Source organism: Epargyreus clarus, unplaced genomic scaffold (genome assembly GCF_041222505.1).
Source record: "Epargyreus clarus isolate Ecla_fem2 unplaced genomic scaffold, WU_Ecla_fem_2.2 ptg000023l, whole genome shotgun sequence".
NCBI lineage: Eukaryota > Metazoa > Arthropoda > Insecta > Lepidoptera > Hesperiidae > Epargyreus > Epargyreus clarus.
Genome location: NW_027332230.1, coordinates 845169 through 1088573, shown reverse-complemented (window position 1 = coordinate 1088573; position 243405 = coordinate 845169). Strand labels below are relative to the sequence as shown.

General features: G+C 35.8%; 4 protein-coding genes, 1 long non-coding RNA gene and 2 other non-coding genes across 19 annotated transcripts; 6 read left to right on the top strand and 1 right to left on the bottom strand.

Moving 5' to 3' along the window:
* The first annotated feature begins 26230 nt into the window (after positions 1-26230).
* Positions 26231-32598, top strand: Arl1 (ADP ribosylation factor-like 1). The gene is made up of 5 exons (XM_073085373.1): positions 26231-26457; positions 26538-26754; positions 27559-27670; positions 28696-28917; positions 29549-32598. Exons 1-4 carry the CDS (start codon positions 26454-26456, stop codon positions 28903-28905), a joined length of 543 nt encoding a protein of 180 aa, XP_072941474.1. The 5' UTR covers positions 26231-26453; the 3' UTR covers positions 28906-28917; positions 29549-32598.
* A 3850-nt stretch (positions 32599-36448) lies between these two features.
* LOC140751968 (ankyrin repeat and BTB/POZ domain-containing protein 2) lies at positions 36449-113487 on the top strand. 2 transcript variants are annotated; one of them, XM_073086108.1, is made up of 25 exons: positions 36449-36630; positions 55984-56121; positions 91713-91894; positions 93706-93896; positions 97381-97539; positions 98054-98195; positions 98602-98725; positions 98984-99115; positions 99348-99474; positions 100100-100245; positions 101152-101339; positions 101614-101742; positions 102150-102352; positions 102881-103137; positions 103995-104220; positions 106040-106187; positions 106849-107003; positions 107457-107584; positions 108244-108455; positions 109641-109768; positions 110026-110112; positions 110921-111078; positions 111504-111660; positions 112262-112444; positions 112740-113487. In XM_073086108.1, the coding sequence occupies exons 1-25, from the start codon at positions 36623-36625 to the stop codon at positions 112935-112937; spliced, it is 3906 nt and encodes a 1301-aa protein (XP_072942209.1). In that variant the 5' UTR covers positions 36449-36622; the 3' UTR covers positions 112938-113487. The 2 variants fall into 2 exon arrangements, with proteins under 2 accessions (XP_072942209.1, XP_072942208.1); XM_073086107.1 differs by lacking the exons at positions 36449-36630; positions 55984-56121 and adding an exon at positions 84588-85831.
* On the top strand, positions 67889-137409 carry bbc (choline/ethanolaminephosphotransferase 1 bbc). Of its 4 annotated transcripts, XM_073086112.1 has the most exons (11): positions 67889-67899; positions 114460-114814; positions 116832-117072; positions 120210-120368; positions 122519-122644; positions 124881-125018; positions 126801-126932; positions 127979-128137; positions 128969-129094; positions 129448-129568; positions 136533-137409. In XM_073086112.1, exons 2-11 carry the CDS (start codon positions 114603-114605, stop codon positions 136601-136603), a joined length of 1485 nt encoding a protein of 494 aa, XP_072942213.1. In that variant the 5' UTR covers positions 67889-67899; positions 114460-114602; the 3' UTR covers positions 136604-137409. The 4 variants fall into 4 exon arrangements, with proteins under 4 accessions (XP_072942213.1, XP_072942212.1, XP_072942211.1 ...); XM_073086111.1 differs by lacking the exons at positions 122519-122644; positions 126801-126932 and having other exon boundaries at positions 124893-125018; XM_073086110.1 differs by lacking the exons at positions 124881-125018; positions 126801-126932.
* Positions 104971-105089, top strand: LOC140752017 (5S ribosomal RNA). The gene has a single exon (XR_012103407.1). It is a non-coding gene; the product is annotated as a 5S ribosomal RNA (ribosomal RNA).
* Positions 105772-105934, top strand: LOC140752018 (U1 spliceosomal RNA). The gene has a single exon (XR_012103408.1). It is a non-coding gene; the product is annotated as a U1 spliceosomal RNA (small nuclear RNA).
* On the bottom strand, positions 132031-133991 carry LOC140751971 (uncharacterized). Its single transcript, XR_012103403.1, has 2 exons — positions 133675-133991; positions 132031-133644 (listed from the first exon to the last, which is right to left on the bottom strand). It is a non-coding gene; the product is annotated as an uncharacterized LOC140751971 (long non-coding RNA).
* A 409-nt stretch (positions 137410-137818) lies between the features above and the next one.
* On the top strand, positions 137819-240876 carry ATP8A (ATPase phospholipid transporting 8A1). 9 transcript variants are annotated; one of them, XM_073085950.1, is made up of 27 exons: positions 137819-137978; positions 139791-139898; positions 206011-206140; positions 211670-211853; positions 212361-212521; positions 215145-215342; positions 215854-215978; positions 217026-217178; positions 217651-217760; positions 218306-218479; positions 218893-219073; positions 220081-220254; positions 220735-220907; positions 221878-222009; positions 222198-222356; positions 224410-224607; positions 225269-225427; positions 226437-226573; positions 227162-227282; positions 227811-228002; positions 228506-228624; positions 229057-229191; positions 230642-230740; positions 233608-233655; positions 236065-236105; positions 236313-236404; positions 237585-240876. In XM_073085950.1, the coding sequence occupies exons 1-27, from the start codon at positions 137924-137926 to the stop codon at positions 237762-237764; spliced, it is 3738 nt and encodes a 1245-aa protein (XP_072942051.1). In that variant the 5' UTR covers positions 137819-137923; the 3' UTR covers positions 237765-240876. The 9 variants fall into 9 exon arrangements, with proteins under 9 accessions (XP_072942051.1, XP_072942053.1, XP_072942056.1 ...); XM_073085951.1 differs by lacking the exons at positions 137819-137978; positions 139791-139898 and adding exons at positions 157756-157954; positions 173982-174396; XM_073085952.1 differs by lacking the exon at positions 233608-233655.
* Positions 240877-243405: the final 2529 nt, after the last annotated feature.

Here is a 243405-nt window from a genome sequence, read left to right as displayed (position 1 = left end):
AGTGTACGATTTCTAAATTGTCTCTCCATATTTACGAAGGTCACTAGAGCTCCGTTGGTCATTGGTGTGTATCTAACTCTAGGAGTTTCCAATGTCCGCCCCTCACGTGGCATCGGTGGTCATGCCGGACGTGGAGTTAGCCTTTGAGGGGCCATTATATTATATTATATTATATTATATTATATTATATTATATTATATTATATTATATTATATTATATTATATTATATTATATTATTATATTAGAGGAGAATTGTTGTGGGTATGCCCAAAAAAATATTATTTTTTGGGTAACCATATATAGCGTAGAGCGCTGTATGTATACTGTAGTTTCCGCAACGGCTATTATTAGGTATTAAACCTTGTTAGGGCCTGATAACGATAAAAAAACTTCCATCAGTCAGGTGCGCTTGTCATATCGTTAATTATACATTAATCAGGATCTTACATTCCATACGAGACTTATTAATAAACCAGGTACTGACCTAGTCAAAGATACGTTGACGATGACGACACACACTACACTTCCGACAAGATACAAGTATTTAACTAACTTAGTAAATGAACGTAGTTTACGCGGACAAAGTACCGTTGCTAAGTAATCTGAAGGACATGGACAATGGTATCTGTTAGAATCCGGTTCAAAATTTCCGTTAGACGGGTTCAAATCATACGTGGTTTTCAGTTCAGACGTAAGCAATAAAGCATATTTTGATTAATTGCATTTTTTTTTAGTTTCTTCATGGTTATTAAATTTTCCATCTAAATATACGCTTAGTTTCGATAATGGCAATCGGTTCTTCATTGAATTTATTCAATTTTTATTACAATATAACTAACCAAAGCTTGAGCAAAGGTTATTTGAAATCAGTACATAATGTTTTTTTCTTTCTTTTATTTTCATTATATATATTTTTTTTAATTATAAATACTTGCCTTTTAGTTTGTAAGTCCTTATTTTATAAATTTGTAAGGCTCAACTTCAAAATATTTAATAGTAGTCATCATGATGGATACTATTACCCATACGGAACAACAAAATTACCCGGGTAATTTACAAATGACAATGCCCATGAAAGTATGGACCGCCGTCCAGAGTTGCGTCAAATTGAAACTTGTTGTGGACGATGTATAATTAACCAAATACTACCACTAATAATTATTTATTAGATCAGCACCCGGGTTCGGAAGTTATTTCAAAGTCCCCTATATTAAAGTTATATCCCCTGTTAAAAAGAAACTATTCTGATCGACAAATTATGTAAAAAAATCAAAAAATAATTTTAATATTACTTTCATTTTGACGCATGAGAAAAATCAGTACCAAGAATGGGCATTCTCCTTTACAAAATTACCTGGGTAATTTGAGCACACTTGAGCAGTAAATATATTACCGCTAAAACTCTTATCTATTGTATTACCTTATAGAGATTATTGAAGATATTAATTAATTGCACCTTTTGCAGGTACAAGTACCATATTACAGATACAGTAATATAGTAGAATTACCTCTTGCCCAATATTAAACAATTACATGTTGCCGATTTTTTTGGTAAGACATTCAAAGAAATACGTTTCGAAATTACCTGGGCTAGAAATGAATCATCAAGGAGAATTTGCCTCTATGACAGCCTCAATAGTTATGTAGAGTCACATCTTGACCGTGAGGCTAACGACCTTAACCAATTTCGCCATACTTTGAAATATGTGTTAGAAATTCTATGATATGGTTTATATGTATTATTAAATCAGACTTTGAGATCCCCTGGATATACGCTAAGACGAATACATAAACACCCAGACTTAGATCAGAAATTAAAATTTATTACTTAGATATACGTCTGACCGGGGATCGAACGCGGAACCCACTGCGTCTAAAACCGATATGGCAGTCGCTTAGCTACGCACGTTTAAATGTAGAACGTCCCAGGAGAGGATACAGACGTCTCAGCAGAGGTTATAGGAGATAAATAATTCTCACGCCAATATCCAAGTATTCATATCGATTTTTTGCATACAACTCTAACGATTCTAACTATTTTCTGTGGAACTAAATGTTTACGTCACCCGTAAAAATAATAAATATAATAAAAATGTAATTAGGTTATACACACCGTATTAAGCCACGCCTATTAAAACGCGGCACTTCCGTGTATACAAGTGGTACCGGGGAGCGTGCCGACATCCCACCGATATTTGCTCACCACATATTTGTTAAGATAAGCCGTGATGAATTTATTATGTAATGGAAACAGACGATACGTATAAAGCGTGATAAATTATAAATGTGTCTTAAGCAACGACGTCGTGACACATTAAGGTTGTCATCATGTTGTCATAATATATAGACGTAGGAAAAAAGCTATTTGGCCCCCATAAAATCCACCCCAGATTATAAAAGAGCCCTATCTGGGTACGCCTACAGATACGTTGCTACCCCTGAGGAATAGTTGGATCACCTCTGATAAAGAGGTAAGTATGTCTTCCTTGAGCGCGCTACGATTTCGAATCCTACACTCGGGACCGCGGTCAAGTACTATTAGCGTATCCGTGTCCCGACCGTTTGTCGGGACACGGATACGCTAATAGTACTTCCACAGAAGGAGTCCAGCATTTCCTCTCTGCTGCCCCTGCGGCTGAGAGGAACCTATGCAGACCCACCTCCGATATTATAGAAAAATCTAATTAAGAGATTATTTATCACTTATCTTTAACTATGAGAAAGCTCGAAAGTTTTATAAAAAGTACCCAAAAGCGTGTGAAGTCTGGTCATCCGCCCTTGTGCAACGTAATGGACACTATGCAAATCCTCTTACTCTGAGAGGAAACTCGTAACCAATTGTGGCAAATGATGACGTTATGACTACGTATTAAATCGTATCTTTACCATTAAGATTGTGATCAGGCAAAACCCTCACTGAAGATAAGGTCGACAGCGTCACACAAGAATGCGCAACCTACATTTAATGTAACCGTTTCTGCGGCACAGGTGTCTACCTACTATACTATCTAATAAAATGATGTAACATACAGCATTATGAACTAATAATAGATTTGCATTTTAATGAAGTTTCATTGTGACCAATATAGATGCAACAAATACTATAACGCGTGCATAATATGCAATACCAACTATCTGTGTACGAGTATAGCTACCGAGAAATTCCCTCATCATAATATGTTGATGCGGTTTCTAAAAATAGGTCATACAAATATTAACACATATGAACTAGTTTCCCGGCTGCAGAAGTTAATGATTTTCGAAGCGTTATATATTTTTCACTTTTTAGCACGCTAAGCTAGCAAAAAAAATCTTTTTTTTCTCGAGGGGGAAGCCTTCAAAAAGTACCCGGTGCCGTGGGAGCGACACGGGGTTATGTGGGACTTTTACCGCACTAAACCCCCCCCTGTGGCCGTCCTCGGCGCTGCGTAGAGGACTCCGGGATCTCCAAAGGAACGCGACCGGAGTCCTCTCAGCGCAGTGCCCCGTTGAGCTCCGCCCAGGTGTGTTTGTATCACCACACTGTCTAGTGTATACGACGGAATGCGACCACATATACCGCCGTCCTTTCCAGGGTCGCTAGCCGGGCGGTTCAAGCTCCCATCGCCCTGCAGCCCAAACAGCTTGACAGATTTTACTACCTTTGGTATCGTTAAATTCGTCTAAATTATGGAAGTTACATACGCCTATCTCATTATTCATTTAATTACTTTCAAGCAGTGTGGTTTTTTATTTTTATAGTTTCATTATTATATATGTGGTGATTTGCACCTTCTCGACTATTGTCGGTTTTTTGAATACCCCGTCCTGTTGCCTACAGGAAAAAAGGTATTCATGTCCCTATTATTCAATAAATGAAATATATGTATGTATACTATAAATATTAACAAAGACTATGAATAGTTATATAAATATATAATATGTAATAATAGTAATTTAATATATATATACCTATATAAATTAACTAAAAGAAACCCTTATTTATGTACGTACGTACTCGATGTGTGTGCTGTGTGTGTTAGTGGTATTTATGTATCATTATTTTGTGTGTTGTTTACAATTACAGTGTCTCCGAGTACTTTGCTAAGTATGATTGATGTATGTATTGCTGCCTGTTTTTGTAATATGGTGATGTCTATGAATGTATCTAACTTTTCTATATATCTTTTAACACTTTTAGCTACTACGCCAGTAGCACCAATAACTATTGGAATGACAGTCGTTTGGGTTTTCCACAGCCGACTTACTTCATTTTTGAGAAGGTGGTATTTGCTCAATTTTTCTATCTCTTTTGGTCCTATATTGTAATCAGATGGTACTGTGACGTCTATTAAGTATGTGTGGTTATTAGTTTTGTCTATGTATATTATATCCGGCCTATTGTGTGAAATGGTGGTATCGGTTTGTACTGGCATTTCCCAAAGAATTTTGGCGGTCTCATTCTCCTTCACCTGTGGCTGTGTGAGAGTTTCTTTCCACCATAGACTAGATACTTCTATTTCATGCTTCTTGGCTAAACACCAATACACATACTGAACGAGATTGTTATGCCTCTTGACGTAATAATTCCCCGCCAGTTTTTCACAGCCTGATATGATGTGTTGTGTAGTTTCGTCCCTACAGGCGCACATGCGACACTTACCGTCTATTGGTTCTTTTAGAATATCTCGTCTATATTGTCGGGTCATAATTGATTGATCTTGTATGGCGAATACTGAAGACTCTATTGCTGAAGATATTTGCTGCTTTTTAATCCATTTAAATGAGAGCTCTGTATCTATATTTGACTGGTCTAATACTTTTTTAATGAATTGTCCATGTAGTTGTTTATTTCTCCAAATGTCTTTGCTTCTTTTAACTATTGCTTCCCTAATGTCTTTGTCTGTATGTATATTTCCTCGTGCTAAATTTAGTTGAAATTCTATCTCCTTTGCTTCATTAATTATTGAATATTTATCCCTATGTTTATCATGCTCCACTATTGCCTTTATTAAATCATCACTTTCAGCTATTAGGTATTGTTTATATTTCAATATCTGTGTTTTGTACATGTTTTCTATGTTTAATAAACCTCTCCCAGCCTGAGTTACCGGTAAGTACAATCTTTCTACTTCTGCTTTTTGTTGGTGTGCCTTTTTTATTGCTAGTAGTTTTCTTGTTTTCGTATCAATTTTCTTTAAGTCACTATTTTTGTAATTTATAACACCGAATGAGTATAGTAAAACCGGAATGGCGTAAGTATTTATACCTTTTATTAAATTTCGCGAATTTAGATGTGAATTAAGTAGTTTTTTCAATCTTTTAAAGTATTCTTTCCTAATTTGATCCCTAATTACGCTATGTTCAATTTTTCCTGATTCATGTATTCCTAAATATTTATATCTATCTTCTATTGCAAGTTGTTTAATTATATCCCCATCCAATAGTATATGACCATCTCCTGTCACTTTATTTCTATGTCCTGAAATAATATCTATTGTATTGCATTTGTCTAAACCAAACCTCATTCCTATGTCACTTGTAAATATCTCTACACTATCTAATAATACTTTTAAATTATGTTTATTATTTGCATATAATTTAAGGTCATCCATGTATAATAAATGATTTATCCAAAGGCTACCCTTGAGTTTATAGCCTTTCATTTCATATTTGCCTAATATAAAAGAAAGGGGATTAATTGCCAGACAAAATAATAATGGTGAAAGTGAATCGCCCTGAAATATTCCGCGTTTTACCCAAATCGGTCCAGTAGTTAATGAATTTTGCGTACCACGAGCTGTCATGATCACTTTCCAAGTCGGCATAACAAGTTCAAGAAATCTTTTGATGATGGGTGGGCATTTGTAGACATCAAGCACCTTAGTAAGCCATTCATGCGGCACGCTATCAAACGCTTTTTGGTAGTCTATCCAAGCCATGCTCAAATTTTTTTGGCACTGATGTGCATCCTCTAATATGGCCTTGTTTACCATGAGGTGATCCTTGCACCCTCTAGCTCCTCTACGGCACCCCCGCTGTTCTATTGCCATAATGTTGTTTTGGTGGCAGTGGTCGTACAAAACATTGGCCAAAACGGAGCTTAATAATTTGTACATTGTGGGCAAACACGCAATTGGTCTCCAGTTTTTCGGATCTTCAGTTTTTTCATTCTTTGGTATTAAAATAACCTGCCCAGTAGTGAACCAGTCCTCCAAGATTTCCTTGTGTGTAACTATTTTAGTGAAAATTAAGCCTAGATAACTGTGTACACTGGTAAGATATTTTAAATAATAATTTTGTACTTTGTCTATTCCCGGCGCTTTCCAGTTCAGTAGTTTTCTTATTGCTATTTTTATACGTTCTTCTGTTATTTCTTCTATGTCTATAGTATTGAATCCACTTGATGACGCTTCCACTTCCTTAATCCATTTAGCCTTACTATTATATTGAATAGGATTCGACAATATAGACGACCAAAATCCTTCAACTGTTTCTTTTTCAGGTAATTTAATATCTTTAAAACTATTGCCTCCTAAACTTCTGTATAATTTATGTTCGTTTTCACTAAATAAGCTATTTTGTTCCTTTCTACTATTTATATCTTCATATCTCTTTATCCGCCCAGCCAAAGCTTTAATCTTTTGTTTTAGTATTTCTTCTATATTTTTATGGTCATTTTCATTTTGGATATTGTATTGTGTGTATAATTTATCTTTAATTTTTGCCATTCTACGTGTATTTATTCCTCTACATATTTCTATCAGCTGTCCTAATTCCTTTCTAAACTTTTCTATTTTAGTTTGTATCCTTCTTTTCCATGGTGGATCAGATTTAGTTTTAAAAACGTTTTTAGGTGTATATGGTGATTGATTATTATTTATTATTAAAGTTTTTGCAGCTGCGTAAATAATGTTGTTTATTTCTCGTAGTGAGTTATTGCATGCTAGTATATTAGGTAGGAATTTATTTAATTTACATAGATTTTCTAAGAAACGCTTATTTATTTTAGCTTTAGGTAGGAGTTGCCGTTCTTCAATTACAGTTTCTTTAGTTTCACTTAATATTTGTAGAAAATGTAGAATTAGTGGGTCCTGATCTTCATTTACATCTATATTTTGCACGAGTTGATCTAATGTCTGTATTTGTTCTGTTGCATATTCTATATAATCAGTGTTTTGTGTTACGGTAATGTGTGAGTGTGCTGTGCCTTGTTCTTCTTCTTCAACTACGTTTTGCTCAGAGCTTTCTCTCGTGTCTATTGTGCCTTCTGCATGTTTTTGTATACGGTCCAGTAGTTCTTGTGATAACACATTCTTTTTTATGATCATACGAGCTTGATTCGATAAGGTGTTACCATTAAATTTGTGTATTTTAGGGTTATTAGGGTTTCTTTCTGTAAATAGTTTATAAAGTCTGTCTATGTATCCCGCTCCATCTAACCTAGCTTTAAAATAGCAGAACATGAGTTCTTGTTGTTCTTCAGTTGACCACTTTCTTCTTCTGTCATCACTTATTGTATTATTCGTGGTCGTTACAGATGAGCCGACAGAGTCTATGGGCGCAGCCCTACTCTGCAAAGCATCACCTGTTCCCTCCCCACCCCGTTGATCGGCTGTAGTATTTTCGGGTCCCCCGACTCTTGCCCGCCTGTTCAGCAAAGAGTCGCTGACGGTTTGCATGCTGTCACGCCCAGCGTCAGCTCCAGACGTGCCCCGGCGATCGCCCCCGGGCAGCGGCCCAAGTGTACGATTTCTAAATTGTCTCTCCATATTTACGAAGGTCACTAGAGCTCCGTTGGTCATTGGTGTGTATCTAACTCTAGGAGTTTCCAATGTCCGCCCCTCACGTGGCATCGGTGGTCATGCCGGACGTGGAGTTAGCCTTTGAGGGGCTTATATTATATTATATTATATTATATTATATTATATTATATTATATTATATTATATTATATTATATTATATTATTATATTAGAGGAGAATTGTTGTGGGTATGCCCAAAAAAATATTATTTTTTGGGTAACCATATATAGCGTAGAGCGCTGTATGTATACTGTAGTTTCCGCAACGGCTATTATTAGGTATTAAACCTTGTTAGGGCCTGATAACGATAAAAAAACTTCCATCAGTCAGGTGCGCTTGTCATATCGTTAATTATACATTAATCAGGATCTTACATTCCATACGAGACTTATTAATAAACCAGGTACTGACCTAGTCAAAGATACGTTGACGATGACGACACACACTACACTTCCGACAAGATACAAGTATTTAACTAACTTAGTAAATGAACGTAGTTTACGCGGACAAAGTACCGTTGCTAAGTAATCTGAAGGACATGGACAATGGTATCTGTTAGAATCCGGTTCAAAATTTCCGTTAGACGGGTTCAAATCATACGTGGTTTTCAGTTCAGACGTAAGCAATAAAGCATATTTTGATTAATTGCATTTTTTTTTAGTTTCTTCATGGTTATTAAATTTTCCATCTAAATATACGCTTAGTTTCGATAATGGCAATCGGTTCTTCATTGAATTTATTCAATTTTTATTACAATATAACTAACCAAAGCTTGAGCAAAGGTTATTTGAAATCAGTACATAATGTTTTTTTCTTTCTTTTATTTTCATTATATATATTTTTTTTAATTATAAATACTTGCCTTTTAGTTTGTAAGTCCTTATTTTATAAATTTGTAAGGCTCAACTTCAAAATATTTAATAGTAGTCATCATGATGGATACTATTACCCATACGGAACAACAAAATTACCCGGGTAATTTACAAATGACAATGCCCATGAAAGTATGGACCGCCGTCCAGAGTTGCGTCAAATTGAAACTTGTTGTGGACGATGTATAATTAACCAAATACTACCACTAATAATTATTTATTAGATCAGCACCCGGGTTCGGAAGTTATTTCAAAGTCCCCTATATTAAAGTTATATCCCCTGTTAAAAAGAAACTATTCTGATCGACAAATTATGTAAAAAAATCAAAAAATAATTTTAATATTACTTTCATTTTGACGCATGAGAAAAATCAGTACCAAGAATGGGCATTCTCCTTTACAAAATTACCTGGGTAATTTGAGCACACTTGAGCAGTAAATATATTACCGCTAAAACTCTTATCTATTGTATTACCTTACAGAGATTATTGAAGATATTAATTAATTGCACCTTTTGCAGGTACAAGTACCATATTACAGATACAGTAATATAGTAGAATTACCTCTTGCCCAATATTAAACAATTACATGTTGCCGATTTTTTTGGTAAGACATTCAAAGAAATACGTTTCGTAATTACCTGGGCTAGAAATGAATCATCAAGGAGAATTTGCCTCTATGACAGCCTCAATAGTTATGTAGAGTCACATCTTGACCGTGAGGCTAACGACCTTAACCAATTTCGCCATACTTTGAAATATGTGTTAGAAATTCTATGATATGGTTTATATGTATTATTAAATCAGACTTTGAGATCCCCTGGATATACGCTAAGACGAATACATAAACACCCAGACTTAGATCAGAAATTAAAATTTATTACTTAGATATACGTCTGACCGGGGATCGAACGCGGAACCCACTGCGTCTAAAACCGGTATGGCAGTCGCTTAGCTACGCACGTTTAAATGTAGAACGTCCCAGGAGAGGATACAGACGTCTCAGCAGAGGTTATAGGAGGTAAATAATTCTCACGCCAACATCCAAGTATTCATATCGATTTTTTGCATACAACTCTAACGATTCTAACTATTTTCAGTGGAACTAAATGTTTACGTCACCCGTAAAAATAATAAATAGATTTATGGCGCCGAGCTGACTGGCCTGACGTGTGGGATGCAGTGTGATCGATCGTGGTGATGACGAAGCATCGTAGTGATGGGACTTTACCAATAAACCTCTAAATAACCTCATAATATAAACGGGAAAATGTCATCCTTATCTTATGTCGCCCAAATTTAACTTATAAGGAATAATGGTGTTTCGGTGTCACGTCAAAAAACATGACTTTTTAAATGCCTAGTCGAACTGATTACCCAAGTATTAGGCGTAGCTGTGTTCTGGTTTGCAAATTATGGCAAATTAGTCACAAGTCTACCGGCGTTCTAAATTTGTCCTAAAGGTGGCAATGCAACTGTGAGCGGCTGCACGTAAATTTAAATCCTATATGTAGTTAATTGCTAATGTGAATGGTACATGCGGGGCAGTGACTACATTATATAGAAAGTACATTGCTACAAAAATATCTTAAAAAATACCAACAGTTTATTAATCTACAGCAGGGGTCGGGAACCCACGACCCGAAACCCCTCTCCTTGCAGTCCGCAGTTTTGTCAATGAAAGTCTCATAGATTTAATAGTATGTACCTACTAAATAATACCTTTTTTTCGAGGTCAAAAGGTACCCGGTGCCGTGCGAGCATGGGGTTATGAGGGACTTTTACTGCACTAAAACCCCCCCGGTGGCCTAACCTCGGCGTTGCGTAGAGGGTTCCGGGATCTCCAAAGGAACGCGAACCGCGTCCTCTCAGCGCACTGCCCCGTTGGGCTCTGCCCAGGTGAGCTTGCATCACCACACCGTCTGGTGTATATGACAGAATACGACCACACATACCGCCGTCCTTCCCAGGGTCGCTAGTTCCGCGGTTCGAGCTCCCACTTTTAGTCGCCTCTTACGACTCTTAGGGGATACCATAGCCCTATTCTGGTCCCGGCACTACAGGGACAACTAAATAATACCTAATTTCTGCCTAGCTTTCTTTAAAAATGCAATAACAAAATTGTAAAATGGGAAGGAGTTTTGTTTCACCGACGATGACTTTTTATTTTTAACGCCAAATGCCGTTCGTCATTACTTTATTTAGTTGCTATGTCGCCCTAGTTGCCTAAAAGGTCGCCGACAACTAATCTACAGACATTAAAGATATAGTAGTAAAATTTGTCATGTTTCCACGCGTCCCGAAAAATTGGTGTCGTCTGAACCGTTCATGTCATGAAATGTTTACTTCAGAGCGTAATAGATTAAAATAAACATAAATAAGCATTTTTGTGGTTTTTCTATTCGCACCATCGTTTATTTTGGTTCCATGTGGCTAAATATATTTTCAATTTGCATTCAGATATGCGACCTTGTTTCCTTTAATTTATTGGCGTCGTTATTTATAAACGATCTGTAACGTCTTTATGTCGTATGTTTTGTGTCAGGGAAACTATCGTCGATATTTTAAAATATATGTACATACTAGCTGACCCGGCAAAGGTTGTGTTGCCATATAAATAAAAAAATGTTAAGGGTGAACAACCCTTATCACTTAGGGCAACGAAAAATAGATAGTAGCCGATTCTCTGACCTACTGAATCTAATATATAAAATTCTCGTGTCACAGTTTTCGTTGCCATACTCCTCCGAAACGGATTGACCGATTTTGATAAAAATTTTTGTGCTTATCCGGTATCTATGAGAATCGGCCAACATCTATTTTTCATCCCCCTAAGTAATAAGGGTTGTTCACCCTTAACATTTTTTTATTTATATGGCAACACAACGTTTGCCGGGTCAGCTAGTATGCATATAAAATTTGGTGAAAATCGGCAAAGCCGTTTCAGAGGAGTACGGTAACTAACATTGTGACACGAGAATTTTATATACAGGGTTAGTACGTACAAAAATTTGTGCATTATCAGAATTTCTGCTTTAATGGCCAAATAATATATATGTTACGGGGATTATTTGAATATTCATTCTGCAAAGACTATAATGAGTGGTTAAGTAAATTTACAAATATTTATTTTTCGTTTTAATATATTTTATTTGGTCCGGTTTTGAGTACAGATTCGTATTTCTTTTCACGGTAAAATAGGATTGACCGCCCATTGACTTTTATCGTGTGATCGAACAAACGACGACAGATAGGAAAAAACGATATTTTTTTTAGAACTAAAATGATTTATAAGGCTATTAATAAATTTAATTATACTAAAAACAGTTTCAGATAACGCGGGCAAAACGTCAAACCGTTGAATACGTAATGTGATATCACGTTCCAAGAATCTCGTTTCATCAAATCAATTAGGCACTTCAGTCTGTTACTATGCTATGATACATACAATACCTATATGTATAAAGGTGTCACCACATACATGCTAACAATATTAATAATATTACAGTTGTCATCGGAAGCAATGGACCAACGTCAAGGTGGTGGTTATAGGCAATCGAAATGATACTTACATTAATTGTTAAATTAATAAATGCTCACTTTAACTGATATTAAAACCATATAGCATTATGTGGTACCGCCCTTAAGACCAAAGACGACATTCACAAGTGATCTGCCATTCCTATCCTGTCTGTTCACTACTTGTGATTTACGAGGAAATGGCTGGTAATTTTTAAGTTAAGGTTTTATATTATAATTCGCACATAATTTTCCTTGTAATACGTATAAACTTTTTAAATATAAATTGCGAAAGCGGATTGGAACTGTTGAAAGTTATTAATTGATATTTAATTATAAACTAGATGACCCGGCAAACTTTGTACCACCTTTAAATCTATTTATCAAACATATTTCATATAAAATACAGCCTATGTTACCCGTGGATAATGTAGGTTTCGAATGGTGAAAGAATTTTTAAAATTGGTCCAGTAGTTTTTGAGCCTATTCATTACAAACAAGTATACAAACAAAGTTTTCCTCTTTATAATATTAGTGTAGATAAACTAATATGTTATTTAAACAAGTCGTAGTCTTCTCAGTAAACCCTTTCAATTGATACCCTTACAAAAATAATTGATCCTTTAGTTTGGACGTCCGCCATATTGGATTTAGAACGGGGACATTAAGCTTTTCATGCTTTGTCATCCAAACTTAACTTTGTTTACAATTTACTTGTTTAGAGAGTCACATATTTACATATGAACTAACAAGAAAAGTTAAATAAAAACATTTCAAAAATGGCAAATAGTGAAAAGGTAGTAAAAGGGTCGACGTCCAAGGGATTACCAATAACAGTAACTTAAGCACTGTATTAATGTAAAGGAGAGATAATTAGTACGAAATGGTCTTAGTCTCAGGGGCATAGATAAGTTCTGTGTCTGACTTCAGGGAAGACTCTAATCTCGCCTGGGCTTAGGTAGCAGTAACTCCTTTCGTCTTTAACTTGAAATGCCGACATGCATTTGCTATGTCTATTTCATGAATAAATGATTATTTTAATTCCAAAAACTGTACACGGTATTCATATTGTCTTCTATCCCAGTAACGTTCTTAGTAATAAAAAGCTCAGCCATGCTGAAAACCGCAACGAATAGTATTGTGGATTGCAATTACACATTTTGAGAATTGCAGAAACTTCTGTGCACAAATAATTCTTTATGATATTATCCTTAACTATTAAAATAATGCTTAATTACCAAACTCAACACGAAACCAACGACCAACCACGAACCAACTTTACTCAAAATTCCAAGGAAATCCAAGAAATATCTAGATCTTGATCAATAAGACTACATATTTATGTGCGTTAAGTATCACTAAAAAAATATTATAACATTGCGAAGAAGAACAATAAACATGATTTTTAGGACTGGTCTGTACTGACATGTTGAGGGCTGCCATTATCCTAATTACTAACGCCATGCTCCTGCAAAATTAGGAATATTGGTGGGGATCAAGATTTTTGTGACCTAACATTAACAATTTTCAGGTGAGATATTATATTTTAATGACCTCAGAAATCTTAGTAAATCAAGTTTCACATGAATAGAAAATCTCAGAATTCACACGTACACTTTGATGGCCAATTTATTTTTTAAGTTTACTCAACTTAACAATTCTTGCAAATGCAAATATGCACACGTATGGAGTTTCTTGCGCCGCTTTTCTCCATAGCGAAACACCGCCCGAAGCGTTGGTAGCTTGTTGACTTTCAAAAAGTATTCTATATAAATCAATTTTGAATAAATGTGATTTGAGTTTGCAATGTATTTCTCAAAGAAGAAACGCTGACGAGAACTATATAATTATACATTCTTAAAAATAACATTTAAATAACTTATAATAGTAGAGCAAGTGCACATAGAACTTTTGTAGACCATAAGTTCTACTCGTCTCTGTAATACCTTACTTAGTAAATTACATACAGTTATCCATGACACCAAGGATACCTTGGTAGAGTAAGTTTGTTTATATACTGGTAATAAAATGATGACTTATAAAGCTATTTTTATCAAACATTCGATTTCTTATCATGAGCGGCAGAAACCGCTTGAGGTCTCGGGAATACACACCCAATTACTATTGCGTATTCATAAACGTAAATTGTGTGAAACAGTCTGTCAATATCCTTATCCTTACTAATATTATAAATCCGAAAGTAACTCTGTCTGTCTGTCTGGTTGTCTTTTCTTCACGCCTAAACCACTGAACCGATTTTAATGAAATTTTGTACAAAGATAGTCTGAGACCCGAGAACGGACATAGGATAGTTTTTATCCCGGAAATCCCACGGGAACTAGGGATGGCGATCTAAGATCGATTAATCGGAGAATCGATCTTTTGGACCAAAAAGTCGATTATTTAATCGATATCATAACTAATATTATAAATGTGGAAGTAACTCTGTCTGTATGTCTCTTCTTCACGCCTAAACCACTGAACCGATTTTAATGAAATTCTGTACAAATATAGTCTGAGACCCTAGAATGGACATAGGATAGTTTTTATCCCAGATAGCGATCTTAGATCTATTAATCAGAGAATCGATCTTTTTGACCAAAATAAGTCGATTTTTTTAATCGGTCTCCAGTAATGGATCCTACCTACGTTTGTGGGTCCTTTGGCATACTCTAAATAACCATGAGTTTAAAAATATCAATTCTTGCAAGCGGAGACGGTTGCAACATTATATTTATTTATATAGATTTATTGGGATTATATTAGGGGTGGCGATTCTTTCCGAAAAAGATCGATTTTTGAATCGATTCGAATCGAAGTGCAATAAATACATTCACAAAAAAATCGAGGCCCTAAGAATCGATTCTATCTTCGATCTTTTTTCGAGGATGGCGAAAAAAAAGGTTATCAGGATCAAACAAGCACTGAAATTATGTATCCGTCAGCAAATCCTTACTTCCTTACTAATATTATAAATGTGGAAGTAACTCTGTCTGTCTGTCTTTTCTTCACGGCTAAACCACTGAACCGATTTGAATGGAATTTTGTACAAAGATAGTCTGAGACCCGAGAAAGGACATAGGATAGTTTTTATCTCGGATCTGCGGCGATCTGAGATCGATTAATCGGAGAATCGATCTTTTGAACCAAAAATCGATTATTTTAATCGATCTCCAGTAATGGATCGATTCAGTGAATCGATCTTTCAACCCAGAAGATCGAAATTCGATTTTTTCATAATTTACTTTACTTATCCATGTTAGTCGATCATCTATCTATTTATATAAAAATGAATATTTGTCTATATACATTTTATAAAATCAGAAACAATGCATTTGATCAAGTGATGATCTTTTGCAAAGTTGTTGTCCAAGAGCCCACGAAGGTTTGGGAGTTGGTAAGACCAATTTTCGACAGATGGCACCACTGTCATTCCAATGAAGGTACGAATTTTCTGTTTTATGTACGTCATATTATATCTTTAAAATGCGGGCGAAGCCGCGGGCACCACTAGTAGGTAATATGGAAACGTAGTGGAATAGCTTATCAATTATCAGTTGCTATGTCATATTGTTGCGCAATGGATACGTAATGGTTCGTGTACTGAGTCACTTTGAATCGTGACAAGTAGCGTTCACAGTTAGGTGGTATTGACTTATGAACTGAAATAGTCAATGGCGAAGTGGGTGAATGTCTTCAGCACACGCAGGGAGAACGTTGTCGGTGGTTTAGGTCAGCGTTTTCCAATCTTTCGAATTTCACGAACCCCTCAGTTTTTGCGACCCCCTCAATCAAGTAACTAGAAAGTAGACTCCCAATCATCAAGAATTGTCCAGTGTTATATTTAAGGTTTTGTGCATATACTAGCATTATACGGCAAATCATGCTATCATGATGTAACATCTGAAATCAAGGATATAACAGACGTCATGAAATGCCATAAGGAAAAAAGCCTCAAAAAGTATGCGTATGAGAAGGGGGTTCACCTATGCTTTTAAAGAAGTAATATTTCGTACTTGCGAGCAAGGAAATTGTTTTTAATGTCAACAATGTTGCTGGTTTGTTCTCGTTCGTAAGTGATTACTTACATAAGCACATATAACAATATTCATGTATCTTAATCGCACAGTCACCTATGACTCTGAAGCTTCCTAAAATTAGGTTAATAGTGATTATATTACCTCCTCGTAAATAAATATGCCTTCCTAACACCCTGTCAGTCATCAATCCTCTGAGAGGTACAGACGGGTCACTGCCACTTCAGCTTTTTACCAGTATGCGGAGAGTAATGTTTTTCGACGTAACTCTTAATCCTTTCTGTTGTTTCTCCCTGCAGCTCAAACGCCTTAATGGATTTTAACATATAAAGTGTTGATGGATTCATCAATGTTGCCACATTATAATGGCTTTTATATTTTTAAGGACTCAAGTTTATTTTTATAATAATTCTCTAGTTCATCTAGTACTAACAACTCTAGTTACAGTCAACTATGTTTATTTATTAATGGTCTAAGCATAAGATTCAAAAACGGAATTATAACGCTATCAAAATTACATTTAAAATGTAAAAATAAATGTATTCTATTTATATTAAATATGCACATTCACATACGCACATACACACGCACACACACACACACACACACATACACATTTCAGATTTCTGATTCTGACACATGCACATACACACACACCCTTATAATATTACTTATGCGCACAAAAGGTCAGATGCACAGACCTATATCTAAAAAATAGGTCTGTGGTCAGATGATACTTAGTGTTGCAGTGCAATTGAATGTTATAGTCCGTAAAATGTAAATCCGTAATTGGCTAATTAGTTTAACATAGGAAGTATTATATATATATCATTTAAGTAGCTGTGCATTTTGTTGAATAAATAAATAAATAAAATATTTGTAAAATTGATTGTTCAGTTTTTTAAAACTCCTAATGCGAAATTTTAGTCCTATAAGGTCCACGGGGGCGCTGTATGCACGAATTTGTAAACGTTGAACGTTTTCGAGCAAACGTAAAAACTCGTGCTAAGGGTACAGGTCTGTGGTAACGTGACTAGAAAAGTTTGTCCGTAAAAAAATATGAATCATTATGACGTATTTTACGGTGATGTCAAGTAGAGCGGGCTGTGTAAAGCCACTGACGTAGTGAAAGGAAGTGTCCAGCCCGGACACAGCTGGGATAATGACTATGATACATTGTTTTAGAGAAATGTTTCAGGATATCCTTTATTTAAAGGTTTAACCCTTGAAACACGGCCGTGAGGTTTCAAAAAATTACTCCTCTTACACTCCCGAGGTGCCGCAAGGGCCAGCTGAGGGATCATATGCAGAATATCCTTAAGTGATATATTTTATCCTATTTTGTTTTATTATATTTATGTATAAAGTGTAGATTGAAACATGTAGAGTCGCACCATATCAAATCGCGGTGCGACGATACATGTTCTCTTAATCTGAGATTTGGCATCATACCTACTTCATTCTTCTTATATTTATATTTATATTAATATATTTAATATTTATGACGACCCACGTGGCGGAGCGGTCACCATACCCGTCTGACGTGCAATGGGTGCCAGCTTCGATCTCCGGCCAGACAGTAATCTAAAATGATGAATTTAGGTTTCTGTAACTGGGTCTGGGTGTTTGTGTATTTGCCTCTATGGGTATACACGGCACTCACAATACAGGGAATCTTAGTATGGGGCTGTGGGTGTTGCCACTATTATTATTATAAATGTACAGATCGATATGAATGTAGAGTCGCACCGTATCTAGCCGCATGCAGTTGATGATAGATGGAGGTAGATTTTATTATTAGTATTAATTAATATTATTTTATAGAAATTAATAAAAATATTACTATTCTTATATTTATTACTTAGTTATAGTGGGAATCCCCTGATCCAATCCACACGTATTTTTTTTTTCTCTTTCTAAATAGATTATACTAATTATAATATTAATACCTTTACCGAATCTTCAAAATAGATCACATACCTCATTACGACCCCTGACTCACCTATTATCACGCCTGTTGACGAGCCATAACTCCAGTCCAGAAATAATATTTCATCTAACAGAATCAAAATAGCCGAAATACGCGAAATTGACGGATGATTCATTACATGTGCACCTAGAGTGAGGGAAGCAATACTTTCCTTACATTTGAAGCATGTCCTATTTGCGTTCGTTTGTTATTGATAATATTGACCGCTAAACTGAAGCGCTTGGTTATAGATTCTATCTTTTATAAAGGCGTATATTATTTCATATGGAATAGCACCACTTCCTCACTTTTCTTGGACTTACGCCTGATTTATTTTATTTTATTTTATTAATAAACCAATCCATGTTTGTCCTCTAAAGATCGATATTGATTTTCAATAGTTTAAATAATTACTTCACTCTTACATTGTTAGACAAAATTAGGATAGGTTGAGTATTAATAACGGGGTTTACACCCATTATTACTATATAGATTAAAAAGTTTTAAAGCAACTTTTTATATGTACTCGTATATTATCCATCATATTATATGAAGGTTATCGGGAAGATCCTATATGACAACCAGTCATATAGGATCGGTCACCATACTGATACGGTCTGACGTGCGACGCGTTTCCGGGTTCGATTCTCTGTAACTGAAGACGGCTACAGCAATTTGATTAATGAACTTAGATATCTGTTCTGGGTCTGGGTGTTTGTGTAATGTCTTTGAGTGTGTTGATGGCACCCACGACACAGGCAATCCTAGTGTAGGGATGGAAGTATAGAAAGATTTTTTTCTATGTACATATATTTATCCGTTAAACTAATTTCTCGTGGTTATAGCAGTAATTGCGTCTCGAAGAGCGGTTATAGGCCTCGTAAACAAAGCGTACGAACTTATTTTGAGGCGGCTATTTTTACCGGTTTGTTACAAGAATAATTACTGGAGGAAATCACTCGTCGTCATACATTCCACCTCAGGGCAGCTAACCTGGTTTTCTTTGCACGTGCTCTGGTTGTTTTTCACTCATTTTGCTAGTTCCGGCTCATGAATTCCATTCAATTGTGAATTTCAGTAGAAAAGTTGGAAAGCGAAACATAAAATATATTTATTATTATTCATAGGTATATAAAAGATATCAGATAAATAATACCCCATAATGAAAAAAACGTTTAAATTAATAATACATTAAAGAGACAAATCGATGTTTTTATCGCACTGAATCGATAAGGGTATTTACAGAATAGAGACATGAATTTTATTGCTCGTATTTGCGGCGAGTTTGTCCAAATAGAACATTTATAGTAAGTACTTTTACCTATTTGGTACATATATTAAGTTATGTATACAAACATATAATATGCATTAAATAAACAACATTAAGGTAAAAACTTGTAACATTTAATAGAAATTATATTATAGAACCAACATTTGTTACCTGAGAACCATATAAAATTATCTACATATTAGTAATGTAAACTTTGGATTCCTGTCGGAAGTAGAAATTTCGTCAATAGTCGTCACTGGGATGTTAAAACAAAACATATTTCCATGGTCTGCAATGTTTACCTTGACGGAAATGGGCGCGGATAAAATGCACCCAGAAGTCACCACGCTGGAAACATATCTGAAAGTCGTGAATGTGTTAATGCCTAATAATATTATGAACCTTCAACATTACTCGCGCGTACTCATCCAATGATAGTGGCTTCTAACGACTTTCTTCGTTTTCTCTCTTTAAATAAAATGAATAACTTTATAAATAAAGTAAAAAATATCTCGTGTTTTGATGTCATCATGCAAATAAGATTATTATTTGGATTTTACTATGATTTAAACACTTCTAAATTAGTTTGTGGTTTAGCAAAATTGTACGTTATCCTGTACACTTCTTTCTGTGCATACAGTTATGGTGACTATGTACTTAATGACAATTTTTTTTCTATTTTATTCCGTGTTTCACTTTCATTGATGCTATATCAATTTGTTCTTAACATATTGATTAATACATATTTCAAAAATGAGCGTTTAGTTAAATTTCATGCGGAAATCCAATTAATTAACACTAATATCCAGTGGCAAACAACGTCAGTTGACCTCAAAGTATCTTTGATGCTTATATTTGCGGTAATAATTATTAAATGTTTATACCAGAACCTGTTTTTTGGTCTAAGCATGTTCCAGAATTATTCCTACTCATTAGGAATGCTAATAGTTTTAACGAACCTAATGAATATATTTCCGGTGACAATGGCATTCGAGTTGTTTTACAAGGAAATGAAGTATCTTAGAATATTTCTTAGTAGAATTGAAAATATGGATTCTTGTATGCATAAAGAAAAAGCTATAAAAAAATTCTCACATACGTACAAAAGGTTAATGGACATTATGCAACACTTCAGCTTCCAAATCACACTTTTAGTAAGTTGTAGTTAAAGCCACTGTTAAAATGTCATCTACGGTTTTCTTCTGCATATTCAATTTATACTAATAAGCTAAAATATTTATATTTCAGATGTTTTTTGGCTGCTTAAATTGTTTAATAAAATGCACTCTATACATTTACTTTAACATTTATGCGATTTTACATTCGGTAAGTACTCCTTCTTATTGGTCATTATATTTTTCTACACTAGTTTAGAAAAAAAGAATTACATTACAAAATATAATTCCCTATTTCAAGCCTTACTATTATCACCAGTATTTTTTCTTTTCGAAAAATATTAGTACCTATGTAGGTATATGAAAATCACACTCTCCCAAATAGAAAAATATTTTTTGAAAATCTGTTCATACTTAAAACATTCTGGAAGCACCACTGCCGCACCTAATTCTGTCTTATAACAACATTGCTAAGTGCTGCTGTATTCCGCTTTAAAGGGTGTGTTTAAAGGGACTACATGATCAATTGGTGTTTCAATATTGTAATAATATATTATATGTGATATAATATAATTGTATATCTATTACAGTACAGTACAGTAGTAATAGGGTTCCGTTTTTACCTTTGAGTACGGAACACTATAAAACCGTATACTATAAGAATATAAACATGTCGATGTAGTATAATACATTGTTTTTTTTTGTATATTTATATATATATATTTTCCGAAGAAAACAATCTATACTTATATATTAATTTAATTTCAGAGAACGGCTTTAATAAAGTTGTCAATAGTAGCAGATAATATTTTTGAGATTATATTATTAACAATAACTGTGACGTTCGCTGAGTTGATATTGAACGAGTTTGATAAAGTCAAACATATTATTGGAAGGCAGTTTACAATTGAATATTTAGGTAAATGCTACGGTCCATTTTGTCTTACTACATAGATTAGTAGAGATTACTCACTCCTAACAAGAAAATGTAACCAGTTTTGCCATTGCCACTGTCATCTATTTTACGTGTTTGAAAAATATTAAAAAATAATATTTTTTTGATCATTTAACAATGAAACGATATTTCTCCGTACTTTTTCTTCGATTTCGTGTCGTAACTGCGTATGTCGGCATTGTTCCGCGTAAATTACATCATGACAGCCATTAAATTGCTACAGAATTGTCAGCCGTTTAAGCCATTTAATGGCTTCCACCAATTATAAGGCGGTGAGATATCTATACTTATCTATGTATTACTATGTTAAATATTTTTTATCCATATTAGTACAGGATCCCAGTATAGGGACTTCTCCGAGCTGGTCAAAGGATAATGCGTTTTATATATCAAATTACATATGTCAAAAAACATATAGCATTTTTTTTCTTAAACATTCACTCGTTGGTCACTAGACAAATTACATAACAATCAAAGTATGAAGCCTATATAATATGAAAACCTTAGGTTAAGTATTTTTCCCGTCACAATCCTTAGGTCGGCAGGTATAAATAGATTAACAGGCTTCAATCCTAACTTGCGGCATGCCGCATCCTAGCATGAATTGCCGCAAAGTAATGCCTAATACAATTAACTATCTGAATTTTTTTTGTCAACCCATTTGCAATATATTTTATATCACTTGATATAAAAAGCGTTTCATCCTTAACTAGCTTGGTGAAAGTCAACCTAAGTATACTGGGATCTTAGAGCATATATTTCATTACATTTTCATTGCAGATGACAGTCTCCGCGACACGCTGTATCAAACTATGCAGTTCATAGATATCCGTCCACCGTACTTTAAAATTTGTAGCATTATTCCTATTAACATCAGATTAGTATTTCAATTGCTTTTTATATCTACTACTTATGTTATCATTTTGTTACAATTTGACTTTTGAATAACATAAATTAAGTAATATTATGCACGTATTTGTATTTTTAGTAAACTTATTGAGAAGCTTAGCTACTAGGGATTGTATCTTTTTTGATGATATAAGATGTCTTCACGCACATTAATTAACCTTAGGTACTAATATAAATATTTGTAAGTTTATATCATAACTCATACTTCGCATTTCTTATAAGATTGTAATAGCAAACGTTCTTGCTGTTCACCTGGGACTCTAATATCATCTTTTAAAACAATATTATTTTACTCATACATTGAAATATCGTATCACGACCTCGTGAAAGTAAGAATGTTTATATAATATTACAATAAGCAGTTTTGTATGATGTCAGTCGAAATTATTCATTCTTTTTTTCAGAAAATTTATTTTTTTAAGCAAAATTTGTGGTGCAAAAGAGATGTTAGTTCGATGTCTCGTTTCCTTTTGGATAAGGAATAGACAGATTACTCATCTTTTACATCACTCGGCAAGAATAAAACAAAACTATTTTAAGGAAGTCATTGTACTTACAAAACAAAATAATGTTGATGCAATATTAAAATAAATCTTGCCTGAACTATTGTGGTTTTAAAAAGATAGTGGTAAGCCCCCTGATGGTAAATTGTCTCTGCCTCCCATGGACCTCTATAACCAGAACCTAAAGCCGTGTGGCTTTAGGTTCTGGTTGTGTAGATGCGCTGTTACTCCGGAGTATACTCAGATGGTAGCCTCTTTTGTAAGCCATGCGACATCGACGTTATTTTACCGAAACGCAAGAAATGTTTCACCCTTCACCTTCTGAAAATAGCAGAACCCTTTGTGGTTTGACTCTGGTGGGCACCACAGACACACCTTTTTTTGCTTAGGTAACAGTTTTTAGCGTTGCTGTATTCCGGTTTGAAGGGTGTGGTAAAGGGGATATACTTTTTTTTTTATAATATAGGAGTAGCAGACGAGCATGCAGTCCACCTGCTGGTAAGTGGCTACTGCCGCCCATGGACATCTGTAATCAACCCCAGATAGGATTAGATATACTTACCTGAGGTCGGCCACAGATGCGCTGCTAACCCTGAGGACTAAGCTGGAACGCCTCGGAAAAGTATGTCTCCCTTACCACACCCTTCAAAACGGAACACAGCAGCGCTTAAAACTGATGTTTTTAGGCAGAAATAGGTGTGGCGGTGGTGCCGCCGGAGTCGAACCACAAAGGGTTCTACCACCTTTACAAGCTACTTATCCTCGGCGTTCCATCTTAGTATTGAGTATTGCATTTGTGGCCGACCTCAGGTAGATCTATTTCTCTTATCTTATCTAGCGTTGATCTAGCGTCAAATGTACCAACAGTAGCCCTTTATCAACCATCAGATGGACTGCATGCATGTTTGCTACTTGTATATAAAAAAACTTGTATGACATCATTTTTCTAGGTATCCGTTTGTTTGAGGTTTCGTTGCTATTGTTACAATTACCTATACAATTAATGTTAACTATATATCAATCACATATCATTATAATTTATCAACACTAACCATAGGCAAGGTCGAATTGTTATTGTTTACCTTATATTTTAAGAATGTATTCGTTGTTTTATGAAGGAAAATTTGTCACAGCTAAATGTACCTAAATAGAGTTTAATCTTCATCATCATCATCAACCCATTACTGTCCCACTGCTGGGCACGGGACTCCTCTCAGAATGAGAAGGATTAGGCCATAGTCCACCGCACTGGCCAAGTGCGTATTGGTAGACTTCACATACCTTTGATATGTTTTTTTATAAACCTCTCTGGTGTGCAGGTTTCCTCACGATGTTTTCCTTCACCGTTTAAGCAAGCGATAATTAATTTCTAATAATAGAGTTTAATCTATATAACGTTTATTATAATAAATTTGCACAGTTTGTTTATATTTATGTTAAATCTAGCAATCTGAGTTAGAACTATGTATTTCCTCGTATCCTATGAAATTTACTAGCAATAGCTTATAACATAGCATTCTGCACTTCTTAAAAATGTAAATCTACTAAATTTTAAAGAATTATATTAAATAAATTGTGAAAAACTATACCAAATTTTTTAATTCCTTCGTAATTTTTAGTACCTACGTAATTGTAATTTTTGAAGTATTGTAAAAGTCCTACGTTTAGTTTAGTTTAGTTGAAGGTGGTAGAACTCTTTGTGGTTCGACTCCGGCGGCACCACCGCCACACCTATTTCTACCTAATAACAGCAGTGTTAGGCGCTGCTGTGTTCCGGTTTGAAGGGTGTGGTAAGGGAGACAGACTTTTCCGAGGCGTTCCAGCTTAGTCCTCAGAGGTAGCGGCACATCTGTGGCCGACCTCAGGTAGGAATATCTAATCCTATCTGGGGTTGATTACAGATCCATGGGCGGCAGTAGCCACTTACCATCAGGTGGACTGCATGCTCGTCTGCTACTCTTATATTATATAAAAAAAAAGTTGCCTCCGTGCGCGCAATATCCTTATAAAAGAGTTCGAAGTTGCAGCCATGTCCAGTATTGTAGATTATAATATTAGTCCGATCAAGTTAGACAATTGAAATTGCGGGACAGCTGAATTTTCGTAGAGACCTTGGGTTTACCATTACAAATAAAGTGTCAAAAGTCCCCATCGATCCGACGTGTGCGTCGGCAATTATTCGGGGTCAAACGTCAAAATTTTAGGTTTTTTGAATTTTTTTCAAAAACGTTAAGTTTTATCGAAAAATACCTCAGGCCAAAGTTGTACCTCTTAAAATTCTCTATAAAATGGTGCTTATATTTTTTTCCTCTAACACCAATAATTATTCTGATATTGCGCTTGTAAGAATTACGTTTTACATGATATCCATTCCACCTGTGAAATAGCGTACTTAGCGGGGTTTTTTAACATGGTTTCCCTGGGGGGATTCATGTCATTTTGATGACAGAGTATCTACATAAGTACCCGTGTAGCAGAGCGGTCGCACTACCGGTCTGACGAGCAGTCCCGGGTTCGCTCCCCAGCCAGGCAGAAATCTATGAAATGATGAATTTAGGTTTCTGTTTCTGGGTCTGGGTGTTTGTGTATTTGTCTCTGTGTGAATACATGGACAAAAACAAACAGTTATTTATCTACATTGTTATTTATGATTATTAGTTATTTTAAATATATTATCTTTGTAGCTTTGTAACAAAGTTATTAAAAATAGGGCAAAAGTTTAATGTCAAAATTAAAGTCACATTTCGACCCCTTAATAATACGCCTACACTAAAGACTAAAGTAAATAATAATAAATATAGTTCAAAAAACTAAAAAACACGCTTTTATGATAAAATTAACTAAAAAGTAGAAAATCTACATGAATCTAGGAATCAATTAAGGAACAGTAAATAGTATAATTGTGAAATAAACCTACAAAGTTTGAACGAAATCTGGACGTTTTTAGTGGGTCAAAATCGCGCCCAAAGAAGTCGGTTACAAACATACAAACAAACATACAAACATACAGGTGAAGCTAATAAAAAGCGTGTAAAAATGACCTGTCACTCACACTTAACAATTTTACTGCTAACAGTATTTTTCAGGCGCTTGAAGAAATAACACTTTTCTAGTATAGTCTATGGTTTTTAAAGGTCGTGGAATTATTTTCACTGAGATTTTAACATCGATAATGAAATATTTTAATAATTGATACGCACTATGTATATTTTATTAACATTATCAACTATTTTAATTTATATAAAAAATATATTACCTTTTTAGAAGACGTGTTACCATTTATATATTTTATTTACACTAGCAATAAATTTGGTTGCTTGTTACACGTCAAATGAAAGGTTGCGATTTCCGATTTTGTGTTGATATTTAGTCTATTTTAGCATATTTCGCATGTAAATAGTAGAATCTGGAGATTTTATAGCAAAACTAGGTAGGACCTAATTATTTGGATGTGTGGGCGGAGGCAAAACATTCCTTAGTTGTATAAACTAATGTTAGTAAGTTACTCCTATCAAACAAAATGGGTAAGTGATTTGCAGGTTTTCTGTGGAATATTTTGTTATTATGACTATTATAGTGTAATGAGAGGAACATGTGGTTGCAGGTGGTCTATTTAGTTACTTTAGGGGTCTTCTGGGGGCTCGGGAAATGAGGATTTTGATCCTCGGCTTGGACGGAGCCGGGAAGACGACGATACTGTACAAACTGCAGGTGGGAGAAGTGGTGACCACGATACCCACCATTGGGTTCAATGTGGAGCAAGTGACGTACAAAAACCTCAAGTTTCAAGTATGGGATCTTGGTGGACAAACCAGTATTAGGTGAGATGAGGTTATGTTACTATTCTCTTGGTTCTCGATGTAGTACTCTAAATCTAAAATAGCGCCTCTCTGTGAAATTATTTAAACAAAACACTGAATCTATAATTTATGGCTTATTATTTTTGCATAAAATGGGCTTCATACATGTTAATACTACTTTTTAGGAGACGTAAAAACTTAATTAATTAACCTATTATTATGACTCATTGATGAATTTAGTAATGAATGATGTGATAAACAAAACAAACATTTTTTATGCCCTTATGGTTTGATAATAATGCCAAAAAAAATGTGCCCAATACATCTGAGTAATGAGTAACTAATTTAGTAATGAGTACCTTAATCATATGATTTTATAAATCGATACCTTATTTGCAAATCAGCCAACTCCACTTGTTGTCAAAATGTTTTTTTTATTTATTTCGATAATAAATGGCGTTGAACTAAATCAAAATAAATTAAAAAATGCATTTTGAAAAAAAAATAAGTTGGCTGATTTGCGAATTAAGGTATCGAAATGCCATTAATGTTTAGAGAATAAAAATACCTTTCTTTATTTTTAAAAAGACTAGGAAAGTATGAACTGCTAATAGATTGATTAATTTATTAATGATGTTTATCACAACCATCAACTAATTGATTTTCTATGTTAGAACATTATCTGGAATTTATCTTTAAATATAATTACATTATGATATTCAAATATTTTTTGTTATTTCTGTGTATGCCTTTTTCTAGTTGTACATTCGTCTTAACTCTTTGGAAGCTTGCATTATAATTTAAAAAAAACATTTCTTTTTTCAGGCCATATTGGCGATGTTACTATGGAAACACAGATGCAATAATATATGTTGTAGATTCTGCTGACAGAGATCGAATAGGGATATCTAAAGATGAGCTGGTGCACATGTTAAGAGTAAGTGTGTTTGAGTGTTTGAGAATATCCTTGAGAATTTTAGTCCACAACAAGTTATGCCAAATAATAGCAACGATAAGCGATGCTGTGTTTAAAGTGTGAGTAAGGTAGAGATATGAGATGACCCTTATAAATGTGTACTTAGTCCTCATGGGGAGAAACATCTGCGGCCCACCTTAGGTAGTATTTCTATCCTTATGGGTGTTGATGACAAATAGGTGTTACGGATTGATGCTTATCATCAGGTGGACTGCATGGTCATTTGCTCTTAAAAAGCATTATTTATTAAGTGTTATGTATAAAATTTCTGTCATTGAAATTTTATTACATACCATTGAAATAGAAATACAGTTTCTAATAGACTTGTCAAACACATTTTACTTAACTACTTTTAATTTTATTGATAGCATTTATTTAACTTCATTAAGTATTTATTTTAGTTGATGTTTTTTTTTTTCACTAAATGTAAGACCCAAGACTCAAAGGTTTCTATCTAGTCCAGTATCCAGTTAATTGATGATACTTAAATGACGTTGTCAGTCATAGATTACAGTGTTATTATCTATTACTCAAGTGCCTATTCGTTCACTAAAGGTCTTGAAGTACCCTTTTACTGAAGTAACTTTTACTTAATTGGAATGGAATGGAAAATATATGCACATGGGCATCTTTGCTCTAAATATAATAAATAGTATTGCTGCAATCAGGTTTGACGGTATGTTGAGACAATATACTTATCTGAGTTGTTCCAATTTAGTCCTCAGAACTAGTGCATGTGTGGCCATCCTTGGGTGCACTTGTATCCTATCTAAGATTAATTATATATGTCTAGACAGGCAGTGGTAAATTTCAATTTAGGACATTAGGTTCTTGTTTGAATACTAATTTAAAAAGAGAAATACAAATAATGTACTGTACAGATATTAATTACCATCAGGTAGATGGCTTGCTTATGTCTTACTACTTTTAAATAAGTAGTGGAAGCCGACTCTGAATTCACCAGCAATTTATATTTTTTTTTTCAGGAAGAAGAGCTAGCAAATGCAATATTAGTAGTGTTAGCGAACAAACAGGACATGGCGGGGTGCCTGACGGTGGCAGAGGTGCACCAGGCGCTGGGGCTGGACGCGCTGCGGGATCGCACCTTCCAGATCTTCAAGACGTCGGCGGTGCGCGGCGAGGGGCTCGATCAAGCGATGGACTGGCTCTCGAATGCTTTACAAGCGAGGAAATAACAATAAATATAGGTGAGTTGCATGCTAACAGGCAGGGTTTGGCATGGGGGGTGCATGATCAGGTTCTTTTTATGATATAGGAGTAGCAGTCCACCTATTAGTAAGTGGCTATTGCCGCCTATAGACATCTGTAATCAATCTCAGATAGGAGTAGATATTCCTACTTGAGATCGGCCACAGATGCGCCGCTACCCCAGACAACTAAGCTGGAATGCCTCAAAACAGTATGTTTCCCTTAACACACTCTTTAAACCCAGACCAAAGCAGTGCATAACACTGCTGTTATTAAACAGAAATAGGTGTGGCGGTGGTGCCACCGGAGTCGAACCACAAAGGATTCTACCACCTTCAAAGATTCTCACAATCCCGTTTTATCTGCAAGAAGTCAACTGTAGCATGCACTATTACATATCTAATGAAATTCCAGTGGCTTGTATAAAACAATTTACATCTTTGTTTCTTATTTATGCTTATTATTTGTCAGTTTTTTGTATTCCCTTTTATGAATATATTAAGTATATTAAAGGCAAGATCACAGAAATCCGTGTGTTGATGATGAGAGATACTTTATGGGGCATTCATTTATATTTCATTAGATGCCCATTAATTTCTTTACTTAGTTCCGACAATTTTTCTTTTCCAGAGTTGTTGTCTATTGAGATATGTGAAAAGATCGGATCGAGAATGGAGCAGATAGCAAGTGTATAGTCATGTTTACGCCATTAGATATAGTACTTAGCGTCGCCACCAGACTTAAGGTGCCAGCAATGCTCTAAAACTTTATGGACTGTAGAGGTAAGGAGTACCATCTCTATGTAGCCAAAAGTGTATGTAGAAACTCGTTAAATTAGGGATGGCCTTAGTGTAGCAAGTGCATTAAGTTGAAAGTAAATTTTGCTGAAATACTTTGGACTATGTAAATGTGATTCTGTAGACTACAGTTCTATTAACTATCTAGTAAACAACATTATTTAATTTTTCAACTGGCACACTTCACTTTGCCTACAACTGCAAAGTTCATTTTATACCCTTTAACTATGCTGGCACAATATTTACGGGATTTCGACTGTTATTTACTTCTGAAATATTCAATAAATCCCCCATTTGAAATCGTTATCCTTACCTCTAACCTCCTCAAACAGCTTGTCTATAATCTGTGTTGCCATGTTTTAGAAAATATTTGAACGTAAATATAGATATTTATAAATATATATATATATATTTATAAATATCTAATAAGTATAGATATTTATTTATTATTTATTTATAGAAATATTTATATTTATCTATTTCGAGCAGAATATGTGTAAAATAATCACTGAGAACTTTACTCGTGTTTGATTTATAAAGGACATGTTTTGCTGGTGGTCATATGTATGGCGATTTGTGTTATAAACATGTCTTACCATTTATAAATATAATAAAACATATGTGCAGCATCACCGTATTTAATTTTTGTGTACCAATAAAAAATATTGAACTACAATCACATATAATATCACTTGTAATTGTTATAAGAATTTGCGATACACGGATCTGATTCAATGCGATAAATAATTTTATCACATAAAGTAACATTCCGTTCACGTGACTATTAGTCACTGTCGAATAAGGTATTAGTCATATAAATATTGGCATCGTAAGCTGAGGGGCCAGGGTTCAAATACAGGCACCCATATGTGAATTTGTGAATGTTTCAAAGGTGCCTTTACCAATAGGAAACGTCTAAAATTTAGAATACATATAAGTTCAAAAATCTTCTTTTCCATGGCACAGACATGAAAATTTCAACATTGCCTTATCATAAGGTTCATCTAGCAAATAAATATAATATTAAGTAGTTATGATAATAAAATTGCTACGTTTCGTTTTTAAAATACCCTCGATATATTTCCCCTCCGTGAATTGTTGTAATAACTGTACAGATTTTGACAAGTGAACTCTTATATTCTTGTTATATTGATAAATACTATAATAGAATAATATAAAATATTACAATAACATTATTATATAGTGAATATTTAAAGTAATTTGCTTAATTTTATTATCCTTAATGCTACATAAAAAATATAATCTGATGAGAACAAACAATTAATATTCATCTTATTGTATCATTTTTAGATATTTAATATTATTATTCTTTAAAATTCAAATTATTATTCTCTAAAATTTTGTATAAAAACTTATTTACAAAAAATGGTAAAGATGAGATACCTATTTATGCATAGATAAGTTTATTTGTATGGGTGCATCTCTATGTATGCATGTTTGTAAATACACAGTTCGCATTTGTATGCGTGTATCGGTGTTGTACCGATATAACGCCCTCTTCACTTGTGACAAAAATGTTTCAATGTTTATTCGAAAGAAAATGTTGTAAATGTTTACATATACTACGTTTACATATTATATTGTCAGCATATTATAATACAATTTTACTACACATCGTCATAAGTGATTAAATGTACCTTTACATTTTTATTATTTACTTTTATGGTACACTTTCATATGTAATCAATATTATTATAATCATTTATCGAAGCATTAAGCAGTGTCAAACTTATTTTAGGACGATTAATTATAATTTCGCACACAAAATTTATAAGTATAAAAATGCATTTAGTTATATTTAAATCAAATGGTAATGTACTTTAGATTAATGGTAAGTAATTTATGTAAACTATTTGATGTTTTGTACAAGATTTTTTTTGTAATATTCATTCTTATATCGTATTCAATATGTAATATAATATCATACACTTAATACTAGATGTGCAATGAATAGTTTAAAAATGGACTACACCAAAATGGCTAATAATTTAGCGTGATGCTATAGCAAATGTTATCATGGAGCAACACTGAAATTATTTGGTAATGCATACATACATTTAAAAATTGTAAAAGGGTCTTATTTGTAGATCGATATTCAAACAGCGACCTCTATCGCTGAGGAGCAAAAGCATTGTCATAGGAAACTAAGGATTACTAATCGGGAATTGTTGGTAACTATATACAATAGTTAAGGCATTAAATAAGACTCGTTCAGAACTAGTTATGACTATTCTACTAAAAAAGAGATCTAGTAAAGTTACCTTGAAATTGGTATATTTTTGTAGTAAGCGTGGTACAAGTACACTTTTGGGCTATTACTCGTAAATTTAATATGAACTGGAACGATGATTTATAGCAATAAAAAGTGCTTTATTATGTGTCGTGTGTATGTTTTCTAAATAATTGATTGGTGACAGCTGCGGGTGACATTAAAACTTACAATTATGTAAGTAACACTATTTTTTGTCTTATATAATGTTCTAAATTATATTAGAACATAACCCTCATGGGAACTTCGAATGTAATTCTGGTCTTATTTGAACTCAGTGGGGGGGTCCTTTTCTGCACTGACTCAATTTCGATGCCTTAGGCCTTATGCCGTAAAACATCAGTGGCGCCCTCTCGCGGGCGAGGTAGACATATGCCTATCACTACCTTTTAAGTTTGGATGGCGACGCATACTAAGTAGGTAATTAAAATGTTTCATAAAGAGCCGAGTGAGTGGGGATGGATGTGCGTAAAATAAGTTATTACAATTATTATTAATATATATTTTGTATCAGTGACGTTCACCAAGCTAACGATAGTTTATATTACATGGCGATAAGACAGAAATTGTTCCAAATACATTATCCTGTATTATGGCATTGTTTTATTTCTTGAAATTGTTCCCAGTCTTTTTTAATTTTATTCGAAATATTTTTATTTGAAATTATTGGGTTCAACTTGATCTTCAGGGCTTGTTACGTGATATAAACGAATGTGAAGCAATCCTAAAGGGATTACGGTCATAAACGCTTTGCTGCGCTAATGATTAACGTTTTGGTGATTGCAACAATCCTGTTCCAACGCTCCAATCGCATCGCATCGCGTCCCAAAGTAGACCGGTACTATAACATGTATGGGCGGTGCTCAAAGATCTAGTTGGATTACTGCTTCTAGCTTCCGAAAACAGCTAAATCGTCGATGCCATATGCAGAAGACGTCCTACATTAACTGATTCCGTGCGGATGGCACAACAGTTGTGCCTCGCTATTTCTTTTGTAGATGGCGGGTGGCACCTGAGAGGTGCCAAAATTTGATCCCATAAAACTCGGATAAATTGACGTTTATCAAAGTTGTTCTGAAAAAAAAGTGTCATTATTTATCACGTAACTCCTTCCTATAATGTCAGTTTCAACAGATCACGTGATTTCACATACTTCAGGGATTGTAAACCTTTCAAAAAAAATTATATTATTTTGCAAATTATTGTGATTGTATTACTATAATAGTACCTACTTTTCGTTAATAGTAAGCCAAATATAAACTGGATTAAAATATTCGTACTTTGGTGTTTATCTTTGTCTGAATAAATAGCGCAATCAATTTCGATATTCTATTAGAAACCTATCCATTAATAATTTGAATTTTTATTCTAAACGAAACACCAGAAAAGAACTCATAGCGCTCTCCACGTCTCGAATGTTCATATTTAATTCTATAGTAACACTAAAACAATCAATTCATCAAAAACTTACAAAAATGTTTACAACACCTGATAGAAATAAGACACTTACCTTCCATTTCCGTTATTACACGTAGATAGTCAGTTTTGTAAACACTAATCTAACTGTTAAACCATTCACTTTCGCTTTTGGGTGGCTACTAAACTTACAGCACGTGGAAAAAGCAAAAAAAAACGATAAGTTACAATTCATGGCGGATGGCACCTTAGCGGTGCCATCAAAGGGTCTGGCGTTTGGCACCACAGTGGTGCCACGAAATATTTGTTCGCCGCCAGGCGTTAAAGTTTGTCCAAAAGGCCGCCGCATTGAATCGGTTAAGGTGGTAGAACCCTTTATGGTTGACTCCGGCAACACTACTGCCACACCTTTCTCCGCCTTATAACATCAGTATTAAGCGTTGCTGTGTTCTGATTTGATGGGTGTGGTAAGAGAAACATACGTTTCCCAGACGCTTCAGCTTAGTCCTCAGGGGTAGTGGCGCATCTGTGGCCGACCTCAGGTAGGAATATCTAATCCTATGTGGGGTTGATTAAAGATGATGGCCTACAATCTGCTGGACTGCATGCTCATCTGCTACTCCTATATTATAAAAAAAAAACATGTATTCTAGTGCCCCTAAAGTAGAGTGCCTCATAAACATCTGTTTCGAATATATTGCTGTCACAAGGCAGAACGCGTTAAAGTTTAATCACGACATTGTAACAATTTATTTTCAGACTATAATAAAACATACATAAAAAACATGTAATGGGAAATATTTATCTACTAACAAGTACCTAAACATCTTTGCAAACATAATTAATAAATGAGATGATCGATAAGTAACACGACAGATGGTTTTTATTCGAAGACATTTAAGTACACTGTATATTTCATATTTTTTACATTATTTTTGTTACATACCTTCCTTCTGTTTTTTTGTTACTTAGTAGTGTCTGTCATTATTGGTAAGAATAAAGGCATTAAGACTAAATTAACTAATTATGCGAATGCAACTACATTGGACTTACAAAACCAGATAATATTGTTTGTAAATTATAACCGTGTAACACCATGTTGATCCCGTTTGGTTCAAGGTTAGAACAACTCTATAAAACTAATTAAGATGGTATTATGGACACAACTAGGATACACACACACACACACAAAGGTGTTTCAAGGTAGTGAAACTCTTCGACGGATATAAAGGTGGAAGAATGGATGGGACTCCAGACGCAGTATAGGTAGGTTCCTATAGTTCATCGTGAAGAAACCTGTATACCTGAGAGTTCTTTAAAAAACGTTCTGAAAGGTATGTGAAGTCTACCAATACGCACTTGGTCAGCGCTGTGGACTACGGGCTAGTCCTTCTCATTCTGAGAGGAGACCCGTGCTCGATAGTATGGGGTAGTAATGATGTTATAAATAACAGTTTTTGCTTTACTAGTGTAGTGCCTACTACAGAAAACGTCTGAAATACCTAATTAAATACCTACTAGGTACTACAGAATTCCTGAACCTTGACTAAGTTTGAATGCCTCATGTAGTAAGTAGGTCGAAGTTATGCTTGCCGTTCAGTCAGGAACACAGAAATCATTTAAATCATTAAAACAACCGTTTTGGAATTATAAATTATGTATCTACATTATCGTTTATTTACGCGATACATTTTTTACGTTTAGATCTTTACGTCATTGTAATTAAATATTAATTTGCAAATGATTATTAATATTAAGATATATGTTTAAATTAACAATTATATGCTGATAGATGGATTTGTTAGGTCAAAGAAACTACTGGAACGAAATCCTGAATAATTTGCAAGATACAGATCTAGACAGAATTCCTTGCAATTAGGGCATTATACTTGTTACTATATTATAAGTCTCATCATAGTCATATTAATTCTGCTACTGTGGGACGTGCACAACTCGATTGCTCAACCAGTTTCGACGGCCTTTTTTCTAACACATCTCTGTGGCGGCAGCACGCTCAAGACCCCACGTGTTCAAGTACTATTTAACGAAACTCTGCAAATATTGTTGTTGTAGTTCCCTCGCAAAAATTGCGGTGTCCAGTAGCCGCTGGCAGGTGCATTCCGGGACGGCGACATCAGCCAAATTCGGTCTTATCGCTGTCTCTTAGGGTTCACAATGGGCGAGATTTGGGCAAATATGTATAGAACCCTGTATGGCATGTCGTGGTGACGGGAATCGAAACTCAAATGTCCTAAAAGGTGGCCGAGTTTCAGAGATAACAGCTTTTGTCAGATGGAGTTAGAGTGTATTTCGGGTTGTGGTTTTCAAAGTTTGGAAACGCGGCGCGGGCGGGGGAGGCGCATGCGGTCCGACTGGTTGCCCGAGCGACGACCGGAGGCTGCGCGCGCGCCGCCAACAGTACAATCGCACGCTCAATTATATAATCTCTACCCACGTGGATATTGCTTCTGTATATTTGTAGTTCCAGAAATTATTTTCCCGCTATGAGACCTATTTATTAAATTTCATAAAAATAGTGAATTTTGTAATTTATAATTTTTTGATTGATTTTCTACGCGTACTTTACAGTTTATATAATGTTTTTAACCGACTTCAAAAAGGAGGTGGTTATCAATTCGGCCGGTATCTTTTTTTTTATGTATGTACACCAATTACTCCGCCGTTAGTGGACCGATTTTCGGCGCTCATATTAGACACGCTGTTTACATCGTTATCCAACGAAATATATTGAGCGCCGACTTCAGAAATATGTACAAAACCAACATTTATTTCAATAATTTTTTACTTTGTAGTGACATAGAAGTCGTTTGTATTTTTTTGTTAATTTTTTTTTATTAATCCCTTTATGTGGGTTTACAACCCTTTTTGGTCTGTATACTGTACGTCTAGGGTTCCTTGCAAATTGTTTAAAACGACAATACTGTTAAAGTAAATAAAGCAAAAGGGCTCCCGAATGCAGTCGCGCGCGACTATACAGGGCCAGGCTCTGGCACGAGTCTTGTAAAGAATTTATAGGAGAGGCGGTCGTACGGCCGGCCAGTGCGCGGCGCGCGAGCGGCTGGCGTTCGCGAAAGTAAGAGTGAGTGCAGTGCTCAAGTGCAGTGGACCACAGTGGACCACAGTGGACCGCAGTGGACCGCACTGGACCGCAGTGACGCCCGAGGACCAACTGTGGAATGGATGGCTAGGTAACTCTCACACATATTGTTTACGTGCTTGCAGCAGTCGCGAACAGAAAAGTTAAGTTTAGAATAAGTTGTGCAATGTCGGGTAGTTTTGCAAGTATTAGCTTTAATTGACACAAATTGTTTTTGTTTCAAATATGTTTTTGATACAGTCATATTATTTATTGGATTGAAAACTTTTTTTAAAGTAGGTTTATTTTAAGACTTAATTTAAGTATATTAATATTCCGGAGAACTTTGTGGGTTGTTGTTTTATATTATAGTATATCCTTAATCTATAAATGCGCACCGTGTGGTTATCGTTTAATGCTAAAGATGATCTTCAGAAAGCTTAAAAAACTATATGTAAATGAATTAAAACCTTAAGTAACAACTTATCGTGTTAATTATCACGTTCATAATGAGGATTTATGATTATATTTAATTGTATGGATTAACTAATCCTTCACCAATTAAATGCCTACGTACCTACTTTGTTTCCTAACACAAACACTATATCACTATATACTTTAAGTATTAGACATGACATAATGCATGATATATTTGTATTATATTATATTATTATTATAGCACGAAATGCTATAAGTATTATTGTAAATCATGCTATAATACTTTTTAGAGTTATTATGGAATGGACTAAAAAATGTTTCTTACATGTGTTACTGCCTTCTAAATACCAATGCAAAATTTAAGCTTCTCGATCTATCAGTACAATATGTCGGTCCCACAGCTCGTTAGTGTTCGTTTTTATTTAAGAAGATTAATAAGTAGATGTGGCTGGACGAAACTATTTACTCTCATCCATTATTTAGGCACTACGTGCTTAGACAAAGCTCTACGGTTCACTAACCGCGGTATTGGGTCTACAGAAAACGTTAAACTAATAAAAAGTTCAAGAAAAACTTAATATTCCTTAATGTTGGCTAAAATAAGTATAGGTATTTTTAAAGACGTTATAACTGTAAAAAGAGTACGCCTGCGAAAGTATATGTTTTGATAATCTGAAATGTCTGAAATTCGTCGTAAGTATTTAGGTTCTAACTGCTGTTTGGTACCTATTTCTATAGGAGATTAAATAGTGTACTTAAATTATGTTAATTACATTGTTTAATTCACTAGATATGCAGTAGTCAGTCAGTCTGATCAGTCAGTTTCAAGGTGGTAGAACCCTTTGTTGTTCGACTCCGGCGGCACCACCGCCACACCTATTTCTACCTAATAACAGCAGTGTTAGGCGCTACTGTGTTCCGTTTTGAAGGGTGTGGTAAGGGAGACAGACTTCTCCGAGACGTTCCAGCTTAGTAGTCCTCTAGAGTAGCGGCGCATCTGTGGCCGACTTCAGGTAGGAATATATAGTCCTATCTGGGGTTGATTACGAATGTCCATGGGCGGCAGTAGCCACTTAATATCAGGTGGACTGCAAGTTCGTCTGCTACTCCTATAATTATTAAAAAAAAACCCCATGACTTCTAGTTAAAGGTAGTATCATAACAACGGCAAATCTCTAGACTTTTATCATTTTTGGAGTTGAGCATTGGTAATAGAAGAATTATCATATCATATTTATGCATCACATTTCATCTCGTATGATGTGTGACTGTAAAGTTACATAGTAAGGTTCTTACGTAAAGTATGTACGTAAGGAGTTATTCACCAGGGCCGCAACATATAAGCGACAGTCATGTAATACCTACAGCTACAGCCTCCGTGCTATCGACCGTCGCTAGCCATCGCCGGCGACTGTCCTCAGCGATCGATGTCAAAATATGTTTTTTGATCGCGTTTTGCCGTTGATCGTTGACATCACTGACACTTTGGCCAATGACTGACATCGCCGTTTGTCGTCAGCGACTGCCGCCGACCGCCAACGACGGTCGACAAGGTAGGCTGTTGCTCGTATAAAAGAGCCCTTAATATTCAGTTTTATAAACAACACATTTTTCTGAATAAAAAAAATAACTATAATGGATAAGACAGGATAATGTTCCCATACATAATCTAAAACCGAAACCATAACTACTAAATTGAATTCAATGGGTTAATTAAGAAGTTTAATCATATTCATAGTCCGTATCTTGACTTAATAATAATTAGTCTTTATTTCATTCAAATCGATCTACTGTATGAACAATTATTAAAATTTGAATTCAAAAGTAATTTTTTAATCGACTTCAACAAGGAGGTTATCAATTCGGCCGGTATCTTTTTTTTTATGTATGGACACAAATTACTCCGCCGTTAGTGGACCGATTTTAATAATTCTTTTTTTTTTCTGTATAGAGAGACGAGCTGAAAGTTGGTCCCACTTAAATATGGTTAGGATCCATCGATGGGTTCTGGAGAAAATTAGGGGAACTTCTCCACCCATGTAAATATAACAGCCATAACTTCGCCGTTTATGAACCTATTTTGATGCCTTTAATTTCGTGTGTGTACAATTGCTACAAGTTGCTCCCATTTAAATATGATGAGGATCAGAGTGGGTTCTGAAGACAAAATATGTAACTCCTAAACCGATGGGTATAATTGAGTTTTGTTTGAAGATATTTGGTGTAGGTTCTATTGAAATTGCAAAGCCAGTTCATCATTGACTATTTAGTTAGGTTAGGTTGGAACCTATAAGACAATATAAAAGTAAGCGTGCGGGCGGTTCCAAACAATGTAAACTCAGACCTTACCTTCATTCAAGATCACGTTTATACAATTTTATATTGTATTAATATAGGTAAATGTTAGTATGTCATCACTGAAAAGGGTGAAAAAAATTTTTAAACAAAAAATACAACCGACTTCTATGTCACTACAAAATAAAAAAAAATTGAAATAAATGTTGGTTTAGTACATATTTCTGAAGTCGGCGCTCATATTAGACACGCTGTTTACATCGTTATCCAACGAAATATATTGAATTTCATCTTATCTTACTTATATATAAAATTCTCGTGTCACAATGTTAGTTACCATACTCCTCCGGAACGGCTTTACCGATTTTCACCAAATTTTATAAGCATATTCAGTAGGTCTGATAATCGGCTACTATTTTTCATACTCCCAAGTGATAAGGGTTGTTCACCCTGAATCTTTTTTTATTTATATGGCTACATAACGTTTTCCGGGTTAGATAATATACACAAATATATAAATATTTGTGTATATGAAGCGTGGAATTTCAGTTTTCCCGTGTGCTTTATGACATTGATAGGTGGCGTTGTACAATTGACTTTATAGTTGTACAATTGAGGTTATATTCTGATTTCTCAAAACGAAGTTGCTCAGCTCGTTACTTATTATTATAATATAACCCTTCCTCTAGCACAATTAAACAGTAAGCTATATTATTACAAAATCTTTAGAATATCGCTACTGCAGGATAAACCTTTCTGAACAATAACAATTGATAATTCATGACTGATTAGCTATTGCGTTTATCAAGTCAGTAGCCGTATATCAGTTATGTAGCAAATCCGTAGTAATATGTTATTCATTACATTGTGATAGAACTCAAAATGTAACGTTGGAGATGCAAAACGCAAGCTCATTTCTGAAGCTGTCTTATCTAATCTTAATCTACATAGATCAGATCTAACCGAATATCGTTCTAAGACACTTTTAGTTACATACATTTTGATAGATAGTGTCCAGTACGACTGCAACTTTTGATCTCATAGAACTTTTGAATGCGTTTTTCAAAACCATTACGACGAAATATATAACGTAAACGTTCAGTATTAAATCATCTTTGTTTATGTATTGGTAGCTTTGTGTCTGTATTGGCAGCATGATAAAGTTTACGCACTATAAGTCGCCGAGGGTCGAATCTCAGACCTCTGATTTTTTAAACTTTTTTTTATAATATAGGAATAGTAGACGAGCACGCAGTCCACCTAATGGTAAGTGGTTACTGCTGCCCATGGACATCTGTGATCAACCCCAGATAGGATTAGATATGAGGTCGGCCACAGATGCGCCGCTACCCCTAGGACTAAGCTGGAACGCCTCGGAAAAGTCTGTCTCCCTTACCACACCCAACAAAACGGAACACAGCAGTACCTAACACTACTGTTATTAGGTAGAAATAGGTGTGGCGGTGGTGCCGCCGGAGTCGAACTATAAAGGGTTCTACCACCTTCTTAAAGTTATGTGCGTGATTTAATTAGGTAACTATTACGCGCTATAATAGTGAAAAAAAAAACATCGCGAGGAAACCGTCGCCTGAGAGTTCTTAAAAAAATGTCAAAAATGTGTGAACTATTTCCCACTTGTCTACTATTTCACACTTGGCCAGAGTCCTAAACACCTCTCTCTATGAGAGGAGACCCTTTAGTGACATTGTAATATTTTTACACCACCACCATTACAAGCAAAGTTTTAGAAAAGAGTTTTAACCTCCTGAATTAGAAAATCCAGGAGGGTTAAAGGAACTTGATGGAATTTGGATTCTGTTCGTCCTTTCTAACCATTTTTAGATCTCTATCTTTGAGCTTGGCTAGCCCTTGCTATCTCAGATCAGACTATTCATATGTAACGTGCTGTCTTTTATTAAATTGCTTCCTAAATACAGCTAAAAAACATATAAACAGGTCTCCCACCTGCCGTAAAGTCGGTAGCTGATTCATTATTCGATTATAATGATCTGGTCGACTTACAACGTTTTTGCTCGTTAGGCCCTAATGATTATAGTCGGTGGCCAGTTTCATTCAATCCCGCGATGCCAAATCGAGGATTTACTTAGCTAGTGTGCATAGTTATGCCAGGATTAAGGTATTTTATATTCGGAGTTCTTTTTTATTTTACCTTCTCTAATTCAGATAAATTGATTTAGTTTCTTTGATTTAATCCAGGTAAAATGGGTTAACGGCACAAGAAGTAAAGTACCTGTTAGTCAAAGTATTTTAGTTTAAGGAGAGGTTTCCAGTCATGGTTTTTGAGTTGTTTATAATTTGACGTAGGTACTTATATACAATTGTAGAGATGCAGAAGAATTACAGTATCATACTTTCCAATGTGGAAAGATTTAATAACAATTCTATAGTAGTTAGTCCGACGATACCTTTGTCATACCTATTTCTGCATAATAATAACACCATACTGTACCTACGGTCCATACAATATTTAGTTTTTTGTGTAGCTTTAATTTAAATACATTATCCAATTACCTATGTTATGTAACTTTGTAACACAAGTGTATCAATCCTTATTTACTCGATAATTATTTTACTTCCAATTTAGACATATAGTTATTACTTAGAATTTTCTCCTTAAATATGATTTCACTTGATAATATTAAGAAAGTATCTCCAAAAACTATATATGCGTGTACGAATTCGGTGCAAAAGAAATGAGAGAATTTTGTTCTGATCAGGTGATCAGAACAAAATTCTTCAGGTGTTCTTAAAATAATGTGGTGGTGTTAGATTGAATCCTAATAACGCCCAAACACTAATGTTTACATTTGCCAGAGCCGACATACGAGTAGGATGTCATGCGAGGCGGCAGGTTGCAAAACAAGGTATCACTGTCTTCTAGCTTCATGATGGTCCTTGAGTACAAATATTAATTATTTTTGAATGTACATACCTATTGCCTGCAGTGTCGAAACAGCATCGCAACGAAAATGTAATGTACATGTAGCTATGTATGAGCACTATTATAATCAGGTTTTTATTGTAGATCTTATCTATTCATAAGTCTTATGTAACTAACAGTCATTTGAGTAGATTTTTAAGATAATCTTTATTGAATAACTAGCGTTTGCCTGCAACTTTGTACGCGTGAATCATAATACAATACAATTTTAATACTATGTTATCCCTTAAGGATTAATTTTGAAAAAAACGGTGAAACAGGTTACTCAATACCTGTTACACAATATTTTATTTTATTCGTCAAATTTAATAGTTTCGACCAAAATGTAAGAAAAGAATATCACGACGCTTTCTTTACATGCGCACACACGGGTTTGCAAACACATATTTATATTTCTGCCCTTCCGTGTTAAGCGCTGATGTGTTCTGGGTGTGGTCAGGGAGACACACTTTTCCAAGGCATTCCAGCTTAATTGTGGGCAATTGTGGTCGGTCAGGTGCAGTCTGGTCTTGTCTGCTGTCTGCTGTAGCTACTCATCAGGTGGACCGCGTGGAATACAAATGGTGATATTGAGTAATAGAGATCTTTACCAGGACCTGTTACTTTTTTTTGGTAATTGCAAAAACACTTTTTTATTCTGTACAAAAGTTATTCAAAACCAAACTAGGATGTTTAATTTTGCACCAACCTGTATATTATATAAAAAAAACTTTGTTTTATTTAGGTATTCGATCTGAGAGTCGAAACAGGAACCCCTAAGTGAAACATGTCAGCCGTTGACCGCGCCACGCGGGCCGGTATAAAACAAACCTCTTACCTTCTAACTTGAACCCTGTTCTGGTATTATATTACAGTCGTTAAACATCGTACGAAGCGAACGCGTATGAAAGTATTCCCAACTCGTGACGCTCGTGCCAACCACATCCATTCAAAATAAATGCTACATTAAGCTACTTCATAATTCTTAGAAGCGTATTAATTACGTTAGCACCATACGACTAATTGTACGAGCTAAGATGATGTCATAACGGTGCCGGTTTTCGACCGGTTCCTACAGTTATTGTGGAGACTAAAAAACTGGAGATAGTGGTTATCAATAAAAAGTTGGAGAGATATGTGTCTACTACTAGTAGTAGCTACATATAAGTATAATTAAAACATAATGCAATTCATATGAGATGTTCATTACTGTAAAGCCGATCGTCGCCGACTGTCGTTAGCGACTGCCACCGACCGTCGTTGGCACAGGCTGTCGCTCGTCTAGTAGTCTACTGACGCTCGTTTGTTACTTCCCCACTTGTTCTTTCCTCGATTATCTTATTGACTAGTCATAGAGATCTATTTGACCTTATTAAAAATATTTTCAAAGGTGTATGAAGTGTATTAATTTGGCTAGCGCCTAGGTATATGTTATTGAAAAAATAGAGTTAGCTTTAAGAACCAAAACTTTATGTTTTTCAAACCTAGCATGGTTCAGTGTAGCTTGCTTTCAAATTTTGCCCATCTACCCAATATTTTTAGATTAACAGGTTAATTTTTGTGTCGCTGTTATATCCTTTAGTTTTGTCTAGGTTAAACAAGTTAAATGCCGTTAAAGTTTATGTTGCATATTGTAAATAAACATACAATATTTAAAAAAAAATCAATTATTTTGTACTGCAGATCGATCCGTTTTCTTCATTTTAATTTAGGTAATATGGGAGCCGCATTTACAAATATGATATAGTTATAGTATATAATGATATAGTATATAATTATAATACTATATCATATGAGTTAAATGATGTGACGATGTTGTCACGATGTTTTATGGGTTATTGGGGTATAGAATATCACGAAGGTTCGATAATATTAACTTTAATAATCTTATTTTCATTTACATAGCCTTCAAAGAGTAACATTGTTTCACGAGCCGTGTTATATACGATTGTAGGCATAAGTAGTTGTAGTAGATACATATATAGAAATATCAATAGTAGAGCTCACTGAAGGTAGAGCCTAGAAGGCGATCATTTTAATCGTCAGGATTGGCAATGCATCTATGATCGGCTTCAGGCAGACCCGATATTGCTACTCCGCATTTGCTACTCTTATAACTTTCATAATTTCCTTAAATATTTTCAGAAACATCATTATTATACAGCCAGCATCCAATTGTGTTTTGCGAGACAAATGATTACAAATTAGAACTAGTTCGTCAATATTATGACACATCTGACACGCACAATTACATGGAACATGATACGTGCAAGTTACCTCGATCGTAGATTGCACAGCTACGGATCGGGTGCCCGCGGGCTATTGCTGGTCACTACTCAATGCAACAGTTGGTAGTGAAATGATATATTTGATTCCACTTGAATTCATCTTTGTTTAAGACTTTGAAAATATAAGTATTAGAGCTGAAGTAATATTTTATACATGATAAAGTATAAAACGAAATGATATGTACATAAAAAATTTTAAAAATTAAAATTCGTTGGTGATCTATCTATTTTGTCTAGACATGCAGCATTTTTATTTATGTAATAGGTTTAGTCAAAATGTACACGACAAAAAAGTAATTTAAATACTACTATTCCTATTTTTTACGTTCATTTAATATAACATACAATAACACTTATTATATAACACACGACATGTCTCTAGAGACATGTTATGTATTAGTTGCATTTTATATACCAGTATTGTTTATTTATCATGTATGTATGTATGTATCATGTATTGATATACCATGTATGAAAAATTCGCGTCCCCACTCCTTGTTTTCTATTCGCAGGCACAATATTTAAGGAATATATAAATATAGCCAATGCCGCTAAATTAATTGAGACGAATCTAATGACACCTAACATGTTGCCATTTGGACTGTAGAGTCACTCAGACAACAAACCTCCTTCTGGCGCAGTTGGTTAAAAAATCGTACATTACAGTTTTATTTTAACAGAAATATAAGCTACCGCTGTCAATCCTTCATACTTCGTGTCTCCATGCGACAAGTCGTGCGCGCGTGCACGAATCGCGTAACATATGCAAAACGTGCTCAGTTAGTCCCCCCAATCCTTAAACAACGGCGTAAGGACTAAAATAGGTATTAAATACCCGAGTTAAGGTTACGCTTACTGAAATTAATGCTTATTAGGGTTGTAGTTCACGGCAAAAGGTGTTATCGGCGTATTTAAATGAAAAAGTATTCAATACAAACTTATTGTAAGCTACCATAGAGTTATTAAAAAATGTTCCTAAGCATAAAAATAAAATTAATAAGAGTACCAATTTAAAACGTCATAAAACCATTTAAAATCTATTGTATATGTAAGGTGGTAAGGTCTATATTTCAATTCCGTGAATAATTATTTTCTTTAGTTTTGTTTGTTCTATGAATTTAGGAAAAGTCTTTTAACATTGCGCGATTCAGAATTGTCCTCTTCAAATAAAATCATGTAACATTAAATTTTTGTGTAGCACAAACGGCTCTCAACGTATGTGTCACCGATCTCTGGTTGAACTGATTCTATTTGCGGTTAACTAATGTCCTTTGGCGGCATCGACCACAAGTGGCAGCGACTCTATACCATTTGCGTGCTCGATTTCAACTTCAAGAAAAAATGTTTCATTTTTGTACAATAAAGCACAGCCCTGATATTCATAAAGATGAAAGCTCAACAAAGTAATGTGTCCGCTGAGTGCACTCAACGTCCGATCTCATATCGCTTTGATGCACAAATATTTTTATAGCCATACGGTGACATATTTATAGCTTAGTTTGTAAGTTTGGAATGTCTCTAACGATACCTCACGATGTGTCTTCGGTGTTTCGTCTAAGAGGCCAGATAAATGCTTTCAATGTGAATGTGTAAAATATTTCAACTAAAAATTGAAGTCTAAAACACCTTTAAGATTTATGTTTTAGACACTATAATATTCTTTTGGACCGTATGAGTCCAAGTATGTTATAAAAAAAATTGTGTACCTACCTACTTGTGTTGAAATTCACGTTTATTTTAATTTGTCAGTTTTTAGCTTATTTACATAATTCTCTTCAGTTCCAATTTAATCACTGGTGCCATAATAGTTCCACAGAAGCAACCTGTGAAAAGCCCATAAGAAAGTTAATTAATGCTACATTCCTTAATGCACCAAAAGATGATTGAAACTTTCGGACATCATATGGCGTTTAAACAAATATTAAATATGTTTAAATAGGAAATTCCAATGTAGAAAGCTGCACCTTAATCCCAATGAACCGAGAACAGAAACAATGGGAATCAAACTCCTAACTTCTTCATGCGTGACCCCCTATGAGTACATACATTATTGTCACTGAGCCGTGTGCACTGTACTTAAAGGATTTTCATTACTCATAAATATACTCATATATTTTATCGATCCATGTGGAGTTAATATTATCAAATTTAACTGGTAAAGAAGACGTGCTTCTGTAGCTCAATCGTCGCCGACCTCAGATGAGACTAATATTATCTGAGGTCCATTACACATACATATGTCCATGGGCTGCAGTAGCGACTTACCATCAGATGGACTTCAAGCTTCTTTGCTAATTATAAATTACAAAAAATAAGCTATCGCACTTATAAATAGCTACAAGTTTTCGAGTCTTCAAATAGCTTCAAATCAAAACAGTAAAGCTATAGTTGTATCGGTTCGCCGCTGTCCACAGTGAGTTCCACCACCTTTCTAGTAGTATCCTATGCAGTATTTTAACGTAAGGTTAGATGTAAACCTGTCAAACTAACCATAGAACACGGTAACACGAAACAAGCGACAGGCAAGAAATACAAGCCGTGAAGACATGAATAATAGAAACAGGGAAATGTTTGCTTGTGAATTCTGCGTGATATCGTGTTGCGAATATATTTGACCATCGATAACATCGGTGGCACCGGACCCCGGGGTTAATTACTTGCGAAGACACGTTTATTGAAACAACCATTATTTCAACAATTAATTTTAGGGCTATTTATCATACCAGGTACCTAATCAACATACCCCATGATGTTTTTTATAAGTCATTGGTTTTTTTTCGTAAATATGTGAGAGTATTTTAAACTTCGATAGCCTCAGGAGTACTAACGCCTGTACCTACTTATAATATTAAAGGTAACTTAGTCCATATCACCGCTTTTCCATATTTCAATGTATTCCCATTTTGTCTACATCTAACAGGATATCAGGCAAATAATAATTATTAATTTCGAAATATTATTTGTATATAATTATTGAATAAAAATAATTTAAGTAATTTTAAAATTAATACTTCATCAAATTACCCCTTATTGATGTAATTTAAAATATTATTATAACCCTGCAAAAACTAGCTGCACAATTTACGTGAAAAGTGTTACTTGTGGGACCTCGTGGCCCCGGCGCGGCGGCTCCACGTCTACATCCGGTAGAGTTCCAGCTGTTATTTATTTACCTATGTATATAATATAATAGACGTTTCAGCATTCACTCACATGTCCCTACATTAATCCTGTTGAAAGTGAAAACTCTTCGTAGTTAAACTACAGTGTTACTTTTACCAAATTTCACGTCTATTTTGTCTTGTTTTAAATAAAGATTTTACCAATCTGCAATGTAGTATTCAGTAAGGTACAGTTATAGTCTAGCGGTTGAGACTCGGCCACTCAATGAGGGGAAGAAATTCGTTCTCAAAGCTGTGTGAAGTCGGCCGCAGTGGACTATGGCCTAAACCTTACTCAGAGTAATGTGTTGCCGACGACGTATCTGTAATGGACTTTAGGTAATAACTATGAACAGCTTTGATTTTTACAAAAAAAGTTTTAAGGTGGTAGAACCCGCCACTTTTATTTTAACCTAATAACAACAGAGTTTAGCGCTGCTGTGTTCGGGTTTGGAGTGTATGGTAAGGGAAACATACTGCTTCTTGGCGTTCCAGCTTAGTTCTCAGAATCAGCGTGGTATCTGTGGCCAACCTCAGGTAGGAATTTAATCCTATCTGGGGTAGATTACACATGTCCATGGAAGGCAGTAGCCACTTACCATTAGATGAAGCGCATCATCGTCTGTTACGCCTATATAAAAAAGTGTAACTCCTAGCTACTAAAAGTACTAAGTTCTAACAGAAGTAAAAGCGATACCCTAGGGACATGTGATACCGGAGCACACGTTCCGCTCAGCCACTGGGACAGTGGGCTCATTGTGAATTCTAATCGGCGCGTCGCCTAAATGCAAATAGGCCCTATGAAAGACTTCTTTCATACCACCATATACGCTTAGGTGAAGGCACTTCATAGCCTGGATTAAAATAATGGTGGGCACTGTTGAATGCAAGCTCTATAATAATGCTCACGTTACAAATAAAATTAAATCGAAACTACTAGGTATATATTGTTCAAAATAGACGCTTGACTGATGTTTTTGAATATGATTTAATTTTAATTTTAATAATAATTAATACATTTTTATTAAGATTAATCTGTATCACGTACCCAATTAGGTATATAAAAACGATTATTTATATAGTGTAAAGAGTTATAGGTACTTACTTATCAGGTTAAATTTGTAGTTATTCTTAAAAAATCCCGTAAAGTATCTTAAATGTAATATTTGTAAAGCTTTAAGAATGAACTTAAATTGAAACTGGCACATATATCATCAAAATTGTTGCTGTACTTTAACCCACATCTTATTTCGACTTTCGAGACGAATCCTTCAAGTAACTTGAAGAATGTACAGTGTTATTTTCATAAAAACTTCAAAATTCTTAACTGAACACCTTCTAACTCGAATAAAATGAACGCGAAGACCTTGTTCCATCTCCCAAATTACTCTACAATTACCAAGGCTGCCGTCATTATTACCATTTTATAAATACCACTCGCGACCATCGCGACCACGGAGGGAGAACCCTGAAATCATTGAACATACACTCGTTCGCATGTATTTTACTCCTTCGAAGGTAATGCGAGAGTTCCAAATATAGCGGTAGAATGCGGTGCCAAAAGTCACCAGTTTAATCGGATCTAGCAGGATCTGCATATTCCCTTTGACTTTATAAGAGCGGGAAGGTTGCGAGTGTCAGAGTACATTGGTAGCAATTTGCAAGATGACTCGACAATAATTAGCACCCGCACCCGTCGCACGGACGACATTCCTTTCCAAATAAGGTTTATTTCGCTCATATCCCCGCGTGGTCCATTCCACGCCTGATTCTGTTTTATTCCCCGGCGATAAGATCTAAATTTCGTTCATGAATGAACGTACCCTAATTCCAGTTAATGTAAGATTACGTAAACTGATTAATCGCCTCGAACAAACAAACAACCGCTGTTTAATTACTGTTCACGCTTTAATAGATATTAATGAACGATTTATTGCGGAGACGCCGGTTAACTAACATTTTGTTTGCCTAATCGCTCGAAGCACCTTTTTTGGTAAGTGAGAAATACTTAGTCCGTGGATTAAGAGCTAGTTTCATAATTAACGTTATACGGTTGTTTGATTTGACCGTTTATTAATTCTAAATATCCATTGAAGACAAATATTTTTTTCTATGTAGGTATGTATATTGTATATGACGTGTAATATGTAGTTCACGCAACTATTTCTATTGCTAAAACTTTTCGAAATTTTCAGTTAAATTGTTATTCCTTGTTTAAATCGATAATTTCGGATTTTAAAGGCATTTCTTATAGAAGAAACTGTACTTTGTTAAGTAAAATTTTAAGATTAAACGTGAAAGAAGATTCCATTTATTATTGAGTTATTGGGGTCTTTCCTCCAAAATTCCTGCATGACGCACAACCAGTACCAGTAGCGACGAGTGGTCATCAATCACGAACACGTGCGTGGTGGAGGCCGATCATCGCAGTAGCAAGTTGTCCTACGGGCCTGCCACCATCATCTTGAGGTTTTGTATTTGTTATTTCCCGAACACGTCAAAATACCTTTTGGATAATAAGATTACAATATCAATCCAAAAAGATTGAGATTTGAGACCGATTCAAACACATTTAACTTAATACAATCTTTTTGTTTTGCATACTTTTTTAATTGCAGTTATTCACTGCACTTTTTCATAATTATAGCAAGTGTAAAAAATGTAGAGTGAACCGTGAGTCGAGGAATGTGATAACACATACGAGTATACTTACTAGTTGTATGGACACTATCTTATTTACAAATTAGTGTAAGTTGTCTCAACGAATGAAGGTTTATTATATAAAGTAGCCAATCCTTCTGCCGTTGCTGTCGGCAGCTTAACCCTTGCATGTCATGCGTCTGTGTAAGTATGCCTGCGGGTCAGGCCGGCCCCGCTAATCTGTACCGGTAGTTCCAACTTCCAAGTAATCTACTTAACTGGTTTGGGTGCATGAAAATACTGATATTTCGAAAGATAATTTTGTGGTTTTAGAGTTCAAGGTATGTTTTGAAATACCGTTAGATGGAAATAATATTATACAATGTTTTGGAATAAATTATTAGACTATTTGGAAATGTACTTCTCGCGCTCCCTCCAGAAACCAAATCCCAGGTTTTCGAAGTTACATGCGTATTATAAATTAATGATTTTTTATCTCTTCTTAAAGTTCTGTGAAAAGTAAGAATATCATCAAGATGCATGAAATTTAATAGGCCCCAAAACTTAACATTTCATAAAATTAAGTGATAAAAGTAAACTAGCCAAGTAGCCAGGAATCCCCAGCTGCCAAATGAACAGAAGAAACACGAGCATTTTTCCACGAAGTGCACATACAAAACATAGGAACTTGTTTATTGTCTGTATGTAGAGTCAGCAAAAAGGTTGATATGTAGCGTATGTACGTGATCCATCAGGCCGCGACGGAAAAACGAGTCGAGACGAGCTACAGACACTTGGATTACTATTTTTAGTGATACACCAGTTAGTAGAGCAATTAACTCTATAGATAAATAGTTTACTATTTCTTCGTAATTAAAAGATAAAACATAGGGCATGTTACGTGGATGGTCAACACCATAATGTTTTAGTCATCTCTATTTCTAATGATTATGCTGAGGAGTTTCTTGCATACATTCTCATCTACACGTATTAGATACGTGAGATAACGGATAGTTTCACCTTATAGATTGATAAAAACCCTTAAATTGATATGCTGTGTAATTTTCTGACTGAGAAAATTATTACTCTCTAAAATGGTAATAATCAAATCAAAACTTGTGCTATCCTTCGTAAAATGATCTCATACAAGGACACATACGTACATACTCATTTAGTTTTATTTGTTTCATCTTATATTATTTCATATTTAAGTAAGTTTAAATCAATTATTCTACATCTCACTCATAATTTATTACAATGTTGTTCCGACATATTTGAGTATACCCAGTAAAACTCTATATTGCGATCGTAGCGCCATCAACATCGGTAGAACGAACTACGTTAAAGCATCATATTTTTAAGCTATTGCATAGCTTTTATCGCGGGCTTTGAGCGCGGCGACCGAATCGAGAAATTCCGTAACGAAAATTAATAACACCTTTGTTGGATATCAAGTCTCCAGGCAACCGAGTTGTTGACTGTCAATAGAAAAATATGGATATAATTGAATAAAGTATTATTTTACATTCCTTATTATTTTATTTGATATTGGCGACGAGTTGTCGAATGAACTAAGAAACAATAAGAAAATACGAGCCACATTACGTGGGTTAATGAAACGAACCGAAAATTACATTTCGGGAATAGAAAAAATTGACAATGAAGAAATAAATATACGACTGAATTCTTTACAAGAAAATTTGAAAAAATTCTACGCGATTCAAGAAAAAATTTAATGGCTTACAGAAGAAGAAAATTTAGAAGAGGAAATAAAATACAGGTACGAATTTGAAGAAATATATACAAAGCTAATATTTAAATTTTTGAATGTACAAAAAGAAAATAATCGGCTAATACCTGTATGTTCTTTTATATCGGTAAGAGCGGAAGTTAATTTGATAAATTGTTAACTGTCAAAGCACGCTTGAGACGTACACCTAAAACAAAAGGGTTATCACCTTATCAGTTAATGTTCGGCAGAGAGGTAAGAACCTATATGCATGCCTTATTTAAGAAATCCGCCCCACTATCCAGATTACATTACAAATTACAATACACCGCCAACGAAGGAGTTCGGACAAGGTGATAAGGTACAAGTCCGCAGTTACACCAACCCAGGAGTTAAATGGGAGTTCGGAGTCGTCATCCGAAGATTAGGTAGACTCCATTATGAAGTCAGAACTGAAAATGGCATACTGGTGCGCCGTCACCTTGACCAAATGCTGCCGGCGCCCCTGGTGGTGTAAGTGAAAATAGCGGTGGAGGACTGTTGGATATCAAGTCTCCAGGCAACCGAGTTGTTGACTGTCAATAGAAAAATATGGATATAATTGAATAAAGTATTATTTTACATTCCTTATTATTTTATTTGATAACCTTAATTCGTCAACTTGAACACAGATGGCAGTAATACGCATTTTTTTATAATCCGTGCGGAAATCTTAAAATTGCGTGAAGTATATTTTACATAATATTTTATATAAAATAACGTAAAAGAGTGTAATTTTTAAACGTACAATTACAACTGACAGACTTGACAGTACAAAATCAAAACGCCATTATGATTTATGGTACAAATAATTTGTGTACAAAGTGTTTTAAATATGAATAAACAAAGTGCATTTATTAATGAAGAAAGTCACGAAAAAATAGTGAAAGAAAATGAGTTAGAACTCTATATACATTCATTTTATTATTATTATCACAAATGCAGTATTATTTTTTGTTCTGTTCATTTATATGTAATACTGCTATAAAGATGACCAACATTTTTGATATTAAAATAAGCGATATTAAAAGTAGCCCTCTTTTATATATATATATATATACACACACACACACACATATAGTTTAAATTATCAATATGTATGTATATATTTATATGTGTAAATAGTGAATAAAGTTCTATTAATGTAAATGTTGATGATTATGGAAGAATATATTGTATTTCTGGAATTCCTTCTGAGCGTTTTCATAGCATAAAAAATGCTATGCAATAGCTTTACCGCGGCAGTCTCCGAGTGCCACACGTATTTTTTCTTATATGAAATGTATGGCAAAGGCATAGGCAACCCGTAGTCGATTATAATAATTTATTACGGTAAATGAGATCCTTTTCAAAGTCATTAAATCGAATGACTCAAGATGAACCGCCCGCGATTCAAAGATAACACATTGGATATCAATTAACTACGGATAGCAAGTGGAAGCTATTGAGTTGAATATAAATTTAACTTAGGGCAGGATATTAATAACTATATATCATTTTTAAAACGTTAAGGAAAATCGTTGGTTCAAGAATATTATGTTGTAAGGAAAATCCCATTGTGTCTGCCTTATTAAAGACTGTTAGATTTCGGTTTGATGGATGCTATAAAATAGAGACATTGACACGACGCAAACAAACTCCTCAGGGACAGCAATGTATCTGTGACCGACCTCTGATAAAATTCCAATGATAATAGGGCTTTATATTTTAGTTCGTACTTATATGTTTTAGTACAAATGTACAGACACAGTGACTTATTTACTACTTCAATCCCATAAGAATATCACTGAAAAATCCTACAGACAATGACAAATCAATGGTGGGCAGCAGGTGTTGGGATGACAAAAGAACGAGTTACAAAAACAATGGTCCGCGTATCGGTTGGCCACCCCGCCTCGCCTGACACGCCGGAATCCGAAAACGCACAAAAAACACGCCGATCGACGATTTATGTTACCTCTCCACATGCCACGCGTTCCTCTTGTTTATGCCCTAAAGGGTAAGCGATTCCGCATAACGTCCCGTAAACAGAAAAACCCTAATTCAAAATGTAATTAAAATACGAGACCTGAGAGAAAAATCGTTGCTGTAATTTGTAACTTGTTTAGAAATCTTGGAGACTATATTGATTGATTTTTTAAGAATTTCGAATATATAAAATGATACTGATGATTAAACAAGTGATAATAAGTAGTACCTTCATTTCAACGTGGAATTTGATAATACTATGTATCTGTTTACCCAACGAGTTCTACAACAACTTCTCACGGTAAAAAAACATGAAACTCTAGAAATTGGTATATTTTGTATACATAATTTATTTTCAAATACATGCTACAAATCTTGAGATTTTTTATTCACCCTTGACAATTTAATTAAATCTATATGGCATTATAATATATATTAATTAAATATATATTATAATGCCATATTAATATTAATTATATTATATACCTGCTAAGTAAACTTAGCATGCCGATTGATTTATCTTTTCCTTTCCACACCTCTATATTGGTATCCCCCATACAGCAACCGACTCCGCATATGGGCACCCCGCGGCATTCCTAATTCTCTCGTGTTCAATTAACAAGATAAATCTCGCCAAGTCTATCTCTCTATCGCTATCGGCCAATTACAGAGTTGAGCCTGTCTCCGCCTGAGATCTTCGGTTCCATATGTGTGTGAATTGTTAAAAAAATCTTCATTTCTGATGCATTTTCTTAAAACCAGACATTTAACAAATAAGTGTAAGGAGCATGATATGTCTCCATATGGATTAGCTAGAATATCACCACTTTCTCATGTCGTAAAAGTCGTAAAAGTTTTAAATCTAGAAGGTGAGGCATATTTGGCGATGTTATTCGTCTATGTAATTGCAATCAGCAACACACGCAGTTGCAGTTAAACGCCATGATTATGATGGCTAAATCCCTCCAACTAGGCGGAATCCCTCCTGTTCTAGTAGACTAACGTCCTGTGAACTTCTCAGGATTATTTAATGTGGACAAATTTTAATGATGCTAAGTCATATGTACAGAGATTTCTTTTCTAATTCACCCTTCCGTGGTATCTAATCACGTATTAACATCTACTAGGCAGGAAATATCCTGCAGCTCAGCAGCTTTTATTCATAAAATCTTGTATACTTTGATACTAATCCCTTATTACAGACATTGTATAAAGAAAAGGACGCAACATATTAAATATGTTAAAACAACATTTATCTAAACCAATGTAGCGTATCATTCAGAACTTGAAGCGCACTCTACCATAACCCATAACCTTTTCATTGCAGTGACTAAATCACGAATAAAAGCCTCTACGACACGCGTGTATTTATAGTCTTATAATACGTTGTTAACGGTGTTTAGAGATAACCGAGCCGATTTTACGGACATTTAGAATAGGGTTAACAGTTAACACTTAACAGTATTAAACTAGTTTTGCCGCGCGGCAGTTTTACCCAACTTTCACTATTAAGTTCGTTTTGTCAATATTCAATATTTTGTTTTTGATTTTAATAAAAATCATTGCCATATTTTAGTCCGCAAGTCTCTTTTTACCACCACCACTATTTACTTATTGTTATAGTTCGCCAAAAACTCATCAGAAAATTTTTGAAAACTCATTTTTGAATTAGGCAATAAAAAAAAATGTAGTATAGGATATATTTAGCATTTTTATTTTCTCAAATTCACCCCCAATGATTTTCATACTCTTATGTAAGACGGTACAGTCGAGAAGCTATACAGTCAAAAGCTTAAAAAGATGTTCAAATATCTACTGTCTGTCTTCTATCCGCTACGAAATATTGTAAACCTAGGGCGAACTTAATCCCTGTGGGCATTCTCTACCAATCAACTCTTAGAGACGGCGCAAAGTTGCGGTAGGTTAAGCTTCTAAGACAAAAACCTAAAGAAAATCTCCGTTGCAGTGAGGATGCGCGCACGCTCGAGGCGACGCCGGTGAGCAGCGGCGTCGTCGGCGAGGCGCGCGAGCGGTGCGCGTGCGCCGCGTGGCCGCCGCGCCGCCAGGCCGCGCCGCACGAGATACTGAGGCCTAAACCGCGCAGGTACTCTACCCTATACTCAAATACATCATTATCTACCCATTAGCGTCCCACAGCTAGACACGGGTCTCCTTTCATAATAAGAAGGATTAGGCCATAGTCCACCGCGCTCGCCAAGTGCGTATTGGTAGACTTTACATACGTTTGAGATTTTTTTTATAAATCTCTCAGTTGTGCAGGTTTCAGCAGGGTATTAATTTCTAATACGCACATCATTTAAAAAAAATGGGGTGCGTGTCTGGGATTTGAGTCTCGGACCCCTCGATCGAGAGGCCAAGTTTCTGCCACTAGGCTATCACTGCTTTTTCAATATACTCAAATCCGTATTTTACTAATATAAGCGTTCTGTGCTGTAAGCGCAAGGAAGAAAGAATATCTCATGTTGAATTTGAATGTCACGATTGGTAGAATTACAAACATCAAGTGCCTATATATAACAAATATCCTCAACACGTTTGATTTTAATTTTTTTGTGATAAACCATCGCGACTCCTCGGTACTTCTATATTTTAAAGGTTGTATTAAGTATATCTTAAGGTATGTAGAGTCGACCACTAAATATTCAGCCAATACCACCATACTTGTAGTAAAAATGTATAGGTGAAATGCTTATAATTATTGCCATCATTTATTTAATCAAATCATCAATTTATTCTTGGAGATTATTTTTTTGCTAATTGAAAATAAACATTTATTGTTCTTCCTAATCAAATTCCATGGAATGCGAACGGTCAATCAAATGTATTGTAAGAGGATGATAATATGGGTCATGGCGGCTCGTGAGGCATTTGACCGTTAGGACGCGCGGGCCGCAGGTCGAAGGACCTCGAATGACACGCTATTTGGGACAATAACAGTGAGCTGCTGAATCATTTGGGTGCAGATTTCACCGATTCAATTATATTTGGTATTTACCCGGTGGCAAATATATGACACTTAAATTAATCAACTAAGGCTTGAAAATAATTTGAAAACATTATGGAATAATGAAAAAATATAAAAAATATATCATCTTACTGTTGAGTGGATGATTCGATACTTATGCGTCGTTACCGAGCGGGTCTGCCTCCTGATGGTCGGAGGTCGCCAGTCCAGGGAGTTCCCGCGGGAGCGGAATAAATATCCCGAAATGCCTTCTTTGTGCTCACTTGTTTAGCGTTTCCATAAATACGAGTAAGTATTTCAGTGTAGTTACTATATTTTTGATACGAAAATGGAACCTATTTGATAAACATTGACATAGAACTTCTACATGATTTAAGCCCTTTATTAATATTAATACGACGGGTCCTACGTAAACTGGTGCAAGTGCGATTTCACAACATTACAGTAGAGCGATTTGAATGTACCAATGCGTGTAACTTTAACATTATTCAACGTACATAGTTAAAATTTTAAAATGGTATAATTGAATCCTTTTGAAAAAAAACTGCATTATACGTGAATAATGTTAAAGTTACACGCATAAGAACATTCAAATCGCTCTACTGTAAAGTTGTGAAAACGCACTTGCTCCAGTTTACGTAGGACCCGTCGAATATATCCTATCTTTTATAGACAAAACATTGAAATATTGATTTTTAATAATGGGCGTTATACGATATATTCTTCATATTATAAAACATCCACTGCTGTCATATGGTAGAAAGAGATGGTGTGATGGTGTAATCATATTGGAACCATAGTAGAACCTTTACCTTAAAAATAATTAAAATTGTTTTACCCTAAGACAAACGAGGGCTCCAAACAATTGGTTAAATAGCAAATCAACACTCCCTTTTAGTGATCTAACGCTACTGTAAGCCTTAAAATATACAACTTACGATAGAATAAGGATTATAACCGTAGCTGATTGCTAGCAAACACTAACGACTAACGAGCAGCTAATGTGGATAAAATTGCGAGTATATTCGAGAATTAACAATCTGATGCATTTGATAAGTAAAATAAAAGATACTGCACCGCCTTGAAATTGAATAAACGCCACAAAAGGAAGATTTTATCAGTTATTTTTTTTAATTCTTGAGAAATAACATATATTTTTAGAGAAAAATTACGTATAAATAACGAATACGAATAATTTACGATGTAAAAATAAAAAAAAATCAAACTTTGTATGGACTTTTTAGAAAAGAGAAGTTGCTAAACATTATTTACGCTACAATTCCAAATCTCAAAACTGGTTACACTTACTTGTTGGGAGTTTTTAAGCTATTGCATAGCTTTTATCGCGGGCTTTGAGCGCGGCGACCGAATCGAGAAATTCCGTAACGAAAATAAGTAACACCTTTCAACAACTCGGTTGCCTGGAGACTTGATATCCAACTATCAAGTCTCCAGGCAACCGAGTTGTTGACTGTCAATAGAAAAATATGGATATAATTGAATAAAGTATTATTTTACATTCCTTATTATTTTATTTGATATTGGCGACGAGATGTCGAATGAACTAAAAAAAATACGTGTGGCACTCGGAGACTGCCGCGGTAAAGCTATTGCATAGCATTTTTTATGCTATGAAAACGCTCAGAAGGAATTCCAGAAATACAATATATTCGTCCATAATCATCAACATTTACATTAATACATCTTTATCCACTATTTTATCATATCTCCATTATATAAGACATTGCAAATATCAGCTGACATTTCATAACTCCAAGCAAGACTGAACATTCTAAAATATAAAATAGAAAAGTATTTAATAAGTGACATAAAGTATTAACAACCAGCAATATAAATGGATCAATGCGATGTGCCTGTAACATTTGGCCGAATGTTACAGGTACATCACATTTTTCATTAATAAATGCACTTTGTTTATTCATATTTAAAACACTTTGTACACAAATTATTTGTACCATAAATCATAATGGCGTTTTGATTTTGTGCTGTCAAGTCTGTCAGTTGTAATTTTACGTTTAAAAATAACAAACACTCTTTTACGTTATTTTATCAATCCAGAATTCAACATAGCTTATGTTGATAAAACATATTATTTGGATTATATGGTAATATAATTTTGAATTTTATAATGGGAACTAGGTATCGCGTGGGTGCGCGAGCTGCAAGCAGCTCGCGGGGAAATGTCTTGTTTAGTTTTGCGTGCAAGATTTTTTACAATTTTTGTTTCTCTATATTTATTGAAAATTTGTTAATTTTAGGGGTCGTTTGTAAAGGATATGAGTTAATATTTGCAAAATACCAAGAATTTGGGTCCTGATTTTTTTGTCTATAAGCCATACATTTTAAAAACATAATAAGGAGACAAAAGCTTGAAATATTACATACAAAAATACCTATTTATAAAACTTGTTATTTTGTGTAGTCTATTAGTACATACAAACGCGTCATACATTATAAGGCGTTCAAAAATATACAACAACTTGAAAAATTACATAAAATAGTTCATATCGACCCAGGAATTGCTGGGTCGATATGAATTATTGCTGTTACTCCAAAAAATCTGGAAATACGTTATATACATATTTGGAATCAGAATTTTTTTCTGTGTTTAATGATCTAACACTCGTAGCTCTAAGAGCATTTTAAATTCATTTACAGCGTAGAAAATTTCAATGAAATGTTTTTTTTCGACCTTAAAATGCAGTAACCCTGTAAAAATCATTCGTTTTATTGTACTGCGCCTATTACACTAATTTCATTATCAGAATATTTAAACACAGCACGGGTTACAGCATTGTCGCGGTCCGAGAAATTTAGTCCCTGCTCAGTTACAGTAGTAGTATTTTAGGTATAAATTGAATATTATAATTACAGTCTTTGTTTAGAATATAAATAAATTGTAAAAAATTACGCGATTAAAGGGAAAAAGCGCTAGGTTTCCTTAAAATTATTGTTTCTACCCATTTTTTTAACGCGGGGAAATCCAGAAGAGCATCCATGAGGATTGCATATCAGATCAGAAGATCGGAGGAACAGAGGGGGTACGTCAGACTCTTACCAACTAAAACTCCGCGGCGTTCCTCAGGACGTTCAGAGGCGGGTCATGAGAAAACGTTAGCCGGGCCGTCTATTCGAGGCAATTGTCACAGTGATGGCACCTGGCCATCGACACCCACCCGATCCGGCACAGATAATTCCAGAAACAACCATATACCTAAAGTACGTGTGTCCGACGGAAAGACAGGACGCCTTCGCGCTTACCTAAGCACTACTTCAATAACGGACGAATTGCCTCAATAGTCCTCAGGACGGCGCTAGGACGCACCAACCTTGAGTTCCACGTCTCGGTAACCCATTGGCGCAGCTCAGCTCTGTGTCTCTTCAGTTCCTGTCGCACTGGCGGGCGGCCAGTATCGGTGTGCTTCCTCGCGCTACTAACGTAGCGACGCAAAGGTCTTCGCTCCCAAATCCCAGGGCAAACTTCCCGCGAACACGTAGGCTGCCTCACATGAAAATCTACCCAAGGTCGCCGCCGACCTTAGGCGCTGAGGGGTCCATCCAAAGCGGGGTCCGACATTTCACCGGCTATCCAGAATGAATCTCAGATACATCCGCAACGGCCTCACGGCGGTACGAACTCCGGAGACGACGATATGAGCATCCTGGGGCGGCGCCTTTCGAGGGCCATGCCATGAAGCATCGCCATGATCGCCATGAAGCACAGCCTCGGATTTTTCAAGATTTTTAAACACAACCGCCGTATGCGGCCCACTATGAATACCGTACTGGCGGTGACGCGCAGGAAAGCATCCCCAAGGTTTCCGCTACAGGCAATCATTAGGGAAGGGGAGCTCTTTGCAGCACTCAGTTTTAGCCGATATTCCACAAGAGAGGACCCAGCATCAAACCCTGTGGAACTCCGCACGACATTTCCCGCCGACCCCACCGGTCTTGGCCAGGGTATTCGACCATACGCCTAAATAAGTAGTCCCCAACAATCTTCTCCAGGGGGAACATGTTGGCCATATCAAGTGATACCGCCAACATATCCTCACCCCGGGTAACTGTATTCTTCGCCAGGGACTTCACCTACTTAGGTATCGCCACCTATATAGGTTCTCTACGTAGCGTAAATAAGTACTAAGAAAGGCCTTTTGAAAATTCTACCCCTAAGAGGGTAAAATAGGCGATGTCAGTTTTTTGAAATCCTTTCATTTTGAAGCAACTACTAAAAAATTTAGTATTTGACTTCCTGGATAGGAACAAGGACATACCCATTTATCCCCTCCCTAAAAATAAACCCCGTAGAAGGTAAAATAGGGGTTGAAAGTTCATTTGAACAACCGTCAATTTTGAAGCGAACACTATGAAATTTTGTATCTGGCTTGCTGGATAAAAATAATGAAATCCTACCTCTAAAGAGGTAAAATAATGTCTGGAACTTTGAATTACTGAAGTTATATATTTTATAGAGCATAAATGGTGATTCTTTTTCGTAACACATGTTAAAAAAAGTTAACCAAACCTATCGAATAGTGTATCAAAATAAAGGAAATCAAAAGGAGATTACACGTACATTATGACAGTACAGTCTGACTAAATGAGTAGTGTTACTGTGCCAGAGTTCAACGCAAAGGAAACCGCTGAACTTTAGAGTGCTGGAATTTTACTCATAGGTTCTTTATATAGCGTACTAAATGAGCACTACGAGGATAAAATAGCCTTTTTAGTGATTTTTTAATTTAATTACTTGTTTTTATTTTCTTTTATGTTCTAACCTAACCTAACCTAACAAATTCTACATACCTACTATATTTTTTTGTACTAATGTTACAAAAGTAAAAGATTATTTTTTTATCATGATTCAAATATATATAGTGATTGAAGGTGGTAGAATATTTTGTGGTAAGACTCCGGCGGCACCACCGCCACACCTATTTCTGCCTCATAACAGCAGTGTTAAGCGCTGCTGTGTTCTGGTTTGAGGGGTGTAGGCAAGGGAGACATACGTTTCCGAGACGTTCCAGCTTAGTCCTCAGGGGTAGCGGCGCACGTGTGGCCGACTCTAGGTAGAAATATATAATCCTATCTGAGGTTGATTACAGACGTCCATAGGCGGCAGTAGCCACTTACCATCAGGTGGACTGCATGCTCGTCCGTTACTCCCATATTGTGAAGTGTAAAAAAGTGAGCACTAAATGGCCGAATAGACAGGTGGTATCCCTGTATCATCAGGATTAAGGAATTTGATATTGAATTGCAAGCTCAAATAAATTACTTTTATTAAGTTGAAAATAATTGTATATTAACAGGGTTGAGTAGGTTAAATTTGTGGTCAGTACATGGACGGGTGATTGCCACGTAATGTTACTTGTCTCCTCAAACGTTTTCGTTCTTTTGAATTTACGTTCAGCTGTTGGTTCCAGATGCTAATATATAAGTCTGGTGAAAACCTCAAAAATTATTGTTTAAAAATTAAAAGGTTTAAGTTATTGGATATCCACAACCACTGTTTTTCTTATATGAACTAAAGGATTTACTTTACCTATTCGACTTTCGTTATTATATCGGACCATCGAATCTATATAACCTGTAAAAATCTAGACTGTATTTTGAACTTCACGTCAAATTCAATTCTGATAATTCTGGAATATCAAATTCTGGGAAGTAATGATAAATGACAAACTAAAGGAAAAGCGTAAATTTTAAGAATGTACGTATTTTTTCATATTAATTTGGTAGTTAAGTTCCCGCCATTCATTAATTTAGACATCTCGCGTATTAACAATGTTTTTGGTCTAATATTTCAAATCATTCGGAAGCGGACGTTTTGTTCTTCTAGAATTTATATTTTTATGTTTGACTTAGTTAAGGTTATCTTTAGGACCATTATAGTAGATTTTCAACTTGCTCTGCGCGGAGTGTCGTTTAATACAAATGTAAAATTGACAATTTGCGAGTATGACTTTTTCAAGTAAAGTCCTAGTCATTACTTAACAATGGCATATGGAAAATCATATGTAACGTTGAAACGAAGTTGTAAACAATAAAAAATAATAAATTACATATTAATAAATTATCTATTTTTATTTAAAATATAAATCCTAAAAACGGCGGGAACTTAGTTGCCAACCTATTAGTTATACTAAGCCGTATGTCACGGTCATAACATCGAAGAATTAGTTGATTAACCAACAAATTCTTCAAGGAGAATCTTTAAGGATCAGTATGCCCACATATGAAAAAAAAATATATTATATTTTCAGAATTTGATCGTTATAAGAGACACAATCAGGTACTGAAATAATATAGAGCATGTATTATTTTTCAAAATTAACTCATTCGATTCTCGGCTAAGGAAGAAAATATTCTAAAAAACTAATGATGCAGTTTTAGTTTTTATCAAAATCGGCCTCGGAACTCCTTTCAGCATTTTTCGCTACTCCTTATAGTTTCGGATTTGGCCCGGAAGGCCTATTTGAAAAATTCACCCTGTATAGGTGTATATGGAGGTTGCTAGCATGATCGGCTATTGGGACCACATATCATAAGCCAACGGTTGGTCAATGCTATCGTACTGAACTTTCGGCTTGGCTCTTCGCGAAAGGTCATGCAACATACCGGTTGACCCAGATACTCACCGGACATGGCCGTTTCGGTGAGTATCTAAACAGGATAGAGGGAGATGAGGGCCCAGTGCCATCATTGAGGACACTACGAGGATTCCGCATAGCACACGCTGCAGTACTGCCCAGCGAGGGAGTCTCAGCGGCGGATCCTCGTGTCAAAAGTGGGACCGGACCTGTTTCCAGCGCCATTGTTGGATAGTTCCAAGATATAGCATGATTACCTGCGACATTGTCATGTAAACGAAGGAAGACGCCGAGCGAGCCAGGGAGCGCACAGCTCGGAGGAGGATTCGCCCGGACCAGAATAGGGTTACGGTATCCTCTGCCTGTCTTAAGAGGCGACTAAAAGGGGCTTTCGGGGTTGCGGGTGGCAACAGTGAGAGCTCGAACCGCCCGGGTTACGACCCCGGGAAGAAGGGCAGTATGTGTGGTCGCATACCGTCGTACACCAAACGAACTGGTGAGCGTCATGCTCACCTAGGCGGAGCCCGACGGGGCAATGCACTAAGAGGACTCCGGTTACGTTCCTTTGGAAATCCCGAAGTCCTCTACGCAGCGCCAAGGACAACTACCGGGGGATTTTAGTGCGGTAAGAATCCCACATAACCCCGTGTCGTTTCCACGGCATAGGGTACCTTTTGAAGGTTTCCCCTCTTCTCAACAAAAAAGGTTTATCTTGAGGGAAGTATAATAGGTACCTTTTTATGTAATATATAGCAGACGAACATGCAGTCCAGACAGTAGCCACATACCATCAGGAGGACTGATAAAGCCTTGCACTAAAATAAAAATATTGTTTAGAAGAAACAGACGACGAAGATGTTGATGTATAAGAAGAGTGATAACGTAAGAGACAAATTAAACAATGATGAGATGAAAGGTTTTATGAGTTGAGTTGAGGCGTTAAAAAATCAGAAAAGTTTAATTATAACGTTTAAGTGAAAATTATTTAAAATAACGATCTCAGTTTTTTAAGATCCCGTTATAATGTACGATTTTTTTCTTAAGTTATTTCAATTATATTTAAAACGTTAAAGAATTACATTTTCATTACCTGCAATAAAAAATAAAGTAAGGTTTTAAAGTGTTTTAGTTTTAGACCAGATCCCTAAATACGTTTTTTTATTTTAATATTAATTTTGTTTATGCCACAATTTAAAGCATTTTTTTCGCGTAAAAAAATAAACTCATCGGATTATAGCTTTTTAAAGTAACAATGACTTAAAAATTTGATGTTTACAGCATATACGCTTCCCAAAAAAAGAGATTACATATGCATAGTGCATATTTTTTTCGTATGGCAACATTGGATATTGTATTTTTTACGTAACGATCATTTTAAGTAAAAAGTTTATCCTCTGTCAACGGTTCTCCCTCAACTATTCAAAAAGTGAAAATCATGAAAAAAAATCTGTACGCCAGTGTTGTCAGTTGAGTAATACGAAAATGGTCAAATGTCATTACGGCATCATGAAAATGTCCAAATATACATCATAGATTATGGCCCTTCTTTAGTAAATCTTATATTTTAACCCTCTTTAATAACTCACAAAAATGTAGAAGATTATTACATTTTATATCCTTTACTTGAGTACATACAACATCCACAAAATCTGTTTCTCTGTGTCTGTTAATAAATAATTATAAATTATTGCGTAAGAAGAGAATCTAACATCTTACGTCCCTTCCCACTATGTGCCTGGTAAGGCTACATTCCAAAAGAATAATCACGAGTAAAATTCATATAGGTAACGTAAGCCACAAACAATTTAACTCAAATAAATAGAATACTCAAAAACTCAAGTCATAAATAATTTCAAACCAGTTATTGCTTTCTTAACATACCAATAAGTTAGCTAATTAAGATTGAATCATATATGTACCTTTTTAAACGACTCATAAATAAATTTCGAAATATACTTATACTTATAAACCCTGTAATCGATAACCATTACTTCTCTCCAAATAATTTAAACAATTTGACTTACTTTTCTTCTTTCATATCTTATGACTCTTCTATGAACTCTGACTATGAATTCTTCTCCTCCGAAATGGTAACAAGTGATTTAAATACTTTAGTGTTGAATGCCCAGTCCATTATTATTACATTCCAAAGACCATAGGTATTCTCTATTGTTTGATCCAATATAAACATGAAAACAAAAATAAAACTTGCAGTTAATTTTATTTAAAAATGTAACTAAGTAAGTACAAGCTGTAACCATACTTTTCCAATTGTTAGTAACGTAATGGACACTTAGGAATAACGCAAATAGAACAAAATTTCAATAACCTAATCCCTTTATTATTATTATACGGATAATATAATGTTAAACAATATAACATCGATAACTTTAAAAATCAATAATTACTTTCGAATATTATCAGCACAATAAGCCCTAGTACTAATATAGGACTGTTATAATTATTCGTAATATACGTATAAATATTTAACACATACTCCGAAACGTAAGTGTTAAATGTATGACAAAATATTAATAATTTGAAGCCTGCAAAAGTTGCCTTATAATATTAAAGTTCTTCTAAACAAATATAACATTTGCTCATAACAACGGTACTGCCATTTTATATCTCGACTGTGTAAGTAAGAACTTCTAATATAGTGTTCTTATGATTTATATCAAAAAAAGGTAAAAAGAAAACGTAAATATTTGACCCAATCAAATTTCTGAAAACGGCCTGCTAGGCTACTACATACCTATTTAATAAACTCAGATAGGAAACTTAAGACAATCTGTACCAACCAACATTTGTATCGATTCTTAATTTGTTGTATTTAAATATATCCAATAAGTTAACTTACGCAGTTTTACGCAGGCGATCCCACTGGCTAAATTGTTGGGGGTGTCTCCAATGAAAGTCTTGAATCAAGCTAGTTATTTTTATTTAATTCCAAGACCTCCACAAACATCGCTCTTGACATCTGCCGTTTCCCGCCATAATACCCTTTTGTTTTTTTTTTATCACGAGTACAGCGTTACAGCCAATTAAATATGTGGCCAGCATTATTTTTTGAGTGAAAGGTTTTAAAGTAATTTTAATTTAATTTATTTTTATAATGTTGAACTAACGCAGTAAGTTATAATAATAAATGTGACTTTACAATAAATACTAAGAAAAAATGTAAAATGGTGCCGGTCATCGTGGTGGTGGTCATTAAAGTGAGAGAAAAGCCTGAAACATTGCATACAAAAATGCATATGTATGAAAAAATATTTTTTTGTTTGACAATTTTGATATATTTTTTTTAACAAAAAGTTTTTTTTTCAGACTATAAATACCTACAAACACCTCATACTTTGTAATGATATCAAAATAATACAAGTTTGAAATATTACATGCATATGAACTTTTGTATGACAACACTGATATAATTTTTCACCATTTTTTGTATGTACTTAAATATTTTGTTACCTAAAGGTAAAGTCTATTAGTACCCACAATCGCGTCATACATTATAAGGTTGGCAAAAATATAGTAAAGCTTCAAATATTACATACAAAAATGCATATGTATGAAAATTATTATTTTTTGTATGGGAACACTGAAATATTATTTTACCCAAATGTTAAAACTGCTAGTATCGACAAACGTCTCATACATTGGAATGACATCAAAAGGAAACAACAGCTTGAAATGTGACATACAAAAATGAACATGTATGAAAATTATTATTTTTATATGGTAACACTGAAATGTTTTTTTACCAAAATGTGCAGATTATTAGTATCTACCAATGCCTCATACATTTTAGTGGCATCAATACAAGACAACAGCTTTAAATATTACATACAAAAATACATATGTATAAAGATTATTATTTTTTGTATGGCAACACTTAAATATTTTGTTACCTAAATATGAAGACTATTAGTACCTACAATCGCGTCATACATTATAAGGTTGTCAAAAATACACAAAAGCTTGAAATATTACATACAAAAATACATATGTATGAAAATTATTATTTTTTATATGGGAACACTGAAATATTCTTTTACCCAAATGTCTTAACTGTTAATATCAACAATCGCTTCATACATTGGAATGATCTCAGAAGGAAACAACAGCTTGAAATGTGACATACAAAAATGAACATGTATGAAAATTATTATTTTTTATATGGCAACACTGAAATATTTTCTCACCAATTTATATAGTCTATAAGTACCATTAAACGCCTCATACAGAAAACTGACGTTTAGTGATGCTGGGCATGGTGGTGGTGGTCTTTAAAGGGAGACAACAGCCCGAAACACCACATACAAAAATACAAATGTATGAATATTATAATTTTTTGTATGGCAACACTAAAATATTTTTTTATCAAAATATGTAGAATATTAGTACCTACAAACGCCTCATACATTGAAATGACATCAAAAGGAAACAAAAGCTTGAAATATGACACCCAAAAATGCACTTGTATGAAAATTATTATTTTTTATATGGCAACACTGAAATATTTTTCCACCAATTTATACAGCCTACAAGTACCATTAAACACCTCATACAGAAAACAGATTTTTTGTGATGCTGGGCATGATGGTGGTGGTCTTTAAAGGGAGACAACAGCCCGAAACACCACATACAAAAATACAAATATATGAAAATTATTATATTTTGTATGGCAACACTAAGATATTTTTTAATCAAAATGTGCACAATATTAGTACCTACAAACGCCTCATACATTCTAATGTTACCAATACAAGACAACAGCTTGAAATATTACATACAAAAATACATATGTATGAAAATTAATATTTTTTGTATGGCAACACTAAAATATTTTTTTACCAAAATGTGCAGTCTATTAGTACATACAAACGCGTCATACATTATAACGTTGTCAAAAATTTACAACAGCTTGAAATGTGACATACAAAAATGCACATGTATGAAAATTATTATTTTTTGTATGGCAACACTGAAATATTTTTTTACACATTGGTACAGTCTATAAGTGCCATTAAGCGCCTCATACAAAAAAATGACGTCAAATGGCGGCAACAGCTTGAAATCTTCGATAATCCTGTAGAAAATGCATTTGTATGAAAACATTTTTTTTGTATATGGCAACATTGGATTTTCGATTTTTTACATAGGGTCCATTTAAAGTAAAAAATATCTCCCTTACATTACTTATATGCTCTGTCCACGGTTTCCGCCCAAGGACTCAAAAAGTGAAAATCGTGAAAAAAAATTCTGTATCCCAGTGTTGCCAGTTGATTAAGATTAAAATGGTCAAATGTCATTATGGCACCCAAAAAAAATAGTTCTGTGAAAAAATTTCATTAAAAATATTTCTCCTTCTACTTTTTGCATTTTTGAATGGAAAGTTCCAAAAAATGTATGAACGATGAAAAATAAAACTTTACCTGGCAACACTTCGAGCCGAGCTCCGTGACCGCCCAGTACAAAGCGACTCGCTCAAATGTTGCTAACCTCAAAATATTTCACTTCGAAAAATGCATTTTTTCGTACATTTTACAAAATGGCTGACACAAGGTGCGCCATCTGGTTTAAAAAAAAAATATTGCCATATGATAAAATTGAGGATACACTCCGGCCAAGAAAACAAAAATGTCGAAAAAATATTAATAAAACCATCGCGCTACGACCCCACGAACACACCTCGAGAAATGAAAGATTTCAAACTCAAATATCTCGGCGGCCATCTTGTTTTTCCAATTTTTTCTAATTTTATCGTAACAGCCGTCCCACAATTAGCCGAAAATGACACCATTCTCAGGTAGGCGCGCAGAGTAAAAAAAAAGTTGAAAATCGCAGGAGGGCCGCCATCTTGGATTTTGTATGTTTCCCATTTTTCCTATAACCACCATAATATACCGAAAAAATATCTCATACATTATTACTACCCCCCACCAATAGTTTAGGCTGGGCTACTCGAAATGTCAAAAAAGTGAAAAAAAAATTCTAGCTCCCAGTGTTGCCAGTTAATTTGGATGAAAATAGTCAAATGTCATTACGACCCCCCCGACAAATACCCATGTAAAATATTTTCATTAAAAAAGTTTCTCCTTCTACTTTTTACATTTTTGAATGGAAAGTTCCAAAAAAAGTATGAACGAAGAAAAAAAATCCTAAACCTGGCAACACTTCAAGTCACGCTCCACAACCGCCCCATACAAGGCGATTCGCTGAAATGTTGCCAACCTCAAAATATTTCAATTCAAAAAATGCGTTTTTTCATACATTTTACAAATTGCCTGACCAACGATCCGCCATCTGGTTAAAAAAATAAATAAATCCGATTTGGTAAAATTGAGCATATATCCGAGAAAAAAAACGAAAAAAATAAAAAAAATCTTAAAAAAAACACATCAGTGCCACCCCGCAAACACACCTCGAAAAATGAAAAATTTCAAACTCAAGTATCTCGGCGGCCATCTTGTTTTTTCAACTTTTTCTAATTTCATCGTATCAGTCGCCCTCAAGTTAGCCGGAAACGATACCGATCTTGGATAGGTGCAAAATAAAAAAAAAAGTTGCCCAATCCAGCTCGGCCGCCATCTTGAATTTTGAAAGTTTCAGATTTTTCCCATAGACACGGAGGCAAATAAAAAATTCCACTCATACATCAAACCCACCCCCCACCACTCCTTCAGGTCGAGGAAGTCGATTTTTCGTAAAACTGAAAAAAAATTCCTGCGGCCAGTGTTGCCAGTCGACATCGACGAAAATGGTCAAATGTCATTACGACAGCCAAAAAAAATATTCCAGTGAAAAATTTTCATCAAAAATATTTCTCCTTCTACTTTTCATATTTTTGAATGAAAAGTTTGAAAAATTGTAAGAGTGGGGAGAAAAAAACTCAAACCTGGCAACACCTCGGACCGAGCCCCATGACCGCCCCGAACAAAGCAAATCGCTCAAACGTTGCCAACCTCCGAATATTTTACTTCAAAAAATCTGTTTTTTTCATACATTTTACAAATCGCCTAACAGACGACCCGCCATCTTGTTGAAAAAAAAAATAAATCCGATTTGGCAAAATTGAGGATATATCCGAGAAAATTTAAAAAAAATGGCAACAAAATATTAAAAATCCCAAGAGATACGACCTCCCAAAAACACCTCGAAAATTGAAAAATTTCAAACTCAAATATCTCGGCGGCCATCTTGGTTTTTCATTTTTTTCCAATTTCATCGTAACACCCACCTGAATATTATTCGAAAAAGAAACAAACATCAGCATAAAGTCAATAAATAAAAAAGTTAAAAATTTTAAATCGGCCGCCATCTTGAATCTATGGCATCTCATATTTTTCCCTTTGCCTCGGGGGGGAGAGAAGAAAACCCGCCATAGACAACAAAGTCGCTCCTAGACGGCAACATGGAGAACGCATGCCATTCCTTACAGGATTATATATATATAATATAAAATATACTTCACGCAATTTTAAGATTTCTGCACGGATTATAAAAAAATGTGTATTACTGCCATCTGTGTTCAAGTTGACGAATTAAGGTTATCAAATAAAATAATAAGGAATGTAAAATAATACTTTATTCAATTATATCCATATTTTTCTATTGACAGTCAACAACTCGGTTGTCTGGAGACTTGATATCCAACAGTCCTCCACCGCTATTTTCACTTACACCACCAGGGGCGCCGGCAGCATTTGGTCAAGGTGACGGTGCACCAGTATGCCATTTTCAGTTCTGACTTCATAATGGAGTCTACCTAATCTTCGGATGACGACTCCGAACTCCCATTTAACTCTTGGGTTGGTGTAACTGCGGACTTGTACCTTATCACCTTGTCCGAACTCCTGCGTTGGCGGTGCATTATAATGTAATCTGGATACTGGGGCGGATTTCTTAAATAAGGCATGCATATAGGTTCTTACCTCTCTGCCGAACATTAACTGATAAAGTGATAACTCTTTTGTATTAGGTGTACGTCTCAAGCGTGCCTTGACAGTTAACAGTTTATCAAATAAACTTCCGCTCTTGCTGATATAAAAGAACATTCAGGTATTAGCCGATTATTTTCTTTTTGTACATTCAAAAATTTAAATTTTAGGTTTGTATATATTTCTTCAAATTCGTACCTGTATTTTATTTCCTCTTCTAAATTTTCTTCTTCTGTAAGCCATTCCTTTTTATTCTTGAATCGCGTAGAATTTGTTCAAATTTTCTTGTAAAGAATTCAGTCGTATATTTATTTCTTCAATGTCAATTTTTTCTATTCCCGAAATGTAATTTTCGGTTCGTTTCATTAACCCACGTAATGTGGCTCGTATTTCCTTATTGTTTTTTAGTTCATTCGACATCTCGTCGCCAATATCAAATAAAATAATAAGGAATGTAAAATAATACTTTATTCAATTATATCCATATTTTTCTATTGACAGTCAACAACTCGGTTGCCTGGAGACTTGATAGTTGGATATCAAGTCTCCAGGCAACCGAGTTGTTGAAAGGTGTTACTTATTTTCGTTACGAAATTTCTCGATTCGGTCGCCGCGCTCAAGCCCGCGATAAAAGCTATGCAATAGCTTAACAATAAGGAAATACGAGCCACATTACGTGGGTTAATGAAACGAACCGAAAATTACATTTCGGGAATAGAAAAAATTGACATTGAAGAAATAAATATACGACTGAATTCTTTACAAGAAAATTTGAACAAATTCTACGCGATTCAAGAAAAAATTGAATGGCTTACAGAAGAAGAAAATTTAGAAGAGGAAATAAAATACAGGTACGAATTTGAAGAAATATATACAAAGCTAAAATTTAAATTTTTGAATGTACAAAAAGAAAATAATCGGCTAATACCTGAATGTTCTTTTATATCAGCAAGAGCGGAAGTGTATTTGATAAACTGTTAACTGTCAAGGCACGCTTGAGACGTACACCTAATACAAAAGAGTTATCACCTTATCAGTTAATGTTCGGCAGAGAGGTAAGAACCTATATGCATGCCTTATTTAAGAAATCCGCCCCACTATCCAGATTACATTACAATGCACCGCCAACGCAGGAGTTCGGACAAGGTGATAAGGTACAAGTCCGCAGTTACACCAACCCAAGAGTTAAATGGGAGTTCGGAGTCGTCATCCGAAGATTAGGTAGACTCCATTATGAAGTCAGAACTGAAAATGGCATACTGGTGCGCCGTCACCTTGACCAAATGCTGCCGGCGCCCCTGGTGGTGTAAGTGAAAATAGCGGTGGAGGACTGTTGGATATCAAGTCTCCAGACAACCGAGTTGTTGACTGTCAATAGAAAAATATGGATATAATTGAATAAAGTATTATTTTACATTCCTTATTATTTTATTTGATAACCTTAATTCGTCAACTTGAACACAGATGGCAGTAATACACATTTTTTTATAATCCGTGCAGAAATCTTAAAATTGCGTGAAGTATATTTTATATTCCCATTATAAAATTCAAAATTATATTACCATATTATCCAAATAATATGTTTTATCAACATAAGCTATGTTGAATTCTGGATTGATAAAATAACGTAAAAGAGTGTTTGTTATTTTTAAACGTACAATTACAACTGACAGACTTGACAGCACAAAATCAAAACGCCATTATGATTTAGGGTACAAATAATTTGTGTACAAAGTGTTTTAAATATGAATAAACAAAGTGCATTTATTAATGAAAAATGCGATGTACCTGTAACATTCGGCCAAATGTCACAGGCACATCGCATTGATCCATTTATATTGCTGGTTGTTAATACTTTATGTCACTTATTAAATACTTTTCTATTTTATATTTTAGAATGTTCAGTCTTGCTTGGAGTTATGAAATGTCAGCTGATATTTGCAATGTCTTATATAATGGAGATATGATAAAATAGTGGATAAAGATGTATTAATGTAAATGTTGATGATTATGGAAGAATATATTGTATTTCCGGAATTCCTTCTGAGCGTTTTCATAGCATAAAAAATGCTATGCAATAGCTTTACCGCGGCAGTCTCCGAGTGCCACACGTATTTTTTTTTTTTTTTATAATATAGGAGTAGCAGACGAGCATGCTGTCCACCAGATGGTAAGTAACTAATGCCGCCCATGGACTTCTCTAATCAACCCAGATCATCATCATTATCAACCCATTATTGTCCCAAAGCTGGGCACGAGTCTCCTCTCAGAATGAGAAGGATTAGGGCATAGTCCACCGCGCTGGCCAAATGCGTATAGGTAGACTTCACATACCTTTAAGATTTTTTTTACAAATCTCTCAGGTATGCAGGTTTCCTCACGATGTTTTCCTTCACCGTTTAAGCAAGTGGCAATTAATTTCTAATACGCACATAATGTTTGGAAAATCAGAGGTGCTTGGGATTTGAACCTCGGACCCCTTAATCGAGAGGCCAAGTTTCTTAACCACTAGGCTATCACTGCTTATTTACCCTAAATAGGATTAGGTATTCCTACCTGAGGTCGGTCACAGGTGCGCCGCTGCCCCTGAGAACTAAGCTGAAACGCCTCAAAAAATTATGTCTCCCTCACCACAGCCTTCAAACCAGAACACAGCAGCATTAAGCGCTGCTGTTATAAGGCAGAAATAGGTGTGTCAGTGGTGCCACCGCAGTCGAACCACAAAGGGCCAGCGTGATCAATCTATGTATTTTACTCATCTGAGTCTGATGCAAACTTATGTGGGCATAGTTTGATGAATCATCGTAATGGACGGTAATTTGTCTGAAGTACGTAGGTTAGCTAGAAATGTGCTAGGAGTAGGAAATGTAGGTTAATTGAATAGGTGCTTATCTTTATCAAATATTATTAATGTATCTATAATATTATTAGCTGTAGTTTAATCAAATAATTAATACATGAATAAGTTACGTATGTCATTTATAATAAATTATAATTAGAAAGGCGTCGTTTAAAAAATATACTTAATTAAGAAAGTTATAAATATTTAAATTTTATTTATAGATGCTCCAGGATAGCGGTTTATTTACTTCATTACTCCCTGTACATGAAACCATCTGATGAAACCCGTATTTAATCAATGCAAGACAGACCAAAAACAGGTTGAAACAGCATGTCTTTAAACGTAATAAACAAAAGGTGCCATTGAAATCTAAGCTGGAACGCCTCATGCGCTATACATTATTTCCCTGTATTTCACTTGTCAGAACTACAGTGCCAGCACTATTTTTCTGATCTAAAGTATACTCAACGTTTATCAGAATACTCAGAATGATGACGTAGGTTATTCCTAAACTATACGTACCTACTAAATCCGTTATTAATATTCAATCGATCTAAAGCTTACCAGAAAATCTAAATTTGTGAATTTTTAGGAGGTAGACAATATGTACCTACTTACTAAAATTTCAAATGCCATATGTAGATTTTCAGTATACAAAATATTGCATAAATTGATTAGTATCTTACCTTTATTTACCTTTACGTTTTAGCTACCTATTTTAAGCTGTACATTGTACAAATATAGTACTTCAGTTCAAATCCTCAAAGTTGAAGGAATAAGGCATTGCCACATAAAAATGTTTCATTTGTGCACAATCCGTGTGATGAGTAAGTATCAGAAAAACTGGAACTTGATTTATCCCGGAGCGGCGAACCATCAACAGCGGTATGTGAACAGGAAGCGAGACACATTGCTCGCTTTTTGTGCGATTCGCAGGATTCGGCAGTTTAGCGATTGGCATTTGCTGGAAAATAAACTTTAACTGTCATACTTCGTGTTTCCATGTGGATACTTCAAGTTGCGAAGCATTTTTTACGTAATTAAACTTCAATTTGAAATAAATAATTGAATAGGAGAATAGGATTTTTATAACAAAGGCTTTAATTTTATTACTTCTCATGTTTACTGAACACTAAGGGCTTATCCTTACTTACACTTACGCATTAGACAAGCCTGTAATGTTAGATGTAAGATATGAGTAAATAAATAAAAAATAAATATATTAGTCGATTAACACACATAGGTTATTAGGAGAAATATTTGCCTTCACCCTAAAACGATCATTGATTTTTAATGCTATTCGGAATTATTTCATATTCTCTTTCTTCTTGATAAAATCCTTTTCTTGTCCCGCTCTCAGCAATCCTGGCCTGGTGCAAATGCATTGTTGAAACACGAGGACTGGTAGCTAAAGTCCGAGTCTATTTGTTTGAAAGCTTTACTTTAGGTATTTATTTTCGCTGCCGTGTTAAGGTTCGGCTAAGGCAGACATACTTATCCAACGACGCGTTCCAACTACTCGTAAATTCTTAGAGATAGAGACGCACTTCTGACTGACCTCAGGTAGGACACTTATCTTATCTGGGGTTGTCTATGAGCAGCAGTAACCCATTAGTACCTAAACTGTACGCTCGTTTATTACGTCTGTAATATAAAAAACCCTTGCGTTTCAAAAATGCGTCGGTACTTGGATAAATAAATCAAAACGCATGAAGGCGTAAACGGTACTTAATAGCACCACTACTTATTTAAGCTTCACTATCTGTTATTAATTTATTGCACGAAACTGGTTTAATAGCGGTCTATACAACCGTTGCATGAATTTTCTCACTCTCATCGCCACACGTTTTTATCTCTATCAAAGAAAACAACTTTCATTGTTTAAAAGTGATAATAAGACGGTTTGCCTTTTTCTCTTGATTTTCACCAGTGCGATGGAAGTTAAATGACGCTGTCAACATCTTCTTTCCATCGATACACCATTGTATTCTATAAGATTGTTTTAAGGGGATAGAACCCTCTGTGGTATGATTCCGGAGGCACTACCGTCGCACCTATTTCTGCTTATAACAACAGTATGAAGTGCTGCAGTGTTAAATGGTGCGGTAAGAGAGACAAACTTAATCAAGGAGTTTCAAGTTAATCCTCAGGCGTAGAATATAATCTGTGTCCGACCTCAATTAAGACTTTATCTTATCTGGGTTCGATTATAGTTGTGCGGGGACAACAGTCGCCACAAGGATTGTATGCTCATTTTTTACCTCAATATTATAAACAAATCTTAAACACTGATTGTACAGTAAATTGTCAAATTCAAAAGTTGACAGCACAGGTAGCGCCTGTCTTTCGAGTCTCGTGGATAAGTAAATCCTTGTATACATGAGAAATTCTGATACGTCAAATTTTATTTTTGACCAATGAAACTTAAAATTACTTATTAACTTACCTCATTGTTCCGATTATTTCATACTTACTATATTAATGAAGATAAGTGTATATTTTTGATATTATTCGCAATTTCGCATAGTTTCATTTTTCTCGGTTACCAACGACAATAGCTTACAATAGCGAACAAACCACTACTGTAATGCAATACAGCTACTTTATTTAAGCTAAGCTTTATTCTTTTTAAAATCGCGTAAGAGGTGGTGTTAGATTAGAGCTAGTAGATATCCAGTATTTGAAACGATATAGCATGTAGCATTAGGTAGGTATTGATTATATTAGGCAGACCCATAGATTAGTAAAGATTACTCACTCCTAACAAGAAAATGTACCCAGTTTTGAAAATTGAAATAGTTGCGCAAAAAAGTTTTGCCACGTCTCCGTGCTAAAATGTCCCTAAAATATTTGAAATAATTATTTATTTATTAGGTAAATTACGCAGTATTAGTTATTTATTCGTAAATTTTCTTTTAAAATGTTTTTATTTGTCAAGAATTCAAAAAAAGAACTTACCAAAATAAGCCGTTTATGGCTTCATTCAATTTCAAGGCGGCGAAGTATCTTTACTAATCTATGGGCAGACCAGTTATATTAATATGTGCGGTTTTGTAATAAATAATGTTTTTTGTCATATATATTTGACATAATAATATTTATAGTGCCATCAACTTATCTGTTCAGTTGACAGGGTCGCTAGTGCAGCGTCCAATGTTACCATATAATTATATTTGCCTACTGAAGAGGGAGCTCAACAACTTTGAGACCTATGATTTTTACTAGATAAAATATGTAAAAAATATTTAAAAAGATAAATAACCTTCGTAAACATCCTAAAAAAAAGAATTAGGTTAATAATGTCAAATTTTAATTCTTAAATGATATTCTAGGACAGGAAAAATAAAAAGTCCAGAATTATTAACTATAATTATTTATATTTTATAAAAATAATTATGGTCATGATCTCTAACTTCGAGGGGCTCCACACCAGACATCCCTGAGCGAAATAATGACGATGCGCCTGAGGTGCCTGTGCCAAGTGATTTACATAATTCGTCATCAGAGTCACTTGAATCGCTTTCGCTATCACTATGCAACTTAATAATGAATGGTTCTTCTAAATATCCATCATTGTTCCTGTATTTTTCTTCAATTCTTTTTACGTGGTGACAATGGTTTTTCCACTCTTCTTTTGTTATTTTATCGAATGCATTCTGAATTAACTGGGGCATTTCAGCACTAGATTTACCAACATTTCGCTCAGCGACATTTCTCTTCATTGAACTCCAAACCATCTCGATTGGGTTCAAATCACAGTGGTATGGCGGTAACCTGAGAACAGAATGGCCATGACTTTTTAATAGATTATCTATTTCATATTCAGGAGCTGGTTTATTACGCTTTATTAATTCTTGCAGTTGAGGTTTCGTCATTTGCTCAGAAAATTCTATATTTCTCTCCCTCAGCCACAATTGCATGACAGCCTTAGTGTGGTTTGAATTGGGACATTTATTACAAATGCTGTGATAGGGGGCATTGTCCATCACTATAAGAGTATGCTTATGCAGGTTCGGCAGCAATTTCTTAATAGTCCATCTTTTAAAATTATCATTATTCATTTCATCATGGTAGTCACCGCTCTTAGTGTTTGATTTAAACACAAGAAGAGCATTCTCTACAAAACCTTCTTCGCCTCCTGCATGAACTATAATCCACCTATTCCCTTTTGATACTGGCTCCAAATCACCTTCAACATCTGGGCCTTGCCAACATTTGTCAGTTGAGTGAGATGAGTGTATATAGGTCTCATCTAAATAAACGACGGGTTTTTTTTCTCCAGACTCATTCTCACGAATTTTTTGTAAGTATGCAGCCCTCCACGCAGTTATGTCATTACGCTCACATAGCACTTTTCTATTTGTTTTAGTTTTTTTAAAACGAAATCCTATTTTATGCAGCAGTTTTCTAAGTGTTTCACGTTTTGCAGAGAAATCAATTTCTTCTCTAAGTATGTTTAATAATTTTGGTATAGTCGGAATTTCTTTCCTAAATGAATAAAATTCATGAATTTTTCTCCGTATGACGCCAATGTCAAAATCATCAATGTCCAATTTTCCTGTTTTTCTTTCTCTATTCTTACCGGGAGTAGATAGTTTGACATTACTTTCTTCAGCTTTTTTCTTTTCATTCATGAGCTTGTAAACAAATCGTTCGCTTACTCCTGTAGCAAAAATATAAATACATGAAGTATAAAAAAACATTTACTACCAAAAATACTCAGTGACACTTTAACTAAGTAAAATAAAATAACTGAAATATTTACGCGGGACTTTCTATTAATTAACTATCAACACTTCATAGCAACACTAACCTGTCGCAGCTGCGACGCGTTCTGTCACTTTCTCAAACGGTATTTTCGGAGCTAGCAGGCGTTTTTCTTCCCTCATGAAATCTAAAACCTTTAAAATAATGACCCGTGCATCACTTTTGAGAGGCTTAGGCATTTTTAATCACTTATTACAATTATATTCGAATCGAAAAACAAAGAGCACTCACACTTCAAAGAATTGACAGCGGAATGACATTTCAAAATGGCGGTCGGCTTTGTTTTAGTACCAGATTTGTCTACTGAACAGAAAAGTTGGTGGCACTATAATAAGAGTATTGGTTTAAATGAAAAAAAAATAATAAGAAATTATCATTCCATCAAATAACATTTTATAAAGAGGATATCGTTTGTAAGTTGCTACACGCTACACGGAAGAGCGGTGAATAATTGCATAAACATTAAATAATATATGCACTTCCAGCCTCAATATGTTATGTATGACATAATGTATTAATGTTCCTCTTTACAAATGTTTTAAATCATTATAATGGCTTCCTCTAAACATGTCCACTCTTTAGGAATCCTGACGCTTTGTGATCTCCAAATTAATGCCTCTGTTTTACCATCAGTTAATATGCGACGATAACCAGCTAATTATTTTTCGAATTCAGATGCAAGAAATTGCTCATAAAAATCTTTATATTATATTTATCTTTATATAAAGTAACGTATTAAAAGGGCTGAATAAAATAATTTCATAATTAATAAGTTCCTACTTTAAAATTTAATTGGAGTTTACTCCTTAAGAAACGATTTGAGTTATAAGGCCCGGTACGGAAATTTTATGAGGAGTAAAATCAAGTGTAACACGAAAAGTTGAGGCGTAACGTAGAAAGAGACAAACATATATATCTGTAGGACTGAACGTGTAAAAGAATGAGATGGAATACATTACACAGCGTATCTCATTCTCGGGGTCTCCTCTTTGCGCGATACTTCGTAGTCTCACTACCTCCAGTCTGAGAGTTGAATGTGTGCGTATGTTTGTACGTGTGTGTTGCGCGCTAGATATGGTACAACTATTGATGCGGTGTTTTCACGATTCATAACTCATGTAACTTCCGAAGTTCACGTATCGTATTTCAGTTACCACAAACCTATAATTACAGTATTTAAGAATGATATTATAATTCAAAGTGAAAGAAATCAATCATCCTAAAATTGGATTTGTATAAATTGAACACAATTATTATTATTATTATTATTTATATTATTTTGTAACATACTTTACGTAATACGCATTATTGAAGTAATATAAATAATCCGAATAATTACAGATATATGTTTGTTTCTCTTATGATTTTAGCAGATGCGTTCATTTACCCTTTTTTTCTATTCGATATATATCATAATTATCGTTCGTAAGGAGTAAACTCCAATCGTGCGTCGTAGCTGACACACACACACTTTTTTATTAAACGGAGAGAAATATTTTTATATGGTTTTAAGCATACCATCCAATGTTAAGTCTTTATTACCCACGGATAACTTTGATTAACCTCAAATAGAAATGGATTCCTAATTGAGGTCCGCCATAGACGCCTCTGAAGACTAAATTGGAACGCCTAGTAAGGCGCCTAATACGGGAGAGCCCATGCCACACCCAACTAAAAATTAATCGCTGTAGTACCAAATACCATAGAGGCGACTAAAAGGGGGTTCCGGCGTTGCGGGTGGCGAGAGTGGGAGCTCGAACCGCCCGGCTAGCGACCCCGGGAAGGACGGCGGTATGTGTGGTCGCATACCGTCGTGCACATCAGACGGAATGGCGAGCACCACGCTCGCCTGGGTGGAGCCTGACGGGGCAACGCGCTAAGAGGACTCCGGTTGCGTTCCTTTGGAGATCCCGGAGTCCTCTACGCAGCGCCGAGGATGGCCACCGGGGGGTTTTAGTGCGGTAAGAATCCCACATAACCCTGTGTCGCTCCCCCGGCATAGGGTACCTTTTGAAGGTTTCCCCCTCGTAAACAAAAAAAAAGTACCAAATACCACAGAGGTCTTTTGTTACAAGGCAGTCATATGTATGACGGTGCGGCTCTATCACTTTCAAATCTTATAAAAGTAACTTCTATTAATTAAAACAAATGTACACAAATACATATGTCTCATTCTTTGGAACGCTCTGCAGCCCTAACGGCTTGACAGATTTTTAACATTTAAAATGTTGTTGGATTCGTCCAAAGTGACAGTGGAAAAAACAATATTTTTAAACGGTCCGTCTTTCTGGAGGCACGGGAGTGCCTCCGCCAAGTCGAGCCAAAAAAAGTGGCACGGCCGTACCATTCTTTTCTCGAAGCAATTCGGCCCATTTTTGACCTTAGATTTTTATAATAATAACTAGTTTTCTTCCGCTGCTCGCTAGCAGTGAAACAAGCGACTGAGCGAAAACAATAGCAAAGCAAAAGGACTTTCTCTACCCACCTTGGGATGGGAACCAGCTAATTGTGGTAATGAACAATGAGTTGAGCCGGTGTTTTATGCAACGAAAGTAACCACTAACGTGATCTCTGAAATGTGAGAAAGTGACTTATTATTTAATTTTATGAATCAAACCAAGAGTTACTTACTCATTCATAATTTTCTGGGAAATCACATAAGTCGTGAATGTAGGATAATTATAAACATAGGTACAACATAAAGCTCATGGTGGCATGAACTTTACTATATAAAGCTTTTACATTATTTAACATAGTTTTCTATTTATTGTTTACAGTGTTATCAAAATCAGCTTCAAAATACCTTACATCATTTTTGCTATAACCTTTTCCTATAGTTACCTTCGGGTTTGATCATCCATGTCCAGTTGCGTTCACCCTGTTGTTTATATTTATATGAATAGCTCTTTACTAGAATTCTCTAAAGCGTGGACACTACGGATACAAACAAAGAGTTAGTTCTCAGGGGCAGCACCTCCTTAATGGCCAATCACAGGTAGGCATATCTGCAGTTGATCACTGTTGTCCATGGGCGGTAGTAACCACTTACGTTCCAGGTGTACTGCATGCTTACTTGCTTCTTCTACATTATAAAAAATCATCTACATATGGCGCTGAGATAGTGGCTACTAAACCACAAGAGTCAATTTATATAAAATCAGTTTTAAAAACACTATGTTACAACCATCCAAACAACCGGTCCAATAAAAACTAACTCGTATTGTAGGCGGAGTGGAGTACACTTTATAAATAGTGTTTATTTGGCCAGTGGTTGGTATTTACGATGGTTTAATTGCATCTTAACAGTTTGTTTTCCATCGCAACGTGGTTACTGTAACGGAAACACCACGCAGTGCGTTTTCTCTGCCCATATAATGGGCGGTTGTGATGCCCCTGGGGGCGGAATAAGCAAGCATTCGATAAAATACCGATTGAGTATTAATACGTTCCGACTAATATATGATTGAATAATTATTTATTGTAACGGTAACGTAACTTTAGCATGTTTTTTTTATAATATTAGAGTAGGAGACGAGCATTAAATGTACCTACATTTAAAATTAACCTGCAATGCAATAACACGATTTAGTTCTTCCCTCAATATTTAATTTTATTTCGCTCTTATTTCTTTATTTATATTAATGTTAGCATCGCATGTATACCTACTATATCAGCGCGGTATGATAGATAATGCAAATACGTTTAGAAGGTGGTAGAACCCTTTGTGGTTCGACTCCGGCGGCACCACCGCCACACCTATTTCTGCCTAATAACAGCAGTGTTAGGCGCTGCTGTGTTCCGGTTTGAAGGGTGTGGTAAGGGAGACATACTTTTCCGAGGCGTTCCAGCTTAGTCCTCCGGGGTAGCGGCGCATCTGTGGCCGACCTCAGGTAGGAATATTGAATCCTATCTGGGGTTGATTACTGATGTCACACAGGATGTAACACAGGTGGACTGCATGCTCGTCTGCTACTCTTATATTATAAAAAAAGTACAATTTTTTAACTGTGTATATAATGGCATCACATAATCGAATTCGCTTATTAGAAAATTTCAGTAAAAAATACCTATTATTCGGAAGCGATCTTTTCGTTATTCGAAATAATTTTACAAAATTAATAGTTTTTGTCGGTAATCCGTAAAATATCTATATACAGTTAAATTGTAAAGCAAAACTATACTATTTCCATTTCTTTATTTTCTCGATGACAGTTCTTTGTAGTGTTGTGACTTTGTGAACTTGTGACCAAATAAGCATATATTTATTATATGTATTTTGAACACAGACAAATACAACAAAGCTTACGCCGTAAGAAAAATAAGACAATTTACTGACCAAAACCTACTTATTTTACAACAGCTTCGAAAATTTTAAAGAAGTAGGCATTATCAATCAAAAATTTATACGTGTAACATCTTGTAATGAAATATAATATCATAAGTATATGTAATATAATATTATAGTTAATAAATTTGTACAAAAAATGAGCAGTAGTTTAGTTTCTTACATTTTGTAAAAAAAAACGGGTCTGTTATCGTGTTACGTTTATCGTTATAGCCCCTATAGTAATCATTATGTGTAGCACATCACTACCTGTCCATAAAGTGCAGTATTATCTGTGTGACATTTTAACGTAAACAACACAAAATTACATGGACGCCGACCTGTCATCGAGAAAACAAAGAAATGGAAGTAGTATAGTAATTAGTTTTCGTCAATTTATTTCCTAGTTATAAAATAGCACTTAAAATTGCATTCCAGTTGATTTATTACATATATCATAAATACTGTAAAATTCGAAATATTAGGTATAAGACTATTCGAGGTTTTGAAACTATTCGACATATTTTCGTACGGTTTGCGAATAGTCCACGTAGGTTTGAAGTGCGTGCTCTATATTTAGCGCATCGACTTATGGTTTCGTTCACCTCGCTCATACAGATGATCCCACGTGCATTGATCGCTAATGCATTGGACGTGCACTCCTCGATAATGTAGGGATCCACTCGGACTGCGATTAAGCTATTAATTTGGTTCAATTCAGCTCTCTATGAAGTAAGTACATTAAACGCATTCACATTTTATCGAGACTTTTGATCTACATACATATATTTAAACCTTAGTAAGTAAGTAGTTTAGGTGAGTCCTAAACTACTCACTTTCGATACTTGTGAATATAAAGTAATAGAAATACGTCTAAAACATATGTATAATTAAAGCGGGCAATGTCATGAGCATTTGTGGAATATAACTTTCATAAAACAAAGCTCACACGAACACTTCAGCGATAAACGGTATCGTTAATTCGCAAAGTGCAAGTATGTAGGCAAAGAGACAGCGCAGCGGCCGTAGCGGGGCGGCCGGCGCGTGGTAACAATGCTTCTTGGAGTAACGGCGTTGGCGCGCAGTGCGGCGGACACGCTCGCACCGTCATGCTGTGCCCCGCGCGATGCTCGTGCTTCCTCTGCCGCGAGCTCCAGTCCTGCCGCGCCGCAGACGCGAGGAAACCGCCCAACAAACACAACATGTGCGACAATTTCATTCTTAAAAAGGCGGAGGCCTGGGAGCCCATGAAGTTCATTAGAGGTGCAGCCAGACTCTCCGTCAGACACTGGCAGAACAGAGAACCGGTTTTACAATCGAACAAACCTCGCATTACAACTCTGAAGTCGACCAGCTGCGAGCAGCTGTACCCGCAGCCCGAGGAGGACGCAGTTCCGTTCGCAATGAGGAGAGCGCCGAGCACGGACAGAGTTAAGCCGCCTGCCGAACACAAACCCCTTTTTAAACTTCTCGGTCAGTCGCGGTTAAAAAAAGTAAACAGCAATGACACACCAGAGTCAAAAGTTCGTAGAAGTGTTCTAAATTTTCGTAAAAATGAAGCTCCTAACTCTAAAAATATTCATGAAAAGTACATTCCATTACCGCAGGTATCTTCGCCTATGGAACATATTTATAGTGAACCGAAACCTTGGTCATCCAAATTTGATGAATGTTGCCGACCGCCTGTGTATCAAAGTGTTGAGAAAAAGAAAGAAGAAAATAAAAACATTGCAAGCGATAAGAAGTTATACAGCAATCGTCCTCCTTGCTACGAAGAATTAGCTGAAAGGCTTTCACAGGAAAGAAACAAAAAAGCCAATATACCGGTAACAGAAGGCGGGCTGGCTAACAAAATTACTCAAAATAACAATAAAGTTGTTATTTACTTTGGTGATTCGATAATACGTAAACACAGTGAACAAAAGAGAGAGGAAAGCAAACAAATCGAAGAAACGGCACATAAAGAAGAAGCAATTTATGCAAATCGACTTTTAGATGAGACTAGCAATTTAGGGCTTAGTAGAGATGAAGATAAGAATGGAGGACAACAACTTGTATCTGAAGTACAAGTTTCAGAAGCCATTTATGCCGAAGTTAAATCCGAACACAGTCTAGATGTCGGTGAGACGGTGACAGTCAATGACGCTACGTATAAGAAAGACGTCTTTGAGACTGTTAGTTCTGATGGATTTCTAGTTGTAGAGTTTGAAGGAAACTTCGAAAGAGCACGTCAGTTAGTGGAACTTGTACATGGGGGAGGTGTGGATCATCATGAGGCTACCATGCTTGATGACGACGAGCAGTGTGACTGGAGTTTTATACAAGACTGGAGGAAACGGTATGTTGATAGATAATAATTAACCGTTAAAATAAATATCTGACCTTGTATCTTTTATTACAACAAGCTTATTTCATCAATACGAGTACAATATTTTAGCATAAATTATTACATTTGACTTAGTTTTAACTGTAATCGTATGATCAGAAAGCAGCGGTGGTGCAAAGGCAATGTTTTTAGAGTATTTGCATAAAATAACGATATATCTTTATTACAGAAATGGCAGAATTTAAATTGCAGTTCCTTTGATTTAGCTGCAACTAACAATCAAGATGACTCGTTTTTCTTATAGATTACATAAATGCCAGTTGTTTGTCGCGCCTATTTACGTTTCCGTATAAGCGTCTACGGAAAGAGATTCGCATTAATTACATAGCGATGGCGCTGATAACAATCTACTGTTGTTGGTCGACGACCCCGTGCGAGCTTTTGCCTCTTTGTGTAGAGATAGCAATCGGAGACCACAATTCTCAAAACGTCAAACACAGGAAACCAAACCTTAATACCGTCTTCAGATTTGCATGTTTGCACAACAATCGACCCATTAAAGATGGCTTTCAGGATATAGATTAACAAGTAGTATGTTTACATGTTACATATTTATTATTTTTAGAAATGTTGATGATCATTATTACACTTTTATAGCCATGCGAATTCCACACTAAACGATTCGATACCATTGTTTAATGAAATAAGTTGAGTTTTAAAGATTTTAAATTTATGGTCTAGTGAATAAAAAAAAACGGCTGTTGAAAATTAATTGATCGTGATATAACGACTTGCAAACAATTATCGTCACTTTCTTTTTTAAGTGCGTTTAATTCATTAGACACAATTTATATTTAAATAATGGTATTACTTAATTGTAATTAGGTTGTAATTAGGTACTTAAATCGACAATATTTTTTTAGTTGTTAATATAATTAATAATGTAGGTCCCATCAATTTTAAGATATAACTCATGAGACCAACTAACCTCCACTACCTAATCATTTACACAAATATAGTTCCACGTATTATATCAGATATAAAATATAGATATTGATAATTTGTCTTATGAAAGATACGCAGATGTCGATGCCGAATTGCGTCATGCCATTAAAATAATAACACCGTGAAGGAACACCAAGGACGTTATGGTCAGTCACAATGGTTTCATTTACCAGAGCAACAGAAACTTCTACAACTAGTGGCCGTCCATTCCATGTAAGGAACACGGTCGATTTTGACATAGCATTTTGGACAGAATCTGCATGCATTTTTTGGCTTGTTTCGCATTGTGTTCATGCATGGGTGACAGTTATTACGACAATCACTGTAATAATATAATTTCTATGCAAGGGATTACCTATCTTATGTTTTTAATCACATTTGCTATATTTGCGTGCATTAATTTTAAGTGTAATTTCGTTTTTCTCTGGTACTCGTAAATATGCACCTTAATTCTTTGTTTCAAGCGTGATGAAATCTTGTTTACCTACATTTTTATGTTGCAAAGTTCCTCTAGCAAACTCATTTGTCGAAACGAATTTATGATCACTGGCTGACTGCCCGTTTGATTAAAGCTGACATTTTAATTTCACAAGTGGGACGCAATTCAAGAAATCATCGCAAAGGCAACTTAATTCGATTTATTTAAGTTGACAGAACGATATGAAACTCTTAAAGGATTAATTTTTATGCCGTATCTTTTGAAAAATGTAGGTCAGGCAGTAAGTGATACTTGGTTTATATACTGCACTTTTTGAAAAATGTTATCTTTAGCCAAACGTAGTGTATAAATATTACAAAAATACTCTTGCGGGATTAAATTGGTTGTTTACACGTTAACTTACATTGATTAAATAGAGAACCTAAAGCCATATCGACGGGTCCTACGTAAGCTCAAAGACGTCACGTATTCACATATAATGCAGTTTTTTTTCAAAAGGATTCAATTATACCATTTTAAAAATTTAACTATGTACGTTGAATAATGTTAAAGTTACACGCATTAGAACATTCAAATCGCTCTACTGTAAAGTTGTGAGAACGCACTTGCACCAGTTTACGTAGGACCCGTCGATATGTCGTTAGCGCATGAGCGAAAATTTCACAAAGATAGCGTAGGATCAGAAAATAACTTCATAAACAAATGTTCATGATCATCTTCATGAATTGATAGATCATCAGAAACTTAATAGATTATAACTACTCGTGCTTAAAAATACATGTATGTACCACAGTAAGAATATACTTTATGTACCACATGTACTTTATGTATAAGGAAAGTGCTATATGCCCATTATCTTATGCCATAGAGTTGGGTCTTACCACACGTTTTCTTAGAAATTTCACCATAAGACTTACTCTCTCTATCTATTAGGCATGGGAAATTAAGTTTCTAACTTAGAAATGTCGATAAAATGATTTAAATGTTTTTGCGGAACGTATTTTTTGATAAATACATAAAAGTATTATAACAAACTAATTAACTTAAATAGTATTTTTCGAATATTACCACATTTTGAGTATTTGACTATTCTATATGTTGTATTTTAGCGTTTATCATTGATCACTGGATCCGGAACTACTGCATCAATAATTACTAAATTATTAATTTTCCTGAGATCTTTAGCAATGTTCAAATATACTCAGCGGCCTTTCAAGTAATTTTAGATTTTTAAACTGAAAAATTCTCTTAATCAAATTTATAATATAATTTAATTTATGATCAAGTAAGACAAACAATTTAAACAAGGATATCATAGCGTTCCAGGTGTAGCCTGTTTCATATCTTGGTCTCATTAGAAACGTGCTAACTGTACCCTAACAGTCTAACTAACTAAACAGTCATATTTGTCGAAACTTAAAAACTCCTGGTGAGGGTACTGTACCATAGAGGACTGTAGAGTTGATGATGTTTAATTCTTTTGAATATGCTAGAACCCTTTGTGGTTCGACTCCGGCGGCAACCCCGCCGCACTTATTTTTGCATATTAACAGTAATATTAAGCGCTACTGTATTTTCGTTTGAAGGGTATGGATACATACTTTTCCAAGGCATTCTAGCTTAGTCCTCTTGGGTAGCAGCGTATCTGTGGCCGACCTCAGGTAGGAATATCTAACCCTATCTAGGGTTGATTACAGATGTCCATGGGCGGCAGAAGCCACTTACCATCAGTTGAACTGCATGCTCGTCTGCTACTCTTGTAGTATAAAAAAAAATCAAGATCAGAGCCAAAGGAGCATACAAAATAAACTTTATGTCCTTTTTAGTCGACTCGCACTTTGTAAACACATTTAGTTTTACGACTTCCGTTTAACTGAGCCAGTGTACCTGTTTAGTACATCCAGATCATTGTGTGGCGTGTGACTTGCTTTTACGTTAGATGTCGGAAATAGTTGTAAATGATCTATTTCCCCGCGTTACCTAACAAATGCGTTCACATCGAAGAGATGCTCTCATCAAACATTTAATGTTTCCTGCCATATTACTTGATGATGATGCGATTTTGACAACGATTCGTGTTTTTCCACTTTCGTTTTTATTATACACTGGTTTGTCTACATACAAATAACTGGTAGGTAATCTAAGACTTTACATTATGACTAACCACAACTCATTTATTCGTCTCTACCTCTATTTTATTGTATTCTCGATATTTTACATAATATGCATAATATAATAACCAAAATGATTTATGTTTGATGTCTTACGTCTCGACCTAATTACCAATGTACGGAAATTTTCTCCTTTTATTAGCATTGACCATGATCTCTCTTGATGGAAAGCGATTATACTAATAAAATGTGCGCATGCCTTGCCTTTAACGAACTAAAGTTACACCCTTTGAGATTCAATATAAAATATGTTAAAAATAACGTAAATATTTTAGTAAAAACATGTTACCTGCTTATATGATTTTCTTATTACGAGTACGTTCTTTTAGTTTTATGGTCTTTTTACATACTGTGTGCGACTTACACACTTTCTCTGGACTTCACGTGATAAGCAAAATTGTCACTTTTAAATGCAACTGCATTATATTTTCCATGAAAGTAAGTTCATTCAATGTTTTAACCTGTTTTTTGACATCAAACATCAAAATGCTATATCATATTATATTGTTCTGAATTTGTCTGTCTTTACATACTAATCTTAATAACGGTGTAACCGATTGTTATTTATATCGAGAATAGGACAGATTAGAGATACAGTTGTTACTGATAGTCGTATTAAAATATCGAGTATGACTACTTACAGGCGTAAAAGTGTAAAGATGTAAGAATGCAAAACTTGTGCCTTGCTCACTTGCATTTTTTTGTGTTAGTACTTGGTATGTACTCTCACAACTAGAAGGAATGTAGTACATGCTTCAGATACCCAGATATCTGTGTAGCCGGGAACCAAACCCGAAAACAATTGCGTGTCATCACCTATAAAGCTTCAGACATAGTTTAGCTACCGCTACCTAATTAGTAACATCCAGAACAGAATTAAAGCACTCTCCGAAGTAAGGAAACGCGCAAAAAAAACTACCACTAGTGATCCCATATATTTCCCGAGCCCAATGTTGCAATTGTAACTATGCTACAATAAATATAAGCCGCGGTGTTATGTGCTCACAAATTTCGTGTAATGTTATCCAAAGAGACAATATAAAGGCGATTAGGAACATAAAATAGTGACGGAGCACAGTTGCGATATCGGAACGAGAGCGATTTGCGCGGACATCGGTCGCGCTCGCTCGGTAACACCTTTACGATCAGCGCGGTTGTAGGGATGATGGCGAGGCTATCATCCAGAATACCATTCTGTGTTGCCCGTTATTAATACTCAATCTATCCAAACTTTGCTGTCTAAAAATCGAAATTTGAAATATTCTGATATGCAGAAATTATCAATTGTTGATTTTTAGTGCTTTCTACTCCGGCAGACAACATGCAAATGTAAGTCAAATGGCATCAACATTCATCAGAGGAAAGCAGAACTGCTTTACGATAGAAATAGTGTGGTGGTACTTCCATGAACCTTCTACCACCTTTCAATTGTGTCCTATCGACACTACATATAGCAGAAAATATTTGTCCCCAAAAAATGCCAGCCTCTTGATACAAAAGCAATCGAAATATGTTTTCCTTACTCTTACCTACTCGTATATAAAATAGATAAATTACATAGGTCCTGTATTGACAGCCCTATGCGTGGCTGCGGAGAGCATAATAAATTTTATTAGCGCCGCTAACGGTTATATGACTTTTTACTGGATTTATGGAGATTATCGATCCCGTAAATTCTTTATAGATCTTTAATTGGCTGTTTCAATTAAATACACCTATTAAGACAACCAAATCGGTGTTTATCTAAATCTTAACGTTTGGTTTTTATTTGGTAGTAAAGGGAAACTGTTTATGACACAATATAATCTTCGAGATATCCGGAGAAGAATTCTTATTATCTAATGACTTCTACATCTACCTTCAGAGAAGCTGATAAAAAATCGATCGCTGACGCTAAAAGTAGCATGTCTGCTGGGGTCTGGGACACAAAAATTCTTTGTGTTTCTATTCCAGAGATACTACCGCCTCTCCTATTTCTACCTAATAACAGCTGTAGTGTTCAGACCTGTGTTTCGGTTTGAAGAGTGTGATAAGGAAAACATACTCATCCAAATTTAGTCGTCATGGAAGAGTAGCATGGTAACAACGCATCTTTGGCCGATCTCAGTTAGGAATCTAATCTTATCTGGGATTGATTACAGATGTCCGCGGTAACAACTAACTACAGGAGGACCGCATACTTGGTTCTTCCTTCCCTTAATAAAAATACAACTTTAAATTCAGACATTATTATGTTAGTGGTTTAGCATGTAACATGAATGTTATCACATGTTTCCAGACCGTCGAGCGGGTGCCGTCCGTCGGAGGAGGGTGCGTGGTGCAGCGCGGGCGTGGCGGGCGCGCGTGCGCTGCGGGTGCGCGTGGCGGGCGCGGCGCCGGCGCACGCGCGCCGCCTGTCGCCGCCGCCGCACGCGCACCGCGCCACCACGCCGCCGCCGCCGCTAGACCCGCCCGCTAAACGTGGGTATATCACGATTAGAACACTATTTTTATACTTGTATAATCCTCGTAAAACTGCTAGTCCGCTCTGAATATACAAATGGATCGCGTCGCCATAGCAAATTGTATGACTACACATGCTCGCAACTACCTACTTCAGAGCGGAGTAGCAGTTTGGCGCGAACTATACTAGAATAATCGAACTTGCACTCAGATTAACTATATGTTTTGAACTTGGTGAAATCCTTTCAAGTCCAACTAACTTCCGAGACACCACCCATTGCAGCCTCATAAATGTGAAGCGCTACTGCGTTCCACTTTAAAGGGTATGATAAAGCTGAATCGATGATAGGCTGCCCATGGAATTATTTCTATAATAATATTGGTAATTAAACAAGTTAAAATTTTATGACCAATCATGACCAATGATTATGAATTTCAATTTGTAAAAAAGGTCAAAGTTAATTCATTGTTTTTATAACTGACAATGAAACATTTACCGAGTTCGGCATTAACTATAATTTCAGTAAACCCATACTATAAATTTTGTTATAACCCGGCCGCCAAGTAAGTTATTAGAAAGTACTTTTCACGAGACAAAACAAATGAATCGTTAAATGGCTTGGACAGATATAAAGGGTTCTTACTCCCCGGTCTGATTAGATCTATTGCACTTTTCACGTTTCTAATGCAGATTTAAAACTAGCGTCACACATCAATGCGATTGCGTGCCGGCGAGGGCCTGCCTCCATAAACGGGTGGACAGAGCCGTAATAAATTCTGAACTAGCCATTCTACTAATCAAGATGACTGCACTTCAGTCCATTAAATAAATAAGATCTGCCCGATAACGGCTAGCGGTCTTTTTGATGAGATTTGCACGGATATGCGGCTATTTTTATTTTGTTTTAACATTTTGAGAAGGGAAGTCGGAGTTTTCGTTAAGTTAATAACGTCCAAAAAATTTTTTAAAGAACTTAAAGATAAAATTATAAAAACATCGATCATAAAAAATATATCAAACATAAATTGTTGTATGTACGAGTACATTTTTTTAGATAGGATAAGGTAGGAAAGGGTTTTGTTTGGGTGATAGTGACCACTTCATATCATACCACTTTAACTGCTTAAATAAACTTTCCAAGAATAATATTATTCAATCCATGGATATATCATGTATGACATGCATGAGCTCCAAGCAATTGATACATATACTTAATTAATTCAAATAGATAAAGCAGAGACTCGGACATCAGCTATTTATGACCGCAATAATGACTCGACATTATGAGCTTTATAAACTCTGAGGGCTAATGCCTTATTATTAAATACGTAATGATCATTTCGCTATAATTCCTCCTTCCTAATTGCAACAGTATTGTAGTGCCACGTAACATCCGCATTCCTTGAGGATAGTTCTTAGTTTACTTTTAATGGTACCGTAGGGTACTATACCACGATGATATAACAATTATACTCAGTGTCGTGGGTCGTGCATTATAACATAACACGTTTAAGGTACAAACTTTATTATTGTAATGTGGATCGGTAAAATGCATTCCGCTGTTACAGCCTTGGCAGATGTCACTCAGTCCAGACCCTGGGTACTACGCTTTTATTACCGCTCTTTCTTTTTTAGAAACTACTTAACCAAATCACATTTTTAGAGACGTACTTCTTGAACCCTTTTAATATATTGTTCCAGACTCAATTTTTACTCATTTCTTTTCGATTAATATACCATTGTTGATTAAGTATTAATCAATGATTTCGATGTTTAATATATGTGTACGTGTACCCTTTAATGATCCGCATTAACTTTATTACCCTAGCCATTCTGGAAGAGCCGCCACCCACGTCGCCCGACAACCCGAGCGGGGCCCAACTGAAGCCGGTGAGCGCGGTCTCCCAGATTACAGTGGCCAGTGCACCGGTGAGGAGCGCTCCGGTCCAGAGCAGCTATGCTTTGGACAGACGAGCCAAGCACGAGCATCGACCCGTGGAAACTGTGCAGCCAGTGCAGGTATGATTTCCTTTATGTTTCAAACGATTTTCGAAGTATTCCAACAGCTTAAGATAATTAAGGATACAAAGAATAGTAATGTTATGAAAAACATTGTCCTCTGTAATCGAGTAAAAACCAAGAAAGCCTTTTAACATAAGTATAACGTAGAAGTGGGAAACGTGCATGAGCACCACAAAATGGTAAGTGGTCAGTTGCCATCAATTCACAGTAGGATTGAAATTCGGTTTGCATTGGGATTGGACAAGGGACAAACTAACAATAAGTAGCCTCTCAAAAATCTACCAACAAAGCTCGTAACTCATTTTTGTTACCTATTTTATTTTGTATGTATATAATATGACACGATTGATGCAATACAATATGATATGATATAAGTGACATAAGTAAACATGTTATATATTTTATGTTTCGTAATAGTTTCACTGTTAGCGCGTTTACACATATCTACACTACACATTTTTTTAAACACGCTAAAAAAGTGTAAGTACTTCTTACGTGCGCATTATACACTAACACACACGTTGTTTTAATTAGCATTTTGTAATGAGACCCTGACGCAATTGGCGTGACGCGACATGATTCTCGTTGTGAGCTCGTGATGTTTCTAGTTGACCACAAGTGGGCAGCTTTGCGGCTTTGAGTGTCTCTATGTCAAAGCCCGTTTGTCTTGATTGATCTTGCTCTATCTTGCGGTCACGGGATGTTTAGTTGGATCAGTTTCTTGTACGGTTTGTTTAACAAGTCTCTTTACTCTCGCAATCTTAATGGGACAGTGTCAGGTATTTTGTGGTTATGAAATATTTAAAGTTATTGTCTGCTATTTAATAAAATCACAGATATTACTTTGTTGAAGTTTTAAGAGATAATTTACTTTAGGTATGCAGTATATTTGATTAACTACATCTGCCTTATAATATCAGTGTTAAGCAGAGCTGTATTCTGATATGAAATGTGTTTTAAGACAAAGATTTAAAGCATTCCTAGTCTCAGAAGCAAGTAATTCATCTGAAGCTGACCTTAACTACAACTTGAATCTGGGGCCACTCTCCATCAAGCGCACTCGTTTCAATTTCATAAAAATATAGATCGTCTGTTAGTTCAGTGCAATGTATTTGTCTTTGCAGTTATCTGTTTGCTGTGCAACGCTTTCCACTAATCTAAGAGCAGCTTATCTATTTACCGTGCCTAAACCGAGGAACACGTTTCCAGTATTACGGTACCATAATGATATTAGATTGATGTCATCGGGTCAATTCGAAACGATCACCGCATCAGGCCTGAATGCGCGTGCGCACGCCATACTGGTATTAATGTTACGGGATTTCGGTGATGTATTGCGCTGTTACGGTTTAATCAGATCGAGGGTTTCAAATTAAGTTGCAGACAACGATTTCACACAACGGACAACTTTAAATAAGTTTCAACTATTTCGCTGAAATATTAGAGTTAGGCGAATAAATCGCGAATACAGTACAGCACCTTACATTATGATCAGATGTCTTTTTAATACACGGTATTGTAGACCAGAGTGGTATACCACATAAGAAACTTTCCAACTTCGTCTCCAAGTGGATATTAAACATAAAAATTAAGAAAAGTTTTTCATGAATAAATTATGAATTAAACCTATCAAACCAACGAAATGACACTAAGTACCAACAAAAATTCTACGCGATTGATAAGGCATTTATCCAATCTGCTCTTAACCCAATCCTCAAACCGAATCAACTGTAAGAGTCCGTAATACTCCGTAATAAGGTAGATGCTGTTAAACAAGTTTGTAATTTATGTAAAACCAGACCCGGAATCTTAAATACAAATGCGCAGTCTACATAAATAGAAAACATTATCGTTTGGCTGTAAGTTTGAGGCGTTTTGTTAGACAAGCCATCAGCTCGGTAATGGCGGGTACTTTTTGTTACCCATTCAGTGTTCGTTAATTAGTCGTGAACGCATCCCTCGCTATTACAACAATTACCACGCGTAACGCGGCGAAAGTGTTATCTAAATAAAAAATAAATAAGCATTGTCTTTAACGGAATCCCACGATCTTTTGATAGGGAAAAGCGTAATCTGTGGGAAGCTGCGGATTGTTGGCTAAAAGCGAAAGTACACGACACTGTCGACAATGGTCGCGCATCTGCTCGGCTCATTGATGATGCGTCGTTTCGTCAGGCTAACAACACTGCGGTTACTCAATTGAGTAATTTGGCTTTTTATTATCTTTAGTGCGATTGTGCCAAATGAGGTAATGATTTAAAGCTGTGTCATGAACTACAATTGAGATGCAAGATTATAATTTTAATAATTGTAGTTCTTATTTTTCAAGAATAGATTTAACAACAATATAAATTTTAACAATAAACAATTTAACACTACTTAAAATAGAATAAAACTAATACAATTAACACTAAAATTTATAAATAAAATAAATGAGCCAAATCGCTGCCCTGTGGAAGTGTACCCAAGATACTAGCAGCATTACCTCGCTGAATTGACAAACTAATTTGTTGGCCGAGGTAAGCTCCAGCTCTTGGGTCACCGGAGGCCTCAATCAGGCGCGAAGACAATTCTTTATAGAAATGCTTCGCTTCTGGTCCCCACGGTCCCATCGTCTCGACTGCGAAAGGCACAAACATGTAACTCTGTGAGATGTTAGCATATTTGCGCCGCTTCACAGCCTCAGCAGATTCAGCCGCCGCTCCAGCACGCATCGAGGTCGCCTGTATATGAGATGGAGCCATGGTATCAACACATGTGGCATCCCATACCAAGGACCTCCCCTGTTTCCAGGGCACGAGTGTCAATCCATCAGGCCGCTTGCCATCATCACGCACTATACCTTTCGGCTCTAGAGTGGCCGGTACGTTGATGGTGACAAGGGCCCGACGGATGACATCGTTGATGCTTGCGTGGCGCGACATACGGCCGGCACTGCGTTGACACGACAGACCGTGATGACCAGACTGACCGACGCCTTCTCCACAGACACAACGATGTGGCTCATTTATTTTTAAGCCAAGACGCAGACACACACATAGGGACAAAGTGGAATTATCCAAAAGAGTCCCTATGTTGCTCGATGGTAGAGCCTGTAGCCAGAAACCTGACTCTCGCTCCGATACTGCTAAAAGACGAGCCCGCTCTGTAATACCATCTGTCGAATAGTTCTTATTAACAATAATATAATTCTAAAACCATGACCGCAAGCTGTTCTCTTAAAGACTAAAGGTATTGATTACTTATTTATTTTTTACTTTTAATTAAGGGAGTCTTATAAGTTGCTAAAGTAGTAAGCGAGCATCTTTGAACAGTTGACAATCCTACATTTGTAAAGTGTTATTTGTAATTATTTTTCTGATATAATGAATAGCTACCTACAATTCTAGAACGTCAAAAATATAATATGATAAGTATAAAAGTTATGAATGGTTTCCTTCACGAACAAAATATAGTTCCAAGTTCTTAAACTTTTTTCCAGAATGGCGTCCGAGAATGCAACAGTAGCTCAGACGAGAACCGATCCTCCGGGCACGCGTCCATGTCGGACAGCGGCGGCGCCGGGGAGACCGCGAGGGACGAGCCGCGGAGGACCAGGCAGCCGCCCCACGCGAGGACGAAGCATCGGCCGCATAATAAGGTATATCGACACTTTGTAGCTTCGAGGTACTGTTTCTTCTTGTAAGCGTTTATGAGATGTCAATGCGATATTTGGAGTTACAGAATATTACTGTCCAGAAATTCATGGTCATGGTGTTTTTACTCTATCAAGGGATATTAGTTTGTATATTTACTTAACTCTTTGGAACAATATTGATAAAGTCTTCATGCGGTGACAACGGTACACACGGTTCATGCGGTGACAACACAGGTTCAAATTCGCACTGAAAATATTTCAGGTTTCGGAAGGTCAGTAGTGGCAAACTTGTTCGTAAACAACACAATTAAATATATAACAATCAGTTCGATTGATGGAGTCCACCTATTCGTTTATTATATTTCCCTGAAACTATTATTTTCCTCAGTATCAGTTCAGGTCTAATAGGCAAGATATTTTAGAAAACTTTAACAGCGTGATTCAAAACTATATTGTGATGAAAATTGCGGAAGTTTGACACACCTAAGTATTTTAATAACATGGATTTCGTTACCAGTTGCAGTCGCCGTGGCCCGGCGGGGGAGGGCTGGAGGACATCCGCTCGGCCATCAAGCAGCTGACGCTGCGCTCGCGCGACAGCAGCAGCACGGCCACCAGCGGCGCGTCCAGCGCGGGCGGCGGCAGCAACGGAGCGCCAGGTGACCTTATCACACGTCTAGTTACAAACCTTTGCAGTAACCGTTATTTATTTTACAATGCGAAGATCGTGCAGATCTGCCGAAGATTCTTTTATACCGAAGTATCTTGAACTTATGAAGAAATATTTAAGAGGGGCTCGCTGATTTTGGCCAAATTCTTCATCAGTGTGATGATATACCTAACGTTTTATTGTAGTGTACGAGTACATTAAAATTAACATTGTACGTTGCGAAACTGCACAAAATTCATTAAAAACAGCAGTCAAAAATATTTTGTCTAATAGGTAATAATAACTTGTAGATACTAAGCAATAGTATTTGTATTCGTTTAATGTTATTGATTTAAGTACATACTTAATAAAAATACAAAGTTTCGACTCCTCATTGTCAATGTGTAATTTTTAAGAGAGTGGCAGTGCGGCTGAAGCTCGAAGAAGACGAGCGCCTCTCGTGCGACAACCCTCCCTGGACACCGTCTGCACCAATGTTACCAGTGCTGATGAGTTCGTCTGGGTAGACTCCCATAATAGGTATGGAGAAAACATTGTTACTACATAACATAGCTTGCGTCGCTAGTTTTTGTTTGAATGCACATCATGCACATAATGGTTCTACGAGGTGTTCTATGTTAGTCTTTAGAAATAGTCTTGCGACTTAAAAACCTCTTTGTTCAAACAACTTAAAATTCTTGATATAGAATCAGCATACTATTTTCCCTTCTTTTCCTATCTTTGTATACAAATGTTCAAAATGTTGAGTAAAAATCCATCAAAACATATATTTTTCAGGCTAGTCGAGTTGCGTTGTGTCCCGTGGACAGCGGGTGAGGTGACCAGGGCGCTGCAGGCCGGCAGGTGCAAGGAAATGGCCACCAGGATGGCTTCCGATGCTCCACCTAGACTCGCATATTTATTACAAAGGTCTGTTTCTCATTATATCATCATAGCTGACTTTAATCCATAAGTCCTCGTAAGAGAACTTAGGGTCTTAAACATTGGTTTAGTAATTGTTGCTTTCGATCAAATTGCAAACTGCTTTTTGGTTATTTAGTTTTTGCCAGTGATAATTTCCGAAAGTTTGTCTAAGTACATGTTGTTGTTGATGATAGATTGTTTGCTAATCCTCCTGACAAAGAGCGCTTTCGTTTCACAGGGCGCTGGTGCGGATAGCTCGCGAAGCTCAGCGGTTGTCGCAGAACTTCGGTTTCTGCTCCAAGCACGAAGTTGCCGGCGCCTTCCGGATCGTGCTTAGCACGCCTCTCGCTGACTCCTGCATCAAGGTAACCAAATTTAACATTGTTAGACACACCAACGAAGGGTAAAAGTGAAAATGGAACCTTTGAGGTTGGTAGAATCCTTTGTGGTTCGACTCCGGCGGCACCACCGCCACACGTATTTCTGCTTTATAATTCTAGTCTACCTTATAAAACAGTGGTAGGCACTGTTGTGGTTTGAAGGGTGTGGTAAGGGAGACATACTTTTCTGATGCGATTCAACTTAGTCCTCAGGTTTTGCGTCGCATCTATGGCTGACCTCAGGTAGGAATATCTAATGGGATTGATTGCAGATGTATAAGAGCGATCATCATCCAACCATCAGGTGGACTGCATGCTCGTTTGCTACTTCTATATTGTAAAAAAAAAAGTGTGATAAGTGAGACATAGGTACTTTTCCGGGGCCCTTAATCTTTAGGGGTAGCGGTACTTCTGTGGCCTACCACTGGTAGGGTATTTAATCTTATCTAGGGTTGATTACAGATGTCCATGGGCGGCAGCACCCACTTACCATTAAGTGGACTGGATGCTCGTCTGCTACACCTATAAAACGCCCAACTTCTGTAATGTAAATCCGCCACTGATTATGATAGTTGCAATGCCAGTGGAGCTTAACAAGCGTCGTGTCCAGGGCTGCCAGCGCGCGGCGACGATGTACGCGACGTCGGGCAGCGCGGCGCGGCGGCTGGGCTCGGCGGCGCGCGCGCGCACCAGCCTGGCGCCCGGCCGCTTCCAGCGCTGGATGCTGGATGTGCGCGTCGCGCCCTTCGTGCACGAGTTAGTTCTACTTTCATATCATAGTTTTCACTTAATTACAAAAATTACTATACATATAAATAAAATTGGAGTGTCCGTTTTTAATATTGAAATTACCGATTTTTACTACATGCATATGAATATACATACGGTACATACATCAAAATAACATTTTTTACAATTTTTTACAGACAGACGGTCTGTTTGTTCTGGCTAATCTCTGAAATAGCTGAACCGATTTTGACGGGAGTTTTATTGGCAGGTAGCTGATGTTATAAGGAGTAACTTGGGCTACTTATATTTAAGAACTACCTGTGCCCCGCGGTTTCACCCGCGTATTTTTTTTAACGCGGGTGAAACCGCCTGCCACAGCTAGTCGTCCATATAAGCAGTGATAGTTTAGTGCTTAAGAAACTCAACCACTTGATCGAGGGCTCCGAAGGACACTAATGGGTCGTTAACGATTGATAATATAATTATGTATAAATTTCAACGCCGAATGAACCATCACCACATCTTTTTCTGTCAGAAGTTGATAAAACCTTTTACGATTTGACTCCTGGTGAACCACCTCCACACCTTGACTGCCTAATAATAGCAGTATCCAACCCTGCTATGCTCCAGTTTGAAGGGCGTGGTTAGGTACCGTCCACGCCAACTCCTAGTCCGATCTAAATATAAAAGTGAATCGCGTCGCAATAGCATATTGTAGATATCAGCGGGACGAAGACAGCGCGGGACCCCCTGGCACCCGTCCGCTAGCCGCTCTCGCCCAAGGGTACGACCACAGCTCTTATAGTTGGGTTCGACCGGATTAGCTCTCTAGCTAAACCTGCGTGCAACAACTTCAGAGCGGTCTAAAAGTTTGGCGCGGACTGCACTTATCCGAAACACTCTAACTTAATGCATCCGTTGCATTATTTGCAGGTACGCAGCAATCTACCTCTGCGCGGGCATGGAGACCCTCCTAGAGGAGATCGCGGTTATCGCGGGCGGCAGCGCGGTCAACTCGCCCATCACTCCAGCGGTCATCGACCACGCTGTAGCGAACTGTGCTGATCTGTGGGGACTGCTGCAACCCTATAGTCATTTGAACGCTGGGAGAGTAGCGTCGGGTAATCATATTTTTCTATTTATATGAAGAAGAAATCCTAGTAAGCAAAATGATGTTCATAAATGGCTAACGGTTTTTGACCAATCCGATATTACAACTTTTAATATGATTTTAGTATTCTGTTGAGAATGATTACTTGTTGGCGCCGGTTAAGGGCATGAATTGAATATTTTAGTGTCAATAAGCGGAATTAACTCGTAGTATTAGGTAGGCTGTACATTTATTGAATGGTTATTTCTCATTAAAAATGATAGTGATAACATTATTTACTATAGGAGCATTATCGCTTTCCCGGTGGGAGTCGATGAGCTCGTTGGGGTCCGGGTCCTCGTCGGGTGTGTCCCGGCCAGAGCATCGGCAGCTGGGTCTCAGTCATGACTCCGGGATCACTACTAATGGATCCGGTATGTATATACTTTTCATGATTGCAATTGTCGGAAAAAATGACTCTACCACGGGCCCTTAAATCGAAGGGCCGAATATGAAACTATAGTTTATCGTAAATTTTAACCGACTTTGACAGCCAAATGACTTGCGCCCTCCTTACTAAATTTAGTAATTAATTAATATTTCTACGTTTAAAATTTTACAAATGTGAATGCAACACCCTTTTATAACTAACGCATCTAATACAATTAGCTACAGCCAGGTTGTAACTCACTGCTTACCTTTTACCTCTACTTCTTAATAATTTAAAAACATAATCGTGACATTTTATGTAAGTAGTTCTCACAAGAGTATTACTGCTTTTACATTATCTTTTTTTTTATCTTTTTATTATTTTTCATAACAAAATCGCAATCGTCCGCAGGTGGTTCGGGCACGTCAGCGGGTTCCAACGGCAGCTCGGGCGGGTCGGGCGCGTCGGGCGCGTCGGGCGCGTCGGTGCTGCTGACGACGTGCGCGGGGTCGGCGGGCGAGCTGCGCGCCGTGCTGCGCCGCGTGCACCCGCGCCAGCCGCCGCTCTCGCCCGCCGCCGAGCGCGCGCTCTACTACTTCATGAGGTGCTCGCAGGCAAGTCTCTATGTCGCTGTTTTGTTACTCGATACATGTAATAGTATCTTTTTTTAGAATGACGGCCAGTACTGCGCTAGACTATAGTGACTATTTACTTTTATTGCAAGAAACGGATCTTGGAATGACAAACCACGCTACTCTCTACCTCGCTACCTCATGTCAGTTCCAGTAGATTGTTGGTGTCCATTGTGATTGATATGATAGTTAACGAAGATTCAGTTCAATTTTTCGAATGGGTTTTTACAATACAGAACTGGACAAATATCTATTATCTGGTAGATTTCCTCCTGCTTAAGCAATTTTACCACGTTAAAAAATAATTCATATGACTATACTGACTATACAACAAAATAAAGATAAGTACGGTATTAACCCAAGAAAAAAACAATAATAGATTGGGTGACATAGCAACAGACGAACGCTCTATTACGTTAACTTCGATCATTCGTATAACATACTTGTACATTGCATTATGCAATTTGACATCAAAGATCCAAATGGTCAGTGCATTATGTTTCGATACAGTTGGAACACACGTCAAGCGGAGGCTCAACGGGCGGTGCGGGGGGCGCGGGCGTCGCGGCGGGCGGCGGGTGCGGCGCGGGCGCGGGGCTGTGGGGCGAGCGCGGCGCGGGCGCGCTGCCGCCGCTGGGCGAGTGGGTGCGCGTGGCGCGCGCGCACGCGGCGCTGCGCCCGCCGCCCGCCGTGCCCGACGCGGACGATGTGCTGCAGGCCGCCCGGCTGCTGCTGCCGCACGCCGACTGCCCGCCCAGACCCGTCACGTGAGTCCAGCTATTATCCTTAATTACATTTTCACGAGAACGCGAGAAATACCCCGATTTGTATTCACTCCACATTCTCGTTTCGCGTGCTTTTCTCGCGTTCTCGTGAGAATATGGAGTGGGCTTTCGACATCCGCCACATTGTAACACGAATTTATAGAAATGTATGTAATTTGAGAACAACTCACTGTTACCTGTTTTGTTTAAATTTGGACGCAATGATCTCATCATCATCATCATCATCATCATCAATCCATTACTGTCCTACTTCTGAGCACGGGTCTCCTCTCAGAATGATACGGATTAGGCCATAGTCCACCACGCTGGCCAAGTTTTTTTTTTAAGATTTCTCAGGTACGCATGTTTGCTTATGATGTTTTCCTTCACCGTTTTAGGACGAGTTTTTAACCACTTGGCTCTCACTGCTTTTTAACACGCTTTTATTATATATTTTAAACAATACCTATAGAACAGCAACAATTTCATGACAAGAGGCAGTGATAGCCTAGTGGATAAGAAACACGGCCTCTCGATCGAGGGGTCCGAGGTTCAAATCCCAGGCACGTACCTCTGATTATCAAATTTACGTGCGTATTAGAAATTAATTATCACTTGCTTAAACGGTGAAGGAAAACATCGTCAGGAAACCTGCATACCTGAGAGATTTAAAAAAAAAATCTTAAAGGTATGTGAAGTCTACCAATACGCACTTGGCCAGCGCGGTAGACTATGGCCTAATCCTTCTCATTCTGAGAGGAGACCCGTGCCCAGCAGTGGGGCAGTAATGGGTTGATGATGATGATGATGATGATGATTTAAGCAAGACGTTTAAGTACCTAATTGTTGGTCTACAACAGTTTGGAAGAGGCCATAGAGCCAGCGTGGTCGCGTTGCGCGCGGTCCGCGGACGAGCTGAGCCGCGCGGCGCTGGCGCTGGCGCAGCGCGCGCTGCTGTCGGGGCGGCCGGAGCTGCTGCCCGCCGCGCGCGCGCTGCTGCCGCCCGCGGGGCTCGACGCGCCCGACGCCTCGGGGCTCACCGCGCTCATGAAGGCCTCGCTCGCCGGCGATGAGCAAGTTGTCGCTGTGAGTACACTTCACGATTACAGTCGGTAGAGCCCTTCGAGATATACAGGGTGAATTTTTCAAATAGGCCTTCAGGGCTAAATCCAATACTATAAGGATTAGCGAAAAATGCTGAAAGGTGGTCCTTATAAGCAAGACTATATAGATAGTGGAATATATAATATAAATAGAGGGTGTATTTTGTTTTTCAAAATGAACTCGTTCGATAAATGTTAATATCGAAAAAGTAATGATGCAGTTTTAGTTTTTATCAAAGTCGGCGTCGTTACTACTTTCAGCATTTTTTGCTAATCCTTACAATTTGGGATTGAGCCCTGAAGGCCCGTTTGAAAAATTCACCCTGTATATTCGGAGACGTCACCTCTGCAACTATTGCTATGAATGTATTTGAAATATTCTAGTTAGCTGTCACGAAGAGGAAGCAACGGATGCGGGAGAAGAGATAATCTTAAAGTGAAATTAAAAAAATATCAGTGTACCATTTAAGGATGCAGTACCATCTGGTAGCATAGATGAGAACCAATTAAACAATGTGTAGCCGTATAAAAACGCCATCTATTGAGTAATTTCAGCATTAAGGTCTTCTGTTTATATTTGAGAACATTAAATTTAAGTGCAATTGATAAAAAATGGTGATGGAAAAAAACCCGTTCGAGTACATAGTTGCTCCCTTTACCCTTTAGTTACTTTGTTCATAATAAAGCTTACTATTTTGGTATCATTATGTATATAGTTTTCGCGTTAATTCTTGCCAACGTCCATACCACGTTGAATACACCGGTTCTCGTCCGATCACCGAAGTTAAGCAACATCGGGCGCGGTCAGTACTTGGATGGGTGACCGCCTGGGAACACCGCGTGTCGTTGGCCTTTTTGTAAATTTTCGCATATTAACGTTTTTATTGGATTTATTTTGTGATTAACATGTTATTTCCAACTTCAACATGAAGGTGGGGGAATTATTTGGTTAGTTTTATGCTCAATCTCATTACTTAAAATGATATTATTTGATCTAATCTTAATCTTGGTAACATATTGGCTTTTTTTGTAAGTTTTCGCATTGTAACATTTCTATCTGATTTATTTTGTTATTTACATATTATTTCCAACTTCTTGTCCTTAACCAATAAATCATATTTGTTTGTTTGTTAGATATTGGCAACCAATCTGAATTATACTTTAGTTCTCTCTCTAGTAGTTCTTTATTTCGCAGTCAATGACTGAAAGCATCATGCTATTTATTATTTCATACTTCTAGCGTAAACTACACAAAGCACAGACCTGGATAAAGATCTGTGATCTGTGGGACAAACAGAAGGTAGCTAGCGCTATATGGGCTACTATACTCTTTGGGTAGCGCAGTTCAAGCTCAAGGTAACAATAACTCCAGAACTCAAAACTAGATGGCGCTACTTCTGCTAGTATAAACGACTAACGGTTAAAGATATTTGCCACTAGATGGCGATATAAAAATGACGTCACGAAATCTGAATCACGCTAACAACATGTTGTTCAAGGAACTATAAGTACCCGGAGTTGCGCTGAAAAACTCATACTTACCTGGCGTAGGGGACACCGTGATCAGGAAGGCGGTTCCCCCAGGGCGAGGCCTTACCATTGCACTCCGGTTGGGTTGACCCCTGCGATTATCCCTAATGTGGATAACTCGGACGCGTAATTTTTGATAGTGGGGACTGCGTACGCGCTGTCCCCTTTGAATAGATTGTATGAAATAATTATTGAGAATTTCTAGAGATGAGACTAGGTAATCTAGGTATGCCTGAATTTCATTGTGTAACGTAAATTATGTTCATCTCAAGATGCTGTTAGAAGCAGGGGCGGACCCAAACATAGAGACAGCTGGTGCCGCGGCGCAGCACACTGCCCTTCTGTCTCCAAGATCTCCCTCTCATCCTGCAACTTCACCGACACCAACACCAGCGCCGAGCTATACTCCACCTACTGCTGGTAAGTAATCCTCATACAAACAAATCAAATAAAGGTGCTTTGAGCATTAATGTAAAATTTCTCATATCATGACATTACACAGAATTAAGATTTTATGGACTTATTTTTTCTACAACCCTTTTTATGAATTATTACTAGGCGTGGGTCTTCTCTCACATATGAGACAGGTCTTTAATAGTACTCTCCCGTACTGCTCTAATGTGGATTACTGAAATCCAATTACGTTTTTAGGCTTTTAGTTATTTGCTTGCAGTAGAGACTGGGTTGTTGTTTTTGGTGTATATAAGAAGCGTCCATAGATTGTTATGATAAATATATAAAAATAATTTATTGCATAAAAATTAGCAAAGTAAGTATTAGTAGTATTACTTTTATTATGGCTGGCTTATATGAAGGCTTATCATCCGGTACACTGCATTGCTACGATTTGCTATTTCAATGTCACTAGAAACGTATATTATGTATTTCTACTGAAATCAAGACCATCTAAGGATACCAGGCCACTAATCGCAATCTCTGGATAGACACTATACAGCAAAGAAGTCACGATCGGCATTAAGGGACCGACTATAGAGAGAGAGAGAGGCGGAAATCAAAAAAATATGGCATTAATATCGTGAAATTATTTTGCTCTGGTACTATATCAGTATTTTTCGTACAGGTTGGACAGCGCTGGTGTACGCGTGCAGCGGCGCGGGCGGCGCGGGCGCGGGCGGCGGCGCGCTGGAGGCGGCGCGGCGGCTGCTCGCGGCCGGCGCCAGGGTGGATGGAGCCCCCGCCAGGGGGGACGATGTCTGCACCTTGACGCCCTTGCAAGTAAGGATTAAGCAAACGATTTTCCGAAACAGTGAGAAATAGCAAAACAATTTGAAGGTGGTAGGACCTTCTGTGGCCTATTTCTGCCTAATAACAGCAGTGTTAAGTACTGCTGTGTTCTGGTGTCGAGGGTGTGGTAAGGGAGACATACTTTACCGAGGCGTTCCAGCTTAGTCCTCAGGGGAAGCGGCGCATCTGTGGTCGACCACATTAGGTATATGTAATCGTATCTGGGGTTGATTACAGATGTCCATGGATGGCAGTAGCCACATATCATCAGGTGGACTGTATGCCAGTCTACTACTCTTATATTATATAAAAAATATGCAATGGAATTTCGAAGTCATTTTTTATAAAACCGCAAATACGCAATATTTTATGAAAATCACACTCCAACATAGTGTACTTATACTATTTTAAATAATTGAAATACTATGATGAATCCCATTGTAGGTGGCTTGTGGTGTCGGCAATCTGGAACTGGTACAATTGCTGCTCTCCCACGGCGCAGATCCCTTCCTCTCGACACAGCTCAACGATGCTCTCTGTTACTCCGCGGCTGCACAATATGGATGCTATAGGTATAGTTCTTAGGAGGTAATTTAAATATTCTCGGGGTCACCTGTTTTATTTTGCCCATTTGGCCTAGTAAATTTGGTGTCTATTTTTATGTGTTGTTTTGAAAAACATTCATAGTTTTTCCTAAGTAAACGCCCCAAAAAAAAACAACACCACTATCTGATTCATTATATTTTACAAGGTTTTTTTTTCTTTTTTACTACTACTCCGGTTGTAGTAATTGACAATCTGTCAGTGTCTCCTTAGGCCTAAGTATACAAAATAAATATAAAATAATATTGTATGTTCACATTCCTATCCACTAAGAGTGTACTGACCCCAATATGAACAAAATTCAGAACCTCACTTTTTTTCCTGTCCGCTTTTCGTGAAATGCCCCAACAACAAATTGTCGATATCAGCGGGACGAAGATGGCGTGGGCATTCTCTCGACACCCGTCCGCTACCCGATCTCGCCCACGGGTACATAGCTGCATTAGTGAGCCGATACTGTTGATACGGAGTACGTCGAAGACACTCGAACTACAAGCATTAGTTCGAGTGTGTTCGAGCGCATTAGCTCTCTGACTACATCTGCGCGTAACAACTTCAAAGCGGACTAGGATTTCGGAGCGGACTATACTTAATTTGATTAAAAATAATAATGTTTGGTGTGCGTCAGCGCGGTGGCGGTGTGCTGCACGCACGGGCGGCGCGCGTGCCTGCGCGCGGCGGTGCGCGCGGGCGGCGGCGGCGCGGCGCGCGTGCTGTCGCTGGAGGAGGTGCTGGCGGAGGGCGCGCCGCCCGCGCAGGGCCGCCCGCCGCCCTTCACCAAGCTGCAGCAGCGCGCGCTCCACGACGCTATGTACTATGCCGCTGAAACTGACCATTTGGGTAATTTACATCTATTTTTTGTAACCAGACGTCTAAATATTAAATTCTACTTCCAATGAGTACCACAAAAATGTCTTTCTCAATCTATTGGCAGTGATATCTTCTATACTTATAATAAATCTGTAGAGAGGTCAATTCTGTACATGAAATATATTTGCAAAATAACTATCAGGGGATGATTAGGGATCGATACTGATGCCAAAAATGCAATCAGTAAAATGTTTGTCTGTCTGTCTGTCTGTCTGTATGTATAACCGCTATAGAAACAAAAACTACTCGACGGATTTTAACGAAACTTGGTACAATTATTTTTCATACTCCTGAGCTGGTTATAGTATACTTTTAATCACGCTACAATCAGTAGGAGCAGAGCAATGAAGGGAAATGTTGGGAAAACGGGAGAAGTTACTCCATTTTTTAAGCTTTCGTCGCGTGTGCAACCTAAATGGTTAAAGCTACACAGAAATCATGTATGACGGAAATGTTCTCCTTAAAATTATATAAAACTTATCCCACGACAGCATATGTCTATCTTTTATGGTTGACTCGCAATAACACGTGTAACTCCCGATAGCTTAGCAGTTCAAAGCTTTCTGATTATATTTGTCTACTCCTACGTTTATAACACTCTCAGTCATCCCTAATTAAAAAAGTTAACAGTATTAACTATTCCATACAAAAGAATCATAGAAATCATACCCCTGAGTGATAAGGGTTGTTCACCCTTAACATTTTTTTATTTATATGGCAACACAACGTTTGCCGGGTCAGCTAGTCTACAATAAAATAATAACACTATTAAAAGCACAGAAAGATGATGATGATGATTTATGATGATGATTTTAAAAAATGACCCAGTTATAATATAAACGGTAAAATTAATTATATTTTCAATAAAAGAAAAGTTTGAAAATTATTAAATACTGCATTCTGAAACAAAGGAATGTCGTCATGTTTCACTACGCATCCCCATGTCACTTGGTTATTTGTACGGGATGTCGGGGTGTGACGTCACCATCAGAAATTAGACATCTGATTGCGTTTTCGCGCTTAATTCAAAAAAGGGGGACCAAATACACAGTATTTTCAATTATTTATATTAAAACTTATAGTATTTGTAGAAACTTTATCAAACGAAATTTAAAAATCTGTCATCATGTCCAATATTTTTGATATTTTTTTCAGATATAACATTGGAGCTCCGTGCGCTGGGCGTGCCGTGGTCGCTGCACGCGTGGACGCTGTCGCTGGCGGCCGCCGCAGAGGCCTCCCTCGATCACGTTATAGACCAGCTGTTACAAGACTTTTTACAGGTAATAACAGTAATAAACATTATTAAGTTATAGCCAGCCGAACTTCATTACATTACAAAATACCATCTGATCTCTAATAAAAATAACGAGGTTAATAAGGCGTTAACAACGTATGAACCTATCTGTATGAGATAGTAGTGCAGAATTTGTTTATTTTTTCATTAAATTAAGTAACTTCCTGGAGTTTTGGTAGGCTTACATAATAATTGTACTAAGAACTGCGACTCAAATATAATTTTATTTATTATTTATTTTAGGTGTGCCCGTCGGATGACAGCCACTACAGCAAACAGTTCATTTACGAGTGCCTCCCTCTGCTTTTCAATATTTTAAGATACAGCAAGGTAAGATCCAAGTAATATGACGATATTGACATAATGACAATTCTACTGTGGCATCATCATCACATCATAGGTATTCTTTCTTCTATGTACCTACGTTTTTAGGGTTCTGTACCCAAAGGGTTAAAACGGAACCCAATTACTAAGACTTCGCTATCTGTCCGTCTGTTCGTCTGTTACAGGGCTATATCTCCGGAACCGTAATAAATAAGAAGTATAAAATATGTTTTAATATAGTAATTTTAATTTTATTATACCGTATTATTATAAGTTATTCAAGTTGTTACGTTTTTGTGTGACATAATAATAGATGGCGTTGGGGTAAATAATACTTAGGTATTATTAAAAAAATACGTATCAATAATCATCATCGCCATCGATTGTTGTGTCATATAACTAAGTATTGTTGAAAATAATAAAATAAATAAAAATAACAAAAAAAATGATGAACTTTTGGTGGTACGGAAGCCTCCATGTGCGAGTTCGACTCGTACTTGGCGAATTATGTAATTAACGGCAACTTAAATATGGCAGATATTAAACCTTTTTTTGAAAGTCTATTATTGTGTACACAGTAGATATTTAATAACTGTATTTAAAACATAATTTGACCTAATATTATTATTACGTATAGACACTGCCTATTCTAAATTGGTTTTAAATTTTCGCTCAAAATCATGTAAGTACATAATGTTTTATATTAAGATCATAATAATATAAGTTACATTTGTAACACGCGGTGGCGGTACAACAAGTCCTACCAAAAAGTGGTCCACGTTGAAATGACCTATCGCATTATAACGATGTGCAGAAGGAGGGCACGGTGCTGCTGCTGGCGGACATCCTGTGCGCGTGCTACGGCTGGGAGCCCGCGCCGGCCGTGCGCGACGCGCCGCCCGCCGCGCCGCCGCCCGCGCGCGTCGACCCCTCCTACGTCAACAACCCCTCGCTCGCCGACGTCACCTTCAGGTCACTGCACACACGATACAGATACACTCCGCGTTAGATGGACTAGAAGTTTGGCGCGGACTATACCATGGTTGTCCATACAGTAGGCAGTAGTGTTCTATATAAGTTGTAGATATCGCCGAATAATTTCCAGGAAATGACACTCACATTATTATATTGATTAAGGGCGGTAGGCATATTAGCAACGTAACAGTATAATGTGACTTTGCTATGTTGCGGTTTAAACTTGTAAGAGTGGTAATGTAATTTTAATTTTATAATCAGGAATAATTTCTATCCGAAGTCTTAACACCACCGTTACCACAATATAGAAACAGTGTTGTACCTAGACCTACTCTTGTTCTGACCGAATAATGTATAAACAGTGTTACCTGGACCTATAGTAGAACAACGTCATAACGCCACCACCAACATTAAAACCGCAGAGTGGAGGGTCGCCTGTTCTACGGGCACAAGATCGTGCTGGTGTCGGAGTCGCCGCGGCTGCGCGCGATGCTGGCGCCGCCGCGCGCGCCCGACGCGCCGCCCGCCGCCGCGCCGCCGCTCGTGCAGATCAACGACATACGATACCATATATTTGAGGTGGGTGTAATATAATATAGGAGTAGCAGACGACCATGCAGCCCACCTGATTGTAAGTGGCTACTGCCGCACATGGACATCTGTAATAAACCCCAGATAGGATCAGATATTCCTACCTGGGGCCGGTCATAGGTGCGCCGCTACCCCTGAGGACTAAGCTGGAACTCCTCGGAAAAGTATGTCTCCCATACCACACCCGTCAAACCAAAACACAGCAGCGCTTAACGCTGCTGTTATGAGATAGAAATAGGTGTGGCGTTCTACCACCTTCATGCTACTATGCTACTATGTTCATACTGAGGAAAAAATAATGAACTAGAAATAGCTGACTTTAACAAAAATATACCCCACTGCTTAAAATAAAACGGAAAGTAAATTAAAATTATAAAATAACAATACAAAAAATATTTATTCATTATGTTTGTTTCTATCATGTCCTCTTCTATATCTTTTGTATTATAGAAATATACTCTATCTCAATTGTCTCTCAATTCTATAATATCCCTAATTTCTCTATATTTTATTTTAGACTTAAATGAAAATGGTATTTAGCCAAAAGTATAAAATTTTCTCGAAAAATGTGTTTTCAATACATCCTCAGCAAGTAATGAAGTACTTGTACTCCGGAGGCTGCTCGAACCTGGACATTCCCGAGAGCGATGTGCTGGAAGTGCTAGCGGCCGCGTCGTTCTTCCAGCTCCTGCCATTGCAGAGGCACTGCGAAGCCAGGGCTGCCAAAACCGTGGACCTGCACAATCTCGTCTCTGTTTATATTCATGCTAAGGTATCATACCCTTGAAAGCAATACACTACCATAACTGTTTCCATTAGATTTTGGCTGTAATTTTAAGCCAGTTAGTAATAAGCACTAACTAATATTTTAAAATTTAACACTGACTGGTTCACAAATAATAAAAAAATGTAACTAAAATGAGATGTTTAACAAAGAAATGTTAAAGAACATCTCTAATGGAGATATTAACTCTATACATTTACGTTTGTTAGTCTTTGTATTTATTTATGTTGTTATAAACTTGCTTGTTATCTTTGTAATTTTCTGAATTTGGCATCTTCTGTAGGTGTATGGTGCCACGCAGTTGCTGGAGTATTGTCAAGGATTCCTTTTACAAAACATGGTAGCCCTTCTCACGTATGACGACTCTGTAAAAAGGCTACTGTTCGGCAAGCGCCTGCCCGGCCACAACGTGCTCGGAGCTCTACTAACGACTCTACAGAAACGGATCGAATCGAGAAAGAACCAAGCAAAGAATAGGTAGCAGTGCTGCCCTCTGTGTTATTTATAAACTGTATAAATAATATTACTACTTATTTACGTGTACACAAACGTATTATAATAAAATATTAAACTAAAACTTCATAATTGCATTGCAAAATATACTTACGCTAAATTTTATTGTATACTTGTCAACATTTTAGAACTTGATAATTTATACGGTGATTTTTCACAAAGGCTATATAACTATATAAGTTCAGTATAATCATTATTATTCAAAGGAAAATAATAGTAACCTCACGTACATGATCGATTACAATTGCATTACTTGATTGATTGAACCTTGATTACATTGATTAAAATACGTGTTTATGTATGTAGATAAGTTTTGTTTTAAGAGAAAGTTTAATAAAGAGTTCAATATTACCTACAATATGTGTGTATAGCATTGTATGATTATCTCTTCTATGTAGTGCCTACTTCAAGAGTCTAAATTTTTAAATGTGTATTGAATTGAAAAGTATTAATTTTGTAATGTACCTATCTTTGTAATTAAAATTATTGTTGAAATAAAATTTTGTATTGTAAATGTATTATGTTGTTTTTATGCAATTTAGTCCAGTCATATATTATGTCTCATTTCTTTAAGGGGAAATATAACGGACGGGAAAAAACCTGGAGAAACGTTATAATTCAGGCTAATGAATTCGGTTTGAACAACTGAAGTTTTTTTCAACGCATAACGGTGCGTTTAGATTATGCATCATCATCATAGGTTTTAGAAATTTTGTAAATTAAATATAGATTTTACCAATAATTTTATTATTGAATACCTTGCCCAAAGTTGAATTACAAGTAATTTATACTAAACTGATACCTATTCAGGTTAGGGGGGTCTCGGGGGAATAAAAGGTCCGGACCTACTTATCATAAGGTGAGGAATAAAAACTGGACAAGCTCCAGTCATAAAGTGTTCCGCCTGATACCTGTGGAACCTACTCCCTGTATACTACTACTATTCCTACTGCTACTATTCTCTTTGCCTACCCCCACAATTAACCCAGCTATAGCCTAAGAATATAGTAATCTATGTCATAGCTATGCCCAAGCTTACCCTGACTATATAATTTTCTTACAAAAAATAATTATAGAAAAAACGTGGGCTTCTAACATATTTTGGGATAAACATTTTTTAGAACCCTTTTGATTCTTCGATGTTTGATACCTCTAGGTTACTATACTCTTTTGATATATTATCTCATTCGATAAAGTCAGTATTTTTTATCGGGCAATTTATTTTCAGTATATTCATAAACACAGTAAATCTGACTTTGCACTTTACAAGAATATCATTTAATTTAATTTATATAACTAAGTAAATTTAACTATTTTTTAATCATATAATATGGCGTCGTATCGATATTGAGAAGTATCGATTTAAATCGATAGTATCATGCCGCGACAGTTAAATGTCTATGGTCGTGGCTGAATAAGTACGTATATCTTGCCGTCTTGTTCCAGAAAAAAAAACAAATTGCTTATGACACGCATGGTGGTGCGATCAGCGATGATTTACGTGACATTGAAAATTGAATGAACTGTAGAGTACTTGCGAATTTACCGACGTAAAATCTACGTGAAGTGTTTTTCAGAGTGAGAAGTGCAGTGTGTGGTTTTTCATTATTTAAATGTCGTGACAGTGAACAAAATGCAGTTTTACAAGGAGAGGATTCTTAACGCTGCACAGTTAAAAAGATTGAGTGAACACAAGTATTCGTGTACAAGTTCTAGTATATTGGATGCCTGGCTGCAGCCCTGGTGGTGCTGGCTGGTATCGAAAACGCCGCTATGGCTCGCCCCGAATCTCATAACTATTGTAGGTCTCATAGTGAATATAGTCACCACATTAATTTTAGTTTGGTAAGTACAAATCCAATCTTTGCAAAAATTGTGTCACGATCCGCGAGAGAAACGACTTTCATTTTTTGATGGATCAAAGCTAACTTTCTTGTAACCTACATTCAGGTTTATGTATATTTTTTGTTAATAAATAAGCGCGTGAGCCCGTTACGCTAGTTGTAAGTTTCATACAAGATTCGCACACTCGTTTTAATGCGAAACGCATGATTGGTCGGAAGCACTCGCGCCACTGATAAGATTAATAAAACGAGAGTACTGTCTGTTGTAATCACAACGCTCAATTTATTTGAATTTATTTTATCATTATTAGCATACAGTTAAAACATTTGATAAATCAACAATTGTTCATAATAACACTTCAATTATCTCTATTCTCTACCAGGAAATTTTCTCAAGTTGTTATTATTAATTATTTATCTGATATCATATCCAATGTGACATTTTAGTTTAACAACCTTGGCTTTGAGTTCATTACACTTCATACTACTTAACACAAATACATTTTATTTATGTAAAATGTTACAACTAATTTAAATTGGCAAAGTTAATAAGTAAGTTTTAAAAAAGTATGTTAATGTGTATGTAGTATGTAAAAGTATGTCAACAAAAATACTAAAATAAATAATGACTTGTATGAAAAAAGGCTTAATATGCACTACAAGCTTATTGCTAAATCTATAAAAGATATCTATGTAATTCCTAGTTTGATGGTTACATTATTTATGTTTATGTTCTGCAGACAAACTTCAAACAACACTTTGTCGAGTTACTTCTAGGTGGATTAAAATAAATTCATTCAGGACCTACAATAAATTACATCATACACACCACAGTAATTGTAAAACAATGGTTAGAAATGGAAAAATGATTCAAAGACAAATCAAATACACCATTTAAGCCAATCATTTATAGTTGTAAACATTATAATTTTAAATATAATTTTTTGAGAAAATTTACTTCTGATATGCACTAAAGTAATATTTTTTGAATGTCATTATGATGTAGCAACCCTACTATTATTAATGCTAAGCCTACTTCAAACTGGTTTTCCACTGTAGGCCTAAAGTAATTACACAGATACTACAATCTAAGTATATGGCATGGTGATGTAACTGACACAATTCACCATACATGGATTGTATTTTACTGGCAAAATAATTACCATAAAGCTTTAGGTTTGTCATTTGTAACACTTTACTGGTATTCTGTGGTGTACTAATGTAAATTTGAGCACAAATTTATTAACATTAATGAAAGTATTGTGAATTACCTAGATTTATTCGTTTATATATGTAATATAACATAATCTGTATCTTTCCCTTAGGGAACATGGTATACTTGAAACTTAAAAGGTTATGCTGACTGTATTCCAGTCAGCATAACCTTTTATCGAGATAATAAGGTCAAATCTTACAGAAACATTAAAATGTTTAGTAGATGTAAATATATTTGGAACTTTAGTACTTATAGTAATTTAAATATAAAATGTTTTATATTTTGCCAAATTAAGATCATTTTTTATACAACTTGAGAAACCTTTCTAATTTTTGAATAACTCCTTCATAAAAAATAACATATTATTTAAAACAATATAGTATATTGATAAAGAAAAAACAAAGAGAAATTCTGATTCACCTACTTGCTGAATCATCTCAATTGATATGTTGATCTTATCTCATACTCATCTGTTCTTGTATCTGAAAAAATATCTTTATTAACAACAAATGCCCTCATCCTATTACTGTCTCCCTGCTGGGTACATAATAGCCGTAGAGAAGGTTTCAGCCATAAACTATTGTACTGGCCAAGTACACATTGGTAGACTTTACATACCATTGAGAACTATTTTTTGTACCACTCAAGTATGTTGGTTTCTTTACTATCTTTTCATTCACAGTTAAAACAAGTGATAATATATAAATGCTCTTATAGGCCTATACAATAAATACAGCTATGTTATTGCTGATGAGAAAGATAGCAATGATTTGAGGTTTATATTCATTCCTTTGTTTTCCAGGTATAGTCCGGATGCACGGCAAGACCCGCCGCGGTGGGCCTGCGCCCTGTGCGCTTTAGGAATATTTGTGTATCAGAGCCTAGATGCCATCGATGGCAAGCAGGCAAGGCGGACGGGCAGCCAGTCACCACTGGGAGAGCTCTTCGATCACGGCTGTGATAGTATATCCACTGTGTTCATAGCACTGGGAGCATGCATAGCTGTCAAACTGGGTGATTACCCAACATGGATGTTTTTCCAGGTTAGATATACATATTTTTAATATCAACAAAATGTGGGCCACATTCTTTCATTCTTTTAAAATCACTGTTATTGTTCTGTACAAAGCATGTTTTGTGCACAGAAAAATTAACCTATTACAAAACATTGGCATAATGAGTATAATGATACATATATATATCACTAGTATAAATTATCATATTTATGTATGTGATAAAACTGATATCAGTTATCATAATATATCTATATGGATGATCTGATAACAGACCATCCATATAGATATATTATGGAACAAATCATAAATATTATTTATTTCCAATACTATCATTTTAGTTTAATTTCTCAGTGAAGAGCATAACATTTGACACCAAAGCATGCAGAAATTAACTAAAGAATAAATAGATAAACCTGCATTGTATGGTAATATTATATATATTCATAAATACAATGTTCGTTTTAAACCACGATTGTGATGGTAGGTTATGTATAAACATAGTGTCTATAACTCTTTATATTGAAATATTATGAGCAATGTGAGAGTATTTAATCAGTTGCATTGAAAACTGATATTTTATATAACTTTTACTTATGTATATTATGTTATCAGTTGAATACATAAATGTTATATTGAGAAAGTTAAGTATGTTATTCATAAAATATTTTTGTCCTTGTATTTCTGGTCACAAGTTTAAAGATGGTCTGTTTGTGATTTATATATATTATTAACGATATAATTAAATTCCTTTTAAAAATTTTATTGCAGTTACAGTTTTTAACAAATGCGATTTGGCTTTCAAGACATCGACAGCGCACGTCTACAATTGTGTGATTTAGTCTATTTGCATGTTATGTGCTATCTTTAAAATTTAAAATGTACGATGTAAAACATATTTGCCCCACTAATGAAAAGGTGTGATGTCAAAATACAATAATTAATTATGCAAATGTACCTACGTAAATATAATAACATTAGCAGTCATTAGGTAATATCTCTAATCATATTCATGGTCAAAATTTGTTCTTCATACATACTCGTATTTTTTAATTCCCTACCTCCATAGGTCCTCCTCCTGCCATGCCTTATTATGTTTCAATACGTTAGAGTTCTTTAGTTCAATAGCAACATCGGGGCATTATAATTTCGTTCAGTCTGAATGGAGAACTTCTAAATGAAGCCGGATTTCTATACACTACATTATTTTCATTTCATAAACGTCGAAGTTTACTAAATCACTTTCGACGACACCAAATAAACAAAATTGTTACTTAAATTTTTCATGAAAATGACTTTCTTTTATAATATCTACATTTTTACTTACAACATACATTATTAATGTATGTATGAAATAAAATAATACAGTTGCTGAAGTTCTCGAGGTTCGGTCCTCTATTCGTTTCGTTATTAACTAAACATTACATAATTGAATTTAATCTGAAATAGTCGTTACGGTTCCTTAAAACTCTTAGAAATAAATATCTCTATAATATAGTTTATGTCTTCCCTCTCCTTCTCTCTGACCAATTTGTATATAGCATCCTTCACCCTGGTATGGTCCGCAGTTACGACGAAATTTCTGAAAGCAATAACATTTGCCGTGAAAGATGACAATAAGTCCATTTAACTATACGTGTTCAAAAAACAACATCATCATATTTTAAAATATGCTAAATAAAACAATAAGCTAAATGTTAATAACAAAAAATACATAAAAACAAACATTATTTTAAATAAAAATTAATTGAAATAAACGTTTATATTATGTAAATACTTGAATTAAAGACAATTATAATATTGCAAGGATACTAACCGACGAGTTTCACCTAATAAGATTGTAAGTTTACGTTTACGTAACGATTTCCTATATTACAATAGGACGTTAGAAACTAAAGGAAGGCCCCACGCAAGCGGAACCTTGGGCAGGAGTTAGTCATTAGCGTATCATTATATTACGTCGGTGCCTATGAAGCGTGACATGCTTGCTATAGGCACTATTCACGTATGATTGTAGGATGTGATACTATGTTTAATACGGCATACTGTGATTTCGTTGCTTCATTTTTATAATATAACCTAGGGATAATACGCCTGCACGATAAGGAAGGCAGCTTCCTGAAATGGAAAGCAATCACCGTCGCCTACGGACATTTGCTTCTAGGAGAGTAGCCAATGCATCAACATTTATTTCTGTAAAACAATGCTGTCAAATCAAATCAAATATTTCAAATCAAAATAGTTTTTTTACAGAACACTTTTTGAATGTCAATACAACCACCACTTCACAGGGTGTTTCGTTATGGAGAAGAAGCGGCGAAAGAAACTCCATAACACATATCTATGTTACATTTGTATCTGTGATCTGGTTTAAAGGGTTGAGCACACACACGTCGAGGCCTTAAAAAGTAATCTGCCCAAGCTTTACCAATTCATACAGGAGCAGGGTAGTGGAATATTCTCCAGATCTTTACCAACGGACCAACAACGTCCAACCAATAATATTGTAGTGATGTAACCTAACATTTACCCGTATAGGGAGTAAAGCCGCGGCTGGCGTCGATCCAACGCTCGAGAGTACTCGCCTGCTCTTGGCAACTCCGCAAGGGCCTTTCTGAGCCATTGATACGTATGACTATTGTAGAAGTTTTATGCAAGTTCATTTACCGCTCGCGCCTTGAGAACTTTTCAAGGAGAAGCTTAAGAAAAGTATTACAGCTTCATAATTTAGCTGTAATTTGGCTTGCGAGAAATTAAACTACTGTTTGAGTCTATTTTTAAGTTGCAAACGAGCATGTATTCCACCTGATAGTACTGCCACCCATAGATACCTGTAACCAACACCATATACAACAGGGATTCTAAGTGTAAGTCTGAACACAGATGCATTGCCATTCCTGAGTACTAAGATCGCCTCATATTTTATGTATCTCGGCCGGTGTTCCCACTCTTTCACCGAAACGCAAGAATTGCTTCTCGTGAGAAGTGAGTGTGACGGCGGTACTTTCCCAGGACTCTTCTAATTCTACTGCCTTTCATTTACATTTCACTTGGTACGAACTAGAGTAAATATATGTATGTCTGTTTTTTTTAAATGTATAGTGTCTTTAGGACAATTTCGCTTTTATTTCAATGTTGTTTTATATCTTTATTTTATATCTTTTCAGTGTTTTTGCGCAATGACGTTGTTTTACTGCGCCCACTGGCAGGCGTATGTGACGGGGACGCTCAAAATGGGGCGGATCGACGTCACGGAGGCGCAGTATGCGCTTATCCTTATCCACCTCATCTCGGCCGTCCTCGGCCCAGAGTTTTGGGCCACTGAGGTAATGTGACCCATATAAGTTTCTATATCTCTTAAACTGAACTATATTTTAGGTAATCGTTAAGGAAAGTTACTGTGAGCAACGGATTTGATGTTTGAATGCAGTTTATTATTAGAATGAGATTATCAGGAATTTGCCGCTGACGTCAGTATTAAGGGCATTTGCACACGCCGTCAGGATGTTTATTCAATGTTTACTATGACGTACTGTGGCTTGATGCAGCTACTACTCAGAAGCAAATGTAAAAGGTTTATAGTAAATATATGTAGCTTCTATCAATATTTTTTTTCCAATATAATGAGTTTTGAAATAACTCTTATCCGGTAAAAAAAAAAAATATTTTCCGCTCAATACTTTGCATTAGGCAAAGTATTAAGCGGAAAATATTTTTTTAATTAATTAATGATCATTAGGTGTAATTATTAATTAAAGCCGTTATTATACCTGTAATACAGAATTCAGAATGCTGAAGTAATTCTTCGTGATTTTTATTTAGTGTATGCAAGTGCTCTTAAAATTGACTGAATAAATTATTTGTTTAATATGTAATAAAGACATGGTAACTTTTCTTAATTTATAGATAAATATATAAGATAAATAAATACGATTTTATGATCAGGTATAGCGTATGGTATACTGTCCACTTAAATTTATTTTAGAACAATATTATTGTATTGGTAATTCGTTAAAAAATACCCACATGAATTATTTAATACTGTTTATTTATTTATAATATTATTATTATATAGCACTATAAACATTCGAGATAGAATTACAGTATGTCGTTAACATTCGTTATTATATAATTTATGTAAGTAAAAAATATTTATGATGCATCAATGTAACCTTCATAACATAAACATTGTGAATGTTTTTTATATATGTCTCATGTTGAATGATTCATTATTCGGTCATTTAATTCGAATCATTGATTGTGAATGTTGGGAAGCATTAAAAATTGTATCATGAAGAACCATTACATTATCTATACATATTACAATATAATTTATACTTTTCACATTCAAATCAAAAGAAACAATACCCGTATCTAAAACCATGAAAAAAGGGCTATTGTTGAAGCAGAACAACTATAAAATTATATAGGTTACATAATATTAGTTGGTAATGGTCGCGATTTCTCTATAACTATATACCTATCTTCCATTGTTAAAGTTTTATTGTTTGTGACACAGGCCGAAATAGGCCACATGTCGGAGGTAACATTGAGGCCATGTTAAGAGAGCCGTCCAAAGAATAGTCTACCCTTAACCCCGTTAATAAAATAAACAGATAAAACGGTATGAGTAGTGTAGAATGTTTCATTCTACTTCTACTTCAATGATAATATTTATAACATAAAAATTTAATTATTTTTATACTATGAAAAGGACAAGTAAATAAACACTGTCCTGAAAGAAAGAAGATTCAGGTATCATCATTTACTTATGATAATAAGATAAGCAGATAGGAGATTCGGTAAGCTAGCAAAGGGTTACCGTAAAGATAATCCGTAAGGTCAAACTTGCGTCAAAATGTCGACTGTCCTGAATTTTTCGTAAAGTAACATGGTATTCTTATTTGAAACAGTATTTCTGGTAGTAAATAATGTATATCAAGAATATATGCCTACTCTCGATTTGAAAAAATAAAGTAGATATGTCCTGAACTAAATTTTTACGTTAAGTAATAAATGTAGTGAACGTACAAGTACACTACGTATCGGACGAACGCAACGCGCGGGTAAGCAACTTACAGAACGCAAAACGTTGGTAACACGTTGGCAACATAGATAAGTATAGATACCTCACCGCCTTGTAATTGTTGGAAGGCATTAAATGGCTTAAACGGCTGACAATTCTGTCTACCATTTAATGGCTGTCATGGTGTAATTTACGCGGTACAATGCCGACATGGTGCAAAAATACGAAATCGAAAAAAAAGTGTGGAGAAATATCGTTTCATTCGTAAATGATCTAAAAACTACATTTTTTTTTAATATTTTTCAAACACAAAAATAGATGACAGTCACAATTTCAATTGTCAAAACTCGTTATATTATCTTGTTAGGAGTGAGTAATCTTTACTAATGTATGGTTGGCAATAAGCGGTGACAGTTTGACGCAAGTTGACACAGTGATCGTGATGCAAAGGTGGGCACGTTCGAGGTGCGTTACTCGCTGGGCGGCGCGGCGGTCGCGAGCGCGGCGGTCACGCTGTGCGCGCTCGCCGCCACCATCGCCGCGGGCGGCGTCGGCAAGAACGGATCCACCGTCGCTGTGAGCTGTGTTCGCGGTGGCGTGGCAGTTTATATAACTAATCGTTAATTATTAACTAAATATACGCGGTATTCGATAGTACGTAAAATGTTTTGTTGTATGTTACAAAAAGGTGTTCATTACAATTTAAATTATTAAAATATTTTATTAAGTTCAGGGAGGGTTTCCCAAACTAACTAAGCTTCAAATACCCCTTGTATATTATAAATCAACGGGAAATCTATACGCAGTATTCGTTAATCATTAAAATGTTGTGTTGTATGTCACAAAAAGGGATGTGTTCAGTACAATCTAAATTATTAAAATAATTTATTATGTTCAGGGAGGGTTTCTCAACTAACTAAGCTCAGCGTAGCCCTTATATATTTTAATTGCCTTATATATATAGAAATAACAAAAAAAAACCTCTTTGAGAAACCCTTTTGAATAACGACCATCAAAATTGTTTTGATAATAATAAAAAAATTCGTGTTATAATGCTAACGTATTTAACAACAAAATATGTTGTTTGTTGTTGTTGTTGAGGTGAAACTAATAAGGTGTTACGGATTCAATGGGGAAACTGGGGTGAACGTTTGTACGTGTTATGAGCAATTAACAATATATAAATTAATATCCTCATATATTGCTACATGGCTAACCGTGTAGCATTTTGAAAGAATTCATTAAATTTTAATAAATTAAAACAATTCAACATTATTTTTTTTGCGCAGGCACTAAAGCTAAAAATAAAATAAATTGCTCGCGAAATTAAAATCTGCCGTACTCGTATTAGAAAACAATCAAAACTTTAATAGAACTTCCACGCCACCAAACGAACAGTTTATTCGCTTATTACCTAATGTATTGCGCAGCCCGGTGTAGCTCAGACTACAGTAACAACAGAGTAGACCTGATTGACGTATTATAGATAATTTGATTGACCCTCACACACGAAGGTATAATTCGCTATAATAATAACGGATTTATGGACTTCCTTACATTTATTGGAGTGGAAATTCATCAATCTGTTATTTGATTTTAGTACAATAATGTCATGTCAATTTTTGCTTTAGATTGTTAAGGTTAAAATTATTATGTGCAGTTACTTTTTAAGCATTGGGTGCCGCCATATCCATTGACGAAGAACAGAGACATCCACGATCGATATTGATCGATTGCACAATTATTTGAGAGACATTGTTCGCTTTGTGCCTTGTCGATCATTCTACTAGCAAAGTAAATTAGCATGTTGATCGTTCGTCAATGTTATTGATTCTATGCGTGTGATTGTACCCTTAATCATAAGAATTAGTAATTGTCTTGACTGAGGCCTTCCTTACTACTCATTAGCGTTTACTCATTAGAGCCAGGTAATATTCGCGCAAGTGTACCGTCAAATATTGTATCTTTACTGTAGTAATTTTGGTAAAAAAAAAAAGCTTTGAAAACATTATTTACTTCGTGTGCGTGGGTTTAAGAGTTATGTGAAAGCTTCGATTTGGTTATTTTTTGACAAATATTGACATCGCTTATTATCATGTGGGTTTTTTTAATGGCATGTCTAGTTCATCTTATGACTCGTTTAGGATATGCTCACTGTTCTTTCCACATATATCATTTCATTTGACATTGAGCATGGTTTAAGTTTAAACTATTTGATGTATTTATTTTACATTATTATATTGTTGTGTTAGATTAAGATTACTTTATATATTTAAAATTAATGTGGCCGATCGATTGTTATTATTTCATCATGTGGGTCTTCACTCATTATTTCGGATTCATCCATTATAATTATGTATTACATGATATTAAACTTTGCACAAAATTGGCGCACACTCGTGTCTAACTTGATCTATGTTTTGGAATATTTGAACTTGGAAAATATAACCTAAGCCTAGCAGTTGTCAAAAAGGACCTATTTGCTTTTCAAAATAAGACTTCCGATTGGTTGCACCACCTTCTAATATATTTGCGGGAAAACTACGAATGTGGCGTGTTCATTATTTTGTTAATCGTGAAACATGAATTAATATTTTTCTATTATTCTATTTTTCTTAACAAGCAATTGTTTTAAATCAGAACGATTTAAATTATTTTTTATAGAAATCAAACTTCATTCTCATCGATAAAATAATCATCATATTAAGAAAACAAGTTGTCATCGTCATTATTTTTATTGAAACCTTGTAATCCAAGAGCGATATAACAAAATACGTGCCGCAACATTCGTACGGACCAGCGTTGAGCAAAGTGGGTCGGTCAGATGTTGGAGGTGCCCGCGCGGCTGCACACGTGCGCGCTGTCGGTCGCCGCGCAGGCGCCCTTCCTCGCCCACTTCGCGCACACCTTCCGCGTCGGCGGCTGCGGCAAGAACGGCTCCACCGTCGCCGTAAGACGCGTTGCCTCCTCGCACTACTCCCCCAATCCCAGTCCTACCGCTCCCAGGTTTTTGGCAATATCTAACTGCATCTGTGTGGCGGTATCGAGCAAACTAAGGCAAGACTTTCTGTCTGAGTATTTTTTGTTGTCTTTCCATATCTCTTCTCCCTCAACGCCTGTTCTCCTTCCAACTTTTTATTCCCCCCATTCATCCTTCTCTCTTTTCTAATATCTTTCTATTTATCTTTCTTTTGTTTTATCGCTCAGACAACGAAGAAGTCAAAATTGCAGAAAGGATGCCCTTTGCTCATAACTACATTTTTAGCCAGATATTGATAAAACACTAATCCTCTACAATTATTTACCACTCCCTAGTCCTGGAATTCACGGTTCTAAATTACTTTCCATGTAAATATTTTATTTTATGCTTTTCAGTGCGGGTGTATGATACTTTTGATTTTAGTTTTCTACTCCTTTTATGTATATAAACTGTTATCCTTCCGGGAGTACCGCCGTCCTCTTAAAAATTTCCTCTCCGCCCTGTGTATATAATTTATTTTGAAATCCTTCTTCGTAAGAACAATAAAAACAAATTTGGCGTATTATAAAATAACTTCCCTTGTCCCTTTTATAATCCTGACTTTTTCTACTTATTCGATATTACTAACAAATCACAATAAAGCCTTGTTGTACAGGTGACTTTGTCAAATAAGAAAAATTCAGAAAAAGATGAACAGGAATCAATTTGGTTTGTGAGAAAAGGTGTAATAATTATTTTCCATTCAATTTTATGGTCTAAGTAACTATAGTAAAGTACTATGCAATAAATGAGATGAGGTTATTGATAACTGATATAACTTAAGTGAAGATATAATCTATAGCTCATATGAATTTCAATGTGTAACTACAAAGTGTATGTATATTAGATTTTTTGCATTAAATTCCATTATGATGCTTCGTCTACGTTGCAAAGACCGTCTAATTGTAAAAGATATTGAAACAATTTTTTTCTGGGATGCTTTGTAAAATTTTCGAAAGACAGCACTTTTTATAACCTTTTATATTTTTATCATCGCGGGATATTACAAACACAATATCTTTCTGGTTTCATTTCCACTTCACCTGCATGAGTTTTATATTTAACTTTTTATATTTTTAAAACATTGAGAAACATTTATCTATTGTATTGCATATAGTGTATTTTTTTAATTATAGTGTGCTATTTATTTTTACCTTTACTTATCTTTTAGTATTCTTATTTACTTTTACTTTTACTAACATTGTTTTGTTCTTTTTTATTTATTTTTCCGTTTTTAGAGAGTATTTTTTCAGTATTCTTTGAGATGAATAACATGCCTTTTTCCAAACAGTTTTAATAGAATATTAATATAATAGTGAGAAATTTATACTTAGTTAAAATATTCTGTCAAACCAAACTGAAGTTGTGAGTAACTACTGCTTTTACTAATTTTCTGTAAATATACCCCTAGTTAACATAGTTCCTAGTAAACTGTTGTAATTAATAAAAGGGCATTAAGTCTTCCGCTTAGAGATATAGGAGTAACAACAATGAGTGAAGATAGCACATACGATCGTTGTCGACATGTTACATATTCGGCGTTTTGATATTTTCTAGTTTTTTTTGTTTTATTAATGGCATGTTTTTTTTTACTTTTTTTTCTGTTGTGGTCGCTGTCCGCGCTCGTCGATCCTGCGCCGGCGCTAACCGCATGACGCCGCTGCATTACACGATCCCACCCGAACACACCCGAACTCACCCGAACCGTAACAGTTACCGACAATAAATGTCAGGTTGAACCTGCTGTCGAATGTAGGGGTGGTGATGGTAAACACGTACCAGTTGTGCGGATACGTTAGAGTCATAATGCGGGGTGGTGTGGGGAAAAACGGCTCCACTGTCGCAGTAAGCGTCTGATTTTATGCATTGTGCCGATGTTACACTTGACGCAAAGTACCGATGGCAATGCCTATAGAAGGTGGATTTCGCAGATGTGCTGATATTGTATAATTTAATTTATTTATTAATTAATTCCCATTATTACTAAAATTAATTTAACAAAAGTTGTGCAAATTATCGTTTTCAAATTATAAAAAGGGCACATACAAAAGTAAATTGAAAAAAAGTAAAAAGTAAGAAGATAATGTATATTGGTATATTTTTTTTATTTCTGATTACAAAAATAATTATGCAAAATAAAGCACGTTTCACAATTCAGAGTACCTACTCAGTTCATTAGCTCATATATTTCTGCGAAATCTGCCTGAAAATAAGACCGCACAATCGAACAAATTGCAAATGACGGCACCCTCACAGCCGCGTTAGACTTGCGTACACGAACAGGCTTTGCCACGGAAACGAGCTTGTGTTCCACCCGGGCGAGCTCGTGTTCCATCCGGGCGAGCTTTGTTTGCGGGCCTGTGTTCCGGGAAGTCGGCTTGCGTTTCACGTAACGCACGCGCTCTCAGGCCGTGTCATTCCGTTTTGTTTCAGTTGTGTTGTGTCTGTGCTATGTTCATCTTTGATTTTCACTGTTTGCAATCATAATACAAACTTATAAATGATATTATTATAACCTTTGAAGCTGTTAAAGTGTGATAAGTCACAAAATACAATTTTATTCACGATTTAATAGTATTTTCCCACAAAACTATAAAAAAGATATATTAGTATTACGATTGCTAAACATATATCATATTCTCTGTGTGCTAAGTCCTTTGTTTCTGCTAACATTTTGTATTTAAGTGCATGATTGTTTAAGCTTGCTAGCTTCTTTACTATTTGGAAAATTCATTAATATAATGTTACAAAAATCAATAAAATTCAGTTGGATCTTAGTACTTTTACAGTAGTTTTAAAGCATGTTAAAATTTGAAAACTGGACGAAACCGCTTTGAACCGCTTTCTGGTTTTATCACCCCGAACCCAGTTACAGCGCTCCCTCCCCGCAGGGTACCAGCATCCTGTCGCCGGTGATCCCGTTCTCGTTCGTGGTGGTCCCGGCGTTCATCATCTTCCAGAAGAGCGAGTCGCAGGTGTACGAGAACCACCCGTCGCTCTACATCCTCGCGTTCGGGATGGTCGCCGCTAAAGTCACTAATAGACTAGTGGTAAGTGTTATTTAATAACGTCAACCCATTAATGTACCATTGGTGGGCGGAGTTCTCCTGTCCGAGTGAGACGGGTATAGTTCACCGCGCTGGCCAAGCGCGGATTGATAGACTTCACATGTTTTTCTTCACCGTTTTAGCAAGTGCTAATTAAGGTCGGATTTAAGCATAGTTTTGAAAAATAAGAGGTGGGTGCAGGTCGTTATAACCTCGAATCCCCCGATCCAGAGGCTGCTTATATCACTATAATTGTATTCTTAAGTATGCGCTTGGTATCGTGTCGAAATTACCATAAAGCTCCTTTGGTATTCAATGCATATTATTAAAAAAAAACGGTTATTTTTTGTTGTAAGTATTGGTGTAATTAATCATTTTTATGTGTCATTGGCATATACACCGTAGGGAATTCCATTGAGCAGAAAGCATAAAAGTGTCCAAAAACTAGATAAACATGACCTTAAAATAATTACTGATAAAAGTTTTTTTTTATAATATAGAAGTAGCCGACGATAATGCAGATAATATACCTGACGATAATACACCTGATGGTAAGTGGCTACTGCCGCCCATGGACATCTGTAATTAAACCCAGATAGGTTTAGATATTCCAACCTGAGGTCGGCCACAAATGCGCTGCTACCTCTAAGGACTCAGCTGGAACGCCTCGGAAAAGTATGTCTCCCTTACCACACCCTTCAAACTGGAACACAGCTGTGCCCAACACTGCTGTTATGAGGCAGAAAGAGGTGTGGCTGTGGTGCTGCCGAAGTCGAAACACAAAGGTTTCTACCACCTTTAAAATTATTCATACCTGTATGATTGTGATTCCAGGTGGCGCATATGACCAAGAGCGAGATGGAGTACTACGACTGGTCGATGCTGGGGCCCGCGATGCTGTTCCTCAACCAGTACTTCAATAACGCGATACCAGAGTATTATGTGCTGTGGTTGTGCATGGTGAGTTTAGTGCAATACTTAGTAGTTACTAACTGTAACTGTACTTAAAAATACTCTAACTGTAACTGTAGTTACAGTTAGAGTATTTTTAAGTCGTGTAGTTTAGTCAACTCTTTTCTTGGAGGTTTGGAGTAGAATACTGTCAATAATTTCTGAATATTACCTTCTGGATATAGTATAGGTTACTTAGTAGCGTACTGTCTCTTTCCCTATCTACAAATTAACCATCATATGTTTAATGTGATTAAAGTGGTAATGTTCAATGTCATCATATGTTTAATGTCATTAAATTATTCTCATTTAAGACTAAGCTGTTATACATTTTAAAAACATAAATAACTCGTTCACCGCAGATATGGGTGAGCGTGGACCTGGTGCGGTACTGCGGGCAGATCTGCATGGAGATCTGCGAGCATCTGAAGATATACCTGTTCCGCATCTCGCCCGCGGCCGCGAAGCCGCACGAGCGAAACGGTACGAACGCTCGCCGCGCCTCCGCCAAGCACGCGCGCCGCCCGCCCGCGCCCTAGCGCCGCCCGCCCTAAGCCGCCCGCCCTAGCACCGCCCGCCCCGGTGTCGCCCGCCCTAGCGCCCAACACCACGCGCCCGACATGCGAGCGCGGTTACGCAGTTTGTCCACCGACCTTACCGTCTGTGTTATAAATATATCTGTCAGCCGCTTCCTTGCAAGTTTCGTCCTCGAATAAGGTGATAGGAGGAAGGGCGGCAGCGGCGCCACGTTTCCATGTGCTGTAATTTTAAACCGTGTTTCACCGTAATGCCCACCCGTATACAATCATGCTAATGGTGACAGCGGATGATTTTTGTCAGTCAGGGCGCCACATGTGTGTTATGCCTTATTTTAAAATTGTTTTACCGCCCCAAAGTTTTATGTTACTCTTCAACACACTAAGAGCTAAATGGGACAGCGTCTAAAAAAAACACGTATGAAGTAAAGTGTTTGCCGTGGGAGGTGCTACATATTAACGAAACTATTTTAAATTCATATTATTGCGCCATCTGTGTTCACGCAATCATATTTTAAAGTCGTGTTATGTAATTGACTCTGTTATGACGTTTCTAAAGGATGTTAAGTAGGTCGTAGTTGCGTTATCGATAGATTCGTCGATATGAAAGTTCTAATAATGATTTATTAGCATACGTGTTACGGTATGTACCGTTGTAGGTTGACGAGATGGCGCGTAGGTAAATAATGGAATATTATCATTAATAAATAATTTCACAAAATTAGGTAAAAAATCTATAATGGTAAAAATAAAATCTACGTCAGTTATTCTTAAAACCACCCTCGATACTCGTCCGATTCGAGACATTATATTATTTGCGCGTTAAAAATAATCACAAATGTCATGCATAAGTATTGATGTAAATCGAATATATTACTATGAAAAAAAAAAATAAAAAACTAGTAGGTGTGATACACAAATACTGTACATCGTATTATTATATGTAACCAAGCGATAATACAGATGTACTGCTTATGACGTTTAGTTTTATCTAGGGTTTTATAAACATAAGAAAAATAAGCCAAATTTCACGTGTTACTTGTTCTGTCACTTGGAATCTACATAAGAATGCAATATTTTTATATGATATATTTATCGAACAGATATAGACTGCACATTTACGGTTAGAAACCACGGAGGATTTTTCATCCGCCTCCACGCGCGAACGCGGAATAACTTTTCTGTTTCAAAACTCACAAGACCGCAGTTTTGTGTGGTAACGTAGCCGCTGCGGTTACGGTAGCGCTCACAACCTCTGCGGGACATCATTTTTATGAATATTGCGGTACGGCGTACGCGGCAGAGGCGGATAAAAAACGCTCCATAAGTTCTCACCGTTTTACAGCATTATGTTACCGCAGTGTTTCATTAATTGTAGTGTAGGAATATCGTACCGTCGACAAAAACAATTTTTACATATAAATCCCACTATTTAGAAATGTTAGCGTAGAAATAAATAAATATTACGGTTATTTTGCAACTAACGGAATCCAAAATTGCGATGTAGATAGGTAAAATATTTAAAAAATAAAACGCAAATGTAGAAAAATACATAAATTAATATCCCGTTAAAAATCAGATTTAACAGGCTAATTATTTATTGTTATTACAGTAGCGATAAGATTTACGTAACATAAGGATATATTATATAAAAGTAAACAACTAAATAATTAAATAAATTCAATCTTTAACTTAAAGACGCCCGGGTTCGAAGTCTAAATACGCATCTCTGATTTTTTCGAATAATGTTATATACATTAAAAAATATAATCATTCGCTTTAACAGAAAAATGTGTGAGGGGACCTACATGTCGAAAATAATCCTTATTGTTATTAAACGTGTTGTTAAAGTCTACCCACCCATAATGGCGGTCGTGGAGGACAATACTAAACACTTTGCGAGGAAAATGGAACAATAATAGGCTAATACATGGTGCAATTATATTCTTATTCAAAGCGCATATAAAGCTGATTTCACAACGGCATGACAACTGTTCTTTATCTAACACAGCTTAATATTTTTAAATGTATTTGTGTACTGACCTTTATGTCTCAATATATAAGTATTTATACATATTATATCGTGGCAAAGTGTGATAGTTGATAAAAGCACAAATATATACAATGTTATAGGTGTGTTTGTGTTGTCGCTCATTAGAAAGTGTATGACGTTTGTATTAAATAAGTATTTTATGTATCTGTATATAAATGTACAGTTTTATCAGTTTTTTTATGTAACTCGTCCGTATAGTGTTGTGGTTAGTTATATACACGTCATGCTTTATGTAAAGAATATTTTAAAACACTTCTATAGTCATATTCATAAAAACATAAGTATGAATCTTTTGTAAAACGATTATGGATTGTTTTTTGGGAATTGTCACTGAGGATACTATTTTTATGACTATGATTTATGTTTACTTTATGGCTATTATCTCAACTTCGCTATGTCTTATGTATCGCTTGAAGTGTGTGACTGCAAAGTGTGGCTAGGTGATGTGCCCCTATCATTCGTCTGTGTCTAGCCTATTGTAATGGTAATCTCACCTACGTTGAACTGAGAATGAAAAAAATATGTGTCTTGCACAAAACATTTATAAGTGGGGGAGTTTCATAGTTATGCACACATGCACATCCAAGAGATGCTAGTTGTGCTCAGAAAAGTATGTGTTGTTGTTAAAAAGTATGTGTCAATTAAGTCCCAGACATCAATAAAATTTTGTGGCGTTTTATAGCTGTCAATCGCAATCTTGTGTAGGCGATGTGAGTCAAATCGACATTATCAAAACTCAGGCATTAACATTAACAATTACACATACAATTGCAAAATTTCAACCTTTAGTAGGAAAAATTGATTGATTATATCGTGTATTGTTTGCAAAATAAAAAAATGTTTCGCGAGCGTGTAATATTGATTGATTTACATGATAATATACTTAGAATAGGAGGGTACTTACCTCTGTAACTATTAAATAAAAAGTGTCATGTAAAAAGCAGCATTGAATAACAAACACTAAGTAACCACTAATCTTTGTCGTATGATGATCATCGCCTGCATAGGAGCGAGAGCTGAGAGCGGCCGAGCGTAACTTGATACACTTGTTCTAGATGAGCACCGCGTAGTGGATAGTACATGTTGCCAAATATACGTGGGCGATGCCACCAGTAAGTCGCCTCGCGGGGCAGAGTGTTAAGTTTGCCAGTTTGATTTTATTTCGATAGTCCTAAGATTTTTCATTCTATTGTTACGTGGAGTAATGTTGTTTTGGGTCCGCTCGAACATGGCTTTTTAATAATTGGAGCTGAATATTTATTTTTTATTGATTTTTTTTTAATAACACTACGTACGCGTTCGTAAATTTACGTGCACTATCAAATTTAATTTAATTAAAATTGAATGTTTCAATAGTAATGTTTTACTTAATATTATAATTGTATTATTTCATTGTCCAGTTTTTAAAGTAAGATTAAATATTTTATTATTAGTATCTACTTACTTCGACCCAACTCAATAGTAACTCTTTATAAATATAACCCTCTTATGGCGTATGTATATCGTCTAATAGAACAGTATTGTACGTAGTTTCCCAATTAAGCGTCTTTTGAATTTTCTGTTCGATTTCCTTAAATTAATACCTGTTGTAGTATATAAGATCAAAGTTACTGTCTATAGAATATATTACGAGTATTGGTGAGTGCCTCTACACGGGCTACCCATTATCTTAGGGAACATAGTATTTTTTGTGAGTGGGAGAAATATAAAACCTATTCCAGCCATAATATATATTATTATTATTTGATATTTGATTCTAGGAACTCTCCAAACAGTTCTCAAAGATATATGAAGGCTACGTATCTGCACTTGGCGAGTGTGATGGACTGTGACTCTCATTCAAATGGAAACCATTGTAACAGGAAACCATTCTCATTTAAATAGGGGACCCATGCAATGTTAACATCTAAAAATGTCCTATAATATAATTTAAATCGACTGTATAATTATAATGAGAACTACAGTAGAATCTTAATTGTTATAAGTAAATGGACAGTAACTTGATAGGTATATTGAATATAGATTGTTTTATTATAATCTACGCTAACGCTAGATGTAGGCTCGTAGCAAATTAGAAGAAAATTGTTAAGATAATACGGCTATGGAATTGTACTCTGTATGTGCATGTAAAAAATCGAACGCAACATCTCTGCTTATAGAATAATTATATCGCTATTCTGACACTAACATATAGCTCCAATTTGTACTGTAATTCGCATAACTCGGCTGGAATTGGAGTATAATCGGTGATGGCCGCAACTAACTCAATGACTTCTAAATTCTATGATTCTTCCATCTATTAAATTTCTAGACAGCCAAGACCGCTTGTTCTAGTATTAAATGCTATGAAATATGCTAACTTCTATCAATTGATTCAAATCTAGTCTTAATTACAAAATACACCAGTTTCTTAATCATTATTAATGTGAAGGTTTTAATTTAGGTTTCGTGACGGCGTTGAAATGATTTTTACTCGTATAGTTTTTACTACCTAAGTTGTATCTCGCTTAAGCCGGTTTTAAACTTAATAAAGGACCCTAGTAACATGTATGTTTGATTAGTATATTTTCACTGTTAATTACATTGTTGTTTAACATTAGCTGGTAAAGTTTACGTATTGGAATTGTTGTTAGATAAAAAAATTGCTCAATAGCTCAGGCTGAGAACTGTAGAATTCGTTACCAATTACTTTGCAAAGCCAGTGAAACTATTGTTTAGTCGACACTATGTAATAATAATAAATATATATTTTTTGTTAAAAGTAATTTTGTAATATTAAATTAAAATTGAATTATGAATTATTACTATTTCATACAGCTTTGTCAATTACAGTGGAATTCTGGTTTTCAAATTGTTATTTTAATTTTCTTATTTTTCATACATTAACCAAGTAGTGTGCTAATAAAAACTTACCCTGTAAAGCCACGGCCTACTTAAATATGAAAAACTAAAGAGGTTTATTATGTTTTACTTTTATCTCCTTATGTGGAATTTTCTCAATTTAAGTGAATATTATTCGCTATTCACTCGTTAAATCGTATTAAAACTAATTTAAAGTAACCAGATCATGTCATTACACAAAATACTATTTCGTTAATGTCAATTGGTCACTTGTTCCGATAATGAACGAGCGGAATAATAAATCGACATTCATTATTGCAAGTAATTGGTGATGAATTTAGCGGCAAAACAGCCTGTAGTTATCAATAAATTATATTGATGCCACAGTAGAGCTAAATATTGTAAATATGTGTGTGTAATATACGACGACGATATAGAGTTACACGAAACGCCAACTGGCTGTAAAATATATATGTATTTTTATGTGAAATATAAGCGAATGTACATTTTCATATTATTGTTTTATTCTACGCCGCTTTGGTGCACACTACAATCCTACACAAATATGTATATGAATATGTGTGCGTGTGTGTGCTGACCCATACCATATTTAATTTTGGAGTATAGTTCAGACTTTACATACAAGAAATATACTATTAAAATAATTGTATGATAGATCCTAAAATGTTAAATATTTTTAGTACAGTAAATATTCTGTGAATGTTAGTTTTACAGCTAAAGCTTTAAATGAAAATGTATGAGAGAATAACGTAGCAAGTATGGACTAACAGTAACAATGTATGAGTCTAGAAATTTCAGATAACTATGTACTTAGTTGCTGCCAGGGTTAATGAAGCTAAGGTTAGTGTGCTTAATTTCGCTTATATAATATTTATTTAGGTTAAATACAAACTGTGTGGCAAAGTTATTTTAAGATGTATTTATTGTGCTGTCTTAAGTTTGCAATTTCCTTTTCCTATTTACTTCTTGCTTGCTTATGTTTAATCTTTCGCTTTGTTTGTATTGCATGTTGAAAATTGTAATAATTGATTTCGCTTAATACTTTCTTTAATATATTTATAGAGCGCTTCCTTACGGCCCATCAATACATGGAAATACGTTTGTGAGAACAAAGTACTAAATTTAAGGTCAAACTATAATATGAAACGTTCCGTTTACCGCATTATGGTTAAATAGAAAATTGTTTTGATTATTTTGTGTCGCATATTTATGAGTCCTAAATTTAAGTAATGACGTGGATGGTACCAATTAGGTATTTAGGTTAAAATAGTGATAGTAACTAAAAAATATGGTACCTACTTTCTATAATTGGCCCAAATGTTTTAAAACATTTATATTACTTTTAAACCTGCATGTTATTATAAAACAAAAAAAAAACATTTAAATATCCCTATCATATACACTATAAAATCTACTTGGACAATGCAGTTTTTCAAATGTTGAACAAGTTCTGTTATATTAGCTATAGTGCAATATGTGAATTGTCACTACTCGGTTAGCTATCATAATTATATCGAATTTATTTATCCAAGTGGCACCGTCTGCACTTATTGTGTGTATGCAAACCATAAACAATGTCAAAAGTAAAAAGTAGGTTTTTATTTGTGAAGGCTTCTATATCTTTGTAACATCTTTGTGAAAAAGATATCGCAAATCGTTGCAGGTAGACAAAATACCGTTTTATGTATCGGTATCAAACATGTAAACATTAATATGAGCATAGAAAATGGCAACCAGCAGATGTTTGTCACTTTGTAGCTTAAACTAATCAATAAAATAATATATTTATAATACGTTACTGTTTTGATTATTTGTTATTTTTGTATATATGAAAAATAATTGGTAGAACCAACGTACGATGGAAAGCTCTTAGTCGTAGACTACTTCGTGTAGTGGTCCGTGAGAAAACGCCCTGATTTTTGTTTAAGCATGTATATAATGTTTTGGATTTGTGTGTTTAACGTGTACAATCCATTAACACTGTTTTTCTTTTCAGTGGCGAGTGACAGCGAGAGGTCAGACGCGGAAGATGTAGAGCCACTCCTCAACAATAACTCTATAGGTTGACTAGGACGTACACATAGACAATAATAAGTTATATGGTAATGAGTTTTTTGTGAATAAAGTATTTTATTAAGATCTACAACTTCTTGTCTTACTTACGTCACTTTTACTTACTTTTAATACGAATAAAAGCGCCTATGTACACATAAGAATTCATATATCCTTATCAATATGGAAGACGTGAAACTGTTACGAAATGATATGAAAATTAAAGTACCATCTAAATATATTTTTTGCAGTTGCAATATGTATTGGCCAATTTTACTTTTTATAACTTTGTGCATGTTACTAAACTGAAATCCAATAAAATCCTACAGGTACGATACTTAGGGTCCTACTTTAAATCGAAGTAGCGGTAGATCAATAATACTTCCTACCCCGAATTACTTATTCGATTAAGATGTCCAAAATAAACATAAAATGAAATCACAAAAATGTAAATGCTTTTGAGGGCCAGATATTACTATAATTAAATAATATGCCAGACTGCCAACCAGACAAGAGACAAGTTGAACTTGGTTTCAATAGCATCTAATTCACATAATTTTGCAATAGTAACTTTAATACACTAACATCTTTTTTTCATTACAAATTTCAACTTTTTTCATGTCCCCAGAGACAACAGTTTTATTACACGGATAAAGTTTACAAATACAGCTTCTGTATTGTATAATTTATTACTAAGAGTAGGTATGTACGTAATGTGTCTCCTTTTATTATAATTGATCTTTGTTTTGTCAACATACACGGTGTACTTGAATAAAGGATACGAATGATTGTGATTATAATAATAAATAATTTAAATTAAATACCGGTCTTTTATTTTACACCTACACATACACCTGTAATACGATGTAAAATTATTTTATAATCCGTATACTTCGATAAGAAACAGAATTGCACGCTTTTTAAAACCAGAAGTAGCCGAAAATTATAACTAACAATGGTAATTAACTTATTGTTGCATAATGATTCAGAATGAATGGGGATAATTAAGGTAATGTTATAACGATAGTTATCCTAATGTCAATTATAAAGAAATCACATTTTTGAACCATACATAAAACAGTTGCTTTATATTTTTATCGAGTGCGACACAAAAAACGTAATACGTTTAAAAATAGAATAAAATCATTAATCATTTTATAACCATATGAAACACAAAAACAGATTATAAATACTGTGAGTGAAACGTGTAATGCACCAGTGTCGCCGCAGGAGGCGCCACAGTCGCCCTTTTCAAGGAAAAAGTGTTTACTAATACAGTGTTCCTGTTTACATGGGCGTTTATTTTCCTGGAATAGTGGACTGTGAGTGTTCGATATGTGTCCCTTGGGAAGTTTCCTGAGGAATGGTTATGAAAACCTCGACGGCACAGGTATTTATAAAGAGATCATACATATACAATTTCATGATAAAACATTTCAACGTCGAATTGCGAATTGCTACACGACGTTATCAGTGCGCTCTTCACAGTCATCGCGACTGCCCATAGATAATATAAGACATATAGCAACTACTGTCATTGTCATAGTGTGGGTGAGTAATACGCCAGGGAGTCCACACTATTTTTAAATTGAGAACGTCTATTAGCAATTCTTAAAATTAGGTACAATTAGTCATACCTAAATGCATTTTGTTTCACCCAAACCTTTCGGATCGGTATAAATTGTACAATAAATCTGTAGTTCTACTAAATCTGTAGTAGCACAAATATTGGTGAATTTTTATCTAAAGACATCCCATATGGCATACTCATAATTAAATAAAATCATACTCAGTAGCATAGATTAGTAAAGATTATTCACTCCTAACAAGAAAATGTACCCCGTTTTGAGAATTGAAATAGTTGCGTAAAAAAGTTTTGAAACGTCTCCGTGCTAAAATGTCCCTAAAATATTTGAAATTATTATTATAAATTGTTTGTTTAGCATGTAAATTACGCAGTATTAGTTATTTATTCGTAAATTTTCTCTAAAAATGTTTTCATTTGTCAAGAATTCAAAAAAAAAAACTTACTATAATAAGCCATTTGCGGCTTCATTCAATTTCAAGGCGGCGAAGTATCTTTACTAATCTGTGCTCAGTAGTGGAAGTTTACCGTATGAGACCTGTGGCAAATTCGTACGTACTGTAGTGATTGTTTGGTCCTGGCGATCGTTTTTTCATGCTCGTACTTATAAATATTTCAAGGAAAATTATTTTTCACTGATTTATACCCATCTTTTTCCGATCACTTGGTATTGTTGATCCTATGTGTTTATCGAAGATTTTTTTTGGTCACTTTGCCGCCTTCCGGGCCAATGGGCCCTTGGCATTTTGCCAGTTCTGTCACTCTGTAGTTACGCCACTAATTATAATTATTATTATCTTCCGTAATGTTTTAATGTCTGTAGATGCAGTAGAGCCCTAAATCGTCGATATCGCGATAAAAAAAATTGTGAATTAGCAAAAATACGTATGACAGGTAATAGAAATATGATTTATTTAAAAAAATATGTTTATTATAAATTATTCAAAAATGTATGTTTAATTGGTATTTATAAAATAATTGGTCATGCTAGTCAAATATATCGCAATGATTGAAAGACAGTCATGTTATCGCACAAGCACTTCAGATAGTAAAAATCACATAGTAATCTGTATTTTATCAATAAATAAATCTATTACATACAAATCGTGTCTGTAGATAACGTTGGAAATAAATTTACATATGTGGCACAAGATGGCGTTATTTTTTTATAATATAGGAATAGCAGACGATTTGTAGCATTAAGTCCACCTGATGGTAAGTGGCTACAGCTGCCCATGGCCACCGCTGCGGACTAAGCTGGAATGCCTCGGAAAATTATGCCTCCCTTACACACACACATCCTTCAAACCAGAACATGCAGCGCTTAACACTGCTATTATAAGGCAAAAATAGGCGTGGCGGTGGTGCTGCCGTGCCGTGCAGGGTTCCACCACCTTCGAACCTTGTACGATATATAAAGAAAAGAAATAGGACGGGACATTAAATTTATAATTCCTGAAATTTACCGAATATTGACCACCAAATACGTTGATGTAAGTTAATATCTAATCCACTAAGTATAATACTACATATATATGCAATGTTTTCAATGTTTCTTAAAGTGTCACGCTGTGATTTGATTAGTTACTGAGTTAACGATATCTTTCTGCCTTTCAGCAACTGTCCGAAGGGTAAGGGACAGAATAAGAGAAGGATACAACGCAGTTACACAGTGGTCAGCTGATTTGTGGGTCCAGACCTATAGACTACGAGGGAGGCCAAAATGTAAGTGATTTTTTTTTATATTCTTTTTTAATATATAGGAGTAGCAGACGAGCATGCAGTCCGCCCATGGACATTTGTAATCAACCCCAGATAGGATTAGATATTCCTACCTGAGGTCGGCCACAGATACGCCGCTACCCCTGAGGACTAAGCTGGAACGCCTCCGAAAAGTCTGTCTCCCTTACCACACCCTTCAAACCGGAACATAGCAGCCCATAACACTGCTGTTATTAGGTAGAAATAGGTGTGGCGGTGGTGCCGCCGGAGTCGAACCGCAAAGGGTTCTACCACCTTTGAAATTATTTTATATTTAAAACTAACTTTAGTTCTCTGTGTATTTCAAAATTTGATATAACTTATGCTGAAAAGGTACGTTGATACAAGGCAGTCTGTATTCCGAACTTAAGTAGGACGCCACATAATTCAACATTTTAAGAGTAAATATGTGTGTGTGTTGTTACGACAACTTGGGAAGTTAATTGTTGTAAAGTCGCCCTTAGTTAAGAGTCCTTGGCAGAAGTGATCACGTAACAAGCGGCGTATACCCATTTTCTACATTTATTATAACAAAATATGATTCTTCGTCGATTATTTGGAGTCCGCTTATTTGTGGGTCGAACATATTTTAATTTTAACACGCCGTGTTGTAATACTAACTTTAGATAAAGATAATCTGCGGGGACCTCACATTGTAGTTATAGAAGTAGATCTAAATAGTTATGCCTGTATATCACAAAACAGATTTTACAATATTATCTTTCATCGTAACAATATCCACTATGGACGTTGATTTATGGACACTAGGACCGCGCTCTCGCATAATGAAAACCGAGATGCGAATGAATCATGCGTTTGCCGAGAAAAAATGTCTGCTTAGATATAAACTTAACTAAACTTGTAAAAAAAAATAAACTTTGCATTTAATATTTCCAGAACATAATAATATAGAATAATATCGCGGAACGTAGTTTTAAGTATTTGTCGTACTTAATACTACAATAATACCCATAATAATGTTAAAAAAATATATTTTTACATTTTTATCACTTTAAGGCGACGGATATTATTCGATAACGGGAATTTTCTTTTGTATTTTCGCAATACCTTCCTATCACTATTTATATTAACATTATTTATATTAAGTAAATATAATAATAATCAGCTAATCAAAATAATCCTTATGTGATAAAGGGTGCGAATATCAAAATTCGGTAAACTTCAATATTTTTTAAAAAAGTTTTTCGTACATACGAACTTGATTATGTATATTACGTTGATAACATTATAGACTATTATTGACATAACAAAATTGAAATAAATATGAATTACGTTTTTTCACATAAAACATTTTATTTTTCGAGGAATAGTCGTGCGTAGCAATTTTAATTATGGCGTGTTTTCACAAGTTCATTCGTAGAAGGCTACATCGTAGCCCTGCTACGCAATAGTGCTACTTTGTTTGCGAATACATGTGCTACGCAACTCCTTATCGTGTGGTTTTGAAAGATGTAATGATATTTAAACAATGGTAGTAAATAGATATGTTACAATTAACAACAATTAAGTTACAATTTGTTAAATAGTCACTGTAGAAACTAAATAAGGCAACGGATCGATGATCGATTGCACATAGGAGCACTATTATATATGAAATACATTGTTGTTTTCCATGAGCAACAGCGGCCACTTACCGTTAGAGGAACAGCTCGTTGGCTACTTCTATTACATACAAGTATACAAAGCTGCTTTTATCTTACTCTTCAGGTCGTGTCGCAATACGATAATAAATAAAAACAGATTATAAGCCACCCCATAGGCCTACACAGAATAAATACATACATTTCGTTTTATTATATTTTGTAAAACATGAAGTAAAAAAAACACACTCGGCTAACTGTTTTATTAGCAAAAACATAAGCCAGCTACAATAACACAGAAAGATAACCCAAATCTGTGTTCATTATAAAATATGAAAATGTTTTAAAAATAGAGTGCTACTGAAAAACTTGTCAGGGCGTGGGTGGGGCTTTTAGCAGCATTAAAGTGACTGGTTCGCGTCACGAACGCTCGCCACGTAAGCCTTCACGACACGCCCTGCTTTTTAATCACATATACTCATATTAATTAACTGACATTTCGCAAAAAATATTTCTGTTGATTATGTTAAGACAAATGACTTCCATTCCATTCTGCCTTTACGGTTCACGACTTTTTACAGTTGAATTAAATCCTAGAAACAGATAAAGCGCTAGTCTCTGCCATGGGCATACGTATAGCTTTGTTAAGGGGGGAATCCAACAGAGGTCAGCGAAAAAAAGACCAGCTAGACTTAAATTTTCTCACTCTAAATTTGTCAACAAAAAAAAAACAAAGCGGGTCCTGTTGTTTGCAGATTTCATCTTTTCTTTTCTTTGCTAAGAGGGGAGGTTATTTTAAAAACTTTACAAGTATTTTATTTTACAAGCAACAATCAAATGAACATGTAACTAAATTCTGAATTAATGCGAAAATGTGTTTCATAATTGTTCGATGACCGCAACAGCTGCGCTATTCAGTTTTCAGTCACTTCATTAGTTGGAAATTTCCGTTAGAGACACGGGCCATTAATGAATCAAATCAATCAGTGCGGTGCAGTAATACAGAGGCATCAAAATTGACATGGGATCGATATATTTTATAACATGTGGTATGGGGAAATGAGCATAGTAGTGGCTCTATTTTATTTTATGTTGAAAATAAAGAATTGTTTAAGAACGCCATCTTTGGTCGTCTTGATTTTGACGTGACAACGTCTTATAATTCGATGAAGCCGGCTGCACGCACCAAAAAACATGACTCATGCGGCGTTACCTCGCTCTGAGGCGTTCCATTTAATGTTTGAAGTGCAAGCGAGAGCGCAGAACGAGCGACAAAGAGGCACATCTGTCTCTCTCCTACTTGAGTGAGCGACGCGTCCGCGTGGACAGCTGCTATACAATAATACATTTACATCATAGATACACTACTAATAAAGACGTAGATAGTTACTAATAAAACAATCGGCGCTTGTTGGTGGTACTCATCGCGAGAAATGCATACTACTTTACAAATATTATATTTAAACAACACACTAACAAATAGTCAAGAGGAGCAAGTAGGACAGCATGTCTAACTGAATTCGCAAAAAAGGGATAAACAATATAACTTTATACGTGACAGTCATGATGACTATTCGTCAAAGATAAGTTTGTCAGATGTCAGTCAGATGAGTCTATATGAATTAATTTTAGAGTTACCTATAATGTGCTTGGTATAGAGATAATAAATTTCTATATGAATTAATTTAATATGGTATTATTATTAAGGGAAAATACGTAATTCAGTGCGTGCTCTGTGTGAATGTTGTATGGAATGGAGACGAGAGGTATTCAAGAGTGTTTTATGATTACCTACTAGTATGAATTTTTGAATGCAGGTAAATAAAAAATATATTCTTTTTTCGTAAGATTTAATTATCATCGTCTATGAAATGTTCAGAGCAAATCCGACTTCAATAATTTGGACGCCAATGGTCTTCCCTTGATTGCTTGCGAACAATGGCAAACTACTTTAGTCGCCCTATTTCATTTAATGGGATCCTAAAACATACTCAAAAATACTACTACTCACTACACAGAAACAGCATTAAACAAAATATCGACTTAAATATCAAATTAATAAATATAATAATACTTTCAAATTAGTAAATAATTTGTGTAGTTTCTTACGGTCCAGATACCAATAATGTACCTTCGGGACCATCTGTTAATTTAATATCTATATATGGACACCTATAATTCATAACACTTCTTTTTACACTTAGTAATTTGCCCATCTTTTTATTCGCTCTATTATCTGTGACATATGTGACATTGACTCACATTAAATTTAATTTGAATTATTGAAAAATCCATAATAACTTATTGAAATTGAAATACTTACGAATAATAAGTGATTCCACCACCTTTGGTAATTTTTCCGCTGTAGTTCGTGCAAAGTGCATTTTTAATTGTTTTTCAACACAGACACTTTGACATAGAAACAACCATTCTGAGAGGCGCGCGGCCCGTGAATAAGTTGTCATATGCCAATTAACCCGAAAATCATGTGCCAAATTTCGAACGTGTATGACATATCTACTTCTTTATTAATAGTATATCTATGATTTACATGTTTTCGTTAAGTATGAAGTGCAGCAAAAATTGAATATGGTGTCAATTGTTTATAGCAACGATAATTGAAAATAATAATTTTCTTATGACGTTGTCACGTTCAACTATCGTCAGTAAACCGACTTTACAGACAACCGATGTTTTTTTTTAAATCTTTTATTGAAACCTTAGTACTATAACTCAATTGGGGCAATAAATAATTTAGTTGCGTATTTTGTCAATTTTATAGTAATGTTTTCATCTTATTATTCAAAACAACCTTATTGTAGCACATATATTTGATGTGGGAAAGGAGACCTTTTTTAAGAGACATTACACCTTTAGTATTCTTCAATCCTTACGGGAAGCAACGCATGTATGGCTGACGTGTAGTACACTAATTCTATCTGGGGTAGATCAACCGATGTCCAAGAGCCGTAGTAACACTTATCACCAGGTGGTCTGCTTCTGGCTGCTTTTCTACACTAATATCGTATTAAAAGACATTTTACGACATTTGTACCGTATTTTTTCTCGGTAATTTTTGAACTCAGTCCCGCCATCCATTATTGGATGAGTTAATGCAGTCAAGTAAATAAAAAATTCTATAAATAATGAGATGACAGCGTATCACACGTGTTTGTGACGCGTGTCTCCGCCGCAAATCCGGTTCATTTGCTGAATGCGTGTCGGTGAGGGCTCATAAATGTTTCAGGCACGGCGGAGGATGCAAAGCTAGTAATCACTTTGATATTCATGTATCCGGCATTCGTTTGTGCCATCTTAGATGATTATGGTGTTTCAATTGGGGTTTACTGTACCTATGTTTTGCACCGTAGACCTATAAGACTCTTTCTTGGAAAGTGAAGTTTTGATATATAACAAGTTTTTTTTTTAGAATGTCTCTTTAATAACTTGGTTATAAACCGAACCATTATACATAGACATTTCAGCGTTATAATAACAATGGTCTATCTATGGCTGTCACCAAGAAATGCTTTAACCTTAATGAGATTGATTAGAAATGTCCATGGGTATCAGTTTCTACCTTTTTTGTTTTGTTTTTTTTTCTCGAGGGGGAAACCTTCAAAAGGTACCCGGTGCCGTGGGAGCGACACGGGGTTATGTGGGATTTTTAACGCACTAAACCCCCCCCCTCCGTCCTCAGCGCTGCGTAGAGGACTCCGGGATCTCCAAAGGAACGCTACCGGAGTCGTCTCAGCGCACTGCCCCGTCGGGCTCCGCCCAAGTGAGATTGAATCACCATTCACCACACCGTCCGATGTACACGACGGTATGCGACCACACATACCGCCGTTGGCCGGGCGGTTCGAGCTCCCACTATTACCGCCCGCAACCCCGAAAGCCCCTTTTAGTCGCCTCTTACGACAAGTAGGAGATACTGTAGCCCTATTCTGGTCCCGGAACTACAGGGACAGCTGTTTCTACTTACAGTCGTAGTTTCCACAAAAATAGAGAAATTCAAATGTCAATCAAATAGTTCGAAATTTAGCTAGAATTAATAGAGTACTATTTTTTATCAGAACTTTATGTTACGGGACCGCGTACAATAAATGGTGATGACATTTAAAGTCACCATAAAAATGTCGATAGCCCGTTGCACGCCAGCCTTGATATTCACTGACATTTATGAAAAATAAGAATTATATTTCCACGAACAATACGAGGGGCTGTGTTCGGTGTTAAAAATTTACAGATATAACACGGAAATCTACTTTGCGCCGTAGGAAATATTGCTTTTATGATTAGTCTCCGTAATAACATATTTCTGCCTAATAATAGCAGTGCTAAGCGCTACTGTGTTTCGCTTTGAAGGATGTGGTAAGAGAGATATACTTTTCCGAGACGGTTAGCTATGCATCTGTAGACAATCTCAGGTAGCAATCCAATAATATTATCTGGGGTTGATTAAAGAAAGTCATTATGTGAACTACATGTTTCTGTGCTACTTCAATATTACAAAAAATAAGTGTAGAATATATTTTATTACCGTAATAACGCATTTGTCATTCGCTGAATGAGAATTGGTGTGTCTATGTATAACATTTCATTTTATTTCTACAATAAAATGGAATAAAACAAACATAACATTTTATCAAATTTTGTATAGAATCACTTACAAATAGCTTCTTTTTTCTGATGCTACATCTATACTATCAATTCTACAACTACAAGATTATCTGGTCTATATTTTTATTGTTACGTTAGGTAAATTTTGTCTAACACATCATTATTTTTACTATATTGATAGGCAGGTGAAATTAAAGGTTGGTAGCGCTTCATCGGAAATAGGTAGCGCCCACCGCGCCCACTTCCTGTCCAACCCTGCGAAAAATATTCCAACACTTATTGTGAACTCTATCACGAGCTTAACGTAGGCTTTGCACATTTCTCGACCTTGCGATTGTATTATTGCGATTATCGTATTGATTTTACTAAGAATTAAAAAAAATACATTGAATATTAGTATCAAAATACTATAATAGGTAATAAATATTTATTATAGAGTTTAAAATTATCGTGCTATTTATTATATTTAGGTACTTTGTTCATCATACGTTACGAAGTAATATGTTTTATGTTGCGGCAAGGAACACGTTACAATTTTTATTATCAGTATGTCTCTTATCCGTGGCTTTTTCAACAAAATAAAAGCTTGGACTTTTAAAAACTGCATAGTAAATTATTTTTAAATTCATGTAAGCTCAAAAGTTGAATGGCTCAAATTATATAGAGTTGCCATTATAAAAAAATATTTTTTCTGCCATCATTTACCGTTACCGATGTCTTTGGGTTGTATAAGAATAGAGTAATATAGATATCATACTACATACTAAAATGTAAAGGATAATTTTGCTGTAGATATTAAAAAAAACGTGTTTTCGAACCTTTTTTACTATAAATGTGTTGTATAGAGCGCGCGCTTTAAATCGCAAGCACGATATAGTGTGGTGGCGCCCTAAAGTGATTTATACCCGATCGCGACCCGAACTAATGGGTTAGTGTGTTTGACATACGATTTATGGAATAGGTAGGCTATTCGCTTTTATGCTTTTTGGCAGCTTAAGCGATATTAAATTTATATACGTATACCTTAGAATCTGTTGGAGGTATCATAAATAAACTTTAGTAGATCTCTATATACATATGAATAATTTAAGAGACTTTTAGGTATACATTTTAATAAAATACAAACAGGAGTAGGTTTAGCAGATTTAGGATCTTTGTTTAGGAGGGGCCGGACCTAGATGCGAGTATATTTTGCTTTATAAAAGATCATCAAAAAAAAAACAATGGATAAAAGGAAACTTTTCGTCTCTTAATCTGCTTTTTCCCTTTGTAAATAAAACCTCTGTCATTTTCAAGTAACTTAACGCCCTTTATTTTTACGACCCTACATCACACCTGTATAAAAAGGTTGCGTAGCTCTCATCCTCCAATCATGTTATTCTTTAATCAGTGGGTATTAAGAGAGGTTCATAAGACTTTATGTAAACATGCAATATAACTCTCTAGTCGTAGTTACGCGACTCTACCTCCCTTAAATATCGACATTTTAGTCAATAAACCTATCGATATTAATTGCTTTTAGTTTTTAAAATTGCCCGGAATCCAAATCCTTTCTCTTTTTAACACGCTTTTATTAGCTTGGGTTGTATGTATGTAGGTATGTATGTAGGTATGTATGTAGGTATGTATGTAGGTATGTATGTAAGTAACAAGTAACGGAATTTTTGAACCCGATTTCTATCCACTTTTAACGTTCAGTTTAATTCAAAATTTTGAATAATTATCAAAAACCGATGACAATACACGATTTTAATAATTTTGTATCATTGTCCTTATCAACCTCAGGATTAACGATTTTCGAGGCGAGACTGCTCGAGCGCCTTAGAGAAAGTTCATCGCAAGTTACTACGAGTAGATTGCAAATAATTATTTTTAATAACTGTTATAGCGTGATTTTTAGTTTTGAAAATAATAATTTTATTTCCCTATAACTCAAATGTTCTGATACATATCTATAATGCCCTCTTGTAGAATGATTTTTAGGATTCCGTACTCAAAGGTTAAAACGAAACCATCCGCTGTCTGTTCGTGTGTCACTGGGCTTTATCTTTTAAACCGTAATAGATAGACACTTGATTTTTTTACAAACGATGCTGTAACAACAAATACTAAAAATTAATATAATAAATATAGTTCAAAAAACTAAAAAACACGCTTTTATGATAAAATGAACTAAAAAGTAGAAAATAATTTTCAATCTAAGAATCAATTAAGGAACAGTAAATAGTATAATTGTGGAAAAAGTGTGGGGCGCGTAAAAGCGTGTTTTTTAGTTTTTTCAACTATATTTATTTTATTTATAAGAAACTTACTATCTCATGATATTATTTCAAGCGCTGTAAAAATTGTTGAACAAAAATTTTAAACCTAGATAACCTTTTGTGTCGCACAAATTAGAGAAATGAAAGTAGATATTTTAATTTATTACATGTTTATTTTATTTTGTGTAGCAACTTAATCTTATTGTGACAGATATGACATGACAAATGAGTTCTAAGGTATTCTAATAAATACGACTATTTTAATGAAAGCAATTTAGAAGTTTTTAGAATGAAAAAAGTAAAGACTCTACGTTAGCGAAAGTAATTATGACCGCGCATGGCGACAGTTTTTGCTGTTTTAATTAAATCAGTATGGGGCGTCCCTGTACCTGCGGGCACTGCGCACAGATTGCGCTGTCATAATAGGATTATACCATCACCCGCCATTAACTGCATTTTCATGGCTTTTTCCATTAGATGACTTTTTTTAAAGAGTTTTTAAAGATTAATTTAAGCACATGCAATCCACCTGATGGTAAGTGGTTATCGTAGCTCATCGACATCTGTAACTGTTGAGATTAAATAAAATATGTTTTATAATTTCGAAGCCAAAACGTTTATTCCTTCTTCTCTAGATTTTTACATGACACAATCTCTTCATCAACTGTTTGTTTCATTCTTTTTGACAATAGACTATAAACCATATAAACTACTTGTAATTACATTGCCCGCTACACAGACCTACCGGTTATTTACTTTCTATAGTAACACTCCATATAGACGAGATGTTACATCTGAAACCAAATACGGACGTGCTACCAACCCTGAATACTAAGATGGTCACCTCATATGTAGGTCAGACTCACAGATATGTATGTATATACCGACTATCTGAGCATTTCATCTGTAGAACTTAAAAAGATGTTAAATTTATTGTTATATATATTATATACTTATATATTTATATTCCTACGTCCTAAGTCTGCTACTAAAGGTAGTTATGACGACAGTTTTTCAATAACCGGCAATTTACCGTGAAACGCAATTATTATCACAATGTTACGTAATTTTATAATCAACCAGTGAACCCTTAATGATTACAAATATTGATTATTATATTCGAAGACTTCTGTACACGCAAGTTTCAATTCACTCAATTTTGAGCTACATTTTCTTAGCCAATGAATTTCATTTCGCTAGTTAGTTTATCTCTTAAGCCTTAAGGGCAAAGGTACCCTTGAAAAGTATGTATTGTATATATTTTCCTATTTCCGTTCGACCAACCAAATTAATATTCAAAGCGCGTTCGACAGGTAGAGATAATCGATCAGATACAAATATTCAAAGTACCCAAATGTTGCTTAGTGTGGATCGATGCTGACCTCGTGTTTGACTTTCTAGACATTGTTACTCTATTTACAAGCATAAATATAGGGTTAAGTTTAATAACACGCACAAATAGTCGAGTACAAATATCTGCTACGAATGCCCGATCTTACAAGTATTACGACGTTCTATATTGAAACATTAAGAGAAAGTTCGTAAAAATCATACTTGCTATTGTTTTATACCTTTTAAGCATGCAATACCTATCACCCCCTTATTTTTCGTTAAACTACCTAATTCCCTTTAATCTCTAATTACGTTATATCTTTATTACGTTCATAGAAAACTTGCGGACCCAAGCAGTTTTTGGCCAGGTTCGTAACTTTTTATAGATGTCCACAACAGCACTACGTTGCGGGTTCAAAACTATCCTATATTGCAAACTAGAATCAACCGTATACACTCATAAAATTTCATTGAAATTTTTTGAGTGATTTCAGAGTTCAGCGTACACAATCACGGTATGTGAAAATTATTTTTTTAGTGCCAATAATCTGAAATAAAACTACTAAAATACGGATGGATAAACAGAACACTAAAAGACGATGTGGCATCGGATTTTTTTATTTAACTACGAATACCCGAAATGGAAAAAACAGCAGCAGGTGTGCAAAAACAACAACTGCCCTCGTCCGGAAGCCGATCGCTACAAAGGCTTTATTGGATATGCGCTAAATAAAAACAGAGCTGAATATTTACTGTCCTTATTGGTAAAACGTTACTGTTGTGATTTTTACTCTGTGATAGTCTGCGAATTATTTATTATACGTATATTTACCAAATTTACGATTTCCGAATGAGATAATACAACTTAGTCGTGTTTTGTGGTATTTCTTATTAAAATAAATCTTTTTATGTACTTTCTATCCATGAAGCATAACATAATATGCATGTTGGAGCTTATCTTTATCATACTATTACTATCATGTTACTACAATAAAAGCTTGCAAAATATTAAATCGTTATAACAATGGAGTGAACATCAGTAGCGTCAGTTCTAGATATAGGTCTGTGATCAGTTCAAAATATTTAAGGGCATTCGCACATACGCTTCCCCCAGAGACTAATTTATAAGGCCTCGTGTATGTGTCAACCGTACATACATTTCACGTAAACAACAGTCGTAACTCTGAATTCGACATGTCACAAGCTTCGCCTAACATAGTGTTGTTGGACACAATGCCTGTGTTGTAACACAATTGCTTCTAGTGTGTTGTGTGTGTGACATTATAACAATTAGGTATGTTCGTTAATTTTTAATGTATTTTTTTTCGACCCTAGTGTCAAAAAGAACGATATTAACTTATTTGTTAATTTATTAATTTAAAAGCAATATGTTGGTCCGTTTTAAATTTTAGTTATCTCCCCGAGATTCGCTCATCTTGTTAGTATCAACATTTTGGATTTGCTGCTCAACAGCTACAAATAAACTGCCCGGTTAATCATCTATACCTTAGTCAAACTTCAATGAGATTCGTAGAAGATATATTACATATAACATATAGTACTGTAAAAATAATACCGCATATAAGGAATTCTTTTGTATCTCTGTTCACAAGAACATTATTGTAATTCAGGAGCAAAACACGTCTCAAAGGAACAGTCACGCTAAAATGAATATCCCGAACAAAATAAAAGTAAAGGAACATAATCTTACTCCAGAAATATTCCCGATAAAATCCACTTGAAGATTTCCCGCAATTGCTCCATCTGCTTAATGCGTAAAGCTCTACAAAGTCTGAGCATTTCTCGAGCCACTCTGTCGTCTGTTAAATCCTCTGACTAGAAATTGAACACAACGTAACAAGTCTCTGAGATATAAGAAATCATTTCTTAATTTTTCTTTGAAGAATATTATCGTCGACTTTACTCTTTATTACCCCTGTCTTTTTTTTCTTCTTAACGAGGGGGAAACCTTCAAAAGCAAAAATTTTTACACTAAAACCCCCCCGTTGGCCGTCCTCAGCCCTTGTTGGAGAACTCCAGAATCTCCAAGCGCGATGCCCCAATCAGTTTTCGCTCCTCCCACACCATCTGGTATTCACGACGGTATACCGCCGTCCTTCCCGGGCTCGCATACTGGAAGGGTCTCTGCTCCCACTCTTGCCGCCCGGAACGCCGGAAGACCCCTTTTGTTACGTCAGGCAGGGGATACCGTAGCCCTGATCTAGTCCCGGAAATTACCCCTGTCCTATTATACAATGGACACATTAATTCGGGTTTTCTAATAATAACAAAATAATATGTAATAATCGACAACGCAAACTAAATGTGTTTAGCTAAGTGTGTAAATTGATGTGGCAAGCATTCAGTCCGCCATATCCATACTTAACTAGTAAGTAAACATTGCTGTACGAGTAAGACAAAACGGGTCCTTATCATTAACGAAGTCATCTCTTTCAGGCAAGCCTTGTATGATGCAACTCTCTAAAGAAACTAACAAAAGTATGCTTAGTTCGTAGGTAACTCCATACTAACCTAAATAAACCCTACAACAGCTTTAATTAGAGCAGTTTCCGAAAATAAACATGTCGTTAATTCTGTAAACAATTTTTAGTAACAGTTTCATTACGACTCATTATTACGTAGCCTCGGGCAAATGGCACACGAGCGGGTGCGAACCAAAATTTAATGAGATCTAGGTCAAACATAGACATTTGGGTAGTGGGTAGTGTGGGACGCTGGCTTTGATCTGGATGAGGCGCGTTTTATGTACTTTATTTTTCACAGAAACTCGTTAGCTGTGTGCACGTATTTCAACGGAATGTCAGGACATGCTGTCACATGATACGCATGATACTCTATCACATCATGACTATGGAATTTGAAATAAAAATATTTCTATATTGGTTTGCGAATCTATCATCATATTGGCAATTAAATAATTGAATAATAGTCAGTATTCCGAGAAAGTTAAGATTTTTTGTAATACTTACTTACTAATCGAGCATGCAGTCCATCTGATAGGAAGTAGAAATTTCCGTCCATGGTAATTGGTTTTAACACCACAGGGGGTCAGCAACATCACATTATACCTACTGATCAACCCAGACTTGCCATGGTTACTAATAAATATAATTAATCTTACCAATAGTTCAAAACTTGACAATATACCTAGAAGACTCTTAAAGGCACTTTAGTATACAATAAATGGTTAACATTGATTACTACTGACGGGCGTGAGTTGGAATGCACAATAAGTGTCTCACCATTACAACACACAGAGCACAGCGTGTTAAGCGCTGCTGTGTAAACTTTAAGCTCGTATTAAACAACGAAATATAGTTTATATTACTGTGTTTACGTGTGTTTGTAGAACATTGTATCTTGAAGCGACAATAGTGCCCGTGACGTAATATTTTGGCGTAAAGTCGCAGACGAAGGCTAGTGTTCACGTACGAACCTTGGCACCGCTCGCACCCCGTGACGTCAGCGGAGAGGGGAACTGTGCTAGGCGTATCACACCAGTAAATCTTATGAGGAAGCCATCCAAGTGCAGCTACATTTAGAAACCTACTTACGAGAACAGATAGCTATAAGCATGTGTTACTTTAAGAAAAGAAATAGTAAACGTAGGAAACTATTTAAGAAATAGTGCCTTAGTATTGTGACTTGAAAAAAAAAAGAAAAAGTAATTAGTTAATAGGTGGTTAATGTCACATACATTTTAAATACATGCCTGAGATTAATAGCTACGTTAATATCTTAATATAAGTTGTTTTTATCCTTTTAACGTCATTTTTATAGTATAAAAATAGCTGACGCAGTCGCTCTCATGGTAAGCGATGACTGCCGCCCATGGACAGCTGTAATCAACCCCAAATAAGATAAAAGTTCTACCTAAAATCGCTCAAAAATGCGTTACTGCGCCTGAGGACGAAGTTGAAACACTTCGAATAAGTTCGAATAATTGTTGATTGTCACCATACAAATCCTTTTCCAATTTGTGATGTACCTAAATAGAATGTGAAACGAGAAGCAAATACAAACATAATGCGAGGATTACGTTAACTAATTGTTACGTTAGATGTTACAATTCTCTCGTTTGTTAGTTTAATTAAATTCTGCATTCGTTTGGGAGATTGACTACTTCGTGGTTAAACTCAAATACCACCATCCCCACACTAATTTCAAACTATAGTTGTTATGGTGTTAAGCGCCGCTGTAGTTTGAAGAGTATGACAAAGATACATATTAAATATTTAAGGTTTGTAGACCTCCGTTTGCGGTTCGACTCCAACGGCACCACCGCCACACCTATGTCTGCCTCATCACAGCAGCGTTAAGCATTGCTGTGTTCTGGTCTAAAGGGTGTGGTAAGATAGACATACTTTTCCGGGCATTCCAGCTTAGTCCTCAGGGGTAGCGACGCATCTGTGGCCAATGTCATGTGGAATATCAAATCAATGTCTACGAGCGGCAGTAGCCACTTATCATCAGATGGACTGCGTGCTCGTCTGCTACTCCTATATTAAAAGATACACAAGGTTCCTACTTAGTTGTAAGGCGTATTAACGCTTTACGTTACAAATATATTTTTGGATTTTGTAATACTCACTGTTTACTTATATCTTGAATATTAATCTTAATGAACTCACTAAAATTACATCTACGACGAAATAAGACAATGTCTGATGAAGAAAGAAATTAACTGGCTGCATTAAAAGCCTCAAGCATGCTCGTAGCGACCGACTCTACGAAAGCAACTCGAAACTGAATGTTATTCGTAGCATAATTAATATCTCTAATGGCTGCTTCGCTTCAGCCACGAATAAATTTAACTCTAAATGTGTTTCAAAATGGAAGCTTACATCTTAATTTAATAATAACATCACTTAATAATTGTTTCCATATTGGTATATTATTTTACAAACAGCTGAATATACAATTATTAGTCAAATTCATAAAAGACTCAAACCAAATCTAAATACACCATTCAAGTGTGTGCGTGGCCGGGTATCGAACTCGGAGCACTAAGTAATATTAAACGTTGTGTTCTCACATAAATAAAAAAATGTTAAGGGTGAACTACCCTTATCACTTAGGGGTATGAAACATAGATAGTAGCCGATTCTCAGACCTACTGAATATGCATATAAAATTTGGTGAAAATCGGTAAAGCCGTTTCAGAGGAGTACGGTAACTAACATTATATACCTACACATATTAAGTGAATACTTACTTACAAAAAGAAAAATAAGTTTTCGAATAACATTTCTAAGTTATTCTTTGAAAAGATGACTTAGTACTTAATTCTGATTTTCATCCGGGTAAAATGATAAATGTAAATAAAATTTCCAGGTTGGAAGCGAGAGTCTTTGTATTTCCATGGCACCCATGAGACGGTGATTCTTAATATCAGTTATAAATTATAGATTATCACTGAAGCGTAAAAATTCAAATTTATATTAAAAAGTAAAATTTGAACCAAACTTTTATTCAAACAAAAAGTGTGCTAAAAATAACTCAGAACGAAAGGTTTAATTTCGCAGCTTGCCCTGTTAACACAAGTATTATAATACGTAAAAATACGCTGAATAAGTTAGCGAATTTAACTGAGACTTAAATTTAACGGACCGTGGAATATTTTCCTTGTTCAAGTTACCAGCTGAATTCGTGTTACTAGCCGCGCGGGTCCACGAACAAGGAAATAAATTATTATAATGGAAATTTATATTATAAAGGAATTATAAAAGGAAGCTATTATTACAATGTTATAAATTATCAGTATCTCGGCAAACGTTGACGAAGTTTATATAGGAAACTTCGCTACAGAGAATAATTATAACTCCCACATTTAAATATCTGTAGTTAACTCTAAATTAACATATAAGTATATTAGTGATAGTTGTTCTTGTAGAACTATTATTAAACAGTAGTTAGTCGTAAGTAGTAAGCAGATTGCGATAAACTTTTATCCCCGAAGGTGCCGTATCTAATGTCACGAAATTGCTTTAAGTAACTATGATAACGGATACACTGCCACACCTAATTCTGCCTAATAACAGTAGTTAGCGCTGCTATGCTTGGGTTTGTAGGGTGTGGCTAGAGAGATTTACTTTTCCGAGACCTTCCAACTTAGTTCTCAGGGGTAGCAACGCGTCTGTGACCGATATCATGTACAAATCTAGGGTTGATTACAGATATACATAGGCGGCAGTAGCCACTTACCATCAGGTGGAATGCATTCTGCATGCAAAAAATTACAATTAACTTCGATACTTACTTTCACTCATTACTTTCACTACCTTATGATCACTAGAAGTTTCATGTTTTATCAAGTGAATGGATAAAGTCTATGTGAACGAATAATACTATGAAGTAAAATTTAAATACATTTAATAAAAGTTTCGGTCGCATCCTAGTGTTATCTCAATTATTTCAGCGCTAAGCATGTAATGTCACTGCTCTAAAACTTTTTAAACAAAAAACACTGTTAATATCGACTTATCGTACAGAAAAACAAAAATGTATATACATACTTTAATCTCAGTACTGTAAATTAATTAGAGTTCAGAACTTTTAATAAATAACAGACGAACTTCAATCTCGTCCTTTAACATTAGTAGATCTAGACTGCTAGATATAAGTAAGAACTATTATATTAATTAATTAATTAATTACACGGTGCTTAGAAAGTTTATTACTTTGGGAGTTCTAGAAACTTTCTGTCTAATTATCTCAACTGGAGTTATTCCAACTGAGTTTGCGAAGAAGTTCCACCGCGGCTTCATACACAAACTTTTCATAATGTAAATTGTACCAGTAAATGTTTAAACGTTCTACGTATTCGTAAACGCTTATCTTAATTCTAGCACTTATCTCAATGCCGTACATGATGGAATTTTTCGAATAAATTTATCTATTAAACTACCAGTTCGGTGTGGTAAGAGAGACATTTATCACAGACGTTCATACTTAGTCCTCAGGGGTAGCACTGTAACCGACCGTAGGTAGGAATCATACATTATATGGGCTCATTTACAAATATCTATACTATACTGTTAAAACTACTATACTGTTAAATAGTTAAAACGTATATTTTCATATATATTTATTACTTGCAAAATAGACACATTTTTTGCTGCACAATAATTTAATAGCGCGAAGATACTCATGGTTCGAGTACGTAGACAACAACCTCCACACTTATTTCTGTCTTAAACCAACAGTGTTAAGCTCAGCTGTTGTTTTAACGTTTGATGCTCGCCTTCTACTCCTGTTTCATAAAACAAGCCGATCTTCGCAAGAATGTCAAGTGGCTCACGAGGCTGCCGAGAGATTTCATTTTGAAATTACTTTGCAGTATAATTAGTCAATGTTTGCTGCTTGCATCTTAACGATCTATAAAACAATTTTTACAATTGTCTTTGTGCATGAGCTATTCTTGTAAATTAAAGAAACAACTTGGCACTGATCAAATTTTCTGTAAGATTTTAAAGTTTTACGTAGAAGGTTTTCATCTTATAGTTTTTACTCAATAATTTAAAAATGAAATATATTTTATATAAATGCCTAAAGAATATGTTGGCTTCGCTAGATCTGAGTGCGAATATTTTTAATGTAGCTATGAAATATAGTGTAACATTTAAAACATAGAGCATGACCGTGGAAATGTTCTCTTTTATCGAAAAACTATTACAAAACGGAAGGCAATAGACACCTCCACTGGGTTACAATATCAAGTTTCGCAACAGCTACGCCGAGCTGTCAATATTTATCAAACGAAATTATGTCACTATTGGTTGTGGTCCTGATAGACATTTACGGTAGGATGCAACCCTTAATATTCGAGCCTCCTCGTCCTGCTCCTTTATCTATTTCATGAATAGTAAACGGATATTTGGTCGGAGTCCGAGTTCCGAGCTTCGGACAGCGGGCGCGCGTCACCGATGTCAAGGGTGCGAGCTTTTCCCGCCGCAGTACAAGCTTCCGCCGCGAAGGAGGCGCACGCCCGCCGCCCGCCGCCCGCCCCAACACGTACATATCACGAACTTTTACAGCTTCAACTCAACTTATACAAATACCACAAACTAAAAGTACAGACAAATTATGCTGTTCCTTTTTGGAAGCGTTTTTTAGTGATGTTCGTCGTTTCTTAAAAATGGATTTCAGATTCACTTTTTTATCGACGGTGTTGAGATCAGCGGTAAGAATGTGACAAGTCTGGTTGTAAACAGTGGACGTAAATAGCGGTGCGTGGTATTGTAGCGATATGTAGGTCAAAGCCCGTTTCCATTTGTTCTCAAACAATGAATACTCCATGAGTATCTGTTTTAAGTATATTTTCGTTCTACCCTTGAAACAATTGAAATTGACACTGAAATTTCTTTCAGTGACTTAATTTACATGTGAAAGGTTTTCTACAAAACATGAATAGTATTAATCAGCGGTAGCTTTCTCCTATACGAAAATATTGTTTATTTGCTGAATTGTTGTTATGTTTGTTCAAATTTAGTACACCTACCTGTTATTATTTATAATTATGTATATTATTAATTATTTATATGTCTTGATAACGATGCTTTTGCACTACACAGTACACCTCTCAAGAATCTGAAGCACTAACAGCTTCTCATAAATAACTGTTATGGGAAAATCGTATAAGCATTGTTTTTTTTAAGCGTCTACATAGATAATATTGGCCACCGTCGATATTGCATACAATTGTCTGCAGTTTTCCATTATAATTTAGTGATAAAAGAGTGTTTAAAATTGGTAACTGTGACCTGAGCAAAAAATTAATAAATGATCTATTTGTACACAAGCAAACGTAAGAAATTAGTCGTAATTTTAAGATCAGCGAAACGGTGGCGACCCTAGCCATTGGTCACGTCACTATTTCCTTCTGTCATGTTAAGTTCCGAGTTCGATCCCCGGTTAGACACATAAATGTTTTTATTTATTGATCCAAGGTGTTTACTTTATTGTTGTCACTGAGTCCTGGAGTCCATGGTTTGTGTAGTAACCATTTAATAACATTATTTACTGAAAAGTTTTATGATTATATTGTTTACACACACATATAAAATAGTATTGAGGTGATACAACACAAACATATCCAACACGTGTCTGCGTTTATTATTAAACAGACATAAATTATTAAGTACAGAAAAGCGATTTTTATCGACAAAGTTTTATGTTTCGTTGTACACCTTCCGTTTCATGTTACACTTCAATATATAACGAGTTACTTTGAGCTTTATTCGCTCTTTTCAAGACAAATATAGAAATAAAATAACACACATTATAATAAATGATTATCTGTTGTACTCATATAGAATGTCATCGCGAAAACAAAGTCTAGGGTTTTCAATTTTAACGGTTAGGTTACTGCAAAAAAATACGTGAAAAAAGTCACGGCAGATGTTAGTCAATTTTATTTTTAGCGCGATTGGTGTAAAATAAAATGGTAGGCTATAAATAATCATGTGTACGTGATACGATACTCTGCACTAAACTACGGCGATAAAAACTACGATCTTCCGTAAATTAAACAAATATTCGCTACAGGGACATGTACATTGTACGGACCCCTAGGCTCCATTAGAAGTCCCCAAATATATCTTATATATAAAATTCTCATGTCACAATGTTAGTTACCGTACTCCTCCGAAACGGCTTTACCGTAGGTTCAGTAGGTCTGAGAATCGCCTACTATCTATTTTTCATACCCCTAAATGATAAGGACTGTTCACCCTTAACATTTTTTTATTTATATGGCAACACAACGTTTGCAGGGGCAGCTAGTTTTTTATAATATTGAAGTGGCAATCTGTCTATCCTATGGTAAGTGGCTACTGCCATGCATGAACTTCTGTAATGAACCCAGATAACATAACACACCTTTTTTTTTCGAGCGGGAAACCTTCAAAAGGTACCCGACGACGTGGGAGCGACGCCGGGTTATGTGAGATTTTTACCGCACCAAAACTCCCCTGGTGGCCGTCCTCAGCGCTTGTTGGAGAACTCCGGGATCTCCAACGGAACACACCCGGAGTCCTCCAAGCGCGATGCCCGGATCGGGCTCTGCTCTGAGGGAGCGTTCGTTCCTCCCACAACATCTGGTGATTACGACAGTATGCGACCACTCATACCGCCGTCCATCCCGGGGTAGCTTACTGGACGTTTACAGCTCCCACTCTTGCCACCCGAAACCCCGGAAGCCCCCTTTTAGTCATCTCTTACGATAGGCAGAGGATACCGTAGCCCTACCGTAGTCCCGGAACTACAGGGAAAAAGATAAGACACCTACCACAGGCCAACCGCAGGCGCGTAGCTATCCCTGAGGACTAAGTTGGAACGCCTTGTTTAAGCATGCCTCACCAGATATGATGTTATCTAAGTGAGATAAATCAAATTTGTAGTTTGTAAAGCGCTAGTATGAAATGGCACTTGCGTTATAAGCCATACTTATAGTTGCTGTCGAGGCTGCGCGAGTGTTAATCCCACGCAAATTGTTTAGCATGTTGTCGTGTAAAGTGTTTACTTCTATATCGTTTTATATGATAAGAGCAGCAAACAACCGTCCAGTAACCAGGGGTTATTGTTGCTCATGTCAACTTATTAAGAAATCCATATAAGTCATCCAATCATAGAATATCTTAAGATTAGAGGCTTGAAGTCCACTATTGAGCAGACCTCTTCTTACCTTACCTCTCCTTACGAGGGTGTTGCTGTAGTTACCGTCAATAACTATTAATGGATAGATAAGGAATATACTGTTATCTGTCTCCTAGATCCCATCGACTCTCAAAGACTTACGCTTTCATCTTCTAGTTTGAAAGTTTATCGATACAAAATTACAGTCTACCTACCGAGAACCTAAACCTAAATATTACTTAGTGCTTATCACAGTAATTAATCCAATTGGCTGGCCATATACTTGTTTCACACTTTTATAAAATATTCTTTATAACAAATCCTAAATATGTCAACGAAGTCTGATTCTATTATGCAGCATAATAACGTTCTCATTTTTCCATAAATGTTTACCATTATCCATTTAGGCCTAAAAGAAAATATCTAAAAGTCTACATACTTAAATCTTAAACGAATTACTTTTATGTAGAAAGAATCCATTATCCGAAACACTCACGTGGCTACTGTAAGTACCTACAAGAGAAATATCTCAGCGCTGCGAGCTGAGTTCATTATGTTTATTTTCTTGGAAAAATAATAAAAGTTATTTGCCGTTGAAACTTACCTACTTGACGTACTCGTGCAGGTAAAGTGGAACTGGAACATTTTCCACAGCAATAGAAATGAAAATGTGACCTTTAGTCCTTTGCGAATCAATTTCGCAAATCATAAGAACATTGTTCACCTCCGCCCTTTTTAAATCTCATTACGTGGTACAGATTGCTTCCTACGCTAGTGGCGACGCCTAGGGTGTTCTCCACCTCGCTGTCCCAGCGTGAGACAGGGGAAGGAATCCATTTAAAATGATCTATTCCCCCATAAGGATTAACGGTTTTTTCCGGAAATATGTAAGCACTCATGATTGTTGATGTGAAACATCTATAGCCGCACGTAAAAAAGATTTCTGGCGTGGCGACGATTACCTTTAACTACATAGACAAATGTTCTATAAGGGACAGAGCTATTAGAACAATGTGATAAAAAAAGACAACTAGTGTTTGACCTTGCGTTTCAAGTGTACGCAAACGTAAATATTGACCATGGAATATAGTGACCAATGATTACTTCAGTCAAAACGGGACATCGATTTTTTTATGTCAAATACTTTTTACTTGAAAAAATATAGTTAGAAATAATAAAAAACACGCTTTTATGATAAAATTAACTAAAAAGTAGAAAATAATTTTCAATCTAGGAATCATTTAAGGAAAAGTAAATAGTATAATTGTGCAAAAAATGTGGGGCGCTTTATGAAAACTGATAAATGGAGCACCCCATGTTTTTTTCACAATTATAATATTTACTGTTACTTAATTGACAATGGCAACGGTTCATTTCGGAGACAACGGCACGAAGCATCGAAAAAAGGGACTGTCCCGTTAAAAACGGGACGTATGGACGTATATTTCTCATTGATACTCATGCTTGTCAAAGACAATGAAATAATGGAACAGAAGGTAAAAAATGTCCAGAACTGTCGATAATAGTTTTAGTACATCGTTTACGTAGAAATGTTATAGTACAGTTTAACTAAATAAATTATTATTATATAAATATATAATTTGATGAAAGAATGTATCTATACAGATGTATCGACTGGTTTAAAATATACGATTTAAAAATTGTTTATATTTATTATCGTATATTAGTAAAGATTACTCACTCCTAACAAGAAAATGTACCCAGTTTTGAGAATTGCAATAGTTGCGTAAAAAAGTTTTACCACGTCTCCGTGCTAAAATGTCCCTAAAATATTTGAAATAATTATTTATCTATTATGTAAATTACGCAGTATTAGTTATTTATTTGTAAATTTTCTCTAAAAATGTTTTTATTTGTCAAGAATTCAAAAAAACTTACTAATAAGCCGTTTGTGGCTTCATTCAATTTCAAGGCGGCGAAGTATCTTTACTAATTTATGTTTATTATTTTCAGTTTTATTTTACACACGACCATTAATTGCAAAGTTGTGTACATTTTATAAATGTACTAGCTGACCCAGCAAACATTGTGTTGCCATATAAATAAAAAAAATGTTAAGGGTGAACAACCCTTATCACTTAAGAGATATGAAAAATAGATAGATAGTAGCCAATTCTCAGACTTACTGAATATGCATATAAATTTTGATGAAAATCAGTAAGAGCGTTTCGCAGGAGTACAGTAACTAACATCGTGACATGCGAATTTTATATAATCTTACCGTGGTCTTTTTGAGGATTAATTTCTGGCTATACAAAGATTGTTTATTAAATTATGTTTAGGTTAATTTATTCAATTAAAGAAATTTTAAAATACCGTATACTATCCTATATAAATTTTATGGTAATATTTTTTATTATTTACCACAGATATCGAAGAAAATTTAGAGATTAGGATACAGAATTTCCCATATATCGATTTTATTTTATTAAAATAAACTATAAAAAGTTATATTTTGACTAAAACACACTAATATAAAAATTAAGCAGTGGGATCTTAAACTATAACATACACGTATGAACATCGTGAGCTTCAATAAAATGTCACTTCTGTTCTGTTGATCTATGGTCATAGATCAATGAAAATTTTTTCATTGATCTATGACAGTTCAATTCAATCAATGAAAGTTTTTGTCAATGAAAGTGATAAAGACGCAAAATGCATGGTCATGCATTTTGCGTCTTTATCACTTTCATTGACAAAAACATACTTTGTCTCTTTCTGGTTACTCATGTAATCATGGCGGATCGAACACGAAAAATAAACAAAATTTAATAATTTCTCTTCATTTACGTGTGATAGGTGATTCCATGAATCTTGTTTCTTTTTCGAGCATAATTTTTGCATTTATGCATTGCACAAGAAGGCATTTTGAGGCTTAAAATTCAAAATAATGACGTTTAACGTGTTCAGTGACATTCGTGTGTATTACTACGCCGCGCGAGAGCGACTGGAGTCGTTTTAACTCGTTTTACACCACTTGACGTATTTTGTATGTTTTAAGTATTGCCCGCTTATTTTTCTGATAATAAAATGTCTGACCGTGATAATTTAGAGAGTGAAAGTGATCAGCCTTCTGCAAAGAAAGCAAAATCACACTATGACACACCATCAAGTCATCAGTAAGTTAATTATTTTTTGATGTGAAACATTTATAGCCGCACGTAAAACCGATTTCTGGCGTGGCGACGCATGCCGTGCGCAAAAATCGTAATATTTTATTTTATCATTATGACATATTTAGTTCCTATCACAATATGTTCTTTTCTGCATATTACTTTTACAAAATAATGTCGATGTTTCACATCTGCCAGGCGTCCCGTGACGGCTCACATGTTTTTTTATTTTATTTATTTCTTTAACTACAATAGTAAGGGTATATTAAGCTTAAACTATTACCCTGTTTTTTAAGATAAATAGTGTGAAAGATCAAATTAATTTTACAAAATAGCTATTTTAACATTCTATGATGTACACACTTCTAATGAACTCCGTAACTCTCCGATCGAGGCTTAGCTCTAAGCGTCTAAGCTCAGCAAGTCTCCAGTGTCGCACAGCTAACTTAACTACCCCAATTTATAACTTATCGATGCTTTTACTGTCTAACGGCATTATGTTTATGTTAATATATTATTATATCATAATATACGTAAGTTTAATCAAATAACACTGATGAAATACTTAATGGCAATGTTTTCTAATTAATTAAATTATTTTGGACCTGATTAAATTGACTTACGGAATGTATGCTTTCCAAGCTTACTTAAATATAAGTTTTTAAAAAGCAGTGATTGCTTATTTTAATGTATGTATTATAAATTTATTATCACTACTTAGTATACCTTAAATCTCAAAGGAGTGTAAATCTACCAAGGCAATTAGCCAGCGCGGACCTTTCGCTGTGAGAGCTAGTTGACCCATGTCCAGTAAAAGGGCACTAATGGAAAAGAAATTATAATATTAAAGTGTTATAAAAATAACTCTCTAATATTAAACTACTTTTACTTGTACTTATGTTTTTTTTCAAATTTCATATGCGCTTTGCATCATTTAAGGTCACTTAATGCCCCAGTGCATTGTACAAATCTCGTAACAACACAGCACTTGCTCGGAATAATAAATTCAAGATGTAATTCGTTTTCATTTATCATCATACCACAGGCACAATGAATGTCAACGCTAAGCACAACAAAACATTAGGTCAAAGGTCATGATACTCTCTGACCGCAACAGACGAAGAAAAGGTTGCATTTATAAAGTTGTTACGCAAATTAAATGCTGAAAAGCTGAAATATATAGTACATCATGGGCGTAGCTATGGGTGTGTTAGTTACTTACACTAATAAATTGACGAATATGGACGTCTAGACTTTAGTCTAGGCTAGTCTTTGAAATATATGAAAAAAATCCTCTCTCTCGCCAATGCTAATTTTCTGAAATTTGTTGGCGAAAATAGAGATCTTCCTGTTTATTTTTTTTCCTTGCATATACCAATGAACAGGCCCATAAAATTAATAAAACACAATTTATCGTTCGTTACTATCGTTTTTTTTTTTCATTTTAGCGACATATTCAAATATTTTTGTTATGTACCTACACTTTTTCTATAATGTAATAAGTTTTAAAATATTATTGAAGTAGTAAGTTAAGAAGCTACGTTATCTAAATGGATATCGTTATTTTAGAATCAAATGTAAGTACGTAGTTCGCAAGCAACATGTAACTAAAAACAAAAACGTAAAGTGTAATAACTTCTAGTATGAAGTAATTGTCAAATGTCCATCTTTAGTAGGCAAAACATTAGATAGATTGAATATAAATAACGGCGAATATCGACAGCATCTCGAAATATAGCTACGATAAATCAATCTGTCATGTGTGTGACAGGGCAGGCTGTGCCGATTGTGCAGGCTTCGCTTATTGCTCATGTTATACTACAGAATGACATCATCATCATGAATGTCAACTTATCACTGATGCATTAATGCTTAATAGTTTTTAATAAGTAATAAGCTAAATCTATTCTAAGACTGACGGTTTAAGTTTTATATGGTCGCCAAGCGCAGTTTCATTGAATTCCTGTGAAAGGTGGTAGAGGCAATATGTTTCGACCGGGGATGTATTATCACCACATTCTAAATGATTGTGTATAATGTGTAAGCGTTAATTAATTTTGCGTTTCGGGGAATGCTGCCAGCTGACATACAAATTGTGTGTGAGGCGACTATCTTAATCATTAGAAGAGGCACTGCATCAGTGATCGGTTGCGAGTAGGTAAAACATGTTCTATATAGAACTCCATAAACAACAAGTTATGACCGTTATGACCATGTCCATGGTAGTGACCGATTAACACGAGGTACAAGATTGCAAGCTCTTTAGGTATCTATCATGTTTGTGAAAAATCTATCTGTGTTCTGGTTTGAAGGGTGTGGTAAGGGAGATATACTTTTCCGAGGCGTTCTAGCTTAGTCCTCAGGGGTAGCGGCGCATCTGTGGCCGACCTCAGGTAGGAATATCAAATCTTATCTGGGGTTGATTACAGATGTCCATGGGCGGCAGCGGCCACTTACCATTAGGTGGACTGCATGCTCGTCTGCTACTCTTATATTATAAAAAAAACAATACACTACGTAAATACAGAAAATTCTTGCGGGATATAAAAAAGATAAATTATAAACTTAATAAACTTGCAAATAATTTATTAAAATATATTGTTAATTAATTAGTCGTGAAGAAAATTTACTATCGCATCGTAAAGCGCTCGTTGCCCTCGCAGTGTCGGAAAACGTTTTCAAATTAACTCCACAGGAAGCCGCCTCCCAAGGGATCAATAATTCACGGGAACATCGCCATGTTACTTTCAGATATAATAATTATACTTTTAAGATTGTATATTGTGAAGAAGTTTACGAAGACGCTGTCTTCACTTACAGCTTCACACTAGGATTACATTCACAGTGAGTGCCATGAACATATAAAGACTAATACATATGTATTGTATCTCTTTATTGTTCAAATCTAGGGTTAACATATCCAAAATGAAATTGAAGTAACAAATGACCAAGCAGTTCCCTTGGCAGCCTTTGCTGACCATGAATATAATCAACCACAGATAGAATTGGAGTCCTATCTAAGTCCATAGATACGTAGATCCCATAACTTTGCGTAGGCACACATAGGTGCCATCGACTCGCATCGCAGACCTTCCGATAATGAAGTCGGTTAAAGAGGCCGAATATCCAACCACTAACCTTTCATTGTGTAAAGTGCTTTATAAATATTTAAAATCATTTTAATTACATTAGTAGAGTAACAAAACCACAAAACCGCGAAACCTTATGAATAATTTGCGTAGGGAATGCTCGGAGAACGATAATTAATTTTAGAGTAACTAAAACAAAACACTCGCGATAATATTATAATAACAACCCTGTGTTATTATAAAACATTATCATTTTATAGAATAACCATTCTTAAACAGATTAACGCGAATATTTAAAGTAAATGAATAGAAATAAGTAATATAGTAGAAGGAATATAACAGCGCGAAAAAAAAATATATTTTGTAATTATGGAAAACCACCACTTAGGCGCTAAACTTGTTTTTACTATACGAACAGTTTCGAGTGCAATAGAACCTTATTATAGAGGGCAACTAGACATAAATAATAAATTACATTTATTTTAAATTATAATCAACGGACCAACAAAACTATGTTTTTGGTTTCTAAAGCATATGTTGAATTTTCTTATGGGTTAAGTATAATAAGTACAAAATTAAATTGAGCATCAAACCCAGACCTACTTCAAATTCAAATAAATAGCAATTTTATAACTTAATAACGTTAACAAAAAGATTAAATCAAAATATTGTTACGTAGAACCTTAGTGCGAGCCCCACTCGATCATGGCTGGCTACTTAAAAAGTGTAAAAAATAGAAACGTTTTACAAAGTTAAACGTTTGTAGCGTTTAAAAATTCAGCAAAGCTCGCCTAAATTTGGAATTTTACATAAATGAAATAGTTTGTCACTGAAAACGTTACATTCAAATTTTCAGCAGGTATTTCAGTTACAAAATAATGAGTCGCGTAAATGTAATATGGTACGACGTTATATAGTTCAGTCGGTATCACATTAATAAGAAAGGTCAAAAGGAATACGCTACCTTTTTATTGCTGTTGACCTTCTAATCGCTTTCGAAAGGCACACCCAAAATAAAGCACCGCTTTGTCTATCTGAAACTCATTAGCGTCGGTCAGGAAACAATGGGCCGGTGCCGCGGCGGTCTGATTAAATCACGCGACGCACTCGTAAACTAGGGAGTGACAGCGATGTCATTTTCCAACTAACCGCTAGGTTAACCATGCTTTAACGGGTATATCAAGGTTAAGGCAGGGGATACCGTAGCCCTATTTTGGTCCCAGAACTACAGGGACAAAGTTTACCAACTTAGGCTCCTCATCAGCATGTTATGTAATCTTTATACGTGGGTTTTTATTAAATTATTTAAAAAAGATCATACATTTAAACATAAAACATACTGTAAATTGTTTATACATACGGGTGCTTTAACTATTTGATTGTGTATAAATATTATAGTCATGGCATAAATTATTCTATTATTCAAACTTGTCGGCCTTCGATAAATGTTCATCTTGTTTGTTCGAAGAAGCGTCACGCATAATATAATTGCGGCTTCCGACGTTTGGTAGAGTCGGACCGCGGATTCATACAAAAACGGCGGAAGACCCTTTGGGCACTTTTCCCGACGCGCGTGATTAACTACTCCCGCACGCGCGTCCCACTGGTATACGTAGATATACTGGAACTAGTGCTTTATTAGTTATATTTAAAAAGTGATGGCATTTAAAAAAAGGAAAAAATATAATAATAATTATTAAAATAAAGACAAATCCACTGAGTTTTTTTGGATCTTCTCAGTTTATGTTGCGGTCCGATCCGGTAGAGTTTAAGAAAAAATATTGTAACTGACAATTTGTAAGTTGCGCCGTTGGCCTATACAAAATAAATATATTTCATTTCACTTCAAAGATACAGCACAATCTCTTCATGTATCGTGTACGTATGCATATAAAATCATAGAACGCACACGTGCGGGTATTATAACACGCGCGACAGGACAAACGCTCTTTGGCTCTATAAACGTGCGTCAGTTGTTCTAGATATTCAATAGTAATGCATACGCTAATGAATATTTAATATGAAACCAATCATTTGTAAATTATTAAAGTAATCAAATGTTAATATACTGGACAGTAAATTATAAATCTAATTAATATATGTGATAATAAATGTTATATATTTTGTGGTACAGTGAAATCAATGTAAGAGGAATGCAAAAGAAATCGCGCACTCTGAATTACTATTTACAGGGTGATTTTTTCAAATGGCCATCAGGGCCAAATCCAACACTATAAGAAATAGCGAAAAATGTTGAAAGGAGTTAATTTAAAATGAAATGAAACCCAGTCTCGCTGTCTCCTGCATGGTGGTCACGTGACATCAATTCCATATATGTGCGTGTGACGTCACGGCCCACCAGATTGCAGGACACACCTTCCCGCGCCTACACGTTAACGTTAGCGGTGCCCCGCTTTACCCCATTCCACTAATATTTACGACCATTACGGAAGATAAATTAGCCATTTGTATTACGTCTTAGTTGTACAATTAAATACTTGTTGTAACGTTTATGGATTTATTTCACTTTATATCTATGTTTTTGAAATGACTTATTCTCGTAGTGTTGCCTACGGATAGTATAATTCATTTTAGATTTATGCCAGGAATTTCCTTCTTTATCAAATAGATGTTATTAAAGTAATGTTCTTTTTAATTTTATTTTACGTGCCTAATATCATTTCTTTAATTATTCCTTAGTAGTTACAGAGAGAGATATAAATAAAAAGTAGCTATTTATATTCTCTTATTTTCATTGCTCATAACGAAATAAATAATCTTGTATTTCTTATTTTAAAAATAAAGTAAAACATGTTGAATAATGAAACGAACATCTGTGCTCAGAAGCATAGGATATACGAGTACCCTCTGAGAATTTGAGCTCGTTTCGTGTCAGCTTAACTTATAAGAAACTAAAGAATGGAGCGTGGAAAACTGCCTCTTAGGCGCTTAGATCGTCCGAGAAAGGGTGGCTGTGCAGCATAAAATGTTGTATTAAACTAGCGATTTTACATTGGTTGAAGACATATTTTTCTGAGGTATTCCAGCTTAGTCCTCAGGTGTAGCAGCGCATCTGTGGCGTCTGTGGCGTCAGGTAGGAGAGAATCTAATCTTCTCTGGGTTGATTACACATGTTCATGGGTGTCAACAGTTACTATCAGGTGTCCTGTAAGATGATAAGAATAAGATTTTATAATTCGAAAGCTTGATTCGCGGCAAATATGTCAAACGAACACTCAATAGTACCAGTGAAGAGTAAGAAATCAAATGTTGTGTGAGAGAAATTTGATATAACATAATTATAATAAATTAGTGCCCGTACGTAAATTTTCATTATTAAGAATCACGACTCACTGATCTTAACTTCAAATATTTTGGAGTAATCGAGATGTGATCTGTCGGGATTCGGATTAATTTGGTAATTTAAATAGGACTATTAGAATCGTAAATTATTCTTATGAGTTATCATTTAGTTTTTTCCTGTTCTAAAATACTTTTAACCCTATATAACATTTATCTCTTAAACTAAGTGCCTACTATATTAATATATTTAATTTAAATATTGTTTATTTTTTTCTTAGAAATTACCAACTAACAGCCCTCGGTGGTCTCGCACATGTGTGTGTTATTGTGCCCCTTATGTTTTGCGACTCTATCTAAGCCTTCAAAGAATTTTCGCTTCGAGTTCAGACGTATTTCAGGCGTAGGTCCGTAATCCACTAAGGCTATGTTCTAGGCATGAATAGGCTTGTGCTATAAATAATATTCCTGTCACATCACAGGCTGTCATATACAAGAGGTATGCTGAGTTATGAATTTAATTTGAGGTTGGATGTAGAAGTGTAATACACATTTAAAATCATCTGTAACCCATTTCCTCATCAACCTGTTATTGTCTGGCAGTTAGATCTAGAATTGCTCCCAGAATGAAAACACTAACACACATTTAGAATTTCCATATTTTCAGAATATTATGTTTTTTTTTATATATAATATACAAGTAGCAGACGAGCATGCTGTCCACCTGATGGTAAGTGTCTAGTGCCGCTATGGCCATCTGTAATAAGCCCCAGATAGGATTAGAATACCTGAGGTCGGCCACAGATGCGCCGCTACCCCTGAGGACTAAGCTGGAACGCCTCGGAAAAGTATGTCTCCCTTACCACATCCTTCAAAACAGAACACAACAGCGCCTAACACTACTGTTATTAGGCAGAAATAGGTGTGGCGGTGGTGCCACCGGAGTCGAACCACGAAGGATTCTACCACCTTCCAATTCTCAGATATTTAGAAATGTTTTCGCAACTCATTAAAAAAACAAGTAATTGCGAACATCCTTTAAGAAAGTCAGACAAAATTCCTTGACACGTAACCCTGGATTCGAACCTCTATCTCTACTCCGTTCGTTTGTTACTTCCGAAAGGCGCGGCCGTCCACTTAAAGAAACCTACAAGTATCTTATCAGTTGATGGTTTCTACTATCTGTATGGGAACTTCTTCAGTTGATATCCGTGGACCGTTCTGGTACGACGGCTTTGGCGCGACGCAGAACCGAAACCTGATCCGATATTAATGAGTAAAATAATTTAAAACCAGTGTGGCTAGAGGTCAAGAGTGGAATGTTGTGCTATGAGCTAATCGTGTTTAATTAACATGTGCGTTGCGTTATAACAATATTTATTAATTTACTTGGTTTTTCTGCGGACTGTTAAAATCTGAGGTCTGAGAATTTATTTAAATAAACAAAACTGCAGTGGAAGTACATCAAAAAAATTAAAGGACTTTGTATATTTTTTACATAATTACCTATTGACTACTACCCTAAGTAATAATATAATGTACCCTTATCAAAATAAAACATAATATGTTAAGAAACAGAACGCGGTCGGATATGGTAGGTAACCTCCAGTATATTCTAGTAACAATTTATCATGAGTCTCTGTGCATTAAGCAGGTGCTTCCAGTGTATACATTTAGGTAGAGCCATAAGACCTTGTTTTTCTTTTGACCTTCGGATTCATATCAAATAGTTGATAGTTGGACAGGTCACATATGTTTATAACTTACTCCTTATCCAAACACTTATCCAAACATATTTTACAATAGAAAATAATGACATTTTTAAAAACCTTAGGATGACCTCGACAGTCTGATATCGATGTAACTGCTTAGGAATGATTATAATTTTCTAAATATCATTTTATACTTCAATTCCCATAAAGCATTTTTTGTTCAATTTTATATGATGTGACATAAAATTTCTCGGCATAAGGTAATATCAAAGAGAGGCTTAGGCGCGGTGACATGGGTAACGGAATATGACATGGCCAGTGCAATGAATCATCAGTGGTACATGTTCCGGGAAACTGCTCACGCAGAAAGTTTCAATTTTCTTTCACCGACAAAGAATATTGTTGTTAGCTTCTCATTCTCGAAACATCAAAATATATAGTAATTTATTTGGAATACATTTAAGTTTATTAGAGTAAAATATTTTTTAATAAATAATTATATGATTAATAAAAGATTAGATACTGATAATAATAAAGGAAAAAAAGCCGTAAACAAGGATTATAATTAAAACAAAAAACTTACTGTTTTCGTCTGAATAGAAATAATTTTAACAAACACTTTTGGTAGCCGGCGCTTATCCGGTACTTACATTAAATTAATAATCCAAGTGGCCAATTCCCTCGGCGAAGCTCTTACGAAAGGTTTTCTGGATATTTAGTAGTAAATGTTAACTCTATTCCGAAGGGATCTGTGGTTTGAAGGTTATTCATTTGCTCTTTTAATGGCTCCTTCAAAGCTGTTTTCATTAGTTTAATTTCTTTATTTTAGTTAGCAGATATAGAAATTATTACAGAAATATTTGGTACGAATTTATGTACAACGTATTACTAATAATAATTCATTTTAATTATACTAAATATAGTCCAAACTGAAGTATTCGTGTGACTGTGTCGTAAAACTACGATAGGTACTGATTATAATAACGGACAACATAACTTATTCTGAGAAATAAGACAGATGAAGCGGACGTAACGTCGGAGTACTAGTACCGAAAAGTGCAAAATTGCAATCCGATGTTCAGTAGATCTTACAAACTGTTCAGAAATATAAAACTAAGCTTAGTTTATATGTCGCAGTGCGCTACCAATATAATAAAAACAGTTTAGTGTTACATGAGCATCTCTGACTGTTGGATATTGATACTTTTTGTAAACCAAAAATGGAATGCTGTAGAAAAACTCTGTTTTGAATTTAGAAAATATGTCATCGGTATTCTTGCTCTAGCTTTCACAAAGAACGGTCGCGAAGCACTAAATATACTGTTAAACTCTGCTATTTCCTAGTTTTCTTTCACTGACTACAATAGTTTTACGAATATTTCATAAATTCTACTAAATAAAATTCGTATTTGAAAAGTAAAAACTTGTGTTAAACCAACTTGAATACGTTACGTAAACGTGCATCGTTTTAATCGTTCAGGAAACCGCCCCATAACCCGCAGACGTGCGAATACATAATTTCATGGAATATTGATGGTTGAATTAATTGCCACGTTATCAGATACAAATAAGACAAGACACGTTTCGATATGGTGGCGTCCCTCTATGTCCCACTGCTGGACACGCATCTCTCCATAACTAAGAGAGACTTGAAGGACGCTTCAACGCTGCTCCAATGTAGATTGGTGGTAGTGATGAAGGTATGACTGAAGGTATGACGAAAGTATATCAGATGACTGTCTAATCTAAATAAGGCGGTAGAGCCTTTCGTAGTTCGACTTCGCGCCTCATAACAGCAGCGTTAAGCGCTGCTGTGTTTTTGTTTTTGGGGTGTGGTAAGCGGCGCATCTGGGGCCGACCTCAGGTAAAAATATCTAATCCTATCTGAGGTTGATTACAGATGTCCATGAGCAACATGGCACACCTGCTATCTGTTCTTGTAAGTTTTATCCATACCTAGACTTTTCCCTAATAGTAATCGTAATCCCCGAAATCACATTAGTCATTTCCAAGATTTCCGTACAAACTGTCGTTTGACATTCGGGCTAAATTCTTTAGGGATTTATGCTCTTGTATCAAGTATACATAATTCATAATTAACAACTTTAATTTTTATCCTGCTCCTTTAGTGTCAGATAAAATAATTTATTATTTTACCCGGAACAAACTATATGCTGTTATGCATGTAGAGTGCGTTGTAAACTGCGTGTTTGTGATAGATTATCTCGAATATTATGCAAACCGGGATTTTGATAGGATTAACATTGTTAAGCAGTTTAGCCGTTTGTTTAACAACTCACACACATAACAGAAACCTCACCCGCCTAGTCCTACAGAAACAACAGTGCTCACTGAACTCTACATTTCGTTTAAACATAAGAATCCATAAACGTATACAGTAACCATATAACATTAAACGAACTGAACCCTAACTAAAACCCAAACTTAAAACCACAAAGATATGCTTAAAACATATAAATAAAAAGACTAAAAGTGGTGCTAGAACTACAAGTGACCAAACGTGTTCAGGGTGACATATCGTAGTGTAAATTTTAAGTGTCGGTAATTCATTGCCGATTTGGTGAGGGAGTGGATTGTGATGCCGGTTGAAGAGCGGTGATGGTGTGATGGCGTGGCCGGGCGGGTCGCCGGACACGGTCGAGCTGCCGCTGCACGAGGTGTCCAGCGCAGACACCATCGATGGACTGAGCATACCTGCGACCACTGTACTTGATGGGCACAAGAGGCTACGTAAGTATTAACAATTCGCTTTTTATGTTACCGACAGTTCAATTAATATCTGCGCTCAAAAATGTCTAAACTAAAAGTGCTGCGAAAATGTGCTACAAATACGAACTAGACGTCATTTGACACACACAGATGACGATTGTAGCAAAGTTTGTCGTCGGCTATGTCCTAGCAACGAACCAAATATAAACAACGTTTTGTTTAGTAAAATAATACAAAAAACAGTGCAAAAGCGGGAAAAATAAACAAATACCATCTATTTATTGATATTGAGGTTTATGTAATAAAACTAAAATAAAAATATTTTAATGATTACGTCATATCCATCAAATCAAGAGTTCTTACCTCGTATTTGAAATACAGTTGTACATTGAATTTGTAATTTAGACCTAAAATTCATTACTAAGCCATTAGTTAATGTCATGCAGTATGATAAATTAAGCACGTATGAATAAGTAATGAAGTAATTGAAATTAAACTCATATTCAATTCTGTTTTACCTTTAAACCTTAAAACGTTTTTACGTTATCTTACTTAAATGATCGGAATTAATCGGGTTATCCTGAAAATACGATAAGCGGCTTAACCTGTAAGGAATTATGAAACCTTTCATAAAATATAGATCATAAGATAAAGTCATAAAGATCAATGAAGTATCTGGCATTTACTAATCACTGGATTATTTCTAAGGAGTCTACCACCTTCAAATTTGAATGTTTGAATTAGTTATTAGTACCTACACCCGACTGTGGAGCCAAATGTTTTTCGAGCGTATTTATGTGACATTCTTGGACAGGGAGCGTTCAAGTATTACGTAACGCAATTTGGGGGGGAGGGGGGGTCTTGTAAATCGTTACGATGCGTTACAGGGGCGGGAGGGGGTCTTTCTTAATACACGTTACGTAACATATTTTAATAAAAAATAGAGAATTAAAACTCCTAAATTGGCAACCCTTTTCATATACGTTTTACGGGGAATCCCTTGAATGAGTGGGTTCAGCCGAACTAAGTCCTGAGTATTCTGAGTTAGACTAAGTATAGTACAGTATAGTAGTATATATGCTTTGACTATACTTAAACTAACTTAGAATACTCAGGAGACCTAGTTGGGCTGAACACGCCCAAGGATAAAAACTATAACATAACTTTTTAGCGAGTTTATGGTAAAAATTGACACGTGAGAGTTACGTAACGCTTAGAGAGGGGGAGGGGGGGGGGATATAGAAAAACGTTACGGTGCGTTACAACGGGGGGAGGGGGGGGTCAAAAATCTTCAAAAATTGCGTTACGTAATACTTGAACGGCCCCACACGCAAATGACTGGCCGCCCAAACGATTTCACGGATGTTAACTTAACCCCGATTGCAAATTACTCAACTAGAATCTAGTTCAAAGGATGAGTAGATCGTCAATTGAGAACTGATCGATTGAGTTAAGCAACATCGGGCGCGGTCGGGAATTGGACGGGAGATTGCCTGTGACTGAACTTGACGCTTCCGCACTACGGAGAACACGTTAAGCCGTCAACTTCGGTTATTATCCTCATCGAAGATCTCTTTGGCAAATTGAAAATTATCAATCACATTTACAATCACAGCGATAACTTAATGCCACTAGGCTGTCTCCACCACTTCACCATTAGGTGAGTTGACTAGGTGGTTAAAACTCTCAAGCGCCGCTTTCTAGCACCGAAAATTAGCTATTGAGCATAAATTAAAGTGAAATGTGACGGAAATAACGTGCTATATCAGCTATACTTTATCAGGTTCTCAAAGATATCGTGACACCATTTCCCTATTACTCAAGAAAAATATAAATAAACACGATATCTGATACGTATTGATGTAAGATGATATCATATATTTAATATTATTATTATGTCTAACCCATAAATATTTATAATCTATCTACGTATACCTACGTGTTATTAAGTTATTATGCGGATCTTATCTGATTTGTTTTGATCTATGGGCATTCGTGTGTTATCTTATCAAAAAAGTATACAGTTTCATCACCCAATTGTCATTGTCAAAGTTTACATATTAATAAATACGAGTATCTATAAAGATAAAAATCTCATTTCTCACAACGTCAATCATTAGACACGTGCGTCATCTATATTTTATTATGTTTTACACACGGTTCCGCTCGCATTCACAGGTTTTATCTACCCCTCGGGAATGGTACGTTTTTTCGGTATATAAGATACCCTATATCCTTTTCTGAATCCCTGAGCCCACAGCCAGACCGTTCCACCGAAAAGCAAGAAGTACTTCATGCTAGAAATAGGTGTAAATCAACTTTTACGACTACAGCTAGCACCTGCCACGATAATCGATCGATAGATTTAATTATAAAAAATATAACTCCCCCGTGACGTTACGTCCGCAACGTGAACTTTACCGGCACGTTTATTGAGACAAGTGAAAATATGATACTGATTGAAATACGGAAATAGATACTAATGGAAAACTAAGCCAATGGGAAAATACAGCTCGTTTGATACAAAACAATCAATAATTTATTAAAAACTTTTCTTAGAATACTTATACAGTATACAATTACCTACTGTTCGGTTTGCGGCTGTCCAGAAACGGAGTAATTTATCTAGGTATAATCAATGGCTTTGATAACTTTTCTGTGTTGGACATACAAGTTAATGAGTCTATCCGTAACACGCTGCAAAGATATCTAAACGATAAGTGTGAACTCTTATTTATTACGAACAATTATTATAAACACAATTTATTATGACCAAATTCATTATTGAAAACATTTCCCAAAGTGCCACAAAGTATTGATGGTTCGCAATAACGATCTTTCTGTCACCAATTATGTATTTACGTAACCGCACAATAAGATCAGCGTGTGGACGACATTCACCTTGCATAGGGCTTCCTCATACGAGGTGACCTCAGTCTACCACGGGCAGCGGAGTGAACATCATGTTGGTCCAAATCCTGATAATGATGTACATCGCCACTTGCCTCGTCTTTTACGTAGCCCACATCATCGACTACTACTTAAGCGTTGAGTAGATGTCCTTCCCAAAGTGCCAGAATTTGGAATGATCCATCTCAGACATGCAATAGTGACGTGCAAATGTTTGCTCCCCAGCGTTCCAAGATTCTTTGTTAATTTGGGAGATTTCAAGCCGCTCGGTAAGTGTATTCTTTTTACCTTTTCCAACTGTCTTGTTAGTGTTGAAGACCAATTTAGCGTTCGTGTCTATTGCTTTTCCGTTGCGCGGCTTGAGAGGCGTCAAAATGTAGTTTGTGATGTCTACAATACGAATATAGGACTAAATACAAGTCTTCTTTTAAACAGTAATGCAAGTGCAGTTTGCTTTTGATTATAAACATTACTAATTTTTGCCCGCGGCTTCGCCCGCGTTTAAAAGAAAATAATATGACATACTAACATACATAAAACTCAAAATTCGTACCTACATTGGAATGGACAACAACTTTGCTAAACATCACTTGATCAAATGCATAGTTTACGATTCAATTCTTACTAATATCGATTAAAATAATCGATTTTTTGGTCCAAAAGATCGCTTCTCCGATTAATCGATCTTAGATCGCCATCCCTACTTCCCGTGGGATTTCCGGGATAAAAACTATCCTATGTCCTTTCTCGGGTCTCAGACTATCTTTGTACAAAATTTCATTAAAATCGGTTCAGTGGTTTAGGCGTGAAGAAGAGACAACCAGACAGACAGACAGACTGACATACTTCGGATTTATAGTATTAGTAAGGAAGTAAGGATTTATTTATATCTTGAGAGATTATTCATTTTGTTGCTTATCTTTTTGTTGATTTTTTAAACAGATATCATGAAGTACTACTTTACGAGTATTATAACAGATTACAAGGAAAAACGTCTGATTCTATAAAACATAAAAATTATCTGTCATATCTTTTGATCTATATTATATCGCACATATACTAAAAACATGATAACAAAGTAATATAAACTTCACCCTGAGGTTCAAATCACACTTAAGTTCTCAAAGTTATGTGTGTACCATATCTCCTGATACAGTGTCAATTAAAACATTTGTGGGAAGTCTGCATGATTTAATTCCATCATCTACCCATTACTGTCCCACTGCTGGGCACTGGCCACTGCTGGGCATACGCTGTCCCTCTCAGAATAAGAAGGATTAGGCCATACTCCACCGCGCTGGCCAAGTGTGTATTGGTAGACTTCACATACCTTTGATATATTTTTTTAATCTCTCAAGTATGCAGGTTTCCTCACCAGATTTTCCTTCACCGTTTTAAGCAAGTGTAATTAATTTCTAATACGCACGTACATTTGAAAATCAGAGGTGCGAGGAGCCTGGGATTTAAACCTCGGACCCCTCGATCGTGAGGCCGCGTTTCTTAACCACTAAGCTATCACTGATTTAATTTAATTTTTGTAAATATAAATGAAACTGTACTTATAGGTATATCTGTACTTGTACATATCAATCAGTATTTGGCGATTTTGGTGAACTATAACCAAAAATTTAACCTACTCATTAAATTGGTGATCCATGTACATTATTCAGCGGTGAGATAGTAGTGGAGTTATTTATGTTGATGATATGTGAGTTATTTATGTTGAGTATATGTATCCGCGTCAACTCTGAACAAACATTACCCATAACTTTAGTCTTCACAATGTTCAAAGGTTCTACTCACATTTTGGTAACAATCCATATTTGGAGTCTCGCTGGCTGAATTCCAACCTACTGATTGGGTGTGACGGTAAATAACTCTGTTGTACCACTACTGACGGCATAATGCAATTGTCCCAATAAATCATTATTTGCGTATCAAATTCGCAAGTAAAAGGATAACCTTTTACTTGCGAATTTGATAACATAAGTTGATCGATATATAAATGCCTTATATTTATATATCGATCAACATAACCTTTTACTATTTTATGCTTAACTATTATGTTCGAGATATTTTTTCTATCTTATAAAAAAAGATAGAAAAACATCTCGAACATAATAGTTAAGCATACCCAAATCCGCCGCCTTTCGTGAGCTACCTAAGTCATAACGATTGCGTCCAATATAAAACGTCTCTATGTTGTATACTGCAAATATCACTCAATATATTGATCTTAAGTATGAAACGTCATTGACTCAATATCACAAATTCGCAATATCACTCAATATTTACAATATTAATAACGCCTTTCATAACGCTTAAACTTTATTCCTCCTTTTCGATATGAAAATATGATATAGAAGACGAATATAATTTAACCAAACAGTATAGACATAATAGACATTATTTGTACTTAAGATAAAGATAAAGATGGAAAACTTCGTGCTGGAAATTTGTAGAAGCCATGTTTTTTACTAATTACTAATGGCTTTTGGTTTTAACGGATTAAATTTGACGACTAGTTACTATCCGCTCAATGCGCTGATCAGCTATTTATATTATATCGATCGCGTACGTCGGTCTTCGTAAGCCGATTATTATGGCTTATGGTTATGATTTAATCAAACGTTAGGTTTCCATTTACAGCTCAATTGTTTTCATAAAGTTGAAGTGGGAATTATACATGTAGTCTACTTTATAGTGTTCACTGCTGCTCATCAACATCTGTAATCAACCCCAGATAAGATTAGATTTCTGGCTGAGATTGACGACAGATGTGTTTCTATCCCTGAGGATTAAATTGAACCGCTTCTCATAACGATGCCTTCCGGTGAGGAAAGTTACATCCTGAAATAACATCCTCAACCCGTTTTGAGCGCTTCACACCAGCGCTTAGCATAGCCAAAATAGATGGCAGTTATGCTTCCGAAGTCGATGACAGGGGGCCTTTTTTTGCCGTCCGCGGCGTTAACACTGCGGTTTGTTTCCAGAAGTACACTACGAAGTTTTTTCCACTTGTATAGTATGTAGTTAGTTTTGAAAAATATGGCCTTAAGCAACAATGTCATGTATGTCACATAGGCATAAAGATTCAATTTGAAAATCAATTGATTTTTTTTGCCTCGTATCGTACGTATACGATACCAAACCGATATGTAACGAATAAAATACCTATGAAACCTTAAATCTCTCAATTATTGTCATAATCCCATCAGGCTGCAATAGAGCTGAGCCGAGGGAATCGATTTCAAAGCGAGTGCCCAGATATGAATTACAAATGCTTTAACGGTGAATGAAAACTGATATGAAATACTACGTATACCTATAAAGTATACCAATATTTTCAAACAGTTTTTTTACGTATCTATTCCGCCATGGAAGCTCGGAAAGTAGAACCAGTACAGTACTACCGGGAAGGTACCACCGCAACACCTATTTCAATCTTAAATCGTAAAAGTTCTTACATTGCAAAAAATGTTAATTAGTACAATTGAGATTGGCAAGGAAGGTACGATTAGTGTCCAACCCATGTCGAATGTTTTAAACCGACGGGTTATCGTAAACCTTTGAAATGCCCTTGAAGCTCGGAAGTGCGTATCACACTTACTCTCAGCCAGCCACCCTGCTCTTTACGGGGTCGGAAGTTGTATAATATTGTGAATATTTTGCGCGCTTTTACACTGTTTAATATGCAAATAGGTATATTACTATGAATTAACAAAGTTTACATATACCTACTACTATTTATTTATAGAGTATTTTTCACAGATTTATTTCACATAAAACACCTCAATGAACAAAACCACCAATCCAACCACACTTAGATCCGTTTTTATCTCGAATTTTAACCAACCGATTCACTTTAAATCTTTAGTGGTGTATTGTTAGCTTCGATTTATAAGCGTACACGAAAAATAAAACTCGTCGTTACAAATTGAAATAGCTCTATTTCGTAGAGAGCTAGCAGGCTAGCGCGCAGTGCTAAACTGCTACACTTTGCTACAATTTTCAGAATTTCCCTGCTACATATGAATTTCTCCCAACAATTTCAGAACATTTCCTCTCATTTGTTCTCCGGAGCGTAACACACGTTTGAGCTTGCTTAAATTAAAACTGAGGTATTTAATACACGAGCAGAATTAAAGTTAAAACCATAATTAGGTAAGTATCTACAATGAAAAATTATGATGAGGATTTTTTCATTTAAATTGTTATGTACAAATGTCTAATAGTAAATTCTATTTCCATTCTACCTCTACATATTTCTGTGTAGTATGGGTGTGCATTGTACCTACATATCAGCCAAATAGTCAAACGTATAGTGATTCGTTTGCGCAATTAAATAAAAAAATAACAGTAACGATAACACCATTTCATATTAAATTATTTCAGTTACACGCCGGTTATTGTTTAAATACTCTTAGTTAATTTAGGTACTAAAAATACCATGACACAGAAAAAACAAGCTTTTATGAAAAATACCTACTCTTAATTTATAACGCGGACTTAAAGCGCGCCATAAAAATATATTAGTCAAACAAATTCGTAACGTAAAGTATTATTTGAAAATGAGATGCTAGGACATTTCCTAGGAAAATGGCTTTCAATGTTTCTTTTCTTAAGAGTCGAGAAAGTCGTTATACCGCAGACAATAAAAAAGTAACGAGTTCAGTAATTCACTGACCCGGGAAACAAAGACTCGTCAACTGATTCACGTCGCCATTCATGCTGCACAAAGAACTTAACTACACAACAGGCTACCACCACTGTTTTATATAATAGAAGCAGCCAACAATTCAGCAGTGTAGCATAAGGCAGATTATAAAGATATATGAAAAGAAAAGCAGCAAAAAAATAGTAATGGTCCTCTGCAAAGTCTCCTATTAAAAAACGTGCCGCCCAGGGGTATAAATTGGATTTCCAAACTCTTTTTCACATCATAAAAAAGAAAAACTGATTTTCCCGCCCTCCAAACCGTGCCGCCCGTTGCGATCCGTCCAAACACATATTCTTGAAAATATTCATCTTAATTTGAATATCGGCAATACATGTATTCGAAAAGTTACAATGTTACATGTGTATTTACCAAACTTTTTGTGTTTTTACACAATGTTTTGAAATATTTCGCTTAAAAATTAATTAATAAAATAAGATCTCAAGGAATAAGTACCAATAGCTACCTACCTACCTACTTTTAGTAAGTTGAAGTACTATTGATCGGCTAAGTCGTAAGACATAAACTTCACATATCTAATATTCGTTTTACAATAAGTAAATGCCTCCATGAATTGTTTGGTTGCTTTGAAAGCTACAATCGTCGTACATAAATGAAATATTCTGCACAGGTAGGTAAGCAATGCATAAATCACACATGGTATACGTACTTGATCTGCATATGTTTCAGCCACCGGGGATTCCAATAAGCCATGTTATGAATTTAAAAAGAAGAAATCCATATTTTATTGGAAAGCATTGAATTATTTTATCATTACTTAAAGAAACTCAATGAGATTATGGTAGTCAAAAGTAGAACTAACTTTAGTCTAAACATATACTATACATACACACATCTCTATACATAGCGAAAAAACGGAATTACAGCACAAACGGACAAAATACCGTATTACGTAAGGTCAATCACAAATGATAAAGTACAAATAATAGCCTCGTGGTTTCTATAGATCGTAAATGATCTACAAAATGAAACGTTGGGCGCGGTCGGCAATTGGACGGATAATTAAATTTCATACATGCTACCGTACCTCCAAAATGCACTGCGTATTAAACCATTGTTCGTATTGTTACCATTGGACGGCATTCATTAAACCTTATCATAGGCTTGAAAACATCTGACACGGTTTTTCACTAACGCTCCAGGCGGCCTCCCGTTTTACAGAAAGCCCCAGCTGAGATCTAAAAAGGGTCATCACAAGTATCCTTTCACATTAGCCACGTTCATCAAACTAGAACGCAACAACGTATATTATACTTGGTTAGGCCTGCTGGTATCGTGCCCCCTGCTACACGATGCCTTCAGCTAATGCTCTAATCAAATTGCAGCAGTCTTGGCCTTGCGAATCTCCGCGATCGATGCTACGCACGTGGATCAGACGTGACGCCGAGCATCGTTGACCGCTACAAACTTATTGATTTATTGACCAACACTCATTAACATAATAAGCCGTTCGGATGCAAAACAACTGGATTGGATACTAAGCTATACGGTGGTAAAAGTCTGATAACAATGATACGAGTATTAGACTGTTTTGGACTGTAACCGTCATGAGTTGGTCAATCTTAGGTTATACCGGATTAAACTTAATCTAGTGTCGGTTTATCGTAGTTCGGACTTTTACTGTAACATTTATAAAAATATGCAAAAACTATAATAAAGGCATAATACTAATAAATATAACATTTTCCTGTCTAAATCTGTTCTAATAAGAAAACAAAGATTAATGAAAATGAAAAAATAAGCCGAGGCATAAATTTAATCGTGATCTCTAATTTCCAACGTTAGTAGTCCAATAGACATAAAATGCAAGCTCTGTGGAACATATCGCTATGTTATGTGTTTTGGCACCCAACGAGGGACCGCTTTGTTTGATTCTGATTTACATTTATTTCGTAAATAACGTCGTTAGTGCCATTAATAATACACCTGTTACAAAAGATTTCATAGATTTTTATCTTCCAAATCTTTTACCTTTTGTACATCGAATAAATCAAGGTTTTAGAAAATTTACTAGAACAATTACTTGAGTTAAGTATAACTAGTGTTGTTTATTTATAAATTACTAATTCAATAAAGAGTTATTTATTCATATGGTTTTCATTAAGTACTATTTTCTGATCAAAATAATAATTACTATGTGAGCTACTGCTTTTAAAAGACATTTAGTGTGTATGTTAAAATTTGCAAGGGTGCGTAGAGCGTCTTGTCCAGACGTCTGACCCACCAGAGAGTCCCACAACCCGCAGCGGACACCTTCCATGTGCGATACGAAACGGCGAGTTCAACTGGTTTGAAAAAACAATTCAACGATTAAAAGACAATGTTTTTATTTCTATTTACATTTATTTGACGCTTAAAAGTAATTAACTCATTTCCTTTACGTTTACATAATAAATAATAAAATAAACTATTTTCCAATTACAACTTTTATTATTCTCGCGTAAAATATAAATGAGCACTTATGCTTTATACTTTGAAGGTGGTAGAACCCTTTGAGGTTCAATTCCAGCGGCATCACCGCCACACCTATTTCTGCCTAATAACAGCAGCGTTAAGCGCTGCTGTGTTCTGGTTTGAAGGGTGTGGTAAGGGAGATATACTTTTCCGAGGCGTTCCAGCTTAGTCCTCAGGGGTAGCGGCGGAATATCTAATCCTATCTGAGGTTGATTACAGATGTCCATGGGCGGCAGTAGCCACTTACCATCAGGTGGACTGCATGCTCGTCTTCTACTCCTATATTATAAAAAAAAAAAGTAAAAAAAAGTAAGAAACAGATACTTTTTGAAACAGAAATACCTACATGATTCCAGCGCAAAACATTTAGGCTCCATAGTCGTGGTTTAATTACGCGTGAAGCTGTCACTCCGGGCAAACATTTCATACGAGTAGGTACATTTATGGTCATTAGACCAGATGATACCGATTCAAAGCGAAATTCCGACATTATAAATGTTAATAACATTGGCACGAAACTAGGAACTTGTTAATTGAATCTCATATAGCAACGCTACTGTGACCGACCATAACCAAAATTATCATTTGAGTTTATTCTCATTTAGGCAAAATGATTCCTACGAAAGTTATTAACTGTTTATATACCTATGTTTAGCATGAGTATAATTGAGCATATTTGAGCATAATTGAGCTGAAGCTACTGCTCCAATTAATCTGAATTATCAGACAACACATTTCTGTATGTGAGGTAATCATTGGGTTTTTAATAATCTCACACAGCTTTAATTTAATGATCTGTCTTTTTTTATTGTAACAAAACGGTATTTTATTGTTATAGTCATTATAGCAAATACAGTTCTGCATGAAAGATCTAGCCAGTCTAGCCACTTAATTTACAAATATATGAATATTTAGGTAAGCCAGTCACATTAATCAGAAGATGTTAAGACCTAAAATTGACTGTAATCTGCTTTATTTTACTAATCTAAGGTAATCTGTAATAATCTATAGGACCAAGGTGGGACCAAGTAACAAATATTCTAAATCGTTGGTTTTTACTGTTGCATTATCAATAATCTTCCTATCATCATTTTAATTTATTGCTAGTAGGGTGGTTTCTACTACGTAAAACCGAAATTAAATTAATAATTACTCTAAGTGAGATTAACAAGATATTTCTAATTTTCTACTATACCACCATAATAATACCTACTGGCAATACTCTCCGAGAGCTACAAATGTCAAGTTAGTTCCCGCATTATCCGCTTGGAGCACCATCAGAATTTTTATGGTTTTAGGGAGTTCCAATAAAAATATCGATGTCGATAGTTTAATGTTGTATCGCTTACAATATTATTCGGTTTCTCGATTATTATTGTTTTTGATCGTATTACCTCAAAGTTCTGTTTTTCAGAATCTAAGAAAATAGTAAAAATAGAAGAATAGTCAAAGTGACTATCGAGCCAGTTTAAATTATTTTCCAAAAAATTAAGACTACAGTATAGCATAACTGAGATCAATATTTAACTATCAGATATATATTCAAATATAATCCAATACAACTAAAAATCTAAAATGCTAAAAAAAATGCCTTATTTTTGGATTGTTTTAACTAAATAAATAATTTTAATAATTTGACTGACGTATAACAGAATTGTAAGCAAAAGTTAATAAAAATCAAGGCACGCAGATGTTGAACTCCGCTTTATTGTATTTTATTAAGAAGATATTCTTCATATTTTTTTTATATATCGTGTATATTATATTGCATAGGTTTAAATTTAAATAGTAGATATGAAAACATTTTTAGAAAATAGTATCGATACGTTTTTGATACCTAGACTAGGATGTCGATAACTTCTTGAGATGAAAACGAATATTCGGCTCGCTCGCGTTCTTGACACTTGCGTTGCACTAGTGGTTGCCCGGTTGTGCGGTTGCGCTGGGCGATGGAAGGAGATCGATAGCCTCGCGGAACGGCTGTTTGTGATGTCAACACGTAAATTGTCGCGTTCGAAAAAACATTTTTCGGTGTGAGGTTCATAATGCGCTGATATGGATGCAGCCACCGACTGAAAAATGGTTTCGACGACGAAAATGTAGTAGTTATGACTAAATGTGGTCGAGTTTTTTGCGCGTTCGCTAATATTCCGCGGTGATAATTTGTGTCAAATGTAGTGTTAAGGTGTATTATTGTAAGGAGTGTACTGCTAGTGTGTGCAATGGCTTTGAGGGAATATTTCTGGCGATTCTTCCACAACCATAACATAATGGCTCCCTTCTCGCGGTTCTACCGGGCCATGGTGCTCAAAATGAACCAACGTGAGTATGTTCTAATATAAGTCCTCTAAAATGCGTGTATTTTTCAGCGTTAGTCTCAGAGGCGTAAACAACCGTCAATTTCATTATCGTATTTATTTACATAAAACTATCTATTATAAAATGGAGACTGCAGTATGAAACTAATGAACTAAAATACCATCTTAAAATTAATAGTGATTAATTAATTACATTTACATGCTACAGGTATGAAAACATTTATCAGTTGTAAAATATTTTCGTCAATATTTTCTGCTGTATGTAAAGTGATTTTAAGACAATCAATGTTTGAGTGTACTGGTTAATAGGTGACCAAGTTACATGACTCAACATTATTATTGATGCGATCAGGAAATATCATCATCTAGTAGCCTGTAGTAATCTGATTCTGCAGAGGACATTTAAAACGGAGCAAATATGTTGATACCACTAAGGATTAACTAACAACCTAACATCAGTATCCTTATCGCATCATAATCATAATCTTTATTTGCTAAATGAGGTAGAAACGTGATCAGTAGGGTGGAGCGAAATTCCTTTTTTTTATTTTTGGAAATGTAATAGTGACGAAAAGACGTCTTGAGGGTTAAAACTAAAGTGTGTAAAATATTATTCCGTTCAGATAAGGGTAAGTGCCTCCGCCAGGTCAATGAACTTTTAAAAATATACATTTTTGGTGTATACTTTGCAGATTACAGCTGAAGGTGTCTATAACTTTTTTAAACATTTATTATATTTTGTTCACTTTATTTTATAGAGCATTAACAAATAAAACAATAATAATTTTGAATAGTGTCATTATAAAAATGCAGAGGGAGAGCATTTGTTGAGCAAAACTTGCAAAGTAAGTCAATTTAATTGTTTACTTACGCCGGTGACTCATGTTTTCATGTCTCCTTTTTTCATTAAAATATGTTTACATTATTACTATAATATCTTCTTCTCTTATTATAAATACGTAACTGATGTATTTATATATTATTTTTGTGTTGAAATAGTTAAAATAAAGAAGGAATATTAAGCCTGTGTATAAAGATGTTATGAAATTTTATCAATGGAAGAGACGCCGATTAAATTCGCGACAAGAAATTCTTGCGAATCATCATTTATGGATATTGGAGGCGTAGTTGTTTCCAGCATATAATAAAGCTGACACGTAGACTCAATTTCTACTGAAAGTCGAACAAAAGTGAAGCAAAAGTTAAAAGCTTGCATGCAAAATACCTTAAACGAAATATCTTGTTAAAATATATTACAATACTTTCCAAAGAACTATTATAGAATTTTCGGACTGCAAGAGAAGTTCCCTTTAATATACCTCCTTACAAATGCTAATATTTCGATCCATTTGGTTGTCCAAAAGAGAGAGAGATACCCGGAAAGGAATAAAAGCTTTTTGTTGGATCAAAGAACGTCGCTGCCAATGATCATTGGAAAAGTAGATATCTCTACAACAAAAGTTTACAAAACACCTTAGAAACTTGCCAACTTGGTACAGATATACTGTGTTCTTTAAAACATTGTTTTGTATAATATAATAGCAGATATTTCTGTTATAGACCGTCATATGTTGCGTGGTGACAGGATAAATACACGAAATAGTATTGAGAAGAAAGCTTTTGCTTCAGATATCGGCATAGCATTTTGACAGAAGGAAATATTACTTTTTAAAATATTGGATAAAATATGGAAAAAATATAGGCAAACAGTCCTTAAAGAACGTATCTTGCTAGTAAGAGAACCCAGATCTGTTTACACCACTTACGCAGCTCTGATTCTGGTTTAACCAAAGGAATAGAGTGTGCCATCGTCGGCTATTTTGCCCATGCAATAATTCCTCAAGAGAATATTGTAATTATTGACTTTGGGGTAACTATCTATAATACCGATAAATATGGTGGGAGTTACCCAACTATTACAAGAGCGTCTATACATCATTTGCTTTTCCACCATAACGGTTGCACTTCTGGACCGGGGTCCTACGCTGCCATATCACATCCAAACAACATGTGAAGTTGTCGAGAGAGCTGTAAATGATTACAACAGATTCATCTACATTATTGTCCCTGAAATTAATCCATTAACTTAATAAAAAGAAAACTAGAGTCTCGATCAAAAATGACCAAATTTGAGGCAAAAACAGATTTTAGGGTATAATTATCAATTTTTTTGTACCTACTTCAAAGCTCTTTGTTTATATGTTAATGGTCAATAAAGTTGAATCATATTCTCTTACTTTTGCACCTTTTTTGGAATTATTAAAAAAATATTTCCAATATTTTTGCAGCCTTTGTAAGTAAATAGCATTTTTTTACTTTTTATCAATTATTGACAGCGAAGCGAAGGCATAAGATGACATCCAAAAAATTAAAAAAAAATCACAGTTTAATCTCTTAGTATGATACATATTTCCCGCACTATTAGAACTCCAATGTAAGAAGAAAAAAAAATCCCATACAACGTCCACCCTAATGATCAGTCTTTGACATATTTTACAACACATCAAAACGATCATCTACCCCGCCTGAACCTTCAATAATTTTGTTAGCATGAATTAAATATAATATGTTTTTTTTTTTGCTATCCAAATTTTTTTTTTTGGAAACATTGCATTACAAAAATCAAATATGCTAGATACAACATTCACCATTGTCATTGCAATCATACACTAACACTGATAGCTTTTAGATGGGTAAATAGAAAACATTCATTACAAATTCTGATTAATTTAATTGCTATAAATGAAAACTAGCAGTACCTGCGGCTCCGTCCGCTTTTTGTTCAATAATAATAAAATATAGCTTATAGCACACTTGAATAGTGTATCTGAATGTGAAACAATTTTCATGATCGGTTCAGTATTTCTGAAGATTAGCCCTTACAAACAAACAAAGTTACAAACTTGACCTCTTTATAATCTTATATATAAAATTCTTGTGTCACAAATTTAGTTACCATTCTCCTCCAAAATGGCTTTACCGATTTTCACCAAATTATATATGCATATTCAGTAGGTCTGAGAATCGGCTTCTATCTATTTTTCACACCCCTAAGTGATAAGGGCTGTTCACCCTTAACATTTTTTTTATTTATATGGTAACACAACATTTGCCGGGTCAGCTAGTATTAGTATAGATAACACAAGTCTTATAGCATGTATACTTAGGCAAGGTGTGTATATTTTTTCTTATTAACAAATTTTTCAGTTTAAAAAGATATATCATCTAAGTAATTATAGACTAATGAGTATGATTAACATAAATACATAGTCTTATTATCATTAAATCTTCATTCATCAACTGTAATCAGTTGTACTTGTTTTATTATCTGTAATCACTTAGACATTACATAAATGCTATCAAGGAGGGCACATTTAACTCCAGTAGTTGTTAACCTTGAGGCCGTTTGCCCTCGGCCCTGACATGAGGTAAAATACGGATAACAATCAGACTACTTTGGTCATAGTATGAAGTAACCTACTTTCTTAATTGGAAGTAAAAGGAAAGGTTGGAAATTAATTGAAAATGGTAATCATTTTATTGATAAAAATAGTTAATTCATGTTTTCTGAGCTGACCTTTATATTTGTCTAAAAATAAAGTTCTTAGTATGTAATGAAAATAATTGTAATGAGATATTTTAAATGTGATAGAATTAATTGTTGTTTGATTATGCTAGCATCTTAGCCTTGTAGTACTAAAATTCAGATATTATTTTAGTTGGGTTACCTTTTGTGCATATATTTTTTATTTATATAAGATTGAATCTGGTGGGGCTGCTGCCGATGGATTCTGTAACCAACAAGTTTACTTAGCCGATCACACAAAGGCCAGATAGTTGCTTCATATTTAAATTGGCCAAAATCCACATCTATTGTAGCCTATAACTACTTGTAGTAAACTTTAAAAAAAAATTAGATTCTATTGCACCATAGTTCAAAAGACCGATGTATTAACATCACTAGTCAAATCCAAATCTAGAATTCCTTATTTTCCTCAACACCATAAAGATCATATTTTATGAGTCGAGCAATGCATTGTATTTGTATGGTATTCATTATTCAGCACATGTATGTATTATTTCAAGACATAACTCATTGTTACACAGTTTTCCTTTTATTGATAACTAGATTTGCCTGTAACTTTGCAAGCCTACACTAATATAATACACTCATTCCATCCCTATTAACCTTATTAGCCCTAATAATTAAGTTATCAAAATGTTTGTTACGTCACTGAATGCATCAGATGGCATTTTACCACGCTTTTATTAGCTTTGTATGGTCTGATTTATTTAAAATTTTGGTCAATTGTCAAGATCCGATGAAAACACGTGATCATTGTGATCGTCAGGAATCAGGATTAACGGGTTTCCTTGTGCGATTTTAGCGTGGTTTTTAGTTTTACAGTAAATTGTTTATATCAGATTGACAATAGATATGATGCTGAGTTAATTCATATGTAGGTACATACACTACTAAAAAAATTAAAAGTCCCACTATTTTTAACCCTATTAAGTTAAATATAAAACCATGTAAATATTTTTGTACTGTTCTGGGAATATCTCAATAAGGAAAAATATAATATATTAAAAGTAATGTTATGTAGTTCCCCAGATGCATGAATCGGGATAGATTTCGTTTTATGGTGAAACATCGAAATGAGAAACCTATTTCCTTGTCCTGATGTCAACTTTTGAATTTATATTTATTTCATATTACAATTATAAGCTTATGATATTTTGCAATCACTAGTAGAAATAGAAATATCAGTGATGGGTTAAAATTCGTTCCTTTATATTAAAAAATAATTCGCCAAGTACTCGCAACATTGAGGCTTCCGTCCACCAAATGTTTATTATATTTTATTTATTTTATATAAAAGCAGTTGTAGTAGTAAACGCATTGTAAAAAATTCAACTGTCTTCCTAATACGGTTTAACAGTTAAATCGTAAATGCCGAAAAATATCGGGTTGTTGTATGGAGACCCCCTTTAATATCCAAGTTTTGTTTTATTTTTAGTATATTTTTTTAAATGACCACCTTTATGCATCCTCTGTAAAAAAATCAAGTGTCTACCTTTTACGGATCCAGAGATAGAGCCCTGTGACAGACAGACAGACTGCGAAGTCTTAGTAATAGGGTTCCGTTTTTACCCTTCGGGTACGGAACCCTACATAAAATAATATAGTGTGATGCTAATTTGACAAATACTTATTCCTTGCTGCATCGGCGAAAGTACATTTCATGATATAAAGTGCCGCAGTGTATTTAAGCCCCTCTCATTAATTCTGATAGGAAGCCTGCAACCAGAAGTGGCTGATGGCGATGATAAATAATAACTGAACATATCTGACTGTTATTGAACGTTATAACGAGAAGCAGTTATCTCACGCCGTGTTGGAACAGTTCTGTTTACTAACCATGATGTTGTGTATAAACCGTAACTTTTATTATTTCAATCGCTGTAAGTTCTCATGCATGCCGCCATTGGAGTATCGGTTACAACTTCAATATGGCTTTCGATAAAAAGTCTGTATTTTTATTTAAAAGCTATATGCGTAGCGTATATTTATAAGTACTTTGGGAGTTGATACGAACACGAAATAATATTGAAAGTTACGCAATGAATGTAGTTCCCCATTTCGTAGTATCGTTCATCTCTCATTTCGTAGTATTTTTCTTTCCTTAAGGTTTACTTCGTAAAGACAGTAAAGAAGAAACGGATATAACGGAACGGCCGGTTTGAGATATTTAGAGGGAATATAGAACCGATGAATCGTAACAGATCGGAACCGACATGATTGCAAAGTTTTAATTAAAACTCTTTTGCATGATGCCGACTTAGTATAGATACGTATATATATGGGCTATATGATTGTACTTAAACGGATAACCAAACCTGTCAACCTTTACTTGACGACACGACTCATAAATGCTAAAGTATGATGTGGACAATTCTGGGAACAGGTATTTTTGGAATATTCATTCATAAAGGGTTTTATTCAACTATAGCTATGAAGTTGGTTTCAGGCGAAGTGACCTTTAAAGGCAAGGTCCATCGGACTCTTTTAATTGGAATTGCTTGCATCAATGCTGTAACAAAAAACATTGAATACTGTGGATAGTATTTAGGTACCATTCGACTGGTTTTAGTTTTAGAATGGCATGCGAAGCTTTTAACTAGGTATAAGATTTGTAGTATAGATAGGTTGTAGGATTCTTGTGCAAAGCTATCAGCGTTGTTATGTGCTCTTCTCGTCTCTGCAACGATCTTGAATATGCATTTTTCGCGCATCGTATCGGGCTAATGTACGGAACAATGCCTGAAGGTTGGCTACTTAGGCACGTCGTCACATTTGGAGATTTTTAGTTCATAAACCGCTGACTGCTCCAGCTTTAAACAGTTCCGATTTAGTGCTGGAGCACTCAGTATAAATAATCATAAATAACCCTTCATAAGGGACGTCTTATGTGATTTATATTATGACGGAGTTGAGAAATTTTAATATGTAACGAGAACTTACGATACGCGATTTTATTTTCTAGAAAAATAAGGGTCGAGGGTCAAAAGTCAATAAGAAATTAAAACCGCTTATCGCGAGTATCCTTTACATATTAAAATAAATCTTAGATAAAAGTTTATCAAATATGTTATGTACTTGTCTAAATAACTAATTATGACTTAGGCACGGTCATGTGTCGATTTCTTTGCTAACAAAAATGTGTGGGTGCATTTCTAACAATGAGCGCTTATTTCGACATTCATCTTCAGTTCATATAATCGAACATGTGAGAAAGGTGTAATACTTGAGCACGTAGCATCGCCGATTCTCAGATTCAAATAGAAGAGATAGCTGCTTATCGATTCTACAATAATAGCGCCTTTTTATTGTGTGCTCTCTTTTGTGTCTGCGCCTTTTGAAACTACTTTTTCCGTAGTTTTATAAAAGTAATAAATTATTTGCTTTACAACAGCTATGTTCTGCGGCTCCAACTGTCCATGGGCAGGAGTTGCAACATACCATCAGTTGAACTGCATGCTTATTCATTACTTTTATAAAATATAAACATCAAGTTGAACAATTCAAATAAGGCGTAGTGTATACGTTACATACCCGAGACCCCAACGCCTCTTGGCAACAGTTGCCTGCTCTAATCGGCGCCAACATCACAAAAGTATGTGAAAAGCACACGTACGTATCTTCTTCTGGAACAGTATGGAAGCCCGGGGTAATGCACCCGAATATCGTAGGAGTAATTGCTTGTACAATTTCAAGCTTATTTCCTCCAACCAACTGTGAATTGCTTGAGTGTGACTGACTTTATTAGATTAGGTGATATAATCTGTGTCGTAGGCGCCGCGATCATTGTCCCTGTAGTTTCAGGACTAGAATAGGGCTACGGTATCCCCTGCCTGTCGTAAGAGGCGACTAAAAGGGGGCTTCCGGGGTTGCGGGCGGCAAGAGTGGGAGCTCGAACCGCCCGGCCAGCGGCCCCGGGAAGGACGACGGTATGTGTGGTCGCATACCGTCGTATACACCAGATGGTGTGGCGAGCGTCAAGCTCACCTGGGCGGAGCCCGACGGGGCAACGCGCTAAGAGGACTCCGGTTGCGTTCCTTTGGAGATTCCGGAGCCCTCAACGCAGCGCAGAGGACGGCCACCGGGGGGGTTTTAGTGCGGTAAAAATCCCACATAACTCGGCGTCGCTCCCACGTTGTCGGGTACCTTTTGAAGGTTTCCCCCTCGAAAGGCGGCGCGATCATGCCCTTATGAGATAGCTTGCATAAATTGTGTAAATTATGATATAAACAAGAGCTATGAAACCTCAAGGACTAACATATTACAAGCTACATATTTATGATTACAAGAAAGGAGAGGTTACGTCACTGAAGCGTTTATAATGAAGTAATACAAATTATAAACGTAGCTGGTACAATATTTCAATATTTTGACTTAGACGCAAAATGTATGTTTGACTTTAAAAGGGAATAATTGGCTCCAAACCTAGTTTACCAATAATATGTTGAAATAATTATAATTACCACAGAACTTGCGTTAATTTTGTTAATAATAATGTGTGCGTTAATAAAGCATCAGTTAATTCCACTTAGTTTTGTGATTCATCCGTATACGATATTTTAAAATGCATTTAGTCTGCAATTCATGTCATCACACCTTACAATATTATTTCACGTGGAATGAAGACAATAAGTAACAAAGATATACATAAATCAAAACATCCAAATAAATACATTTACGTAAGGTAGAACCAGTACCATTATACATTCATTTCTACCGTAAAACAGTACTGTTTCCGTGGAAGGGTGTGGATGCCGGCTGACATATACGGCGAGAAGCCCATCTCTGATCAGCTTCAGGTAGAACCACTGGTCTTACCGAACACTGGTCTCTATATGGAGCTGAGTACAGATGTCCATTGATGGCAGTGACCACATTCCATCAGATGAATGCATGCTCTTCTGCAGCTTCAGTCTTACAAAAATACCATCTGTGCTTACGTCACTCATCTTGTTGGAATCATAATCATTTTTCCTGATTTTCTCAGATATAAATACATGTCTCGCCGTACTTCTAAAACGAATGATGAGTTATTTGGTCAGTTTCATAAGTTATTTTTAAATGTGATGCGATTGACATTGTGTATAATTAACGTGTTTGTAAAAAATATGGGCGTGAGACAGCTTGTTTAATGCCTGGTATTTTCTCATCTCAATGATGAGATATACTTATCGATATTCTACAATCGTTAAAAATAACTGTATATGTACTGTACATGTATAAATAATTTTTAAAGTGGTAGAATCCGCTGTGATTCCACACCATATTTTCCATTTATAATCAGGTTTGAAGAGTTTGATAAGGCATAGATATTTCTCTAAGGTGCCCCAACTTTGTCCTCAAGGGTAGCAACAAGCAACGCATCTACGGTCGTCCTGAAGTGGGACTAGTTAGTTGGATTAAAGATGTCCATGAGCTGAACTTACCACTTGCCATCATCATCGTCTGTTACTTTATAAAAACCTTACCTTACCGTACCTTCATAAAAACAGTAAAATTACTTCCAATAATACCAGCATGTCGAATCAGCACTTCACGCCACATCGGCTAGTTATCGCTATGCTATTTGGACTTGCAATTTGAAACAACTAACCAACGCCATTCTCTTAAGAATATACGCCCTTCGATTGCGTCATTATTATTGCAATGATGTGTTGTTTTGAATTTCCTGTTTTGTTCCTATTTTATGTTCTGCATAAATTCTTAGTTTCTCGCGGATTATAATAAAATAATTATATTCCAAGAATGTAAGCATAGGTTTAGAGACATTGTTAAGAATCAGCAAGCTAAAGGAGCAGTACGCTGGTCACATGCTGTAGAACAGACGATGACCGATAGGGCAGACGAGATCTAGAAAGGAGACCTAGAATTAGCAATCGTAGATCACCCTCCGGATCTTAAGAAGGCTCGTAGTAGTGATTTGACTCATTCATGAAAGCAAGGCTTTTGGGAGGCCTATGATAAAAGGCTGATGTGATAATAATATACGTGACGTAAAACATATTATATGGCGCAACAATACAGGCCACCCAGGCGCCTAAAATAATTTTTATTTTTAGTCTGAATACTAGAATCTCGTCTTTCTCTTTGTGGCCATGACAACCACAACATGAGCTATTGTGTGGGTTATGTGTAGGAAGCGTTATTCATATTATCATATGAAAGTGAGGTCTTAACTTTGAGTTAGTTATCTATAGAATTAAAAATAATATACTGTTTATTATAAAATCCTATAAATTTGTTATATAAATATGTAATTTGGCAATAGCCGGCACGTCTCACGGGGAATCTAAAACTGAGAATTATTTGACTACCCGCCGAACGTTATCTAGGATAAATTCTACGACGGTCAGCGGATAACGCTTTGTATCGTAAACAATGCGTCCCCAGTGTAATTGATATTCATAAGCGTCTCAATACATCTTGGGCTGGGCTCCTATTTGTATTTTTTCACATTAACTATGCTATACGTTGGTTATTTATGCGTCACACAATTTGATTGTGATCAAACAGTATTGATCCGTATTGATATTTTGATTGCTGCTGTACCTCCACCATTGAAGTAAGTTTTCAATTTTGTAACTCTTTGAATCAGTATACTCGTGACCGGAAACCTGAAATCCATTTGTTCGTAAGCCCATGCTATATGTATGTATAAAGATGTATCGCACGTGCCCGGTAACTGAATCCCTTTGATACCAGGTGGATTTCTGGCGAGTTCATGGCAAAAACACGTCACTCGCCAGCACTGTTATTTATTTGTTAGTTTTTGTACACAATTGTTATCGTCGTTAATAAGAAGCTTGGATATTAACGATATCACATTTTTATAACGTTACATTAAAGTAATAAGTGACTCATTTAATACTACAGTTTAAAAACAGATGCGGGTAGGTGAAGTGGGGACGACACCTTGGCGGCGCTCGAATTAACAGAGAGCGACATTCTGGTCGGAGACTTCAGCAAGAGCAGTCGAATAACGGAGATACTTGTGTAGTTATAATACTTCTAATCACTAGTGTGAACTTACTTACGTATAATTGTTATATCGTTACTCTGTACCGTTTATGTGACTATATTATTACATGACTTCAAGACCTTCAAGATGAGTTTGATTTCATCAGAAGTGTACAGAACAGAAGAACCCGCTCACAATCATGGACGGCGATTCGTAAGTACGAACATACTTGACACAGGAATAAAAACCGTGAGTTAAAACATTATTTTGTCATATGTGAATTCATCTTGGTAGAATAAGTAAAAATGGGGGTAGATAAATGTCGTTGATGTAAGGGCAAACTCATTTGAATTAAGAACATGGATAGATTGAGACTAGTAATTCAAATGAGATGTTAATACCCTCTGAAAATGATATACTTAAATTTTGTGAACAAACTTTACTCTTATCAAATTACTTGTTAACATTGTAAACTGAGGTGTTTACTTCAAAATAAGTGCATTTTCTGTGAAGAAGTGTCTAAAAGTAATTTTGCAAGGCAGTTCTTGTGGTAAATCTGTCCATTTGGTTAAAGTCTGTGGTGTAAAAAGTAAATCCTAATTGTTCTAAAGTTACACCTACTTTGAAATATATAGAAATACACGTACTTATGAAAATATTTTAAGGATCTTTAATCTTAAATGTTAGGCTTTATAGATATGGGAACCTAATGGTTGTTAATATAGGCTAATATACGCCAGAAATTGCATACAGGTTAGATTTGAATTTATTTTTGATAACTTTTAATGTTTCAAACTGGGTTTACGTATATGCGTTTGTTATTATTGTATGGAAGGGACTATGCGGTAGCAACAAACGCAGTTACAGAGTACAGTATACCTACTAGATATAAGTGACACGTTTATTAAGTTGCAAAATTTTGATTATTCATAATTGTACAGAAATGTATAATATCTACGTGGTACATATTTAACTGACTGCAAATAAGTATCACGACCACCGTATTGAGTGGCTGAGAGTACCCACGAGGGAAATGAGTTTAAGGTTTATTGTTTTTTTTTCGGATATTAATTGACTATATTTAAAAATAAACTTGCATTCACATCTACATTGTTCACATTTTCATTTTATAAATCAATGAAATTTTCCTTTTGATTTCATATACTTGATACGTAATTGTTATGAAAGGAGCATACGTACGTTGCCAAATTTAGCTTTCCATCAATTCTAGGCGAACTCACGCAGTACTGTGTACTACTGTGTTTTGACTGCCATAAAGTATAAATGCACATTAGTTAAGGATCTATAAGAAAACTGAGAAACTTATGCGCAGCGGTCTTTGGAATATTATATATAAAAAAACAATCTCCCATTTTACTTCTGACTGACTCACTTATACAGAATATTAAATGTCTGTTTTAAATTTAGTATGCAACGTTTCGTTTTGTATTAATATTTCTTTACATCTCGTAATTTTAAACCTTTAAATTTGAATTTGAATTTGACACATTACACGTCCTTTTGGTTGGAAAATTGGGCACTATCAAATACTGGTAAATGAAGTTTGTACCTTAAACGTTGAGACGCTTAGACTATCGATATTATCAATTATGTGAGCCACTTACGAAATGATAAACGGGATCCACTTTGTATGGGATTCAGAATAAATAATTTTAAGTAAAATAATAATAATAAATTGATGCTTTTATAACTAGAGCTTAGTTCTATTTACAAGTTACAGCAATTAAGTTATTATACGTATTAAGTGAGAAACGGTCACTGAAGCCTACATACATTTAGATAGTCTTTTGTATACCATATTTAAAATGAGTCTTGCCTGCGACTTTGTTCATGTGGATTCAAAATATAATTTGAATTGCATTTTTAAAACGAGTCTTGCCTGCGACTTGGTTCATGTGGATTCAAAATATAATTTGAATTATACAATGCCCTCTGTCAAGATCGCGGAGTACGTTGGTTATTTGGAATTCCCATTACCTGGTCATGTAATGTTTAAAAAAAAAATGTATACTTTTGATATTAACTTCGTAGTTTTGGTTTTAATGCATTTTCAAACATACAAACCGACAGACAATTTTTTTTTCTTTTTCAAATATATTCGATGTAAACACGTGAAGATTTCATTCTTATTATATGTATATCAGATCCAAATGAATAATAATGTTGTGTAATAATATAATCAAATAAAACATAGGTACATTTCGATGGCATTTTCTTATACAATAATTTACTTTTCATATAAATTTCATACGGTTCACAATTGCGTCATGTCTAGGTTTTCTCTATAGAAACATCGAGCGTCTCCTTGAGAGTGTTGGTTGTAAATGATATATATTATATTAACATAATCTATACAGATATTACGCACTAATATATTTTTTATTACAAACTATATAAAAGTCAGGTGAAGCCGAGGCGTTTGAAATATATATAATAAATATGAATTGTTTGGTAATAAGGTGTATCGTAAGATAGTTTGACTAACTGTTTGTTTGGCTGGCTGGTATAAAATCATGGTCAACTTTAAAAGACCTTTTTCAGGTCATAGAAATTTTAGGTTGTGATTGATAAGGAGCCACATGTTATGTAAAACAGTTATAGTTTTAAATCTGACGATCCTGATGAGACAAAATTAGAATTGGACAAGATTATTAAAATCATGTCATGTCATAAGTATTTCAAAATTTTTAAATAAATCTGACCGTTCAAAGTAGGTAAAATCGAATTCAAATATTCCGTTACATACATACAGGTCATAAAAGCGTGTTTTAAAAAAAAATCTTTTATCAGTTGTAGACACAAATAAGTATAGTTAAATAATGGCCGGTTTCTGAAGTCATTTTACTTGGTAGGTAGTTAACGAGTATGTATTCAATAACACTATTCGTTTGATAACTACAAAAAAAAATCCGCTTCCGAGGAACTCAATGTAAGACAAGGTCTGTTTAAACTCCGTTTAGATTAACGGACCATTTTAATGTGTTTATTCTTTCCATAACATTATTTGATTTTTTTTTAAAAAACGACGTTTTACGTAAAGTCTAGCAAATCTTCCTTAGTATAATGCATAACTTTTACAATAAAATAGCCCAAACTATAACTTCCTTATGGGAATCTTAATTTAAAACTTTTGGTGAAATAAAAAAAAGTAAAGTAGTTAAGCTTATTACACAATTGACAAGTATGTCGCTGACGTGAACGCATGGGTCCTTTGCTTTGTTAATTCATTTTGAAATTCATGTAATAGTATGTATTATTATAACTGAATATAAATTCAATTTAATGTAATGAAATTTCTTTCTGACATTCAAAAGTGGGTTATGTGGCCCTACTTTGAAAGAAATAATTTGAATTTGTGATAAATAACGTAAAAATTTGGGTTCATACAACTTATTACGTGTTATATTGTGTGAAATTCATGGTTTGTTTACCATTATTTAGTCTTTAACTTTGATATAATTCATTTCAAATATAAACGATATATTATTATTTTGATACTGCTTCATCAGTTGATAAAAGACTTACGTTGGAAAGGCAATTATATTTGTATAAAATAACATTGTAATAATTAAAAGAAGTACTAAGTAGTAATAAAATAATGTTATAATAGTATTTTGAGTCGCACAGATTCATTTAGTGGCCATCTATAGATCTATCTATCTATCAGTATAACAGTTATTGAACAGGTTGTTGAGCATTCCGAAATGGACTAATAAGATAAACGTCGTTATTTTGATGCGTAACTTTATCGAATCAATAGTTGTTGGAGATTTAACTATTGGACTTAGAATCCAGGCATAAGTAAAGTGGGCAGTTAGATGTTGTCATTACTGTAGGTGTAGGAAACTTTGTGGTTTGATTTTTATTTATCTGGAGTTAAGATGGATTAGTGCAGATGCCTCTAGCAATGTGATGTTCACGGGTGTCTCTTGGTGATGCATATGGTTGGGTTGACCCAAGGCATCGAGTACCTGGAAGACATTAAGTGAATATTGCATTTTTGGAGTAAATTTGAGTTGAGCACTGGCCGAATGTTATCGTAAACAAGGTACAAAAACTGCGGTGATACATGACTAGAGTGATCCTATATGAACATCACCTAGTTATAACCGTGTTTTTTATTATTTAACAATGGTCTAATGCATTCGCTTCAATACCTGTCGCGCATATGACATTTATGTAAAGAGTCCTTATGAACTATGCCTGCAACAGAAATCCGTGGTGAACACTGTTGGGGCAGATTTATAACCTAGGTAATACACAACTAGTGTGATTCTATATGAACATCACCTAGTTTAAGCCTTGGTTCGGATCAACAGTTCGGGCCTTTTACATGCGAGTCGGTATTGCTTGAAAATGCGTATAGTTTAAGCCATGTTTTTGATAAACAGTTCGGGCCTCTTACGTGCGAGTCGGTATTACAAGAAAATGTGTAACACTTCTGGACTTAGGCATTAAACAACTGGTTTTCTTTTGCAGCTCTTGCATCAGACCATACACGATCGAGGACGAACGTGTGAGCAGGACGGCCGAATGTTATCGTCGTTAATAAGAAGCTTGGATATTAACGATATCACATTTTTATAACGTTACATTAAAGTAATAAGTGACTCATTTAATACTACAGTTTAAAAACAGATGCGGGTAGGTGAAGTGGGGACGACACCTTGGCGGCGCTCGAATTAACAGAGAGCGACATTCTGGTCGGAGACTTCAGCAAGAGCAGTCGAATAACGGAGATACTTGTGTAGTTATAATACTTCTAATCACTAGTGTGAACTTACTTACGTATAATTGTTATATCGTTACTCTGTACCGTTTATGTGACTATATTATTACATGACTTCAAGACCTTCAAGATGAGTTTGATTTCACAATGTACAGTTGTAATCTGATGTCGAACGCCAACAAACGCTGATACAGTTTTTCCTTTAGTAGTTTTACAGTTATTTATAATGTTAAATTTTGTGAGAGGCTATTAAAACCTCACGAACTTCAGTAACATACAATGGGTTACGGTAAAGACCATGTCCCACTGGGACAATGTGGTAGTTCGGATATATCTGTCCGACCAATATGAAGGATCTGTGCCTCTTATTATTTGTCCGAGTTCATATAGACTCCAATAAATAATCAATTAACCAGTTTTTGTCTACTAAAAATCGAAGTTTGTCAATTCACACGCGGATTGTTAAATTTAGATCTATGATTTGATAGGTAACACATTTCATAGACTGAAAATTAATAACCAGCATTAATATTGATTGACATGTTGATTTTTCTAACGCTTTTAACACAGTCGACCATGATATTCTCCTAGCTATTCTTACTCACTTACAGTTCTCGCCCTCTGCCCTGAATTGGTTCTCTTCATATCTTCGCGGGCGCCAGCAGTCCATCCGTATGGGTAATGCCTCCTCGGACTGGGCTTATTTAGGTGCTGGCGTCCCGCAAGGCGGTATTCTCTCTCCTTTATTATTTTCTCTATTTATTGACTCCATCACTCCTTTTATCAACTGTTCGTATCATCTGTATGCTGATGATTTACAACTGTATGCTCAAGCCGATGTTGATAATCTCCACAGTGCAATAGGTGAAATAAACGCTAATTTGAGTGCTCTCCGGAGTTGGTCTATGCGCTATGGGGTATCAGTCAACCCTGCCAAGTGTCAAGCTATCATCGTAGGAAGCTCAAGACTGTTGGCTAGGATTGACCGGAATTCTCTACCAGCGGTCATTTATGACGGTACGCAAATTCCAATATCGGAGTCGGTGAAGAATCCTGGCATATACATTGACAGCTCCTTGGGATGGACTACACAAGTTACAGAGGTGTCTCGTAAGGTCAATGTTACCTTGCGATCTTTATATCGCCTAAAGCACTTCCTTCCCGTTAAGACTAAACTAATGCTTGTGAACACCCTTATTTTGCCTATCATAGATTATGCAGATGTGTGCTACCCAGATCTGACCGAAGCCCTTCTGAATAAACTAGAACGCCTTCTCAACAATTCTATCAGGTTCATATTTGGCCTTCGCAAATATGACCACATTTCGCAGTTTCGCAGTCAACTCAAGTGGCTTTCTATTCGTCAGAGGCGTAATTCTAGGATTCTCTTTATGCTTTACTCGATCTTGAATGATACGAATACTCCTCCTTATCTTAAGGATCACTTCCAATATAGGTTTTCAACGCATGACAAGACGCTTCGGTCGTCTAATAATTTAAGAGCTGATATTCCACTGCATTCTAGCGGTTTTTATCATTTCTCATTTTCTGTTCAGGCGGTACTGCTTTGGAACGCCTTGCCCGTGCATATCCGGAAAGCCCCCAGTAAAGCTGTGTTCAAAAAGCTTGTCCGTGAACATTATCTAAACTCCTCATCAAACTCTTAATCGACTGTTGTTACTATTTGTGTTTATTTATTTATTTATATATATGATAAATGGTATTTATGTATGTATATATATATATATATATATTATATCATTATTATATATATAAATATATATCATAATATAATATATATTTATTTAATTATATATCTGCTGTTTTTTATTGTTTGTCGCTTTTTATTACTTTGTACACACCTGCTGCAAATTCTCTATATCAGCTCAGGGTTGACTGGTAGAGAATGCCATCAGGCATTATGTTTGCCCTTTTGTGCATTTCTTTTAAGAGGTGATGCAATAAATTTTAAATAAATAAATAAATAAATAAATACTACGATAAAATATTTCCCAGTTCCTAATGTGAACATTTAGTTTTAATTAGGTACTTAGCATTATCACTAAATATGTAATATATAATATTGTTTTAATTAAATATGTTTTCCAAACTTTTCATATTACAGCGTATATTCAAAAGCTTATTAACTTTATGTCTTGCTCAATATTAGCTTACCCCGGCCCGGTTTAATCCGTTCGCATAGTTCGCAGAATACGGGTAGCTTCAGACTTTGGCAAGCATCGCGCTGTTTAAAGGAGAAAGTAATCTAGACAGATTCGTACATTAAAAATGTAATAAAGTTATGGTATGTCTGTTATTTACATGCTATTACTAAAACCTTGAAAAGTCTTGTATTTTTGTTTTTTTTTTTTTTTTGTATATTTATAAGTTTATATTTTTTAACATGTAGAAGTGATAATATACGACTTAGATTCGAGCTACTACGTTGACCTACGTAAAAAAGATATTTAATATTTCAAGGGCTTTTCGTAAACACGTAATTTTTATGACGTAACAGTAACAAGGTAACACAACATATTACATACCATATCAACTGTAAAGGGTGTTTTCAAAGTTACGTGTCCAATCTTATTCTTGGAAACTTCTGACATATTTTGAACTTTCTGAGAAATATGTGTGTGTACAAGGACGTAGTAGCATCTACATGTACGAACGAATAGGGGAGGACTTAAAAAATAAATCTCGCCGCAGAAAATAAGCAAAAAACCCTATATACGTATTTTCGGATTACTCTTTTTTATTAGCGGATTTGCTTTATGTAATAATTAGGAGGCCAGTCCGGAACATAGTCAGCTTTTTTTATAATATAGGAGTAGCAGACGAACATGCAGTCCACCTGATAGTAAGTGGCTACTGCCGCCCATGAACATCTGTAATAAACCCCAGACAGGAATAAATATTACTACCTGAGGTCGGTCACAGATGCGCCGCTACCCCTGAGGACTAAGCTGGAACGCCTCGGAAAACTATGTCTCCCTTGCGACACCCTTCAAACCGGAACACAGCAGCGTTTAACACTGCTGTTATTAAGCAGAAATAGGTGTGGCGGTGGTGCCGCCGAAGTCGAACCACAAAGGGTTCTATCACCTTCAAAATAGCTATATCTTGTTCTAGTCTAGTTCCTAAAGATTCAAGTCGTGTACTCCAGTTTGTTTTAAACTGCCATTTGTTATTTTTCCGCGGTCTGGTTAACAAAGCGGTCAACGTGAAAAGTTTTCAAATCTACATAAACGTGCTCGTAGCTCTGACTAAGCTAGGCTTAAGTATGTAAATATAAATAAATAAATTTGTGTATTGTATATCTAATTATGTTAATGTTACAATAGTTATTGACTACTAATTTTAATTGGGGATTAGGAACTAATGATTCAATATTATATTATTGACGAAAATAAAACAAGCATAAAAATATTATGAGTATATTTTTATGAACAAAGAGTATTTAATAAATGTTAATATGAACAACTATCATATCCATATTCACGCTCAGTTATATAATGCAATGCATATCTATTTTACTCGTATTCATGTGACGTATGACGGTGCGCGCAAATTTTACTTTCACAACTTTCTCTTGGACAATTTTTAATTCCGACAATGATATGAGGATATATGATATAGGTACATATAGATGTGTCGTCAACCCATTGCTGTCCCACGCTGACCAAATGTGGATTGGTAGACTTCAGACAGTTTTGAGAACATTTTTTAAAATAACTCTCCGTCTTAAGTTTCCTCACGTTTTACTTCAAAATTCCAAAAATCGGAGTTTCTCGGGATGTAAATCTCAGATCTAGAAAAGCTAAATTAAGACCTCTAAGCCGTCACTCCACTAGGACATGTATTAGTAGAGTATAGATGAGTTAATAATGTTTGATGTTATATAGTTGTGTTGTCTTCCAGACGAGGATGAGGCGACGACGTCGGGCGTCACGGACGGCGCGCCGGGCGACCAGCAGAACCGCATCATCTTCGTCAACCGCCCGCAGCCACAGAAGTTCGCCAACAACAGGATATCCACTGCCAAATATAGGTAACAAGCTCTTTATTATTATTATTTTAATAATATTGAAGTAGCCAGTGGACATGTAGTCCATCTGTTGGTAAGTGGCTTCTGATGCCCATGGACTTCAGATATGTATGTCTCCCTTACCACACCCTTCAAAGCGGAACACAGCAGCGCTCAACACTTGTTATTAGGTAGAAACGGGTATGGCGACGGTGACTCTCCAGAGTGTTTAACATATGCTGGAGTAGAAAATTATCAATTAACAAAGTTATTATATGATACCTTATCATAAAAGAATGATTATTTTTGACTAATTTTAATAATGTTTACGGTCCAATATTCAGATCAGGACTTAAGCCGAGGCAACCGTCTCTCGTTTTTATTACTTACTAACCTTATTAACTTTGCAATATACACTGATTGAACGATGAATAAAGACATCGTAATAATCTTCTCATCTTTTAAAATCTACGTCCTTTTTATCCGCGATGTATGTCGCTTTCGCTTGACCTAAATCTTCTAAAATGTGTATGAAGTCTAATAATAAACACGTAGCCAATAAGAACCACGGACACATATAAAAACGAATTCACAAATAAGTAGTCACAAAACGTAAATTATTATTTAAACATCTGCCTGTCCAATGATCGAACCCGAAACCTTCTTACCTTACATGTCGGATTTATTTAGTGGCCAAAAACTCAATGAGCAGAGAAAGAAATCTGTTAAAATACGATTTCACACTTTGTAATAGTTTTAGATTTAATAAAATCACGAGCACTCCAAACCATTTTTATTTTCTAAATCATACTTTTCATCTAGAAACTGCAATATTTTCACAATTGCTCTTTTAGAAAGCTATTTGAATACTGAATAATGCAGGTCAAGTGGAAAGTGAACATTCGCTCAACTTTAAATATCAGACTAACTACAGGCTTCATTTGGCTGATTTATTTCGAAGCATTCCAATATTGTAGTAGCAAAAAAGTACTGTCATTTCTCTAAAGGTATGTGAGATATTAAAAATTTTCATCAGCAAAATGTTCGCGGAGCATACACTTATATGTTAGGTATAGCACTGCTGTAGGTACGAATACCTATATAATTTATACTACAGAATCATTCGGTGTGTTCAGGTATGATATAATGCATATGTAGTGTTTACAGAAAAGGTAAGTTTGTTTCATAGTTGTTAGAACTGTAGTGTTTACATAAAGTACGTATCCCTATTTCCAATTTACTCATTATTACACAGTATAACGCGACTCTTGACCTTAAACTAGTTTTGATAACGTGAACGCTGACCATTTTTATTAAGTTTATGAACACAATTAAAAATACTGCAAAGTAGTTCCTTAATACAAAAAATATTTTTCGCAAATAAGAAACACCTTTCATTACACAACATTAGAAAATATTGGGTTGTTCGGAAAGTAATTTAGTTTTTTCCCGATAGAGGTTTTAATTGTATTTTTTCACAGCTAACTTCACACTTAAGTCGCATTGTCAGTATAATATGTTTTTACAGCTGATATAGCAAGGCTTGTGTGTGAATAAGTTCAATTGATTTTATGCAATAGTTTTTGGTGGATGCCCTTTTAAATATGGAGAGCAATAAGCAGCACTTTCGTCATATATTACTTTTTTACAATAGAAAAGGTAAAAATACTGTTTAAGTCAGAAAAAAATTAATTAATGGGTATAGAGAAGATGTGCTGTCAGTACGCCAGTGGCAGAACTGGTTTACAAAATTTCGATCCGGCAATTTTGAAGTCGAAGATGCACCACGTTCTGGTAGGCCGATTAAGGCTGATGAAGGCATTAGTTAATGCAAACCGGCCAATAACAATACGTGAGATCGGCCAGAGTTTAAATTTATAAAAATAAACCGTTTATGACCACTCCAGGCCACTCCAGGCCTTTCACCTGGATTTAAGCTTGAAATTCGGTATATGAGTCCCCCGATTTCGCACGATGAAAAATTTATGATGATTTTATAAAATATATATTAATTATACGAAAATTGTCTTTCATTTTCACAAAAATAAACGAAATGACTTTCCGAACAACCCAATATAATATCCTACAATAAGTGGGCAAAAATTGCTTTTAAAAAGCAATTTTTAAATCTCCCGGAAAACTTTCCGCGAAGTTTTCTAAATCGCCTAGTGACAGCGCATCTGTCAGGTTCTATTTATTTTTTATTATCTAAGGATCGGCACACGGTTGGCGCGACGCCCAAAAACTGTAAAATACAGTAATGTGACATCACGACCTATTATATCTCACCCGTGCCCCGGCGTCAGGCCAAAGCGCCTATGATTATGTATCCCGTGAATATACCTATAAAATTGAACCATACACGTTTACAATGACGGACTAAAGGAACATCATACGCACATGTGCCTCTATTAACTCGTTTCCCAAAACTGTAGACAATTACACGCTACGCGATTCGATGTGCACTATGTTCGACTTGTTAACATATTTCGTAAATAATAAGTTCACGTTATTGCCAGAAATACGGATTTTTTTTTATCAAAAAATACAACCGACTTCTATCTCACTACAAAGTAAAAAATAATTGAAATAAATGTAGGTTTAGTACATATTTCTGAAGTCGGCGCTCAATATATTTAGTTGGATAACGATGTAAACAGCGTGTCTAATATGAGTATTTTTTTTTCACCCTTTTTAGTGATGACATACTAACATTTATATTAATACAATATAAAATTGCAAAAACGAATGAAGGTAGGGTCTGAATTTACATTGATTGGAACCGCCCGCTCGCAGGGCGCTGCCGCGCCCTGCTCGCTTAGTTTTATAGTATCTTATATGTTCCAACCTAACCTAACTAAATAGTCAATGATGAACTGACTTTGCAATTCCATTCGAACCTACACCAAATATCTTCAAACACAACTCAATTATTCCCATCGGTTGAGGAGTTACATTTTTTGTCTCCGAGCCACATTATCAGACCCTTAAATAGTCAATGATGAACTGGCTTTGCAATTTCATTAGAACCTACACCAAATATCTTCAAACACAACTCAATTATTCCCATCGGTTGAGGAGTTACATATTTTGACTCCGAGCCACATTATCAAACCCTTAAATAGTCAATGATAAACTGGTTTTGCAATTTCATTAGAACCTACACCAAATATCGTCAAACAAAACTCAATTATACCCATCGGTTAAGGAGTTGCATATTTTGTCTCCAGAACCCACTCTGATCCTCATCATATTTAAATGGTACCAACTTGTAGCAATTGTCCACACACGAAATTAAAGGCATGAAAATAGGTTCATAAACGGCGAAGTTATGGCTGTTATATTTACATGGGTGGAGGAGATCCCCTCATTTTCTCCAGAACCCATCGATGGATTCTAACCATATTTAAATGGGACCAATTTCCAGCTCGTCCCTACACATTAAAAAAAGAATTATTAAAATCGGTCCACTAACGGCGGAGTAATTCGTGTACATACATAAAAAAAAAAAAGACACCGGCCGAATTGATAACCACCTCCTTTTTGAAGTCGGTTAAAAAACCCTTGAAGAAAATATATGTGATTGTTTTCATGAATTATTGTAATTAATTGGCGGAATTAATAATGAATAAATTTAATTAAATGACATTCAAACTAACATTCTATACTAACCAGAATAAATATATTCCTTTAAACCGCCAGTTTTAGAAGCGCTTAACATTGCTGTTATCAGACAAATAAGTGGCCGTGGTTGTTTCGGAGTCGAACCAAAGGGTTCTATCACCTGCATGTTTAGTATACTTCACAATGTAACCTGCATCTAGAAGAATTAAAAGAACCATAGGTAAGTTCGTTCGTTACCTGTGATATTGCGTCATATCATGCATGGACTGCTATTGCTATAATTAACGGCGGAGTTACAACGCTCCTAGAGCAATTGTTTACGTGTCCCGTGCGTAAGAAGCAGGTCAGTCCCTACGTCCTGGTTTATGGCTGTTTAATAGTTTCATAACAGGAACTAATTTTAAACTGGTTACAAGCTGCATGTATTATCTTCGCGTTTGTTGATTACGTACGGTTAAATCATGCACCCTTGGGAAACCGCCCAAGGGTCCAAGATTTTCATATGTATTATATTTCATTTGGTGTAAATTCCTTCATCTTTAATATCCCGCCAAAATCGGCTTAGCCAATTCCGGGTTCATCCCAATCAAATAAACTGGCAATCAAAAATATAAAAGTTTGTTTTCTTATCAGCAAAAACTATCGCAAAATCATGTGGTAACTAACTAGCAATTACTTTAATTTGTTTTCGAGATAACCTTATCCAAAATTGAACAAGTTATACAAAAATATAGACGTCCAAATGTTGGCATTGTTAAGTTTTTATGAATTGTGTGAATCAAATAAAACTGACTTTAATCGACTTCGCCGCCGCTCCGGACGGAAAACTTAACCGCGACGACGGAAATGAAATAACAGGTTTCCAACTTTGCGAGAAAATGAATACGTCAGACCAATCTTTTATTATGGAATCATTTGTTTTACAAGAAAAGATTTAAACTCTTATACAGACATTTCAAGAGCCAGAAAAGAGTTCGACTAGCCTTTCACACGAAAACTTGCATGTCACACGGTTGCATGTTACACGGCCAGTTAGGAATAACAAAATATTTTGTTATTTATAGATAATATAATTAATTAATATTTTTTTAAATAAATTCCTAATGGAATAAAGGTTCTACCTGAAGCCGATCACATATACGCTACCCCTCCTAATGGTTATGATTATTGCCTCATATTTATGTCAAATGAATAAAATTATAATAAAAATCCTTATTTACGATTTTCGTCAATACGATATAACAGATGAATATGATTCCCGGTGACCTACTTCTGGCAGCCGGATGAGATTTGACCTTTACCGTTTGACATTTGAAAACAGGAGATGAGTGCCTGATTATATTATTGCATTAACTTTTTCCCAGCTTCGCGAGAGCTCTATAAATAGTTTAAATGGATTGTGATCAAATTATCATAAATTGCCATGGCAGACTGTGGCATTTCTTGTTATGAGACAAAGTTATCAATACGATAATTAAAACTAAGCCTATCTCGAATAAAATAATGCTTGAAATAACTGATTTAAAAAACAGATTATAATATTGTAAAGTCCAAAGCTTCTGGCTTGCCTTTTCTCTCGAATATTACCGTCTTTCTATAACGTATGATAATCTATATTTTTTATTATTATTGATTACCCTCTTATTTTATTTTTGTATTATGTGTATTTTTTGTAATCGTTATATTCTCCGTAAAACAATAAATAAGAAACTGCCCTGACACGAGCTTATAGTTTATAAACATTGATATACCTTTTAGTTGACTTTAAGCTTTTTAGTAAGTAACTTAACATATTTATATTTTTATCAAATTAAAAAATTCTAAGGCTACAGTACTTCAATAACGTATTCTTAAGCTAATTTCTATTTGGTACCCTTCTAAGGGAAACATTAATATTGAAACGATAGTAAGCATTCTAACTGTTGACAGTGTGCCATCGTTCGTGCCGCTGTTCCTGTTCGAGCAATTCCGGCGGTACTCGAACTGCTTCTTCCTGCTGATCGCGCTGCTGCAGCAGATCCCCGACGTGTCGCCCACCGGCCGCTGGACCACGCTCACGCCGCTCATCCTCATCCTCAGCGTCAGCGCCATCAAGGAGATCGTTGAAGATTTTGTAAGTCTTGTTCACATGTTTGTTGTCATTCTTGGAGTTTATTATATTGTGCAGATAAAGGACTGTTCTTGCATGTAGCTTCTTATACTTTACCCCTTTCAAAAAATAGTAAACGAGCTTGTAGATTAATCTTCGTTTGTAATCAAATATTAGTGACTTCCCTATTGATATCAAAGATAAACCCTAAATAGAATACATGCATTTGCAACTTGGTGTGATACATAAATAACTTTCTCGTGCTTAGGACTAGAACTAGAATTAGAACTTAACAAACTAAAAGTGCAAATTACATTAGGGATTCATTTTTGTACATTTACCATACAAACCAATTTTTACAATGGTGTCTGTAATAGTACCAACCGATTTGTGTGGTAAATTAAATATATTGCGCGACCGGATACATAACATGCAGGTCATTGTTACTCATTTTTAATTCAATTACAATTTTTATCTCATTCTTGACCCTTGATCTGAAGAAATCAATTACTCACGTGCTTCGTTTTTCAGAAACGTCATCGCGCGGACGACGAGACGAACCGTCGGAAAGTGGAGGTGCTGAGCGGCGGGCGCTGGCAGACGGTGCGCTGGGAGCGGCTGCAGGTGGGCGACGTGTGCAAGGTGCTCAACAACCAGTTCTTCCCCGCGGACCTCGTGATGCTCGCCTCCAGGTACCCCGGGAAATAATCTATGATTTAGATAGGCTCTAATACCTTGCGATCGCTCCAAAGCGGTCAAATTTCAAGGGGGTTAGGTCGGAAAGTGCAGATGATGATCGGCGTGCGCTGTGAGCGACTCTAGGTGGGCGACGTGTGCAATGTGCATAGTGCTCTACAACCAGTTCTTCCCCGCGGACCTCGTGCTGCTCGCCTCCAGGTACTTCCAATACTACATCCACAGGCACTTGCTGCAAACTCCTAACTTTTACAAATGCACAAACGTTTGGATCCGGTTGATTTGCTAAAAAAAACTTCTATGTATGATCTAGGTATACCCTAGTGTTATATGATTACTCCAACACAGTGGTACCTTAAGGTACTTAGGTAAACATTTGTTTACCTAAGTAGAATGACGTCACTAAAATAATCATGCATTGTCGGCCAAATCAAGTGTATGCAAAATGTGAGAGGAATTAATTATAATTCATTGGTTCTACAGTGATTGGCTCTTCAGTAGCAACATTTATCAAGGCAATTTAAATAAAAGTTTGTAAAAATCTAAATTGTTATTTATCAAGACTATCTATCGGTTCTCCCATTCTTCTTGAGTATCTAGCAAAAAACCTAAAGGATCTATATTATTACTTAATCAGTGGCCATTTGTTTTGTAAAACTGGCCATGAATACAATTGTTCCGGAGTTTGCATAAACCGCGACACGACCCTGACTCGTCAGATCCGTGCGAAATTTATGCCGAGCGCTATCTCCGCACAAATCTAATTCCGCCGCTGCTATCTCGCGTTCCGTTGCTCAAGGACACTAGAAAATTGCTGAAAATTTTATGTAATTCTCGATTGATATTACTTTTGTTGCAGTTACGAGGCTAAGAATGCAATTATGATAGTGACCACTTTAGATACAAGTAATCTGAAGGCGTTTATTGCCCTCTTCTACAATCATAAGTAAGCAGAGATTATTATCTACTCGACGTATCAACTTGATGTTTCATAATACAGGGTACAATCAATAAACGTATTAATGGAGGATAATCATCAATTGGTATGATGAAATACCTTGCAAACAAACTTAAAATTGTTACGCCCGCCATAACGGGTATTCCCGTACTACTAATGTACCTACTGCTCTTTTACTACTGCCTACGTGGAACCAATTCCAACTTTGAAGGTGGTAGAGCTCTTTCTGCTACTCTTTTTTCTGCCTAAACAGCAATGTTTAGCACTGCTTGTGTTCCTGTTTGAAGGGTGCGCTAAGGGATACTTTTTGAAGGTGGTAGAACCCTTTGTGGTTCGACTCTGGCAACACCACGAGACAGCCTTTTCCGAGGCGTTCCAGCTTAGTCGTCAGGGGTAGCGGCGTATCTGTGGCCGACCTCAGGTAGGAATATCTAATCCTATCTGGGGTTGATTACAGATGTCCATTGGCTGCAGTAACCACTTACCATCAGGTGGACTGTAAGCTCGTCTGTTACTCCTATATTACAAAAAAAACTTAGGCCAGGCGTTGGTCTCCAGGACAAGCGGAGCATCTGTGATCGATCTCAGGTAGGACTCGGACCCCCTCGTAGAACCCCAGATAAGTATATGGGGATAATTACAGATGTCCGTATATGGCAGTACCCGCGTACAATCAGGCCCTACCTCAATATTATAAAAAAAACTGCAGTTGTTAAGTAGGAACTGTATATTTATGTTGTTTTTATTAACAAACAGGTGTACCCAAGAACGCCAAACAATACGATTATCTCATTTGTTTACACAATGACAAAAACTTGCGACTTGCAACCGATAACAAAGACATTTTAGGAGGGAGGTGATACTTTTTCATTTGTTTACAGGCGATCATATTTTTGGCAAACAAAAACTAAGGATTGGATGAAAAACTTGTGGGAATTGTATTTACTGTGATTCTTTTGTTATTTTAGATAGACTTTGCCCTAACTTGTAGTTTGTTTTAAAGTTGATTTGGATAATTTTGGAGTACGAGTAGTAATAATGATTATTTATTACGGCATAAATTAAGGAAATGCATTTGTTCTAACCCTAAAGTGAATTAGAAGTCTGAAACAACGTGCGACGAGGATCTCTTACTAGCCTATACAATTTACGTACATCGGCAGTTCAAAAATATAGGGGTGTACACACCGTTTGATTAATAATTTGTGTTGTACTACCATCCGTATGTATAATAAATGTGCGATTTCTACTTTGCTACCCGCCGTTCAACTTGAGTCAGTCCTACTCTAGTAGCGTCCAGAGACGTGACGCAAGCATACAATAAATAATTTGATAGTTTCGTTGAGTTCCAACCCCTTGCAGTCGATTCCCAACAGTAAACATATTTCACACGGCATTCCGTATAATGCATGTTTCACACGGCACCTTCTGTATTTCGTAGAACACCTAGAGACTGTTTAGTCACTTAACTTTTGTAAAACTAATTAAACGCATTAGGTTAAGAAAATCTGTAATGTTTAGTTAGTATTTCCATGTGAAATATAAATAAATAAATAACAAATATTAAAACTTGCATTTGTGAGATGACCTTCACGATTTGTTCATACAGTGTTTTATAGATATGTACAAATAATAAAGATTACCGTCTATTATGTTTCCAGCGAGCCGCAAGGTATATCGTTCATCGAGACTTCAAATCTGGACGGCGAGACGAACCTGAAGATCCGGCAGGCGAGCCCCGAGACGGCGCGGCTGGACACCGCCGCGGCGCTGGCCGGCTTCCGCGCCACCGTGCAGTGCGAGCCGCCCAACAGGCATCTGTACGAGTTTAACGGGATGCTCAAGGAGACCAACGCCAGGTCCGGTACACTTAGGCATATAATATACGAATTTACATGAGAAATTATAACTGAAAATTGCTAGTACATAGGGTGAATTTTTCAAAGGCCAAATTCAAACCTAAGGTATAACTCAAAATACCTAAAGGAATTTAATGAACGCGGATTTTAATGAAATGTATAATTAGGTTTTGAAAAATCTATTTAAAATGAAAGAACGCATTTAAAAATTATATCATTCAACGTTATTGCACAATTGGATAGGGTTAGTTGTAAGGATTATTGAAACTTTTGAACATTTCTCACTATCCCTTGCAGTTTCGGATTTGATCATCCCCACAAACATACACACATATGCACACACGCATATTTGGAAAATGTACCCTATTAAGATAATTCAGTCACTACCCTAACCACAGGATATATGACCCTGACATATAAAACGAGCTCGTAAATAAACCAATAAGAAATAATTCCAAAAGAGTGAATCTCATTTAACATCAACCTTACCTAATTGTTGATTGTATTGCAGGACGATACCGCTGAGCCTGGACCAGATGTTGCTCCGCGGCGCGATGCTGCGCAACACGGCGTGGGTGCACGGCATCGTGGTGTACACCGGCCACGAGACCAAGCTCATGAAGAACTCCACTAAAGGTAAGAAACCACACTTGGATTTTGACTCGATTGCCGAGGGTAATGTTTTTCGTGCACGTATGTATCGTAACGTGTACGTATATCTTACCTTTTGGCCCAGTCTAGTACCTAACTGAACGGATTTTATCAAATGAGTTGTCGTTGGATTTGTCCAAATTGTGGGAGTGACATAGACTATATTTTTAATCAGTTGGGTTTTTCTTTTTAAGAATAATTACTAACTCTACTTTTTGATATCTTATTTCATTAATGCGAACAAATGAACTGATATTGTGATTAAAAACTGTAGAATTAATTATAAAAAATGTAAATCAAAATTAGTATCGCCTATTCTACATTACCATCCATACAAACACATGCGCAGGTTTACTACGCACGGTGTTAGCGTACAAATCAACAATATTGAAGTAATTTTTCATTTGTTCCACTAACTAACAATCATGTATGGCTGAATCTAATATGATTATTTGCTATGTTACGTATGTTAATTTTCGAATCATGATTAATAGATGCAATAGGAAAAAACTTACTTCCAAATTTCATTATTGTAAATGAGTTTATATTACATATTGTTTTCAAAATTACAAGATACGATACAATACTTTACGTTACGTTACTTAAGGTGTCGTGACATTATTTTCTAATATATTTTGTTTTACTTCTTGCGAATGTAAATATGTAGATTCCACGCCAAACTTCTAGTTCGCTCTGAATATAGAAACGAATTGCGTCGCAACAACAAATTGTAGATATCAGCGGGAAGAAGACAGCGCGAGACCCCCCGGCACCCTGCGCTGCCCGCTCTCGCCGATATGTAAAAGCTGCGTTAGTGTGCCCTTACTGTTGCTACGCAGTATGTGCTTGTTGTTGTGTTCGACCGGATTGGCTCTCTGACTACACCTGCGCGCAACAACTTCAGAGCGGACTAGAAGTTTGGTGCGGACTATACCTAAATACACACTCACTTTTATATACATATTTTTTTTATTAAATCGGTCAAAGAAGTGTAAATTCGATTTATATGATCACTATTATTCTTAATTCCAGCACCATTGAAGCGTTCGTCGATCGACCGTCAGACGAACACTCACATCCTGATGCTGTTCTTCATCCTGCTGGCGCTGTCGCTGCTCAGCGCGATCTTCAACGAGCTATGGCTGCGCAGGCGCACCAAGACCGATTGGTACATTGGGCTCGACGGTGAGGCATAACTTAAATGGAAATAACGTTGATATGGAACTTCAATTGATTCATAATTGATTAATAGACGAGAATTGAGAGTAAAATTTTAAGGATGCTACGTCACGTGATACGGTAGTGGAACAAAAGATATCCACGTTTTTTTACGCGACTGCAGGGATAATGTTTTTCGAACGCATGTATGTCTGTCACTTTCTTTGGTACGCCCTGTAGCCCAAACGGCTAAACGGATTTTAACATATAAGGTGTCGTTAGATTCGTCTAAATTGTGGGAGTGACATAGCCTACATTACTTCCCGTTTTAGTTAATATTTTTAATAATTCGGGGTTTTTGTTTATTATAAAATTACCATTGTAGCCGACATGTTAGTCTTGAGTGTTACCAATTCACAGATTATCCGGTAATAAAAATAACTTTTGTAGCCAGCTTTTAACATGTTTGACATATTTAACGCATTGTACTTTGTTACAGAGGCACAGAATACACATTTGGGATTCAACTTTTTAACCTTTTTAATCTTATACAACAACCTTATACCCATATCGTTACAAGTCACCGCAGAGATAGTGCGCTTCTTCCAAGTGAGTATTACTTTAATATTTATTGAAATATAAAGTTATTCTGCCCACAGGATCACCAGTGTTCGTTGAACTTGAAGTCCAAGAAAATTGATTTACTAATTTATTTTTAAATAGCTCAGTTGTAGATTTTAAAGTACTTCCGAAAATTAAGAACTAGCTAATTACATGGATTATAAGAGAAATGAAATGATAGTCTAAAATAATAATCTCAGAAATGTAAATCAATCGTAGAACTTTTTGGAGACTTTTTGGCGGTGTGAAAACATTTGTTTTTCCTCTTATCGCCAGTGGAATATTAGGGGAAATAGATTTAAAGTTATCTTCTTTAGTAAAATTAATATAAAGTTTTTTATATTGTTTTATTAAGGCTATTCTTAAGCCCGCTCCACATTTTCGCGAGAATCTCGTGAGAACGCGAGAAAAGCACGAGAAACGAGAATGTGGAACCCATACGAATCGGGTTTTTCTCGTGTTCTCGCGAGAATGTGGAGCGGGCTTTCGGTAGGATATTCTTAAGTAGTACAACATACGATGTGTGTTCCCAGGCGAAGTTCATAGCGATGGACAGCGAGATGTACCACGCGGAGACGGACACGCCGGCGCAGGCGCGCACGTCCAACCTGAACGAGGAGCTCGGCATGGTGCAGTACGTGTTCAGCGACAAGACCGGCACGCTCACCTGCAACGTCATGGAGTTCCTCAAGTGCTCCATCGCCGAGGTGGATTCTCGTTTTAAAGGATAATTATATGGATAGACTGGCTAAGTGATGTATAGTAGATACCATCGCACATTTGAAACATAAGGCGATAGAACCTTTTGTGGTTTGGGTTGAAAGACACCAACGCCACACCTATTGTTGCCTATTAACAGTAGTGATAAACGGTGTGGTGTGGGAGACATATTTGTCCGAGGCGTTTCAAATTAGACCTCAGGGGTAGCGGCGCATCTGTGGCCGAGCTCAGGTAAGAATTAGGTAAGAATATCTAATCCTATCTGGAGTTGTTTACAGATGTCCATTCTATTCCTACATTATAAAAAGCTACATTACATACGTGTATGGGCGTCAGGGCATTAACCATCAGATGCACTGCATGATCGTTTGCTCCTTTAACTAACAAACTTTCTCGACAGGTGATCTACAACAAGCCGGGGCCAGACGAGCGGCTGGAGGACACGCCGCTGTACCAGAACCTCGAGCGGAACCACCCTTCGGCGCCCGTCATCAACGAGTTCCTCACCATGCTGGCAGTGTGCCACACAGTCATCCCAGAGGTGGTGGACGGCAAGATCAACTACCATGCCGCATCGCCGGGTGAGTTCACGGTCTTACGTCACTTATTGGAGCAGGAGGTTTGTTTCAACGTCAATGTAATTGATCTCAATTTACAATATTTTACAATACTTGTGGTTTTATTCCAGAGACACAACTACAATTATTTTTGTTTAATAACAACAATAAGAGAAGCTTATACAGTGTGTTTCAACTTAATCCTTAGGCTTTACGCACAACGCCGTAGGTTTTTCATGCTACAAATAGAATTTTATTTTCATTGTGTGAAAAAACAAATATAGTGATTTTTTAATTTAGTATTTCATATTAATGTAGCATATCATTTTAAAAAAGAAGACGTTTTATTAATATGATTTTATTATATCTTTCTTGGACACGTGTAGGTTCTAAGTAGACGAGTGTTCGAAGAAGAATTACGACTGTACTAAAACAGGGTATTACAAGTCCGATGTAGTGACGATATGCTTCAGCGTGCATAAGAATGCCACGGTATACTTGCCGTCATTGTGGGTTTGCATGAACCTACGTGTAGCAACACTCGTTATAGGACTTTTTTTATAGTTGAGCCTAACGATAAAGCAGATGTGCTACCTGATGGAAAGTAGTCAATGTTGCCTCTGAACATTTGCAACCCTGAGGAGTCGCCAATGCATCGCCGGCTTTGAAGGAGAGCTCTTTTTGCACCTTTTTTGAAGAGCCCCATGTCATAGCGCTCCGGGAATACCTCAGGAGGAAGTAGATAAATTCATGTAGACTAATCAATAATTTCAGTCAGTGATAGCCTAGTGGTTAAGAAACTCGGCCTCTCGATCGAGGGGTCCGACGTTCAAATCCCAGGCACGCACCTTTGATTTTTCAACGTCATGTGCGTATTAGAAATTAATTATCACTTGCTAAAACGGTTAAGGAAAACATCGTGAGGAAACCTACGAGGGACTAATCTTTCTCATTCTGAGAGGAGACCAGTGCCCAGCAGGGGGACGTTAACGGGTCGATGATGAATCACTAATGAGACCTCGGTCGTGCAGACGAGCGCGCGCTGGTGGCGGGCGCGGCGGCGTTCGGCTGGGTGTTCGAGACGCGCACGCCGCACGCGGTGCGCCTGGCCGCGCGCGGCGCCGCGGCGCAGTACGCCGTGCTGCACGTGCTCGCCTTCACCTCCGCGCGCAAGCGCATGTCCGTCATCGTGCGCACGCCCACCGGTACGACACCTTGCCGCTCTTGTTGCTATGTTCATATTAACATTCATAATCAACACGAATACCATTTTTGTAATATTTTAGTTCGAGAACATATAAAAAAATACTAAACACTTATTCGTTTTTAATTGTATTTTGAATTGCCATGTTTCTTGGTCTAAAAAAATCTGGCTATAGAGATCCTTTCCAACAATAATTATTTTTCACGACACACTATTAAATTTTGAATATCTTGATATTTAATGATACATTTCGTAAATTTTCTCGATACATTCTCATATCGTCACACAACGTTCGAACATGCTACTTCATATCACTCGTGTCAATTTTTAATGAAAGATGAATTCAGACAATAAGAATGACGATAAAGATAACCTAACGTAACCTCCATCGTTTTGTCATCTATTTCTTCTGTTAATTTCGCATCAACTTTTCAAATAGTCCAGTATCGTATTCGGTATACCCATGGTGTCATGCGTGCAGGTCAGATCAAGCTGTACTGCAAGGGCGCGGACTCGGTGATCTACCCGCGGCTGGCGGGCGGCGCGGGCGCGCGCTACGCGGACGCCACGCTGGCGCACCTCGAGCACTTCGCGGCCGAGGGGCTGCGCACGCTCGTGTTCGCCGTGGCCGACATCCCCGAGCACGTGTACAAGGTAATGTGCCAGCTTGCTTCTTTGCTTGCGCGTGACGACACGCACGGCGGAGCAGTTTGCTCCCCGGCCGGACATATCTAAAGGCTTGGCCGCACAGAACGCATATTTTAGCCCCGCGCTAGGGCGTTGGCACTAGTAGTAAATCATGACGTCGTAAAGTTGTATTTTTTTTTTATAGTTATATAAGAGTAGCAGACGAGCATGCAGTCCACCTAATGGGAAGTGGCTACTGCCGCCCATGGACATCTATAATCAGCCCCAGATAGGATTAGATATTCCTACCTGAGGTCAGCCACAGATGCGCCGCTACCCCTGAGGACGATGGAACGCCTCGGAAAAGTCTGTCTCCCTTACCACACCCTTCAAACCGGAACACAGCAGCGCCTAACACTGCTGTTATTAGGCAGAAATAGGTGTGGCGGTGGTGCCGCCGGAGTCAAACCACAAAGGGTTCTACCACCTTTAAAACCTACCTATTGTACTGAGTTAGTAGTATGCGGTCACACCTGTGTGACACGCGCCCCGCGCGTACACGTACTCTTACGAGCGCACGTAATTTATCCTTATAATGACGCTAGCTTGCTATCTGTAAAAAAATACAACGCTCGGCAACAAGAACGTCTAGCGCCGCAACAGCTGTACGCTTACACGCTTTGTATAACACAACTCTGCGCTAAAACGCGGCGTTAGGAATTTCTTCTAGCGTTAACGACTTGCGTGGCGCTAAAATACGCGTTCCGTTTGGCCAAGCCTTAAATTACGAATTTACATTTTCTGTTACTGTTATAAGCGTTTCTATATAAATATTATTTTCAAATCTAGCCGCACAGCGAAAGATTGAAACTTTCCTAGTTAAAAATAAGGTTCTTAAATAACGGCCGAACTATTGCTAACTCGCTCAAACCATACACGTGTATTTTTAATTCGCTATAAAAATTGTTTGAAATTAATTTTGTATCTTTACTTCCAGGACTGGTCAAACACATACCACAAAGCGAGCATAGCGATACAGGATCGCGAGCAGAAAATAGAAGAGGCTGCTATGCTCATAGAGAATAATCTCAGGCTGCTAGGTGCCACCGCTATTGAGGATAAATTACAAGTAAGTTTGATATACAATATTTGATATATAAAATATATAATATAAAACACATAGTACGGTTTAACAGTTAGATCGAAGAATGCCGAACAAATTATACAACACTTAACATTAGATTGACTGCACGCTCTGCTACTCCTATATTATAAAGCAGTTGGATAATGTTACATAATGGATTGGTATGTTTCCAGGACGGCGTCCCGGAGACGATAGCGGCGCTGCTGGCGGCCAACATCCACGTGTGGGTGCTGACGGGCGACAAGCAGGAGACGGCCATCAACATCGCGCACTCCGCGCGCCTCATCCACACCGCCATGCCGCTAGTGCTGCTCAACGAGGACAGCCTCGATGTTGGTTATGATTTGTTGTGGATTAGATTTTGTTGTCAAAAAAAGTTCTCTAAAGTGTGTACTTCGCACTTGACCAATGCGGTGGACTGTAACCCGTCTCACTCTAAAAGAGGACTGTGCCCAGCAGTGGGACAGTAATGGTTGACGACAACTTATTACCACTTACGTCCGTTTTTATAACAGTCGATTGGATGGATTGACTGCTAGAAATCCAAATTCTCCATACCAGAAATTTTCAAATTGTGAACTTTAATCGAAAGATTAATTTTAAGAAGCAGGTGTAATCCTGCCGCTTGTGTAGTTTTCAAGCGATCTACAAAGGTAAGCCTAACATTTAGGCGCGCTTGGGAGTTCAATGGGTGATCACCAGTGACAAAAAAATTCAAGCACTACCGTGATTAAGAATACTCGTTCAGTAATAGATTCACTGGTCGCAATCTCCTGTAATTTATCTTTATTAATTGTATAAATTTTTGTATAAAGTAGTATAAGTGGACGCGTCAAATTTTACAAAGGAGATGTTTCAAAATGTATGGGCTCCCGGCCACCTTTTGTACACTATACTAAAAACTAAGAAAACTTGCAAAGAACAATTCGTAGGGGTTAATTTTCTTCAAATCATGTTCGTTTAATTGTTAAAAAACAATAATTTACACTTAAACTTGCAACACAAAAGTGGAAAATCATCATGGCGGTAGTGATTACCGTAATAATGTCATCTGTCATTCTACTTTAACTTACTATATACATTGTATACTTTTTAATATATTTTTTACGCGAATGGGCGTAGATATATAAATATTGTATTGTATGTATTGAGAAACAATGCCTATATTTGATAAACATTAATTATATTTACTTTCATAAATCTTGACTTAAAACAAACATACCAAAATATGTACTTCTATACCTATTTATTTTAGTTAAAACATTTAAGTGTGTAAATAAAACAATTTTAAGTACACATTTGATAATATTTTACTTATTCTTCACTTAGATACATTATTTATTCATTTTCAATATCTTTCCTTATCAATATTTTCATCCAATCATGTAGCAGGTTCTGTAATATAATGTGAGCGCAACTATCTACGAGTACAGTTCGTTGCCCAGCGATACAGTTGCAATAATAACTGATTATTTTGTCATCCCAAGAATGTCCTTGTCTTGCTAATGTAATTATCTAAAAAAAGAGAAATGTAAAAAGATTAGCTTCTCTAATTTAAAATTATCAACGATTATTTCACGATTAATACAACTAACTGATGTATATTTTACCTGATGATATTGAATCCTTGTCAACACAATCCACAGCGATCGCACGAAAATCTCAAGAGTCCATAAAACATAAGCTGGGTAAACAAGTAAGGTAGAATCAGTCCAAAATCGTAAGCAGCACAGAGCAGAAACATATTCAGGATTTAAATGGAATCTTCTCATCAGTACATATTTATTCAACGTTTACATTGGAGTCCACTATTTTATAATACGTACCTATATATCCACTTTTACACATATCAAATTGACTACTTCTTCTTTTTTAATTTGACATGTCACTTACATCTATAAAACCAGATACTATTTAAAAGGTGGTTTTGTTATAATTATTATAAATAATTAATTAAATTCAGAAAAACGACGGGATACCCAATACAAAAGCAAGGTTGTAAAGTACTAAGGTAACAATAACTTTACGACAAAAACAGCGAAATACAGAATTACCGACATCCAAAGAGTATAGTAACCTATGTGTGGGGTACACATAGGTTCCCTGACCGACATCGACAGTTTTGAAAACTTGACATTGACAGTATTCCGCCATATTTAATATTTCAATGAAGAATGCTTATTTTAAATATTTTTCAACAGGAATACTTCAGGTTATCAAAATATATGTGTATTTTTCTTCAATTATACAAATTATTCGTGTTTTTTAGATATAGTGTACATGAGATGGCCGAAAATGAAACATCTCCTTTATTGTGTTGTCTAAATTGTAGGTTACTCTTGCAAAATCCTGATCTATATAAAAGTATTATTATTCTGCAACCAGGGCACTCGCGAGATGCTGTCCCGCCACCTGGCGGACTTCGGCGAGAACCTGCGCAAGCAGAACGAGGTGGCGCTCGTGATCGACGGCAAGACGCTCAAGTACGCGATGGGCTGCGACCTCAAGAAGGACTTCCTCGACCTCTGCGTCTCTTGCAAGGTCGTGGTCTGCTGCCGCGTCTCGCCCATACAGAAGGCTGAGGTGAATTCATTTTTAATTTTAATTTATTGTCTCTGAAAAACACACTGAAATGTTTTTTATTGTGTGTGTGTTACACACAGCTGGTCTTAAATTGATCTAACATGACACCGTGCGTAAAAAATATATTGAAAAAAATACATATTAAACGTGTCAAATAGTATCTCTGGCTAAATGCGATGTTTTACTGTTTTCTTGTTGAAATAACTGCTATTTTTTAAGTTAATGCATATTTTTTATGATTGTAAAATAGTGCATGGTTTCTATTTATTAATCTTAAATATCAGTTGGTAACGCCCCGTTTAAATATTGAATCTATGCAAATTTAGCCATTTTTGCCAAATTACATATTTTGTAGTATGCAAAAATTCCCAAATGTGGATCGTTGGTAGACAAACCATTGAATAGATTGATTGTTAATAATCGGCGTAAGTTTGCACGAGCTTACTAACTATCTTGACTATTTTATCTATCCTAGAAATATCTGAGGTGATTTGAAATTTTCACTTGAAATACAGAACTATACTTTAAAATCAATTAGAGTTATTTTTGTGAAATGTAATATGTCTTACGAGAAATAAAGATTCTTTAAACCTAAATTCTTTATGTTACACTTTCATTAGTGTCAGAGTACTCGATAGTAAACTTGGTACGTACACTTCAGGTGGTGGAGATGGTGTCGACGGCGACGGGCGCGGTGACGCTGGCCATCGGCGACGGCGCCAACGACGTGGCCATGATCCAGCGCGCGGCCGTCGGCGTCGGCATCTCCGGCGTCGAGGGGCTGCAGGCCGTCTGCGCCTCCGACTACAGCATCGCGCAGGTATATACATGAGATCCGTGTCAAAGTGTAGCGTATCTTGCTGAACAAACTTCTTTTTTTTAGATAAATGTAAAGCAAGATACTGGAGCTAATGCTTTATTAATTATATGTAAAAATAATGGCATTTAAAAAAAATGAAAAAGAGAATAATTATTTATAAAATTAAAAAAGACAAACCCACTGAGTTTCTTACCGGATCTTATCAGTAGAGGTCGCGTTCCGATCCGGTAGTAGTTTAAGAAAATATTGTAACTGACAATTTGTAAGTGCCGCCGTTGGCCTATACAAAATAAATATATTTCATTTCATTTCGTCACACAGGCTAGGCGTCGGCGAAATACGCTCAAAGAAAGTATAGGGCCGATTTTGGTGAAAACTGTCTGTATAAATCGATTTTTTTAATATCTGTGTTTCTAGCCGAGAAGAATAAGACGGAGATAGAAAGACAGAAATAGACAATGTTTTAAGAAAATATTTTTTCTTACACTATTTTACTAAACTTTTCGAATGTGTGTCTAATGTATAGACATATGTATGTTCGAATGAATGTATTTTGTCCATGTGTGTGTTTCATTCTTTAGCATGCCCTTTTTTTTGTGTTGCCGTCCTTCCCGGGGCCGATGGCCGGGCGGTTCGAGCTCCCACTCTTGCCACCCACGACCCCAGAAGCCCACTTTTAGTCGCCTCTTACGACAGGCAGGGGATACCGTAGCCATATTCTTGTCCCGGAACTACAGGGATATCTTTAGCATGCCCTACAACCAAAAGAGCCTTAACGCAATGAATCAAATCGTCACTAGAAGGCTGAAGAACTTAATGCCTGAAAACACAAAGTGACCCCCATTGCGTGTTAGACTTTTAGCCTTTCGAGTGACGGTATGAGGTCTATATTTATAAACACTCAGATTTTATTTTAATACACAATATTTGCAAGTGCCAAATTACAGGTAGATTTTTTATAAGTACTTTTCTCTCATTTATTTTGATGTAATCGTATTTTTATTTATAGTTCCGTTTCCTGCTGCGCTTGCTGTTAGTGCACGGCGCGTGGAACTACTCGCGCATCAGCAAACTGATACTGTATTCCTTCTACAAGAACATCTGCCTCTACGTCATCGAGCTCTGGTTCGCTATCTACTCTGCGTGGTAAGTTAATTACTTACTAAGGCATGATCCATTTTTAGAAGCTTTAAGAATGATAGTGAAAATCCCCAAAGGGGGCGCTAGAGGCCTACAGAAGGGTGGTGAAGAATTTATAGAAAATCAGAGGGTGTTGAAGCAGTTTAGGGGCGATGGTTGATTTTTCGTGTACTAAATAGATTAAATATACAGGTGAGTGATGTACATACTCTTTTCTCCAGACAAAAAGAAGCACCTTTTTTTCGTCGCCTTATTTCAGAGGCAGATTATTGTTGTAGGACTTTTTTGGGAGTGCTATTATATAATTCTAAATAATTCTAATTGATGCTAAAAGTGGGCGATATACTAAATAGTGACCGTATTGAACGTTCAACTTGGACGACGCCCCTATCCACCTATCGTCGTCGTCATCACTTAGTACTGTTTGCGATCGACACAACATGTATTGCCATTTATACATAATATACGTTTTTGTGGAAGCTAGGGCACTGCCTGCATATTTTTAAAGTGTATATATTATACATTTCGATGGTCAGTGCCTTTGACTTGAATCCACGTCGACTGCTAACTTAATTGGTGGTTTTTTGTTTGTAGGTCTGGTCAGATCCTGTTCGAACGATGGACGATAGGGTTCTACAATGTGATATTCACCGCTCTGCCCCCTTTCGCGATCGGACTCTTCGACAAGCTCTGCTCGCCTGAAATTATGTTAAGGGTGAATATATATCGATATAAATCATAATTGTATAATGTATTGACAACAATTATGATTTACTTAACTGAAACTTATATATTATACAATACTCATTTTGTGAATGTGGGTTGGTCAAAGCAAATAAGTTTATTATACTTATATACAGTTATTTATTTAAAGTATTTTTATGACGTCCATCTAAATGGGTGTAGTAAGAAAGACATGCTTTTCCGAATTCTATATTATAAACTTGTAAGGCGCTGTCTTCATGACCGAGAGAATCGCTACTGGTGGCGCGTGTGCCGGGCGCGCTGTCAAACGCAGTCATTTCAGCAACACTTCGTTAAGGAAATGCGGCAATTCCGTTACGAGTCGTCGCAGAAATGCTGCGATTCCGTCACGAGTCGTGACGATACACTGGCGGAAATAATCACTCATTCGTGGAGATAACCCGACGATAGAAGCGCGGACTCGTCGCGATTCTCTCGCTCGTGGCGATAGCGCCCAAGTGTGATTACATTATTATGAATGTTGCGTGTGTCGTGGCAGCACCCGGTGCTGTACATCCCGTCGCAGCAGGGGCTGCTGTTCAACGTGCGCGTGTTCTGGGTGTGGGCGGTGAACGCTCTGCTGCACTCGGTGCTGCTGTTCTGGCTGCCCGCGCTGCTGGCCGACCACCACGTGCTGTGGCCCAACGGCCGCGACGGCGGCTACCTCGTGCTCGGCAACTTTATATACACGGTATATACGTTATATTTATTTATTTTTGATATGAAACGTCCCGCACCATAACGTATTAAGAGTAAGAAAAACATTTTATTACATCACGCTATACCTCTGCAATATTTCTGTACCGTGCGTAGCGCTATTGTTTTCTTTTGTCATAAATCCTTGCAATAATCACTTATTTCGATGTATTACGTTTTCTGCGCATCCCGTAGTGATCCCGTTTTTGACATGAACACGTCTTAAATCATTATATTTAACAATAACCGCCCGAATTCCGCTAAAAATATCTGACAATTTTGTCATATTTTATAAATATTGAATGTTAAATACTATTCAGGTTTAAAATTAGTCTAATAACATGTCAAATTATGCACAGCCTAAACCAAACAGTTTTTGTATCCAAAGTTAGTTGGTTCTGTAATTTTCAGTGTAATTAACGGTGTTTCAAGCTGACATGACGATATAGCTTTATTTATAATACAAATATACTGATGTAAGTGATTGTTTCTACACAGTACGTGGTGGCGACGGTGTGCCTGAAGGCGGGGCTGGCCACGCACTCGTGGACGTGGGTGACGCACCTCGCCATCTGGGGCAGCCTCGCGCTCTGGGCGCTCTTCATCCTGCTCTACAGGTACACGCACACACGACAATCGCTCTACGGTTACATGCGACATGGTCACGAGGATATCACGTGATACCGTGCTGATACTATGTGATAATTTTACGTTACTAGTAGCAGCGAAGTATTTTAACAATGTTTTTTTTATGAATTTTATTATATTCGAATATTTATTATATTCTCGCATAAAAATAATTATGACGTAATTATGATCTTTAAACATTGAGTTCATTTGAAGTGTAAATTAAATATTACTACTATTCCATCGTTGTAGCACTTTTAATTCTGACGTTTTGAGCATTTATTTACTATCAAAGTGACGTCACATCGGCATCAAAATTGTCGTTCATTATATGAAGAACAGTTGAAAAAATACTGAACTTAAAAATTGAACTGTAATGTTTATATTGAATTGTTATTAATATAAATTGTAATTTCATCTAGTAACATCTACCCGGTGGTGCTGATCGGCGCGGTGATGCGCGGCATGGACCGCATGGTGTTCAGCTCGCTCGTCTTCTGGTTCGGCCTGCTGCTCATCCCCATCGCCACCCTCATCCCCGACCTGCTCATCACTGTGTGAGTACCCTCCCAACATAAGATACTCCCTAAGAAAGGGGGACCACTAGTTGGTCAGATTTGAAGAGTAGATCAAAAGATTTAATGCTTTAATTCTTAATGCAATATTTATGGACATCGCTCTCAAATGTATACGAGTATGTAAATATGTTACTCGAGTATATTCGGTACTTGTCCCGATTATATCAGTTTTTGGCGAGCTGTCAGTTTATTAGCACGTATTATAGGATGATTTTACATAACGTTAACATACTAGTTATTGTTCGGCGAGATAGGTATACAAGATAATTATAATCTAAATTACACATACAGGTATTAGTCACTACGTTTCTATGAAGCCTGTAAAGTAAAGTTTAGTATTATTTTGTATCAAAAAAATATCCCTATTAACTATTAACTATAAACAATATTTCTTTTCTTTATAATTTTATAATTTCTTTTATTTATAATTTCTTTTATAATATAGGAGTAGCAGACGAGCATGCAGTTCACTTGATGGTAAATGGCTACTGCCGCCCATGGACATCTGTAATCAACCCCAGATAGGATTAGATATTCTTACCTGAGGTCGGCCACAGATGCACCGCTACCCCTAAGGACTAAGCTGGAACGCCTCGGAAAAGTCTGTCTCCCTTACCACACCCTTCAAACCGGAACACAGCAGCGCCTAACACTGTTGTTATTAGGTAGAAATAGGTGTGGCGGTGGTGCCGCCGGAGTCGAACAACTAAGGGTTCTACCATTCCTCGTTCTACTTTACTATTCTAATGACGAACTCATATCTGTAGCGTTAATGATCCTAACTTTATTATTATAAATAGCTTGTATCAAAACTTGAAGATCCAACTCCCCGAGCTGTTGCTGTCTACAGACAAGTTGCCCTTGCCACTCAAGTTATATATGAGTTAATAAAGCTTTATTATGGGTACTTTTTGCTTTTAATCGTATAAATTGTTATTATTAGATAAAGATTTTTGAAACGATAACGTAATTATTAAGAGTCGATTAAATCACGTAAGATGTATTTAACTACTAGTAATTTGACTGAGATTTAATTCTGAATTAATTATTTTTTTCTATTCTATATAAAAGCGTAGTTTATTTGAAGAAATGTTTAGATAATTAGTTTGTAGTAATTTGTGACAATACTTTGAAAAATTAGTGTAGTCATGTAGCTTAAATGTAACATAAAAGTATGTTTTAAGCGGGTTATGTATGAAGTTTGATTTTATCTGGTTTTCTAATTTAAAAAAAGAACTATTTAGAAAATATATTTACCAAGTAATATTATTAATGAAACTGTCCATAGTTTCATCACTAAGTTAAAAAAAACATGATAAAAAATTTACTTTGTTTTGAATATTAAAATTATTTTTTATGACCATTTTATACAATTATAAACTTAGTTTATTTTATTTTATATTATAAACACACGGTAATGTAATTTCAGCGTGCACAACTCTGCGTTCAAGACGATGACGGAGGCGGTGCGCGAGAGCGAGATCAAGCAGCGCGACCCCGCCGCGCTGCTCGCACAGCCGCGACACTCGTGAGTACACGCACACGCACACACACGTACACACACACACACACACAGACACACGTGGGATTCGAGATGTTGCATTGACGACTGTATAGGTAATTTAACAACCGCGTGATATTATAAACTAAATACATAAATGAATAAAGTAAATTTGTATATACTTTTCACTCAAACGCTATCATAATTATTACAACACAAATAGTTGTGTTGGGAGTTATGACGACAGAATATATGGCTCTAATTTTATTAAACTCTATTACGATAATATAAAGAACATAGTTCCCTATTGCCCAGTAATCACAGCCGATGTTATCATACCGAAAGTAGAAAATAACAATAATTAAATTACAATAATTTATGAAATTCACAAATTCATATGAATAATTTTACATGTCCTATTTTTAGTGTAATTAATTTGTATCTAGTAATAATTTACATCTGTGCAATTAATTTATAAACAATAGTTTTTTACAAAGCGATGGATCTCAAATGGGTGTTGCAAATTACTTGTGCATTTATGTTATGTAAATTGTATATATGTTGCGTTGGCCTGATATGGATGTTTGAACATTGAGATACATTGCTTATATAGAAAACGGTTTAAATATTTGCACAGAAGTATATAATCAATTTGGCAGCCATCTTTGCAACATTTCGGACATATATAAATTATTATTATTAAGTAAAGTATTCAACCAACTTTTGGTGCAAACTTCGGTTAAAATCTTGATAGTGTCAGTATAGGTATAGTCTTAGGTGTCTTATTCTCTGAAACTCTTCATTCCTTATCATCAATTCTCATGTAAATATATATTTAAAATGGTAGTTTCGTTAGAACAGATCATCTTTCCAAATTATATCGAGAGTAGATAGTTATGTAGTATCTATATATCTAATTAACTCTCATGATTCTTCCACAATTGTATTTACTCAAAGAACTAATAGATATTCTAGAAAATACCATAGTTAAAAAAGTAACAACTCTTCCATTTCGTATATAAGTATAACTGTAACTAAATATAGTACAAATACAAAAACAATTACATACGATGTACAGTACATATTTAAACTATACAATCTGTTTTAAATGATGTATATTATATACATGTCACTTCACATTAAAATAAAACACACACCGCACTGGGTAGCATTCGGTACAGCACACTATATTATAGTATCATAAGTATTATTATTAGTATTAATAAGTATTCTGTGTCAGTAGCGCTGTATCGTACACTATGTATATGTCGTCATAGTTTAAATGTCATATACGCGTATAGTGTATTATGTATAGAAGAAAAAGTAAAAGCAAATTATGATTTACTTCACGTGCATATTATTTATCTTTACATTATAATTATTAGATATCATTCCATATCATATTATAAACATTTTATATACCAGAGCCGATTTGGAAACGATGCCAATAGTGACTTAAATTCTTAACCGTAATTTAGTATTTTTTTGTTTGTAATACACGAATTAAATTATACAATTATTGCTTGATGTATTATACACTGATTGGATAGATCGTTTACGGTTCGGCCGAGGTACATGTTCACGTTTGATTAAGTGTGTAGTGTGCACGCAATACCCTTTTAGTTTATAGAAGTTTCCATTAGTTTGCTTGGCACTGCCCCCCCCCCCCGCACTCGCCCGGGGCCCGCGTTGAGATAACAGCATGTAGTGTGCGTATTAAATGTCGTAACAGAGATACTTAGATTGGTTTTTTTTTCATATTTTAACAAGGACAATAATATCATTATTAATAATTTCATTTATTAAAAGCGGTGTCAGAAAAATATATTTAAATTAAAGTTTAACTGCTATGTATGGTGAAAAGATAAACTCGTTCTCGTTCGTGACTAAAAATATCGTATCGTACTCTCAAAACGCTACTACGATCGAACACGTGGCAAAAGGAATCGTTTAATGTTTCCGAATGAATATTACCTCAAATCAAATACTGTATTACCGCGGGTAGGCGATTATCTGTCGGTGGGCACGCTCGTGCGGGTTATCTCAGCGGCGGGCCGCGGCGGGGCAGACTTGACGCTGTGTGCGGCGCCCGCAGCGGCCGCAGCGCGCGCGGGGAGCCGCGCGGCCTGGCGTGGCGGCGGCGCGCCGTGGCGCCCGCGCCCGCCCCGCCGCCGCGCCGCGCCGGCCCCGCGCCGCCGCCGCGCCGCTCGCCGTCCCGCCCGCGCGCCGCACACGTCATATGACACCTCGCCGCCGCTCGACCCGGCCGGTACCGCCGCCGCGGCCCACCTCCGGTCCAATAGTTTTCCGCGTTAAGGACTCTAAATACAGACTGATTTAGATAGATGCGTTATGCGTAGCCGCCGCTCGAGGAGTTGAGTGGCACGCCGAGCATTTGTTCCTTTACTTTATTGTAAGGGTAGACTTTGCGTCTAGCTGATTCCATGAGAGTATTGAACCAAATTTAATATTTATTGATGATAATTATTTAACTTTTAATTTGTAATAGCAGTATAGTATTTGTAGGGGTGTTTCTATTTGAATATTAACATTGTTACGATAAAGAAGTCCTTAAGAATATTTTTACACTTCAGTTTAGCAATTATCAGAAATAGCAATTGATACTTAGACGTTACGCTAGACTTAACCTAAGTTGTGTTCCTATGTAGCAAGTCTATCAGTAAGTATACTACTTCGGTGTAATAATATTGATTTCTAGCTTTTATATAAATGAAAATGAAACAAACATCACACTTTAGAAAACTATCGTTGTTGTACTTAGAAGTGTGTTACTTCATGTCTTCTTGCATTCCGCTTGCTAAGTTTTCCATAGCAATAATATTCGATTGTGATATTTTTTTAGATATTTATACTGATAATGAGTATTTCTATAGATGGGCTTACGTGAGTTTTATGTTGAGACGGATGTCAGCCGGTATATGGTAAATATTATTTATTTGTGTGTGCCATGTTTACAGTGGTGACAATAGTTTGCACTGGTGTGGTTCTTGCACCGGCTAGACAAATACTAGTTAAAAACGAGTAAAATATACATGTCGCTAAGATTAGAGCGTAGACAGCTCAATACAATACCCTTAATATAAAAGTTCCAAGTAAATATGTTTAATAGATTTATATTAACATGATGTATTTATTTTATGATAAATAAATTTACAAATCGTAATTCTAGAGAGTGACTTACAGATAATTTTAGTGTGTAATTAAATTCGAGTACTATAAAATAGAAATTTTATATTACATTATTTGTAATATGCTATAGTTATTGTAGTTTGCAGAATAAGACGTTCGATTTTTCCAAAACTCAATCACTTCCTTTAAACAAGTATATTTTAAGGATATAAGAGACTAAAGTCAAATTAAATTTGACTTCTTATTCAGGTCGTAAACGTAGTGATTTGAGGAAGAGAAAAAAACCTTCTAAAATGTTTTTAAAATGCATTGCTCATAAAATGTATTGTTATGGACAAAATTAGATTTAATCACTTACTTTCGATTAATGTTAAAATATAGTAAATCTCAGCAGTACAAAGTAAAGCTATCAATTTAAAAAAAAATCTATAAACTAAGTTAACGTTTAGATAACTACTTAGTAACATAATAATATGGTTTATCGTCAAAGAATTAAAATATGCATGCATATGGAGAAATTGTATCTGTAATTAGTCGCGTTGCGAGAAAATGCTGAGTGTATGCTAATTACACAAAAAGTAGTATATTACAAATTAGTACTAGTGGCGAATTGATTTCACAAATTTAATGTACAAATAAAATGTGGAATGCGCCTACGACAATATACCAAACAACCTACTATTTTCGTAATTATATCAGTTAAAAGAAGTTATTTAAAAGTTATATTTTAAAATTGTGTAACTATTTTAACAACTCTTTCAAATATACATACGTTTCCAAAACCTACTTTACTAAAAATTTCTATTGTTATAAAATTATCAATTACATGCTGTCAATTATCTATAAAATCAGACTTTAAGATATGTTTCAATTCTTGTATAATCCGTACAAACACTGTATAATTTAAGTATTATCTGATATTTTCGTAAGCGCATTCAGTATCATAATCCGAAATACGACATAGTATGACTCCTTTACAATAAGGCTGTAATATTATTTGACTGTTATTGTACTTATGTAGTAAATTATAATAATGTTAATTACGCTAAATTAAAATTGTACTGCGTCTCGTAACATCTACTTAATGAAAGTACACAAGAAAATTATATTTTGTTTTACCGATATTAAAATTATTTAAATATCAAATGTTCATAAAGTAAAAATATAATTATATTATGAAAGATTAATGACCTCTTGTTATTGCATTTAGAGCTTCGATCAAATATATACATTTGATCGAAGATTAAGTCATCAAGCCTGAGATATTCCTTGATGTCAATAATTTTATTATTTAGTTATTTTTGTACTATTATATTTAAATGTTTTGGAACATATAACTTATATTTACTGAAATTTACACAAGGAATCTCAATTTTTCGTAAAGATTTTTTTATCATGCGTACTTACTAATAACATGTTACATTTAAAAAAATATCCAGAAAAAGTAAAAAATATAAAAAAAATATATTAACATTTAATTTAATGCTCGTAGCTGCGTTACGTTGCTTATTTGTATTTTGTGTTTATGTGTAATATTGCACTCGAATATGTAAAGCGCTTCCATTTATATAGCTTTTACTTAAGAATTTAAATTACTCCCCATTCGTGTTTAGTATTTTTCCTTTGTTTCACATTATTCATTGGATTACATTTTTAGTTTATTTCTTTTTTGCTACTTTTTGTAAAATAATCATTTTTGTTTAAATGTACATAATTCACATTCCTTTCAATAGTATCGCAAGATACTTTAAACAATCATTCGTCTTAAGTGTTGTACAAAATAAGATCGTTATTGATTATCTTTGTAACAATTTGTATTTAATAAAGTGTTGAAATTTAAAATGTCTTGTCCATTAGATTTATGTTTAAATGTTAAAAATGAACGTGTCAGAAAACAATGTCTAAATTATACTTGGATTATGTATGTACGATTATACATTTATCGTTAAAGGTCAAAGTTTTTACACAGATTGGACAATACAGTTGTTCTTAGTATAACAAAATCTTTAAGCAGTTAAATGCATACAAAAATATAGTGAAGTATTTTAATTAGTTTTATAAATTGGTCATGTTTGCTTATGTTTTCTGACACTCGAACGTCGATCGGTACTGTCGGGTAATTGGCATCGGGGCAGCAAGTAAGATTGGCATGTGTTTTGGTGGAATGTTCCTCACTAACTTGGTGGTTGTTGCCGGCACAGTGTGGCGGACGCCCGGCACGCGCTCCTCCGGCTCGCGCAGTGTAAGTACGGACTCTCGCATGGCCTCGCATGCCCCGCATGGCCTCGCATGACCCCGCACGTGACCCATTTCATCCGCCCCACCCCACACCGGAGACCGCGAGCTCGTTTCGTTACGCTTGCAGTAGGCATCTCGTTGAGTGTATTGCAAACGGGGGGTTCCCTCCCCGCGGTGAATGCGGGTAGTGACCGCGCGCTCTGTGTGGCAGCCTCACGGAGACCGCGCGGCTGCTGCAGAACGTTCGCAGCGTGTTCGGGCGCCGCTCGGCCGCGCGCGCCACCACCGAGCTCGAGCTGTCGCGTGAGTACCGCACGCCGCACACCCCACACACCCCACACCCCACTCGACCCCCGCGTAACGCTCGGGTCGGCTTCATTAGTACACTGTGTCACTCGTGGTCGCCGCCCGCGGTGACCGACAAATTGACACGTTTATTTTTATTCTCATTTACACTTGTCACATGATTCGCGTTGCAAAGCAGTCTACTCGTTAACGTAAGTCGCTGGAAAACAATATGCCTCTTATTTTAAAATAAAGGAGAATATTGAACAATTTACATTTAAATGGAGGTTCCGACTTAAGTGAGACTTAATGGCACGTTATGATTTGAATGACAAAACGTTATTTTTAAATTGGAAACAATTACAACTTAACTCGTAGAACGCTGCAACCGTAGTGTAAGCAATGTTATATGATGGCTTTGTTTTCAACTCTTTTCTTTATCGATAATAATTATGGTCGTAGTGTTTTTTTGTACAGGTTAACTGCGACAGAGCCAACGTCTCGCTGTTTTGCCACGAAGCAGCATTTTGGTTTGCAGAGTGGTCGATAGCACGCGCCAACTCACAAAACATTCCATCATAATCAATAATATAATATGATAATATAATATGTCATAGAAGAATTGTAAGGACGGACCACACAATAGAATCGTTTGCTAAGGTTGATTAAAGATGTCATTGGGCTGTGTCGGCTAGTCAACATTTGATAAGCATGTTTATTTGGAAAATCATCTTATAAACTCAGTAACTTATAATTAGGATTATGGGAAACAGCAGATTATATCTAGATTTTACTGCATTTCAGCTAAATTCCTACTGAAATGTATAATTGCGTTGCAGTGTGTTTATTTTAAGGTTATGGTAAAGCACGTCGTATCATTCATTCTGAATCTGTGATCGTAACAACACAGCCTTCTTATTTTAATTGGAGACTACAAATAATAGAACATCGAGTGATCAGAATGCCCGTTTGCGCTGTCGAATAAATCATCAATCCATTATACATATACTTCACTCTCGGGCATGGATCTCGATCGAATTGCGGATTGGTAGATTTCACTGTCGACAATTTTATGAATGCTTGCGTGCTTCATTTTTTTCTTCACTATTAGAAAATGTATGCCTTACCAGTGGTCACGGCACATGGTATAAAGGAGTATTTGGTGAAATAAACTAATCGTTTATAATATAATGTGCAGATGGCTTCGCGTTCTCGCAAGAGGAGGGCGCGAGCGTGTCGCAGGCGGACGTCATCCGCGCGTACGACACGAGCCGCCCGCGCGCGCGGCCCTAGCGCCCGGCCCGCCCGGACCGCCCCGCCCGCCCCGCGCGCCGCGCTGCTCCACGTGTGGCTGGAAACCACGATGTTCTTACTGTAACCTAGCCACCACTCCAGCTATACGTTATGTCGCACGTTGTGGCCTTATGTCACTTGCAACTTACTCTAAATTCGGTAATGATTAGTTCGTCCCATTTAAATTGTCTTGTAAAGTATAAAATAATCTTGCCTTAATTTAATTTTTCCATGTAAGCCATCAGTCTCAAATTTTATATATCACAGCGTAAATTGAGGAAACAAATCTATTTATGTTTTTTTTTTATTTATAATAAAAGTGCTAGTGTATGCCGAACTCGCGTTACATTCGAATTTACTATTAAAGTGAGTGTTGATGTACCGTCTACTACGTATCCTAGTGGTTGTATTGTCAATAACACAGCTAGATCTACTAAAATAATTTATGTTAATATTAATATTTATATTATAATAATGCAGTACTTACGTATACGGTAACCTAACCTAGTTGGTGTGTAGGCAGCATTTCATTCGAAGGTAAAATTGGAATTCTTATAGAATAAAAATAAAGTTGCACTTAAATTCAAAATTTATTTTACGAAGTACGCAAAATACAATTGTATGATAGTAATATAGCGAGCGATCTCGAGCGCGCAATGCGCATCATTGTGGTTTGACCTGGTTTGTCTAAACGAAATATTATTTCACGATAACCGGTATTGGTTTTATCACCTATAAATTTTATTTTCTATGAAGAAGAAGCCCACTTCCATATTGTTTTGGAATCGCAAACTCTTTGGTTGGCTAAGACGTGGGTGCAAATGATTCGCGCTGAGTAACGCGCTTTACAAACTAGCATAATCTCCTTACAAACACGTCAAAAAAAATAAACCAATTTTCCTAATTAATGTGACAAGTCAGGCCCAGCCCTTAATTGCACGTTATTGTATATAGTTTTACAGCTACATTAACATGTTTGGCTTTTTGTTACTTCTGTATATATTATTTGTACTCTAATCAACCACTAAAAATCACAAAAAATATGTGAATTAAAAAATAGCATTCTGTATCAAATGTGTAAATATTGTTATTAATCTTCTTGTATTAATCAATATTATATGAAAGTACAGAAAATTTTATTACATTAAATATGAGAAAGTCGAGCAAAATGATTTATTAATAATAAAACTTTAACGCAATGTTACATTTTAAATATTTTTATTGTAATGTAGAATATGTTTTGTAGAAACAATAAAAATATCCTTTCAAAATCGACGTCACCTAGATTTATCATATGGATGAATTAACAATTACAAAACATTTAATATGAACTAAGCGCATTGCATTAGCATATTTTTATACGTTTTTGTCGCAATTTTAACGGGTGTGACTAATATTTATGGTGTATGTATTGACCTGGTAACTCATGAACCTCGGGTGTAGCATAAAGTTGACGATGAAATATCAGAAGAAAATAATTGCTAAAGTTGAGACGCAACTCAAAACGCAAGTTTATAATAACACAACTACTAGACACCTGTATTTGATATTTATTTATAAGATTTGTATTGGTTTTTACGGAAAATTCTTGTATAATTATGTATATGACACAAAATGTTTTAGTTCATTGAACGTCACTAAAGAACATTTTCTATATTGAAGCACTAATATTTGGAATGCAATTAAGTGCTAACTCGGAGTCTATGAGTTGGAAGGTCAAGATTTATAAATGTATAGGTAAATGCTACCTGTGTTTCATACGCTTAGACTACGCTTTCATTAGTACTGTACCATGTTTGGCGACAACGAAGTTGCGAAACACAAGTAATCGAATAAAATGCTTTATTTTGCTAAATAGATTAAGGGATATTAATATGTATAGTAAATTATTTGCCGTGTAAGTGTGTTAATTGCGAATATGGTTATGCTTCTCAGTAACGTTACTTGGGCGATGCATCGTGATTAAATAATTTTAATAATTTGTAATTTGTTATACTAAGTACGCTTTAAACCAAAAAGGGTAAAATATATTTTAGACTTACACTCTTAGTGGAACTATTTTTGTTAACAATTTATGCATGATGACATATGTGATTAGCTTCACTCAGTGATAGACATCGTATTGATAACCCAAAGCATGCTTAACGGTTAGGAATCTTATTACGTTAGTGTTTAACTTATTTGTTGTTGAATCAATGTTCGTTATTATAGTGGATATATTTAAATTTAGTAATATTGTGTAGGTAATCTCTAAATAAATCGAATTTTTGAATGCACCTTAGCGAAAATCGGGAATACGGCACCACGTTTAAATTATAATTTCACTACCATCATTAGCACTAAATCCAAGCATCTCTGTTGTTGAGCGTAGAGTAGCCAAAGATTATAAATTAATCACTCCAACTGTCCCAAGTGAGTTTTAAACGATTGGCTTCATAATTTTATCAGTATCAATATCAAAAATGTACTAATTTTACAATACGGGCGACTATTTACTGAATTATTGTGATATATGTATAACTGGTGAAGCTAATATTTCAGAGTTTTTACAAAATGTCGACTGCTAGCGGGTTTTTGGACGATATGTAACTGATATTTATCACATTATACCTCTAACAGTTTATTATTGTTAACTGTTGACTTGTCTAAGATATTCCGGCGACGGGCGGGACGCGGCGCCCTGAGACGTTGAGCTTTATTACGTACTTATATCAGTAATTTTTAACATTTGCAAGCATAACTCAAATATTATAATATATACGCAATTTAAACATTTGTGGAATCAGCTGGTATGTTTGAAATTATATATAAAAATGTAAATGTGAAGAAAATTACAATATTTCATGGCTTGAGCCATAAAATAACTGTTAGATTGTTAGAGTCCTAATAAGTTTATAGTTATATCAATTGCTTATAGCTGTATATTTTGAAATCTGTGGTGTCTAAGGCAAGGAATGGATAAGTCGGATCTTCATATTGAATCACTCAGTCATACATTTCGCTCCCTTGGTCCTAACTGTTGTAAATAAAATTTTATGAAAATGTATAATGTGGGACCAATGACACTGTCAAAGGGTTGTCGATGGGCAAGGCCACGCGGCGAGGGCTGGCTAAGGGCGCCGCGTCTCGCGCTCGCCTCTTTTTTAGCGTAAAAGATGTGAATGTAACAAGAATATATTATTTGTTCTCGTTCTTTACTGTGTTATTTTATTTCATTGTCCTTGTAACATATTATCCCCAGATGTGTGTTAGCATGTATCTTGGTAGAATAATCAAAGTATAGGTACCTATACCTTTCATAATGAAAAAAAAAATAAAAAAGATAACTCTTTGTGGTTCGTCTGCGGCATACCATTGCCATAGTCATTGTCTTTAGAAGTACCTATCTGTTGTTGTTATATAGTTTGAAGAAGAAAGGCAGGTTGATGAAATGAAGGTAGAGTTCAAAGAGTAGATTGATGCTCTGTTGAAGTTTTTCACTGATGCCTATGGCGGTAGTGAGCAGTTAACATTTCGCTACATTGCCATCGATTTCGGCATGGCATCTTTGTAAGAAGTGGCCCTAAATGAACACTTTGCACTAATATCTAATAAAACTTTCATTTAAATAATAATTTAGAACATACCTTGACAACAGATTTCCTGTTCCATAAAAATATCCAGAATAATAAGATTTGAAAGCCGAACCGTTCTTTACATCAAGATTCCACTTACAACGCAACGTACAAAACTGAACAATAAGTAAGTACTTATAAAATAATTGGTAAATAATAAAAAGCTTGCATGTAATAAAAAAACTACATTACACCTATATAATCACGACACATGTGCTCTGATTTGATTGGCTGGTGTAAATGGGATGAGTAAGCGCACTACATCATCATGACAATGGGCCGCAGATCATTCGGAAATAAACCGTTCCAGAGTCGATGACGACACGAAATTTTCCATTGTATATTTAATTGAATACTTGCTATTGGACTTGGAAATAACTGTAGTTTACATCTGCGTTACTTATAACTGGTCAGTAGTAAGTTATAACTCGTCACACCTATTTCTACCTAATAAAGTAATACCTATAGTATTATTAGTATTGAACGCTCGTGTGTTCTGGTTTAAGGGATGTGGCAAAAGAGATATAGGTACGAGGCATTCCAACTTGAGATCGACTTTAGGTTTGACTTACGATTAAATTTGGGATTGATCATAGATATATTATCCTACTGACGTGGATTGATTGCATATTCTGTCATGTACTCAATTCTGAATTGAGTCTGAAAATTAAATTAAATTTTTACGACTGTCTACCTAGCCAAATTTTTTTAGATTTTGACCAAAGTTATTAAAATTGTCACTTTAGTTCGCCTAAAAATATAGTGTAGAGTTCTGTAGCTCTACTTTTCTAAAACAAACTATCTGCCTGCGTAGGCAGCGAGAAAAGATCCTTCTACTTTATATTTAGTCAGCTTTAAAGAGATAAACTAAAGAAAGAAACAAATTGATTTTCAAAGCCCTCTCTATATAAAAAACGTCTCCTATATAGTACGAAAAAGCTCATTTCCCCGCGCCCTGTTTTATATGAAATAACAAAAGTATCTAAGTAAGTAAAAAGTATGCGGCCAAATCGTTAATTTCTATTTCGTACATGTAGGTACGTATAAAAAATCTTCGTGTTCCTATAATTTATAATATTACGGAAAGTATAATTGAATGAAATATTCTAATCCTTGACTGAAATGAAGTTTCCCTTTTAATAATGGTAAATATAAAGCTAACAAAGCCTCTATAGTCTCTATACCTATTAAAGGAATACCTTGAATAGCATAAGATGCCCATTTAAGAAGGAAACTGAAGAAATATTCCACGAAGCGTCTAATTAGATTAATTGTGGAATGCTTCTAATTGCGACTTGGAAACGATTCGTGGCGTCATTGTTCACTTCATCGCGTTTATTTTTCTCATTAGGTACCCACATTCGAAGTATCTCCTGCTATATAAGTAGCTCCTGCTAAGAGAATCATTTAGATTACCTGTTTGAATTTGGATTATATTGTAGGTACTAGGTATATCAAAATTAATTATATCTGATAAGAGTTGACACTGTTGCCCATAAATACTTGTAATCAATCTCATACTAGACCAGATTCCTACCTGAGGTTGCACTCATGCATGGTCACAGATGCATTGCGATTCCTAAACCTCCTACCAACACAATCCAATTTAGTTCAAGTTGGATTGTCTCGGGTAGTAGTCGAATCTTGAGTTTAAATACTTAATTTTGATGAGTAGGTAGGTAATATTTCCATTTTATTATCTAATCTGTATTCTGTAGAGCGAATGTTGTGACCATCATAATTATATAAGTAGGTCTATCTCATTTAAAGCGCTATTTACGCCTAAAATAAAAATGAAAAAGATCCGGCCTGCGCTAACTACGCATGTTTCCGCAACTTATATCATGATACTCTTTCATAACAATCTCTATAATTGTGGAAAATTGTGGAACCCGCCGTGATTCGACTGTGGCGGCACATTGTCATATAAATACTGAACTGTTATACGACAATAGTTTTAAGCGCTTCTACTTTTTAGTGTAAAACGCGGAAATCAGGCTATCTAGGTATTTCGAAGTAGTCCTCAAGGGTACAATGGCATTCGTTACCGTCCTCGTGTGGTCTAAATTGTAATTATTATGGGAATCGTTTGCTCGGTGACCACTTGCCACC

What these genes read in the sequence shown, in the direction of transcription:
- LOC140751968 (XM_073086107.1), top strand. Translation starts at nt 84,603, where the DNA reads ATGCTGTGCCCCGCGCGATGCTCGTGCTTCCTCTGCCGCGAGCTCCAG. An exon ending in CTCGCCGACGTCACCTTCAG is followed by an intron (nt 111,079 to 111,503) that starts GTCACTGCACAC and finishes TTAAAACCGCAG; the next exon opens with AGTGGAGGGTCGCCTGTTCT. An exon ending in CTGTTTATATTCATGCTAAG is followed by an intron (nt 112,445 to 112,739) that starts GTATCATACCCT and finishes CATCTTCTGTAG; the next exon opens with GTGTATGGTGCCACGCAGTT.
- bbc (XM_073086112.1), top strand. Translation starts at nt 114,603, where the DNA reads ATGCAGTTTTACAAGGAGAGGATTCTTAACGCTGCACAGTTAAAAAGA. An exon ending in CAGAGTTTTGGGCCACTGAG is followed by an intron (nt 120,369 to 122,518) that starts GTAATGTGACCC and finishes CGTGATGCAAAG; the next exon opens with GTGGGCACGTTCGAGGTGCG. An exon ending in AGAACGGCTCCACCGTCGCC is followed by an intron (nt 125,019 to 126,800) that starts GTAAGACGCGTT and finishes GAACCGTAACAG; the next exon opens with TTACCGACAATAAATGTCAG.
- Arl1 (XM_073085373.1), top strand. An exon ending in GGTGGACAAACCAGTATTAG is followed by an intron (nt 26,755 to 27,558) that starts GTGAGATGAGGT and finishes TTCTTTTTTCAG; the next exon opens with GCCATATTGGCGATGTTACT. An exon ending in AGCTGGTGCACATGTTAAGA is followed by an intron (nt 27,671 to 28,695) that starts GTAAGTGTGTTT and finishes TTTTTTTTTCAG; the next exon opens with GAAGAAGAGCTAGCAAATGC.
- ATP8A (XM_073085950.1), top strand. Translation starts at nt 137,924, where the DNA reads ATGTGTCCCTTGGGAAGTTTCCTGAGGAATGGTTATGAAAACCTCGAC. An exon ending in CTACCATGCCGCATCGCCGG is followed by an intron (nt 219,074 to 220,080) that starts GTGAGTTCACGG and finishes TCGGTCGTGCAG; the next exon opens with ACGAGCGCGCGCTGGTGGCG. An exon ending in CGGATGTCAGCCGGTATATG is followed by an intron (nt 233,656 to 236,064) that starts GTAAATATTATT and finishes TTGCCGGCACAG; the next exon opens with TGTGGCGGACGCCCGGCACG.